A 246,635-nucleotide genomic window follows, 5' to 3' on the forward strand; every position below is an offset into this window, starting at 1 on the left:
TGTATGACCTCAGCCAAGTCACTCCATCTCAAAATCATAAAATCAGACTGTGAATGCTGAAAAATGCATCTTGAAGATCTTATCTCCACCCAATCTCCTCCTTTTGTGGACGAGGAATTTGAGACCCAGATGAAGCCACCTGCCAACAGTCACAGAAGGGCAGAATTCAGGCTTATCAAACCCATCAAGGGCTCATTCCACTGGGTTGTGTCTCTCCTCTCTGGACCTTGGTCTCCTCATAAAACAAACCTCCAAGACCAAGTGTGTTGTCTTAGCCAGTGTGAGATGTTATAAGGCTATAGACTTACAACAAACTTTTATTTCTCACAGTTCTGGTGGCTAGAAGTCCAAGATCAAGGCCCTGGCAGATCTGACGTCTGGGGAGGACATACTTCCTGGTTTGCAGATGGTTATTTTTCTCCTGGTATCCTCACATAGCTGAGAGAGAGAGAAAGATCATCTTTCTTGGGACTTCCCTGGTGGTGCAGTGGTCAAGACTTTGCGCTCCCAATGCAGGGGGCCCAGGTTCGATGCCTGGTCAGGGAACTAGATCCCACATGTATGCCGCAATGAAGAAGCCCACCTGCCGCAACTAAGACCCGGAGCAACTAACTAACTTACTAAATAAATAATTTTTTTTAAAAAAAGATCATCTTTCTTGTGTTTCTTCTTATAAGAGCACTAATCCCATTCATGAGGGCTCCACTCTCATGACCTAATTACCTCCCAAAGGCCCCACCTCCTAATACCATCACATTGCGGGTTAGGATTTCAATATATGAATTTTGTGGGGACACAAACATTCAGTTCATAACATATGTGGTTCACTTAGATTGTGGTATGCAAATATAGAGAATTTTATTATGATCTTTCAGTGCGTAACTAAAAAAATGAGAGGTCTCAGAGGTCCTATGAGAGAAAGAACATACATCCTCTGAGCCTACATGTATGTGGTATGTGTGTGGGGGTGTGTGTGTGTGAGAGAGAGAGAGACAGACACACAGAGACAGAGACACAGAGAGAGAGAGAGAGAGACAGAGACAGCACAAGAGACACAGAGAGAGAGAGAGAAGAGGACGGAAAATGTGTTGTAGAGAGAAATCTGTCCTTAGGGCTGCCTCAGATCCCAATAATATACCTGAGTGAGTTTCTATTCCTTATAACAAAAACAAAAGAAACTAACTAGAAAAAAGAGAAATATATCTTTTTCTAAATTAACTCTTTCCTTGGGAACTCCCTGGTTGGTCCAGTGGTTAGGACTCCACACTTTCAAATAACTCTTTCCAGAGCATCATATTATACTCTGGTATAGTGTATATAAATAGAAACACCGAAATGCTAGTATCCTGGAAAAAGTTATATAATGCACACCAAAAAAAAAAAAGAGAGAGAGCATTTACTCCCTGGTGCTCTCCTCAGACTTTCAATCTCATTTCTCCACCAAAATAACTATAATTAATGTAAAAAGGCTAAAAACTGCCAGCATGTGGGGTTTGGCTCTATGAAGCAATGGTGGAACAGCCCTCCTTTCCTTTCTACTGCCTTTGGCACCTGTGTGATTCCTGTAGGTGTATTTTTTGGCCTAGATCATCAGGGAACTGTTTTGTTTAGGAACTGATGGGCTTTTATTGAAACACCTCTCTGCTTAGAGGGAGAAGACTTACCTATGTCGCCTTAGAAGTTAATCTATTATGCCACAGTGGAGTGCTGCTAGAAGGGTTTGAATAGTATTTCCCAAAAGGTTGTCCTTGGAACCTTAGGCCTGTGTGATGCTATGTGACAAAAGGTTCCAAGGTCAAATAAGTTTGGGAAACACTGCCTTTTGTATTGCCTCTCATAGAGTCATTGATGCACACGTCTTTTCTGCTGGCTTCTCCTCTGTACAAGATTTCTAAATTTGAAGTGCCTCAGGGCTTGGCTGTGAGCCTTAACTCCTCTCTGAGCTCTCCCTAGGTGATCTCATCCAGTTCTAGGACTTTAAATGCCATCTGTATGCTAATGATTTCCCAATTTATATCTCAAACCTTCCTCCTAAGCTCCAGACTCATAGATATGTAAGACCTGTCTACTTGATAGCACCTCTTACATGTGTAATAGGTATCTTAAACTTACCTTGAGTAAAACAATCTCTTTATTTCCTTCATGTCTTTAAGCCTTTGCTTCTCTAGTCTTTTCCAGCTCAGTCAATATTACCAACATGTAATTATTTGCTCAAGCCCCAAAGCTGGAAGTTATTACCAACTTCCTCTGGTCCCTCTGGTCCCTATTACCCACATTAACCCATCAGGAAGCCTTGTTGTCTCTACTCAAAAGTGTGCTGAAGCCACCCACAATCTCTCTATCTGCACTGACAACGCCGTCATCATCTCAAGAGCCTGCAAGAGCCTCCTAACTGGTTTCCGCTTGTAATCTTGGCCTCTAGATTCTATTCTCTACCCAACAGCCAAGGAGAGGTTGTTTGTTTCTTTGTTTGTTGGTTTGTTTGTTTTTCCAAATTGTAAATTAGATTGAATCAAGGCTTAAAACACTTCAAACTGCTTTCCATTGCACAACAATCAAACCTTACTTCTTACCGTGCTCTCTAAGATCATACCTCATCACCTGCAGTTTCTCAGCTCCAGCCACAGAGGCTCTTTTCTCTTCCTCCAACATGCTAGGTTTGTCCTTCCTTTGTCCTGCTAGGTCTGTGGACTCACTGTTCCCTCTGCCTGCCGGGTTCCCCACTTCCCGTCCTTCCCTATAACATCACCCGTTGAGGTCTTCACAGTCCTCGGCTGTGAAGATTATTCGAAATCTTATTTGTTTGTTCACTTTTCTTGGTGAACTCCACCTAGAAAGTGAATTCTATGAAGGCAAGGCAAGGATCTTACCTGTCCTATTCACTCTTCCCCAAGGTTTTCTCAGTACCTAGAGCAGTGCCTATTATGTAATAGGTGCTCAATAAATAGTTGTTGACTGCATGATGAGCTGAGAAATTATGTAGTAGAGAAAGCTGCAAAACTTAATTTAACCCAACATTCCTCAAAAGTATTTGACCACAGAACCCTGCTTGCCATTGTAGAGAATATTCATTATCCCAGGGATCATTTCCTAGAATACACTTTGCTTTATGCTGGTTTAATATCAGTATTGAGAAGAGGTAATGTTTGAGACTCAGTGGATCTTCAATTTCAAAACTTGAAAATCTCTTGTAAGCAGGCATTTTGACTGGTCTTTGGGAGTCCAGGCTATTTTTATTAGGAGAATGCTAATTTAAAAAGTAAGTTATTGGGTATTCTTTCTTTGAGATGTGGATTCAAAAAATCAGAATAGCAGCTCAAGATTGCAGGGCTCAGGGGCTGATGAAGTGTTGGAGGTGAGAGAGGAGTCCAGACAGGATATGGCAAAATTAAGGGATGTGGTTGACTAAGGGCGAACGAGATTGAGGCCCACTAAAGCTTTCCTACTTCTAATGGAATTTTTAGAAACAGAAACCTGCAGTTGGAAATTTGGCTATTTTTATCCTGGGTATGTTTTCTGTAATTATTTCTTTTCTGTTTTCCCTCATGTTTAGTAAAGCTGTTTTTGAAAATACCAGCCTGTCTCAGTTACGCCAAGGGAAACAATTTTGTCCACATTGAAAATTTTAAAGGTGGACCCACACAGCCTTGGATGCGGCATGAACAGGTGATGTGGTGACATAGAGAGTCAGGAAAAGAGACCCAAAGTAAAGATGAAAGTCAAGCCACAGAGTCAGGGGGAGTTTTTCATCCCCTTCCAACCTGTAAACACTCTTTCAAAAGTCCGATTTGCTTCAGCTCTGATGTGTTTAAACTTTGGAGGGTTTTGTGCTAAGTCCTAATTAGACAAGGCTAATTCTGTACAAACTCACACACATACAATATTAAACTATAAAAGGCAGTTTGATAAAGGAATTGTCTAGTTGCATGAAAAACCTTAGATGAAATTAGATGAGGAGAACCTGAGAAAGTCCTCAGTGACTTGAAGTGTACACAAAGAATATGTGAGAAGTTTTGTGAACGTATCAGAGGGCTGTAGGTTTGGACCTCAGTATTTCTCAATCCAGGGGTGCACTAATATTGGCAGCTGGATTTTGTCTTCAGGGTAGGCTCTTGCTTTATTCTTGGAGAGACCAATTGGGAGCATTTTTAGTCATAAAGATGACTAAAAAACCCAGGAGAATGACCCAGTTGTAAAGGATTAAGATTAGAGGAGCTGGATATTGTATTTAGTAAGATAAAGGGCTGGTTTTGTGGCAGATAGGTTGTGAATGTGAAGGGATACTTATGTTATTTGTGATTTTTCTTTATAGGTAGGTCTTAGGGAGTGTATCAGGTAGGGTTCTCCAGAAAAACAGAACAAATGGTGTGTGTGTGTGTGTGTGTGTGTGTGTGTGTGTGTGTGTGTGTACATTCTACAGAGCCAGTGTCCTAGTTTGCGTCTTAAAGCTGGAAGCTGCTATAGAACCAGGAAGAGCTGACGTTCCCATTCTAAGGCCATCAGACAGGAAAAGGCAGGGGAGGGCTAGCCTTGTGTTCTGTTTAGGTTTTCAACTGATTGGGTGGGACCCACCCACATTATAGAAAGCAACCTGCCTTACTCATAAGATTTAAATGTTAATATCATCCAAAAACACCCTCACAGAAACACTCAGAATAATATTTGACCAAATATCTGGGCACCCTGTGGTCCAGTCAATCTGACAAATAAAATTAACCATCACAGGAAGTGAGAGATGTGCATAATAGTATTTCCATCTAGGATGATGAGCTGGGCCCAGAAACATGGTAGCAGATTGGACAGAAGGAAGGAGAGAATCAGACCCTGTAACATAGTCAATGGATTCCATGACAATGACACTTGAGATTCAGTTTAAGTTTTTCTTTTCTATGCTGTATTCCCATGTACTACCTTCAAGACTTAGTGTTATGGGTGGAATTGTGTCCCCCACAAACTATAAAGAAAACTATAAAAAACTAAAACTATAAAGAAAAAGATATGTTGCAGTCCTAACATCTAGTACCTCAGAAGGTCACCTTATTTGGAGATAGGGTCTTCACAGAGGAAATCAAGTTAAAATGAGATCATTAGGATGGACCCTAATCCAATATGATAGGTGTCCTTATAAGAGGGGCAGTTTGGACACAACTAGGCATAAAGCATAAACAATGCTGAGACACAGGAAGAATAGAACAATCTACAAGTCAAGGAGAAAGGTCTCCAAACAGATTCTTCCCTCATAGCTCTCAGAAGGAACAACACTATCAACACCTCGATTTCGGATTTCTAGCTTCCAGAACTTTTAGACCATAAATTTTTATTGTGTAAGCCACTCCGTTTGTGGTACTTTGTTATGGCAGCCCTAGGAAATGAATATACTCAGTAAAATCTACCACACACCATAGCCTATGTTAACTACACTTGGAAGAATGAAAGATAGATTTGATGTACATCTAAAGAATGACGGCCCAGGGATTGGGGGAGCAGCAGCATGGAGAAGAGGTCATGAGATTACAGAGGCAATTGGGGGAGAAGCCTGGAGCTATGAGCAGTGGCCCAAGGAGAGTCTCAAAGAGGGACTGAGGATGATAGTACTTTAAATAATCTAAATATAGGTAGATATCATTATGACTGTTGACAATATCATCACCAAAAAAATGTACTGGTTCCCTACTGTAAAAACTACTGATACAACTAGTGCATAGTGATCATTCCTGTGTTTGATCAGCTGAGAAGCATTAATGGAGTTTATATTAACTTTTAAAATGTTAAAAATTAAAAGGTTTGTATTAACATTGGCAATGTCGAAAAGTAAATGGTATATATTAACTTTGACAATGTTAAAAATTAAAGGGATAATCTTTACATCTTCATCAACAATTAAGGCACAAACCTCTTGATAGAGGCTGTATCGGAGCCCAAATGACTACAGACAGCATCATGCCTTGCAAATACATCTCTTTGTCTCAATGCCACTATGTGAACATGTTAGCACATTGTTTCCTGAGGTACACCTTCCACTGAAATATTGCCCTAGATATAGATAAGGAGCACCATAAGGCCATAGGGAAGGAAGGAAAGAATGAAGGAAGGAAGAAGGAAGGAAGGGAGGGAGGGAGGGAGCATGGAAAGAAGGAAGGGAAGAAAGGAGGAGGGACATAGGACCCTTTTTAAACACAGAGCCAAGTTCCAATCCATTTGAAATAACCAGGTTTGGTTTCAGATAATACAGGATATTTCTAAAGTAGATCTTTGGAATATTTGACAAACACTGTGGTTAAATTATTAATATGGGGTAAAGATGTTATTTAATAGTAATCTGCAAAAATTAATGCTTCTTTACTGTCTTCAATTCATGGTTTACTTCTAAAATCTTTGAATCAACATCTAATTTCAGAAAATAGAATGAAGATTCCTTGGAGGTCTAGGAACTAGATAGAAGGGAAAGAAATCCGATGACAGTATCTTGATATTTTTAATACTGAGTAATACAAATATGATAACAAAGCTACTCCTTTAGTCTAAGGATTTCCATTTTAAAGGCTTGCTGTTATTCATTTTCCTTGCTCCTTGTTGATTATAATTTTTAGGGCTATGTGCATGACTTGAATTCTATTAAATACCAAATGATTTCTCACATATCTAAGTTTGGAATCTGTCTACTTTAATAGACAGAAATTACTCTCCCCCAGAAGAATGATACAGTAACAATGTCCAGGCAGTCAAAATGAATGTCATTGTTCTTCTTCCTTATTGATGAATAACTACTGATGATTCTATCCCAGGTCCAGCTAGGAAAGAAAACGATAATGCACAACTAGCAATAGCTTTCCTGGGGCAGAGTTGGGGGAATGGATTGAATGTCCTTCTACCTTAGGGATCTGTTAATATATGCGCAAGAGAAGCACTTTGATGTGGTTTCTGAGGAAATGTCTGATAGACTTTTCCTGGTCTGGGATGGTCCATTTATAGGATATACTGTCTATGTCTCTAAACATTGTGTGAAGCAGTCTGATGTCCACTGTACTCTGTGAAGTCATTTTTGTAAAGAAGGTCCTAAGTGAAATGACTGGCTGGGGCAATGACTTTGGGAAGGTCTGAACCAGTTCTGACATAATGCCTCTTCCAGGAAAATCCCAAGACTTTTAGGGGTGGTGCTTGTTTGTGGTTCCATTGTAAAATATGACAGTTTTGGGAAGACTTAATTCAAGCGGACATGATTACGCAGCCCTGTTCCACATCATTAGTGAGAGTAAATGCCTCTGCCAGAATTCTGCCAACACTGTTTCTAGCCAGACATCCATTAGTAAACGTTGTAGTCTTAAAATATTGGATGGCTTCTGTGTCTGGCTTGTCTGCATAATGGAAACTAGGTCCAGATTTTTAAAATAATCAACATGGGTAAGTATAGAAATGCTATTCTCCAAGAGAGGTAGTTAGAAATTTGGCAGATTCAGGATAGAATTTTGGTAAAGATCTGTTTCATTTCTTGTTTTTTTGTTTTTGTTTCTTTAGTTTAAAATGTTCTTAATTGAAAATATAAAAATATTTCTTGTTTTGTGATAATGCCAATTAAGGAGATAACTCCCTAGATCTAACTAAGCCATGCTCAGTATTGATACTTTACTTTCTTCACAGAGATCAGCATAAATTGAAACATCTCTCTTCAACCTGAGTGGCTGATCATTCTAAGTGGGTATTTCTAACAAATTGAGAGGATTTAGTTAAAATGCACATTATAAATAAATGTAACATTTTACAAATTCTTAAAAATAACAATGCTTTTAGTTAGTAAATACTTCACATGCCACCCTGTGCTCTCTCTTTTGATCCTTGATGGCCCTATGAGGTGGAAATGGAAGGCAATAAATATCTGCCTTCCACAAGTGAGAAAACAAGCTCAGAGAGATTAAAAACTTGGCCAAAGTCACAAGTAAATTAGGCTACTTTCAAGATCAGTCTGAAGGTCTGTGATAGTATTTTCTTAGTATTCCTTGTTGAAGGAGGAGAAACTGCCAGTTAAGTGGAAGGCTTCCAAACCCTGTAACTTGCACACAAGTCCTTTGATCTCATCTGGCTTTGGGCTCCCCAGGCTTTTGAGAATGCTGCAGTGACAGCTGCCTCTGTAACTTGTCTAGAATGAAAGGTATTTAACCTTAAAAGATTACTTTCCACGTGTAAGTAGTAAGAAATCACAAAGTCTTATCGGAAAGCCAGTGTGATAAGAAGTTTTTGAGGCTATTTCACAAACCAGTAGTACTTGACATGGTTACAAAAATAAACTATCTTGCCCTCTCAGTTGAGGAACAACAAATAAATAAGGATGGTAAATTGCAGAGACTGGCTTACAAGCAGTGGCATACTTGGTAGGCATTTGTAAATAATACCATATTGAACTTGCTGAGTCTCCCTCCCTCAAGAACTCTGTGAACCTCCACATGTTCTTTTTTGCAGTCATCACAACATTCCCACTGAGAGATGCCTAGACAGGAATTATCGTCCCATTTTAACCTATGGAAAAGCTGAGGGTTCAGAGATCAGTGGGCTGATCCAAGGTCATGTAGTGAGTAGTCAGGGGAAACTAACCCCAGGGCTAATTTCTTCTTGATGATTTGATTGTCACAAGTAAGTGACTTGCTTGAGGTAATCAAAGAAAAATATTTGAAGAATGAGGATATTTATGGCACACTAATTAAATAAGCAGATGACAAGGACAGAGTCCTGGTTCTAGCCCTACCCCTGAGTAGTTAAGAGATTTGGACAAGTTACTTAACCAGACTGGGCCTCAGTATCCTACTTGGAGAAATGAAACAGTTGAACTAGATCAGGGATTTTCAAACTTTCTTCTTTTTTAAGGAAAGTCTTAATGTTTTAAACATTTATTCAAAGTACATTGTAACATTATAAATTTAATTAATAAAAGCTGAGCTGCATACAATCCCACCTCCTGCTTGACTCTCCCCACCTCCTACCAGATTCCGTGGACACAGTCTAAAAACCACAGTATTAGGTAATCTGAAAGTTCCTTCCTGTTCTAAATTCAATGGTTTTATCACTGGAAGCAACTAGCTTTCTAATCTGCTAGCTGTTCGTGTCCTATATAGCATCTTGTGGCACAAAAGACCTCCAGACTAGGGGTCAGAGAAGCCGTGTGTGGATCCCTGCTCCACCAACCAATTATCTATGGCACCTTAATCAAATTACTTCACTTCTCTAGGTCTGTGTTTCCTCATCTATAAAATGAAGATAGTAACCCTTCTAAGGTAAGAGTGCTTTGTAAACTGTAAAAGTTTGAATAAATATAAAATGTCATTAGTATTAGCTTCTGTGCACAACACCCTTCCATGGAGAGATGGCTTTATCCTCTGAATGATATGGAGTACCAACATGGATTGAGCTTCTCTTAGGCAAGGTTGCCAAAGAAGAGAGGTGGGATCTACCATATTTGGGCTTCATCTTCTCTGTGAGGGAAAGCCAAGTCAGTAGTGAGGGTGTGAGCTAACAGCATAGCAAATAATTAAACCAAGGAGGCACCATTGTTAAGATTAAAGGGAGGAATTGTCCCTACAATCTGACCTTGATAATAATGATCCAGCTATATTTCCCCCTCCACACAGAGCCCCGACCAATAATAATGAGTGTCATTCATTGAGTGCTTACCACGTGCTAGGCACTGTTTTTACACGAGTTCTCTCATTCAAATTTCACAAGAACCCTCTGCAATGAGGTTAGCCTTATTTTATATGGAGAAGTGACCAATAAAATAGGGTATTATTCCTGATTTGCAGCTTAGAAAGGCTAAGTAATTGGCTCAGGTTCATAAAATTGGCAAGTGGAAGAGCCTGAACTCTGAATTCAAACCTCTGAACCGCTCAGCTCTGCATCTCCTGGTTGGAAGAAATGATTTTCCTCACTCAGCATGAGGGCCAAAAGCCTCCATTCCTCTTGATCTTTGCAGTGCCTTAGTCAACTCCATCTTTCCATTTTTATTATATTTTTTTATTTCTACCTCCATTCAAAAGTGCTTCACTCATCTTCATAAAACTCAGAGGTGGAAAGTGCCTGTTAGTCATTGATGTTCCCCCCTAGTCTCCCCCTTGCCCTCTGCAGCGTCTTTTCTGCTCGGGAGTTGGAAAACGGAGCCACAGCTCTTCCCGTGGGGAGTTAGCCCCATAACTAATTCACCTCTGTCAGGAGGATTTTCCTCTTTCACTTATCCTCCTCTTCAATTTTGCATTTTACCCTATTCTTTCTCTCTGTGGGCTGCACACTTCAGCTCTTCAGATCACATGGCCTAAGCCTGCCCAGGCTTTCAGCAGTGATTTCGCTGAGCTGCCTCTTCCCCTCACGCTATGGCCAGAGTAGCTTTCTTATTAGCACCTGGAAGATGCTTTCCCCAGCGGACAGAGGTAGAGGTGAGCTGCCGAGGGGATGCTGGAGGAACAGGGGTGAGCACGAGGCTTGAAACCTATTTGGTCAGCAAACCTTGAACCCAGTTCAGCTTGGACATTTCACTTAGGTGGCCACATCCCCTGGCATCAGAAGCGTTTACTGTCCAGAAATCACAGTGATAAATGGAAGGAAGACAGTGTGGTGCAGTGGAAAGCACATCAACTTTGGGATTTGAAAAATCTAATTTAAGTCATTGCTCTACTTTTTACATAGCTATGTGGCTTTGGCAAGTCATTTAACTCCCTGAGCTTCAGGTTACTCATTTGTAATATGGGGAAATAATACCTACCTAAGTTGTTCCTGTAAGGATTACAGGCCATGGCCTGGCACATAATAGGCATTCAATGAATGAGAGCCTTATTTTTCAAAGCCCTAATTCTAAATCACTTGCCCTACTCTCTTCCTCAGAACTGTGTATTCATTTTGGAGTCTCCAGGCAGCTGCCTCTTCCTCTTATTCTTCCATTTTCACTGTGCTGCAAACCAGCCTAGAGCATTCTCATATTCTGGTTTCACTTCCAACATTAGCAGTTCCATCCAGTTCACCACTGCCTAGAAAGCAGAACTCAGAAATTAGCTATCAGATCCAAGTCAACATTAACTTTGCTTTTCAGTTTTTACTTTGATGTGAACCTCACCACTGACATGCTGAAATGGATAAAGATACTATTTGCCGTCTTTGTTTTAAGCTCTACCTTTATGTTGACAATTTCTCATTTGTATCACATTCCATGTGAACGAGTATTGGCAATAGTATCTTTTTTTTTTTAAGAGATAAATGGGGATTCTTGCTTTTCTTTTCTTTTTTTAAAATATTTATTATTTATTTATTTATTTTGGCTGCTCCGGGCCTTAGCTGCGGCATGCCGGATCTTTACTGCGGCATTCAGGAATCTTTAGTTGCGGCGTATGGACTCAGTTGCGGCATGCATGCAGGATCTAGTTCCCCGACTAGGGATCGAACCCTGGCCCCCTGCATTGGGAGCACGGAGTCTTACCACTGGACCACCAAGGAAGTCCCTGGCAATAGTATCTTAACATGCAAACAGAACCCAACTTGAACAAAATATTTCATTAAAACATTCTTTTTAAATGAATGCATGTGACCATTCTCAGCCAAGAGAAAACTACCTCTCTCTTAGGCAACTGAAATCTATGCACTTAACAAATATTTATTGAGAGACTACGATGTACAAAAGACCTGGTAGGTGCTGGGATACACTGGTTGATATGGCAGACATGGGGGTCATTGAAACAAATCCCCCTTCTCATGGAGTTTACATTATAGTGAGAAACCCACAATAAACAAGTAAACTCATAAATAAAAATATTAATTTGAGAAAATTATGCTTATAATGAAGAAAACAAAACAAATTCATATAATAGTGACTAGGGAGGCTATTTTATTTGTTTATATATTTATTTTTCCTTAATTTAAAAAATCAAAGTAATAGATGAATATAGCTTTAAAAAAATCAAATCTCCAAATAAATCTAATGAATAGGGAGAGGAGAGGTGAGGAGGCTTCTCTGTGGAGGTGATCCCTGAGCTGAGACCTGAATTATGAGGAGACAGCTATAAAAAGGTCCAGGAAAAGCATATCAGGCATAGAGAACAGTAACCCAAAGGCACTGAGTGCAACGGAGTTTGGTGTACAGGTTCATGGGACAGAAGAAAAAGATAATTTAGTTGGGGTGAACTGAAGAAAAGGGTGAGAGGTAGGAGGTGAGACCGTAGAGGTAGGCAGAGGCCAGATCATGTAGGATCTTATAGGGTAGATCTATTGGCTATGTTTTAGTTATAGTGAAAGGCCATGGACAGGGTTGAATTAAACAAGGGAGCGATATGGACCGATTTGTGTTTTTTAAAGATGATTCTATTTTCTGGCTAGAGAATGGAATATAGAGGAGCAACAGTGAAAACAGGAGGCTTTTATGGCAGTCCAGATGAGTGATGGTGGTGGCTTAGAGTAGGATCATAAGAGTAATAATGGTGAAATTCAGGATTTATTTCAGAAGAATTTGTTCAGAATTTGCAGAATGTGTTGGTGAATTAGATTTGGGGAGTGAGGTAAAGCAGGAACTAGAATGAGTCCTAGGTTTGGACTTGAATTCCTGGGTGTATGGTGGTGCCATTTACCGAGATAGGAAAGATTGCATGTAGAACACCTTTTGAGGATTTGGTTTGATTTGGATATGTTAAGTATGATAGACCTATGAGACAGTCATATGGAGATGTCTAAGAGACCAACTTGCTTGGCTATTACAGGATGCTTCTGTTCTCCCCTCTCACAATGCACAACCAATTGGTTGGCTAGGTTAGACATCTGCAAGACAAACAGGTGGACACTATGCCAGTCCCTGGTGCCTTTGTAATATATCTGTAATTTTTCCTAAGAGTTGATTCAGTGACTCAGAAGACCATGGTGGGTATTCCTTGGACACCTATACTACATTCTAAGATGTGACTGAATAGTCATGGTTGGTAAAGAAAGTAGTTTCCCAGAACAGAGTTATATTTGGCAAAAAAAAAAAAAAAAAAAAAAAAACATTTCCAACTATATTTTCTACTTGGCATGTAGATAGTATATGACATGGTAAAGAGATATAATACAATCTAGTTGGGAAATGTTTCTTAGACATACTAATGAGAAAAGGCTTTATTTTTATTCCCCTTCAGATTCTGGTTCATAGATTTATAGCTCTTAGAATTGGGAGGATCTCAAAGAACAATGGGTTTAACCCCTTATCTCAGGCACGCAAAGCATCAAGGCAGCAAATACCTAGACAAATCACACCACTTTTTGTAGTAGTTTTCTGCATTTGAGAACTGGGCCTTTTCTTTGACATCCCTACTTTACACATTCAGGTCTTAAAAACCTATTTTCAGCTAAAAAATTAAGTGTAAATGAAATAAATTCAATATAGACAAAATAATAAAATTATTTATATTCACTAGGATGCTTCCTTATATGCAAACTGTGCTTTGAAAGTGAAAACCACAACACCCTGCCCTAGTGTTTAAACATCTCCCCTGGGATATTACTTTGCTTTTCTAACACAGTTCTTAGATGAATTTCTGATCTATATCAACTATATAAGAAGGGTGGGAACTAACAGGGTTTTTGATGTTGCTTTATAGCCAGGCCCTTTCAGCTTATCAGGCTCTTTTATAATGGCTTTCTCACTTTCAGACTCATTCCTATAACTGTCCTCTTACTGGTTAATGGGTCTATTACCTTTTTGGAAGCTCCCCTGAGCTAAGTTCATTACCATACTGTAGTCTCCCCTAAGCTATAAATCCCACCCGCATACTAGTCTATTTCCAAGACCACCTCCCCTAATTGTAAAGCAGAGATATTACGACACGTTGAAACAGAGAAACCAAGGAAGTAGAATTTTTTGAAAGCCAAGGAAGCAACCACATCCATAACAAAACTGAAAAATAATCACCATTGTCTGCATTCAGACCAATACCACATACCCAAAGGGGGGCGGTGCTATTTCAATAACAACTTGCTGACATATTCCACCCTTTCCCGTCATGGGCTACCTGTCCCATTTCTGCACCAAAGGCCTGAAGGTTTTGCTTGCTGGGCCTTTCAGCGTAACATTAGAGCTTGCGTTCTGCACAAAAACTAGCTCAACTCAGCTTGTGTTCTCTGAAAAAGTTAGCTCAACTCAGGTCTTGCATTTTTATAAAATAATCTGATTCTTATAACTAGGATTGCTTATCAAGAGACTTTGGAGAATTTCCTTTCTCAGCATCATTAATGCAGATCAAAGATCGGAGCTACAGACTGTGCATTACTTTTGCTTCGTTCCTTCAGTCAAGATTAATGGTTGCAGCCATCGGAAAAGAATGTTCTCCTTATAGTTTAAATTGCCAACTTCAGAGAAACAATAAACCAGTTCCCCTCAAGTATCATAACCTAGTTATTCTTTCCTCTCCTTCCTCAAACAGAAGGGGCTCTCTACTTCCCAACAAAATAACAACTACCTGAACACTAATATAGAAATCAACTATCATCTTAGATCTATTTTATGACCATCTATTCCCTTTGGTCTTCCCCTGGAACTTCTACATGATTCTTTTTAACAATTTTACATTTCAGTTGGATAATTTTAAGGTGTATTTAACTTCTTGACTTACTGTGTATATTCAATAATCTCTTGAAAAGCTAAAGTGCGCTTACTGGAATTCTATTTCCTTCTTTTCCTCCTCTCTTTTTTTTCCTTTTCTGAGATGCAAGACTTGGCAACGTGCAGAAGAAAATACAGACTGATTGGGCATAGCCTTTGGAGCCAGGTAGACCTGGCATTGTATTCCTGGTCTGGTTATTCAACTTTTCTGTTGGTCTAGTTATTCAACCTTTCAAAATTTGATTCCCGAAAATGGTAACACTCTCTATCTTATGGAATGTTGTGGAGACCAAAAGAGATGTGGAAAGCCTTGAGCCCAGTGCCTGACAGATTGATTATACAAGTAGAGTTTGTATGTTCCAAGTTCCCATGGGGTCTGGGAGTTGGATACCAGTTAACAGAAACTACTGTTTCCCAAATTTCCCTGATAATAAAAATTTCTTACAGTATTGGTTAAAATTACAATTTTCTTGGTCTCATCCCAGACCTAATGAATCAGAAACTCCAAGGCTTGGGAGCTAAGGAATTGTATTTTTAATAAATATTCCTTTATAATTCATATCATTAGAAAAGTTATGGAAACACTGATATAGACTATCAGTATCTGTTATGTTCTGTAAATATAAGCAAAATCAAAATAAAATAACTATTTTACAATATTGTAAATCAACTATACTTCAATAAATAAACAATAAAAAATAAAAGTACACCTGAAGCTAACACAATATTGGAAATCAACTGTACTTCAATAAATAAATATATACATACATAAATACATATATTTTAAAAATAGCCACTTTAATAATTGATTTTGTAATGTGTGAAGCTTCATTATGCTCATAATTAAATTACACAGTTGAATATTTTTTTAATCCTTGCTTTTACTTTTAAAAAAAATTAATTAATTAATTATTTTTATTTTTGACTGCGTTGGTTCTTCTTTGCTGCACGCCGGCTTTCTCTAGTTGCAGCCAGCGAGGACTACTGTTCATTGTGGTACGTGGGCTACTCATTGCGGTGGCTTCTCTTGCTGCGGAGCACGGGCTCTAGGTGCACAGGCTTCAGTAGTTGTGGCACGCAGGCTCAGTAGTTGTGGCTCGTGGGCTCTAGAGTGCAGGCTCAGTAGTTGTGGCGCATGGGCTTAGTTGCTCCACGGCATGTGGGATCTTCCCGGACCAGGGATCAAACCTGAGTCCTCTGCACTGGCAGGCGGATTCGTAACCACTGCACCACCAGGGAAGTCCCCACAACTGAATATTTTAACTGTAATTTACACCAAATATTTAAACTTTTAGTCCATCTGTCTTTTTCTCTGTAAGATCCACAAAACATTCAAACTTCATCATCATTAGTGAATAAAAATGAAACGCTCTTGGCTTTAACTGATTTAGTATCAGCAGAATAAGAGCCAAGAATAGTGTAAAGCATTTGGTAACGTACAACACTACATAAATGTTGATTATAATAATTATTAACTTATAATTATAATAATAAAGATCTACACCTACAAGACTTGACTTGTGAGTTAACCAGCTAGCTGCATTTTAGTGTGCTTTTAACAAGTCTCTCTAAGCTTTGTAAAGACAAAGCTTAAAACATTATGCATAAAAACAGCAGAAACGTCCCTTCTTGCCTGAACCCAAATTACTTTTTATTCTTTCTTTCTTTCGAGGGGCCTCTAGCTAAACGTACATTTTAGGTTATGTTTTGCAACGCATTGAGATACTTTTGTAGTTTTAAGTGTTTGGCATCCAGGTAAACACTTCTGTATTTCATTCAAAGATAGCACTTTGAATGTGGATGGTGATTACTCTCTCTTTGTGTTGTATGTGGCAGGGGGACTCAGAGGAGTGAGAAAATGAGGAGGAAAGGGTGAGAGAAGAGTTGGATAGATCCATGTAATGGCAGCAGCTCTTTCCAAATAAATGACTATTGAACAAGGAGCATTCACTGAGCTCCTCCTAGGAGCCAGCTACTGTCTTAACTGCCTGAACACAGCTACTAACTGCCCTTTTGGTTCCCTGGTCTCAGTTTTGCCTCCGAGCCCTGTGATCAGCCAGAGGCAAGGTAATTGTTGGGGACTGGTGGATACTTTTCTGTTAAAAGGAGCCAGGCTGTTCTCAGCTGTCCTAGGAGGCAGCTACCACACAGTGTTTGATGCTGTATTTCAGAACTGCCTGTAAGTCTTCTATTTTATGACTACGCCTATCTCAGATCAATGTAACACACAAGAAAAGCTGATGGTTTATCCTGCTCTGATCCCCTGGAGTTAGTTTGAGAGGAGCATGCTTTAGGGCTGTTCAACCAGACATTAGACACTATCTAGAACCTAGATTATACCATCACGTATTTGTTTATAAGTTGCTTTCACATTGTTTTTTAGTAGTCTCCTACTAAAATAATCTTTTTTCTTTAACTAGTTCCCTTCTACTTTTTTTTTTTTTGTATAACATAGAGCCTAGGATAACACTATACATGTGGAAAGTACTCAAATGTCAGTTGGAATGAATAAATTAGTTGCACTGTAGCGTCTTGTTGGTGACCATTTCTCTGCATTTGACATTCAATAAGTGATACTGATGAAAATTTCTATAACTTTAAAAAATTTGACATGTAGTGCTTTTAGAAAGTCCTAAACTATCAGCCATATGAAAGTCTAAAGATGGTCACTAACAATGATCAATTACAGTCCAAATGCATTGGATTAGAGTATTTTTTTTCATTGCAGAAAAATTAGAAAATACTGAAATACATAAGAGTTTGAAAAAAGGATTTCTGTTACTTGTGTGTACTGTATATTCTATGTACCTGTCATGCATTTTATATTTTCTTTGGAATTATTCTTTATTTTTTCATTGTTTACATTTTGATATGTAGTATTCCAAACCTGCTTTTATGCATCTATACATTTTTTTCCATAAAAATATGAGTGTACACATATTCTATTGTAATTGCATATTCTATTGTATAAGCATAATATCTCTTTTTATAAAGATGTTCATTTTTGACTGAAGAGATAATGGCTGATGAGGGCAAGATGTAGACATGGGGGGCAATGTCTACAGGGAGACATCTGATAAGAAACTTGGAATTATTCTTCAGTTTCATAAATAAGATGTCTCTGTTTTCCACTTTGATTAAAATCAATTTAAATGCATTCTAGGGTATAGATCCTATCCTTCACGTCACTGTTCCTCAAACTTTGCAGAAACTTGTTTAATTGTCTGAGAAACTTGTTTAAAAAAATGTAGAAAACTCCCAGCCTAACCCTCAGAGATTCTGATTTAATAGTTACCCAGTCATTTGTCAGTTTTGACTAACTGGCATTTAACTCCACTTCCCATTTTCTTCCTAATTTCTTTTTAGTGGAATCTCCCTTTGTGTAGTCTTCAGAAAAGTCCCCTGGGCCTGGGCTGCAGGCCCCATCATTTGGAGGCTCTTTTTCAGAACTTTCAGTCTAGAGCAGTGAGGCAATGACAACATTAGAACTGGGGATAGTCACAGCGTCAGCATGCAGACAACATCGTTCCTGCCTTATGATTTTTGTTGTGACTCCTCTAAAGCTTCCTTGGTTCCAATCTCTGGTCAATTCTGTGAATCCCTGATACCCTTCCCATCAGCTCCTTCTTTGCCTAAGGTAGCCCAAGTTGGTTTCTGCTGCTTGCAGAACTATAGGGAGCTATAACCAAGATAAATGATTAATGCTAGTGAAGTCTAGGAACTTAGGTTTTAGCAAGTTCTCCAAGTGATTCTGATGCAGGTGGATCCTCAAACTACATTTTGAGAAATACTATTCTGTGTCGTATTTCACATAGCTTCTGATGTCATGGTATTCATGAGGAAGGCACTCAATAAATGCTTGCTAGATGAATGAATGGACAATAGATGGATAGATGATGGATTCCTTGTAAGGGGCCTGACCTCAGGTCTACTAATGCTAGGCTTTTGCCAAATAAATGTAGGGATATTGATGTTGTTTCCTAAAGTTTTCTTGTTTAGGTATATGTGCTGATTTTACTTTACTGTAGTTGAAAACCACAATGCAGTTTAGAAAAGACACAATAGGTAGGAATTGGAAGAAAGAATTCATGTTAGCACCTTACCAGTAATGAAGAAATGAGGTTTTATAAGTGTGGCCATAGGTTTTCGTTTGGCTTTGTTTTTGTTTTTCTTTGTGGATGATGGCATAGGTCTTTGAAATCTTGTACATTTCTTCAGTATTTTACATACTAAAGAAAAACAATAAACCCATGAAAACAGCTGATTAAAGTCTCCTTTTCTTGCTTAAGTAGGTTGAAAAGTAGGCCAGTAGTTAATGGAATTTTTCATGACTTTGACCTTGATGGCATCTTCTCCAAAAGTTGAGCAAAGGCCATGCTATCATTAGGTTTCTTTGTAGGACTTTTTCATTCGTGATTTCCTCAGTGTTCTAAGAAGTCCTTATAAATATTAGTGAACGATCGTCATAAGAATTTTCTTTCATTTAAGGATAGAGCCCACTTTATTACTCATAGGTCCTTAAGAAATGGGGATAAATACCTGTGCACCCCAAAGACTGAGGCTTAGTTGACATTAATTTATCTTTGGATCATTTTGGCCATAGTTCCCCACTACGAATTTCTCAAGTTTTTTGATTTGAGAAGTAGTGTGTGAGGTGGTGGGACAGACACTGGCTTCAGAACTTGGATACAGAGTTTGAAACCTGGTTTTGCAACAATCTAACTGCAATTATGGATTTACTTGTCTTGGCTTTACTCACCACTTGGACAGGGATTGTGTTTTATTTGCCTACTTATTCTTACCACCTGGCATATAGTTGGTACTCAGATAATGTTTACTTAATGAAGCTTGAATGAATTCCTAATCTTGGGCAGCTCACAGTCTTTCTGGATTTCAGATTTGTCATTTGTAAAATAGACCAGTTGTTCTCTAGCATTATTTCCAGGTCTGACATTCTGCAATTATATGATCTGTGTATTCTGAAGCCAACTTCCCTAAGCAAGCTCTCTTGCTTAGGGCATTGAGAAATGGTATTGCATTACTTGCTTTGTTATAAGTGGCTTCTTCATCTCTGAGTCATTCTTACTGAAAACAGTTTCAAAGAGCCTGCAGAATTGCTGTGTATTTAGTGTAGAATAGCTTGGAGAACTGACCATTCAATATTTACTTTTATAGTTTCAGGCGGAGCTCTCGGCTACATGGGGACTGCTGAGATATTTCACGTAGCTTTTTAAAGACATCTTCTGTCTCGAGGAGTTTGGTACTTATCTGGTTAAATTGATTTGGCTGTATTTCAGCAAATTTGTTGGTCAGCTAGTAAGAGTTCAGATGCCAGGGCATCTATCTGTCCATAACATACTACAGTTTTTCTTTACCCCTTTAAAGTAGACAGAGTTTGCATGAAGAATCATAGAAACATAAGGGCTGGAATCATAACATCAACAATGTAGGTTAGAGTGGGAAGGATCTGAGTTTTGTTGGGAAGGCTTCAGGAGCTGCCCGAGCGGGGTATAGTGGGGGGAAAGTCGAATTAGACAGGATTCTGAGTTCTCCTCATTCCAGCTTCAACCATCTTAACTAAGAGCAAAACTGTTTCTGTCCTTTTTACATGCTGATCTTCTGAATACATTTATTTAAAATTTTTTTTCTGCAGCTGAATAGAAGTTTGACCTATCAATCTAGTCCAAGTCACCATTTATGATAAAGAGGCTGAAGAGGATAAGGGATTTGTTCTCGAAAGAGGTAACTGAAGGATTCAGACTCGCTCTTAATTTTCAAAAACAGATTTTCAGGAAAAGAAATGTCAAGGTAGATCCGAAGGTATAGGCAGAAAAGCCTGCAGTAAGAGAATGCTTAACTTTTATAATTTATAAAGCACTAGCACATATGTATCGTTGGATCTTCACAACAGACTTCTGAGCAAGCAGTGCAGGTGTTACTAACCCCAATTTAAAGATGAGGAAAGTGACACTGGGCAAGGTCAAGCGGCATGCACAAGGCCATGAAGTGTGAGAGTCTGGCCCGGGGCTCAAGTCTTCTGACCTTGAACCCAGTGCTCTTTGTATTACACTACACTGCTGACTAAAGACAGACACATGACAAATAAGTGTGTCAACATATCTTAGAGACATGAGTTGGTAGTGGGTAGAGGACTCACACATATTCTGGTGCCTGAGGATATGATTTGGCAATTGTGTGCATTTCCCCAACGTCATGGTAAATCGCCATTGCTCACAGACTGAATCATGCACATTGTTACCATTGGGGGAACATCTGAGCATACTTTTCCATATGTTATTTTAACAACATCCATTTGCTAATAAGAAGACAAAATTATCTTATTAGATCATAAGGAAACCTGCCTTTTCGTTTTGTCAGACTTCTTCTGTTCCTGCTGGTTAAAAATCTTTTGGTATTTCTTGTTAGAATTTTCTTGGCCAAAATGTTTAATGTACACTTAGATAAGTTTTCTTTTGTGTTAAAGTCTAATTTTTTTATTTCATTTTCTTTTCTCCTCCCATCCTCTACTCTTATCTACCTCCCTAATAATTATTCACTATTCAAAACGTAAAATATCTTTTCAAGGATAAAAAGAAAATTTAAAAGAAATGAATTTATAACCTTACAACATAGGACTCACTATATTATAATACATTGAAAGATTTTAGAGATTAGATTATAAAAATGAGGGAACATTTGAAAAGAAAAGCTAAGCTTTTAGGAGAAACAAGTGTGTGGTTCTTTTCAATGTTATATATAAACCAGGTTGAAGTTTGAGGTTAAAAGTCACATTTGGCTGGTTTACCTTTCTTAGTACTTTAGGAAAAGGTTCTAAGGCTTAGTACTCTAGGAAATGGTTCTAATTTTAAAGGTGTAAAATTAATGAACTGTGTAAAGAGCAGGGAAATCATTTAAACTGATTTTATAGAACAAAACCCAGAATATTTAATTAAGTCATCTTGGGAGAATATAAGCATATTATTTGAAAAATTGCTACTGTATTCATAAGCTAGGGTTAATTGACAAATTGAATCTTCTTGAAGTTGTTTAGCTGTCTTCAGCTTCTATGGGCCAGATGGAAATAGCATAATCATTCGAGATGGGGAATAGAAAAAGAAAATGATCATGGAGATAAGGTCAAATCCTTCTCTTTGCTTTGCCCAAGAGAGATAAATATATGCAGACTCTGTAATAGATCCATCTGTCTCTTAGGATTAGGTACAGATGAGAAAGACAGAAAGCAGCAAGTAACAGTGTCTTAAATGAGATATAAATTCCTTTCTCTCTTACATAAATGAAGTCTGGAAGTAAGCAGTCCGGGGTTGGTAAAGCAGATCTACGATCATCAAAGAGATAGATTCTTTTACCCTCTTGCTCTGCCACCTACAGCGCGTGGCTTCTACCTGATGATCCAGAATCGTTGCTGGAGCTCCAGCCATCACAATTTGTTTTCAGTCCAAATGAAGAAGATAGAGATGAAGAAGAAGGCTGCACGATTTCCCTTTAAGGAGTCTCCCGGGAAATTGCAAAGGACAGTTCTACTAACATCTCACTGATTAGAACTTAGTTATATAGACATATCTAACTGCAAAAGAAACTTTTTTTTTTTTCTTTGAGTGGCTATAAACCCAGCTTAACTCAAGTTTCCATCACCGAGCAAGGATGAAGGAGTGGATATTTGGGATTACGTCTGACACAAGTCTTTTTTTTTTTTTCATCACCATTTTGGTTAGCCACTCACTTGGGCTTATGCTGCTTGAGTCTGCTTGAAATCCCATTTTCCCAGTTTGGACTAAAGTGTAAATAAATAGCTGTTGCTTCTGGTCCAGTAGAAGGACTGGAGGTGGTTCATTTTTTTCCTCCTACAAATTGCTAGGAAATGCCTTTTAGGATGTTGTTCAGTACTAGATGCAGGTTGCTCCTTGTGGAACTCCAGAAGAACTGAAACTCAGAATAAAACTCTATAGAATCATCACTGTATCCCTAAATATACGAACTTAAATTTAAATGTTATCTAAAATGGCAGGCAGACAAATAACAGTATCCCAAGCTGGTATGAACCTGTGTGTACCATGAGATTTTTCTGAGAAAAAGATAGCCACATGCAGTTCAAATCTAAATAAGGAAAACATCTCTCTAAACATCCTGTAATTTGTTTTCTAGCAAGGATCATGAGAATAATAGTGGAAAGAAAAGAATTTGAATGTTCCTAGTCTTCACTTCAAAAAGATTCATGGCAGAGTCAAGGCCTGTATGCCCTGGGTAAAACATGTCAAAACAAGAACTAAGGGTATAGAAATGACTGAACTTAAAAAATCATTATTTAATCATATAAAATTTTGTTACATGAAGCAGAGGTAGTACTGCATTTAGCTCAATGAATCTATTTTAGACTCTCAAGTCACAGAATATTATGTTTGTTAATTTCCCTAGCCTGTTCTTGGCTCCAGATTAATCATCATTGGTTTGCTAACCCAATATATATATATATATATATATATATATATATATATATATATATATATATATACACACACACATACATAATTGAAGTATAGTTGATTTACAATGTACACCAGTTTCTGGTGTACAACAAAGTGATTCAGTTATACATATACATATATAAGCTTTTTCATATTCTTTTCCATTATAGGTTATTACAAGATATTGAATTTAGTTCCCTGTGCTATACAGTAGGACCTTGTTTTTTTTTTATATATAGTAGTTTGTATCTGCTAATCCCAAACTCCTAATTTGTCCCTCTCACCCCCAACCCCTGCCTTTTCTCTTTGGTAACCAAAAATTTGTTTTCCGTGTCCTTGAGTCTGTTTCTGGTTTGTAAATAAGTTCATTTGTATCATCTTTTAGATTCCACATATAAGTGACATCATATGACATTTGTCTTTCTCTAGTTTGACAAACATATATTGCGTGTCAACTGTGTTCCTGGCACTGTGCTAAGAGCTGAATAAAACAATCTCTGCCCTCAAGGAGCTCAAAGTTTGGTGATGACAAGTTACTTACAATTTTCATCCTTAAGAATAATAGTAACATTGTACCCTGTGAACTTGGAATCTGGGATTAAGAGACATGGTTGATTCACCAAGAACAAAGTGAAAAAAATACAGGCTGAAGACTCAGAAAACATCTATTTGAAGCTCAGCCCAGTCACTTACTACCTGTGCCCTTGAGCAGATTAGTTAACTAGTCTTACTTTTAGTTTCTTCCTCTGAAAACTGAGAATAATGCCTACCTCTCGAGAGTGTTCTGAGGCTCAAACGATATAATGTAAATGCTGTGCTTGGCACATAGAAGGCACTCAAAAACTAGTTGTAATTATTATAATTATTATTAATGATTGTGTTATTTCCAAGAATGAATTGGTTTAAAACATAGAATAATCATATATAATAATAATATCATGTAATTACTAATATATTGTATTAATCATTATATAATATTATATTAATATATAATTACATATATATAACTTGCTATAATCCATGTACTGTTCTCAACACTTTACTCAATGAGACAGGTGTTTTTAAGCATGGCAACTGTCCTTCAAGGTAGTTATTGTTATTAGCACCCCTATTCTACAGATGAGAAAACTGAGATGTAGAAAGGTTAAGTGACTTGCCCAAAGTTACAAAACTAAGTAGCCAAGTTGGGATGTGAACCTAAGCACTATGTCTCCAGAGTCTGTGTGCTCTCACTATTATACTGTATCACTACAAATAACTTAATTCATTAATCCATGAATCATATAAGGGACTAGAACGAACTTTCTAACTTTCAATGATTGACTTTTGGAGCAGTAGTGCAACCAACTCTGCTCCCTGGGCAAGGTGGCCCTGCCTTAGACCATGTGTTTTAGAAGGCCCCACTTATCATAAAAACACACACAAAATTTATTAAATAGCACATGGGCACCTCTGGCACTTGAGTTCTGTGCTCAGTATTGGCACAGTATGTCCTTAAACATTCACTTTCATGCTTAACAGCATTCAGGCCCCAGGGTAATGCTTCTTTATGTTCCTTCTCCTATGTCCTTGAGTGAAAAGGCAACTGCGTCTAAATGCTATGAAGTCCTTTGGATTATATCGTCACCAAACTTGGAGATGTACATCAGCAATTTGGGTATTAGATAGTAGAAACACCTAGGAAGAATAAAAGACTACCTTTTCAGATCCCTCCTCTCAGATAGTGCGAGCGCAAGAGATTTTTCATAGCGTGGTATCACTTTCTAGCGTATCAAGCATCCATTTTCTTGCTTTTCTTCATGTTTTAATTTGTGTTTCCAGACGTACTTGTGAATTAGCATATTATATGCAGTAATTGAACATGATGGCTGAGGGACATTTTGCAACATAAAACAATTCATATTACTCTTACATGTGTGTATATGTAGGCTAACATAACATACATGAAGCGGTGATATCAGTTCCTCACATTGGCCACTGGATGGTCAATGTGAGAATCAAGAATACTTTTATTTTAATTAAAACATTTAAATAATGCAAAGAAACTTTCAAAAATTTTTTCTGTAATTTTGATTTAAAATTTTGATATTCAATAACTACAATTTATTTTTCCCTTTTCAATTTTTAGGGAGAGAATTTTGAATTCTCTAGAAAAAAAGTTTTTTTTATACCCTGAGAAAACCATAATTCAAAAAGAGTCACAGTGTTCATTGCAGCACTATTTACAATAGCCAGGACATGGAAGCAACCTAAGTGTCCATCGACAAATGAATGGATAAAGAAGATGTGGCACATATATACAAGGAATATTACTCAACCATAAAAAGAAATGAAATTGATTTTTTTGTTGTGAGGTGGATGGACCTAGAGTCTGTCATACAAAGTGAAGTAAGTCAGAAAGAGAAAAACAAATACCATAAGCTAACACACATATATGGAATCTAAAAAAAAAGAAAAATGGTTCTGAAGAACCTAGGGGCAGAATAGAGATAAAGACACAGATGTAGAGAATGGACTTGAGGACACGGGGAGGGGGAAGGGTAAGGTGGGACAAAGTGAGAGAGTGGCATGGACATATAAACACTACCAAATGTAAAATAGATAGCTAGTGGGAAGCAGCCGCATAGCACAGGGAGATCAGCTCAGTGCTTTGTGACCACCTAGAGGGGTGGGATAGGGAGGGTGGGAGGGAGACGCAAGAGGGAGGGGATATGGGGATATATGTATACGAATAGCTGATTCACTTTGTTATACAGCAGAAACTAACACACCACTGTAAAGCAATTATACTCCAATATAGATGTTAAAAAAAATAACATATAAAATATTGCAATTATTTCCAGTTTTATTGAGATACAATTTGCATATAACATTGTGTAAGTTTAAGGTGTACAACATAATAATTTGATACAGTCATCTCTGGATTGGTTCCAGGACCCCCTTGGATACCAAAATCCATGGATGCTCAAGTCCCCTATATAAAATGGTGTAGTATTTGCATATAACCTATGAACATCTTCCATGCACTTTAAATCATCTGTGGCTTACATATAATACCTAATACAATATAAATGCTATGTAAATACTTGCCTGTATGGAGCAAATTAAAGTTTTTCTATTTGAAACTTTCTGGAACTTTTTTTTCTCAAATATTTTTGATCTATGGTTAGTTGAATCCATGGATGTATAACCCGCTGATACAGAGGGCTAACTGTATGTATATATTGCAAAATGATTACTGCAATAAGCTTAGTTAACATCCATTAAATCACAGTTACAATTTTTTTCCCCTTGTGGTGAAAACTTTTAAAATTTACTCTCTTAGCAACTTTCAAATATACAAGACAGTATTTTTAACTATAGCTGTCATGTTGTACTTTATATCCCCAGAACTTATTTATCTTATAACTGAAATTTTGCACTTTTGGACCACCTTAATCCAAAAATAATTGTAATTTTTCAGGTTTTTTTGTTTACTTTACATTTTTTTGATGGAAAATATATTCAAAATTTGGACAGTTTGAATACAATTACATTTTGTTTTTCAGTCTTTTAGAGTATTAAGAGTGAGTACAAGTTCAGGCCAAGATAGAAATAGAAAAATGTAAATGTGAAATTCAGAAAAGAAAAGAGAAAATATGTCAAGGTAGAAGTATAGGGTGTTCTTTTTCTCTAAAAGTCTGAGAACTTGATATGTAACTTTTAAACATGTAGACATATGATATGCGGGCCTCTATGTACTGTCTGGTCCCACCTGCACATATGTTAGGGGTGTGCCTTTTGGGCAGAGTCCATACACAGCAAGCTCATTTTGGCCTAACTGGTATTTTGGCCTGTCTAAAATAATATAGTTAAATCAGTAGCCTCACAAGTAGAGTCACAAATTAAGAAACTGGGAAAGCGAATTAACAGCAAAAAATTTAGCACATTTCTGAAATATGAATAACTTAAAGAGGATTACATAAGGGATTTAGGTGTTTTAAGTACTATACAGTTTTCTTGGGGAAAATAGTCCATGTGGAAAATCTCTGTACTATGTTCTGAAATAAAGAATGATTTCTGAGGGCTTCCCTGGTGGCGCAGTGGTTGAGAATCTGCCTGCCAATGCAGGGGACACGGGTTCGAGCCCTGGTCTGAGAGGATCCCACATGCCGCGGAGCAACTGGGCCCATGGGCCACAATTACTGAGCCTGCACGTCTGGAGCCTGTGCTCCGCACAAGAGAGGCCGCGATGGTGAGAGGCCCGCGCACCGCGATGAAGAATGGCCCCCGCTTGCCGCAACTGGAGAAAGCCCTCGCACAGAAACGAAGACCCAACACAGCCAAAAATAAGTAAATAAATAAATAAATAAATATTAAAAAAGAAAAAAAGAATGATTTCTGAGACAAAATGATCTTCATGGAGGAAAAGCATGATAAGTGGGTTTTTCTTGAAGAAGTGTTCCTATTAATTTGGTCAATCAATAAATGGGTAATGATGATCATGTAATGTGCCCCAACATAGTTGGCCAACATGGAGGGTTTAAAATTTAATTGAAGGGGTAAATGATGTATACTTGGAAAAATTAGAGACTAGATACTAAGAACTGTGAACAGTGAGGTCCAAACAAGTATTATGGAGGACCAAAGTAGAGAAAGATTGGTGTGATCTTGAATCATCCAGCAGGGAGGATTTCACAGAGGGGCACTGGAGTGAGACCAATAATATAATCCCTGGAATGGAGTTAGGGCCTTATAGGTCCAGGGAAATCACATGGAGCTGTAAACAATATTTTCAAACAAACAAAATGCTATCCCTCTGTCTCCTTCCTCTTCCATAGCAATGCTATAAAGGCTCCTAGTGTTATCTAGTTGTTTTTTTTTTTATCGATGAGGGAACTGTGATGTGTGTGTGTGTGAATGTCATTAATAGCGCTCTTTTCCTCTACTTGATTGTGGAATCAGCTGAGAGACAGATATAGGATTCAGATAACTGAAGATTAAAATAGCAGTTTTATTAGTGGTGAAAAGCTAAATGGGAAGATATGGCTTTGATATGGGACCAAATATCTTCCAATCTGATATACATTTCACCCCCAAATTGGGTAGACTTACTCATCTAGACATGGGTCCACTGGAGACACCAGGCCTCCCTAAGCAGGCCCAGGCCCCTTACCATTTAGCAGAGACAGACCAGACACAAGGCCTCTGCAGGCAGGCAGATCCAAACAGGTGAAGGCTATGCACAGGACTAGAGTGTGTAGGGTGCAAAATTCAAGGAGGCCCGCATTCTCAGGCTCATGACCATGTCTGTCTCATGACCCTGAATGTGAGCGCCTTCTTAAATTTTGTGCCCCAGATGCCTCCCTGGCATCATACCATCCTGGCCCTAGCCAGCATGTCCACTTCTTTTTCCTGAACTCACCAGTTAGGTAAATCCCTCCTCTTGCCCTAGGGAGAGTGACTGTGGAGGAAAAGAGAGGCCGGGGGGTTTACTCTAGTGGAGGTATCTGCACATGGAAAAAGGCTAGGGGAAAGGAGTCTCCCTTAAAAGAGATCATAGAGGGACTTCCCTGGTGGTCCAGTGGTTAAGGCTCCGTGATTACCCTGCAGGGGGCACGGGTTCGATCCCTGGTTGGGGAACTAAGATCCCACATGCTGCGCGGCAGGGCCAAAAAAAAAAAGAAAGGGAGATCATAGAAGTAAAGCTTTTTGCCAAGGCCATACAACCAGTGGTGGCTAGAACCCAGGATTCTTGTTCCTCTTCATAAAAACAAAAAGATGATATGATGCAGCTTTGAGAATTAAACCCATTCACTAGAGCACTCAATTAACCAGCTCTTCTGTTATTACTGATTACTGTTATTATCATTTTGCTTTCATGACTCTTTTAGGTGACTTAAGCAAATTATATATTAAATTATATGTAAACTCACATAGCATGTAGTAGGTTGAATGGTGGCCCCCCCAGAGATATGTCCACATTCTCTAACATATGCATGTGACCTTATTTGAAAAAAAGGTCTTTGCAGATGCAATTATATTAAGGATCCGGATATGAGATCATCCTTGATTATCTGCATAGGCTCTAAATCCAAGTGCCCTTGTAAGAGCCACGCAAAGGGGAGACACACAGAGAAGAGGAGAAAGCCATGTGAAAGTGGAGGCAGAATGAAGTTAACGCAGCCACAAGCCAAGGAACACATGGAACCACCAGAAGCGGGAAGAGGCAAGAAAGGGTTCTCCCCTAGAGGCCTAGGAAGGAGTGCAGCCTTGCCAGCACCTTGGTTTTGGACTTCTGGCCTCCAGAACTGTGAGAGAATAAATTTGTGTTGTTTTAAGCCACCAAACGTGTAGTAATTTATTACAGTCACCCTAGGAAACTAATACATAGGGCAGAGATATGTTTTTAAAGCCCTGTATTAGTTATCATTATCCCAAAACTTAGTGGCTTAAAACACTACCTCACACAGTTTCTGCGGATCAGGAATTTGGAAATGGCTTGGCTGGGTGATTCTGGCTCAGGGTCTCTCCTGGGGTTGCAATCAAGATGCTGGTCAGGGCTTCTGAAGACTTGGCTGTGGTGCAAGAGGATCTGCTTCCAAGATGGCCCACTCACAAGGCTGGCAAGTCCATGCAGGCTGGGGGCGGGAGGCCTGTGTTCTTTGCCACGTGCACCTCTCCGTTAGACTGAGTGTTCTCAGAACACGGTGATGGACTTCTGACAGAGTGAGTGAGCCAAGAGAGAGCAAAGTGAAGGCTGCCCATAGATCAAGTGAAGGCTTGATCATAGTTTTTATGATCAAGCCTGAAAAGACACACGCCATCATTTCCTCAGTGTTCCCACACAGGCCATTCCTGTTCATTGTGAGAGGGGACCATACAGGGACATGAATACCAGGAGGTGAGGATCACTGAAGTCCATCCTAGAGGCTGGCTAGCACAGGTCCCAAATTTTTCAGGGTATTTAGGGGACCAGAATATTTCTTATATAGCCACTTGAACCATCTATATTTGAAGCCATAATGATAAACTATACAAAATACTCTTTGGAGTGATGAACTTGAGTTACTACAAGTTATTTAAATATTCAGTTCAGTTCACTTTCCTACTTTAGGTTGAACCATATGAAATTTGTGATTTTTGTGGGTAAATAATTACCCAATATCAGCAATTTCATGTTTTCAACCCACTACTTATAAAGGTAGGACTATGAACTAAGATACCTTAGATCAATGTTTAAGCAGTTATAAATATAAAAACACTTTTCTTTCAAACAATTATTTAACCATCAGTTTAAATGAACTAGAATAAACTGTTCTTCAAACACTCTGGTTATTTGAAATGTTACTATAGAATTGATGTCCCCATAAAGTTTTCGGTCCATGAGTCTAAGGGTCTGTGAGGGCATTGTATCAGAGTGACTTCATAAAAAGTAATTTAACATCTCTGGGACCAATTTTCCTCATCCATAAATGAAAGAATTTGACTAGATGACATCTAGGCTGACTTTCTGTGCAGAAATGTTAAATAAGTCTTTATATGCTATGCTTGAGCCACTACCAGTTCCTTTCTCAATCTCACAGTAAGACAAATTGCATATTTAATAGGGTTGTAGGAAAGTCTTTAACTAAATATGTTTATTCATTAATATGTAATATTAATAGTTAAACTCAAGATCCCTAATTTTTTCAGAAGTCCAGAGAGTCCTCCCTCCTCCTTTGTTCTCTAGAAAGCATAGACTGCCCTTCAGTAAATCAATTTCCTTAATTTGACTTGCTATATTTGACAACATTTTTTGGGTTCACATATTTTCTCTTGTGCCAAGTGCTGCATTTTTCATTTTCCACAGAATCAGGACAAACTGTACATCCCCTGCTGTGTCCAGGGCAGATCTGGCTAAATGTCAACTATGTTAATTGGTATAGAGAAAACAGCAGCCCTATTTTTATCTGATTAAAAATCCCCACAAACATTCTCTGCTAAAGTAAAGCTATGTCAGTATGAAGTGATTTAGTTACAATGTCAAGTTTGGCAGATGTATCCCTCCTGTCTTCATTTTACTGTAGCAGGCAGAATGCTGCTGTTTCCTGGAAGCTTTCAGTATCTAAAATTTTAATCCTACTTTTGGAGGCTCAGAACTTGGTACTCAAAACTTTCTGTGGCCTGCCAATTGGAATAACATATCTTCTCTTTACAGTGATATTTTTAAACAAAAAATTTATAGGACAATCTATAGATCATAATTTAAAAGGCAGTTTAAAATATTTTATTATACTTTTTAAAAGTCTCCACCTTAAAAATTGCCCCAGGATGAGAAGATTATGTAATATAATTGCTTCAGTTAATTGGGGTGTGGGAGGTGTGGGTGTAAAAGAATAAAAGGTAATGAACTTTGATAAATTTATATGAGCAACAACAAAGTACCAGAGAAAATTTAATTTTATTGGAGGGTGGCTATATCTTCAGTGCTCCTTCAAAATTGTATGCTGCCTCTCTAATGTTGGAATTCCCCAGGACTCTGTCTCACTCCTGGGAGCTCACTCCTAGGTAGACTTCATATACTCCGTGATTTCACCAACTGCAGTACTTGTACCCTCATATCGTTCGGGCCTGTATCTCCAGCTTATTGAAAGCCACATTACTATCCCTTGGTATACTTTGGGTGTCTCATGAGCACTTCAAAATCCCCTCTTCTGGTTTCTGGTCCCAAATATAAGGAGCTTAGAAGTCAGCACTCTGTCATAACAACAGGTAAAAAGCTGGACAAACTGAAAAATGAACTCTTCATACATATGTCAGAAAAGTGAGGTCACAGAGCAAACTGCCCCTAAAATTGGAGAGACACACAGGTGAACACAGTGAATCACAATTTGCTGGAGCAGAAACCCACAAGCAGAAACCTCCACAGGAACCAGTACCAGGGTAGGGAAACCTAAACTATAATTGACAAATTGCTGGTGGCTCAACACATCTTTCTCAATGGTGAAAAACTGAAATAATTTCCTCTAAGATCAGGAACAAGACAAGGTTGTCCACTCTCACCGCTATTATTCAACATACTTTTGGAAGTTTTATCCACAGCAATCAGAGAAGAAGAAGAAATAAAAGGAATCCAAATCAGAAAAGAAGAAGTAAAGCTGTCACTGTTTGCAGATGACATGATACTATACATAGAGAATCCTAAAGATGCTACCAGAAAACTACTAGAGCTAATCAATGAATTTGGTAGAGTAGCAGGATACACAATTAATGCACAGAAATCTCTTGCATTCCTATACACTAATGATGAACAATCTGAAAGAGAAATTAAGGAAACACTCCCATTTACCATGGCAACAAAAGAATAAAATACTTAGGAATAAACCTACCTAAGGAGACAAAAGAACTGTATGCAGAAAACTATAAGACACTGATGAAAGAAATTAAAGATGATACAAACAGATGGAGAGATATACCATGTTCTTGGATTGGAAGAATCAACATTGTGAAAATGACTCTACTACCCAAAGCAATCTACAGAGTCAATGCAATCCCTATCAAACTACCAGTGGCATTTTTCACAGAACTAGAACAAAAAATTTCACAATTTGTATGGAAACACAAAAGACCCTGAAGAGCAAAAGCAATCTTGAGAAAGAAAAATGGAGATGGAGGAATCAGGCTCCCTGACTTCAGACTATACTACAAAGTTACAGTGATCAAGACAGTATGATACTGGCACAAAAACAGAAATATAGATCATTGGAACAGGATAGAAAGCCCAGAGATAGACCCACGCACCTATGGTCACCTTATTTTTGATAAAGGAGGCAAGAATATATAATGGAGAAAAGACAGCCTCTTCAATAAGTGGTGCTGGGAAAACTGGACAGCTACATGTAAAAGAATGAAATTATAACACTCCCTAACACCATACACAAAAATAAACTCAAAATGGATTAAAGACCTAAATGTAAGGCCAGACACTATAAAACTCTTAGAGGAAAACATAGGCAGAACACTCTATGACATAAATCACAGCAAGATCCTTTTTGACCCACCTCCTAGAGAAATGGAAAAAAAACCCCAAAATAAACAAATAGGACTTAATGAAACTTAAAAGCTTTTGCACAGCAAAGGAAACCATAAACAAGATGAAAAGACAACCCCAGAATGGGAGAAAATATTTGCAATGAAGCAACTGACAAAGGATTCATTTCCAAAATTTACAAGCAGCTCATGCAGCTCAATATCAAAAAAACAAACAACCCAATCCAAAAATGGGTAGAAGACCTAAATAGACATTTCTCCAAAGAAGGTATACAGATTGCCAACAAACACATGAAAGGATGTTCAACATCACTAATCATTAGAGAAATGCAAATCAAAACCACAATGAGGTATCACCTCACACCAGTCAGAACGGGCATCATCAGAAAATCTACAAAAAACAAACGCTGGACAGGGTGTGGAGAAAAGGGAACCTTCTTGCACTGTTGGTGGGGATGTAAATTGATACAGCCACTATGGAGAACATATGGAGGTTCCTTAGAAAACTAAAACTAGAACTACCATATGACCCAGCGATCCCACTATTGGGCATACGCTGAGAAAACCATAATTCAAAAAGAGTCATGTACCACAGTGTTCATTGCAGCTCTATTTACAATAGCCAGGACATGGAAGCAACCTAAGTGTCCATCGAAAGATGAATGGATAAAGAAGATGTGGCACATATATACAATGGAATATTACTCAGCCATAAAAAGAAACGAAATTGAGTTATTTGTAGTGAGGTGAATGGACCTAGATTCTGTCATACAGAGTGAAGTAAGTCAGAAAGAGAAAAACAAATACCATATGCTAACACATATATATGGAATCTAAAAAAAAAAAATTGGTTCTGAAGAACCTAAGGGCAGGAGAGGAATAAAGATGTAGACATAGAGAACGGACTTGAGGACATGGGGTGGGGGGAAGGGTAAGCTGGGATGAAGTGAGAGAGTGGCATGGACATATATACACTACCAAATGTAAAATAGATAGCTAGTGGGAAGCAGCCACATAGCACAGGGAGATCAGCTCGGTGCTTTGTGGCCACCTAGAGGGGTGAAATAGGGAGGGTGGGAGGGAGATGTAAAAGGGAGGAGATATGGGGATATATGTGTATGTATAGCTGATTCACTTTGTTATAAAGCAGAAACTAACACACCATTGTAAAGCAATTATACTCTAACAAAGATGTTAAAAAAAAATGCTGGTATCTCAGCTTGGACAAGTCTGAGAGTTAAAATCCCCAGGGGAACTCAGGAATAAGGGGCCCCCCATTTCTGTGAGTTTTACTTCTAGGAGCTCCTCCAGGCCCTCACAGCGAATACCAGAGAAAATTCCCCTGGTGTTTGCAGCAGAGGGAGGAGAAAAGGAACCATTTTGAAATATACCAGAGCATTCTGTTATTCTTAATAAGGTCTATCTTCAGGAGAAACTAGCAGAGTCTAACCTGCTTGGTTTTATCAGAGCCTAAACTACCTGGGGCAAGGGAAATACACAACTCAGGCCCCCTCTGGCCATCCTGTCCTACCTAAGGGGGGAAAAAACTGAGAAGCACTGGTAAAGTTCACAGTGCATGGGCACAGGCTTACCAAAAGACTGAGACCCCAAATCATAGGACTAGAGCATGCTTTTTCTCCCCTGACACCTTAACACCACACCACAAAAGGCCTATTCACTGGAGTTTCTTTCACTCAGTACCTCACATCCGGATTTCAACAAGATATTACAAGGAATACAAAAAGGTAAAAACACAATTTGAAGAGACTGAACAAGCATCAGACTAGAGTCAGATATGGCAGGGATGCTGGAATTATCAGACTGGGGACTATGATTAAACAACTATGATTAAAATGTTAAGGGATCTAATGGAAAAAGTAGACGACATGCAAGAACAGATGGATAATGTAGGCAGAGAGATGGAAACACTACGAAAGAATAAAAAAGAAATGCTAGAGATCAAAAACACTGTAAGAGAAATGAAGAATGCTTTTGATGGGCTCATCAGTAGACTGGAAATGGCAGAGGAAAGCCCATGACTGGATTCTGAGCTTGAGGATATACTAACAGAAACTTGCAAAACTGATAAGCAAAGAGAGAAAAGACTGAAAGAACAAAACAGAATATCCAACAACTGTGGGACAACTACAAAAGGTATAACATGTGTAACAGGAATACCAGAAGGAAAAGAAAGAGCTAAAGGAACAGAAGCATTATTTGAAGCAATAATGACTGAGAATGTCCCCAAATTATTGTCAGACATGAAACTACAGATCCAGGAAGCTCAGAGAACACCAAGCAGGATATATGCCAAATAAAAAAACAATAAAACAAAACAAAAGCTACATCATGCCATATCATATCCAAACTTCAGAAAATCAAAGATAGAAAAAAAATTTTTGAAAGAAGCCAGGGGAAAAAACACCTTACCTATAGAGGAGCAAAGATAAGAATTACATCTGGCTTCTCAGAAACCACGTGAGCAAGAAGAGAGTGGAGTAAAATATTTAAAGTGTGGAGATTAAAAAAAAAAACTATCTAATGAAGGAAGACAAGAAAAGGAATTAAAAGATATACAGACTGGGAAGGAAGAAATAAAAATATTTTTGTTTGCAGATGACACAGTTGTCTATATAGAAAGTCTGAAAGAATCAACAAAAGAAAAAACCTTCTGGACCTAATAAGTGATTATAGTAAGTCTGCAGAATACAAGGCCTATAAACAAAAGTCAGCTACTTTCCTACATTCCAGCAACAGAGAAGCAGAATTTGATATTGAAAACACATTATCATTTACATTAGCACTCAGAAAAGTGAAATACTTAGGTACAGATCTAACAAAATATGTATAATGTTGATATGAGGAAAACCACAAAACTCTAGTGAAAGATATTTTTTAAAAAACCTAAATAGATAGTCCACGTTCATAAATAGGAAGACTCAGTATTATCAAGATTTCAGTTTTTCCTAACTTGATCTATAGATTCATTGCAATCCCAATCCAAATCCCAGCAAGTTATTTTGTGGACAATGACAAACTGATTCTAAAGTTTATATGGAGAAGTAAAAAACCCAGAAAGTCAACTCAATATAGAAGGAGAAGAACAAAGATGGAGAACTGACACTACCCAACTTCAAGACTTACTATAACACTACAGTCATCAAGACAGTGTGGTATTGGCTAAAGAATAGTCAGATAGATCAATGGAACAGAATGGTGAGCCCAGAAATACAGCCACATAAACATAGTTAACTGATCTTTGACAAAGGCACAAAAGCAATACAATGGAGCAAAACTAGTCTTCTGTATAAATGGTACTGGAATACATCCACATGCAAAAACAAGAAGACCTAGACACAGACCTTACAACCACCACAAAAATTAACTCAAAATGAATCATAGCCCTGAATGTATTATGCAAAACTATAAAACTCATAGGAGATAACATAGGAGGAAACCCAGATAACCTTGGGTATGGCAATGACTTTTTAGATACAACACCAAAGGCATCATCCATGAGAGAAAAAAAATTGATAAGCTGGAATTAATTAAATAAAAAACTTGTGCTCTGCAAAAGACAATGTCAAGAGAAAGAAGTCAAGCCACAGGTTGGGAGAAAATATTTGCAAAAGACACATCTGATTAAAGGGCTTATTCAAAGTATACAAAAAACTTTAAAAACTGAACAATAAGAAATCAAACAACCCACTTAAAAAATGGGCAAAACACCAGAACAGGTACATCATCAAAGAAGATACACAGATAGCAAGTAAGCATATGAAAAGATGTTAAACATCATATGTCATTAGGGAATTACAAATTAAAACAACAAAGAGATACCTCTATACACCTATTATAATGGCCGAAGTTCGGAACAATGAAAACACTAAATGCTGGTGAGGATGTGGAGTAACAGGAACTCTCATTCATTGCTGGTGGGAATGGTACAGCCACTTTGGAAGACAGTTTGGCAGTTTCTTACAAAACTAACCACACTAATACCATACAATCCAGCAATTGTGCTCCTTGGTATTTACCCAAATGAATTGAAAACTTATGTCTATACAAAATACAAAAACCAGTATACAGATGTTTATAGAGCTTTATTTATAATTACCAAAACTTGGAAATAACCAAGCTGCCCTTCAGTAGGTGAATGGAAAAATACCCTGTGGTACATCTAGACCATGGGATATTACTCAGCACCAAAAAAGGGGAGCTATCAAGCCATGAAAAGACATAGAGGAACCTTAAATGCATATCACTAAGTGAAAGAAGAAAATCTGAAAAGGCTACATACTGTATGATGCCAACTATATGGCATTCTGGAAAAAGCAAAACTACAGTAAAAAGATCAGTGGTTGACAGAGGTTGGGGGCGGGGAGGAAGGGATAAAAAGGGAGAGCACAAAAATGTTTAGTGCAGAAACTACTCTTTATGATACTACAGCAGTGGATACTTGTTATTATACAGTTGTCCAAACCTATAGAATGTACACCGCCAAGAGTGAACACTAAAGTAAACTTCAGACTTGGGATAATAATGATGTGTCAGTGTAGGTTCATCGGTTGTAACAAATGTACCACTGTGGACGTCGATAGTTGGGGAGTTTGTGCATGTGTGGGGACAGGGGTGTATGGGGACTGTACTCTCTACTCCGTTGTGCTGTGAGCCTAAAACTGCTCTTAAAATATCAATTTTATTAGTTAAAAAATAAATTATATCCAAATTGAATGCATCATTCTCTCCCTGTCATCTTCCCAACTTCCTCTCCCTCTAGGTTCCTCCTTTTCAGTAACTGGAATCATGATGTATCCAGATGAACCCCATCAGAAACCTAGGAATCAACCTTTACTTTGTGTCTTCCCTTGCATATTTCATGCAATCTCTTTATCAAGTTCTATGCATTTTCCCTCATATTTCTAGAATCTATCTCCTTCTTCCCCTCTCTAATGCCACTGCTACAATGCCCTCTACCCACCAACCAGTTTTCCCTTGATCTACCCTTGGGCTAAGTGTTATGAACAAGTACAACTATTTTTATAAGCTTTTTGTTTTCTAATCTATCAGACTTCTGTAAATCAGGCCCAGTGCAGACCATAAAATGCAAAGCTTAGCTGTTCAGAACTTTCTTGATAACTTTTCTTATAACAAGGCTCTAATTAAATTAAAAACCAAAGCATTATACAGGTAGAGAATGAGGAAAGAGATGGAATAATGGTTTATGGCTTTGGGACATCTTCTAATGTATTAATCGAACTAAGAAAATGAAAGGGACACAAAGGTCCGTTAGACCTCCATCCCATTCCTGTACTTAGAATATTTCAATGCATTCCCTTTGCCTTCAGGACAATATCCGGATTCCTAAACACAGCATACAAGGTTCTTCATGACCTGCCTACTGTCTTCATTCCAGCTTCACCTGCCCCTTTCTGCATTCACCCACTTGTTCAGGCCAAAATTTAGAAGTCATCCTTGTATAATCTCTTTCCCTTGAGTCACTGTCCTCAGATTCTCTCCCCATCATTTGAGCCACCAGCAAATTCTGTTGATTCTACATTAAAAATATACCTAAATCTATCTACTGTTCATTTCCATGCCTTCCACTCTAATCCAAGTCACTGTCACTGACTGCTCTTCTTGTCTAAAGCAATTCCTTCCTACTGTCCCTGCTTCTATCTTGCTCTAAATTCCGTTCTCCACACAGCAGGAATGTACATAAAATATATATATATATATATATATATATATTTTGAGATCCATCTGATGACTTTTCATCTCACTTAGAATAAAATACAAATTCCTGCCAAAGTTCTCTGCATTAGTTTCCTATTGCTGTAACAAAATTACCACAAACTCAGTGACTTGCATAATAGAAATGTATTCTGTTGTCTTATTTTAGACCTGTAACCTCCAGAATTCACTTCAAGGTGACAAAAGGGCTGGTTCCTTATAGACGCTTGAGAGACAACCCATTCCTTGTTTCTTCCAGCTTCTAAAGGTGACAGGCATTCCTTGGCTTGTGGTCACATCACTCCAATTTCTGTTTCTGTTGTCACATAGCCTTCTTCTCCCTCTGACCTCCTCCTTCCCTCTGTAAGGACCCTTTACATCAGGCCCACCCAGATAATAAAGAATAATCTCCCCATCCTCAACTTAATCTTATCTGCTACATCCTTTTTACCATGTAAGATAACAAATTCACAGGTTCTGGGAATTAGGACATGGACACCTCTGTGGGCATATGATTTAGTCTGCCACATTCCATACAAAGATCATGAGAAAAATATTTCATCATAAAAACATGGATTTGTTAAAGTTGCTAATAAGGGGAAGCATCACAGTAATAGAGTCTCAATAACGTCTCAAAAGGGGGTGGTAAGGGGAAGATATTTATAGGATTAACCATAGAGTGCCTTTGTGGTGGATATTAGTAGCCTAGGCAGGAATCGGTTAGAATTTGTAAAGTAACTGAATTACTAAAACCTATGTATCTGTGCAGAGTTACAGTTAAATCAGTTTATTTGTGGTCTTATATTGTTACAAATGGGCCTAAATAAGCTGGTGTTAAAACAATAAGAGCTTAAATAGTTTTTATTACATATCATGGAATGGTACAGTGGATCATTTCAGTTTTTGCTTCATTTCATTTTGCAAATCATTAGTTTTTGCTTCATTTCTCAGTCCCCCTTCTTTTGGTCAATCTGCAACCTAAGCCGAAAGAAAGACTATTATTTTTCTGGGGAGGTGATCAATCCAGATCTGCACTGCTATTTAGTAAGTTGCAATTACGTATTGAATTTTTCATGGTAGTCATATTGACCTCTATAAGTATCAGGCTTTCTTGTTCTTTTTGTTGGATGATCATTTGTAAATCATCTAGTGTTAGCAGTGGCTGTGCAGCAGCATTTAAGACTCTGAGGATCATATACCTGGTAACTGCTATGCAGACAGACAGTAAGACAAAAATTATTAGCGTCTGAAAGGCATTTGAAAGCCATATTCTTAGATTTTGAAAACTGAACAATGAAAGCATGTGACAATCTATTTGGACTTTCCTTACATAATCAAGTTTTTTTTTCCCTTTAATTTGGGTAGGGTTTATTCAACCTTACTAGTGTATGAGGAATACAGGTCTTGGGGATACCATGAGTAAAGGACGCAGATGTCCATTAGCTATCTAGGACCTTAATCCTGAAGTGGGGGAAGAAAATAGCTGAGAAGATAAAGATGCAAACCCAAGGGGATACAGGTACAAAGAAGAACATGGCAACAAATGGGGTCTTGTTCCAGCTGACTTGGTTGGAAACAGCCTACTTCATGCAGTCTTTAGTTGTTCCAAGGACCTAGGGCTGTCTCTTCTCATGGGACATCTACCTCTAGATGTTACCTAGATTCCTCAACATGCCTTATAAAGCCCTTCATAATCTAGTCATATCTCTGGGATCATTTCCTAAATCTTTTTCTCTTCTTCACTCTCTCTTTGGTGGCCACACTGTCCTTACTGTTCCACAAACAAGTTAATCTTGTTCCTGTCTGAGAGACATTGTACTCATTGTTCCCTTTATGCAAAATGATCTCCCCAATATTTGCACCGCTGACCCCCACAATCCACTCAAGTCACATGTCACCTTCTTAGAAAGGCTTTCCCTTGTCATCATCGAATTTAAAGTCCTCTCGATTCTTTTACCTTGCTTAATTTTTCTTCATAGCACTCTTCTCTCCCTGCATCTGTTTCATATTTATTTGTTATATGCCCCACTTGAATATACACACCATTCAAGAAGGCAGAAAACTTTTCTATTTTGTTCACTGATGTGTTTTCAGGACCTAGAACACTATTCAGCATATGTAGGTGCTCAATGACTACTCGCTGATTGACTGAATAAATAAAAACCTCACATACACTATGTTTCAGCCATATATAACAATTTGCAGTCCCCAAATGGCTCCTTCTTTTGCAGATGTGGTTTTCCTCTGCCTGCAATAACTTCTCCTTGATTCCTTCACAATTCCTAATCATCCTTCAAGAGTCTGTTTATGTGTCACTGTCCCTGATAAACCTTCGTTGATCCCATCAGGAAGAACTAGGTGTCATCTCTCTTTGTTCTAATAGCACTCTAGGCATACCTCTATCATATTACTTAATACAGTTGACCCTTGAACAAGGCAAGAGTTACCCCCCATTTCCCACCCCACTGTCAAGTTGAAAATCCATGTATAACTTTACAGTCCGACCTCTGCATCTGCAGATTCAACCACCAGGGATCATGTAGCAGTATAGTACGTATTTATTGAAAAAAATCTAAGTACAAGTGGACCTGTGCAGTTGAAATCCATTGTTGTTCAAGGGTCAATTGTACATTGCATTAACATTTTGTCTAATCTATGTCTGTATCCTGAGACTCTAGTAGAGGGCTTTGCCCATAGTAAATTCTGAGCAAATGTTTGTTGAATGATTTTATTCATTGAGTGACAACTGTGTGTCAAGCACTGTACTAGTTTTTTATACACATTATTTTATTTTTTTAAATTTTTATTGGGGTATAGTTGATTTACAATGTTGTTTTAGTTTCAGGTGTACAGCACAGTGAATCAGTTATACATATACATATATCCACTCTTTTGTAGATTCTTTTCCCATATAGGCCATTACAGAGTATTGAGTAGAGTTCCCTGTGCTATACAGTAGGTCCTTATTACTTATCTATTTTATATATAGTAGTGTGTATGTGTCAACCCCAATCTTCCAATCTATCCCTCCCCCACTCCTTACCCCCAGTAACCATAAGTTTATTTTCTACATCTGTAACTCTATTTCCATTTTGTAGATAAGTTCATTTGTACATATATACAATGGAATATTACTCAGCCATAATAAAGGATGAAATAATGCCATTAGCAACAACATGTATGGACCTAGAGATTGTCATACTGAGTGAAGTAAGACAAAGACAAATATCATATGATATCGCTTATACGTGGAATCTAAAAAAAGGCTACAAATGTACATTATCTTAATCCTGACAAGAAACCTGTAAGATATATGCTACTACTCCTGTTTTACAAATGACGAAACTGAATAACTTGCCCAGAGTTTTGAACCTAAGTGTGTCTGACTCCAAACTGGTATTTCTCCCATTGCCTCAAATGAATGAATAAATCTCCTTAATTTTAGTGATACTTACTGGTCAAAATTTAATATCCTAATTTTACCATTAACATTGAAACTCTGATCTTTTAGTTCAGTGTTGCATGCTCTAATACATTTTTACTTGATTCAGCCTCTTTATATTACAGAGAAGAATGGACCCCAGGTACCTTAACAGCACAGGTATCCTATTTTTAATCTGCTTCATAATTAAAGAGTTTTTGATGATGATTCAGGGTCAAGGTTTGGTTAGTCTTTCCTTTTAAGAGAAGGATTATATTTAAGAGCTAGTCCACATGTCATCTTTCAAGAGGTATAAAAGGCCCAAATACATTGAAAGTCACATTGAAATTATAGAATTAATATACCTGGAAGAAAGGAAAATGTGGCAGGAATGAGTTAAAGATAGTAAGACAGTCTCACATATGTGAGAGAACCTGGTGGTCACCCTGATTTCTGTCTTTTCTGCATGCTAGGTGAAGCAGTGTGTACTAAAATTTTAATAAAGTTTTTAGAAGTACATAAAATAGTATCATGAGAATCTCACGCAGTGAGAGCCCAAGCTCTAAAGTCAGACAGACCTGAGGTCTAATCCTTGCTCCCCTACCTAATAGCTGAGCAAATTTAAGCAAGTTGCTTAACTTTTCCTAAGCCTCAATTTCTTCATCAGTAAAATGGAGAGAAAAGAAGGGTATTAGGTAGGGTAGCTAATTACTACTATAACACACAGCATTAAAATTTTAGAGGCATAATTTAATAAAACAAGTAAAATCCAATACAGGTGTACCTGGTCATGCAGTTCTCTGGGGCAGGATTCCTTCAAGGACTAATTTGGGGCCCCATGCTTCTTCTATTTTGCAGTTTTGACTTCCTCTAGATTCTCTGAAATCTTCATTCAGCTGGTAGGTAGGGAAAGAAAGAGAATATGGCGCATGTGTAGGAGGTTTTAGAGGTTTTGTGGGCCAAAACTTAAATGGCTTTCATTGTTTCTGTCCACAGTCCATTGTGTATTGTCAGTCACATGACCCCAACTAATTACAAGAGAGGCTGGGAAACATAGTATGTGTGCTCAGGAGAAAAGGAAACAGACTTTGGGGAATTCAGAGGTGCCTCTGCCACTTCAGGTCATGAGGTGGTCTTAGGGTTTAACTGAGATAATGCATGTAATGTGCTTAGCATAGGGTAAGTAATCAACACAGTTACATGTAATTATTATTATCACAAGGGTGTATGCTGAGAGTCTGAATAAGGAAGTGAAGTCCTTGCTTGGAGGTTCTACCAAGAGAACTCAGCTACATTCAAAGAAAAGTCCTTACCTAACTGATTTGGAAGCATCAGGAAACATAAACATTGAAAGGTGAGGGATGAAGGGGTTGCCAAGGTGTTCATGTCAGCTTAGCTAACAGAATGTCAAAAGTTTATACCCTAATGTCTAAGAAGAGTGGGAATAGGGAACTGGTAGACTCTTTGGATTTGGGAATGGGCTTAACTGAAATAATAAAGGGTAAATATTCTGATCAATCCCCTCTTCCATATTCTTTTTCTCCCTCACTTTCTTACCTTAAAGTTACAGACATCATAAAGATTCTTCAGGTGCAGCATATTTTCTTCTCCCCACTTATTTTTCTCCTCTGTTGCCATTTAAAATAGTGTAAGAACTCTGAGAACAGAGACCATGTTTGCCTCACACATTATTATATCTTAGCACCTAGCAATGCCTAGCACAGGGTATGCAGGCAAGAAGTATTTGTTGAATGAATTTAATATATATGGTAGTTGCTTCAAGTCTTGCCTAAAGAATCTAGATAAAGTAATGGAAAGACGATGAGTTTTTAAATCTTGCTTCCATCACTTGAGTATTTGTGGGATTCTGGGACTTCTAAGACTTAAATTTTTTTTTTTTAAGCAATAGAGAAAAATTATACAAGCATTTAACCTCTAAGACTTTTTTCTTCCCTGTATTAAGTGGCACAATACTTTTTAGAGTTATAGTAATGAGAACTAAATGAAAAAATTCATGTAGTGTTCCTAGTACATAGAAAGCATTCAAAAAACGGTTGTTCCCTCCCCTGTACCTCACACCTCTCTACAATGTACTTTTTAATTTAGGGGACCCTAACAATTAATTGACACTAATTGTTTACATATTTAGAAACCTCTAAAATATACCCTTGAAAAAAAGTACAGTTGTATTTCTAACAGAAGCTAGTTTATTTATAAGGTGAACATGTCTACAGTTATTTGAATAATGGTGGTTTGTAAGAATCTCTTTGGTAAAAGTAATGGTGAAATACCTTCCTAGTGCAAAAAATACATGTTGCCTTCTGTGTGTTTAGGAATAACTTTTACATTTTCCCTAAAGATGAAATATTTAGCTACTGATTTAGCTCCTGTTGACCTCAGCAGGGGTCTACTAATGCAGAGGCTCAGGCCACCCGGTAACTTATTAAGTGGAACCCACAGAAGAATAGTAAGGATGTCTTAAGAATTGGGTAACTCCACGGCCCAATGGACACGGGGCAGCAAACTGGGCACCAAACTGCAGATGGATTGCAGATGCACTGAAGGAAGTCATTACAGTTTTGAGAAATTTGGGGCTGGCTTGACAAAGATGAAGCCTGCTGGTTTAAGCACTTTATGTTCTTGGCAGAAGCATGGTGTTGCAAATTTTCACCAGCCATAGTGAAAAAAAAGGGGGGAAAGGGAATGGGAGGGGACCATAAAATTCATGATGATACACAAAATGTTAACCATTAGCTTTGCATCTTTTGAGAGTCACCAGATTGAAGCACAGTATTTTGGACTTCGCTGGCAGATGGTGTACACAGACTTTCTGAGTATGTTAGCATTTCATTTGAAACTAGCAAGATTACATAGGACTATCATGGTAATTTAACATTCATGGAGATTTTAAAATTTATCCTTAAACTTGTGTTGAAAGTGGGGCATTTTAACATTTTAAAAGACTTTGTGAAATAGATCTGGATCTCATAGAACAGATTCACAGGATATAATAATTCCTCTAAAATGCCCACAGGACAGTTTCAAGGGTCTTCTTTCCCTGAAAATCTGGCTTACTCAAGAGAAAAAGAGGCCAAAGAGAACAAAGACTAAACCAGAGGAGATGGCAGGTAGTGGTCTGGATTCTCTGAATGGGACTTCTCCACTTACTACCCTCTCACTTCCTTCTATGGTCTGGACCTTTAATCACCACAGCAGTCAGCCTTGTAGGGTCAGCTAATCTCTGTTGACATCATCGTACTACTTCCCTTTTCAAATTCCAGTGAAGCTATGTGTTTCCTGTCCTATTTGACACCCTAGAGAAAACATACTGGCCCATTAGTATCCAAATTTAGACTGGCAGCAATGTGTCAAGTTTTCAGGGAAGAGATAAAAACAGGTGACATTTCCAAGCCTCTCAAGAAAAGGGGAAAAAAACCCCAAGCCTTCTGGGGTAAGTAAGCAGGGAGAGCTTCAATACCCACTGTAGGGAGAGGCCTGCTGACAGCCTCCGAAAATGGGCCGACGGAAGCCTTTTCCTTTTCATTAAAGCCAGGAGGACGGTTTTGGGGGCCTCCCTAAACACATTCTTGATTCTGCTAGGAAAGCCCAAGCAGCTCTGACACCCGCTTGCTCAGGGGGAGCTGTGAAGGTAGCTGCACCTCCTCTTCGGGAAGCCGTTGGTTTCAACCACAGACACTAGGACACCCTTGTCGAGAGAGAGGGGTGAAGCCATACGTCCCTCGCCCCGCCCCCCCTCGCCCCCCCCCCCGTGACCCCAGCGAGCCCAGCCTCGGGCGACCTGTTGGCAGGGAGCATCACGTGACGCGGCGGGCCGCGCACTGCCCCCCGCGGGGGAGCCTCCTGTTGCGCCCGCCGGGCGGGTTTCACCACGTAACTCGCGGGCGCCTCCCCGCTCTTCCCTCGCCGAGCGAGGGAGGGCCTGCGTCGAAGAGGAAAGAGAAGGGAAAAGGGGCGGGAGACGGAGAAGGAGGGGCGGTGCCCGAGTCACGTGACCCGGGGCAGCCCGGAAAGCTCCGAGGAGGAGCCTCGCGCCGCCATTTTCCTGCAGCTGCCTGTCCCTTTTGCCCTGACCGGCTTCAGCTGACCAGGGAAGGGGTGGGCTGAGCTGAGGCGGGGGCAGGGGAGTGCCCGGTATCGTGCCTGACCCCGCGGGTGACAAGAGCCGGTTCTTTCCGGGCTGAGTGGCAGCGCGCGGCCCTGAGCCCCGCCCCAGGCCGGCAGGCGGAGAAGGAGCCGGTGGGGGTAGGGGGGGTGGGGGTCCTCCGGCGCTTGGGGGTCCCAGTCCCCGCCGGCTGCCGAGCGGGAGGGGTGGCGGAGGAGCCGCAGAGATGTCCGGCCAGAGCTTGACGGACCGAATCACCGCCGCCCAACACAGTGTCACCGGCTCCGCCGTGTCCAAGACAGTATGCAAGGCCACGACCCACGAGATCATGGGGCCCAAGAAAAAGCACCTGGACTGTGAGTGAAGCCGACCGCGGCCCCCGCGACCCGCGTCCTTCTCCCCATCTCTTTTCTTCCCCGCTTCAGCTGCCTCTTCCCTCCCTGCGTCTTCTCCGGCGCGGCGGGTCCTGTGCTCATCCGAGCTGTGTTCTTTTTGCTTCCATCACACCTGCCTTCACGGCTTCCGTTCCCTGTCTAAAAATCCCTGACAAGCCACTCCCCTCCGGGTTCCTAGGGGACCCTGGCTTCTCTGTCCGGTGCTCCGCGATACACATCACAGCCGGCCAACTTGCCTCTCCACCTAACCCCTCACCTCCCGGCCTCCTCTGTCTGCTGCAGCCTTCTGTCTGCTCTTTCTTCCCACCCGTCCCGTGCTGCCTCGCCGCCCTCTCCTGAGCGTCTCCCCGCTTGCTCCCGGCCTCACCGCCCTATTGTTTCCCCACTAGCCTTCTTCGGGTTTCCGTAAACGCCCGGTTCCGTGGGCCCGGATCCCTGTTTCTCCGCAACCCTGAGGGCCTCCTCCCTTGAAGTGATTCCCACTTCCTTTGCTCCACTAGCCTCTTCTGTCCCTTCCTTTCCCGGTTTTCTCGTCCACCTTTCCTCCCCCCACCCCCCGCCCTTGGGTTACCTTTCTTTGCCCCTGTAGCTTCACTTAAGTTCCTTCGTCTCATTGTAAATATCATACTCAATAGCCGACTTTTTTCCCCCGACTACTTTCTTCGTGGGCGTGAAAGTAAAGGGATTCCGTTGGTGTGGGGAAAGCTTTGTGGAACGTCGGGATTTTTAATCACCTCTGGTGGGGTTTAATCATTGTATTTTCATGCTTTTGACTGGGATAATTTGTGAATGTCAGTCCCCCCCCCCCTTTTTTTTTTCTAATGGAGGTATGGAAAAGCGTTTGCTGATTTAGGTATCAGTTCCTAGAGCTGTTAAGCCTGGCGGTTTGAATTCAGAAGCTTGAGTGAAGCATAGACTATTGGAATTCAAAATAGATTAATAATCAAATCTACAAATAACATACATCCTTTAAAAAACTGGTAAAAAGATATTTGGTGAGTCTTGAGTTTGGACTCCGTTTTAATTTATGCTGGTTATCTTTTGAGGAACTAGCTTTTCTTACACGCATGATATTACACCATTCACTAACTTAGCTACAATTACTAGAGCTAACTCCTCCCAACTTTTTCCAAACCTGGAAGCCACCTGTAGTATCCTCCTTTTTTATTCCACTCCTTTACCTCAAGGTACAAAGATGAGTGGATTACTCAAGCTTTGACTCAATGGAGCTTTGACCTGAAACTTTTCAGGGAAACATAGGGAAAAAGGCATTGTAATAAGTTCCTTTTTTAAATGGCTACTGGACACATAAGCCTGACTGACTTCATCCTACATGAAAGTTACTTTGCTTTACTGTTTGAAGCAAGAGTGAGCATGTCCTGAAAGGGAATTCAGTGACGGGAGTCCTGGTTTGAGTTCTCGTTTGGACTTTGGCCGTAAGGTTTGCGCTTTAAAAAAAAATGGACAAAATGTGAATTCTTCCAAGATACTTTGCTCATGAAGTACTGTTAGAACAAGTTACTGCTACAGACAAACCCATTATTCATTGTGACTTATTCCTTCCTTGTGGAAAAGTTTAAAAAAGCATCATTATTGCTTGGTTCTTCTTTTGATGTGTGGTTCATGGAGGCTGCTTGTTAACTATCAATCCTTGACTGTTTTAAAGAATTCAGAATATATTTAAATGGTGACACATTTATAAATGGAAAGTTTTTTTAAATACATTATGAAGCTGTAAGTGCCTTTTTGATTGTCTGATATTTGGAGTAGACATTTCTACTATTTACTTCTCTTCAAATGACTACTTGGCTTGCTCTACCCAATCTATGGTTTGCCCTAAAACTTTTAATTCTTTTGTTTGGTTGGTTTTGTTGTTTGTTTTTGGTGTTGAAGAAACTACTTGTGACTTTGTGAACTGTTACCCTCATCTCTCCCTTCAAAATGATAAATTATAACACGAATAGATACCGCTTTTAAAAGTCTTTTTAAAGGTTCTTGTCTTAATTCAAATGTTGCAGTTCTAACACGTTGTGGAAAAGGTCAGAAAATAGGCTAGGTAAATTTAGGAGAGTGAGACTTGGCTTGTGGTTTTATGTTAGCCTTTTCTCTTGTAATGGAAGCTGCTGCAGATAAGAACTGGGATTAAGTTTGGTATGGATAATCTCTCATTTGTAGTCTTTTTCTCTACCACTGCTGTGTTTATAAATTCCCACTTCTTTAGAACCTGAATATCCCTGGTAATGTTTGAATTTTTAAAAAAATCTGTATGAATAAGGAGCCACTACTTTATGAGGTTTTTAAAATACAGTAATACTATTTTCCTTATATTGTTTTTTAAAACACTCTTATAACCAGTTCCACTAATGAAATAAATTTAAGTCTGACCAATGAGTGGTTTTTGTGAAGACCTTCTTCCCCCACACACTTTAACATACTTTGAGGAAATTGAAAAGGCTTTCACAAACAGTTCTGAGTTTTGACATCATGGACTGTTAAGTCTTTAATGCAGATACAATTTTTCGTCTTTTAGGAATTGTTCTTTCTAGTGAAGGCTTAGTTCTGTTGTGCCATTTAATATACTGAGAAACTGTTGCCTAATTAGTTGACCCTAATGAAAATGATTTCATTTTTTAAATATTAGTATTTAACAAAAATATGCTTAAGACTGTTTTTTCCTATAAGCCTTTAGAGTGTGGAGGTGGTTTCTGTGTACTTCGCCAAGGTCTGTCTATATTAGGAAATGATTATTGTAATCCATGAATTATGGCTTAATTCATACTACATTGTATACTTGTTTAAGAAAGAGCTTTTGCTTTGCTTACAGGGGTCAGTAGATAATAATGTTAAGTAGTGTCCCTAGTGTGAAAAGAGTTGTCAAAAAAAAAAAAAAGAAAAGAGTTGTTAAACCTGAAACACATTTTTAAAAATAAACATGGTTTGCATTTAACTTCAGGCCTCTAATGGCCATAATCAAGATAGAAGAATAGCAGCCTTGTATTTGAAGGACTTCAGTTTGCCAGGCACTTATTAACCATTATCTAATTTAATCCTTTCTCATAGCTATGGGAGAGGCAAGTCATATGCATAGAAGGTCATCTCTAACTAAATTTAAACAGGGTATAGAATACTTAAAACGTTATTGGTTGAAGTACAGACAGAACAGAGTTTTAAAATTTATAAATTCTTAGAGTAAAAACATTCTTACCTGATTTCACAACCTTTACTCTTGTTTTTTTGACAAGAACACTTTTTTCTATACTTGTTTACTTTCCTTGGGCATTTATGTTGGGGCATGTTTCACTGAGATGAAATATTATGTTAATGGATCTAATGTTTTCACTTTTTTATCCATATTTTTTCCAGTTAATTTCAAGGGACACTTCATTCCAGCCACCATCTGCCTTACATTCTGTACAACAAAATCAAGATCATGTTCTTATTAAGTATCCGTTATAAGCATATCTCTAAGGTAGATACAGTGTGGGTATTTGTGTGTTGTGTACTGGCTCTAGACTCTGCTTAATTTTAATTGTGGAAACTTTTTTTTTTAAAGTAAGAATTTGTGAATGTTTTGAATATGTAGAGGGTGGAATTTGTATTTGGGTTCGTGTTTTGTATAACCATTGAAAATACATATAAAATATTGACATGCACCCAAAATAATTATCTTTCTAAGCAAATTATTGATTTTTAATGTCTTAGTTAATGATATCCAATGGGTGCTTAGTTTGCATATTGTCAAGAATAAATCTGGTAACTGGGATCTGATTTGCAAGAAGGTACCTGTGAGGAAGATAGTAAGTAGAAGATCTGCCCCTAGATGGCGCTTGTTTAGAAATAAGGTAACTGTGGCTTTCCAAATGGACAATTATTTCGTAGTTATGTTTGGGCTTACTGTTCTTTCCCATAAGAATTAATCGTATGATTTATATTTTCATTTTCATTATTTGACCTATTCTGTCCCTTACTACTTTAATAGTTCTGAAATACAAAAAAAAAACGGTAATTGAGTCATCAAAGTGGTAATAGTAAGATTTGACTACTTATGTCAAATGCAGGAGGTATATAGTAGAACTCCACAAATGTAAGTTTTTCCTCCCTGACATATTTAGTTATGTTTATGAATAGTACGTATTTTAAAAGAGAAACCCTGAAGAGAATTTTACCTATAGCCATTTCAGTAGCTGCCTTATTTGTAACTAGCAAATTAATTCTAAAATATCTTTGTAAAGTAATTAGGCTTCACTGGTGGACTTGTTACTTTAAGAAATACTGTTTAGACTTTAGTCATCTATTTTTTATCCTTGTAGCAGTGCTTTTTATGTTTATATATTTTATATATCTGAATAATTTTTAAAGATGTCTTAGAATTTAATTTCAACTGAAAAGTAAGAAGTGAAACTTCATTATGAAGTGACTTGCTTTTATTCTCTCATTTGAGTTGTAAAGCACTTATATGATATTTAATTAGATTTTTTTTAACTTTTTTAAGCTCTTCCACTTTACTTTTTAAATTTTAAAATTTATTTATTTATTATTTATTTATTTATTTTTGGCTGTGTTGGGTCTTCGTTGCTGTGTGCGGACTTTTCTCTAGTTGCAGTGAGCGGGGGCTACTCTTTGTTGCGGTGTGTGGGCTTCTCTTTGTGGTGGCTTCTCTTGTTGAGGAGCACAGGCTCTAGGCATGCGGGATTCAGTAGTTGCGGCACCCGGGCTTAGTAGTTGTGGCTTGCGGGCTCTAGAGTGCAGGCTCAGTAGTTGTGGTGCACGGGCTTAGTTGCTCCACGGCATGTGGGATCTTCCTGGACCAGGGCTCGAACCCGTGTCCCCTGCATTGGCAGGTGGATTCTTAACCACTGCGCCACCAGGGAAGTCCCTATTTTTTATTTTTTTTGGCCGTGCCGCACAGCTTGCGGGATCTTAGTTTCCTGATCAGGGATTGAACCCGTGCCCCCTTTAGTGGAAGCATGGAGTCCTAACCACTGGACCGCCAGGGAATTCCCTAGATGTTTTAAAAATACATTGTTTAATTTATTTTAATTAATCAGAATTGCTTTAATTTAAATAATGTGAACGTTCACCAATTTGTTTAAAATAATTGATTTTAATTAGTCATCAGAATTGCTTTAATTTGAATAAAATAGTTTATTTTGACTCTGATTATCATTTAGAATATTTAATGTGAAAGTTCACCCTAATACATAGAAAGTCTCTTCTGTTTTCTTCAGTTTCAAAGTGCTTAGTTCCGTGATTTTGCCCTTAAAGTCAAAGAAGCAAGTAAAATAAACTTAAAGACTTCTTGGCAAGAGGTTAGAGCCCTACCAAGAAGAAGTAGGGTTAGATTTTCAAAGTAAAGGCTTAATATTTGCTTTTCCTGTTCTTTTGGTGGCTGAAGTGGCATTTCCGTTACTTTGTGTTCTGTCTCAGTATGTTCCCAGTTAAATGGCTTTATATATTTCTCTAGAGAATTGAAATTTTTGGATTTGATCTTTCAGAATTTTGTATATTCACTGTGTATATGGTTCTTTTCATGGAGAATTGTTTGTAGGCAGTTACAATTTACTAATGATATTCCTTTAAAAGGGAATTTTAATGAACTTAAACCTTTGTATTAAAAATTATGTTCAGAATTGTAATTTGCCAGGTTATCAGAATATTAAGGATTTCTCAAGTTACATTAGAATATAGTGGCAATACTCACAGCTAGACGTGTTTTTTGTGTTTATGCCTAGGTTGTGTTTATATTTATTTAACAAATGTTTATTTATGCTTACTTTGTGCTGGGCACTCACATTACTGAACACTTTGCATTTATAAACTTGTTTATTCCTTTCAACAACTTTGTGAGAGATTTTATTATTATTTTTAAATTTATTTATTTATTTTTGGCTGCGTTGGGTCTTCGTTGCTGCGCGCATACTTTCTCTAGTTGCAGCGAGCGGGGGCTGTTCTTCGTTGCAGAACGTGGGCTTCTCATTGCAGTGGCTTCTCTTGTTGCAGAGCACGGGCTCTAGGCGCACAGGCTTCAGTAGTTGTGGCATGTGGGCTCAGTCGTTGCGGCTCGCGAGCTCTATAGTGCAGGCTCAGTAGTAGTTGCTCCGCGGCATGTGGAATCTTCCTGGACCAGGGCTCGAACCTGTGTCCCCTACATTGGTAGGCAGATTCTTAACCACTGTGCTACCAGAGAAGTCCAAGAGATTTTATTATTATCACCATTTTACTGAAGAGGAAACTAAGGCACTGAGTTTAGTAATTTGCCCAAGGTCACATTGCCAGGAAGAGGAGAACTGGGATTTGAACCCAGGTAGTCTAGCATCAGGTCTGGCTTTCACCTTAGTGTAACTTTTAATGTAATGCTTTTCTATTCTAGAGAATGAATAGACCATGTTTATCTATTCATGGCTGTTTCTTAAAGTGTGATCCTGGGATTCCTGGGAGTCCCCAAGACTCTTTCAGCGTATTTGTGAAATCGAAACTATATTCATATGCTGAGACATTATTTTCCTTTTCCATTTTCATTCTTCCACTATTGTACAGTGGAGTTTTCCAGAGGCTATGTGATACTGCAACAAATTGAATGTAGTAGCAGATATGAAAATCTAACTGTTTTCTATTAAGCCAGATAGTAAAGAGTTTTGGAAAAAATGTGAAACAATGCCACTGTTCTAAATTTTGGTTTTGGAAAATACAGTTATTTTTTATGAATAATGCTAACATATGATGAATTTTATTATTTTAAAATGAATTAGTATTTAAGAATTTCTCAGTTTTAATTTCTAACACAGTAAATACCAATAGAGAAAAACCACATAAGCAAAAGCTCTTTGGGGTCTTCAATTTTTAAGATTGTAAAGGTTCTGAGAGTAAAAAAATGCAACTCTAAGGAAGGGTGTATAGAAGAGGGGAGAAAAGAATACTTAGAGAGAAACTAGATGTAAGTGGTCCTTTAAATTCTCAGAGTAATTTTGATTTGATTTGATGTGTAACAGTGGCCCAATCATTGTAGGACTGATCAAGAGATGTGATGTGATCTTTTGATTATGTCATACTGTTGAGTAGATTGGAAAGAATGTGCTGTGTGACTTGGAAAGGAGACTGCTGGGGGGCAAAAAGAGTCTCTAACAGTAATAATATAATTTTTCCTAAAAGGCCTTGATAGAGTCCATCATTAATTGAGACTCTTGATCTATTTTTCCTCAACTGTTTTGTTTTGTTTTATTTTAAATATATCTAAGCTATTTCTTTTCAGCCAAGCAGGTTAGGTACCAGTTGAGCCAAAATAAGTTCTTGACCCTCAAACTATTAGCCAGCCTTTGCAAATCCCATTCCTTGGACACAAAATATCTTCACCTCTCTATCAGTACAGATGCATCCTTCCTTTTAAACCTTCTTTAAGCTAACTTGCTTTTGTTAACATTCACGTTTAAAGTAACCTCTTTCATAAAGACGTTACTGAATAACTCCCCCTGGTTCTGTCAGTCCAACGTTATTATCACCATTTAAAGTTTACATATATATATATCTTTTTTTTTTTTTTTTTTGGTTAAACTGTACTTAGTATTATGCTTTTATATATATATTGGGTTCATGGGTGTTTTCTCTGTGAATAGTAACTGTTCTTTTTTGTACTATTCTATGTCTCTTCTCAAAGTACCTAATCAGTGACCCTTTGGGTGCCCAGTAAGTACTGAATGATTACACATAATCTCCTGCCACAGCTCAGGCTATTCCATGAACAACGTATGGACACACCGTAGAGATCTATTCCAGTAGATATTTTAATAATGTTTTTATAGCCATTATCTTAGTTGCAGTGAATGGTAATCACCTGGTTACAAAATTATATATGAAGTCATTCAGTAGCATTGATAAAAAAGATTATAACAAATTGCTATGTTTCATGGCACCCATGAGGCATTGAGGTTTAGTTTTGTTTAGATATTATGTGGTTTTTCCAAAGTATTGTTATAGCAAAGAAAAAAAGTTTCTTGGTTACAGCAACTCAGTTTGAAAACTATATTCAAATGCATGTTTTTGAGGATATGGTCTTAAAAGTAGAAATTAATTTTAAGAATTAAACAGGGGACCAGAATTAGATTTGAAATGTTTATCAGAGCTGCTTCCTTGTACAACTCTAGGAGGTGCTGATCACATTATAGTCTATGTGTAGGGTGCCTCCAGTATATAACTGTATGGCAGCCTCACTTTAGATATAAGGAAGGATAAAGTACACTTAATAGATAATGTAAAAATGCAAAAGAAAAGAAATGACTGTTTCAGAGTTAAGCCTTGTGAGGTATGAAGCAAAGGTTGGAGTAGTAGTAGTGATGGCCTAAAGTACACGTAATAGATAACATCAAGATGCAAAAGAAAAGAAATGACCGTTTTAGAACGAAGCCTTGTAGGGTAAGCAAAGGTTGGAGTGGTAAGTAGTGATGGCCATGATAGTAAGACGACTAAATCCAGATCATCAGTTCATTCCAGGGGCTGGTAGGAGTTGCTGCAAGTCTTCTCTGAATGCTTGGATTTCCAGCAGTGATTACTGAAACGGTGCTGGTATTTATAGTCGTAAACTTAGTACTTGAAAGCTTGCTAGGGGCCCTGATTTTACTCAAGGGACATTTCTTTCAAGTAGTGGTTGAGGAAGCTAGATATGCTTTCCAAACTTCTTCCCTCACTAAAGATTGCAGGTATACTTTACAAGTGACTTTCATAGGGTATACTCAGTTGCTGTATTTTAATGTACATGTTTCTGCTGATTATAGATCTCCTCATGTGATTTATAAGCTCTGAGAACAAGGGTCATGGTGTATGTATGTTAAAATTTTTATGTGCTGGTAATAGAGTTAGTTATCCTGTGGAAGCTTGAGAAATACAAATGTAACATTTTAAGTACATCTAATATGCAAAAATCTTATCGTGATTCAAGTATATACCAAAAAGTAAATAGGGTGGTATTCACACCGGAGAGGATTTGCCGACCTTTTTGGTGTATTAGAAACAATTGTTTGCAGAAATTTATTATCATGCATGGTATTGACTGATTTGAGATACTGTCATTTAATCCAAAGCTAATGTGAAAAGAGGGATTGTGAGGCAAAGTGATTTTTTTAATGCAATCTTTAAATTGAGATGTAGTTCACATAACATAAAATATATTCGCAGTGTTGTGTGCAACCATCTCCAGTATCTAATTCCAGAACGTTTCCCCCCACCCCAAAAAGAAACCACCTATCTGTTAGCAGTCACTCCCCCATCTCTCCACCCTTATTCCCTGGCAACCGGTAATCTACTTTGTCTATGGATTTTCCTATTCTGGACATTTCATATGAGTAGAATCATACAATACATGGCCTTTCATGCCTGGCTTTTTTCACTTAGCATAATGTTTTCAAGGTTTATTTATGTTGTAGCATGTAACAATACTTCATTCTATTTATAACCTAATAATATTCCCTTGTATGGATATACCACATTTTGCTCATTCATCCATTGATGGACACTTGGGTTGTTTATCCCTTTAAATCCAGGAAGAATAGTATTGCTATGAACATCTGTATAGAAGTGTTTGTGTTAACATGTGTTTTCAGTTCTCTTGGGTATGTACCAAGGAGAAGAATTTCTGGGTCATATGGTGGGTATATGTTAACTTTTTGAGGAATTACCAGACTGTTTTCCACAGGAGCTGCACCATTTTACATTCCCAACAACAATGTATAAAGGTTTCAGTTTCTCCATATTCTTGCTAACACTTGTTATTTTCAGGGTATTTAAAATTTTTTTTTTTCATTGTAGTCATCCTAGTTAAATATGTATATATAGTATATATCATGATTTTGCTTTGCATTTCCCTAATGACTAATGATGTTAAACATCTTGTTAATAATGTTGAGCTTATTGACCATTTGTATATCTTTGAAAAAATGTCTGTTCAGATCCTTTGCCCATTTTAAGTTTGGTTCTTTATTATTTGGAATGCTGGAAGAGTTCTTTACATATTCTGGATACTAGATCCTTATATGACTTGAAAATATTTTTTCCCATCCTGTGTCTTGTCTTTCCACTTTTTTGATAGTGTTCCCCCTGCCCTTTTTTTTTTTTTTTAAACTTTGGGTTTATTTTATTTATTTATTTATTTATTTATGGCTGTGTTGGGTCTTTGTTTCTGTGCGAGGGCTTTCTCTAGTTGTGGCAAGTGGGAGCCATTCTTCATCGCGGTGCACGGGCCTCTCACTATCGTGGCCTCTCTTGTTGCGGAGCACAGGCTCCAGACGCGCAGGCTCAGTAATTGTGGCTCACGGGCCTAGTCGCTCCACGGCATGTGGGGTCTTCCCAGACCAGGGCTCGAACCCGTGTCCCCTGCATTGGCAGGCAGATTCTCAACCACTGCGCCACCAGGGAAGCCCCCCCCCGCCCTTTTAAAAATCAAAGTATAGTTGATTTACAGTATTAGTTCCATGTATACAACATAGTGATTCATAATTTTTTAAATAAATGATAGTGTCCTTTGATGCACAAAAGTCTTTAATTTTGAAGTTCAGTTTATCTATATTTTCTTTGAATATTTGTGCTTTTGGTATAATATCTTAAGAAACCATTGGCTAATCCAAGGTTACACACATTTACACCTCACCTACTCCTAAGAGTTTTAGCTCTTTTAGGTTTGATCAACTTTGAGTTAAATTTTATGTATGGTGTGTGGACACAAGGTGACGTTAAGGAAAATGAAGGATATTTGAGTTTTTCCCCTTCTTTTGAGGTTTACATGGGGTACAACTCTGCTACCTCTGTGTAATGTGGAAATAGAGATTAGTGAGGGAGAAAAAATTTTCCTTGATGGCATTCTCCAGTACTGGTAATCGTTCATTGACTATGGAAAATTCGAGTCAAACATTTTTCAACTGGATGGACTAATTAATCCAACAAACTTTTTTTTTTTAAAGTTCTCGGTATAGTTTAAATGTGTGAAGAGATAATACATAGTTGCATGAGTATCAATAAGCAGTTATTTTTGTCTACACAGAATGGTGTGTATGTTTCCATAGTATCTTGTACTTCTCCATAATGACTTGTACTTCTTTTTTTTATTGGAGTAAAATTGCTTTACAATGTTGTATTAGTTTTTGCTGTACAATGAAGTGAATCAACTATATGTATACCTATATCCCCCCTTTTGGACCTCCCTCCCACCACCCCCCCCATCCCACCCATCTAGGTCATTGCAGAGCATGGAGCTGAGCTCCCTGTGCTATACAGCAGGTTCCCACTAGCTATCTATTTTACACTTGGTAGTGTATTTATGTCAAACCTAATGTCCCAATTTGTCCCACCCTCCACTTCCCACCCTGTGTCCATATGTCTGTTCTCTACGTCTCTGTCTCTATTCCTGCCCTACAAATAGGTTCATCTGTACCATTTTTCTAGATTCCACATATATACGTTAATATACGGTATTTGTTTTTCTCCTTCTGGCTTACTTCACTCTGTATGACAGATTCTAGGTCCATCTACATCTCTACAAATGACCCAGCTTCGTTCCTTCTTATGGCTGAGTAATATTCCATTGTATATATGTACCACATCTTCTTTATCCCTTCATCTGTCGTTGGACATTTAGGTTGTTTCCATGTCCTGGCTATTGTAAATAGTGCTGCAGTGGGCATTGGGGTACGTATAGCTTCTATAATTATAAGTGTTTACAGAAAACCCTTGTGTGTCCTCTTTACTGTGCTAAATAGAGCATATAGCAAGTATGTAATAAAAAGATGCTGAAAGAATGAAGGAGGGGGCTTCCCTGGTGGCGCAGTGGTTGAGAGTCTGCCTGCCAATGCAGGGGACACGGGTTCGAGCCCTGGTCTGGGAGGATCCCACGTGCCGCGGAGCGACTAGGCCCGTGAGCCACAATTACTGAGCCTGCGCGTCTGGAGCCTGTGCTCCGCAACAAGAGAGGCCGCGATAGTGAGAGGTCCACGCACTGCGATGAAGAGTGGCCCCCGCTTGCCACAACTAGAGGAAGCCCTCGCACAGAAACGAAGACCCAACACAGCCATAAATAAATAAATTAAAAAAAAAAAAAAAAAAAAGAATGAAGGAGGGATGAAATTTTCATGAGGGGTTTCTAATGTGTTATCAAAGAACGTTTTAGGATTTTTTCCATAAAGGAAGAGAAAGATTACTGTAGGGGTAATTAATGCCTTTGCTGTAAGTAGTAGTTGTTTGTTTAAACTTCTTTCTGTTTCCATGATGAAGTAAATTTTTATTCTTTATTGGTTGAAAATGTGAGGAATTATGGAAGTTAAGTAAATTTCCAGAGTTAGATTATATACAATTAGGGTAGTTTGACACACTTAAAATATTTTTTATTCCAGGACCTACTTAATATTGGTATATTTGATTTTAAATGTTTCTTCTGCTTTTGTTTTCTTTTTTTCCCCTGTTATTATGAGTATTATTTGCTAATGTATGGTTGTTGTAAGTGAATTCCAGGCAGTCTTTGATTTTAGACTTTGTGTTATCTGTGATAGTTCACAGCTGAGAGCAGAATGCTATAGGCCTTATTTGCTAAATGCTTGTGTTTTTTGTTATAAGATATTGGCAAAACTTGTAAAGTGCAAAGAAAGATAGAAATGAAGTATATGTCTTTAATAGGCTATGATGAATGAACTGGATGTTGACCTTGATTGGCTTCTTCCTACTACCTACTTCACCTATGCCCTTTTTGTCCTGGTCTTAGGGCTCTGTGGAGAATTGCCTATGGAAATCCAAATTAATTTTTTTTGAATGTGTAATATAGATAAATCTTAATTCATTTGTGTACCTACAGACTCAAGAGTTTATTATTTTGTGTGACTTTATATTTCTTGGAGAAGGTCTGAGTGGAAAAAAGAGAATTATAAGAGCAAATCTTTTTTTAAAATTTCACGTTATTTTAGTAAAATTATCTAGGAAACTGTATTAAAATCTTTTGCTTGTTCTATGAGCAAGAATATGGGGTGAAAGTTCTGAGATTGAGTTCTGTTGAATTGAACAGTGCTGGCAAAAACCCTGGTTAGAAGCATTAAATGGGGTGCTAAGGAAAAGTGATCAAGGTCTAGAAAGTAATGTAAAAATGAATGCCACTTAATCGTTACTCTAAAAGGAACATGAGATCTGATGTTGAAAGTGTAAACAAATAATTGAGATAAATGTGTAATATTATTTACATAAAGTATCAAAGTAGGGGCTGGAGTAATTTTGAAGGAGTTAATGACAGCTTCGTAGAGGAGGTAACAAGAATTTTAAGGATGAACAGTGATTTGCCAGATGGACAAAGGGATTCCTCCTAAATAGATTAGCACATTTAGGGACACAAAGGCAAGAAAGCATTTTGATGTGTTTGGGGAAAACTTTAAGTAGTGCTGTATGGTGGAATGTAAAGTGTTAATGAGAGTAAGAGGGAGATGAGGTTGGAGAGAGAGCCCTTAAATGTCTTGTAAGGACAGGAGTTATCTTGATAGACTGGTCTCTTCTCCCCAGATCCTGATTTTAGGATCCCCTTTGCTTCCATTTATTAGCTGCTTTCCTAGCTTTAGATGCCAGTGTTAGGGAACTGGAGAAGTACGCTTTCCTTTTTCCTGGTACTTTGTGGTAGGGTTATTGAAAGGGAAGGAAGATAGGAATCTACAATCCTGTTGCCATTTGTGCAGGGGGCTAGATGAGCTTTGGCATCTGAAGTTGTACTTCTGAATGTTGTTATACGTGGTGGTTTGGCTCACTGAATAAATAAAATCAGGTACACTGATCTCATGGCTTTTGTGGGCTTGGGTGCAAGTGAAGTTTTTTTGAGTTCCAAATTTATGAATGAACTTAAACACAAACTATCTTATCATCTGACGATGGTCAGCGTGAAGAGGAAAAGTTTGATAAGGTTCTTGGGGGCATGTTTGATTTATGTGGTTTAACAATTGCTATCAATTTATCTACAAAGGATACATTAATTATTAGTTTCTTTAGGTTTTTAAAGCCTGATTTCTACCAAACAAGACTTTATTAGTCTAGTGGAAATTAATATACTCATTAGCAATTGCATATTGAGTGTCTATTATATAAACAAGTTACCGTGTTGAGATTTTTGAGAAATCTAAAAGTGAAATTGCTGATCATGTCCTCAGTCTAGTAAGGAAGATGACATATACAGATAGTTGTATTACCAGACAGTGTGAGATAAGCTCAGATCAGATGTCATTGAAAATTAGAGGAGAGAGAGAGATAACTGCTTTCGATAAGGGGGAGAAATGGACCTTAAATGATAATTAGGGAGGAGCAGTAGGCATTTCAGGTGGAGGAAAGAGCATTGAGCAAACATTTGTGGGTAGGAAAGCTGGAACTGTGCTTGGGGAACAAAGGAATCAGTTTAACTGGAGATGGTAAATGGGGTGCTTTGAGGCCAGAGGAAGGACAGGTTAGGCGTAAGGAGAGATATAGTTGGAGCAGTTGTCTGAGGTGAGATTGTGGAGGGAGTATGGATTTTAATCATATGACTTTTAGATATATCTCATCTCCTGGTAGCTTTTGGCTGCTGTAGGTAAAGTTGAACCATAGTTAGAGCTGATTTTCAAAGTTGCACTCTGTTTTCTGCTGCCAGTGTTAAAATAGGGAAGGCAAGAAGTTTTGCTGATCTTGAAGCTGAGAATGAGATTTTATATCTCATATTAACTTGGTTATAGACTGTATTAATAGTGGCAATATCTAAGGTTTTGGGGATTTCTGAGTCTATAGATTGCACAGGAATGAATTATTGAAGAAGTCTTCTAAACAGTAATAATATATTCCTAATTTTGATCTGAAGATAGAGATTTTATTAAAGTTTAAGGAAACTCTTTCAGTTTTCAGTGTTGCACAAAATCTGATCAAATCAGTTTTTTTTTAAGGACACAACCTGCATGGTGGGGATAATAGCTCAGATTTAAAGAATCCTTTCTGTCTTAAGCACTTGACATGCATTAACACAGTTAATCTTTATAAAAAAACCTATTGAATATGTAGTCTTATTAGCTCTATTATACAGATACATAAAGGAAACATCACTAATAAAAGGAAATAGAGAATAAATTTAGCACTTAAATGGCAATGAAGAACCTTGAGTGGAAGTCAGGCAATCTGGGGAATCTCTTAGCTCACAGAGAACTTTTAGGGAATGGGATATAGTTAGGAGAAAGCCTTTCTTTGAGAAATATAATTTCTGTAAATATGTAAGATTACATTTGGAAACAGCAACTTCTTATACTTCTTACGCTTTTAGAGGAATAAGCCCTGAACTGGAATGTGGTGTGCTGGCCCCAGCTCCATATGACCTTAGGAAAATCCCTTACTCACTTAAATTGCTTATTTTCTTTCTTTTTTTTTTAAATTTTATTTATTTATTTATGGCTGTGTTGGGTCTTCGTTTCTGTGCGAGGGCTTTCTCCAGTTGCGGCAAGCGGGGGCCACTCTTCATCGCGGTGCGCGGGCCTCTCACTATCGCGGCCTCTCTTGTTGCAGAGCACAGGCTCCAGATGCGCAGGCTCAGTAATTGTGGCTCACGGGCCTACTTGCTCCGCGGCATGTGGGATCTTCCCAGACCAGGGCTCGAACCCATGTCCCCTGCATTGGCAGGCAGATTCTCAACCACTGCGCCACCAGGGAAGCCCGCTTATTTTCTAAATTGCCTCCCTGCTCTGCTATTCTGTGATGCTATATTTGTGCCCCTTTAGCTTTTTTGTTCTTGGCTTGGTGCTTTGGAAACTAAGATTAAGCATGGTTTCTTTATGAGCTTTTGCTTCATTCTCCATTAATTAGAGTAGCTCACCTACCAATATATCATCTTTCCTTGAAAAACAATTTTAACTTACATATTTTACTGTCATTGGGAGGGAGGGGTAGCATTGTTTTCTGTGACTTTGTTTTAGGAGAAAATGGCCAACAAAAATGTGAATTTTCTTCTATCTTATTAAAAATATGTGAATTATGTAAAATATTAAAATACTTGATATTAAAATACTTCCTATTAGCCTTTCCAACCATGTTTCAAATGCTTTCTTTTCTGAATTTTTCAGTTCAGTCAGCCAGGTGGACCACAGGATGTTTATCTTCCTTTCATGTTTGCCCCCTTGGGGCACGTATGTTTGAGTTGGATGCTCTTATTTGGTGAGGGAGAACAGTACTCTTCTCCCCTCTTCCCCCTTCCCTGGTTGGTCAGATGAGCCATATCTGTCAAGCCTTCAGTAGCAGTTGTAATCAAATTGCTCCTCTATCCCTCTGCAGAGGCATTTTCTTTTTTCTGTTTTCTTTTTCTTCTTTTTTTTTTTTTTTTTTAACTCTCAGAGCATCCTGAGCATGTTTATTTCTCCTGAAAACAGGGACTCTGCTTTGTCTTGATATCCTCAATACCTAGAATATAATGAATGCCTGGTGCATAATAATATCTTAGTAAATATTTAATAAATCTTTGATGAAGATAATGGACTTAATATACTGGGCTGGTGAATGAACTATTTAGTCAACAGTTTTTTGTTTTATTTTTTAAATATGAATTTCCTGGACAGAATCTTTATTGCAAATATTCAGATATGATCTTGGTCTTTAGCTAGTTGGTTCACCTGATAAGTTCATAGTGTTCATGCTAGGATTATGAATTTGATACCTGAAAAACAATGATGGTGGTGGTCCCTTAACTATTGCCACAGACTAAATGATCTACACTGGTGATTGTCTTGCTTTTATTGGCTGTTGGTTATAATGGGAGATCAGTTGAGGGTATATAATGGAGCATCACTAATCCATCCCCTTGTGTTCATTTGCACAGTAATTTAAAATTATTTGGTTAAGTGATGAATTTGTGAATTAATGCCTCACACCTTATTTTTATCCCTTATTTTAATTTCATAGAACCATAGAAATTAAGCGTTATTTTTGTTTCAAAGATTATTTGTTGGGGAGACTGTTTCTTGAAGTATATGTATACTATGGATATATATTGTGGATGGGGGTTGCATATGTCTACTTATTAATGCTGGAACTTGTAACAGACCAACACCACATCCATTTTTCCGAGTATAGCTGCCTACTCTTTTTTGGCCTGCAACCTTTTGTGTACTTAGGACCACCACTAAGAGAAGATCAGGGAATTCCCTGGCGGTCCAGTGGTTAGGACTCCACGCTCTCACTGGCGAGGGCCCGGGTTCAGTCAGGGAACTAAAATCCCACAAGCCGGGCAGCGCAGCCAAAAAAAAAAAAAAGTTTTACTTGCAGGTACATGTATGTGTAGTTCTAATTTTGAGTTAACTTGTCAAATACAGTGTGAGCTATCTGTCTTTTTGGCAGTCTTTTTACCTTTTGTGACTTTAAGTAAGCAACTTATTGATATCATTTAGAATAATCTTTAGTTGTATACAATATGAATTATACCTAGGAAACTTGTTTTAATATTTGTTGGTATCTTTTTTAACTGCTAAGTTTATCTATCTTCAGGTAGCATTTTTGGGGAGGGAGGGGCAAGATTTTGGAAATGTGTAGCATTTATATTAGGTGACTAGAAAACAAAACATCTCACTAATTGCAGTTACTAACTTTATTTCAGATGAGATGTGGGGAAATGGGTCTGGCCTATAAGGCCTGTGTGAAGATTTATTGGTATAAATACAAAATTGAATGGATTGCTCTACAGTGAATTTGTTTTTAAGAACTGCACATCCAAGAGGGTTACAGTATAGCTGCATTTGATCTCTTGGTATGAAACTCAAGGAGGAGAGATCTGGTTTGTTCTTTACATGATCACATTGTCTTCAGTTTTCAGATCTGGAAGGTATAACCACATTATCCTTATTCCCATTTGTACATTTCTTTTTAGAAGTAACACCAGCTTTTCAATGACTGAGAAGTTAAGGTTTAGCAAGCAGTATTTCCTTTTTTATTTTTCTTTTCTCAGCATTAACTTTTGTAACTTTTCACAGAACTATGTAATTGCGTATTAGTTATCAGGTTTGGAATTTGTGTTAGGTATTAATTCAGTATGAGATTTTAGGCATGGTATGGTATAAACCCTCCTTTATTTTTGTTCTTCATATTCTTGCAAAATGTTTTGAATTGGTGACCTAGAGTGGACCAAGGCATTATTTGCAGGTGATTTCTGTAGCACATCCCAGAAACACTGCATAAACATAGCTGAGTGGCAGTAAACAACAACCATAAGTACTGACTTAAAAATCAGTTACAGAAAAAGAAATTAGTTACAGAGTTGCAGCTGGCAGCTATGTTAGAAAGTTATTGATATTTATAAAGCAGCTGAAGAGGCTGAGACACTCCTTGTTTAACTGCTGGGAGAAAACCGTTTCTTCCGATCCGGAGCTGGAAACCTTTTTTTTTTTTCTTTTATTGATCTTGAGGGTTCTTTTTTTTTTTTTTTTTTTGGCTGTGTTGGGTCTTCGTTTCTGTGCGAGGGCTTCCTTTAGTTGCGGCAAGCGGGGTCCACTCTTCATTGCGGTGCGCGAGCCTTTTCACTATCGCGGCCTCTCTTGTTGCGGAGCACAGGCTCCAGACGCACAGGCTCAGTAGTTGTGGCTCACGGGCCTAGTTGCTCCGCGGCATGTGGGATCTTCCCAGACCAGGGCTCGAACCCGTGTCCCCTGCATTAGCAGGCAGATTCTCAACCGCTGCGCCACCAGGGAAGCCCTGGAAACCTTTTTAAGACAAGCTTAAGCTGCTTCCTATCCTTGGGCTTCTAGACTTAATCTAGAAGTGCCTTTTCTTTGACTTTCTTCATCAGAGTTAGGTTTTCCTAACTTAGCCAGTGACCAACCAGAAGGTATGGTAGTTTTTGAGGCCCTTTTTAACATAGTTTACCTCTTCTCCTATTACTTAGAATTGGGAATGATTACATCTCTGGCAGATGACTGGAAAACTGCCTTATGTGTTCCTCTCATGTAAAATCATGTAAGCCCTACTCACCTAAAATCTGGTGAGTTGACTTTGTTTTGTAACATTCTTGGCTTTTTAAACCTTGCTTATAAATTAAGGCTTGCAGTTTCTGAGTCACTTGGAGATGGGGATGCCAAAACTCTTTAAACCCATGCCTTGTGAACTTCAGTTGAATGATATGGTTCCTTCCTTATACCCTGTCAGCTTCAGTTTATTGTAGTCAGAATGAAAACGAGGATGCTAAAGAGCAGAATATACTATACTAGATAAGATGTGGTTACTGTCTGTGCTAGTAATTAGATTTGTGAGGGCTAAAAAGAAATGTGTGAATTTTAGAATAATTAGAGAAGGTGAAGGCAAGACTCAAACCATGTGAAATGAAGAGAGAGAGAGAATTGAGAGGAAAATATGTATAGATCTTCATCCATTCCTCTAGTGGAAACTACTGTTTTAAAGACTCTAATTCCAGCACAGCTACTAGTTTGTGTTACTTTAGGTAGGCAAGGTAAGCAAGTATTTAAATCTTTACAATGGAAATAAGAAAGCATCCCTTGCCTTGTCACAAGGCTATTGTAATACAAAATCAAAAGACTAAGGATGTGAAAGAACTTTGTTATAAAGTATGAAGAAATCCCTATGTATAAAGATTTTGCCCCTCTTACGATCCAGTGCAAGTAACTGGTTAACACTTCTCAGTGGAAGAAGTTGGGCTTTATAAACATTCTAAAGAAGGTTTTACAGATGTTCTTGAATTTGAGGTGGTTTCATAGTATTGTATTGGAAAAGTGATGGAGGAATAGTCTGCTAAAATGAGGGAAAACTCACCAGTAAAATATGATACTAAGTAAAACGAATGATATCTAATATTTAATCGTGCTTTAAAGCTTGTAAGGTAGTCTAAGTATGTTGTCTTACAGTATATTTTGTTGTGAAAATTAATTACTGCTATCCCTGTTTTTAAAATGGCAAAATTGAAACTGAGTGGCTAATTAACATGCTTGAAGTCATAATGGTAAAATAGTGAATCTAGAATTTGGTTCTGGATCCTTTGGTTATTCTGATGTCACTTCATCCTGTTACAGTACAGTCCTAGCACATGGAAGTGGATTCAGCCATGCATGGGAGTGTTGGAAGGAGAGCCTAGAGCAGAATTTTAGTGATTGGTGGAATTAGCATCCCCAGCATTACTGTTCGACGCATTTTGGAAATGAATAGCACTTAGGATAGACTGTCAAATAAGTGGAGTCAGAGAAGAGCTCTAATAGGGAGAAATGAACTTTAAAGGAATAGAAAGAACTAAAAACAGACATGCCTTCTCCTCACTGGCCAATCCCAGTCATTCTGGAAGGTATCCAATATAGCAGGGGTCCCCAGTCCTGCTAGGCCAGGATTCCTGGCCTAGCAGGACCCAGGCCGCACAACAGGAGGTGAGCGGTGGACGAGCAAGCGAAGTTTCATCTGCCGCTCCCCATCGCTCGCATTACCGCCTGAACCATCCCCCCACCTTCGGTGGGAAAAATTGTCTTTAGGCAAGGATCATACCCTAAAAATAGTAGTCTTCAAAGTAGTAGCATTTTGGTTGGGTAGAAGGCTACTTGGGGAGCATTTATCACTGTAGCAAAAGGGAAATTGGTGAAAGGGTGGTATTGTAAATTGAAGGGAGAAAGGTGGTTAAATTTTCCCTGCTACTTGTCTGGACCATTTAAGATTTGTATTACCTTACCATAACAAACCAAGTGAAAGATACATTCTTTCAAATTTGAGGAACTCTTCAGATATCCATCCATAGACAGAATGTGGATTTTGAAAATATATGTGATATTATCTGTCTACCTAAATACAGATATTTGCATGAAAGAATCAACTGTTTTTATTCTTAGTCTTTTATTATTAGTGTTATTGAAGTTGGTACATAAAAGCAGAACTAAATTAAAACCCACTGTAAGTACTATGTACAATATATGTTGTGTCAAATTAATTGTTTCCAAAATCTCTAGCAGCGGAGATCTGTTTATCAAAATGTCTTGTATTGAGAAATACTTAAAGCCTATATTTAGGGGAAATAAATCCATAACTAACTGTGTAGAATAAGTTGTGATCCTGTCAACTTTTAATAGACGAGCTAATCGGTTGATGACTTTTAAACAACTCAAATAACTTTGTTTTGGAATTTAAATAAATGTACCAAATTCCTTCCCTATTCTCCTGCATAGTTCTGAAAAAGTGTTGTTTTCAGATCAACAACAATTCTTAATGGCCAAAGCTTGGATTTTTAGATTCAAACTGGTGTTTTTTTCTTTAATATTATTGCATAATTTACATGGAATTTTTAAGTTAAAAAAAGTAATATCTTCAATTTTGACATCTTATAAAGCAGATTTTTATCTCGGAAGATATTATGCCTTTCAAGAAAGTCATTTGTCATGAAATTTTCAGCTTTTTTTTTTTATGCTGAGAAATAGGCAAACATGGGTTATAGTGAATTTTATAAGAACAGTTGTATGGTGACGAAATGTGTGAGAATGGAGATCTTTTGTCTGAAATACTCCGAGTGATTATTTTTTCCTGTAGAAACTTAAAGGGTCAAGTTTAAACTTACTAGGAAAAATACTTTGGCTTTAGTTTATTGGGATTTGTTAATAATATATTAATTGCTCACATTTTCCACTTAGCATCATTTCAAAACTTAAAGCCATGTAGGTGAGTTATTGTTTGGTGCTTACTATTTTTGGTTATATCTGTCATTACTGTTTACATTAGTTTGAAAAAAGGTTTTTCAGAAATGGCATTCACTTTGTTACCCACTGGCTTTGAGGGGTCTCTTGATGCCTACTTCATGAACTGTAGTAGATGGCTGGTACCATTTTGACTCACTGAAGATGAACGTATTGCTTTGATTTAATTGTGAAGTGTGTGAATAAATGAGATTCCCACTGTCTCTACTTAACTACGTAAAACTAGAGGCTTTGCAGAATCAACAAGATTGCTGTTCAGCCTGACTTTGGTTTGGTAAGGGTGAAGCACACATAGGTGACGTAGAATGACTGGGTTGCCTCCATACTTCCCTACTATGTGGAAGATGGTAATTAATCATGGTGGTCAGTTCCATAGGCCTCCAAGCCACTGGTGACACCCTACCATTGTTGCTGTTAATTTTTAGAAGTCTCTTTTTGCAAGACTCCTGATTATCATGTATAAATAGCAACCTCCCCCAAGCACCTGCCCCATTCTTCTTAAGGGCTAACAAATCCTTAGCACTTCTCACCATCTGACATGTTTTTGTTCATTTGTTTGATTGTCTCTCCCACTAGTATATAAGCTTCATGATGGCAGGAACTTTGTCCACTATTGTATATTTCTAACTCGTAAGACTATTTGGCATATTATAGCATGCAGTGAGTATTGTAGAAGAAATGGGATTTCTGTTTGTTCGTACTGAAGTTTGCAAAGTTGTGGGAAGATGGAATATAAAGATTCTATTGTTCTAATTGCATTGGGGACATGGAATTTGTGTTTTCTGGGTGAGTAGACTTTGGCACAGAGGCTAACTTCAATTTGTTATTCCCTCTGTCTAGGCAGATTTAAATTCTTAAGAGAAGCCATTAAAATTCTTTTGGATTCCTACTTTTTAGACATGGGGTTGGCTGTTACTGAATAACATTAACCTAGCTATGGGGAGGACTTTTTGCCTCTTATTCTCTCTTCTTCCCTCTGGATCTTAGAGTGGAGAAATGGACTTTTGTTTCACCTATAACTCTACAAGCATTTATACCATCATATCAACACATGTACAAGGAACCATGCCACACATTGTGGAAGATAAAAGGAAACAAAAGATTCCTGAATTTGTTTTAAAAAAGCAAAGAATGAATCTTGATCACTTAAAACAAAAATGGTGGGACAGTCAGGTTACAGTTAAGATTATGTTCCTGTTTTTTAAGCAAAAGATATTTTTGGACATAGAGGTGAAAATTTCTAGTATTTCCAATTCCCCAGAGAAGAAACTTGAGAATCATTTGCATAGAGGTTTTTGTTGGGGATGAGAGGACAAAATAGAATGGTATAGCCCTCAGAGAAAGAAAAATGCAAATATACTCGGAGTAGATGGTGATTGTCTATTAATTCCTTAGCTACATGTAGACTTTTTTTTTTTTTAATTTTATTTATTATTTATTTATTTACTTATGGCTGTGTTGGGTCTTCGTTTCTGTGCGAGGGCTTTCTCCAGTTGCGGCAAGCGGGGGCCATTCTTCATCGCGGTGCGCGGGCCTCTCACTATCGCGGCCTCTCTTGTTGCGGAGCATAGGCTCCAGACGCGCAGGCTCAGTAATTGTGGCTCACGGGCCTAGTTGCTCCGTGGCATGTGGGATCTTCCCAGACCAGGGCTCGAACCCGTGTCCCCTGCATTGGCAGGCAGATTCTCAACCGCTGCGCCACCAGGGAAGCCCTACATGTAGACTTTTATTAGGTCACTTATAACTAGAGTGACATATGATTTATATTCCAAACTGGGTCACTTTCAAGAGTGAAAGTATTTGCTATCTGAAGTATATGCTATCTGAATGGAACACTGGGACAACAGGTGTAAACCAGGACTGTTCCAGGAAAATCAGGACACTGAATCCCTTACTAATAACATACTTTTCTGCAGACTTAGTCCCAGTTCTTTGAACCTCTCCACATAATTTTTTTCCTCCTTTAGACAACTCTGATCTGCACTCATAGAGTCTCTCAAGCTTTGGTTCCTTTTTCCTGGTCTCAGTGGAATGAAAGAATTCTTTCCATATTTTCTGCAGCCCTGGACTGTTCTGGTTTACAGCATTGGTGGAGGTAAGTACAGAACTTGTAATGTATTGTTAGTTGACCTTTTGTTTTGCTTAGGAAATCAGGTTTTGTGTGTTTCTGATCCAGTGTTCGATTGTTTTTGAGAATCCTGGTTATATCTCCTTAACTGGGCTGATGAACTGTTATTAAGTTCCTAGAATGTAGTACAAAGAGAATTTGTAATTTTGGCATTTACTCTTAAATTACTCAATCCGTATTTTGGTTTCTTTTCTCCAGGTGGGATTGTAATTCTGAAACTTCAGATCTTCAAAGAAGGGAAGGAGAACGCCTTGTGTTATACCATAGACATGTGATTTTTTTTTTTTTTAAAGTTGAAACACTGTAATGTTTTTATTTTGTTTAAATAAATTTAAATAAATTTTTTTATTCTTATATTAAGTGATGTGTTTGTATTCTATTAAGTAACTTTTTATTGTTACCTTACATTATCTGGTAAATTAAACATTAACACAGAAGTAATAGTTACCTCTGAGGTAGTGCTTACCAAAATGTGATTCTCCTCACCTCTAAGATCTTATTTGGAATCTGGGTTGGGACTAAACTTGTCTAGTTTTGGAAATTACCTGGAATCCTAAGCAGTCTCAAAATTAAGGGGTCTGTTTATAGGTAAGCTTGAACCCATGTCTGTTCTTGCCAGTCCTATTGTTTCTCTGTACAGTCTCCCATCTAGTGGTAGGAATGCAGAATACACCACAGCACCATGGAGAAAGCTTTAGGTTTTCAGAGTTTTTCATATTAAGAATGCTTTTACATAGTAGGCTAAAACATTTTGATAGTGGGGTGGGGGGAAACGACCATTTCACTTGAAAAAGACGGTAGTGGCAGTGAATTCTGAGGGTATTCCAGGAGTATATGTTTCTCTGTGTAGCGCTTTCATGACTTAAACTTTCTTCTGCTCTTGTTGTAAGACTTTTATGTGTGACAGATTGTTTGGTAAAGAGGCAGATGCATAAATAATAATAGATAATTTTAAGAGACAGGTTGAGCTGATTTGAAGAAGATGTTTGGTGTGTGATTAAAATTTTACGGCAACTACGTGATGATTCCATTAACTAAAACAATTTATTTTGAACTTTTAAAATTAAAGTATGGACAACTCAGCAAACTTGGTTTATGTTAATCTGTGACATAAGAGCTAAATTTCAGTGAAATATTAATGTAGAGTACCTTAGGGTTGGCTTTGTTTACCTAGTTCCATCTGAATTCTTTCTTCTCTTAGGAATTCTCTTTCTAGTTCTACTTCTTTCTTCTGCTACAGATGTAAAGGAGGTCAATCCTTTCTCTTCTGTTGGTTTTTAAAGTGTTCTGAAGGCACCGAACACTTCCTAAATCTCTTGTTTTTAATTCCTCTTTCTAAAAAAATTGATTTCTTTTGGTGGCCTCCATAAGCACCTGAAATTAGCACTGATGGAGGTGTTTTCAGGTTAATATCTTCTTCAAAAAAACTTTGTTTAAAAAAAACAGAAAACCAGGTAATGAGAGAATTTGTGAAGATTTATAGCAGCTTTTCTGTTGAATAGTTAGTTTCTAAGGGGGAAAAAAACCTCTCCTTTTACACGGTGATTAAAAAAAAAACAGTTAAAGAAAAACTTACTACTCAATAACCAGGTTAAAAACTATACTATCATACTATTAATATAAGTATACTAATATATGATTATCAAATTGTAGAGTTATCTTTACATTTCTTAGTTTTCACATGTGAATCCTTAGTCCATTCATTTTGCAGAAAACACGGTGACAGAAATAGCATATCTAGTTGTGCTAGCAGATTGATTTTTCCTACAGCTGCAACTTGTTTTTTTTTAGTAAGATGGGAGTTTGCCTTACTTTCTTTATGGGTTCTGGAGATTCCTCAAGACTCACCTACCATGGTGAGAGATTGAGCTTGTATTCAAAATATTGGCCTACCTCTGCAAGAGTGGCTGCCGAATTTCCAGCTGTTACACCATGCAACTCTTGTACCACGTCTTCCTCACATCCTTGAGGAAATAAAGGAACATGTCAGTGCTGTCCTTTCAACCATTGATCATAGTATGCTCCAAAGGGTCTGGAATGAATTACAGTACAGGATTGGTGTTTGCTGTGTGACATGAGAGGTGCTTACTGAAATTTGTGAAATTATGGAAATAACAGTGATATAGTTCTGTTACATACTGGTTTTAACTACACGTTCATATGTAACTTAATTGCTGAGTAATTTTGAAAGTGTTCAATTCTTTTTGCATCATCCCATATTTGGGCAAATACACTATATATCAGAAAATATAGTATATCTATGACTTTAAAAAATGAAATCTTACTCTGCATTGTTCTTTAACGTGTTTTTTTTTAAAATAAATCTATTTATTTATTTTTGGCTGCGTTGGGTCTTTGTTACTGTGCACGGGCTTTCTCTAGTTGTGGCAAGTTGGGGCTACTCTTTGTTGCAGTGCATGGGCTTCTCCTTGCGGTGGCTTCTCTTGTTGCAGAGCACAGGCTCTAGGCACGGGGTTGTCAGTAGTTGTGGCATGCGGGCTTAGTTGATCTGCGGCATGTGGGATCTTCCTGGGCCAGGGCTCGAACCCGTGTCCCCTGCATTGGCAGGTGGATTCTTAACCACTGTGCCACCAGGGAAGTCCCTTTAACATGGTTTTGATATAATATACTGTGAGCGTTTTCCCCACTCAGCTTTTCTTGCCATGTATTTGTTGGACTCATAGTATTTCACTGTCAGACTGCTGCCATTTAATGAACTATTGCTCCATTATTGGACGTGTCCACTCACTTTGTGACTTAGGTATCCTAGCGTCATAGTACTTTTATCAAAACCTTTTAGATACCTTTGTCACTTCTTTTTAGTACTTTGAATGCTCCTTTCTCTCCTCTTTTCAAATTAATTCAATCCTTATTACTTGTACTGAGCATTCTATATTTTATGAGTCTTTCCCTAGTTTTAATTTTAACATGCAACTAAAATGTTGGTTAGATTTATTTCTTAAGGTATAAATCAGTCTGTGAAGACTGTATTTTTGAGTGAATTCTAGTGGAAGTTATGTGAAGTGTAACATGTTTCTCACAGAGGATCCCACAAACTTTAAAGATAAAATTGTAACAGTTACATCTTAATTTGGACCGTGTTTTGTGACCCCTTACACAAAAAATTGAATGGAGTAAGATATAAGACTGTTCATTTTGTTTCCCAGACATCTTTTGGCTGAGGTCTGATTTCAGCTTGCATGTTTTCTAAATACTTTCAAACTTTTGCGAAGTGAAAAAAATTGTGCCAATACTTTATAGCAAAAGTTCAGAAACTGTTTTCTTTATCCTCTAGTTACTGGATATTTGGTGAATATTTTTTCTTTTTATTTGTACTCCTACCCAGGAGAAATTTCAGAGATCTGATCAGTGAAGGAACATTTGATGAACCACTTAATTTGCCTTCCAAACTGAGTGTGTCTCCAGTTTTCTGGATGGTTGACGAAATCAGTCTTATGTTACTAAAATCAATTATGAAAGCAGTTGCAAAAAGAGTATCTTTCGAAGTGATTTTGAAAGAGACAATGATATGTGGCTAAATGATTTTATATATATATATATAAATTTTTTTATTTTAAAGACGAGTTTTAGGCAATCTCATAGTCTTAGGCATAGTTTTGATATAGCCTAGAGAGTGCCTGTTTAGATGGAAACTTGAGACCTTTACGTTCTGCTAATGGTGCATGCCACTGGCTGGGTTGCCTGACTTGCTGTGGAAGTCAGCCCCAAGTCCTGTAAGTTTCTAAAGTTGGTGAACTTTGCCTGGGGAGGTCTATACAGACGTGTGGCCCGTTCTACGAATATGGCTGTAAGATTAATGAAACCATCTGGTGACTAGTTACTTCTGAATTTTTGTACTTTGCTGAACATTTTCCCTTGAATACAAAATTTTTTTTTGCATTTCACTACTTTTCTTTCTGTTTTTTGTTTTTAGTTAGCTAGAAATTTAAAACTTGCATTAAATTGGCTGGTTGGGTATTCACTTCATATATGTTTTCAAGCACCCTTATCTTTTACAAAAATTTAATTCTATTAATAAATCTGTTATATTTAGTAGTGAGCTCCTTTGACCTTACCTATGGGTAAGCACCTAACCTGTGTTAATACAATTAACATTTATTTTATCTACCCCAGACCTTGTTTGTTGGAGAGGCATATTAAATAATAAAAGTGAGAACATTTTTTTAATATAGTAGGGATTGGTTCCTTCTGCTGTCTCTGTATGGAAAAATGCTCTTCCTTTCCATAGTGGGCCTATTTTCTCCCTGCCCTTAAATACTAGAAATCCTCATGAATTCTCACCTACCTAAATAAAGCAGAGAACCTATATGCCATATAATAGTTATTTTTTTGAGTATAGGGTTTAGGATTTGTTACTAATGTAATATTAAAGAAGGTTTTGCAGTTTTTAATATTCTTAAGGTAAATAACTAAAAGAAAATATGAGTTTCTACTTTGGAAGCCTTTTGATTGGTAAAGGAAGTTTAATACCAAGTTTGTGCTTTTTAAGAAATGTAATCTGGATTGAGAATGAGAAAAGCAGTAGCTATCAAGATTCCCATGATATGCTTGACTTTTGTTTGAAACAATTTGCTTTTGGTTAGTCAGAGGTGGGGAAAACATTTTCCTTCCTGAGTTGTTGGAGCTCAGACTTAAAAGCATTTTCAGGTTACTACTATAGTAGAAACATTGTTCAGAGGAAAAATTACACCTGGAGAAAATGACTGGTTGAGTTAAAGTACTATGGGGAAGTGTGTTCTGCAGAGTTTGTATAACCCGTGCAGTATTTTTTCTCCCAGTAATGTTTGTATATCTTTGGTTTTGCTTTTGGTCTACTCTGAATTCATACATGAACTCTTATCTCATTTTTCCTGTTATATGTGAAGTGTTACATTTCAGCTTCTGGAGTTTTCCTTCAGTTTTTATGTGGTCATTTCTAAAGCATACTATATAGTTCTCATAGCATTACGATAAACCATTATTTGTTAGATCCCCTTTAACTTGAAATTGAAAATTTTCACATGCGATGGGCTCAGGTTTGTTTTTCAACTTTTTGGGAACAGCAGGTTGTGCAAAGAGTTGTGGATCGTTGGTTTAGTCTACGTAAAAAATACCATTTTGGATGGTCCTGTTACGACTGTCCTTGTGCATACTAAAATAAGTGTATTTATTCAAAAAGTATGGGTGACCACTGTATGCGTTGCACTATTCTAGGCCTTTGGGGATACAGCAGAGAACATAATAGAGCCCTACCTACATGGAACTTATACTTTAATTGGGAGAGAAAGACATTAAACAAATTAAAATGAGTTAGGTGATGATAAGTGCTTTGGAGAGAAATAAAGCAGAGTAAGAGGGTATAGTGAGGGTATGGAGGTAGAGGAGTGCCCTTAAGGCTTTATTACTTTTTATAAATATTTAGAGATGTTCTTCTGATGGATGACATTTGAGCAAAGATCTATAGGAATAAAGCCAGGGAGTAAGAGAAGTGTGGATATCTGGGAGAAGAGTATTCTACGCAGAAGGAACAGAAGTACTGAGCTCCTGAGGTAAGGGTACTTGGCTTGTGGGAGGCATTGCAAAGGAGACATTAGTGTAACTGAAGCAAAGCGCTGCAGAGAGGAGAGCTGATCACAAAGGGAATATAGCATAGATAGAATATATATATTCTAATATACAAAATACTGTAGTTGTTGAAACTGAAATCTATACTTTTGGCTTCATTTAGGATCAGGCTCTATCTGACTAATCTAGCAGTTTACTTACCTCCCTGATTAAGAGTATGGAAATTACTAACAAAAGTGTTTGCAGGTTCTTTTTAAAATCTCTCATTCTAGAAGAAGAGAATGATGCGGAAGTAAATAATGAAAATGTAGAATTATGTACCAGCTTTAGTGTCTGTTTGGCGGGTGCCTTAGTCTGTGGAGGAGAAGATTTCACAAAGGAAAAGACGTCATTCATTTTGAAGAATGAGCAAGAATGGAAGGATTTGATTGTGTAACAGCAAGGTACATTACGGAACACCGGAAGGTGGTTCTGTGTTGGAAGCTAAGGTTCAAGAAGGAGGGTATGGACAAAGATGAAATGTATGCCAATCCTGTAAGCAGTTGGGACATCATTGAGGTTAGGCAGTGACAGTCAGTGTTGTGTTACAGGTCATTTTATGGCCAGTTCAGAGAATGTTTGGAAGTGTGGCGTGGGTAAGACCCCAAATTAGGTATCGTTAGAAGTGAAGAGACCAGTCCAGCATTTTCTCAGTGGGGACAGTGTTGGGTGGGGTAATTTTTAATTGTGGAGTGTTAATTGTGCATTGCATGACAGTCTCCCTCATCCTTGACATTAAATGCCAGTAAAACTCCTCAGCGTGATAATCACTCTCCCCAGTTTCTGAATGCTTCCGGAAGTGGTGACCTCTAGTTAAGGAAAAATAGGATCTGAACTTTTCGCTTTGGCAGTGATAACGGGATGGAGAGGAGAAGGTGGGATTGCTAGAGGTTTAAGAGACTTGGTTACTGATTGGCTCTAGGGAGTGTTTATAAACACACACACACAGGTAGGAGCACCTTTGGGCAAGTATTGTGACAAGAAATTTTGTGACATTCAATTTTGGAAACTGAAATAAGATTCTGAGGAGTAAAATGACTATTGATGTCATTGTGAGAAAGTATATTTAAGAACTGAATAGCTTATCAAGGTAGTTTCTAGAAGGATATAGAAAAATATAGATATATAAGGATAAGTCCATGGGAAAAAAGGAAGCTAGAAATATAACTTCTTATAAAGTTCAGAACTTGACCACTGTGCTTGAAGTTTTAAAGGATTCAGAATGAGCAAGACATGGATAGGTCTTGCCCCCAGTAAATTATATTTTGAGAGAGACAGAAAATTTATCTTCGGGAATAAGGCAAGTACAATATATTCAGTGCCATAGGACAGGTATAAAGTACTATTCAAGACGTTTCAGAGAAGGCAGAGGTCAAATTATAAAATACCAGAAGTAAAATATCAGAAGCTGAGCCATACAGACCAAGTTGAATGTACTATTTAATTTTTGTTGCAGGTAGTCTCAGTTGTGAAAACCTTGTGTCATTCTCCTGTTCCACGGGCATTCTGTTTGACTCTTTTGTTCTTTGTTCTTCAGGCATTGTGGGCCAGGGTAACTGCTTATCTAAAATGCATCTGCTTATCTAAAATGCATTTGCTTATCAAATGTTACTTTGTATAGTAATTAGACCTTTTAGAACAAACATTTTTGAAAGATTATAAGCAGATAAATGATCATAGTTACATTGATGTTTCTTACTAGCAATCACGGCCAAGTTAGGTCGCTTGAATTCATATTTAATCATTAGGTACTAAAGGTTAAAAGTGGACAAAACTGCTGATGAGTCACAGATAACTAATTTTTTCCCCTTTATGGTAGTTATAACTGAGGTATTTATACACTTTGTTTTATGCATACTTTAAAAGTAAAACAACTCATTTCTTGGTGTTCCTCTTCATTAAGTCTCTAAATCGGACCATATTTTGTATTTTCTTCATTGAATTTGCCAGTAATATCTCTGAAGCAGATTGGAGGTGAAACTCTGAGGTATATTAACTTTTTTTTTCAGTTTTGGTGCGAAAACAATTGTATATTAGATGATTTTATGATAATGCTTTCCAATTATTTATATTTTAAAATATAAAATTAGAACTTACATTGTTTTAACTGTTCAGAGTAATAATCGAGTAGAATTCCTGGATCATTTCTTTGGAAATTTATTGCATTGAGAAACTTTCAGTTCATTTTCAGTTTTGTTTGTCAGTGTTAGCTAGTTGATATCAAGTGAAAACTGAGCTAACTCAGTAGAACTGAAGGGAGAAAAGAATGAGAATTATTTTATATAAACAAACTGAGAATCCTATCCACTCACAGACCACATATCTGCTCTTTCTATTAGTGCAAACACAGAATTCTAGGGGCGGATATTAATGAAGGTGTTTGAACTTCAGCTTGTTTATGCTTCCATATGTATGAATTTTTAAACTTTTTTTTAAAATGTAGGAATGAATAATATTAGTATTGTAACTCTGAAGGTTTATGAGTAGTAAGAGAACTGAAAGTGTTACTCAAGGCCTTGAAATGGTTCCTTTTGAGATAAATAAAATACTTCAGGGTGAAAGGAGTTTGATTTACTTTCTGGTATTATTGATCAATTGTGTGATATTAATCAATGCCCTGTTTACTTCTCAGGTAGAAGTACTGTCTCAATTGTTCTCTTGAGAGATTCTTAACAACTTCTGCAAACTATCCATTGTTGCTCCACTCTTTTTAGATCTTTACCCTATTAGTATGCAGATCTAGCATTAAAAATAAATGAAAGCCAGAGTAAATTAATCTTTTTTTTTTTTAATTGCAGACTTAATTCAGTGCACAAATGAGATGAATGTGAACATCCCGCAGTTGGCAGACAGTTTATTTGAAAGAACTACTAACAGTAGTTGGGTGGTGGTCTTCAAATCTCTCATTACAACTCATCATTTGATGGTGTATGGAAATGAGGTAAGCAGTATTTTTGGTTAACAAGTATACTGGGGAGTTGACTGATTCAGCTTGTTTCTCTCACTGACACTTCAGAAATGGCTATAGCAACTGAATAATATAGGTAAAAAGGGCAAGGTGCTTATACAGAAATATAACTGTAGACCCTACACTTTGAGGAAAGATGGCCTTTAAGTCAGAAAGCAGAAAATGGGTCAGAGCACAGGGCACTTTCAGTAATGGGATCAAGAAGCAAAGATTAATGCCTAGAAATGGGTTCTGTAAGCATCACTGATTTTTGCAGGCCTTTGTGTATAGATTGTATGTTCGTCTATTTTCATTTGCTTTTTTATCATAGCCCAATCAGATTTCTGTCTGATCTGATGTAGTTGTCTATAAGCGCTCTTTGCCTAGTTCAAGGCTGTGATATTAAGGACTAAGATGGCATTTTGCTGAGAAGACTGATTGAAGAATGCCTTCTTCAGCAGAGAGTTGTGTCTGAAGCCTTTGTTTCCCAAAAAAGGGTAACAAATAAGATGCATAAGCTTTTGCAATTTAATGTTTGGAGAGAATCATCTTGTTTTCCATGATAGCTAATTTTTGAGTTCTTACCTTAGGTGATTTTCCCAGCCTAGTATACTTGTAAAATTGTGTCAAAAGGAATATTTTAAATTGTGTTAAAAGAAAATTTGAATGGAACTAGATAAATCTAGTACCTTGGTATGTGCCTTAGAAAAATGCAGACCACTGGTTGCTGGGAGATAGCTCCCACAGAGATGGGGAGGGACTTTATTCATTGGTATCAGATTTATAAACATGACTTTCTGACATCCATCACTTTACTCATTATTTTGGGTTTTTCAGTCATGAGACTCTGCTGTTATCTTTGACAGATACCAAAGAGAACATCATTAGAGTTCAGAATTAAAGCAGAAATTTACCCATAACTCTTACATTGCAACAGATCTGTTTGCATGTTTTGGTGTTCCTTTCTGGTCCTGTCCAAAGTATTTTTTATAGCTATAATCATAATTTATATAAAATATTATATTTAACCTTTTTTATATATCACACCATAGGAAGCATCTCCATGTTCTATGTTCTTTCTATTTATCATCATTAATGACTACATAATTGATCATGTAGTCCATCATTTTCTTAATTCTTCTCTTTCCTGGAAATTTAGTTTTCTGATGATTCACTGTTACAGTACCACATTGAATGATTTTATTTGTAGTTCTTAAGTTTTAAAAATTAGTTCCAGAAGCGTTACCTGAAATATGATTACTTAGGTAACAGACGTGACCATTTTTAGGACATATGTTACTCAGTTGCTTTCTCATTCATTATAAGCAGTATATAGAGTCAATAGAAAAATTTGGATATACTAGCCTCCGTGTAACTTGAAGCATTTTGATCTTAACTAGGATATTAGTTTCTATTTTTATCAGGAATGTGTTTGTCTAAGATCATGATCATTTATTCAGAAGAATTTCAGGCTTGTATGTATTTTTTACCTTTTTAAAAAATATATATAGGTTATTCTTTAAAAAGAAAAAGCCACAAATATAACCAACTACAATGCTGGTTAAAGAGGCACACCATCAGTGGTGACTTTCAGAGGTAAATAAGGTGATAATACCAGAAGCAAAAACTTTATAAAGGCAAAAAAACCAGAAAGTTGACTGTCATTCCTTACAGTTGACTGACAGAAAGAGAAAGGTAGCATTTCAGTAGTGGTTTTCAGATAAACTCTAGTTTCCCTTCAGCAGCTAAGAGAAATCCAATGCTCTGCTCTTTTTTTGCTGCTAGTTTGTACAACCCTCAGGTTTTTGCATTGGCAGGTGTTATTAGTCTGTGAGAGAGTATGCATAGGATTTCACTACGTTATGGTGTTTCAAATTACACAGAACAATGGTTCTCAAATAGGGCAAGGGCGGAGAGTGATTTTCATCCCCAAGGGACGTTGCTCATAACTGGAGGGGATGCTACTGGCGTGCTAAGCATCTTATAATGCACAGGACAGGCCCCCACAAAAAAGAATGATCAGAACTTATAAAAAATCGTAGAGTGTAATATTTTCTTAGGATATTTTAACACCTTTTTGAAACAGGTTGTTTTAGGATAAATGATGAAACAGGAGTCTTCGATTTACAAATTATTTTTCAAAATCCTGGTTTGTTTGGTGTGATCTCTGATGAACAAGATTGAGTCAGAGAAGTGATGGTGTACATAAAATTGATAATAACCCTCTGCATACATTTACAAAAAAGTAATCCTTTTAAAGGAAATCGAAAGGAGTTTCTTTAGCTATTTTAGAGGTTGTATGTAAAGGGAAGCTAAAGTAGTGTTCTGTGGTAAGCACTTTGGAGAGGGTTTTGACAGTATTTTGAGAAAATGAACTTTCATACACATACTGACCCAACAATTCAACCCTAAGTATATATCATGAGAAACTCTTGTATGTTTGCAGGTGGGAGACCAGTACAAAGATGTCAATGAAACATTGTTAATAATAGTGAAATTGCAGAGAATTTAAATATCCATATAGAAATGGATACATAATGATATAGTAGTTCATTTAAATGCTCAAACATTGTTTAAAATGAATGAACTAGATGTACATGTATTAAATGGATAATACTTGGGAAGAAGTTATTAAAAATCACATTGGAAAAGAATAAGTACAGTATGGTATTTCTGTAAATTTAAAATAGAAAGCAAAATTAGGTACAGTTTATAGATACTTATATATGTGGTAAAATTGTAAAAACATTTGTGGGAATGATGTAAACCTACTTCAGAAAAGTCATTGCCTCTGAAGAGGGAGGGAGGGAAGGGAATGGTTTTGAAGGCATGTGTCTTCAGTAGTCTGTAATTTGATTCTGTAAGGGGTCTGAAGTGATTATGGTAATGTGTTTAATCTGGACAGTGGGTAAGAGGATGTCTGTAATATTATACTCCAGTATGATTACAGATATTTTGTTTTTTTAAAAAAAGTCATAAAAATGTTTGAGTCACCAGGTATCTGTGTAAAATAAAGGCACCATCTGAGTATGATTAACTGTAGCCATAATATGCTATATAGTAAAGCCAAAAATTACTGCTTCTAGTTTAAAAGTGCCTGTTTCCTTTTATTTTAACTTTAATACCATAGCTGTGGGCATTAGACTTTAATAAATTCCTGCATGCCAGTGAAAAACATATTTTACGTTTTTAGGAGGATTGAGGATGATAAATTTAAACTAGATAAGATTAATGGAATGTGTTAACCACGACTTTCTCCCCTAATTCTCAAATTAGAGTTTCTTAGATGGCAGTACTATTTGACATAATTTGTTTTTGTTTTTTTTTCCCAGCGTTTTATTCAGTATTTGGCTTCAAGAAACACGTTGTTTAACTTAAGCAATTTTTTGGATAAAAGTGGATTGCAAGGTAAAAACAACTTATTCATTATAGAAAATCAAGAGTGACTCCATTTGAGGATTACTGCAGAGTTGAACTCTTTCCTTTAGAACATGTGCTATGGAGGAATCTCATGTTTTAGTGAGGGTTGTAGGGAAGGAAAAACTGTATTTTCATGTGAAGATAAAGATGGACTTCACTACTTGACACCCAGAGCTTTTTCAAAAGTAGCATAAGGTAGCAGTTTGAGAGCATGGGTTCTGGAACTGGACTGCCTGCCTTCAAATCCCGTCTCTAACACTTACCAACTGCATAAACTTGAGCAAGTTACTTCAACTCTCTGCATCTGTTAAATCAGGAATAATGATAGCACCCACCCTGTAGGATTATCATGAGGCTTAACCTAGTTATACATGTAAAGTGCCTAGAATGATGCCTGGCAAATAGGAAACACTATGTAAGTATCTGCTTTCATTGTTGTTCTTATTATTTTATGCTTTATTCCAAGAAATGTGGTTGGGAATATCATACATTTTAGTAGCAAAGGTAAGCATAATGTGTTATTCAGATGAATTGTTCATTGATACTTACCTGTTATTTATTTTACTTTTAATTCAGTAACTTGAAATTGCTGTAATCTGGTATCCTTACCCTCCATGTACATTCTGTCTTAATGGGATCTGTTATACTGAGTTCCAGAACTAGGGTGTTAGCATTATAGAATGTTAGCTCTAGGAAGAGCCTCATAAAGGACATACTAAGACCATACTAAGACATACTAAAGGAATACTCAGCAGTAAGGTTCAACTGGGAAGTATCTTTAGAGATCTGTGAGATGTGTGCTGCGCTTTGAAAGATGGGTGAGAACATGGAGTTGGCTTAAGCAAAGGTACACAGATGGACGTGGATGTGAAAGAGAAAGAGCATGGAGTGTTTAAGATTTATAGAGCAAATGAATGTGAATAGAACGTAGGATGAGGTATTAGAGAACATGTAGTGACAGATAGCCCTCAAGAAGCTGTTTGGGGCCAAAACGATGCACAAAAGATTTTGATATAGTTGGGATTTTGTAATGCAGCGAGAAACCATCAAACTTTTTTGAGTTGAGGGAGGAGGAGAGAGGGAGTGTGTGTTATAAAGAAAGCACCATAGCACAGTGCAGGTTGGATTCGAGTGAATAAAGTCTTAAAGACCTTGAGACTGCTCTGGTCATGATTTTGGTCATCTAGTAGAGAGTTAATGAGGGCCTGAATTGTGGCTTTTGTGGCAATAAAAAGCAATGGAATTTAGTGACTAACTGTGTTTGTGTTTAGGAACTGTCCAGTTCAATACTTGTTTACTTTTGGCAGATGGAAGTATTAATTAGAATGAATTGAATACCCAGTCTTCCAGAGATTCTGGAAGGTCAGTAATCTATACATAGGACCAAGTGTTACAAGGTTGATTTTACTTTAATGGGAGATATAATGCCTTAAATAGTTAAGGAAAAAAAAAATGAAGCAGTGGAATCCCTTTTTCAAATAAAATCTTAACTAGAAGCTAGATACATATAACAGATGAAACTGGAGCTGCTGTGTTTTCCGGAACATGGAAAAAACTCTGCCTGCTCATCTTTTTGTTTCTACTTTCCCCCTTATTCAGTTCATTTGAACTGTAAGAGTCTGTGGAAAGCAATATGCAAACCACTACTCTAGAGCAGAAAATATGCATATGTCCAAGTGGGTTTTTTGTGTCTTATTAGCTACTGATTTTCTACTTTCTTAAGATGGAAATTAAGCACTTCTAGTGATAAGGTTTTAAGGCTTTCATTCCTTTTATGTAGAGAACAGTTTTTAGGCCTTCTATTTAAAGCTCATATTCTAAAGAGATTACAAAGGTAAGACTGAAATGGTAGTTAAAAGTATATAATTCAGTGGTGTTTTTGTAGTTTTGATTGCTGATGTATTTTGTTGGGTGGAGTCTGGTATATTTTCTTAAATATATACTGGGTGTATATAATATAAACTTCCAGTCTGGTGAGTGAGATAGACACTGTGTACATGTAATAGCTTTGAGCTGTACTTGGAGTAAGAATAATATGGGAGCACAAAGAGTTCAGGGAAAGTTTCAGAGATTGAGCCTTGAAGGATAAGAGAGATTTCTCCCATTAGCAAGGATGGAGTAGAGTGGATTAGAGGGAACAATATTAACTAAAGAGCTGAAGAATGTGAGTATGTAACACCTTATAAAATGCACTAGTAGCTATGAGAATATCTGAGGGCAGTGATTTTTCTTTTTCTATTTACTGATTTTTCTCCAGTGGCAAATTAGTAGCCACTCAAGAAATATTTGCTGAATAAATGAATTGGTGATTACGTTAAATCCAGTCACTTTACTTTACTTTTTTTTTTTTTTTTTTTTTTTGCTTGTTTTGGTGTTATCTTTTTAAAGTAGCAGAGACCATCAACAACTAAAGTTGAATGTGTTAGATGAAGATGAACTAAAATAGAATGGACCTGCTTTTACAATGAGAAGCAAAAATTTATAGACCTCACTGAGCCAGGCAATAGCTAAAACACAAGTTTTTTTTTTTTTTTAAATAATATTGATTAGATTTTATGGTGCTGAAGTTTTCAAATCTCATGACTGTGATGAAACAAAATCTTAGAATGATTTAGGTATTCATTTTGAAAGTTTAGTTGAAAACATTCATATAATTGTTTTTTGTTAAGCCTTAAACTTGCATATTGCCATTTCTTTCATTGTACTATGCAGTAATTTCCTCTACTACTTGTAAGGTTGGCACACATAAGTTATAGTTGTTCTAAATCATATGCAACTAAAGATTGGTAAGTATGAAAATTATTAAATTGATTAATGATTTAAGGAGTGGGGTTGTGGTTCCATAGGATGTTAAATTTGAGTTATGAGGTTATCAGGTAGTATAAGAAAACAGGCTTTTCAGTTCCTGATAAATAAAAGATAGGAATGTTGGTCAGAAGTAAAACAGAATTATTTTAGTGAAATTCTAAGGGGGAAGATTTTTCTAAGCCACATATGACATAACTGAATTCAAAAATGTTAAGTATTAGAGATTTTAATGTCACTTAATTTACATCACTAAATTGAAGGTGGGATAACAAGACAATATGGCCATTGGATGAGATGAGTTGGTTTTCTAAGCTAATTGGGATTTTAATAATTTATGAAACCCTTTTCTGTTTCTTTTCTTACAGGATATGATATGTCTACCTTTATTAGGCGGTATAGTAGATATCTAAATGAAAAAGCAGTTTCATACAGACAAGTTGCATTTGATTTCACAAAAGTGAAAAGAGGGTGAGTTAAGCTTGCTTTTTTTTTTTTGACATCTGATGGATTTGCATATTTTAAACTATAAGTCATAGGCATTATTGATTATGAATTACGGAATTTCAGGCCAGTTTTAAAAGGTGAACTTCATTTTTCTCTGAAGAAGTATATCAGATACTTTTTGTACTAGGATTTTCAAAGTTCATTTGAATTTTACAACAGCTTTATTGAGACAATTCACACAACATAAAATTCACCCTTTTGAAGTGTACAATTAGTGGTTTTTAGTATATTTACAAAGTTGTGCAGCATCACTGCTATGTAATCCCAAGACATTTCATTGCTTCCCATTTTCCTCTTCCTCTAGACCCTGGCAACGACAAATCTACTTTATATCTCTATGGATTTGTCTGTTCTGAACATTTCATATAAGTGGAATCATACGATATGTGGCCTTTTGTGTCTGACTTCTTTCATTCAGCATAGTGTATTCAAGTTGTAGCATCTTTGTTGTAGCATGCATCAGTACTTCATTCCTTTTTATGCCCAAATAATATTCTGTCATATAGGGACACCATATATATATACATACCACATCTTTATCCATTCATCTGTCCTTGATGGACACTTAGGTTGCTTCCATGTCTTAGCTGTTGTACATAGTGCTGCTGTGAACATTGGGGTTCATGTATCTTTTTGAATTAGAGTTTTCTCTGAATATATGCCCAGGATAAGATTGCTGGATCATATAGTAACTCTATTTTTCATTTTTTAAGGAACCTCCATACTATTCCCCATAGTGGCTGCTCCAGTTTACATTCTCACCAGCAGTGTAGGAGGGTTCCTTTTTCTCCACACCCTCTCCAGCATTTATTGTTTGTAGACTTTAATGATGGCCATTTTAACTGGTGTGAGGTGATACCTCATTGTAGTTTTGATTTGCATTTCTCTAATAATTAGTGATATTGAGCATCTTTTCATGTGCCTGTTGGCCATCTGTATGTCTTCTTTGGAGAAATGTCTATTTAAGTCTTTTGCCCTTTTTTTAAAAATTTTTTTTTTTATTCTGCCCATTTTTGGATTTTTTTAAAAAATTAATTAATTAATTTATTTTTGGCTATGTTGGGTCTTCGTTGCTGCACAAGGGCTTTCTCTAGTTGTGGCAAGCGGGGGCTACTCTTCATTGTGGTGTGTGGGCTTCTCATTGAGGTGGCTTCTCTTGTTGTGGAGCATGGGCTCTAGGCACACGGGCTTCAATAGTTGCAGCATGCTGGCTCAGTAGTTGCCGCACGCGGGCCCTAGAGCGTGCGGGCTTCTGTAGTTGCTGTGCGTGGGCTCAGTAGTTGTGATGTGCGGGCTCTAGGGTGTGCAGGCTCAGTAGTTGTGGCACACGGGCTTAGTTGCTCTGCATGTGGGATCTTCCCAGGACCAGGGGACAAACCTGTGTCCCATGCATTGGCAGGCAGGTTTTAACCACTGTGCCACCAGGGAAGTCCCAATTGAGTTTTCTTTTTTGATATTAAGTTGTATGAACTGTTTGTGTACTTTGGAAATTAATCCATTGTTGGTAGCATTGTTTGCAAATCATTTCTTCCAGTCCATAGGTTGTTTTTTTGCATTGTTTATGGTTTCCTTTTCTGTGCAAAAACTTTTAAATTTAATTAGGTCCATTTGTTTATTTTTGTTCTTATCTCCGTTACTTTAGGAGATGGATCCAAAAAATTATTGCTACAATTTATGTCAAGGAGTGTTCTGCCTGAGTTTTCTTCTAGGAGTTTTTATAGTATCTGGTCTTACATTTAGGTGCTTAATCCATTTTGAGTTTATTTTTGTATATGGTGTTAGAGAATGTTCTAATTTCTTTCTTTCCATGTAGCTGTCCAGTTTTCCCAGCATCACTTACTGAAGAGACTGTCTTTTCTCCGTTGTATCTTCTTGCATCCTTTGTCATAGATTAATTGACCATAAGTGCATGGGTTTATTTCTGGGCTTTCTGTCCTGTTCCATTGATCTATATGTCTGTTTTTGTGCTGGCATCATACTGTTTTGATTACTGTAGCTTTGTTTTATAGTCTGAAGTCAGGGAGCATGATATCTCCAGCTCCATTCTTCTTTCTCAAAAGTGTTTTGGCTATTTGGGATCTTTTGTATTGCCATGCAAATTTTAAAATTTTTTGTTCTAATTCTGTGAAAAATGCCATTGGTAATTTGATAGGGATTGCACTGAATCCACAGATTGCTTTGGTTAGTAAGGTCATTTTAAGAACATTGATTCTTGGGCTTCCCTGGTGGCACAATGGTTGAGAATCTGCCTGCTAATGCAGGGGACACGGGTTCGAGCCCTGGTCTGGGAAGATCCCACATGCCGCGGAGCAACTAAGCCCGTGTGCCACAACTACTGAGCCTGCGCTTTAGAGCCCGCGAGCCACAACTACTGAAGCCCATGCGCTTAGAGCCCGTGCTCTGCAACGAGAGGCCGCGATACTGAGAGGCCTGCGCACTGCAATGAAGAGTGGCCCACGCTTGCCGCAACTAGAGGAAGCCCTCGCACAGAAACGAAGACCCAACACAGCCAAAAAAAATGGATAAATAAATAATAATTTTAAAGAAAGGTGCTGATAATTAAAAAAAAAAAGAATATTGATTCTTCCAATCCAAGAATCAATCAGTCAATCAGTATATCTTTACATCTGTTTGCATCATCTTCAGTTTCTTTCATCAGTGTCTTATAGTTTTTGGAGTACAGGTCTTTTGCCTCCTTAGGTAGCAAACTGTTTTTCAAAGTAGTTGAACCATTTTACATTCCCACCAGCAATGTATACAGGTTCCAATTTCTCCACATTCTTGTCATTGCTTGTTATTTTCTGTCTTTGATTATAGCCGTCCTAGTGGGTGTGAAGTGGTGTATCGTGTTTGGTTTGCATTTTCCTGATGGCTAATAATGTTGAGTGTCTTTTTATGTGCTTATTGGCCATTTGTATATCTTCTTTGGAAAAATGTCTGTTCAAGTCCTTTGCTTGTTTTTTAATCGGGTTGTCCTTTTACTGTTGAATTGCAAGAGTTTTTTAATATATTCTGGACATCAGTTCCTTATCATATATATAATTTGCAAATATTTTCTCACCTCCCGTGGCTTGTCTTCACTTTCTTAATGGTATCCTTTGAAAAACGTAAGTTTTTAATTTTGATGGATTCCAATTTATTTATTTATTTATTTTTCTTTGGTTGCTTGTACTTTTGGCATCATGTGTAAGAAAACATTGCTTAATCCAAGATATGCTCCTACGTTTTTTCTGTTTTGTAGTTTTAGCTCTTACATTTAGGTTTTGATCCATTTGAATTAATTTTTGTATATGGTATGAGGTATGGGTGTAAATTCATTCTTTTGTATGTGGATATTCTGTTATCCCAGCACCATTTGTTGAAGTCTTTTCTTTTCCCATTGAATGGTCTTGATGAAAATGGATTGATCATAAATGTAAAGGCTGATTTCTGGACTCTCAGTTCTATTCTGTTGATCTATGTCTGTCCTCATGCCAGTACCACATTTATCTTGAAGAATGTTGCTTGGTAGTAAGTTTTGAAATTGAGAAGTGTGAGTTCTCTGGCTCTCTTCTTAATTTTCAAGATTGTTTTGGCTATTATGTATCTCTTGCATTTTCGTATGAATTTTAGGATTAGCATATCAGTTTCTGCAGAAATGGTAGCTGGATTTTGATAAAGATTGCATTTAATCTGTAGATCAAATTGGGAAGTGTTAAGTGTCTTAACACATTGTTTCTAATCCATAAATACAGGATGTCTTTCTGTTTATCTTGTGTAATTTCTTTCATTCCTGTTTTGTATTTAAGGTTCTTTTTAATCTTGAATGCAGAGGTTGAATTTATTTCTTGCTATGCCCTATAAATCACAGTCTTTTTGTCATAAGGACTAATCTCATGAATGATAGAATCGGTGCTTCTATACCTGATAAAAAGTCTGGTGTACAGGCTTTTTTTAGGATATATGATGAGTCCTCAGGAAAGAAGACATTCTTAAGGGGCATCGATGACCCTTGTAACTATGGAGGGCCTGCCCTGAGGGGAATCTGGCTTCTGCGGAAGTACTCTGAGTTTCTGAATTTCCCTGCTCTTTACAGACCCCAAAGATTTACGCAATTAATATGTTCTTTTAAATTGTTCTCTTGACATGTTAAATTACTAGACTGAAATGAAAAATTTAATACAAATGTAAAGTAACCTCTCAGTTATTCAAGAAGTTTTAAAGCTGAATTTAAATGTTTCTGTGTCACTGTTTCAAATTAATCGGAAGGTGATGAGTTTGGAACCTACCAAAACTGAATTCCACAGATTTTTGTTTCATATATTTAGGTACTTTGTAGGTGATTATGATAGAGGAGATCATATTAGAAGTCTGATTCTTAACCCTCAGTATTCTGTCCAGTAAACCACTTTCCAGCTGGGTTTATATTAATACTTTCCTGTAAAGAGTGTTCAGTTAAAACTGATCAAGATATTTGTAGATTTCACATTTATATATATATATATATATATATATATTTAAAATATTTATTTGGTTGCGCTGTATCTTAGTTGCTGCTCATGGGTTCCTTACTTGCGGCTTGCTGGCTCCTTAGTTGTGGCACGCGGTCTCCTTTGTTGTGGCATGTGAACTGTTAGTTGCGACATGCATGTGGGATCTAGTTCCCTGACCAGGGATCGAACCTGGGCCCCCGGCTTTGGGAGCGTGGAGTCTTAACCACTGCGCCACCAGGGAAGTCCCAGATTAATATATTTTAAAAATTGTAACTTTTTTTCTAATCTGAAGGGCCAGTTTCGCGATTGAGAAGTGTTGCTGCATTTTTATATTTAATAGAGCAAACTTTTATTATTTGGATGAGAACAGCCCTTGATTATGTACGATGTAATTAGTACTGATTTAAAGGAAATTACTCTTATTTAATGCTAAGGAAAAGGAAAGTGAATCAAAGAGGACCTGTGACTGAATGGACTCAAGAATAGCACAACTTGTGTATGTATCTGGGTGTATAAAATACCCAGATACATACACATACACATATATATCAGTATAAATAAGAAAGAAAAATATAGAACATAAGAGTATAAGTTGAAGGCGTGAAATTTATTATATGATGGCAAAAACCTCAGTAGACTGTTTCAGTTTTGGAGAGGTTTTGTGTAGTAAATAGTAAAGTTTTATTTACTAGGGTAACAAATTTTTATGTTTACAAAAGTAATAAACTATTACAAAAATTCAGGCAACATAGCATTCTGACTTAAAGAAACAATATTTTGGTGTATCTAATCAGTTTTCTGTGTGTAAATACATGTATGAAGGGACACAGAAAATTACATAATCACATTATTTGAAGACTGCTTCCCTCCCCTAATATATATTTTAGGTATTTTCAATGTCTGTACACATAGATCCATCTCATCCTTTTTTTTTTTTTTTTTTAATTATTTATTTTGGCTGCGTTGGGTCTTCATGCTGCACACGGACTTTCTCTAGTTGAGGCAAGCGGGGGCTACTCTTCGTTGCAGTGCGCGGGCTTCTCACCGCCGTGGCTTCTCTTGTTGAGGAGCACGAGCTCTAGGCCGCATGGGCTTCAGTAGTTGTGGCTTGCGGGCTCTAGAGCACAGGCTCAGTAGTTGTGGCGTACGGGCTTAGTTGCTTTGTGGCATGTGGGATTTTCCCAAAGCGGGGCTCAAACCCGTGTCCCCTGCATTGGCAGGTGGATTCTTAACCACTGTGCCACCAGGGAAATCCCCATCTCATTCTTCGGAATGGCTTTAGAATGTTCTGGATGTACATTTGATTTATTCTCATTTTTTTATCTTACAAAAGTAACACACTGACCATTCTTTTACATATGGTTGCATTTTTTTTATGTAACTAACATTTATTTAATTATGTTAGATGTATATACAAGTATTATTGTTTTAGAGAATAAGGGGGAATAACAAACTAGATTTGGGCTTACTCCCTAGGAATGGACATACGGAATAAGGAAACTTTACACAGCATCAAAATGTATGGCAGGGCTTTCAACAAGAAAACTGTGGCAGAAGGATTAATCAGCATAGTAGTTCTATGATTTACCAAAGGCCCACTCCTCATCTTGACACCTTGTATGTGGATGCTGCTGTGGCCCTCATAGGGAGCCATTAGCTTTGGGCTTTGTTATAAATTAGCTTCCAGGGATCTGATCAGAGATTCCTGGAGAAGATCCACTCTTCTGCTTAAAGAGGGCCAAACCATATGACTGGGCAGTTTTGTTTGTTTGTTTGTTTTTGTTTTTTTTTTAATTGGAATATAGTCGTTTTACAATGTTGTGTTAGTTTCTACTCTACAGCGAGGTGGAGTTCCCTGTGCTATTCAGCAGGTTCTTATTAGTTATCTATTTTATACATATTAGTGTATATATGTCAATCCCAATCTCCCAATTCATCCCACCCTCCCCCACCCCCAGCTGCTTTCCTCCCTTGGTGTCCATACGTTTGTTCTCTACTTCTGTATCTCTATTTCTGCCTTGCAAACCTGTTCATCTGTGCCATTTTTCTAGATTCCACATACGTGCGTTAACATACGATATTTGTTTTTCTCTTTCTGACTTACTTCATTCTGTATGACAGTCTCTAGGTCCTTCCACGTCTCTACAAATGATCCAATTTCGTTCCTTTTTATGGCCGAGTAATATTCCATTGTATATATATATACCACATCTTCTTTATCCATTCATCTGTTGATGGACATTTAGGTTGCTTCCATGACCTGGCTATTGTAAATAGTGCTACAATGAACATTGGGGTTCATGTGTCTTTTTGAATTATGGTTTTCTCTGGGTATATGCTCAGTAGTAGGATTGCTGGGTCGTATGGTAGTTCTATTTTTAGTTTTTTAAGGACCCTCCATACTGTTCTCCATAGTGACTGTATCAATTTACATTCCCACCAACAGTGCAAGAGGGTTCCCTTTTCTCCACACCCTCTCTAGCAGCATTTACTGTTTGTGGATTTTCTGATGATGCCCATTCTAACCAGTGTGAGGTGATGCCTCGATGTAGTTTTGATTTGCATTTCCCTAATAATTAGTGATGTTGAGCAGCTTTTCATGTGCCTCTTGGCCATCTGTATGTCTTCTTTGGAGAAATGTCTGGTTTGATCTCCTGCACATTTTTCGATTGGGTTGTTTGTTTTTCTGACATAGAGCTGCATGAGCTGTTTGTATATTTTGGAGATTAATCCCTTGTCGGTTGCTTTATTTGCAAACATATTTATCCCATTCTGTTGGTTGTCTTTCTGTTTTGTTTATGGTTTCCTTTGTTGTGAAAAAGCTTTTAAGTATTGTCGATTTTTGTTGTTATTTTTGTTACTAAAGGAGGTGGATTAAAAAAGATATTGCTGCAATTTATGTCAGAGAGTGTTCCGCATATGTTTTACTCTAAGAGTTTTATAGTATCTGAATCCTTTCATCCCTGGGATAAATCCCACTTGATCATGGTTTATGATCCTTTTAATGTGTTGTTGGATTCTGTTTGCTAGTATTTTGCTGAGGGTTTTTGCATCTATATTCATCAGTGATATTGGTCTGTAATTTTCTTTTTTTGTAGTATCTTTCTCTGGTTTTGGTATCAGGGTGATGGTGGCCTCATAGAATGAGTTTGGGAGGGTTCCTTCCTCTGCAATTTTTTGGAAGAGTTTGAGAAGGATGGGTGTTAGCTCTTCTCTAAATGTTTGAAAGAATTCACCTGTGAAGCCATCTGGTCCTGGGCTTTTGTTTGTTGGAAGATTTTTAATCACAGTTTCAATTTCATTACTTGTGATTGGTCTGTTCATATTTTCTGTTTCTTCCTGGTTCAGTCTTAGAAGGTTATACCTTTCTAAGAATCTGTCCATTTCTTCCAGGTTGTCCATTTTATTGGCATAGAGTTGCTTGTAGTAGTCTCTTAGGATGCTTTGTAATTCTTCGGTGTCTGTTTTAACTCCTCGTTCATTTCTAATTTTATTGATTTGAGTCCTCTCCCTCTTTTTCTTGATGGGTCTGGCTAAAGGTTTATCAATTTTGTTTATCTTCTCAAAGAACCAGCTTTTAGTTTTATTGATCTTTGCTATTGTTTTCTTTGTTTCTATTTCATTTATTTCTGCTCTGATCTTTATGATTTCTTTCCTCCTACTAACTTTGGGTTTTGTTTGTTCTTTCTCTAGTTCCTTTAGGTGTAAGGTTAGATTGTTTATTTGATAGTTCTCTTGTTTCTTAAGGTAGGATTGTATTGCTATAAACTTCCCTCTTAGAACTGCTTTTGCTTCATCTCATAGGTTTTGGATCGTCGTCTGTTCATTGTCATTTGTATCTAGGTATTTTTTAATTTTCTCTTTGATTTCTTCAGTGATCTCTTGGTTATTTAGTAATGTATTGTTTAGCCTCCATTTGTTTGTGTTTTTACGGTTTTTTTCCCTGTAATTTATTTCTAATCTCATAGTGTTGTGGTCGGAAAAGATGCTTGATATGATTTCAATTTTCTTAAATTTACTGAGGCTTGTTTTGTGACCCAAGATGTGATCTGTCCTGAAGAATGTTCTGTGTGCCCTTGAGAAGGAAGTGTAATCTGCTGTTTTCGGATGGACTGTCCTATAAATATCAATTAAATCTATGTGGTCTTTTGTAGCATTGAAAGCTTGTGTTTCCTTATTAATTTTCTGTCTGGATGATCTGTCCATTGGTGTAAGTTGAGGTGTTAAAATTCCCCGCTATTATTGTGTTACTGTCGATTTCCTCTTTTATAGCTGTTAGCATTTGCCTTATGTAGTGAGGTGCTTCTTTGTTGGGTGCATATATATTTATAATTGTTATATCTTCTTCTTGGATTGATCCCTTGATCATTATGTAATGTCCTTCCTTGTCTCTTGTAACGTTCTTTATTTTAAAGTCTATTTTATCTGATATGAGTATTGCTACTCCAGCTTTCTTTTGATTTCCATTTGCATGGAATATCTTTTTCCATCCCCTCAGTTTCCGTGTGTATGTGTCCCTAGGTCTGAAGTGGGACTCTTGTAGACAGTATATATATGGGTCTTGTTTTTGTATCCATTCAGCCAGTCTGTGTCTTTTGGTTGGAGCATTTAATCCATTCACATTTAAGGTAATTATCGATATGTATGTTCCTATTACCATTTTCTTAATTGTTTTGGGTTTGTTTTTGTAGGTTGTTTTCTTCTCTTGTGTTTCCCACTTAGAGACGTTCCTTTAGCATTTGTTGTTGACCTGGTTTGGTGGTGCTGAATTCTCTTAGCTTTTGCTTGTTTGTAAAGCTTTTGATTTCTCTGTCGAATCTGAATGAGATCCTTCCTGGGTAGAGTATTCTTGGTTGTAGGTTCTTCCCTTCCATCACTTTAAATATGTCGTGCCACTCCCTTCTGGCTTGCAGAGTTTCTGCTGAGAAATCAGCTGTTAACCTTATGGGAGTTCCCTTGTATGTTGTCATTTTTCCCTTGTTGCTTTAATAATTTTTCTTTGTCTTTAATTTTGTCAGTTTGATTATTATGTGTCTCGGCGTGTTTCTGCTTGGGTTTATCCTGCCTGGAACTCTCTGTGCTTCCTGGACTTGGGTGCCTATTTCCTTTCCCATGTTAGGGAAGTTTTCAACTATAATCTCTTCAAATATTTTCTTGGGTCCTTTCTCTCTCTCTTCTTCTGGGACTCCTATAATGTGAATGTTGGTGTGTTTAATGTTGTCCCAGCGGTCTCTTAGGCTGTCTTCATTTCTTTTCATTCTTTTTTCTTTATTCTGTTCTGCAGCAGTGAATTCCACCATTCTGTCTTACAGATCACTTATCCTTTCTTCTGCCTCAGTTATTCTGCTGTTGATTCCTTCTAGTATGTTTTTCATTTCAGTTATTTTATTGTTCATCTCTGTTTGTTCTTTAATTCGTCTAGGTTTTTGTTCTTTAATTCTTCTAGATCTTTGTTGAACATTTCTTGCATCTTCTCGATGTTTGACTCCATTCTTTTTCCGAGGTCCTGAATCATCTTCAGTATCGTTATTCAGAATTCTTTTCCTGGAAGGTTGCCTATCTCCACTTCATTTAGTTGTTTTTCTGGGGTTTTATCTTGTTCCTTCATCTGGGACGTAGTCCTCTGCCTTTTCATTTTGTCTGTCTTTCTGTGATTGTGGTTTTCATTCTGCAGGCTGCAGGATTGTAATTCTTCTTCCGTCTGTCCTCTCTCTGGTTGCATTAAGTAAAGTTTCCTGTAGAATAAATTCTTAGAATTGACAAGTCAAACGTTATAGACATTTACCATTTTATTAGAAAATACTAAATTCCCCTGGATAAAAGTGGTACCAGATTATTGAGTTAATTACAGTTATAAATACCTCTTCCTCTGTTTTCTTCCATCATCATGAAAATGTATCTCATTAGATGTTCATTTTATGTTGGTTGATCAACTAATTTTTAAATGGTGATATTGAGCCTCTTTCTCTCTTTTTAAAAATGCCATTCATGCTTTGTTAATTGCCTTTCAATGTCCTTTGCCCACTTCTCTGTTGGGCTTTTACAGTTCTTTTCTGTTGTCTTAAGACTAACTGGCTGTTGAGTCAGATAAATTTAGGTTTGATTTCTAGCTTCACTCCAGTTAGGTGAAAGATTTTAGTAGGATACTTCTGCCAGCTTGTTAAGTTTTAAAAAATAATTTTATTTTGAAATAATTTCACTTCCTGAAATGCTGCAAGGATAATACAGATAACTCCTATACACTTTACTCAGATTTACTGGGTTTTAACATTTTGTCACATTTGTTTAATCATTCTTTGTGTATGTGTGTTTGTATACTTCTTTTTCTGATCCATTTGAAAGTGGATTACATACCTCATTCCTTTTTACATTGTATAGCTTTTAATACTTTAGTGTCTATTTCCTAAGAACAAGTATCTTTTTTTTACATATCCATCAGTTTGCTAACTATTTCCACATCATGCCACACAAACTTATGTTATTTGTACAGGACAGTGGGTTACATGGAGAAGACCGCTTGAGGCTGAAGGGTTAGGCATTAATGTGTTGGCATACATATAATCCATTTGTACCATAGTAGTCTGCTGTGGCACAATTGGGAAGCCTTGACTTAAGCTCCATGTTATTTCATCTGTAAATATTTTTTCATCTGTAGAATGGTGATTTTAATAGCACTTATCTATTAGGATTGTTATGAGGATTAAATGATGTATTTTATGTTATCCTTATAGCACATGGCAAACTAACAAATAAGCTTTTGGTTTTATTGGGAAAGTAAACTGTCACAGGTTACAAATACTGCTCCTGGTTTTTTTTTTAGCAGTATTGAAACTTAAAAAAAACTTATGTGATGAAAATTGTTATCTTTATTTTTATGGCTGTTGTCTTTTAAGCAAACTTGGAGCGGGGTTTTCTACCCCAAAGTGATCAACTAGCTATTTATGTTTTCATTGGATATTTTTATGGATCCAGTATTTTATATTTAAATCTTTAATTCATTTAGAATATATCTTGGTATTTAGAAATTGAGGTGGAGATTAACTGTAATTTTTAATAGAAATACAGTATATTCAAAATCAAAATGAATTATTACCCTTGTATGGTTAAATGACTTTTCACTTAAATATACTTCTTTTATCTAGCCCCTTATTCATTATTCTGGCAAATTCTTAGTCATTCTTCAAGAATTCACTCAAACATCATGTTTTTGAGGAAGCCTTATTTCTGTTAAATTCTATATGAGATTGTCCGTCCATGAAGACAATATAGTCTTACTCAGATTCATATCTTCAGGACTTTCCACAGTATCTAAACATAGTAGATATGTAATAGTTTTTGAAAAGGTGACTAGGTGTTTCTAAATAGTACATTAAACGGTTCTATGAAAAATGGATCCAATAAATTGCCTGTAGATTTATCTTTTTTAGTTCGTTGTGTTAAAGATTGGTCCCTTCATTTTCTATTTGTTTAACATTCCATTTTTTGATAGTGTTAACTTACCATGTTGAATTATCTTGAATTCTAAATTAGTACGGTTCAAAGTAACAAGACATTGTTACATAACAAGCAAAAGAAAGAATAATAGAGGTATTGTCTGTGAGTAAGGATATGGATGATCATCCTTTAATTCATTGCTCTTATATTTGGGAAGCAAGTATCTGAATTTAATTATAATCTATTTAAGAAGTAATAAAAACTTGCGTTCTACATGGAGTATGAATTGTCATGCATTTGGTCTGAATCATATTTAAGCATTTGGTATTGTGAGTTGAGTTTTTTGAAGTCTGATGTAAGCATGTGATAACTTAGGATTTTTCTTAATTGAAAAATGTAAAGTTCTCTGGGATGAAGTGATGTGTAGGCTAGTGAGAGAGGGAAGAATAAAAAAACATCCCCACAGTTTCTGGCCTAAGTCACTGGGGAGATGTTACCTTTTACTGGGAAGGTTTTTGGGAGCAGGGTAGGGTAGTGTATAGTGGTTAAAAATTAAGGATTTAGTATTTGAAATATTAGTTTTTAGATGCCTGTGATTTTTATAAGTTAAGGTTTCAATTAGGCAATTCAACAATACTAACTAGGAACTTTGAGATTTCTAGTCTGGGAATATAAACATATCAATGGCAGTTTGGTAATTTCTGCCTTGGGAATGACAGTATCCTAGGGAATAAATAGAGAATGAGAGGAGAGGGCCTAAAAAAATCTTGAGATACACAGCATTTATTTTAGAGAATGAGTAGAGGATGAGGAGTCAATGAAAGAGACTAAAAAAGTGATAGTGAGGTAGGAAGAAAACAAGGAGTGAGGGATATAGGGGATGCTAAGACAGAGTATTACAAGAATGAGAGAAACTTCTGAATGATGCTGAGAAGTCTAGTCAGGTAATGTTAGACAAGTACCCACTGGAGAGGCAACACGAAGAGGCAAGGGTGGATCTCATACTGGAGTGAATTGAATAATGAATGAAAAGCAAGGAAGTGGCAACTCTTTTAAGAAGTATGCTTGACTATGCAATAGAAGTGGTAGCTGAATGGGAATATGGGGTTAGTGCAAGTGTGTGTGTGTTTGTGTTTAAAGTGTGGTAATCTTTAAAGTGTGGTAGACTTCGCTTGCATGTTCATGGGAAGGATCTAGTGTAAAAGAGATTAATGATCTGCACTGTCCAATTTGGTAGCTGTTTGCCACATGTGGCTGTTTAAATTAACCTGAAATAAAATTAAAAATTCATTTCCTCAGTTGCATCAACCACATTTCAGGTGCTCAGTAGCCACGTGTGGTTAGTGGCTACCATACTGAATGGTGTAGGTGTAGGACATTTCTACCATTGCAGATAGTTCTATTGGACATTGCTGTGTTAGAGAGAAAGAGGATAACCAAAGATTGTAACAGAGTGGGATCCAAAGGACCTGTGTGAGTGATATTTACATTTGATAGAAAGAAATAGACTTCCTCCATTGTAATAGGAGCAGATCAGATAAATGTAGTTTTGGTGGCAAGATAATCAGACAATCTCTTTTTGTCATTTTCTATTTCTGTTTGAAATATTTTGAGAGTTATGAGCTGAGAGTTTGTGTGTTGGATGTGGGGGAGGGGTGGAGAAGGACAGGTGGGAGAAGGTGGTTTGAAAGTACTCAGGGGAGGGATTCACTAGAGAGGCTAAGAGGACTGCTGGCAATGCTGAGTCCCCATTTGAGGCTGATGATCAAGAATTTGTAGTTTTACCAGTTTACTCAGTTTTCCTCACTAGCACTCAGCTGCATGTGTACAGGCATGGAGAAGATAAATGTGTGTTCACCCAGGATTGTGAATTTGCCAGGTGACTGCAGGGAATGAGAGGTGTAAGAGAGGGTATTAGCAAGGGAGTGATTATAGTAATGATCTGTGGAATTATAAGCTAGATTAAAGAAGGAAAAATGAAAAGGGATCAATGAGGGTAGTGGTGGGATTGATGCATTGAAGTTTATGATAAAGTCAAATAGTTTTTGCCATGGGACACTTGACCAAGGCAGCTGGAAAGTTAAAAGGTTATTGTCAGGATAAGGTGCCTGAATTTTGTCTTTTTCTTAAGGTGGGGGTAAGGGAGTAGGAGTGGGAGTAGGAATAATGTTGTTTCTTGTGGGGATGCGCAGTTAAGGTCAGGATCTGACTGTGGGAATAGGGGTTGTGGTTAAGGGATTTTGCGATCAAGATGTTGGATTGGTTGTGCATGTTAAGATGTTGAAGTTAACTGAGAAAAACTGAGCCAGTATTCAAGTCTTCTGTGATGGAGGGGAAGTGACCAGGAGGTCAAAAATTACTTCAGCAAGGAGAGGGAGGAAGAACTAAAAGGGGACTAACGGTGACTGATAAAACAAGAGTGTGATGTGTATGAGAATAAAGAAAGGGTTACAAAGAGGGAGTCGTGTCCTTATCCCCAAACTCCAGTCAATGTAGTTTAATACCTGAGAGGATATAGGTGTCTGCGGGTTAACACATCTTATGTGGGAGAGTTGTTGGACTGAAGCTGGTCAATAGCTGCCTATGTAAGGCAGTCCAGTGTTTGTTCTTCAAACTCTTGTTTTATCCTGCAAAGCACTGTTTTTGCTTTTCATAGCTTAATTGTTTTTCTGGTATCTGGAGTTGTGGTTGAAGGGGTAGCTTAGGGTAGAACAGCTGTTTATAAGTATGGATCATTTGTAAATTAGGGAAAGCCTGTATATTTTTTGAAAGGGTCTTGTTCCCCTGCCAAAAGTTTACGAAAAGCACTGTTTTGGAGTCTCATACACCTGGGTTTACATACTGACCCTAAAATGAATTCGTTTTCTGAACTTAGATAGTCATAACCTCCCTGAACCTAAAATTTCATTGTCTATAAAATGGGACAAGGCTGTCCACAGGATTTTTGTGAGGATTTGAAAAACATACATCAGGCCCTTAATATGGAGCCTGATATATAATAAACACTTAGCGTTAGTTCTGCGCCTTAACCCCAGTACCTCTTATCTAGTGCTTTTGGTGTCAGTTTTGTAAAATTCTAGTTTATTTGGTACTGCTGATATTTCTCTATTTTTAGAAATATCTAAAGAAATATTTAAAGAAATCTTTTTGGAAATATTTAACAGAACATTTTATTAAAAACCATTCATCTTAATTATCACTTACTTTAATGGCCAGATTAGAATGACTTGGTAAAATTGTCCTTTATTTTATAATAAAATAATTTTATTTTGATTTGAGTCACAAATAAACTACCTTAAATAAAGTGGTGCTCACCAAGACTTGTGTTCAACTGCAGACTCCATTGTGTCCTATTTAGTGATTTGAGGGAAATGATTTTTTTTAATTTGTAATTTAAAAAAAAAATCTGTAAAACTGCCCTTTACACACATGAGTGGTGTGAGGATCAGATGATTTTCTCATGTAAAAAGTGTAGTATAAACTTGGCTATATAATGTAAGCTTTTATTTTTATGTCTCATGCTTTACATCTTCTTTTTAGTTATAAAGGAGCACCTTGATATTGGACATAACGGTGTTTCCTGTTTTTGTTTTTTCTATATGATTTCTATTGATACTTGAGGTTTCAGGTTCAATAATGACTTAAAAACGTGCAATGTTTTGTAGCACCTTGTTCTGTTTACATAGAGAACCAGATGGGAGTTCAAAATGTAGATTTAATAACAAACTCAATTGTTTTTTGTTTTTTTTTTTAAACAGGGCTGATGGAGTTATGAGAACAATGAACACAGAAAAACTCCTAAAAACTGTACCAATTATTCAAAATCAAATGGATGCCCTTCTTGATTTTAATGTAAGTTGATTGCATAAATGCTTTTATAATTTGAGATTTTAAAAATTATATCATTTTAATTGGTCAGAGTTTTTATTCTCAAATTATCGTAGACTAATTTTTTCACACTAATATCCTGTTTGCCTAAGGATTTTCTATAAATGTGGTCCCAAATCAGATTACTTTCCGTTTTTATAATTGTTCTAGATTTACTCTGATTTCTTTGGTGGTGCTTCTCTAACGCCCAAATTATAGGGTATACAAGCTAAAGAAAGTGATGGAGAGATAAAGAGATTGGTGTGAAAATCTACTTCCTTTTGATAATGGTTTTTAGATATTAAAAATGTATAAAGGTTTTCTTTATGATGAGCTAACTTAATATTTCACTTTTTGTCTGCATTGTAGAACTCAAAGCATGACAGTTATTGAGAAATAAAGGGAAGTTCAAATATACTTGTAACAACATGTTATATAGCTATTGCCCAAGGATGTTGTGTTCCCTGGGATTTTTTTTTTAATGACTGTTACTTGAACCAAGTTGCCAGCTTTGTCATTTGTTTGTAATATGTTAGGTTGTTAGCATTTACAAGGCTTTTCTTTTTTGGTGCATCTAGCTTAAAGACATTGTATTTTAGAGCTTGTAAGTGCAAGTTAGTGATTGGAACTGTGACAGTTTTATGCTGAAATTGATTTTCCTTTAATGGTGTGCTGTTAGTTGGTAGTCTTTAAGCTTCTGGAGGGCAGGGACCAGGTCTTCTTTTTCCCTGCTGTGTCCCCATTGTCGGTAGTGTGTGGCACATAGATAGTGTTCAGTAAACAGTCAATAAATGAATCCTGAAGGTGCTTTATAGACTAGAACAGGTTCTCAAACTAGTATTTCTTTATAGGCTTGTGAACTGAGAACATTTTTAAATGGTTGCAAATAATAAAAAGAATATTTTTACATTTTTAAATAGTTGCAAATAATAAAAAAAAAGAATATTTTTAACAGGTGAAAAGTATATGAAGTTTATTTTTCAGTGTCCACAATTGTGTTTTTAGAACAGGCTCATTGGTTACATGTTGTCTGTGGCTGCTTTTTTTGATGTAATAACGGGGCTGAGTAGTTGTGACAGAGACCATATGGCCTGCAAGTCTAAAATACTCACGATCAGGCCCTTTACAAAAAAGTTTGCTGGCCCCTAGTCTAGGTGACAGGGGATTAATGTAACTACTGAGCTTTATTTTGGTTTTTATAGAGAAAGGGTCCAACCATGAATTTTTTTTTCACTTAATTTATTGTGGGTACCTTTATAAAATTGCATATTCTTTTCAGTGTCTATTATACTGCATTGTGTGTAACAACTTACCTGATCCTCCTGTTGATAAATATTTAGGGTATTTTGGTTTTTAATTCAGAAAATAAATGGAGAAAAAAAACAGAAGAGGGAGGGACACTACATACTCTATGTGTGTTAGATAATAGTGTATCTGCACATTTATAAACCTATTTCTTTAGGGTTAATGCCTAGAAAAAGAATTTGGTGGTTCAAGGACATAAACATTTAAATGTTTTTTTTTTAAGGAATACTAACTTTATTTATTTATGTTTTAATTTATTTTGGCTGCGTTGGGTCTTCATTGCTGCGCGGGGGCTTTCTGTAGTTGGGGCGAGCCGGGGCTACTCTTCGTCATGGTGCGTGGGCTTCTCATTGCGGTGGCTTCTCTTGTTGCGGAGCACTGTCTCTAGGTGTGTGTGCTTCAGTAGTTGCCGAGTGTGGCCTCAGTAGTTGCAGCTCACAGGTTCAGTAGTTGTGGTGCCCGGGCTCAGTAGTTGTGGCTCGTGGGCTGTAGAACACAGGCTCAGTAGTTGTGACGCGTGGGCTTAGTTGCTCTGCGGCATGTGGGATCTTCCCGGACCAGGGATCAAACCCGTGTCCCCTGCATTGGCAGGTGGATTCTTAACCACTGCGCCACCAGGGAAGTCCCAACATTTAAATTTTTAAGAAATTTAAATTTTAAATATTGCCAACTTAACACTCCAAAAGGGTTGAGCCACTCACTTGTCAATAGGTGCCTGTTTTTCTTCATCCTTATCTGTATAGAATAATACCTTGGTTTTGATTATCTTGATACCTACTAGTCTGGTGCTCAAGAAAGGATAGTTCAGTAATTTAATTTGATTATTTTAATTTACTTGATCAGTGAAGTTGAACTTCTTTTCACATGTTATTAGCTATATGTATTTTTTATTTTGTGAATTGTCTTATAGAATTCTCTCTATAATGGAAGTCAACCTTGTCAGATATTCTGCAAATATTTACCAGTTGGTTGCTTACCGTTCAGCTTTGTGCTTATATTTTTCTATACCTAACAAGGTAACTATCATGTACTTAGATATCTAAAAAGGAATTTAAGATAAATTTGGTTTATCCTTTTGATTCTTTCTTTAAGATAAAACTAAAGGTATTTCTTGTATTTCTTGGTAAACAAATAAGTGCTTTTTTTGTTAAAGCATAATTCACTAATAATAATAAATATTGATCATTTATTTGTAAAGTACTGCATCAGGCTCTTTACACTCAATATATCATTTAATTCTCCCAGTAACCGTGTGAGGTAGAAATATTATTATAACCATTTTGAAGGTGAGCTTGTTTGTAATATTGGGAAAAGTTATATTTTTTTTAAAAAAAAGTATATTCTGCCTAGCTTAACTCAGTGCCTTGGTGATTGTAGTAGCCATTTAATAAATATTTTTTGATTTAAAAATATTCAGTAAATTCTTCATGACTCAGAGTGAACTTCTACCTAGAAATGGGCTTTATTTTGCAATTAGAAGTATTTAATATTGAAATGAACTTAAAAGACTTTTGAGATGTAGCCTAAGAATTTCAAGAGTTAAAGGGTACTTTTGTTCTCAGTGACTTATTTCTGAACTAAATTGAATGTTGTAGGATTTGTGTTTGTAGCTTTTAAATAAATCTGAACTCTTTGATCAAGATTTTTGCACTATATGGCTATAACTCTGATTGCTAGAGATCAATGTCTTCCTCTCATACACCTAAATGTTTGAATTCATTGTACTTTAATTTGAAGGAAGTAATTGTCATTTTAAAACAAAACATTAACTAATCTTTCTTTTTTTTTTTTTCCAGGTTAATAGCAATGAACTTACAAATGGGGTAATAAATGCTGCCTTCATGCTCCTGTTCAAAGATGCCATTAGGCTGTTTGCAGCATACAATGAAGGAATTATTAACCTGTTGGGTAAATATTTCTATAGTTTAATAACATTTTATTTCTTATCTTGTGTCATATAGTAAATAATATTGTCTAAGTTGTTACTTAAAGCTGCCTAAAAATCCACTGAGATATAGTCATTCATTGTAACAATTTGGAGAAAAGAGTTTTATATCTGACTACACATGCTAAGTGATTAAATACTTATACAACTAGAATGTTCAGCTAGATGAGTTTTGTATTTTTTAGATATATCTGTTTTTTTCTATCAGTTTTATTATTTTTAGAAATACAAAAATTTCATAAAAATTAAGTTGGAATTTTCTGTCTCAGGAAAATCATTTCCTCACAATTTACTCCAAAATGAACTTTAACTGTAAAATTGGTATTTTTTTCTAAACTTAATTTTCAGATTGCTAATTATTTTAAAATAATTAAACACGCATTTTTAAGGATGCTTTTTACTTTTGAGGCATTTTAGGAACGTGGTGCTTTACTGTGTATTCAGTATATATGGAATGCAGTTAATTTTGCCTAGAGATGCTAATTTTTTTAATGGGATTTGGTTGGAGTAGACAATTAACAGTCTGCAAAGTGTGCCAAAGTATCAAATGTCAGATGTCAAATATTCCAATGTAATTGTTCTCCCTTTTCAGTACTTTTTTTTTTAGAATTTATTTAAATTTGTTTTTCATAGGCTGGCTTAACACAGACTCATTCAGGGATGCTTTAATCTATGGAGATAGGGAAATAGGGTTGTTTTTTTTTAACAAGTGAAAAATGGAAAGTTTTCTTTTCTACAAAGTTTTGGAAGGCATAGTCTCCCACCCTGTGATTGGTGTAAATTAAGCTCTTTACTGCTGTTTATATATTAAGTTAAATTAGCTTTCCAAGTGACATTTGGACATGGAAAAGTTGCCATCTTTCTTTCTTTTTTTTAAAAAAATTAATTTATTTATTTTTGGCTACGTTGGGTGTTCGTTGCTGCGCGTGGGCTTTCTCTAGTTGCGGTGAGCAGGGGCTACTCTTTGTTGTGGTGCGCAGGCTTCTCCTTGCAGTGGCTTCTCTTGTTGAGGAGCATGAGCTCTAGGAGCATGGGCTTCAGTAGTTGTGGCACACGGGCTCAGTAGCTGTGGGTCGTGGGCTCTAGAGCGCAGGCTTCAGTAGTTGTGGCTCACGGGCTTAGTTGCTCCATGGCATGTGGGATTTTCCCGGATCAGGGATTGAACCCACGTCTCCTGCATTGGCAGGCGGATTCTTAACCACTGCGCCACCAGGGAAGCCCCCATTTTTCTTTATCATTAGTAAGAATATTTGGAAATAGATGTTAGCACTGTTTTAAATGGAGTCAAATGTGATCTGTATTAACATGCAAGTATATATTTAGGGAATTGTGAGGGAAGAAATATTGTAGAACATACTAGTAATATGAGTAAAGTCATAATTTCTTAATTTTTAATATAACAGCATCTCTATTTTAATTTGCTTTAAACATTTAAGCTTATTTAACACTGTTTTTTCTGTAGGGTGAATGTGTTCTCTGAGACATCAATATAATCTCTTTGGAGCTGTTTTAAATCTTTTTCCTTTTTGAGTGTTATATTTTGAAGTGAATAAAAGTATATTTACATCTACTTTTGGCAGAAAAATATTTCGATATGAAAAAGAACCAGTGCAAAGAAGGTCTTGACATCTATAAGAAGTTCCTGACTAGGATGACAAGAATCTCAGAGTTTCTCAAAGTTGCAGAGGTAAACTGTCTTTAAATGACTGTATCTCTTAAGTTGCTTTTTTTGTCTTTAAGTGTGCATTTCAAAGAAATCAGTCTATATCCAAGTGAAAGAAGTGTCTTAAGTATAGTAAGGTATATATTCAATTATATCACTATGCTATATTGAATTCTGTGCTATGGTATGAATATGATATAATATTGAATAAAAAATATCCTGTATATTTAATTCAGTATTGAATACTGAAAGGTAATCTATTTTAAAATTGTTTATTTCTCTATGAAATCAGGTAGGTGGCAGTGACTTTTATGTTTGGAATTGGCCATGTATTGTAGAAGATTTATTCTATTCAATATGGTAGAGAATATTCTATGTTAGTGCAAGTCTCTTTTCTCCAGCGAGAGTTGCAGCTGGAGCCACATGGTTCAAAATGTTTTGTTCCCTTCGGAAGTGAATATAGTGCATTTATTGTTTGTCATTGATTATGAAAACCATGTAGGTTTTCATGTAGGTTATAGAATAATCTAATTTTACAAATCTGTTTAAAAATAATTTTCTGAGACTGTCACAGAAGGTAGTTGTGGTAATGCTTGTGGGCATTATCTTGCTTGCACAGAGGCAGCACTTAAAGTGTTTTTGTTTGTTTTCCCTTTCTCTGCCCTCTATGCATTACCACCAGAGGTGTCTTGCTAGGATAATTCTAGAAGATGAATAGACCATATAACTGATGAATAACATCCAAGTAGTTAATCTGAAACTAGCAGTTTGGTGATTCTAGCTCTATTACCATAGTGATGTTTTATTCTGTAGCAGATGGAATAGGATAGAAGAGAATGATGAGACCTTTGAAGAAAATAGCTTTGTGGTGTTAATCAGCTATTTTATGAAGTGTACTGAAATTTATTTTGGATTTAAAGTATCTCTCAAGGAGAAATCAGTGTTTTTTTCCCCATTTCTTTAGGGTCAGTCACATACTAAAACCAGAAAAAGGTAGTGTTTATGCTATGATTCTAGTAAATTCTTTAAATAATTTTTAATTTGTTGGCTTTTCCCTTTGGCTTCTTTTGTTCTTTTATGAGGTGGTCTTTGGGCTAGCAATTTCATTATGAGACCTTAGTTCTTGGAGTAAAGACACAAATAACTGGGACTTCCCTGGTGGCGCAATGGTTAAGAATATGCCTGCCAATGCAGGGGACACAGGTTTGATCCCTGGTCCGGGAAGATCCCACATGCTGCGGAGCAACTAAGCCCGTGTGCCACAACTACTGAGCCTGCGCTCTAGAGCCCGCGAGCCACAACTACTGGGCCTGCATGCCTAGAGCCCATGCTCCGCAACAAGAGAAGCCCCGCAATGAGAAGCCCGCGCACCGCAACAAAGGGTAGACCCCGCTGCCCGCAACTAGAGAAAGCCCACACGCAGCAATGAAGACACAGCACAACCAAAAATAAATAAAAATAAATAAAGTTAAAATGATACTTAAAAAAAAAAAAAAGACGCAAGTAACCTTTTCAAATGTGTTTGAAGAGGACAAATATATCAATCAGTGATTAGCTCTTAAGATCTTAGTATGAATTATTTTATCAAATTTTCTACTGGTATCATTCTGGGACTGGCCCTTGAGAGGTTGAGAAAAGGAAGAGAGAATGATTAGAAAATGAAATATAGTCATATAGTCATGGGAGGGAAAAGAATTTTTAAATTTGGGTGTTGGAATAAATAGGAATGGTTTTTATCTTTTTTGCTAGAAATTACCTAGTACCTGAACATCATGAAAGTGTATGGAGATTGCTTTGTGGGATCAGTTATATCCTGGTTAAATATCACTTGGTATTTGTATAAAACCTGATCTGCTTGAGTGAACATAGGTTTTAAAAATTGTTATCTGTGGTGATTGCCAGGGAAAGCATACTATATGGAGGGAGAGTCATTGTCATTAGGTTTGTTCCTTAACTTCTTCTTATGCCCCAGGGGACTTGTTCATGGTCAGCCTTTCTCATTCTTGGTGTAATGTTTTTGTCATAGAAGTGATGGATTTTTCAGATTGTGACAAGGTAGTTTATATAGGTGCTTAGAAGATATGGAGATGGTAACTTAATAGCCTTGTTGAATTTCCAACTCTTGTTCCCCTCCTGTTAGAACTTTTAGAGCCATCAGACAACATCTGAGTCCTTGGAAGTACTGAATGATATCTGTGGGGATTAAATATTCTTCTAATTTTAAAGAATTCTTTCTAAAATATTGCTCATAGTACTAGTCATAAATGTCATTTTCTAAATTTTACTTATAAAACACCCTATTGTAATTTTATCTATTAAATACAATGCTGCTTCTTCTTACAGCAAGTTGGAATTGACAGAGGTGATATACCAGACCTTTCACAGGTAAGTATTGTTATAATACCAATCACTGTCTGCTATATTCTGCTAGGTATGAAGGGTACAAAGATGAATAATATGCAGCCCCTGCTGTCAAGGAGATCAGTGTAATTTTTCTTGAGAGATTTTAACATTTTGATATATTGCTGACAATTGTTCTAACACTATTACCGTATAAAATCTACTCATCTCTTATATTGGTGGAGCTAGCCACTACTCTCCTATTCCTTTAGTTTATTCTCTTTAATCTCTCTTTGTTTCTCATCATTATCATTATCAAAAAAAAGAAAGAAAGAACTGAACTTAGAGAATGGTATTTTAAAAACAAAATTTTCAGTATACTATTGGTAGAGAATTATCTTATACAGGATTTATTTTTCCTGTTTTAAACCTTCCACTTTGGCTCTTTGACTCAGGTAAATATATTAAATTGGGATAAACCTCAAAACATGATGCTGGGTTAAGAGAGCAGGCTTTGTCTAAGTTTGAGTCCTGGCTGTTCCACTAGCTGGCCCTGTGATTTGGGGAAGTTACTCTCTATGCTTCAGTCTCATCTCTAAAATGCAGATACTACAATACCCATCTCATTAGGTATTTGGGAGGATTAAATGAGTTAATATCTAAAAAACATTTAGAGCATTAAGTACTCAATGTTAGCTATTATAATATTATTTTTATCATCATTATCTTCTAAAAATTTCTGGAAAGGAAACTTTAAACCTGAAGTTCTGGCCTTTTCTGGTGTTTGTTGACTGAGTATTAAGAATGAAAGTACCTGGCATAAACTATCCTTATGTATCAAGGTTCTTACTGTTTTTCTCTGTACTCACTTGTTCTGATTCATCCCTATGATCACCAGGCTAAGAGCATGCACTAGATCTAGTTATGGATTGTATGTAAATAAAAAATTTCTGCATATGCCCACATGAGATAATTGACGTCATTAAGATTAAGCACATTACTGTAGGCTAAATGTGAGAAGAGGCATTGTTTGAACAATATGTAGTATAAGCTGATTTGGCAGTTTCAGATACGCCATTACCCCATTTGTCATGTGAGCTTCACCTATCTTTGTTTAAAAAGCATCAGCCTCAGGTCAGACTGTTATCATGTGTCTGTACTTTAATATTCATGGTATTGTGATTGGGTAGGGTTGGCCAGCCTGTGACCCTCCATCCCTCCCTCTTCATTGATGATCTCTGAATGATTCAGAAAATTTTCAAGTGAATTAAAACAAAGCTTTTTATACTTTAGGGAAGATGGTAGTTAAACACAAGAGAGGAAATTTGAGATTATTTATTCTTTTTTTTTTTGTTATAAATTGCTCTTTTTAGGATGTGAAGCATCACATTTCCTTCACTCTTTGTAATGTGGGTTTGACTTTTAAAGAATAGCCAGATACATTTAGAAGGGATTTGGGAAATAGTTTATTAATTATCATAACTAGGTAGTTTAATATTTGTAAGCACAGCTTAAACCCTTCAGAAAAAAATAAAGTACAGTTTAAATGACCACAGTTTTAATTTAGGATTCTGTAGCATAGTAGTTAGTATCTAGGCTTTCAGATCGGACAAACCTTGCACACTATGTTAGCTCTTGCTATGTATCAGATATGTGATCTGGGACAAGTTGCGTAATTTTCAGTTTCAGGTTGTTTATTTGTAAAATGGATATGTAGTGTCTTTCCCATAGAGTCAGTGATTACATACAAGGTAGCTTGCACAGTGCCTGTGCTGTTACAGGAGCTTTTAAAATGTTAACGGCTATTGTTAACATTCTCATCATCATCTCCGACAATAGCTCTTGGGACAGTAGTTGGCCTGCTGATTTGTTGGGGTTGAGGGAGTGCACATGTGTTCTCAGATCAACGAAGAAGTCAATGTTTTCTACCATATCTTTCTTGTGCTAAGGTCTTGATATGTAGAGAGAAAATACAGGATGAAGGAAATTGTTCAGGTCATAATTGGCAGAGAAGTTGGCTAGTATTGTCTCTTCCAACTGTTTTTGGATCCCTGTAATTGAGAAACTCTATCTGAAATCCTAAAGAATATTTGATGTAAGCCACTGATGTATTTGCTTCACTTAAAAATAGTGAACAATTCCTTTTCAGATCACAGAAAAGATTTCCTTTTGAAAGTAATTAACTGTTCATATTAAGTTGAGATTTGACATGTAGACTGAGGGTTTAAAGCTAGTCTTTAAAAAAAATTGAGGTAAATATCTATTTGAATGAGGATTGATAACCATTAACACTTGTGTAATCAACACCCCATTCAAGATATAAATCAGTTCCACCACCCCAATCCTCCTGTCCCCCTCCAGTCACTCCCTAATCCGCTCCACACAAATCACTATTTTGAATTCTAATAGAATAATTTGTATCAGATTTTGAATTTAATATAAATGGAATCATGCAACTATTTTCATATCTGGCTTCTTTTGCTCATCATAATGTTTTGAGATCTGTCCATATTGTTGAATATACCATTGATTAATTCTTTTTAATTGCTGAATAGTATTCCATCATGTGAATTTACCACAATTTTGTTTATTTTCTAAATTGGAAAATTTGGAAATTTTTGGATTATTTGCAGTTTTTTAACTATCATAAATAAAGCTGCTTAAAACATTCTTGAACAAGTCTTGTGGAGATAACGTTTGTCTCTCTCTTGAATAAATAGCTAGGAATAGAATTGGGTAATTAAGGTAGTTGTATATTTAACTTTATTTTTTTTTAAAACCCATAGCTTTTTTCAAGGGTGGATGTACTCCCACCAGCATTGTATGACAGTTGCATTTGTTCTGTATCTTCATCAACATTTGATATTACTAGTCTATCTAACTTTAACTATTCTAGTGGGTAAGAAGTTATATCTCACAGTGATTTCAATTTGTGTTTCCTTGATGTTAGTCTTCAGTTTCATTTGTCAATAACTATTCAGAAATAGTGTTTGGACATTTTCAATTACTCAGTGAGTAGTTATTAAGTACCAGGACCATGCTCAACAGTATGTCTGTTTTTTAGGGTTGTGTTTCTATTTAAAATTTAAGTTAAATATAGAAAATTCTAAGATTCTCTTAATGTTTCATGTTCACATAGTCTTAGTTTTTATATCTTTATGTTTGTTAATACTCCTTACCAGGTCATGCTTATGTAATAAAAATAATAGTGTCATTCTTAGGTGGCTGAAACTACACTGTTAATTAGATCATGAAGAATATACCTATTTATTTTTATTGCTCTCCTGTGTTAGACGATACTTGATTTATTTTGACAAAGGAAAGTCTTAATATTTGTACAATTTTAGGCCCCCAGCAGTCTTCTTGATGCTTTGGAGCAACATTTAGCTTCCTTGGAAGGAAAGAAAATCAAAGATTCTACAGCTGCAAGCAGGTACATTATTCTTTGTGGGGCAAAGAACAGTAGTGATGTTTCTGAGAAAGTAGATGAGTCTAGCTGCAAGTTCCAAGTTATTGAACTTCCCTTTATCTTGATTTAACCATTTGTAAGTTGGTTTAACAATAGTATCAACTTCAGAGAGTTGCTGTTAAAGATTAACACGTAAGTTTTTGGGATAGTTCCTAATTTTCAGTAAATGTCAGCATCTGTTAAGATGATGGCAGTGAAAACTACGTGGTTTAGAATGGTGTTCACAGTGTCAGTATTTCTCTTAAAGATGAAATGCATAGGTTCATATGGTGTATTATAATTACAAGATGCCTTTTTTACAGATTTGACTAACCCTCACAATAGCCCTGTGAAGTATGCAGTAGTAATTCTGGGACTCAATCCTAGGATGTCTGACATAAGATTTCATCATCTTTCTCTAATGCCAGTTCATGGGGTTGATTGTGGACATATTTTAGTCATTCTGTTAGACTTTTAGCTGATTTCCAAGACCAAGACCAGCAAATTGAAAGTAATATAGATCATTGCTTATTGACCTTGTAATGTTATTTTTGTCTTGGTTAGTAACTTGAGCAATTCTCATGTTTTCTCATGAAGATTTCCTTTTAGCAGTATGAAGAAAAAATTTGTATGAAGTATAATGAGAACTCTCCTTCTTTTTGATTGTTGTTTTGGAACTTTTTTTTTTTTAGCAACAAAATTTAATTTGTAAAGGAAAATGTCATTACTGGATTTTAATGCTTTTTAATTGCAGATTTGTTCTTTGAATTTTCTAGTAGGTTTTTAGAAGTATAAGCCAAGTTATGAGGCCCGATTACTTGGGAAAGTAATGAAAAATATAGCCAGGTAGCTCAGGTACACCGATATACCTCATATGTTTTTTAACATAAAATTTTCTGAGTTTCTTGTATTTCTTCACAACAGTATTACTCTTCCTTTGTCTTCTGAGTTATATCTTTATATTGGCTCATTTATAAAATTGATTTTACATAAAATTTAGTTTTTCCACTTGTGTGCTTTGAGTAGAAATTAATGGTGTTTGGTGTGTGAGGAAAGGAAAATTAATAGCAGTCACTGAGGAGTAGTTTCCTGTTAGAATTCTTTACCACACATGTTTATTTTGCCTAGAATTAACATTTGGGAATTAAATGTTGGGGTTTATGATCTGGATAAGGTTTTGATATAAGGGAAGTGAGGTGGTTTGCTGTGAATCCACCAGTAAGGGATGATGCATTGTGCATATATAATATGTTTGAAAAGAATATTCTAGCTTGGCAAAAGGGTAGCAGACAGAAAGGGGATGCCAGATGGACCAGTGACTGGAATGAAACTGATCTTCCTTTGAGAGAACCTGTGGGTCCTCTGGGAATGACATCTTTGGGTGTTATTATAAGGGAAACATACCTAGACATACATTATTTATTGCTGGTACTTATGTTTTAGTATTCTGTAGTAGTACTGCCAAACCCAGGCTGTAAATTAGCAGAAGATCATTTCCTATGAGAAATTCAGTACTTTTTACCCGTCAGGGTTTTCCTAGAAGTATGTGAGCTCTTCTCTAGTTGTATTGGTTCCCTACCTTGGGGCTTGGAAGAGGCAACGTCCCTCACCTTTACTGTGAACCCTTTCCAAAGTCTAACACTTACTTTAAAAAAGTAAATGAATGTATGTGTAGATCAACTAATTTCTAATAATCCTCTAGGTCAGTGGGTAGAATATTTCATCTGAAGTACACGTTTTGACTCCATAAGTTTAGTTCATAATTATGGTGCCTCTCTATGGCTAGCTTGCTAGACCATTTCATAACCAGTGAAATAAATGTTTGGCAAAAAACCAAATTACCTTTGTCTGATTATCCTAGGGCGACAACACTTTCCAACGCAGTCTCTTCCCTGGCAAGCACTGGCCTGTCTCTTACCAAAGTGGATGAAAGGGAAAAGCAGGCAGCATTAGAGGAAGAACAGGCTCGTTTAAAAGCTTTAAAGGTAGGTGTGTGCATTCTCTTTATTTGGGGAAACAAGTATAGGAGTTTATAAAGTAATTGGGACTTCTGTACAGACTAACAGTATTTAATAAATATTTGTACAAATGGGGTGAAATTCAGTAGTCTAATTTTTCATCCTCACATTGAATGACTGGCAAAACAGGGAATACCTTTCTGCTATCAAAACAAAATTAGAAAATGCTTTTTTTTTTCAGAGGCCATACAAACAAATCTGGTTTCTGGATTCCTTATGGTAGTTCCCTTTCTCAACAGGAACAGCGCCTAAAAGAACTTGCAAAGAAACCTCATACCTCTTTAACAACTGCAGCCTCTCCTGTGTCCACCTCAGCAGGAGGTATAATGACTGCACCAGCCATTGACATATTTTCTACCCCTAGTTCTTCTAACAGGTAGGTGGAGTGGTTAATGATTACCTTTGAATACTTAGGCTTAAAGACTTCTAACAGAAATTTTGCAGAGTTTTTCAGGTTTAGTTTGATACATGATTTTGTAATCATAAATTCACACAAAGGAGGTAGTGATAAATGGTGGTAGTGGTATAATAGCTAAATATAAAGTGATAGACTTTATATTTCGAATGTTTAAGAAATGGGATATGGCTGAATGATAGACTTATACCAATTGGAAAGGTGGTGGGTTAGTTCTGGGCAAACGTTTCATTGTAAAAAAAATTAACTATAGTTAAACACATTTGTGAAGTGTCTAATGGTTCAAGACCCTGTGTATAACTCTTGGATATGTATGTATGATATGTATTTCAGGATATCCTTTCACTGGATGTTAAATGTTTTTCATTTCTAGTCCCTGGTGTTAAACTCAGTAATCTGGAACACAATGAGAGTTTAGTTGCCAGATTTCTGTGGTATTGAAGCCTACCAGCCCAACTTCAAGCTACTTAACAATAGGAATATTATATTTCCAGGCAAATTAGAATAACTGGATTTTTCTAAATTCCTCCTATGTTTTACCTCAGAGTGGTTTAGAGAAGTTTGAAATTCAGATTCTGGTTTGAATCCTCGTTCATTTATTTCTTAATCTTTTTTTTTTTTTTTTTAAACCTCAGTTTCCAAGCAAGGTAATGTATGGTATGGGTCAGTGGTTCTCATTCTTTACCTAACATTAGAATCACCTGGAGGGTTTATTAAACCACAGATTTCTGAGCCCCGCCTGTAGGGTAAGGCCCAAGAATTTTCATTTCTGCCAGGGTCACAGGATCACTAGTATAGGGTTTAACACAGTGCTTAGTGCATGGTAAATGCTACATAGAGAGTGATAGGGTGTTTTGTTTGCTTGTTTTTCTTTATTTTGTTGTTGTTGCTGTTTATTTTATTAACTCATCCTTAAACGGTGTTCCCTTCCACCTACCGACTCCCTTCACAGCTCAGTGTAACTTTTACTAACTCAGCTGCTACCTGCTCCCTAAAGTCTTAGTAGATGTTGAATTTAGCTATGTGTTTCTCTTTCAGCTTTATCTTTTTGTTTGTTTTGATTTTTGTATAATACTTCCTTAGTCCCCAATAACATTGAATCCATTAAGTGTCAAGTTTTTCACTTAGGGACCTTAAAAAGAAGTCTGTCTTAGCTGGGTAGCGGGATGGGGGTAAATGGAAAAGAATGTTGACGGTTTGAGGATGAAACAAATTATTAGATAAAGAACTAATCTTTTTATTTCACTTAATACCCTCAACATTTTCACCTTTTTAATAGTAATTGAAGACAAACGTACAGCCTATTACAGAATGCTTATTGCATATTCTGTATTTTTCCCCAAAGCACTAAATGCATTTGTATTTTGATTTATCTACTTATAAAACTATGTTTTACATCTGAAAGATATGTCTTCAAAACTTTTTGTTTTTGAATAAGTGTAAGTTAAAAATAATCTATGCTGAGATACACATAATGCCTCAATTCATGGAAACTGGGATCTTTTTTGTGTGTTGTTCCTTAATCACATAACATGAAATATATTATGTAAGTAGTACTCCCCTGGAGTTGTGTAATGGGGTGGCTTTGTTGTAAATTTATATCATATATGCATGTATAATTTTTTCCATGTATTGTTGATATGTTGTTTGATATTTGAAGCAATAAAGTTAAGGTTAACAGGTATTTTACTTTGTAGGGGTATTGGTGTTGCAAATGTAATTGAAGTTCTTTGAAGATTAAGAGTAAGAAAACAAATTTCTTTTAAAAAAATTAATTGCCATGATGTTTCATATTTTAAAATTATGTTGTTTAGGTTCTAGGTTCTTTTCAATAAAGAAATTAGTTTTTTCCTAGGGAAGTCATTGATTCTTTCCAGAAGGGCTATTATTATTTGAATCCTATGTAAACTTCAGATATGGTATTTGAATAATTTTCCAGGCTTCCTTAGAAATATGCTGTTACATGAGGGGTATGCAACTGTTATCTTGCTGCACCTGTTCTTCCTTTGGAGATTTATATTATTGGGACTTTTTTTTCACTTTTCTTTTTAATGTTTTTATTTACTGAGGTGGATGAGGGGAGTGGCTAATGTAGCAAAGTTTATCTAATAAATAAAGCATCTTTTCAAAATATCTTCCTAGCACGTCAAAGCTACCAAATGATCTGCTTGATTTGCAACAGCCAACTTTTCACCCATCTGTACTTCCTATGTCAGCTGCTTCTCAGGTAGCAAGCACATGGGGAGGTAAGCATTAATGAACCTACTTTGTATGTTGTATAGGCATCTCCCTTCCCCATTCTGTGGGGTTTACTTGCCTTACACTTGATACATGAGTACTTGAAAAATATTAATATGACAGTGAAGTTGTTTTGCCCCTTGAAGACATTTCCATTCATTTATAAGTGCAATTTTGGAATGTATGTCCAATTAAATTATGAAATGAAGTTTAATGAAGATGAAAAAGGACCAAATGTATGTTTAATTGTGAAATCATTCTTTCAATGTTGAATTTCTGTTCTATTACCGGAAAATGTGTAATGGTTATCTTACCTTTGGTATAGAAAAAAAATTACTTGCAGAGGGGAAAACTCATCTAATAAAGTTCTAATAAAATTCTGATGGTGTTATCAGGCAGTGCACTATCTTCTCTGCAGGAATGTCATGACAAACTTTATGCTACTTGTATTTAAAATGTTGATTTAATTCAGACCTGTAAGATTTTGGTATTCAAAGAATTTTTCCCCTAGTACCCAGGAAAGTTTGCTGACCTTGAGTAGTTCTTTGATCTTAAGGTGACCGTATTATGATCATGACCTGGCATCTTTGAAGGAATGAGCCTAGTCCATGTCAATTTTTAAGCAGTTTTGCTTAGACATTTAGTATGTTTTCAAATCATTTCCTTTGTTTGGTTTTGGTACTTCTGTTTGTATTTATGTAAGTATCAATATTATTTTATAAACACTGAAAAATTATTTGGGAGGGAAAGATACTCTGAGAAAGGACACTGTCTAGAGAACCGTTAGAGAATGGCAAGCTACCTTAAAATTTATGTTGGCTCACATGTAAAATCTGAATTGATTGGCTTACTTCTCATAGCAGGATTCATTGTTCTAGTGAGTTTTTATGGTGTATAGACGTTTTCATCTTTATTTTAATGATTTGAGTTAATAACTTTTTTGGGGTTTTTTAATAGTTATTTCTTAAGACTATATTTTATATAATAGAATGTAAACTATGTGAAGGGAGGAGCTCTAAAATATTTTGTTGAGTGATATATCCCTGATGCCTAGAACACTTACTGATATATAACATGTACTTTGTAAATGTTTGTTGAATGAGTAGACATTTTCTTTTTGCGGGGGCAGTTTATTTCTGGTTCAAGACAGGGCAGGGAACAGGAATAGTGAAACACTAAAATACTAGATTTTTAGACTAATTTTGTGAGCCATAACTTGATTTTTAAAACGAATTGATTTTGAAAGCTAGTTTAATTCAGCTAAATTTTGAGATCTGGGAGTAATTTCTAAAAATGATAAGCTAGTTTAAAGTCAGTAAATATTTTAGAATTATTTATCTGAATGATCTGTAGATAGCAAATTAAGGTTAAGAAAGCAGTTTCTTAATATCCTAACGGTCATTACAATTTTAGGATTTTTAATCTGCCAAAATTTACATGCTTATTTCCTGCTTATTGTGAATTGCTTTAGGAAATGTTAGTAGGATTAACATGACCGTTTAAGCAGTTTTAGCTTGCTCACCTTTTAAAAAAACAAACCAGTTTTTCTAAAATTAAGGCTGAAAAGTTGTGCTTTTAGGTAGGTGAAAAATTTTACAGAAGGCTTAATGAGAACTAATATAACATTTCAATGAAACTGAGCTATGAAATGTTTTGTCTGGATACCATGTACAATTAATTCTAACAATGACAATTTAAAGTTTCTGCTTGGAATTATTGAGCTCGTAGATGAAGGCAGATAGACTGTTGTTACTGTGGGAGAATAATTTTAAGTAATTTCAGCCTGTAAAAATTGTTTTATATTCTGTTAGAAGAAATATTCCACGGCAATTTGTGTGTGAATACAGTGTGGGAGTACATTTAATCATGATTTCCTTTTCTATTTTAGGTTATTTTGGTTTGTGTACTATTTTCATCAAAATTTCCCCCATATTTTAACATTAGGCTTGCTGTGTACAAGTGACACTGTTAAACTGGTTAAAAAAAAAAGAAGTATTATCAAGTAAAGTTGGGAGCAGAGGCAGTAGCAACTGACTACTATTTTTCCAAAAGCTTACAATTATATACGAGGAAAGGACAGTGATCTTATATAAACCCCTCAATTTAAGAAGAATGAAATCTTGTCTTATATTTCATATAAAGATATTTGGCTTCTGAGTTGGTGATAATTTCAGTTTTGACTTGTGCCATAATTGGATAGTGGAAGAGTATTTTAAACCAAGAACTTTGAATACTTCCTAATTTTAGTCATTGTATTGTTCATACCCATGACATTCAGATTAAGACTTTTTACTTTATTTTTAAAATTAAAGTTACTAAGATAAATAAATAAATCTTTTATATAAAAAGCTTTGATCATAACAGTAAATTCTAAAAGGCATTTTTTTTGATGTTAACCATTTACCTGAACGTTTGAAATATGTAGCATTTTACATCATGCTTTTATAGTATGTGACAAAACAAAGGTATGCTTTTTTTTTTTTTTTTGATAATTCTAAAATCTTTTTCTGTGCTTTCCTTGCTCTCATTTGCTAAAAATGGGTGTTAACAACAGATCTGGTATTTAATTTAGTTCTTATCATAAGCACCACAGAAAGGACGTGTATTTCCAATCATAGCTAGGTTGGTGATATAGAGTTAAGAGGAGGTAAAGTTCGTATGTTTATGTGAGAGGCATTTTAAGTTTCCACCTAAAAATGAACGTTGAAGAGAGAGAACACAAGCTCTCCTGTTTCTCTCATTGCATTATTAGTGAGCCTTTGATTTTTCAAGAAATGGTCTGGAATCTAAACAAGCACTTGGTGTTGAATACTAATATCTTGAGATATCAGTTTTCATCACCATGAAAACTTTGAGTTACAGCAAATCTAAAAATATACAGTATTACCAGGTTAAGTACACTGTTGTATATTTTAAGCAAGATTTCAAAATTTAATTCAGGCAAAAAAGAATGACCCATTCTGAAGTTGAATTTGTTTTACTCTCAGCTGGCATGAGACACACAACACTATGAAAACACTCAATTTTCTGTGAATAAATGTAGATATCAAATATTTACCTCAAGACTGTAATATGACTGGTACTATTTTTGTTTTAATTTTTTGGATTATTTTTCTATGACTCTAATGTAACATAAAATTAAACTTTCAAGTGAATAATGACAAAAATAATGGAAAAAAGTATTTATTAAAAGTATAAGGAATTTTAGAGTTGCCAGTCTGATAAGTACAGTTTAAGTTGGAATAGCTGGAACATTATTACTACTTTTTTTTGTCTTTAATGAATTTGAATTAATCATTTATGGTATAGTAGACTAACATCATTTAAAATGATGATGATGATTTAAAAATCATCATCTAATCTAAATGATGTTAATCTGCTACCCATAGTAGTAGTGTTTTGTCAAGGTAGATTAAGAGCTGGTTTTTCTTATTGTCTGACTGATCTAAATATACAGATTCACTTATACATTTCTGCATATTCTTCTTTAGGACGTTTCATATAATAGGAAATGATTGATATTAAGCGCTTAGGTAAAAAGTGTCAATCAATTGATATTAAGCGCTTAGGTAAAAAGTGTCAATCAATAGAATAGCAGATAACTAGTAACTTTTTCCAAACATGTCTTTTCTCATGAACCTAATAGATCTGTTGTAGAAATGTGTGTACTCTTTTTGAATGACTTCTCTCATGACTTCTTTTGCATGGAAAACCAGAGAGAAGTTTTGTGTTACTTGTCCAACAAAGTATGATGTACTTTAAAAACTCCATGCCTCTATCAAATATTTAAAAGTAGTACTTTCAACCAAACTGGTCAACTCTAAACTTAACGCAACTCCTTTCTTATACAAGGAGTTAGAGCGGTCATCATTACATTTTTATTTTAGTACAAAAAAATGAATCTTATTTTTGACTATTTTCTGCTTTTTATTTCTGAATTATTTTTTTCTGATTCTTTTCCCCCATTGTTCCATTTATTGAGAAGTGGAGGGGTGGGAAAGATGTTTAACATGATTATTTGAGTTAGAATAGTACATCAGTGAGTTTTGATATGTTTGTAGGACTTCATACAATGACCTCAATATTATCTTGATATTTTTCTTTTTAAAGTTGCAGTTGCATGATTTGTAGAACACTAGCTTTGAATTTATTGACTTTAAGGATAAAGTGTGCCTATATTGTTTTGCAGAAGCTGATCCTTAGGCCATTGCTTCCTTATTGTTTTATCATACAGTCTTAGAGTAAAATACAGTGCTTAATATTGTATTCTTAAGTAAGGACCAGAAACTAGACTAGAAGAGGCAAGAACAGGCGCTGGTTGGAAGTACAGGAGTATCTTTTCATTTTTAATTGTGTGATAAGAGAAAAAATTATGACACTATATTTTCCCTGCTCTTTATTTTTTCTTCTCCCCATTTACTTAAGGTATGATGAATGGCTTTCAGTCATTACAGTGACAGTTATCTTGAATGAGATGTAGGTATAGTAAATATGTGATTCTAAATTTGATAATAAAGTACATATTTGGTACCATTCTAGTAGGGAACAATACTTTCGTTATTCCTTCCAAATCATTTAGGCTTTAAAACTCATAGCTAGGCCTTCAAAGCTAATCCCAGTCTACTGGGATGGCCAGTCTTTTGTCTCGGTTCTTAATTTTTCTAAAATTCCTTTCCCATCATTAGACCTTTTCTTCGTCTTTATTATTTTGTTTCCTACATCTGAACCTATACAAGAGTTTATATTCACATGTTAGAAACCCCTAATTCCCTTTGGTTTTTGAAATACTGCCTATTCCACATTTGAATTAATTATTTATATCAATTATGTGAGTAAACGTAGCTATGCCACCAGAACTGATACACCCCCACCTTGGGTGGGGAACACGGTTCAGGGTAGATGGCTCTTTTATAGAAACATTTTTGTTCTTACATATCTTCTTTTTTAACTACATGACTGTTGGCTTTCTGATGTAAAGCAGATCTGGCCTTCGTATGCTACTGTTGTTATGGACACATAAGTGTTTTTTTCTGAGGGTTCATTTTAAAATATGTTAAATGCATTTCTTCTATCTTGGTGATTAGATTTGATCATTTGCATTTAGATTAATAATAATATAGCTACTACTTTTCACTTTGCATCTTTTGACTGATTACAATACTAATTAATTTACTTCCTTTCTTCATTTTGCTATAATGCACTTGGACTGCACAGATCCTTTCTCTGCTACTGTAGATGCTGTTGATGATGCCATTCCAAGCTTAAATCCTTTCCTCACAAAAAGTAGTGGTGATGTTCACCCTCCCATTTCTTCAGATGTATCCACTTTTACTACTAGGACACCTACTCATGAAATGTTTGTTGGTAAAGTACCATTTAACCTTTCTTTCCAATTAATGTTTATACTGCCTAAGTATTTTTTTTAACGTATCCATTATTTTTAAAGCACTGCAATAATTACTTTGTATTTTAATAACAAATTTTAAAGTAAACTAAGTAACAATAGTGTAGTGAGATTTTTTACGCCAGTATCCCTAATTTTATTTAATGCAGGTTTTTAGGAAAGAAAATTTCCTTTGAAATTGGACTTTGTTTTGTTCTCTATCATACTGTAGCATCACATGCTACATCCTGTTTATTAGTTCAGAGAGGTGGTTATTAGGAGAGTTGATTGAAGGAGTAACATCTCTTAAACTTAGTTACGTGTTTATGTGTGCTTATATTTTTCCCTCTCTGCTTGAGAAAGAGGGTGATTATCACTCTTAGTAGCTTTCTGAATCTTTCTTTTTTTTCCCTTTTTAATTTCAAATAATGGTACAACTTTATATTGTCTAAAACCCACTATACCCTCTGTCCAATCTTAAGGGTCTCATTTCATTGTTAGCCTGGAGGTAGATGAAAAGTAGAAAATGAAAAGCAACTTGACTGAATAGCCTTAATTGTGGTATAAAAATCTATAAAAAGGCAAAATTTCATACCACAGTTGTACAAGGAAGAATAAGTTTTTAAGTACATACTAAACTGAAATAAATGTTTTTGAATCCTGCTAAAAAGATGCTAAACCCCCTTAAAAGATGATGAAAACTGCTTTTATTCAATTCAAAGAAACAACGTAAGGTGACACAAATTTAAATCTTTGATTAAAGCAGCATGCAGAAAGTCATCTGTGTACCCTAGGTAGATCATGTGGCCATATTCTGTTAGATATATCTGAGAGAGGGGAGGATGGAAGGTGACTAGAAAGCAGTAGTTGGAGATCTGAGAAAGTTTCAAGGCAGGTGCTCCAGTTATACAACTAGCCTAATAGTTCTAAAGTGTAATTGTTGGTTGCAATAATTCCTTTATTATATTGTAATACAGTTAAAAATCATATAAAAATTAATTGAAAGTAAATTATACATTTTGTTGCTCTAGAAATTTGTCAAATGGAGTGCCTTTTTGCTTGGTAATAAGGGGTAACTAGAGTTATCTTTGGAGTGTTCTGTTGGGGTGGTGGTTTTTTAGGTTTATCTTTTTGTATTTACTGAATATGAATAGTCTGTATATTGTAAATATGGCTGTTTGTATCTTTTTAAGTCAGTTGCCTTAATTTGGGGATATGAAACAGATACGGCTTTGCTTTGGGACTATATATTTAGATCTTTTAGGTCAGAGCGCAGTGCATGGGCTTCAGGATGTCACATCTGTATCCCCTGAAGGGGGACAGAATGGAGGGCAGTAACCTTAAGTGCTGAAGGTTGTAGCTATTTCACATATAAACAAAAACAGAGTAAAAATATATAAAAGTCATGTGAGAGAGTTAATTATTATTTTGACTTTTCAAGGAAAACCTGTAATAAGAGGAATATACTAGAAATGTCATATTCCTAATGTTTTTTAAGTTTAAGGCCTATGATTTGGGGCAAGAGGAAGACCAGAAAGCAAAGCAGATTAGTAAAGCTGATGGCTGTATACTCCAAGGTCAGTCGGTCCATTTGAAAATTAAAATCATAGAATTGGTGATTTAGTGTTTGCAAAAACCTGCAGAAAATGTTTGGTCCAGCTCTCAACTCTCATAGTGGTAACAGAACATTATTACCATTTTATGGATGCATCACCTGAGTCCTAGAAAAGTTAATCAGGATAACCGAGCTAGTGGGAGCAAAGCCTAAAGCAGGAGACAGCAGCGTTGCTCTGCAGTGCTCTTTCCCTTATGGAAGTGCAGACTTTCATTTAAACCCTTATCTTCCTCTTTCTGAGGGCAAATAATACAAATGAAAGTATGAAGTATATTTTTTAAAAAAAAATCACATCTGCCAAGTTTTGTCATTAGAGAAAAATAATTTGTTAAATACTTTTTTTTTTTTTAATGAAAATGAGTGCAGAAGGGGAAATTAAAAACCACTGATGTCAAACCATTAGGCATTAGTCTAGAATAGGGGTCAGCAAACTTTTTCTTAAAAGGTCAGATTGTAAATATTTTTGGCTTGTGAGCCACACGATCTCTTTCGCAGCTGCTCAACTTTGACATTATAGCATGAAAGCAGCCGTAGACAAGACATAAACACATGAGCTTGGCTGTGTTCCAGTAAAACTTTATTTACAAAGACAAGCAGCTGTAGTTTGTTGATGCCTGTCCTAGAATAGACTTTTGAATAAGTCTTTCAGTGCAAGTTGAAAGTTCCTGAGAAGTAGAGTTGTATAATAAAAATTCCAATACTTTCTTACTCAGAGTAGTAAGAGCATGAGAGGACCACCCAAGGTGTGCCATTCCTGGCACTGCATCATCTAATTAGCCACTAGCCACATGTCATCATTTAAAGGTTAATTAAAATTAAATGTTAAATAAAATTAAAATTTTACTTCCTCACTTGTACTAGCCACATTTTCGTTCTTCAGTGGCACATGTGCCTAGTGGCTACCATAATGTATCATATGCATATATCTGCATATTGTGCGGATTTATAAAACATTTCTGTTATTAGGAAGCTCTGTTGGATAGTGCTCTAGAACAGTGGTCAGGAAACTTTTGGTGTAAGGAACCAGATAGTCAATACTTTAGGCTTTTATAGGATGCATAAAATCTTTGAGTTGTCATCTTTTCTTTTTTCTTTCTTTTTTTTTTTTTTTTAAAACAACCCTTTCAAAAGGTAAAAACCATTTTTAGCTCACATGGACATATAAAAATAGGCCCCAGGCTGTAGTTTGCCAACCCCTGCTCTATAGGATTAAGAACGACCAAGAACAATCAGAGTTAGCTATGTAGATACCTTCCAACCCTTCCAGGGGAGGACCTTGATTTGATGATATGACTCTCAGTGTACTTGGTAGCTTGTCCTCATTAAAGCTATAAGAATACTGAAACTTGTAAGTCAAGGGGAGTGGGTTGTGGTTCCAGCTATACCATGTTTGTGACCTTGTCTAGGCCTGCTTCCTCATCTGCAAAAGAAGACATTAGAAGACATGTTGGTATTGACTAAAAATCCAACTGGTTCATATTTCTTTATCTAAAGAAATACAGTATTGGTTATTTTAAAAGATTTGCTGTGAATATTATTTATATATATTTTAAATATAGTACTTATAAATGGAGGCTTAAGTGCTTTTTTTTAGTAAGTTGTAATTTGAAGAACACCAAGGGCTTGGACTCCTCTTTTTTCTTTTGTTTGTTTTTGTTTGTTTCTGTTTGTTTTTAATTACTCCATTCCACTCTTAACTGTTCCTCCTCACTTTCTCACTTTTCTCTTTTTTTCTTTTTTTCCTGTCCTTTCTTTTCCCCCCTTATATGCCTTGTCAGATTCTTTTTGTGGTACTCAAGCTTATCGTAATACTACCCTTATGTGCCATGAGCCTTCTACTGTAGCTGGTTTATTTGGAGGTAGGTAACAATAATCTCTAAAATTTATCAGTTTATTTATGCAAGAGAGGTTTCTTTTTGTTGTTTTCCTTAAAATGAGTTGGTAAGAAAAAAAAATACTTGGTTTTGAAGAACAGGTAGTTGCTTAATTTTGTTTTCCTTGATTAAACACATGATTGTTTTATGAATGGATGCCTGTCATCTTCCTGCTTTTATTCATTCTCAAAACTTTCAAATTTTCAGAAGAGTTTATAACATTTTACTATTACAAGCTTATGGAATTTAAAGCTCTGTGTATAGATCTTAGTTGATAGAATGGCAGATAATTTTGATTTGAACAGTTGTGGCACAGGTGAAGGGAGATGATACTGGAAAGAAGCATGCTTTTCCAGCGCTATGCAAAGGCCATAGAAATGGGAAGTAGTTTCCAGGAAGGTGTAACCAATTTGATCTGTATCTTTCCAAATATATTCTGTCTAGGCCAGTGCAGTAGCAATAAGACCTCAAAATCCAGCTGAATTTTTTTGTGTATAGGAGTTGTTACCTTAGTTAAGTTGGCATTAAAAAGTAGGTTTGACACAGCTGAAGAACTGAGGTTCTTGACTGGCAGTAAGAATTAGACATGGTTAAAAGTGTTTAAAAATGGAATTGTTGAGGGCATTTAACGGAAAGAAAATGTTTGGAATACGGTGAACTTGGGTGTGAATTCCAGTTACACTCCTTTACCTGTGTGACTTTAAGCAAGTATTTAACTTTTCTAAGACTATGAAAATTGGGATAATAATGTCATGCAGGATTGTTATGAGGTGTACATATATGCCTGTATAACATCTAGCACAATGCCTGACACAGAATTATCATTAAAACTACTTGTATTGAGAACTATCTTGTGGGGACTTCCCAGGTGGTCCAGTGGTTAAGACTCCGCGCTTCCACTGCAGGGGCAAGGGTTCAGTCCCTGATCGGGGAACTAAAATCCCGCATGCCACAGGGCGAGGCCAAAAAAAAACCCAATTATCTTGTGTAGGCAGATCATTTCATACTTGGAGTATACTTCTTACCTAAATTATTTAATCATCAGATATAATCTTGAAAACTCATTGTTTTTGTATTGCTTATAGATTTTTAAATTGCCAAGGGCTATTTATTTTTTAGCCCAGCATTTGCTATTTCAAAGCTCAAGAAGTTCATAAAACTTGAAGAGTCCTGATAAATAGATATAATTCTTATAGCTATAATAATAAAAACTAATTTTCCTACCTACTAATTTATATAAGATGAAATACTCAGGATAAACCAAAAACCCTTAATAGATTCTGGAATCAAAGAAATTGGGGTTTAAGTCTTGATTCTGCCACTTACTAATTATTTTACCTTGGATAAGTTGTTTAATCTCTTAGTTTCCTCATCTGTAAAATGAGGATAATAGTAACTGTCTCATAGTGTTATTGTGTGGTTTAAATAATAACCTATCTATAAAGCCCTTGCATAATGTTTAATAAATAGTAGCAGTAATTTTCTCAAAAAAGTATGAGGCCTATTTATTACAGAACTACCACCAAAATCTATTAAACAACCCAGCCGATTTTTCTCAAAGGTGTTTGGATTGCCTTTCTGTCCCAAAAGCTTTTTCATCTTGTACCTCTCAGTCACCTTACTATTGTCCTCTCAAGATTTGCCCTGTAGTACAGTGGTTTCTAAATGTTAATCTGTGAACTGGAGCTGTTCAGTGACAGTGTTTTCCTTGGGCTTTGTGAAATGAAAGAGTTAGGCAGTTCAATGTAGTGATTATTTCATAAAATTAACCTTAACTTTGATAGCCTATTCATCTTTTTTGGGGGGGGTCCCTAAATCTGCTCTTTTGAAATGGTGATATTAGTTCTGTAGCTTTGCTTTAAGTAACTTTTTTTTTTTAATATATAAATTTATTTATTTATTTATTTATTTATTTATGGCTGCGTTGGGTCTTCTTTGCTGTGCGCAGGCTTCTCGTTGCGATGGCTTCTCCTGCTGCAGAGCACGGGCTCCAGGCACGCGGGTTTCAGTAGTTGTGGCTCGCGGGCTCCAGAGCGCAGGCTCAGCAGCTGTGGCGCACGGGCTCAGCTGCTCCGCGGCATGTGGGATCCTCCCGGGCCAGGGATCGAACCCGTGTCCCCTGCACTGGCAGGCAGATTCCCAACCACTGTGCCACCAGGGAAGCCCCTTAAGTAACTTTTAACAATTAAAGGTTGACAATTTAATCAGCTATTATAATTTATTAAGAATTTCCCTTTTAGTTTATTCCTCTGCTATGTAGAAGCTTTTAAAATTTGAGGTACTAGCTCTGGATTACTTTATATCTTTTCAAATCTTTTATACTTTTAGGCAGTAATATAATTTCACAGATTGGTGCCCCTAGGGACCTCAGGAGATGGCTCCTCTCTTTACAGAAAGTAATGAAGTTGTTTTTGTGTTATTATAAAGGATAGGCTCATCTCTGATATCAGTCAAATTCTAGAAAGAATTTGGGACAAGATAGTAAGGGAAAAGAGAAATTGGTATGCTGTCTTACTTTATAAATTATTGTTCCCTGTGTTTTCTAAAGTTTAATGATATCATAGCTCAGATATTACTTCCAAGATGATTTAAAGAACGCTATGTGTGGTGGTTTAGCATGGGCATATAATTAAGCATGATAGATTTTTGTCTTTCTTGAGTAGATAACATCTGTTCTTTTTGTAAGGAGTTACCAGAAGAACCATCAAGCCCATGGTGTATTTCTTAAACAGTTCATACATTTCAAAGAGCTGTTAAATCGGTATATCTATAGAATTCTAGGAACCTTTTGATGAATGGTCAGATTTATTTACTAAATTACTTTATGTTTTGATAGTGCTTGTATGACCAGTGTCTTTGAGTTAAGAGTATTTTAAGGGTTAAATAATTATGGAATAAGATCAAACTTGTACATTTAAAAAATTCATACTATGATGTAAAATGCTACGTTTAAAGTAGTATCATTGATGTATACCAGCTTGTGTGGGTCATTGTTAATAAGTCATTGCTTTCTGGCTTCTCTGGCTTTGAGGACCTTCTTGAACTTCTCACCAAATCTTGTCCTACTTTTTGTTTTTCTTTAAGATCAGTCCTTTTAGTACAGCATTATTGTACTTCTTTATATCCTGGTGGTATACATTAAGAGTTCAAAGTGAGATTCTTACAGACTGAAAGTCCTTTAGCAGAAAGTTGGGACAGGAAGAGAGAGAGAGTCTATGTTTAGGGCTCAAAAGTTTAATTTCTCTTTAATGATATAGTTGTTAATCTTCTAATACCAGACTTTTTTTATTTTTAACATTCTGACTTTATAGAATTTAGAAATGGAAGCGAATTCAGGAGCCATTTATTACATACAGCCTTCCACAAAGCAAAAGAATTCCTTCTTTGTGATCCTTGCTAGGCTGTTCTCTACTTGGATATATACTCAGTGATTGAAAGCTCCCCAAGTCATGTGACAGCCCTAATGGTTTTAGATGATTTTAATTCTTCTTGTCAGCCTCTGGAAATTCAGAGCCTCACCTCACAAAATATAACCTCACACAATTGAAAATCTTAACGTTTACCTCAGCATTGTCTGGTTTCAGCAACATGAGCTGGGTGTCTGTTGGCTTATTGCCACTACCATCAGTGTAACATGGACAGGAAAGAATAAATTTTCTGGTGTTTCAGAGCAGTTAGGTAAATTAGTATATTTGATTATACATGTCAGCTCCACTTTTGGAAGTAGTTAAGTTGAAGTTAGAGGGTGGTTGGGTGTTGAAAATAGTCTGTTTTTTGTTTTTTTAATATTCAAAAAAACATCTGGACACGGGGGGGTCATAAGGATTAGTGGGTTATAACTTTCAGAATCCTGTCACTTCTCAAATTAACTTAAACCATATAGCTTTTGATTAACCATTGAAGGAAGGAAGGGAGAAAGGAAGGAAGGAGAGAGAAATATGGAAGGTGAGTAGGTAGAGGGAGAAAGACTCTTGGGGGATACTAAGTAGACTCATATTTTTTTAAAGCACCACAGAATACTTATTTAATTCCCAAATGATCCCTTAAATTAAATTTGGCTTCATGCAAAATCCTAGAATTTTAGATGTATTTGGTTTTTTAACATCAGCTTACAAATTTAAGGTAAAAAATAAGCAAAAAATGTTATTTCTGTAATGAAACAAACTAGTAGTTCAACTTCACTTGCTCTTTTGTTAGTTTTCTTAGTCAGTGGGATGATTTTGTTTTGGAAAATGTAATCACAAGAGATGTGGTAGTCTAGGAAGCATTTTGCTTGAAGGGTTGACTTTGTTTTTTGTTGTGGGAATTTACTGCTTTTTCCATTCTATTGTCATCATTATTAAAGAGCTGTAGATGTAGTTATTAAAGAATTGAGCTTTTTCCATTTTGGTTTTTCTTAGGATTCACTCCTTCTCCAGTTGCACAGCCACATCCTTCAGCTGGCCTTAACGTTGACTTCGAATCTGTGTTTGGAAATAAATCTACCAACGTTATTGTAGATTCTGGGGGTAAGAAAAAATTGCTTTATTAACATTACTATAATGTTCTAGTTTAGAGTCTGTGTAAGGACAGATAATGGTCCTTTTAACATGTGTAAATAGATGAAATTGGGGTAGCCAAAGAAGTGGTCCCTCTTTCCCCAGCCACTAGAAGAAAGCTTCAAGGGACTGTTAGCCTTTACTCTTTTCTTAGTGGCAATTTTGAATCTGGGTAGATTTTGTTTCTCCCAGAGCTATTAAATAAGAGAGAAAAAAAGAGATTTTACTCAGATTAGACTGCTAGATTGCTAGTGACTGTGTGTAGAATGCTGTACCTTTTTCTCTAATTTTTACCTTTACTGAAATGAAATTGGCTTTTTTGAAAACTAGGAAAATATGACCTGTGGTACCTTGACTCGTTGAGGTAGTCTGTGTAATGAACAGCTAGAATAATTAAATATCAGAGTTGTGGGTTCACGGGCTTTTTATTGTTTTATAGTATGCTTGTTTAGTCATCTTAAGAGAACTTTATAAATCTGTAGAGCCAAGTTTCCATTTAACATCTTGGTAATTTGAAGTTTTGTAAAGATTGAGTTCCTATAAAGTTGGCACCAAATTTTATTCTTAATCATGGGGTGGTAAGTGTAGCAATTAAACTCAAGCCATTTAAAGAAATACATTGAGGTGTTGTTAATTTTATAGTGTACAATTAGTTTTCATAAGTATACATACAAAAGTAAGAAGCAAACTTATAAAGAATGTGTATGGACTAGGAATTTATTTTTTCCTGTGCACTAGTAGGTTTATAATTATATTTTTTGATGCATTTGACTTTTTCCTCTTGAGTTTATCTTGCTGGGAAAAAGGATAAAGGAAATAGAAACCAATTGTTCATATTTTATAAACCCCCGTTTTTGGTGACTTTCTTTTTCATATTCTCTAGTATTCCTGGGTTGTGCCGTTCAGTCCTTTGGTGGTTTGGTTGATTGGATTTGTTTTACCTTCTACCGTTTGGTAGAGAACCTTAAGGGATTTTATTTTATTTATTTTATTTTTTTATTTTTAAGCAGTGTTCTACTTTACTAGATGGTTTTATGCAGTTTGAGTGTAGTTTAGCTATTTCTTATGTATAATTTAGGCTAGCTGTTTTTAGACAGGAAAAGAGATAACCTAGTGGTTCATTTTCACTTGCTTCTAATATACTGTTTTACATATACCTTACATTCTCCACTTTGAAGAGTATAAAAAGGTCTATAAAATATTATTTCTTAAAAGGAACTTTTTTTTCAGAGTTACAGAGATATATTTTTTACCTGTATTGCTTCAGGTGTAAGTGAGTCTTCAGAAAATTTTGTCAGCTGAGGGGAGGGATTAATTCCATTCCCTTCTCTTTCACAGAGAAGGGATTTGAAATGGTGGATTTCTCCTTTTTCCACTTAAGAGCATTTATTAGTGCCCATTTTCCTGGAGGACTTCTCCAGTAAACAAACAAGGAGAAAAGGCAGAGACCTCCTTTAGAAAGCTGTAGCACCATAAAGTTCCTTACAAATCCTATTTCGTCTGTTTGTAACTTTAAGGCTTTGATGAACTAGGTGGACTTCTCAAACCAACAGTGGCCTCTCAGAACCAGAGTCTTCCTGTTGCCAAACTCCCACCTAACAAGTTAGTATCTGATGACTTGGATTCATCCTTAGCCAACCTTGTTGGCAGTAAGTATTTTTTGGATTCTTTAATCTTTAAAATAAGTTGTTTTATAAAAATTAGTCTAGTTTTTAAATGCTTTCTTTTTCTCCTGTCCTAGATCTTGGCATTGGAAATGGAACCACTAAGAAGTGAGTGTTTTATTTGTATTCTTTCCCTGTGTGCCATTTAGAGGTTGATTAGGCTTTCCTCTCAAGAAAGTATGTGTAGAGATGTCATCTGCATCTTAAATGCTCTGTTCAATCTAAATGTATAGTAAAGAAACTTCATAATTACACACACTTAATATTCTCACTCATATTTATTTAAAGTGATGTAAATTGGAGTCAGCCAGGTGAAAAGAAGCTAACTGGAGGGTCTAACTGGCAACCAAAGGTTGCACCAACAACTGCTTGGAATGCTGCAACAATGGTGAGTTGGAAAAGCTCATTATATACTAACATGAATGATTTAGGTAAATGTGTAACATGAAAATGTTTTTAAAATAGTGATATGGCATAAGTGGAAAGATTGTTACCAAGTTTTAGAAATATAAGTAATTTGTATTTCTTTTAAAGGAAGCTTGGTTGACTATGTTTGCCAGGTACATTTTAGTAGCTAACATTTATTTAAAGGTTACTTTGTGTCAGGCATCATTCTAACAAATAATATGTGGTTTTGTTTTATATAATCCTCAAATTAACCTTACACGGTAGTAACTATTGTTATCCCAATTTTACAGATGAGGAAATGAAAACACAGGGTTATTAAGTAATACGCCCAGATCACAGAGATTGGGCGGGTTTTTAGAACCCAGGCAGCCTTACCTCAGAGCATATTCTCTTAATCACTATTCTCTACTTCTGGTTTCAAATCTATTATTTATTTATCTACAATAAATAAATAACCTTAACACTGAACCAATTGCTAGATTCATACACATACACATATTTCCCCCAGCAGTGGCTCAGTGTTCACCAATGCAGGGCTCCCCAACCCCTGGGGCCACAGACCAGTATGGGTCCGCTGCCTGTTAGGAACCGGGCCGCACAGCAGGAGGTGAGTGGCGGGCAAGCGAGCGGAGTTTCATCTGCTGCTCCCCATCGCTCGCATTACCGCCTGAGCCATTCTCTCCCCGCTCCTCCACCCGAGGAAAAATTGTGTTCCCTGAAACCCGTCCCTGGTGCCAGAAAGGTTGAGGACCGCTGCACTGATGGTGCAGTGTTCACTAATTCAGTGTTCTGGTGACTTTAAGACTATAAGTGCAGCAAATAAGGAGAATCAACTATATAAATTATATGACAGTATTAACAAAAGCCAAGCAAGTATAGTTTTAACTGAGTATGCCTATACACATACACATCTCACATAGATTATAATCTTAAATCCCAAAACAAAAAAACTCATTCTAGTGGATTATATATTTTTTTATTTTATGAAAGAGAAAACGAGTGCCAGAGGTGTTAAGTGACTTGCCTGAGGCCTCCCCACTAATGGGTGCCTGAATTGAGAGACTCTTGCCCTATCCAACTGGCCCCAGAGCCAGAGCTTCTTGCAGTACACGACACTGTTCCCTACTTCTCCATCTTCTGGTCATCGTCATGTCAGAGCTGAAACAAGGCACAGCCCCACCTTGTTTGACCTCAGCTGGGAATGAATGCATCCGGTGACAAATTTTTCACCACTTTGCGCACATATATGAATGACTTCAAAAGTACCACAAGTATTGATTTTGAGATTACAAATAAATTTCAGTGCATAGCAAATTTGCAAATACAGAATCCATGATAATGAAAATTAATTGTATATGATAATTAATGAGTTAGCATCTAGTACTGAAGAAGTTCTAATGGTTTTAATTACTATAAGGTATGGTCGCCCCAGAGTAGTTTTGTGGCTGTACCCCTATCCTTGGTCAGCTGCTGTTTTACCAATCCAGTAAGTCTCCCTGGGTCAGAGAAAACCAATTTCTTTTTGTAGAAAAATTTGAAACATGCTTTTTTGCAACAGTGTGCTAATAAGCAGCATTTGATTACACAAGCCACACATTGTATCCTTTCTGTTGTTGTTAGAGACCCCCATTATCCTTTTTTTTTAAATTTTTTATTTTTTTTATTGGAGTATAGTTGCTTTACAGTGTTGTGTTAGTTTCTGCCGTACAGCAAAGTGAATCAGCCACACGTATACATATATCCCCATTTGCCCACTTTTTTCTAATATACCTTCAGGGGCGTTAGTTCTTTTTTTAAAAAATTTTTTTCATTTTATTTATTTATTTTTTACATCATTATTGGGTTATGATTGCTTTACAATGTTGTGTTAGTTTCTGCTGTACAACAAAATGAATCAACTATATGTATACCTATATCCCCTCGCTCTTGAGTCTCCCTCCCACCCTCCCCACCCCACCCCTCTAGGTCGTTAGAAAGCACAGAGCTGATCTCCCCACATTATCCTTGTTATAACTACTTTTTGTTATTAAATCTCTTCCAGAGCACTGTGCTGTTTCGCTGTTTCCTTGGGTTAATTGTATGTTAAAATTAATAGGGCTGAGCTAAAAATAGTGTGCTGTTCAAGTTTTACATGACATTAAAGAGTTTTATCAGTTTCAGTCTTCATTAATGGAAAACAGTATTGAAATTTAGCCACCTTTTTAAATCAGTACTTTTTCTCTGGTAGTGGTCACTACCGTCACCAATAATAAAACCTTGCATTTAAATAGTTTACGTTTTTACACACACACACACACACACTATCCTGAGTCTGTAAATAGTGCACTCTTGGGGGAGTTTGAGCAGCTATTGTCCCAACTGTAAGGATAAAGTTATGCAATTTTTTTTTTCCCTCAAGTGCAAAGCAACTAGAAAGCAGATTTAAATTGAAATCCATCCCTTCTGACTCGGAATCCAGTGTTTTTCCCACTCTGACACACCTCTCTGACTAGGGATGGCAAGAGGTTAGGTTAGTAGATTTTATAGCCTCAGAAGTGAATTATACATTGATAATATATGAGGAATGATATAAATCCAAATGATATAAAAATACAATGAATATTTTCTTATTTTGTATTAAATTAGTATTAATCTATATGAAGTATTAGAAGTTTGCGAATAGCACTTGACTTAAGATTGACTGTTAGCATGTAATAGGCATCTAACCATCTAAAATTTGTTGATAAGAAGCAATATCTATGGTGCTGTGTTGTATATGGTAAGGTACATCATCTCTTAAGGATTTTGTTAAAACATTTGTATGTATGTATTTTATAGAGATTCTTTTTAATGACTAACATTTAGGGCTGGTGATGTGATTCACTACTTAGATAAACTGCTGCTTTTGACATTTCTTTACATTTCTAACCTTTTTATTAATCCTTAAACACTGTCAAGGTTTTTAAATTTTTAAAAATTTTAAACATTCATTGATGTTTTATTAAAATATATAATGATGTTACACTACCAACTCTTTTCATTACTGCTTGCTTTTTTTCTGTGGTAGACATTATACAATGCAACCCTGTTTATGGTATGCACTGAATTTTGTACTGTTGATGCTACTGATAGATTTTATGTTTTAATGACACTTGTAATTGATAAACTATTATGTAAGTAAGGTGATGATGCCAAAGACTAAATTTCCCTTGTCAACCTTGATAGTGTTTTAGTATAGATGTTCTTCCATTAGATACTGGAAATACAAGGGATTTTAGGTAGTTAATGAATGTTCATGTGAACTAAAATGCTCTCTATGTATTTTCTGTTGTGTAAGTACTTGTTCTAATCCAGTGTTATTGCATTATGTAATTGTTCTCCCTGGGAAAAACAGAATGGCATGCATTTTCCACAATACGTAAGTGACCAAAAACTAGCCTTTTTGCAATAAATTGGCATGCTGTTAACCAATGCTGTAGCAGAATCTCATAACCTTCTAGCTATTACTTGTTTTCACATTCAGATTTTCAATGTGCCAAAAATTCTTCCTAGCATCTACTGATTTTGTGGGTTTGTTGCAGAATTGATTCTGATGGTGGCATGGGAAATATAAATTTTTTTTCTTGCTTAATATTCTGCCATTTGCTGCCAGATGGCTGGGTGTCTGTGTCTGTATCTGTGCTGCCACTATGCACTTGATGACTTCTGAATGAAGGGAAATGTTGATTGTGGTAATGTTGAAAATAACAATTGCATGAAATCTTACAGGCTTCTGCTGAACTTGGCAGTTTGTCTACTGCTCTCGCAGCTCTTGGTTTTTAAGTAGGGAGAGACCAATAAGTCCTACATGCTCACCCAAATACTAAACTTTTAACTGTTCACTTTAGTTATGCTTCATTTAACTTCTCCATGTGTATGTTCAAATTGCCATATAATTTGTTATTTTTTCATGTTTTAACAGTGTTATTGGTCTTTCACCTGTATTCAGCTTCAGTTTTTATTATAAGATAACACACACAGGGAATGTTGTTAAGACAGCAGATATATCTAAAATGATTCTGTGCTGAGATTGTATATTTTGAGTTAACGTGGGAGGCGGAAGGGACCTTAAACATCTTAGTGGTAGATGGCTCTTTTAGGACTTAAAGCATAAACAGACTTAAAAATGTATTGCTCTTCCGAATTGGTGCTTTGCAGAAGATAGTTTAAATAATTTATGGAATAAATTAGAAGGAATACTAGTATACACACTCTACGTAGGAACTTGTGCTTCTTAGAAGTAGTCATACTCCATAGTGGTTTGAAATCTTTGGAGTTATTTGAAAAGAGTGAATGAGGTCCTTAGAAACTAATTTTTTGGAAGATCAGATTGTTCATTGATTTGGGATCTTTACATTTTTTTTTGCTCAAAAAATGAAGTACCTAGGAAAACATTCAGTAATGCTACTTTTCTAGGCAAACATTTTTTATGTTGGTGATAGACTTTAAATTTTAGAACTTTGAATATTTTTAAAAATCTGAATATTTTTAAAGCTTGTAAAAGCACATTGAAATCTTAGATTACTGTTGTATCTAACGTTAAATGGTATTTTTTCTTTCTGATAATTCTGCTTTTCCGCTGATTTCAAGACACTTTTTTTCATTGAGCTTTAATTGACACAATTATTAGCGAACACAAATGTCATATTTAATCACAGCTGTCTTAGCAATTCTTTTTAGTGGAACTACAGCTATTAATTCCTTGAACTCAGTTGACATACATGAGTTATACTTCCTTGTTTATTTTTTCTTTCATCATGTCAGGCACCCCCTGTAATGGCCTATCCTGCTACTACACCAACAGGCATGATAGGATATGGAATCGTAAGTATTTTTCCCAACACAGCTTTTTGAAAATAGGTTGACTCACATTTAACATGCATTTATTTCCCAATTTAACTGAAGAAAGAACTTAGTGCCACATATATCCTTAATGCCTAACACAGAACCTTGCACCATAGCATAGGTTTCATAAGTATTTCTAGAATAGTCATTATACAACAAATACTGTTTATTAATGTTCACTGTATTTACTCGGCTTATTTTTCCTCTCATAAGTTTGCTAGGCATTTTATACTTCATTATGAACTCATTTAAACATTAATGAGTTAACTCCAAGTCTTTGTTGCTGTGACCTTACATTAATACCAGTGAGGTCTTATAACCTGAATACCACTCTAGGGGAAGGGGGGAATTAATATTTCTTGAATTGTGTAGGGGGTAAATTTAGTTTAGTAAAGGCTGCAGAAATTTTCCTATGACATGATTGGTATAGTACAGAAACAGTCCTTAAACCTTTGAGCTGCCCACAACCCACATTCTAGACTGCCCTTACTCTCCCAACTCTCTTAATACATAGACTCACATAAATAAGAATGAAGGTAGTGGCTTCAGCCCACCACACACTTGGCGGAACTGTTGCTGGTGGGAGGCAGCACTGCATCCGTTGGTATTGCTACTGTGGCTGCTTCTGCTACTTCATTTATTATACATCTGTAGCTCTTTTCCTGCATATGAAGAAGTTGCACAGCTTTTGGATTAGTAGTCATTACATAAAAAAGGTGTCTGCACAAAAAACTCAAAATGAATCTCTCACTACAAATAGGAGTCATCCTAAAAGGTTAAATAGAACTTGCAGAAAGATAAGGTTTTAGAATATAGCATTTTAACCAAAATAATATGGTCAGTGTGTACTCTATTTTGTCACTTACGTTAATTTTATATCATGGAGTGCTAATTTTTAAAGAGATGGTTGGCTGAGATTTATTTTCAGTTATTTAAGAATGAACTAACCTCTTTGTGTGTAATTTAAGCCTCTTGGTTTTCCCTGAAAATGTCTGAAATAAAATGAAAGAACCATTGGGAGTAAACTTCTTCAAGCAATCAACTATTTTCCCTTGTGCTTATTTGCATAATGGCGTTAAGAACTTGATTTGATATACAGAGGCAGTTTGCTTTGAAATGTCTTAGCCATTTTGTAGTTTCAAGTTTCCCATGTCTAAAGCTGGCAAATTTGGAAATTTTTTTGGTCTAAATTATTTAGTCTGTTTATCATAGTTTGAATTTTGCAACTCATATAGAAAAAGTTGAGCTTTTTTTGCAAACTTTAAAAGATGAGCACATTAAAGACTTTCCGTATAAAAAAAATACTCTTAAAAATTTGTAGCTGTCAGTCTTATTTGCATTTACAGGTATTTTCCCTTTGAGTTAATGCAAAAGTACTAGTACTGTTCATCCCTGTCATCCTTCTTGTTTACTTACACATAATAAGGAAAATGTGAGTTAACATCCTTTAACTTGACATTTTTTGTTTTTTTAGCCTCCTCAAATGGGAAGTGTACCTGTAATGACACAACCAACCTTAATATACAACCAGCCTGTCATGAGACCACCAAACCCTTTTGGCCCTGTATCAGGAGCACAGGTACTAATTAACATGCTACACGTAACTGTTTTTTTTTTTTTTTTTTTTTTTTTAAAGACTTTATTTTATTTTATTTTTATTTTTTTTATTAACCCATTAACTTTAATTAATTAATTAATTTATTTATTTTATTTTTGGCTGTGTTGGGTCTTCGTTTCTGTGCGAGGGCTTTCTCCAGTTGCGGCGAGTGGGGGCCACTCTTCATCGCGGTGCGCGGGCCTCTCACTGTCGCGGCCTCTCTTGCTGCGGAGCACAGGCTCCAGACGCGCAGGCTCAGTAGTTGTGGCTCACGGGCCCAGTTGCTCCGCGGCATGTGGGATCTTCCCAGACCAGGGCTCGAACCCGTGTCCCCTGCATTGGCAGGCAGACTCGCAACCACTGCGCCACCAGGGAAGCCCCGTAACTGTTTTAATGTGCTTGATGTGGAGGAAATATAATAGCAGAAAATCCTTTTATACAACTTGAGAAGCAGGTTATTAGCATTTTTTCCCCTTCATTGTGGAATGTTATTTTCTTCGCGTATCTTTCTCATCTAAGAGTTTTTAGGAATATTGATTATTTGGAAAGAAAGGACAAGCAGATTACAAATATTAAAGATGGAAAATTCTTGATAACTTACAGTTGGTGGGTTCAGAGGATGGTTTTTCTGAGGTTAAGGAACCTTTTTTCTGATAATGATTCTGACATGCTCTCCTTTGTGGGCCTTAGAAACCTTGAACTCAGAACTCAGTGCCTTGGCTTGAATGGTGCTACAATAAACGTGTTGCCTTTGAGATGTTTGTGAAACTTGACAAGTCTTCAAAAGTTGTGAATGCTGTTTTTTCATTAGATAACTTCCTGTTGCTAAAGATCTTATTTAAAAGCAAACCCCCCAAAAGGGCAGAAAAGCTTGAAATGCCATGCTGACCTAATGTCTTCACAGGAAAGACTTTCCTCTTCAAATGTTTCTAAGGCCTTCTTCCAGTTCAAGAAAGTTCACCTAAATATTCACTTTCTTTTTCATCTCATTGTTAGCATCAGGGGAATCTGTTTTTATCTGAAAAAAGCTTCTCCTCATTTTGGTTAGGAGAGGAGATATGAAGTTTCTCTGTTATTTACTTCTCTGGTGGCATACTATGGAATGAGATCCTTGTAAAGTGATAGGACAGCTTGTCCTTCTATATCTGTGGCTGTGCCCATATCATTTAACAGTTAGAAATAATGACATGTGATTGTTAAAGTACACCTTTCTTGGCTTCCGATGCCAACTGATTGGTTACTTTATGTGTTTAATGCTATTTGAAAACATTCATGGGAGCGTTTGGTAATGGACTTATTCCTTTTCCACTTGAATGGATATAAGTATTAGACTTGCCAGTGCATACAGTGTTACATTGCCAAAATTATTTGTATTGATCCAGTTGAAGCTTCTGTCTCAGAAACAGAATGTATTGTTACCTTAAGTTTGGATGCTACCTGACAGTTTCCAAGCACTTTCACATACATTATCTAATCTTATTCTCGAAATAATCTTTAAGGTAGATGGGCCTAGGATCACTATTGTCATCATCCTTTATCTTTATAGATAAAGGAAGTTGAGACTTGGAAAGGTTAACTAAGTGGTGAAATGCAACTTAGCTCCCAGAATCCTTGATTCCTGGTCGAGTGCTCATTTGTGCCACACTGCCTCTCTACTAGTACAAATCAGCCCCTGTGGCCACTACAGTAGTACTGTCTTCCTTTTGTCAGCAACGAAGCACTCTGCTAATTCCTTGGGTTTCCTGTTGGATTATAAACTATATTTATGTATTTGGGATATAACTACTGTAGTTGTCAAGAGCATCCTATACAATTTTGGATAATACTTTTAACCTTGAAACATTTTATATGAGGGTTTTTTTTTTAATATGGTAAAAAAAAATCTTAGTAAAAAATCTACCTTTAAAAAAATTGCTGGCCCCCTGGCATGTGTTCTTAACACAGATTTTATATCCTGTTTCCTTTTGAAATCCATGTAACTTTCACTGAAACACCAAAAATAGTGCAAGAATTTCCAGGTTCTTTAAATGAAAGAGTGATAGAACTGCCTTTTTCTAATTATACCAGAGGAGAAGAGAATGAGAACATTAAGGTAATAAGTTTCTAGTTGAGAAATCAAATTTGAAGTGAGTACTTAATTTTAAATATTACTGATTGAGAAAAACCTGTGAAGGAAGGAAATTGATCACTAGGAAAAGAAAATCAGGTGGCAGTAAAGTGGCTCAAAGAGGCTTTGGTCTTCTCCTTATGCAGTTATTTGAATCAGTTGAAAGTCAGAATCTTAAATTTTATAATGTTACTTTTAATTCCTTTTCCCCCTTTGTTTTCCATATGTTTTGTCACAAAGTCCCATTAATTGTTCCTCTGCTATTATTAGCTCCACCCTTCTTGCAGTCTATATCCTTTGCCCAGATTGGAACTTTTCTTGCCTTTCTAGCTTAATCCATTTTGTAGATACTGGAGTAAACTTTTATAGGCAGCATTTGTATCATCTCATTTCCATATTCAGAAATCTGAGGAGACAAATCTAATATAACTGAAATGTAAGGCTTTCCTTCTGTCATAAAAACTACCTCACAGAATCTCCCTCTTTGTAAGAACAATAATGAATAAACAGAATATTCAGCTTCTTCAATTCCCATGCCTTTGTGACTCTCGATAAGTATCCAGTATTCTGCTGCTGTTTGTCTTTTCCAGAAGTCCTTTGTCTGTCATAAAGTGCATTTACTCTTTACTCATTCTTAGTCATGTCTTGTCCCTTTTCAGTTCTTCTGAGATCTGAAGTTCTTTTCCTTATTCTGCATTATTTTTCTTTATAGAACTTACCACTACTGGACATCTGTTTGTCCGTCAGTCTGTCCATTTGTCCTTTCATCCATCCATCCATCTGACCTAGCAAGAGGCTCCTATATTAGATTGTAACCCTCATAGAGGCAGGGTTATATGTGGCTTGTTTACTTCTGTGTTCATGGTTCCTAAAACAGTGCCTGATTCATAATAGTTTTTGACCATTATTTGTCAAACAAGTGAATTTGGTTGAAAACTTACCTTTACCATTTCATAACTTACTCTGCTTCTCATCGGTATATCTTTTTACTTACTTATAACCATTGTTAATAATTTATAGCAGTGTTCAAAATTGGTTTAATTTCATGGCTAATAGACCATAAGTTAAAATGTTAGATGACTGTCACCTGAAGAATAAAGACATCTTTAATTTCATGATTGAATATTTTTAATCATTTAAAAATTAAACTATTTATCTTTGAAGTAGGAAAGATTTTCTCATGCTTTAGTATTTTAATGATTCTTAGCCAGTCCCTTGCATTAACTTTGTCCATCCAGTGGTAGTAGTAACGAAAATAATTTTTCTTAATGAATTACCTTTTAATTGTTCTCTCATTGTTTTGCTCTTTTTTTCAATAAAAATTCCTTGAGGCAGAGACGTCTCTTTGTACATTGTAAAGTAAATGATAGTTTAAATATAAGTCAAATGCCATCAAAATAGAATCTTTTAATCAAATCCCAGTTCTCCAGCTCTTTCCTATTCCTTGAAGTATTTCTTTTGGGAGCCATTACTTACCAAAGGCATAACTTGTAGCTCCTGGTCTCTTGCCTACTTACCATTGAACCAAGTTAATATTCTTGAGAGTACCTCAACCCTCCCACATATATTTATCATATTACCATTAGTGAGGTATTTCAAACAATGTGTTGTGTGTTCTAAATTGTATCTAGATTACTCTTAGTGCTGTGTTAGTGCCTGCTAGCGAGAAAGTAGCTAATACCTTCCACATGGCTGTTAGCTCAGACTTTTTTGTTCTTTAGGAAATGGTCTTCAGTATAACTTTAATCTAATAGACTACACTGTAGTGTTGAAATTATGCCTTCCTATACACCTATACACTTATTCTGTTCCCATTTTTTGTGCTGGCTTATTCTGTATTTTTTAAGATATTTTAACACAACTATTAGATGCTTAAAGATGGGTATTATATTCTTGTGTTTCATGCCTAACGTTGTAGCTTTTTTGTTTTTTTTTTTTTTAATGTTTTACATGAGTGCATCTTTCTAAATGTTTGACTACATGGAAAACACTAGATACCTATGGTTAGTGCTTTTTTTTTCTCTTCTGTGCTTCCTCACACTATTTGATTGCCTGTTACCGGTTACTAATGTGTTTATTAACTTGGGGAGAGTGGGGACTCTTAACGCCCTCTCGCTCATGCTTTGTATAAATCTTACTGGTACTTACTGGTATATAAATTGAAATGTCCATTGCTGGTCAATATTTTATAAACTCATTCTGCGTTGCATTATGCAGCTATTATGTTACTAAGCATGAAGACAGTTAACCTAGTTAGTTTCACTTTTTTTAAGTTACTGTGACATGAACTAACATTCTCTTAATGAATGTTTATAAGACAGTTTAGATGTTGAAGATTTTTGAGGGGGAGGATTGTGTTTATTATGTTCTTATCACTTATTTATATGAGAAACTCAAACTGATCCCTTATCTGTTTTTCCAAAGGCAATATGAAAACCATAGTAGAGTGTTAGTGTGTTACATTTGGGGATTTAATTTTTAAATAGAGTAGAGTGTTACATTTGGGGGTTTAATTTTTAAAATAAGCATATTAAAAGTTTTATTGTTTTCTTGATTGGTATTGGGGGGCTTTGAGGGTTTTTTTTAACGGAGGATGTGGCTAAAGATGTAAAATGGCTGCTGGGTTTTGTTTGTATCGGCCAAATTTAAGTAAGTATGACATCAGTTAAGTGTCTGAAAGGACACAAGGGCTAGTTGTGAGTGCTTTTTACCGATCTAAATGGGGGCACTGTTGGCTTTGGATATTGGAATAATTCAAGTCTTACCAAAAAAAAAAAAAAAAGCCTCTTTAATGACTTCCCTGTGTATAAGAACTAATAGCTCTCTTTGCTTTTAGGCTTAGTTTAGTTTCTTTTGTTTGTTTTTTGTTTTTTTTACTTTCTTCGTATGTTAACTGTGGGTGTTGGCAGTGCCTCTCTGTCAGCTGATCTGCCCAGCTGCATTTCTGTGAAGGCCTTTTGCCTTGTCAGCAGTGTGTTGTGCTCATTCGTCCTTGCTTAGTAGAAGATCCCATGAGGGGATTTACTTTGGGAATTGGGATTTAGGACCATAGGTGAGAATGTTTCTGCAGTCCCCTGGGCATACCCAAATCAGTCAAAACAAAAATTCGAGGAGTCCCGTCTGCTTACCATTATTGTTAATAAGACAACATGTACGACCAGGCCTTTTCACTAGATTTTTGCTGAGAACATTTTTTCTAAAAGGTGGAAATCTAATTCTTGTTTTAAACAAAACTTAGAACATATTCATAAAATCTTGGGTGACTGTGAAGTTCTGCAAAATCTTCATGATGAACATCAGTGATTGTGTACAGCACTGTGAATATAGAAAGCACAAAGGTGTATTAACTGTCTAACATTTACTAGAGAAGTCCTTTTTAAAAAATTATATCTCTACTCTTAAACTTTTTTCTGTACATTAAAATGTAGCCATGAATTCTAGCTGAGTTGAGATTGAGATAGCAGATTTTAGAGAGAAAGCAAAGCACCAGCCTTGGAATCAGCAGATCCGCTTTCGAGTCTGTTATTAGTGTCCTGGGGCTGCTGTAACAAAGTGTACCACAAACTCGATTTCTTAAAACAACAGGAATTTAATCTCTCACAGTTCTGGAGACTTAAAGTCCGAAAACAAGGTGTCAGTAGGGCCATGCTGCTTCTGAATTCTCTAGAGGAGGATCCTTCCTTGCCGCTTCCAGCTTTTGGTAGCCCCAGTCATTCCTTGACTTAGAGCTGCAGCACTTCAGTCTCTGCCTCTTTCATATGGTGTCCTCCTTGTGTCTCTGTCTTCACATGGCATTTCCCTCTTTTTACAAAGACATCAGTCATTGGACTAGGGCCCACCCTAATGACCTCATCGTAACTTGATTACAACTGCAGAGACCCTATTTCCAAATAAGGTCACATTCATAAATACATTCATAGGGGTCAGGACTTCAACATATCTTTTTAGGGGATACAGTTCAACAGACTCTCAGCTCGACTCCTCACTAACCAGGTGTTTCAGAGAAAGTTGTCTATGTAACTTCGATGAGCCTCAGTTTCTTTATCTATAGAATGGTGATTTTTACCTTGTGTACTTTATAAGTTTGTTGAACAGTCCAAATGAAAATATTTGTACCTGACTTAGGAATGTGGATGTTTATGTTTTTTTTATCGATGACTATAAGGAACCTTTTTTGTCTTTAGAAGAAAATGTTACAAGGTTGCCCTATTTTCAGAAATTGTTTCTATTCCATGAGGCGTCCCTATTCCCAACTTCTGATTTATAATAATACAGTTTATATTTCTTCCCATGTGTTACAAATTATCTTTATTGTAAATATAATAATTCATAGTTCATTATTTTGAAACCTTAATCATGACTCACTATTATCTGATGACATCAAATAAACTCACAGAGAGCCACAGGCTAGGGTGGTCACTGGGGTGTGGGGATGGGGCAGGCTGGTTGAGCATGGTCTGCATTAGGGCCTGAATCATCCACGTGAGGTGTAGACGCTGGACATTGTTTACAGGAACCCGACACACCGCTCTTGAGGACTCTATCAGCAGCACCTGAATTGGCTCAGCATTTGTGGAGGTGGTGTTACCCTAAAGTACCAAGCTTTATTTTATAATAATTAAAATCTTTATTTGGTCGAATTTAATACAGTTTATAAGTCTCTTTTTGTGGGGAGGGGCAGACCTCTTTTGAAAATGTCTAAGTCTAAGGAACTCTGTCTTAGACGTTTTTAGTGGAAGCCCAATAGATAAATCAGGTAAAAGCAGGTAGCCTCAAGCTCATAGATGGAACACAGTTTGGAAATTTTTTTTAACCAAACCAAAGTGCCATATTTTCAATAAACATCAAATAAGTGGTGCATTGTAGGCACATGTAATTATTATTTTGTCTCCTTATGTACCAGTTGACATAAACCTTACAGCTTTTCATTTTCTTTGTTTTTCAAGGGGTAAGAGTCTAATATGAATGAGCAGTGAACATTTTATTCAGATAAGCTGAGCCAGTTTTCATGATTTCCATCCATCAAATGGAACTTTAAACAGATCTCTTACCCTTGCAAATAATTCTGATATACAGAAATGTTGTTTATTTTTGGCTTAGGTCAGTTAATAGTATTTCCTCCCATGAGTTTAGGAAATCTTTTGATCTATTTCCCTCTCTCCAATTTGGTCTTCTTTAACTCTTTGTTGGTTTAGGTTGCCATAATTCTAAGGAGATGACTTAGATGCCATTTTGGAATAATGTCACTCCTATGTTAATAGTTTTAAGTTATGTGGACTCTAGCAGTAGAGAGGTTTAGAAACAACATACATTCAAAGAGAAATCCTCTTAGGTCACTGTCTGGTGCCCCTAAGACAAGATGAAGTAATGCTTTGAAGGTGACAGGAGTAAGGTTGGCATAACTTTGTGATGTTATTGATGGGCAGAAGCCCAAGATGGATTGTGTTAAGCATAAACGCAAGAAGCAGTTATCAAAAGGCACTAGACTCAGCGTACAGGACAGGCCCTCTACCTTATGCAGTAGAGAAAGAAGTCCTCTCTTTTAGCCATACTTCACAGAGGCAGCTGAGAATAGCATTATCTTTAGTACAGAATTTTGGAATGCAGCACTATATGTTTATATCCCTATGCACCTGGATTCAGTGGTCTGGCCGTGGTCTAACATTATTCAAAAACAACATACCTTTCTGTGCTCAGTTTTATATCTGACATCTCTGTGAAATCATATTAAGTAGGGCTTGAGGTTTCTAAAATGTTTCCATTGCACAGCAATATCAGGAAAATATTCTTTAAGCATGTACCCTCGGTGTATTTATATTTATATATCCCTATAACAATATGTTATGTACATTAAATAACATGTAAAAATAGACATTTTAAAAGGGTAAAAATTAATAGGGAAGTTCTAATACTTCTAATATCCCACTTTGGTGACCATTTTTATACAGAGCTTGTTTTATCACCAAAAAACATTTTAATTTAGCATGTTATAGAATGCTTATAATATGTGTAAGTCACTGCTAGTTGCTGAACAAGAGACAGGGAGAATATGTTTCTTACATCTGAGGAGCCTAAAGGTGAGTATAAAATGGAAGCACAAGTGACTGGTTGATGGTAAAATAAGAACTCTTATAAGAGCAACACAGACAAGACAGAGTGGGTCCTATTGTGTAAGACTAGATGAACATTTGATTGTAGGTGGTAAGGAAGGTTGAACTAATATTTGAGTGACTAACATATGCCAGGGTGCTTTTTGTATATTTTAATCCTCAAGAGAGCCATTAACGGGGATGTGGGTATTGGGTCTTGATATTCTTAACCTCATTTTACAAAAGAGCCAGGATTAGATTCCTTTCCATCTTTCCGTAAAACTGTGCTCTCTCATCCCAGGCAAAGGAAATATACCCATTTTTTCCTAAGATGTTAACTTTGCTTCTTCAACAAAGACAAAATGAGTCTTTCCAACATTGCTATTTGCTATCCAGGCTTTTGAATTCAAATTCAAATGTAAAGATGTGGCAAAGGTGCTTCTTCTCTAAGAATTTTAAGCACAGCCAAGTTTGTCCTTAAATACCCAGTCTTTTACTCTCCCATAAGCTTTCAATTGTTCAATTGCACTAGGTTCACTTTCTGAGACTGATGCTGTTTTCCTGTTCTAACATGAAATTTTCTTTCTTTGGTGTTGAATGGGAGTAGAATGAAGGAGTAACCATTTTTATTTTATGATCTTTTAGTGTACTGATAGAATTCTTTTTAAAAAATTCCTTTATTCTCCGTATGCTTGCTTTTTTATAAAGTTAACTTATGATTTCTGTACTCTCGTCTTTACTATACTAAACACACACTACAGCCAAAAAAAAACCTTTGCTCTGGAGATAAAAACAAAGATTTTTGGTAACATTAGATTTTTTTTTTTTCTATTTCAACCTTTTTTTTTTTTAAAGGTTGATTAGAGTGGCGGGAGGGGGTGAAGGAATGTCACCTGAGAGTTGCCATCATCAATTACTTGTACATTTTAGTATTTTTATTTATATGCGACTCTTCTTTCACTGCTTCTCAGTATTTCATTTTCCTATAAAATGAGAAGACTTTAAGTATGTCTGTATTAGACTAGTGAGACTGACTGCTTTGTTTAAATGGCATATTTAGTTGTGAGATAGGTCGATTTAATTTGAACAAACTGATCGCTGTACTAATTTTTAAGCTCTGTGGGAATTTTGGTATAGAGAATGTTACTTGAAATAAATGAGTGAAAGTCTTTTTCTTTTGTTTGGTGTGTGTGTGTGTGTTGGCATATTTGTAGTACAATTTTACTGAAATGGTCAGGTACAATTTGTCTTATGCTGGCTTGTAAAATATGGTGATTTTGTAATTAATGATGGTCATTGGATTTTTTCTTTTTTTAAATTCCTTATCCTCCAGTACATAGCAACCCTGCGTGTTCTTTAATCTACTCCCAAGAATTACAAGTAAAGGAGGGTTAACGTGACTTTCTCAGGCTCTTTAAATCCTGCTGCCTCTCACCTACCAGGATCCTGTTGCTCCTTTGTGTACTTTGTTCTTCCTTCTTTCCTTGAGCATTAACTGGGCCATTGCAGTATATTTCCGTTCCTTCTGCTTCCTTATTTACTCGCTGAGCTGACTACCTTCTCAGCAGTACATGATGTGCCTATGCTTCGGCACAGGTGCCAGGAAGGGGTGGGACCAGCTGGTGAAGGGCTGCTCCGTGGCTCAGTCCTTGGCACTCTCTGCAGTCAGCCAGTCCAGTCTGGGCCAAGGTTTCATCTGCTTGAAATGGGTGTTGATGATACGAAACTTACTGCAGGGATATTAAGTCTTGTTTTCTCATGTTTTAGTTTAGCTACATGTTTTTTATAGGTAGAAGACATACGTATGTGTTTATTTTGCCAGTTTAACAGAATAGTAGAAGTGTTAGTTAGAAACTAGCACTTTAAAAATTGATCCTCTTCAACGTTGTTTTTAAACCTCCAGGACTTTTCTCCAGCAGTATGCACACATATGGAAAAGAACAGAATTATGGTGTTCCCTTTGACCATATTCTTCAGGGGCATTTTCCTCTGAGACTGTCAGGTCTTCAGACTGCTGCCCTCATGAAAATTTGATTTAAGAAGATGTTTTAGTGTGGGGCTCTCATGGGAGACTGTTGATTTTTGGATGCTTATCTATCTGCAGTAAGCAGGGGTTTTTGTTGTTGTTTTTAAACTTCAAATGAAAAAACCTGTTTTGGAGAAAAACCTAGTTAATCTTAAACTCCCTCCAGCTCAGGGATCACTTTACTTAAAATCATTTCGCTTCTGAATGGTCATCCTGGTTGGTCTGAAAGGTGAGGAGGAAGTGTCTTTCTAATTAAGTTGCACCTTATTCTGTCTCTGCACGGATGATACTTGAATCTCCAAACCCAGACCTGCTGTCCTGTCCTCCCATCTGTAGCTGCTTGTGTAATTCCATCAACTTTTCCATTGTCTCTTCCCATTGTCTTTGAACATTTATTTCTGAGAACAAGGTGTGGATTAAGAAAATGACTCAACCACTAATATAACCTGAAGATGATTTCTAAACCTGTAAATGAATCTTGGCATCCAAAATAACAAATTGCATATACGTGGGGTGTAATATTTGTTGGAAACTCATTGGCTCTTCATTCTCTATAGTGCTTTTCTTAAGAAAATAAAAAGGTAGAAATGAGATCACTTTGACCCAGCAAAGACAGATTTTGAGCCTTGAAATCCTTTATAGGAATTCAAATGTTGAGGTATGAATTGAAACTATTTCTACTTAGTCTTAACTTTGATTTAATGCTCAGTTGAACATTCCTGTGCTTGCATGCCTCTGCAATCTGATGCAGGAGGAGTAGGAAAAAATTAAAAGTTTGTTGCAAACTAAAATGGCTCATATTTGGTTTAAAATACTCTTAATTAAAGTAGGCTCGGTGAAGGAGATACATATATGAAGTGAACATCTTGGTACTTTAGGGATACTAAAGATACGTTATGGAGTTCAACAGTCTACTTGCCTTACTGTATATTCAAATTAAACAACAGGAGCAAATTCCAAGAATCAAGTGAATGTATTCTAACAGGAAGCTGAACCAAACATCTTAAGTATTCCATATATTCAGGGCAGTATGCGGGTAGTTGGACCAGATAACCTCTAAGCTCCTTCTGCCTCCCAGAGTATAAGCATCAGCTGTGGCATGTCCAGATAAACAGGCAGGAGACAACTCCATGTCAAAAAAGTGTGAACACTGAGAACAGGACTTTCCACCTCTTATGAGGAAGGAAGGAAAGGGTATTGCAGCTAGATGTGTTGGGTGTGGACTGAGGTCAGGTTTTTCACACCGTTTGACAGACAGCCTGGACACAGGAAGCCATCTTCTGTGTCTCACAGTTAGGCTGTGGTTCCCGTCTTCCCCTCTCCCACACACACATGCAATAACAGTCTTAACCATGGGTCAGCTTATTTCGACCTTTTCGGGTAAAAGACTTTATTCCTTTGGAATTCAGAAACAAGAATTTGTTTTCTGAAAAACACATGCCATTGGATACCCTTTAACTTGATGTGTGACTGAAACTTCTGTTTTAATAATTCCACCTTCTGCAAGGGCTGCCATTATATTTATTAAAGATGACAAAACAAAAACCACTTCTTCTTTCATTACATTTCCTGCTTTCATGTTCTGTCATTCTGAGATCTTTTTTTCTCCCCCTCTCTCTGTCTTCTTTTCCCCCAGCTGTCGGCAGCATCCAGCCCCTCCAGTCCCAGTCCTCACAGAGCTTCAGGAAAGGACCCTTTTGCAGAGCTCTCTTTGGAGGATTTCTTATAAATCACTTTAGGTATTGCTGCTTGTTGGGGGAGATGGGGACTTAAATATCAATACTTTTTAAAATTACCAAACATTAAGCACAATTTACTCTTCTCCTTTGTTTCTTTAAAGGACTCTAGGTTCCCTCTCTTCCTCCTCCTCCTCTGTTCTTTAGGTGAAGAGTAGATCAAGACAGGGCATAAGGACAAAGAACTTTTGGAAAATATCTTTAACATTATTAGAAGATGTGAAACCAAAGGACCGTCTCACATATGTACATATAAGCATCCACTGTGCACAACAGATGGATGAGCTCAAACACCACCCGTTAAAAACTGGGTGTTTTATTCAGTCTTAAAAGATTTATAGAGAACAACACAATTTTACGCACTGGATTCAAGCTTTATTAGGAGCATCTTGGATTCAATGGCCAGGATTCATTGTGAAGAATCCATTTTAACAATTTCTTTAAAGGGTTATATTTTTATGTATGCCTTTTTTATTTTAAAATAGTAGTATTTTCCAAAAAAACAGCTTATATATATTTTTAAATTAAAGGCAAGTGAATACTTAGTGCCCTTTTTGATAGAAAGATTCTGCTTTTGATCCACACTGCCTCTTTTCCTGGAAGACAATGTCGTTTGTTCTTCTTGATGCCGTAGCCCCCAGTGTAGATACACTTTCTGGATCTTTGAGACTTTGTACTCTTCTGATTTGACAACAGTTTATTAGCACATCTATTTCAGTAATGTCTTTGGATGAGCAGTTTAAAGGATAAAGATATCATGAGTGAAGAAATATCTGAGTGACTAGTTGACACCCTATTGAAAAGTATTCTTTTGTAGATCTTTCCGATTTTGATTTATATTAGAAAATAAATTTTTAGTAAACATAATATTACTGTTCCCTTAATTATCTCTGATTTTATTATAATATTTGGAAATAATATTTCAAATTTTGCTTGTTGCCTAAATGAGATTTTTATGTGGAATATTTGTGTTCATGGAGAGATTTTCTGAACTTGTCATGGAAAAATCATTCGTTCATCTTCTTTCTTCCCATACCCCTTGGTTTTTAGTAATTAGAAAGATATTTGGAAGTTCCTGTAATTATGCTTCAAATACTGAATTCTGGCTCATGATAAGCTGATAATACTAACTTCGTTTTGTAATCAGGGTTTGTGATAAGCATGCCATGAACACTTCCAGGCAAGTTGAATAGTAAGAGGCACAAAGCATTTTTACTTATGAGAAGATATTCTACAATGCAGTGAATTAACTTACACTCTTTTTTTTCCCCCCAGATACAGTTTATGTAACTAGATGGAAGAGAATGGAATTATTCCAAAAAGACAAGTGTTCAAGCAGCAAATACTTACTTCCAGCAAAATCCAAACTGCTGTCTCTTAAACTCTCATTAGAATGCTACAGTAACCCAATGAAGGCCCATGAAGGAAATTGGGACTAGTCTATAGGAGAACATATCAATACAGTTTATAAAGCCAAGAATTGCCATGAATTCAGACTGTCTTTTTGGTGACTAATTCTTCAGTTCTTTCATCTCCTATTAATACCCATAATCAGTAACCTACCAAGAAAAGCCCTTATTTGGAAAGAGTGAAATTTGTATTTGGAAAAGCTGCCTGGAGAGAAGAGCTGTGTCCTTTACTGTAATGCAACAGGACTCTTTTGGGGGGATCAAATCATAATTCTTAATTATGCAGTATCTTTCTTTTCTCCAGTCCTCACAGATACAGAAACAGTAACTAAAATTAACTTTTCTTTTAAAAAATTATATATTCAGTTTGCAGTAGACATTCCTTAAGTATTTGTATTTATTTATGATTATCAATTTACGTAACATTAATATTGTATCAAACCTCCTTATGAAAATGAGTATGGATGTACACAGTATGTTTGATTTTTATCCATAAGAATGAATCTGATTCAGAATGCTTTTCAGCTGACATACAGAGCACTAAATATTTTAAGGCAAGTCCATAGGCAAGTCTGAATCGCTTAAGAATTCTCAGTTTCTATGGGATTTAGGGAAGCATTATAAATGCATTAATCCTTATAGTCAATTCTGTGCCTAGGATTTTGCAAGGGAACAGTTCACAGAACTGGGAAAAGCACTACATTTTAAATTCAGCATTAGTGCATTGGGAAGGAACTTTACTGCTTTGTGCTTGGCATGTCATTATTTTCCATTTGACATTAGGGCCTTTCCAAAATGAATGTGAGGAATTGCTTTCACTTCAAGACTTTCCTTCTTTTCAGTAAAACTCTAGGAGGTGTTAATGGGGGGGAGGGGAGGGGACAAAATCCTTGAACCTTTTATTTGGCTCATGCCATGTTATGATCATGTACCTTTTAAATAAGGGGAAATAGTATCTTTAAAGTTAATGTCTAGCCAAGAGTTTAGTTAACGAAGAATTAAGCTGCACTGTTGATCGGTGCTTTGTGTAAATACATCTTAACATTTGGGTTGAGAGGGGCCTTAAGAAGGACAGTTTGTTGTAGGAAAGCAATTCTGTACATGAGTTAAGCATACTTGTTGCATTGTCTCTGCAGATTCTATTTTTGTTTACAATATTAAAAGGTATGTTAGCAAAAATGGGTGGATTTTCAAATAAAATGCAGCTTCCACAAAACTTTTGTTATGGTATTCTGGTCTGAGGCACATTTACTTTTTTCCTCTTTTCTTTATCATTGGTATTATTATTTTTTGCTAATAAAAGTATACCCAAGTGATTATATTTGATGATTTAATAAAATGTAAAATTTATTTCTCTTTTAACTTAACTTCCACAAAGCTTGATCTTGGTACTTTTGTTACCTTCTAGACACTGATAAACTGAACTGCTTATTAAAACTGTTCGTTTTTGTCTTTTGATCAGATGCCTTCAGTCAGGTAAGTTTAAGGGAGAAAATGCTTTGAATTTGACATATTGATGCATGTGATTATGTCTGCCAAAGAAACCTCTGACTGTATCGTGTTTCATGTTGAATAGTAAGTAGGATTCAGAGTACATGATAGAGGGACTAAAAGCTTTGCATTGATAAATGTCTGCATACTATTTGCCATGGTTGGAAAAAATAGTCTTTAACCAATATACCTTGTTAATATTACCACTTTTTAAGTTTCACTGTTATTAAACCATTTTCATACAGACTGGAAAATGTACTTTTGTAAGTTAACTTCCTTAACATCATCACAGATTTTGATTTGTCTCTCCTGGTGATGTTTGAGTGGATGTTATATTTGAGGTCTATGGCTTGTTCCTTTTATACTACATTTTTTTTTTTCAACATATTCAAGTTTGTGAAATCCTTCATAAACATTTCCATCTTATTGTTCAAACTTTTGGGCTTGTTGGATTAGTATTATCCCCATTTTACAGATTGGAATAAGGAACTTGCTCAGGTTGACAAGCTAACAGACATTGGAGTCAGGTCTTTGTTTCATGGTCCATTGTTCTGTCTGTGCATAAACTGAAAAAGGGAATTATTTCCGTCTGTGGTCTAGCCTGATGACCATTCTCTATTCTCAGATGGTCTTCTCCTATGAAGCATACTTCCCACCTCCTGCTCTGATGCCCAGACATCATTGACAGGGAAAAACACAAAACACATGAGCATGTTAACTTTAATCAAAATGTAACAAGTGAAGTAAGTCAGCTGTTGAATACATAAAAAAATACATAACTAAATCAGGTTATAAACCTGTGTATGCCCCCACCATCTTACTACCCAGCTAACAAGTTGGTAGTGGCTGCAGAAAGAGATTAAGATTGTTAGCAGAAGGCAGCTAACCCATCCCAGATCATTTGCAAAATTTTTTCTTTTAACATCTCATTATTATTGTTCATTATATTTTTAAGATATACTTTTCTTAACCATTGACTGTGAGAGTCCATATTTAGGAAGAGGCCTTATGTTAGAGCAGGAATCTTTTACTTCTCCACGAGCCAACAAAACATTACCCCTGGAAAGCAGGACTTTATGGGATAAGTTTCTCCTTGAACTAAAGTAATTCCAAGGCTCTTCTCCTGTTTATTGTCACTAATAAACATGTTTCCAAATTCTTGAGAATTCGGAGTACTGATGTAAATGCTTATTCTCCAGCACTCCATGGAGAAAAACAGAATCTCTCTATTCCGGGGAAGGTGGCTCCTGTGTGTTCAGCAGTGGCTAGCTCACAGTGTATGGAAAGGCCACAGCATTCAGCCAGGTGAACTTCATCTGTCTTATCCTCGAGAAAAGATGGATCCACAGCTTCCATCAGTGGCCTTTGCATCTAGCTTAGATCTTTGTTCTGTCACATGTGCTACCTTCCGTGGGTCTGACTACACCTAGAATTCTGCAGTCTGAATAGGCTCTGAATGGAGAGGCTGCAGTATCATCTTCCATGCAGTCTCTCTCAGAAAACCTCAAGCTAATTCCTTGCTTTTACTAAGAAGTGGCATTCTATTTAGTGTGTCACCAATCAGAAATGTTTTCTAAGTCTCTAGCTAGTATTTTAGTCTAATTTTGCTATAAGCACTTAGGAAATGTCCCCTTGGTTACTGATGTAGCATGCAGGTGTAGTATTTATGCTGTATGAAACTACCCACATTGTCAAAAGTTAAGGTCTTTCTGTGGTGTTACTGTTGGGGCAGGTGTGACCATTCTGAGGCAGAGTAGGTTGAACTGGTTTTAGGCATACACCTGGAAGGAGAGAAAAGCAAGGAGAAAGCTTTATGGAAACTTCACTTCCTAATAAGTTCTCATTCCAAAGAGCTTTTCCTTTATCTGCTACAAAAGCTAATTCCAAAGTTGGTTTTGAAATAAAAGTCTCCGTGTGAGAATCACCTGGGGAGCTAAACCTCAACCTCTGAGCCTTCTGCAGTCAGGCGCCTGCCCGTCTGCCTTGATCCTGGGCACTTGGCAGCTGTCCTGTACTCTTGATAAATAAGCACTGGGTTATTGTGACCTTGGCTTGGAGTGTAGGCAAAGAAATATCAAAAGAGAAGTAAGCGGCCCCCTCTCTCCTTCATGAACCTGGACTCCGGGGTCTGCACTGATGTGCAGAACTTGCAGTTGATTTGCTTGACATTTCGAGAACACTTCAAATGGAAGTATCAAGCACACTGCACTGGCACTGCCATCTAGTTCAGTGGCGTCCTAAAAGGCAGTGAAATCTGCGTTTCTCTCATCATTTTTGTCCTGAAGTAGGGTAGCAACTGAAAAGCTCTTCACTTCTCTGTGATTACTCATTGATGGCAGATGTCATGTACCTGGAGGAGGCAGAGGCACTGCTGTAGGAGAGGAAAGACTCAGGGAGAGATCCCAAGGAGCCCAGCCAGCAGTCTTCAGAGGCAGGTGCAGGAATGGCCGCGCCAGTGTTTGCTGCTCAGAACAGCTATTGCTAGGAGCTGACCTTTTGACAACTATATTGAAATGTAGAATTTGGAATTCATGGTGGACAGAATTTGCATCACTATGGGTCCAAAGTACAAATCAAGGAATGACAGTTTGCTTCATCTGATAAAGGTACGATAAACTGGTGTCATATTGACGTAAAAGGAAGACGAACGAAATAGCATAATGTGAAATGATAGAAAATACATATAGTCTCTGTCCCTGGTTCCTGGCACAGAGCTCCTAAAACCCCTATTATTTCCTAAGCGATAGGCGAGCACTGAGAGCATCTTTTGTTCTAACAGTTGGTCTTTGACCCTAGTTCCTGACGCAAAGTTTATAAATCCCTTGGAATTTCCTGGGTGATAGGAGTGTTTTTTGTTCTAATGGGGTGACTCTTGATAGGTTCCTGGATAGCTTCAGGATGGGGGCCGGTCAGAAAGACCAAGAGATGATTAGAAGCTTGGAACTTTCAGCCGCAGCTTCATTCTCCAGGAGGAGGGAGGGGGCTAGAGACTTGAGTTAATGATCAGTTGTGCCCTTGTGAGTGAAGCCTCCATAAAAATGCTAATATTAAGGAGTTTAGAGAGCTTCCAGGTTGTGAACATATCCATGTGCCAGGAGGGTGGTGCACCCCAACTGCATGGGGACAGAAGCTCCTGCATTCGGGACTCTTCCAGTCTTTGCCCTAAGTGTCTCTTCATCTGGCTGTCCATCTGTATCCTTTATCATACCCTTTATTATACAGTAAACTGGTAAAGTTTAAGTGTTTTCCTGAATTCTGTGAGCCATTCTAGCAAATTATCAAAACCAAGAAGGGGGTTGGTCGCAGGAGCCCTGATTTATAGCTGATCAGTCAGGAGTACAGGTGACAACCCGGACTTGTAATTGGCCTCTGAAGCCGGGTGGGGGGAGGCAATCTTGTGGGACTGAGCCCGTAACCTATGGGGTTTGTGCTAAAATTGGTGTGGAAAACCCACACATCTGATGTATATTGTAAGTGTGAGTAAAGGAGAAACACAAGTGTTTTTCTCATACAAATAATAAACCTAATAGGTGTTTCTGTGATTGAGATGGCATTTCGAAAGAGTATTTATATAAGCCAGTTTTACTAGCATCATATATCTATTTGGGGAAGGGGGATGGAATTCCCTCCAACATAAATTCCAAGTGAGTTAAGTATAAATGTAAAGAACTATAAAGATGAAGAAAAATACGGGTGACTATCTCAGTCAAATAGAAAAAGGGGAAGGATATGATTAAAAAAACAGTTCACCAAAGATGAAATACTAATGACCAATGAAAAGAGTTTAGTAGTAACTGAAAAATTCAAATGAAAACAACAGTGCTTTCCAAGTGTAAGGCTGTTCTGAGTGTTTTTGGACAGATTGTTCATTTAATCAAGTCTGTGAAGGAGGCACCTTTGTTATACCTATTTTATAGATAAGGGTACAGGTCTAGCAGCTGGGGTAAGTCACTTACTGTGTGATCCTTAACAACTAAGTGGTTGAGCTGCAGTCCTGAGCCCTTGTGGTCTGGCTCCAGGTCTGCCATAACCACTGTGCTGTATACTGTTATGGAGGATGCCATTTTGCCTGTCAAACAGCATCTGTACACAGAGTTTGATTGCTAATCTAAAGCTGAAGTGAGTATATATAAACCTGTACGCCCCCCCTTTTTTTTTTTTTTTTTTTTTGGTGATAGGTTGTCAGAAGACTTGAGAGTTCTTACCCTTCACCCAGTAATTATACTTTTAGAAAATTTACCCAGGTAAATAACCTGGGTGTTGGGTTTTAGCTAGGGGACTTCAATTGTTGTATAGCACATAAGTTTAAAAATAGGAATTGTTCATATCAGAGACGAAGAAGTCAGATTAATGGAATGCATTCCTCCCTGAAGCCACCCCCGCCCCATCCCTGCAACACAAAGCAACGTGAGTCTCATGGATTAGTTTATGTCAGCAGATAGTAGACAATTAGAGACTCAGATCTTTACTGTTATCATTCCAGATTAGAAGCCAGTGTACACTACCCCAAGCTCTGCCAGTTCCCAAGCCAACCAAAGGTAAGAGATGTTTTCAACCCTCAGGGAAGGGTTGGTCTGCTGACAATGAGGTGGAGGGAAGGAGTCTCCACTGAAGACAGGAGGAATACTGGTCTGAAGTGCTTAAGAGAACAAGATTCCTTACCGGTTACCCAGTAGAGAAGAGGGGCTCCCACTCATCGGCAGGAGTTCTACTTTCATACGAAATTTAGAAGGTAAGTGGAAATCCCCAGGAAACTTGTCCTGTGTTATGGGAAACTACAGGACCCACAGGAATTTTTAGTTTCACAATTAACAAGCAGCTTCTCAGGCATAGTTTCTCAATCGCAAGCCTTACCATACATGTTTCACGAAGTTTCCACACTTGACAATTTTCTCCTCAATTTGTAGCTTCCAGAGAAGGGTGGGGATTATCCCTCACATGCTGGATTCATCTGTCTCGTTGGCTCCAGCCCCTCCCCTTCAATCCTGCACTTTAACTACTGGAATCCTTCAGTGTGCTTGTGTGGCTGAATGCTCATCAAGTATTCAAGGTCTACAACAATTTCAGCTTTTCTCATACCTCTATTCTAGGTACTTCTGCTCAGGCATTTTCTCTTCACTGAATAGAACTCGAGTTTTCTGCCCCTTTGCACGAAAGGGGCCCTTTCACTTTACAAATCCTATCACTCCTGGGAGGGAAAACTAGCAACTCATCATTCTTAGGGGCACTGTAAATTAGTCCTTTCAGAAAGCCATAAAAATATTTGTATCCTTTGCCCTGTTATCCCATTTCTCGAAATCTAAAGAAATTAACCCAAAGTATGGAAAATACTTTATGTGGAAGAATACGTCACAGTGATCAAGATTACCAAAGGAACAACTGTGTGGAGTAAGGGTAAGTTCAGTGATGAGTCCCAGAGAATATTTCCATTAAAGGGTAGTAAAGAATTAATGGGGGCTTCCCTGGTGGCGCAGTGGTTGAGAATCTGCCTGCCAATGCAGGGGACACGGGTTCAAGCCCTGGTCTGGGAAGATCCCACATGCCGCAGAGCAGCTAGGCCCGTGAGCCACAATTACTGAGCCTGCGTGTCTGGAGCCTGTGCTCTGCAATGGGAGAGGCCACGACAGTGAAAGGCCCGCGCACCGCGATGAAGAGTGGCCCCCGCTCGCCGCAACTGGAGAAAGCCCTCGCACAGAAACGAAGACCCAACACAGCCATAAATAGATAAATAAATAATTTTTTAAAAAAAAGAATTAATGGAGACCAGGAAAGAACAGTCAACTAGAGAATAACCAATAAAGAGATGTCAAGGCCGTAGTTGAAGTCAGGAATAGTCAACTCAAGTGAAATAAAGCCTCAGACCTGCCCATTGGACTGAGCAGGTAGGAATTTAAACCCTACCCCTAGCTATACCCAGGCATTGCAGGGACAGAAGACACATTACATGGAATCGAGGAGGTGGGAAGAATGTAGAGGTATCAAGGAAACTTGGTTATGAACTAAAAAAGGTAAAGGACAATAAGCAGAGGGCATACAGGCCAAGGAAGAGTTTTCTTTAAGATGAAAGTAAATTTACTTTGTTCATCCACTTGATACTTTGAGAGCCTTCTATGAGTCAGTAGTTTTAGGTGAGAGAAACAATAAACAAGGGTTTTGTGGACTGTGACAGGGCACCAAGCTCAGCTCACGAGTCTCCTCCCGGCTCTCGGGAGAGGGATGCTATTTATTCAGTTTGGGAGAGGAGGGAAAGTATTTCTGACCCTGATGCCAACAGCTTGGGTGGCTATCAAAGCAGGATCACAAGGGATATAGGGGAGCAGTGCTAATCTGCACAGCCTCCACCTGGCCACCCTCACCCCCTGCTGCCACTGCTTCCTGCCCATCATTTGAACAAACGTGTTTCTACAGAAAAAAAAAAGTTTTGCTTTTATGTAGTGTATTTTCTTGTGAGAATAGTCAATGGACAAATATTTCATGATGCAATGAGTACTCTGGAAAAAAGGGTGAAGGGATAGACTGATGTGATCAGAGTATAGTGCTACTTTCTATAAGTCATCAAGGAAGACCTCTGATGAGATGACCTTTGAGCAAAGACAAATGAAGTGAGGAAGCAAGATGGTAAGATGTGGTGACTGGCTGCCCTCTCCACATAACACAAGGCAGAGGAAAGACCAAAGATCCGAAAGGGGACTATGCTTGGCTTCTCTGAGCAGCATCAAGGATACCAGGAAGGCTTGAGCTGAGTGGGTGAGAGGGAGCTTGGTGGGATCAGAGGTCAGAGAGGTGGCAGTGGGCCAGGGCTTTCTAAGTCATGCTGAGGTTTGGATTTCATTTTGAGCTGGGATGCCACTGCAGACATTGAGCAGAGGATTCTTTAAGAACTTTTGTTGGCAAAAAGGTCACTGTGGCTGCTGTACTGAGACAAAAGAAGGAAATGGCAAATCAGTCAGAAGACAATTGTAGTAGTCCTTAAGTATGAGCAAAACTTAGGCCCTGTGAGGATTAGCTCTAAGAGCTGACCAAAGATAAGACACAAAGAGTAGAAGGAGCATTTACTGAAGGTTGACCAAGGTGACAGGAGACTTCTGAACTCCCCTCGTCCCACAGGCACACTGAATGTACAGCTACACATGGAGCAATTACCTCTATAGGAAATCTAGTCATAGCTGAGCAACCCTTACACGTCAAGTGAATGAGAACACAAATACCGGCTGAGACACACTTTCACCATAAACTCCACCCCAGCACAGCACCAAACAATTGGGAGGGAACGTCTAATTCCAGCTTTTCCCTGAGGAGTGAAGGGTTTGGATCCCACATTTAGCACCTCAGCTTTTAAGACTCCCACACAAGGGATGGGACCCCAAAACACCAACAAGTCTTGCATTTATGAGACCCACAGCACTGGCTATTTATGAGATGGCCTCACTGGTGCATTCTATCAAACATATAACAAATTAATAGCAACACTTCTCAAACTCTTCCAAAAAATAAAAGAGGAGAGAATACTTCCAAACTGTTTTTTTGAGGCCATCTTTATCCTGATAATAAAACTGGACAAGGTCACTACAAGAAAAGTAGAAGCCAATATGCCTGATGAACATAGATGTAAAACTTCAACGGAATATTAGCTAATCAAATTTAAACTGTGGATCATGTAGTACTGTAGTATATATTGACTGAAAAAAATACACATATAAATGTTTTCCAGTGGTCAACTGTACTTAGGAATATATTTAACCAAGAAGGTCAAAGGCCTATACACTGAGAACTGTAAGACACTGATGAAAGAAATTGAAGAAGACATAAATGGAAAGCTGTTCTGTGCTCATGCATTAGAAGAATTAATATTGTTAAAATGTCCACACTACCCAAAGCACTCTACAGATTCCATGCTAGCTAGCCCTATCCAATAGCATTTTTCACAGAAATAGAAAAAACAGTCCTAAAATTTGTATGGAATCACAAAAGACGCTGAATAGTCAAAGCAATCTTGAGAAAGAGCAACAAAGCTGGAGGTATCATGCTTCCTGATTTCAAACTACATTACAAAGCTATAGTCATCAAAACAGTATGGTATTAGCGTAAAAACAGACACATAGATCAGTGGAACAGAATATATAGAGCCCAGAAACAAACCCTGGCATATATGGTCAATTTTCAATAAAGGAGCGGAAAATATACAATGGGAAAAGGATAGTCTCTTCAATACTTGATGTGAGAAAAACTGGACTGCCACATGCAAAAGAATAAAAGTGGACCCCTATCTTACACCATATACAAAAATCAACTCAATTAAAGGCTTAAATGTAAGATCTGAGCCTGGAAAACCTCTAGAAGAAAACATAGGGGGTAAGCTCCTCACCATTGGTCTTGGCAATTATTTTTTGGATTTGACACCAAAAGCAAAAGTAACAAAAGCAAAAATAAAAAAGTGGGATTACATCAACTAAAAAGTTTTTGTGCAGCAAAGGAAACTAAACAAAACTCAACAAAAAGAAAAGGCAGCTTAATGAACAAGAGAAGATATTTGCAAATGATACATCTGATAAGGGGTTAATATCCAAAATATATAAAGAATTCATAAACTCAACATCAAAAAAAAAAAAACCAGTTTAAAAATGGGCAGAAGACCTGAATAATTATTTTTCCAAAGAAGAAATACAGATGGCCAACAGGTACATGAAAAGGTACTCAGCATCACTAATCATCAGGGAAATGAAACTCAAAACCACAATGAGATATCACCTCACACCTGTGAGGCTATTATCAACAAGACAAGAGATGACAAATACTGGTGAGGATTTGGAGAGAAGAAACCCTAGTGCACTGTTGATTGGAATGTAAGCTAGTACAGCCACTATGGAAAACAGTATGGAAGTTCCTCAAGAAGTTAAAAATAGAACATGATCCAGCAATCCTACTTCTGGGTGTACATCCAAAGGAAACAGCACCATTATCTCAAGAGACAACTGTACTCTCATGGTCACTGTAGCATTATTCACTACAGCCAAGGTATGGAAACAACCTAAATGTCTGTTAACAGATGAACAGATAAAAAAAATTGTGATAAATATACACACACGATGAAATATTCCATCTTTAAAAAGAAGGAAATCCTGTCATTTATGACAAAATAGATGAAACTGTAGGGCATTATGCTAAGTGAAATAAGCCAGAAAAAGCAAAATAATTACTGTATGCTATCACTTATATGTGGAATTTAAAAAAAAATAAAAATAATAGAAACAAAGTAGAAAATTGGTTTCCAGGGGCTGGAGGGTGGGGGAAATAGGGAGAGGTTAGTAAAAGGGTACAAAGTTTTAGTTATAAAAAGAATAAGGTCTGAGGATCTAATGAATAGCATGGTAACTATAGTTGATAACACTATATTGTGTAACTGAAATTTACTAAGAGAGTAGAATTTAAATGTTCTCACTCTGCCCCCCACCAAAGGTAAGAATGTGAGGTAATGGATGTGTTAATTAACTTTATGGCAGGAATACTTTCACAATGTATACGCGTATCAAATCATCACATTATACACTGTAAATACCTTAACATTTTATTTGTCAATTATATCTCAGTAAAGCTGAAAAAAAGAATGTACTAACAGCATTAATTACTTAGAGTAGAAGGAGTTAAGGAAGTTTAAAAAAAGAGAGGAGATAGGCTGAAAAATCAGTGGGAGGAAGGGGAAAGCTGAGTGGTCCTGAGTGGAGGTGAGATGGGCTGGGAGGTGGAAGAAAGGCAAATGGAGAGCCTGGAATACAAGTGTATACAGAGGACAATGTGCAGAAAATGCCCTTTTTTTGAAGAGCATTCTCTTTCCCTTCTGAAAGCATTTCCATCATTGAGGAAAGCACCTGCTGCTTGATGAGAAAATGCAGCATAGCTGTAACAGTGTGGACTCTGCGGCCTTGCCATGGGTTTAAACCCTAGTTTGGGCAAGTTACATACTCTCCCTGTGCCTCACTTTCATCTATAAAATGGTATAATAGTGCCTACCTCATAGGGCCAATGTAGTCAATGAATTAATAAATGGAAGCATTTTAAAACAGCCTGGCACATGATAGAAGTTCAATACATAGTTACTATTCTTACTGGAATGCAGAATAGCTTGTGGTTAAGAGCCTAGATTCTGGAGACAAAACACCTGTGTTCAAATCCTGACTGTCTCTTACTAGCTGGGAGACTTTGGGAAAGTTACGAAATTTCCCTCTGCCCGTTTCTTTATCTGTGAAATGAGAATGATTAGAGACCCTACCTCATAGGATTATAAGAAGGATCAACTAGGTTAATGTAAGTAAAGTGCGTTTAATAAGTGCATTTAAGTGTTTGCCATTATTAGTATTACTAAAGGACCTTTGAAAATATCAGTCTTTGGATTTATCCAACCTGCTCTGTTTGCATAGTTGATGCCAGCGCAGTGCTGGTGGAGGTTCCATGAGCTGCTTCCAAAGCAGAACCCCGAGCCCCTGACTCCACATGACCTCAAGCAGGAGTCCTGGGTGCTGAGGCAGCTTCAGCAATACTGTAGTTTGGTGTGACAGAACACTGTTTTGAAAACAGCAAGCCCGACAAATCTAAGTATACTTAGGTCGGCAGTTTTAGATACCCTCAGATAAAACAGAATACTTTCTAAAGTAGTTTGAGCCCTTTTTAAAATTTATAACAAAGAATAGGTACTTACCGCAAAGACTTATTTAGTGTCCTGGAGACTACATTTTACTATTGAAAACATTGACTTCAGTGAGATTAATATTCATGTCAGTCTCTGTTTTAGGATTAGGTTTGGCTGTGTGTAACAGAAAGTTCACACTAACAATGATTCAAACAAGGCAGAAGTTTATTTTCTCTCGTGAAAGTCTGAGTGGGCACGGCAGCTTTGCAAGGTCGTTAGGTGTCCACTTTTAGGTGTTGGGAGTCTTGCTGTTCCACGGGCCTTAAGGTGTTCCTCTCGTCACACAGTCCACTGTGGCTGAGCAGCAGAACTACACTCCAAGCTGCAGGATGAAAGAAGGGGGGAGAAGGGGAGGGAAAGGGATGACCCAGAAATTGTGCACAACTTTTATTCACCTTCCATTGGCCAGAACTTTGTCACGTGGCTGCAAGGGAAGCTGGGAAACAGAGACTTTAATTGGGGTGACCGTATTCTCAACAACTAAATGAATGTATTATTATTGAAACGGGGAGAATAGATTTGAAGGAAAACTAGCAGCCGCTATCGTAGTCATACATTTTTTATTAAAAGAATTGCTAATTTCTTGAACCTTCTCTGCTCAATGACTTCAAAACCCTACCATGTCACATACTGTAACTTGAGATCTGAGATATCCTAAAAATGAATTATAGTTTATAGTTTTAGAATTTAAATATTTCAAAGGAATTAAATGCAAAAAAAGTTAAAAGCTTATAAAAGGAAAAATAACCAAATCCAAACTGTTAGTGTTCAGCAAATGTTACGAGCATGTTGGAAATGTGTACCTTCTCACTAGATTTTAGGCCCTGCTGTATCCCAAGTTGACATTTTTACATAAATAGCACAAAAGCCACAGAAGACACTTTTTAAGTGGCTAGGAGAAAATGACCAATGCAAAATGAAATGTAGCAGTCAAAGAACATCAAAGATCTGAAGTTAATTGCACACTTGCACCAGAACCTCAAGTGAGGCCAGAGCCCACCATCCCTCTGATTTGGTGTCTGAGGGCTTTAAAGATTAAAAATGCTTCGCTGGCCTCTGTTAGTCAGGCAGAGGGGAGTCCAACAGAGTTAATTTTCATTCCTCTTAGGAGGAGGGAAATGTTGCAAGGCCTAGCATATTTTTATAGCTGAGACTATACAAAAAGATGGCCCTAACCCAAGAAGGCGAGAGGTCAGTGAGTTGAGCAAAGGATTTGAGGAAGGAAATGCTGACAAAACCTTTTACTAAGAATCTTTGAGGGTATCTGCATCTGCAGTCCTTTCAAACTCTTTTGCTGGCTGGAAATCTGAGAACATTTCCATGTGAAGAATCTTTTAAAAGTATCTTGATGTTTTTTAGCACTTACGTAGATCATAAGAACAGAATGACCTAAAACATAACCAACCTAAAGAGTCATGGTCAAAAAAGCAGCCTTTCTGGGAACTTGAGCCTCACAAAGTCACAGGAGTAGGAAATGGAAATACTTAATCAAGTTAAAGTCACTAATATTTAGAAAGCCTCCGCTGCTTGAGGGCACAGTTCCTTGTGTCTAGTGCAAAAGCCAGTTTTATTCCAAGAAAAATACAGAGAACTGTTGTGTTGAGATCTAGTAAAACAAGCAAGGATCAAGCAGGCCTTTAACAAACAGCCCTTTATTGCCACAAAAATCCCCTTGGTCTCCCTGACCCTGAATCACTCCAGTGTCTGACTCTAGGATTCAGAAAGAAACAAAATTGTTACCACTGACCCACAGTGCGGAGTGCCCTTCCTCCACTGCACTCATAAGAATTTTGGAACTGGGTTTACTACTTGTCCCTACAGCCTGATGTAGATCTGCAGACCCAGGGCATGGCTTCTTAGAGTCCTCACACCAGTGGGTGGCTGAGCCCTCTCTCCAGCCACCCTGAAACCAGTTCCCCCCTAGAAGTGAGTTCCTCTGCTGAGTTTCTGACTAACCTCTCTATCCAAAGCTATATTCCTTGTTCTCCAGTTGTTCTCCCTCAAGATTGAGGAGTATCAAAGAAAAGGGGAGATTGTAATTGAGCAGGATCCTATGGTGCCTTCCCAGGACAGACCCTTCCTATGTTCTCCGTCTGCATCTTGTTTGTAGAAAAGTTTTAGCCTCCTAGGCCCTCCCAGAGTCCCAAAGAGCAAATTTAATCAGAGAAGTGAGAAAACGCAGAAAGGAAAACAAGCAAGACAAAATAATAACAGTTTAGCCATTAAACAGTCCAGGACCTTTAGTTCCTCTTCAAGGGCTGTGGATAATATTCTGAGCCATGTCCTTGAGCTATTCTGCAGATACTGAAACCCCCACCAGGTGGAGGAAGTTAACTGCATTTTGACCACAAGCACGTAGACCCCAGACTGGTTGGAACCAGAAGGTTGATGATGTTGACTCCCAATTACCTCACCACCAACCAATCAGAAGAATGTCCACAAGCTGATCACACACCTGCAACCCTCTCCCTCACCCTCTCTTTGAAAACCTTTCCCTGAAAGCTGTCAGGGAATTTGGGTCTTTAGAGCAATAACGGCCCATACTCCTTGCTTGGCCCTGCAATAAATGCTGCACTTCTCTTCACCACAACCTAGTGTCAGTAGATTGCCTTTACTGCACACAGGTGAGCGGACCCAAATTTGGTTCAGTAACAACCCCAGGACAGAGTGAGCCCCTTGATACAAGCACACAGGGCCCAGCTGCCATCAGAGCTTTTTCGGCGCCTCACAGCATGTGATGGATCAGACACAGGCACTCTCTGTGCACCTTTGAGTGTACTGTAAAGACAAGCAGAAGTCTTAGGCCTTTCTCCCAGAGATTGCTGTTAAATGTCAATTATCATTTCAACTGCCATGTATTGCATATCTACTGTGTGCAGGTTACATGCAGTCTCTGTAATCCTTGAAACAATCCTGCAATACAGGAATTAGGTCCATGTAATACTGAGGAGAATAGGCTTGAAAGAGGTGAAGTGACTGCCCAAGATTCAAGGCAGCCAGCCTGATCCCAGAGTGTTTCCCCACACGCTACCCCGTCTCTTTACACCTTCTTAATTTCTTCAAACCTATCTCGTTCCTGGGCCACAGTAAGCACATTCCCAGCCTGATGCTAAAGCTGCCAACACCCTGTCCCCTCTTCCCCAGTCTTGAATGACAACATATAGAACTCACATGCTTGGTTTTTCTGAGAACTGAAACCAACATAAAATCCTCCAAAACTCATCTTAAATTTCTTTTCCAAACCTATCACTAAAGGTGTGAAAAATAAAGTATTCTGAGTTAAACACAACCACCGCACCACCTAGAATATCCTGTTCTGCCGTCTCCCACTTTCCTTTCTTCCTTCTCTGCTGTTAGTGTTCAAGAGTGAAAGCAGGTTACACCAAGGCTGAGAGGCTCCTTGACCCATCAGGCACTTTTGCTGGACCGTGAGTATCTTGAGGAAAGGGGCAGTTTCATGTTGCCTCCCTCATGTCCTACACACAGTGCCTGGGTGCAAAGATTCATTTGATAAATGCTTTGTTGGGTAAGTGACACTGATAGGAAGTTCACAGTGGTACAACTTTATTGAGATTTCCTTGTAATGTAGTCATCTAACAGAGCTACCACCCTAAGCTATTAAGAATCTAGGTTGTTAGGAAAATCCCGAAGATTTGTTTTAGAGATACTGCTATCTGCAAATTCTAAACGCAAGGAATAATATTAACAGAAAAAAAGAACATTCTTCCCTTTTTCCAAAGGATGCCTTTTCCACTCTGACATCTTGGCAGCAAACAGGACTTTTAGTCATTTGATACTTTCTTCTGATCCAATTTCACATTGTGAAGGAGAAACTGCCACACCTAACAAATAAATGCTGGAATCCTACCATGTTATGCCTGGCTTGTTTTAATAATCTCATGGTCTGAACTTTCCAAATGTGAAAGTCAGTTTCTGCTGACCTACTGAAACCAATGAGCTGTCACATAGGCTAGGTTTGTTGGTTACTGGGAGCTCTTTGGTTTGTCCCAGCGGAAAGTCAGTAAGTTTTTTTTTTTTTTCCCTACCCAAGAAAAGTAAAGATCTTATCTATAAAAAGTTTACCTTTCTTTCTTGAAAAGAAAATTGACCAGTTCACTCCATATTTTTACTGACTTTTCCAAGGACATTTCTGTTTCTGTTGACCTTTGAAAGATTGTCCTAACAAAGTATTCTGCCTTCCTGTCAGGAAACACTCTTGCTGCTGTTCACACTGTCACTTCATGGAGTGGATTGGAATATGGTTATTTGGGGGGACTTTTTTTTTTGGCTGCACCATGCGTCTTACAGGATCTTATTTCCCCAGCCAGGGATCAAACCCGTGCCCCCTGCAGTGGAAGCACCGAGTCCTAATCACTGGACAGCTAGGGAATTCCCTGGGTGTGTGTTGGGGGGGCTTTTTTTTTTTTTTAATCTTAAAACATAGCAGTCAAGTACCCAATCTTAAGTGTCCTGCTTGATGAATGTTTGCAAAGTGAACACATCCATGTTAACTGCCACTCATCAAAATTACCAGAAAACTCTTTCATGTACCATCCTCGTCATTCCCCTCCACAAAAGTAATCACTCTTCTGACTTCTGTCATCAAGATTAGCACACTCATCCTGTTTTTGAACATTGTGTAAATGGAATCATACCGTATGTGTTCTTTTGTGTCTGCCTTCCTTCACTCAATATTATGTCTATAAGATTGATCTACATTGCTGCATATGGAAATAGTTTATTCTTTCATTACTGTATAGTATTCCATTGCATGAATATAGCACAATTTACTTACATATTCTACTGCTGATAGTCTACTACTGTTTCAAGTTTTGGCCTATTTTCAGTAAAGCTGCTAGGAACATTCTTATCCATGTCTTCAGGTAAACATAACCACTTGTTTCTGTTCCATATTAAGCCAAGAGTGAAATTGCTGGAGCATGACATACATATACACATATATGTATACATGTATACATATATACATATATATGTTCAGCTTTAATAATTACTGCCAAACATATTCCAAAGTGTTTGTGCCAATTAATACTCCCATCACCAACTATGAGAGGACTTCAGATCACTCTGTATCCTTGTCAATATTTACTATTTTCAACTTTTAAATTTTAGCCATTCTAGTGGGTGTATAGTATATCGTGGTTTTAATTTGCTTTTCCCTCATCACTAATAGTGTTGATATCCTTTTTAGGCTTACTAGTCATTTGGATATATTCTTCTGTGAAGTGCCTCTTCAAGTCTTTTTTTCTACTGATTTGTACAAGTTCTTTATATATATTTGGATATGATTTTTTTTGTTATATATATGTATCGTAAATAAATTCTCCCAATATGTATGTGGCTTGCCTTTTGACTCTCTTGCCTTTTGACTCTCTTAATGGTGTCTTTTAATGAAAAGAGATATTTTAATAAAATGCAATTTATCAATCTTTTTATAATTGGTTATTTTTATGACTTTTATTTTTCCCAGGGAGGTGGTTGATACGGGGAGCAGTAGGCTTGATGGAGCCATGTGGAACACTACCAAATCCACATTTACCCACGTACCATATGTAGTTTAAAATTTCAGGCATAGCCTTTAAGGATCTATTGGATGTGCACAGGGGAGCATGAAGATAGTCTTATATTTTCTACTAAAAGCTTTATTGTTTTACCTTCCATATTTAGGTCTCTGATTCACTTTGAGTTGATTTTTGTGTAGGGTATGAGGTAAGAGTCAACGTTCATTTTTTCCCATACAGATATACAATTGCCTCAGCATCATTTATTATTAAAAAAGACCATGTCCCCCACTGAATTATAGGGGCATCTTTGCAGAAGTCAAGAGACTGTAAATGTGTGGCTTTGTTTCTGGACTCTTTATTCTATTCCACCGGACTGATTCTTCATCTTTGGGCCTGTAGTGCACTGTCTTAATTACTGAAATGTTATATTAAGTCTTGCAGTTTGGTAGTGTTAAGGTCTCCAATTTGTTGTTTTACTTCAAGATTGTTTTGGCTATCCTAGGTCTTCTGCCTAGGTATAAATTTCCATAATAATGTTACAAAAAACTTGTTAACGTCTACAAGAAAATGCTGGAATTTTGATTTGGATTGCACTGAATCTATAGATCAAGTTGGGAAGAACAGACATCTTAACTATTTTGAATCTTCCACTTCATGATAATGGTGTATCTCTCTGTTTATTCCATTTATTTAAGTTTTCTTTAATTTCTCTCAACAATGTTTTGAAGTCTTCAGCATAGAAGTTTTGCTTATATTTCATTGCATGAATTCCTTGATATTTGATGTTATTGATTCTATTATATTTTATTTTTCCCAATTGTTTGTCGCTAGCATAAAGAAATACATTGGATCTTTATTGACCTTGTACTCTGTGACCTTGCTAAATTCACTTGTAAATTCTAGTAGTTTGTAGATTACTTTGGATTATCTACATACAAAACCTTGACATCTCTAAGACAATTTGCTTCTTTCTTCTAATCTCTATGCTTTTAATTTCTTTTTCTTGCCTGGTTAGAACACTCCAGTTCTAGTCAACACTGTTGAATAGAAGTGTGATGGTGAATATATGTCTTGTTCCTGACCTCAATGGGAAAATGTTTAATATTTCACTATTAAGTACAATTTTAGCTACAGGGCTTTAAAAAAAAAAAAAAAGATATTCCATCTTTGCTGAGAGCTTTATCATATTATTATGAATTTTTTATCACACTATTAAATTTTATCAAATGCTGCATCTAGTGAGATGATCATATGAGTTACCACCTATGTTCTGTTCATTTTACCCTTGATTTTTTTATTTTGAGATAACTTTAGAGTCACATGCAGTTGTACAAAAATAATACAGACAGATCTCATGTACTCTTTATCCAGTTTCCCTAAAAATAAGCATTTTTTCCAAAATTATAGTACAATGTCACAACCAGGGTATTGATACTGATATAATCCATTGATCTCATTCATTTTTCCTCTGATTACTGAATATTAAACCAACCTTGCGTTCTTTATTCATGAAATATTATATATTATAATATTGCTAGATTCAATAAGCTAATATTTTGTGAATGATTTTGCATCTATCTTCATGAGAAATACTGGCCTTTAATTTTCTTTTCCTGTAATGATGTTGCCAGGTTTTGGTATTAGAATAATATTGACCTCATATAATAATTTGGAAGTGTTTCTTTTTTCTCTATTCTCTGAAAGAGTTGGTGTATATTTGGTATTGTATCTTTTTGAAATGTTTGGAAAAATTCACCAGTGAAGCAAGCCAGCTGGCTTTTTAAATTTTTTAAATGCAGATTGGATTTTTAAAAACATATCTAGGCCTAATTCAGAATTTTTATTTCCTCCTGTTTTGTAGAAATATTTTTGAAGAAATGTTTCCATTTCATCCAAATTGTCAAATTTATGGGGAAAGGTTTTTTCTGCTTAATTTCCTTTTATCCTTTTAATGATGTCTATGATTCTGTAGTGATGTCTCTTTTTCATTTATTTCCTCTCTTTTTTGATTAGTCTTACTATGGGTTATCAATTTTAATTAACCCTTCAAGGAACCAGCTTTTGACTTTGTTGATTTTCTCTTTTATATGTCAACTTTCTATTTAATTAATTTCTGCTCTTTATTTCCTTTCTTCTACTTTCTTTGGGTTTATTTTTGCTGCTTTTTTTAGATTCCTGAGATGAAAGCTTAGACGATTGAATTTTCAAACTTTCTTCTTTTTAATACATGAAAGGTTATAAATTTCCCTTGAAACATCACTTTAGCTGGTTCCCACAAGTTTTGATGTCATATTTTTCATTATAAATCAGAGTATTTTTTCCTTGTGATTTCTTCTTTCACACATAGGCTTTTCAGAAGTATCTTGCTTACTTGAAAATTACAGCTTTGTTGTTGTTTTTAGTTATTTTCTACTGTGGTCAGAGAACCGTTCCATGCATTTCAACTTTTTGAATATTTGTTGTCACTTACTTTATGGCCCAGGATACAGTCTATTTTTGTAAATATTTTATGTACACTTGAAAAGTATGTGTAATCTACAGTTGTTTAACTTTTTATATCCTTAATGATTGGTTGGTTTTTTTTTTGATCAGTTTTTGAGAGAGGTGTGGTAAGACCTTCAAGTCTGATGGTGAATTTGTTTCTGCCTTTTTTCTTTTTTTATTGTGGTAAAATATACATAAGGTTTACCATATTGCTTTTTAGTTTGGTAAATTTTGTCTTATATATTTTGAGATTATATTATTATTTAGAATTGTTATATCATCCTGATGAATTAATCTGCTTATTATTGTGACATATATTTCTTCATTTTCTCTTTATTTTCTTAACACTTCTTACTTTAATGTCTACTTTGTCTAATAGTTTGGTCACACCACCTTCCTTCTGGTTAATGTTTGCATGGTGTATTTACTTTCAATCTATCTGTGGCCTTATATTTAAAAGGTGTTTCAAAAAAAAGAAAAAAAAGGCGTTTCTTGTAAAAAGCTTTATAAGTAAAACTAGCTTTATAATGGAAAGCTGATGTCAAATTCAGGCACAGTCAGAGTGTCCTTGGCTTGTGGTACCAATAAGAGGGAAGGAGTAATGACCTTGGATAGAGACTCAGCAGTTTAGACTTGATATAGCTGATGGGAGATGGACCGCCCTACTGATGGAATATTTTTATAAAAGAAATTACCACCCTCAAATTTGTTTCTAAAATGTTTGATTTTCATTATAGTTTTAGGTTAAAGAAGAGTAGACTTGAATTGTGGACTGGCTGTCTATCATTCAGCACCCTCAGAGGGAAAGATGTGTAGTCAGTGCTATGCAAACCTCTAAATTTTCTCAGAAAATTCCTAATTGAACTATTTCATATTGGCATCCTAGATTGATCAGTAAATTTTTAAGTGGTAAGCAACCTCAGAGACCATCTTGGCCCACTGTCATGCTCCTGTATACTTGAATATGGAAATATAAAGTGTACTTTCATTTTTGTCACTCAGGCCATGCAAATAAATGAATAGCTGAATACTCAGATCTTTGATTTTAAATGTAATTATGACCTTTAGAAATAACAACTGCTTTAAAAATGGACCAAAGAGTAAATAAAATGGGCGACTGATATACCTCAGTTCCCAAAGGAAATGTATAAGAAGTTGTTTTTACTTTGCAGATTTCAGTCTTAGAGAAAAGACTTAATCATTTTATATGTGATGTGGCTTTCCGGGCTCCTGACATCTTCATAGAATTTGACTGGAGTCTCCTTCTCTTGGAAATGGATGGGCATTTTCTTGCTCTCCACAGTCATGAGCTTCACTTCCAGGGGGCCCAAATTTACATAATCCTGTGGTGAACAGACACAGAGGAGAATAGGAGAGGTTATTCAGCAAGTTACCAGCCTTCATAGATCAGGTTTTATTTACTATAGTTGGCCTCTATGTGACAGATTTCATTGCCCTCCTAATTGTCTGAATGCTGTATAACATGTGAAATATGAGAGCTACTGTAAATAAAAACCACTCAGTAAAGTTATATACCCAGTGGGGGCATGGTAGGCAAATCTCCCAAAGAGCAGGCAGCAAGGCTTGCAGGCTTGTCTTTTGGGGGCTTGAGCTGGGGAGGGAACATCAACTACAGTGGGGAGATAATATTCTCTGCAAGCTCTTTAATTGGTAAAAGGAAGTAGGAAGTATTGGCTGCATTTGTATAGCCCTCTGCTGGCCAGGATATAACCACAGCAGAGTTTTCTATATTATTCAAGAAGAAAATGAATGATCTGCAAACATCTTTGACGATAAATATCTTAATATTGAGCAAATCTACATGGGTTTTACACATTTCACAGGATCTACTGTAGATATAAAACTTACCACATTCTGTCAAACTGAATATAGTTTCAGATATCAACAAACAGAATTAGAAGTCTAATTTATATGAAATCCCACAGCTAACCCCAAACTGAGTTGAAACAGCTCCAGCCCTACCCAGTGTGCCTTCCTCTTGGAAGCCTCTCCAAGCCGTAACTCCTTCTTTTGGATTCCTTCAACACTTCAACAAACCTTTCCTGAGTGCCCACTATGTGCCAGGCTGTGTACCAAGTGCTGGGGCAAAAGACTGGTCAGGGAGACAGATACAGGCAGTACATTCCTCCTGTAGAGTAATCAATGATTTTCTTACCGGTTTTCTACTAGCATGTACACTGTTTAGGGTAGGGCCTGCCACATAGGCATCTTTGAGACTTCATTTCTTCCTTTTCTCCCCCTTAAATTCTCAAGCATCTAACAAGTACCTGTTGTGAGGGTCTCAATAAGCATTTATTAGAATTTAGGAGAATCAAAGAATGAAAAAGGAAGGCAATGTTTTATTAATATTTCTCAAAAATTCATACAACTATATCTAGCTTTTAAAATACATAATTATAGAGCTACAATAAATGCGAGATAGGAGAAAAGTAAATTGATGGAAGTCTACCGTATATTTCAGAACCATCTGGAGCAGGATTCTGAAGTAATATACTCTTATTAGTCTGCTTGAACTGCCATAGCAAAATACCACAGGCTGAGTGGCTAAAACAACAGAACTTTATTTCTCACAGTTCTGGAGGCTGGGAAGTCCAAGATTAGGATGCCAGCCAGCATGATTGGGTTCTGGTGAGAGCATCTTCCTGGCTGGCAGTTGGCTGCCTTCTCACAGTGTTCTCACAAGGCAAAGCCTCTTCTTATAAGGTCACAGTCCTATGAGATTAGGGCCCACCTTCATGACCTCATATAACCTTAATTAACTCCTAAAGCCCGTATCTCCAGATACAGTCATATTGTGTGTTAGGGCTTCAACATATGAATTTGTGGGAGGGGCAGGGACAAAATTCAGTCTGTAGCACGTACAATACCGTTTCCACCACATCAAAAACTTCTGTGGAAAGTAAGGTCTTAGAAGAGAATGTAGGCAAAACATTCTCTGACATAAATCATACCAGTGTTTCCTTAGGTCAGTCTCCTACAGCAATAGAAATCAAAGTGAAAATAAACAAATGGGACTTAAGCTTACAAGCTTCTGCACAGCAAAGGAAACCATAAACAAAAGGAAAAGACAACCTACAGAATGGGAGAAAATATTTGCAAATGACACAACCAACAAGGGCTTAATTTCCAAAATGTACGAACAGCTCATACAACTCGACAACAAAAAAACAACCCAATCAAAAAATGGGCCTAAAGAGCCATTTCTTCAAAGAAGAAATACAGATGGCCAATAGGCACATGAAAAGACGCTCAACATCGCTAATTATTAGAGAAATGCAAATCAAAACTGCAATGGGTTACCACCTCACGCTGGTCAGAATGGCCATCATTAAAATGTCCACAAATAACAAATGCTGGGGAGGGTGTGGAGAAAAGGGAACCCTCCTGCATGGTTGGTGGGAATGTAAGTTGGTGCAGCCACTATGGACAACAGTATGGACATTCCTCAGAAAACTAAAAATAGAATTACCATATGATCCAGCAATGCCACTCCTGGGCATATACCCAGATGAAACTATAATTCAAAAAGATACATGCACCCCTATGTTCATAGCAGCACTATTCACAATAGCCAAGACATAGAAAAAGCCTAAATGTCCATCAACAGATGAATGGATAAAGAAGATGTGGTACATATATACAATGGAATATTACTCAGCCATAAAAAAAGAATGAAATAATGCCATTTGCAGCAACATGGATGCAACTACAGATTATCATACTAAGTAAAGTAAGTCAGACAGAGAAAGACAAATACCATATGATATCACATGTGTGGAATCTAAAATATGACACAAATGAACCTATCTATGAAACAGAAAATCAGAGACATAGAGAATAGACTGGTGGTTTGCCAAGGGGGAGAGGGGGGTGGGAGAAGGGAGGAGTGGGAGTTTGGGGTTAGCAGATGCAAACTGGTATACATAGAATGGATAAACAACAAGGTCCTACTGTATAGCAAAGGGAACTATATTCAATATGCTGTGATAAACCATAATGGAAAAGAATATGAAGAAGAATATATATATATATATATACATGTATAACTGAGTCACTTTGCTGTACAGCAGCAATTAACACAACATTGTAAGTCAACTTAAATAAAAAAGAAATTTAAATAAATTCAATGGATAAAAGCAAAAAAAAAAGTAAGGTTTTTCATTCAACCAAATGGTATGCAATTTTGGAATTTTATACACAGTTTTCCACTAGCATGAGGTTATTGTAACATACAAGGCATCATGATTCTAAGATACTCATGGGGGTGTTTGAGTGTTATAGAGACTAGAGCTTTAGTCTTTAAATTATCACTTGATGGTAGCAGGACTGAGTTGTACTTAGTTAAAATGGTTTTTGTTGATTTATTCAGTTTCTTTTGCTTTCTTAATCACTCTTTCTCCTACCAGACTTTAAGTTCTAGGAGAACTTTCAAGGTTATTGGTAGTACCAAGAGGGAAAACAGCAAGGGGTGGATGTGAAAGTGACCGGAATGTACCAAAAGATTTTAAAATTAAAAGGCTTGGTAATGTAGGTTTCACCTAATGGTACATGTGACTGTTTGTACTTTCCAAAGATGGTCATACTAATATACATCCTATCCCACATGCTTTTCTTACAATGTGATGCTGACCTTTCTCTTTCAAGATGCAGGAGCTACATTGTTTCTCTTTGGGTGGAACTTTGTAGCTACATCAACAAATAGAATATGATGGAAGTGTTGGTGTAAGATTTCCGAGGCTAAGTCATATGAAACATTTGGTCTCTGGGACTGATTGCTTTGGAAGAAGCCAGATACTGTAACAAAGGGACAATAAAAGTGCCCTGTAAGGAGGCCCATGTGAAGAAGAACTGAGGCCCCCAGCTTAGCCAGCATCAACTTGCCAGCCATGTGAGTGAGCCACCTTGGAAGTGGCTCTTCCTGCCCAAATCAAGCCTTCAGCCAAATATAACTGCACCTTCTAGAGAACCCAAGTGAGGACTGTCCACTGGTGACCTTCCCAAATTTCTAACCAACAGAAGCCCTGAAAGAGAATAAATGATTATTGTTATAAGCCACTAATTCTTGAGGTAATTTGTTATGTAGCACTAGATAACTTACATGGTACACTAGTAATGGATGTCTATAAATGAATATATGTAGTAAGTTGGGCAAGGGTAGGAGTGAAAATAGTATCTAGTGACAGACATGAATGGTTGGCAAATTTTACTAATAATTGCAAATAGAATTTTTCAGCATCCATACTTTAGGTTAATTTTCTCCACTAACTAATAAAGCAACATTTTCTCTAGTAGTCAAGATGTTTTGTCATGAATCTTACCTTGAAATCCCGCTCATCCTCATACAGTAAGTATTTCATATCAGAGGCTCCAAACTCTATACTTGAACTCTCTTCTTCGTCTATCTTCAGATGCTGGCCGTATCTGCTGCTCTCCTCATGACTAAGATGTAAAGCACTGCTCCCAAGTGATAAGCTCAACAAGTCTCTACTTTTTACTTCTGCAGGTTGCAATTGTGACTTTTCTGGGATGAGTGCAAAGAAATTAATTATGTACAATTTTTGAACAGATTAAAAATAAAAATACAATACATACTTTGTCACATTTTATTGTTTTTTCAGTTTTAGTTTTTTTTGAATTGAAATATGGTTGCTTTACTATGTTGTGTTAGTTTCTGGTGTACAGCAAAGTGATTCAGATATATATATACACTCCTCTGTCACATTTTAAATTTGAAAGACCTTTGAGAATCTCCTGGAGGAGACAAGTTTGAGAATTAGAAATGTAGAATCTAGGTATTAAAGTGAGAGTGAGTCCTATTATTAGAAACCACATCTAAGTTGTGTTTCCTTCTGTTAGCTAATAAGTGATAATAATCACATGGGGACCTGTGAGTGTGTTGGTATTTTGGTTGGCTGGCTAAATTGGAGCACAAACCGTGCCAGTGTAGACATCATTCCATCCCTCTATACCAGTGTCTATTTAATTCACTGTGACACATGGTGACTTTGATTTGAAAATAAGACTAGAGAAAGGAGATGGGTTAGGTAAGCTCTGCAAGAACAAGAGAAATATGGAGGAGCTGGCAGGCATCTATTCCCTGAATAGCTCTCTGATATAAGGTCCATAATAAGAAGCGCAATTAAGTGTTTGTCAACTTTTTAAAAATCACCATTACAATAAAATAATACCTATATATGTTTCTGGCAACTCCAAAGGCATTTCTTCATGTGGCACTTCCTGTCCAACAGCTTGAGCAAGATATAGTCGCCTAAAAACAAATAAGAAAAGTAGTCTGTCAGTCAACAAATATTGTACCACCTGCTCAGTAGTGTCTTATCTCTCTGCTGGGTGCTGGCAACACAGATGAAAAAGGGGGCATCAGGCCCGGTGGGGTGGCAGACAGGCTTACAGTGTTTTATGGTGATGGTTTGTACCATGATGGGTAATTATGTGAGGAGCATAGTGTCAGGGGTGCCGTGGGGCAGAGAGAAGCAGCACCGGATTTAGCCTTAGGGGGTAAGGAAAGGTTTCCAGGAGGAGATGAAACCTGAGTTGAGTCTTGAAACACCAGGGGCTGTTTGCCAGGGAAGAGCTTGGGGTGAGGGGAGGGCATCCCATGATGAGGAAATAACAGACTTAAAGTCCCAGAAATGAGACTGATCATGACACCAGTTATGTCACTGTTTCAGGGAATCCAGATGAGGAATGGGATGGGATTTGAGATAAAGAGAAAAAGAGAAAGACAGCAGTAGGAATCCAAGATGACACCTAGGTTCTGGCTCTGGCTGAGTGGCGTGTTCCAGCTACAAGCCTGGTGAGTTTGCGTCTGCTGTTGCAACTCTCTGCGCTGCAGAGGCCAGTGGAATTTTCAGTCAGAAGACATGATACCTTGAAAGCTCCGTACAGCATTGCCATGAAGTTTGCCTGAAGCTAGCATGAAGCAAGTGCCCCTTGCAGATGCGCCCGCCACACTTCGTTCTTAGCAACTCAGCAACCAGAGTGAATCCCCTGGATTACAGGCTGTCAATTACTTAAAGACCACGAAGGAAGTGTTATCTGCGATGCTTAAAGCTCCAGCAAATAATGTAACTACATACAATATTTATATCTTAAAACCTTCTTAAGAGTTAACTTAGTGAAGCTCTGGTCTGCAGGTGGACAGGTCTGAGGCCACAGAGTTCTCTCCTTGCCTGGTTTTACTCTTTTGAATAACTAAGATCTTACTAAACGCCGTAACCTTCTGAAGTCTGGCTTCTCTCTTAATCATTAGTTTATTGTCACTTTTGTACCACCACAGGGCAGCAACGCTTGTTATAGAAAATATTTTACAGAACGTTATCATATGAACTAGCGTTAGATTTGAGGTACTGGTCCACCTAGCCTCAGCTCTGCGGCACGGGAGTCCCTGGGAAGTCACCTGTAGCTTATTCAGCTCACCTAATGTATCAGACAAATACTATGATGTTCTGTGGGAGTCAGGAAGGGAAAAAGTTTGGGGAGCTCTGGATGGGAAATATAGTAACTCTATTAGCTAGAATACCCCATTCTTCATCCAAATAAGGAAGTTTTTATATGTTTACTGGGTACTGTTCATGTCTGTTTCTCACCCTACCAGAATATACAGGACTAAATTCTCAACAAAGAGGTGGAAAGAGCAGTTTCCATAAATTACACAGTATGTGTTAACATTTCTTTGACTTGAAAATGGATACAGGAAAAGCTCCTGAATTTTTCCTTCTGGATAAGCATTGTAACAGATAATTGAGGGTTTACACATTTCTCTGTTTCTTTATTTGGGTCTTTCTAAGATGTCCTAAACACTTGTCTCAAGGACAATCTAGCAAGGAAGCAGATGTTTAAAAAGTAGTCACTACTGTGATAAATGCTAGTTACAAAGGACAAGTTCAGTGTGCCATGGAGGCATATACCGGGCACCTAACCCAGTTCTTATAAATGTTGCCCATGCGGTTTCTTTTCCCTCGGACAGATTTTGAATTCATCTCTCCCGACTCTGAAACAAGACTAAGCACTCAGGTCTCTCACTAAAGAAAACCGCCCCACAAAGCATTGATGAACAATGTGGATTTTACAGAAGATTTCTGTGGGGAAGCTAGAGGATAGGTTTAAATTGCATACAATACAGCAAACAACTTAATGAAAATCGCCATTAAAAGTTTCTCATCTCCCTTTCCTGTCCTTGCCAAGCTCTCTCTGGCCAATGAAAGGTTTCCCCTTTATTATAATGAGCACTTCACATCCACACCAGCAGCAAATCAGGTGTGCTAGACTGAGCTGACCAAAGCAGGAAGTGGGGTTGGCAGTTTCCAGGGTAGCTCTTTCCTAAGGGTTGCCTGGTTCGGAAGGGAGAAAAAGAACACAGCGGACGACAGGTGGAGCAGTGGTTAGAAGGCACAGCTGGCAGAGATTCGGCATGATCACAAAGAAAGTGGTGGCAGCAGCAGGTGCTTCGGGGTAGAGGCGGGACGGGAGTGTGGAGCTGGAGACCTGATCATAGGGAGGGAGGCTGGCAGGCAAAAGAGAGCATTGCCTGCTGGGGGGACAGTGAGACCCCCACCCCCTAGGGACCCTCAAGGGCATCAGCTCAAGAGACTGGAAGTACAGGAGTCCAGTAATCAGCCAATTCCTTCAGCCTGACTGCCCACCTCATTTACACTGGTACCTGTGGCTCCAGGGCAGCACACTTAGACTGTGGAAGGGAGGCAGGTGGCCTCTTTCTCTGTCCTGCCCCACCCAGTGTTCAGCCTATACAGTAATTGCACCATCTCCCAGTTTCTCCAATCTTGTATCCCGACACCCATCACTTAGCTCAGCAAACAAAAACCCCCCAACTTGTATCCACCCTTCTTGGAGCACATTAGGAAGTTTGCCAACAATAAATACTTTATTATGTCTCAAATAGTATTTTTTTCCACGCCACACAAGCAATAGACCTACTCAGGTGGAAATGTTTTCCTGACCCTTCCACCATGTTGAACTTCTCTGCCCAGATGCAGATGTTTCTCTCCCATCTTGCACATGTACACCGTACATTTGTGTGATTTAATTCCTCTATCTTCCTAAGCATGTTACTATTTAGGTTACTTCTTGTTTCTGATTACTTGTCTAAATTATGAATGCCACTTTGGGTTTTAATACCACATTCCAGGGCTCTAATTTTCCATCAAGATTGGTATATTAAGACTTTTTTTTTGTCAGGTAAGGAAAAGAGATAACCTAAACTACAAAGCCATATACATATTTGATTTCTCTCATGCAGGAATAAATGTGACTTGGAATGCCAGGCTATTTTCTCTGCCTAGAAAGTATTTTGCCTCTTTCATTAACTATCAAAGGAAACCATTCTATAATCCACAAGGTAACCAGACGCTCAGAACATCTCCAGGAGCTCCCATCAAGTTGATCACTTCCTCCTGTGTGCTGGCATCGAACCCCGTACCTCTTCCGCTGTACTGTTATGCATTTATTTTTATGCCCAATTCCCCTGCTGGCCCAGAGGCTTCTGAAGGACAGCAGTTGTGACATTCATGTTAAGTGTTTGCTACTATGACCACAGTGCACTGTTAGAAAAAGCAAGTCGAAGTCTGCACTGGACCAGTGGTCGGTTGTAATGATCTTATACCTTCCCCATGGCCATTTTGTGAGTTCCTTTCTTTTCAACTATTAAAAAATTGTCATCTTAAAAAAAAATAACAACTTTTTACAGATACAAATGTTTAAAAAAATACTTTCTAGATATGTAACGACTCTCACCTGGGTATTTTGAGATCCACAAGTCTGCAGTTGAGCAGCTGATCAATAAGCACCAAATTTTCTCCTTCCAGCTCATGAATAGCATGTTCCAGTTCTTCCACTTCCTTCCTGTGATTTGCGATCTATTCTCAGGAAAAGAGAATGGGTGTTAGTACTTATGGACTTAGTTCTAGCTAGTCCTCTGTAAAAAATTCAACTTTTAAAAGTGCATTTGTGGTACTTCCCTGGTGGTGCAGTGGTTAAGAATCCACCTGCCAATGCAGGAGACACAGGTTCGAGCCCTGGTCCAGGAATATCATCCCACATGCCATGGAGCAACTAAGCCCGTGCGCCACAACTCCTGAGCCTGTGTGCCACAACTACTGAAGCCCACACACCTAGAGCCAGTGCTCTGCAACAGGAGAAGCCACCGCAATGAGAAGCCCACGCACCACAACGAAGAGTAGCCCCCGCTCACCGCAACTAGAGAAAGCCCGTGCAGCAACGAAGACCCAACAGCAGCCAAAAATGAATAAATTAATTAATTTTTTAAAAAAAGTGCATTTGCCTGAGGGGAAGATCTATCCTGTATTATTTATTACTGGGTTTGCTCTAAGAAGGAATGGGTGGGACTTTTTTCCTGGTCATTTGCAGAACTTGGTTGCATGATTAGGCAGTTATTACAGAATGGCAGGAGTAGTCCTTTCCTACTCTTCAGAAACATCACTGGATTTATCTGAGCTGGAGGCAGAGATAAATAAGAAAATAAGACTAATTTATCACTCTGGTGTTAGTAGCTAAATGAGGCTCTATCTAAGGTTAATTATAAACAACACAATGAAAACTAATAACACTGGGAAAAAATCTTTATTATGGCATTTAAAAAAGAGAAGTACAGGCCTAGGAGCCCTTTCTATCAGCCTCTACAAGACAATTATATTCTCTCTTGAGTGTGCTGGAGTCATTCCGAGAAACATCAGAGAGATGAAATGTTGTTCATTCATTCATTCATGTAATTGTACTGTATGCCTACTATGTGTCAAAAACTATAGTACACTTTGGGAACAAAGGATCAATAAGATACAATAACCTTCAAGGATCTCTTAGTTTAATGGGAAAGAGTGATAGCAACAGAAAATAGTGTGATAAAATCATAATGGAAGCCATCCAGGGACTGTGGGAGAGATAGAGGTTCACCCTATGTCTGCCAGGTGTGAGGGGGTAAGGGGGAGTTAATGGAAGAGATGACTTCTCTTCTGGATCTTGAAGGCCAAGTAGAGATTCTCTAGCAGACAAGAGAGGATATATTCTAGGCAGAAGGAGCCACATGGATAAAGGCACATGTGCCTGCTATCCACATTTTGGTGTGGATAGAAATAAAATGGGAATGGGGTGAAGTAGAAGAACTGGACAAGTAGGAGAGCCAAGTAATGCTAAAGAGTCTGATTTCTATCTCGCAGGTGATGGAAGGACCTTCATAGACATAGCAGGCTTAATTAACGTTTACTGAAGAAATGTGGCTAACTCAAACACGAGCAAAATTTGCTGGTTCTGTTGATAGAGTTCCCATCAATCTTTAAGAAATGTATTTTGATAACTTTTGTCTAAAGAAGGCTTGATTGTGGGAAGACTATATAGAAGAATGTGACTAGATAGAATCCCCACCTTCCCTCTCTGCCCCCCAAAACAGCATGAGCTGGATTGAGAGGTGCTCGTGTGGAGAAGTCAGGACAATAGAAGAATTAGAAATAAGACTATAAAATAGAAAGTGATCGGCTGGTGAGAATGATAAACTGGAAAAAGTAATGAGTCTCGAGGGAATATGATGAAATAAAGGCACAGGGTAGGGGTTTCGATTCAGTATCTCTTGTTAGGAGTTGCCAAGAGCATAACTGAGATGAGTACTTAGAAAAAGATGACTAACATTTTTGATTTGTAGTTGAAATTATTGTATTTTGGAATCTGGAAGCACTCAGTATATTACCAGATGGATATCCCTTTCACATAAGTCATTTATTAAATGCTTGAATTCTTACTATGGGTAAGGCTCTGTCCTAGAGGTAGACGGATACAAAATCCAATAAAGTGTGGCTCCTTCCCTCAAAAGAGGGAACAAGTATACAAATCCAGTGAACGAATATACAAATAATTATAATATAAAACAGTACCAGTGTCATAGAAAAGGCTCAAATATTGCTGCTGGCTTAGAGATGGAAAGAAAAGCATATATTATTTACCAGCCTTAAACAATTTCACAAAACCATTTAAGTCCATAATTCTACATTACAGAGCTAGGTGTTGGTGCTTTAGGACCTCATGTTTTTAAGAGATGATCAGCTTGATTACAAACCTGAATGCCTTAAGGAAAAGTTTATAATTTTCAGATGTCAAAGGATGAGAAAAAAATCATAGTTAGAGGTTGTAAAGGAAGGAATTAATAGAATGTGTGACCTAAGGGTTCGGCATACTTGGGAGGCAGCACACACAATTCTTGGTCTCCTGCCAAACCTGGGAATGAGGGCCCGTTTGGGGAGTTAAGTCCAATCTTTCAAGCTATGGATATCCTGTGACATCACCTACCCCTGTAGAGTGCTAAGTAAGGTTCTCATCAATTGCTGTCTCCCTCCCAGTCTTTTGAAATGTTAGGGAAATGAAAACTAGTTCCTTTTTATAGCCATATAAATACCTTTAGTTTCTGGGGTAAGAAAGTATAGAGAAGGAAGTAGAAGACATCTTTTCCTTCCCTGACCCTGCTTCTCCCCAGACACCCAAGAAATGTACTTAAGAAATTGGGCAAGATAATTTAGTTAAAACTATTATAAGTCAGGGACCTAGGATCCTGAATAAAATGCATGCTCTTGAAATTTTCCCCTGCAAGATCCAAGTTAGCTTTATGCCTCCTCACGTTTGAAACTCTGATTGCTAACCTCTTTGAATCCCTTTGCCTAGTTTTTCCAGCTTTCCATTTGTTGTTAGTCCAGGTTATTTGGAAATTTGAATTTTCTTCATTTTCCTAATAAGCATGCTAAATAAAACCAGATAATAAAAGTCATGCAATGGGATATCTCATTCTTCCCAGAGATGTAAGTTTTTGGTTATTGTTGAAAGATGGTTAAACGGAGAAATATTTGGGGGAGTTCCACTGTTAAATATCCCTTGTTACTCATTCTAAGCCTTCCTCAAAGAAATTAATTGGCATACATTGTTCTATTTCCAGGCAATTTTCAATTCTTGTGATAGTACTTATAACCAAAACTGGTTTTAATTAATTTTATGAGTAAATTTAATAACAGCAAAAATGAATATTTATTGAAATAAAGAGAAATTAAATATATATATGATTTGTTCTTTATTAGTGAGCTCTTTTTGCTCATGATTCAATTAAACTTGACATTTTTTCTTTTATTTCCACTGAATTATGAGAATTAAAAAATAAAACAAAACAAAATGTAATTTGTGGCTTTAGTAGGAAGGACCAAGGCACAAAATGGCCTTTCTTTTCAGTCGAATATAAACTTTTGTAATTATTTTCTCTGAACCTAACATCTATGATATCTTATAAAATTTAAGGTTTGTATTGTTAAATTATTATCACTAGGATCATACTGTTATATTTAATAAAAGTATAAGAACCAAGTTTCTCCCTAATATTCTTTAACTACTGAGCTCACCTTGAGTTTTTTAAATTAATACTTATTTTTTAAAATTGAGGATTCATCTTGATTAATTTTGGAGATAGTATGGATTCCTACTCACCATGACTTTTTAAAGGCAATTTCAAGATAATTGTCAATATCATAGAAAGCATATTGATTTTTAAATTCTTTTGTTTCCTAGACTAACCAACTCTTCAGTCAAATGGGAGCAAGGAAAATGGAAAAGAAGCTGATGGTGACATTTTTACCTCGGGTGTCTGAGCAGATGGTAAAAAAAGAAATGAAGGAAAAGAATATCTAAGAAGAAATTTAATAAATTATGCTTCAGGTATGTTGAGTTTGAAGTGCCTTTGAGACATCTATGTGGAAATATTCGGTTATTGAATTGTATGAGCTGTTTGTATATCTTGGAAATTAAGCCCTTGTTGGTCACATCTTTTGCAAATATTTTCTCCCAGTCTGTAGGTTGTTTTTTCTTTTTGTTTGTGGTTTCCCTTGCTGTGTGAAAGCTTATACATTTGATCAGATCTCATTTGTTCATTTTGCTTTTATTTCTAGTGCCTTGGGAGACTGACATAAGAAAACATTGCTATGATTTATGTCAGAGAATGTTTTGCCTGTGTTCTCTTCTAGTTTTATGGTGTCTTGTCTTAATATTTAAGTCTTTAAGCCATTTCGAGTTTTGTGTGTGTGTGTGTATGGTGTGAGGGTGTGTTCTAACTTCATTGATTTACATGCAGCTGTCCAGCTTTCCCAACACCACTTGCTGAAGAGACTGTCTTTTCCCCATTGTACATTCTTGCCTCCTTTGTTGAAGATTAATTGTCCACAGGTGTGTAGGTTTATTTCTGGACTCTCTTTTCTGTTCCATTGATCCACAGGTCTGTTTTTGTGCCAATACCAGACTGTTTTGATTACTGTAGATTTGTAGTATTCTCTGAAGTCTGGGAGGGCTATGCCTCCTGCTTTGTTCTTTTTCCTCAGGATTGCTTTGGCAATTCTGGGTCTTTTATGGTTCCACATAAATTATAGGATTATTTGTTCTGGTTCTGTGAAAAATGTCAAGGGTAATTCGATAAGGATTGCATTAAGTCTGTAGATTGCTTTGGGTGGTATGGCCATTTTAACAATATTAATTCTTCCAATCTAAGAGCATGAGGTATCTTTCCATTTCTTTGAATCATCTTCAGTTTCCTGTATTAATGTGTTGTAGTTCTCAGCATATGTCTTTCACCTCCTTGATGAGGTTTATTCCTAAGTATTTTATTTTTATTTTTTGGTGCAATTTTAAAAGAGATTGTTTGTTTGCATTCCCTTTCTGATATTTCGTTGTTAGTGTGCAGAAATACAACCCGTTTCTGTATGTTAATCTTGTATCCTGCTACCTTGCTGAATTCATTTGTCAGTTCTAGTAGTTTTTGTGTGCAGTCTTTAGGGTTTTCTATATATAGTATCATGTCATCTGCATATAATGACAACTTTACCTCTTCCCTACCAATTTGAATACTTAAAGAGGCAATTTAAAACAGCAGAGAATGAAGTTAAAATGATCCTTAAACCTTGCTCCCATCACCCATGAGGAAGTAGGGTCCAGAGGAAGGCCAGATCAGTTTTAGGACATAAAGAAGCTTTGCACACTTGAGTATATTGTATGAATTGTAACACCAAAAATGATTTCTGGTTATTATTGAGATTATTTATGGTGTTCATTGAGTAACAACTTGTAATAGTATTAGGACTCCACTTGAATTTCATTTTACCTCAGTCAGTCACAGTTCCATGCTTTTCCCATGACTTCAGCTCATAAATAAAAGTCATTTCCAGTTCAAAAAAATGAGAAAGAGGAAATTGTTTTTGTTTCTAAAAATTCCACTTACCTCTTTTTTGAGCCAGTCATTCTCCCAGATCTCTCGATAGTTGCCCTTGTCAATGAACCTTATAGCATTCTAAAAAAAGAAAAAAAAAATTTTTTTTTCTGTATTAAAGAAGAGCTGACACATAGATAGCATTTAACAGTTTTAGCAATGGGGATACACAATCAACTTATCTGATCATTTAAAATTATGTTTTGCAATTACTTTGGAAATATACCTAAAAACTTTTGGTGCAGTTGTTCTTTCTTTATTATCCTATTGTATTGTTTTTGCTGATTTACATTGCCTAGCACAGGTGATTGAGAGAACTGGACAATGGTTGTCCATTCAATTTGGCCTCTATTGTGACGGAATCTGACTGCCATGGTGAAATCAGTCATTAATTGATCTGCTCCACAATTAAGATGGTTAAACTGCAGTGATCAAACTTTCTTCAAGTTTATGGCCACAGACATAATTCAACATATAGCAAAGGCATGAATAGATTATATAACTACCTTTTTAATTTGAAAGATTTCTGCATGTCAATAATAACAATATACATACTTACAAACCTAATAGCCAATAGTTTCAGGGTAGCAGGCTGTAGCTAGATAGTCTCCTGGAGAAAGGCATTTTAGACAAAGCAAATAGGAAAATCCTTATTTTATCAGTAGGATCTTAAAATGTAAATTCATATGCAGTTACTAGGATATTTACAGTTTCACCCAAAGGAACTTTATAATGGATGACAGATTCTAGTTATATGTGAGGTACTTTTATATAGATACCATGCTACAAACGCAGGAACTGAAGGACATAACCACAAGAAGAAAAATTAAGAAAAATATTCTGGCTCATAAACATGGATTGAAATAATTTAATACTATGTTAAGGGTAAATTTGTGTAAGTCTTTAAAGTAGGAAGATGTGCAGTAAATTTCTTTTCTTTAAATCATGGTAATTGACCTAAGAGTGAACCTCCATTTCCTAGGAACCAGGAATTTTTATACTTCAGCTCCAACTGATAAGTCTAAAGTTTATATGAACATAGAATTTTCTTTGGGGCTTCCCTGGTGGCACAGTGGTTAAGAATCCGCCTGCCAGTGCAGGGGACACAGGTTCAAGCCCTGGTCTGGGAAGATCCCACATGCCACAGAGCAACTAAGCCCGTGTGCCACAACTACTGAGCCTGCGCTGTAGAGCCCACGTGCCACAACTACTGAGCCTGCATGCCACAACTACTGAAGCCTGCGTGCCTAGAGCCCATGCTCCACAACGAGAGAAGCCGCCGCAATGAGAAGCCTGCGCACTTCAATTAAGAGGGGCCCCCACTTGCCGCAACTAGAGAAAGCCCACGTGCAGCCACAAAGACCCAACACAGCCAAAAATAAATAAAATAAATAAACTTAAAAAAAAATTTTTTTCTTTGAACAAAAGTAGGAAGTCACTCATAATTGAATTTAGTTGACTAATGGCTTAATTCACTAACAATAGAGTAGTGTTTTCAGCTTTGGCTACACATTAGAATCTTCTGGATATTTTGAAAAATCCAAAAGCCCAGGCAACATCCCAGGCCAATTACATGAGCATCTCTGTGGGTGGGACCCAGGACCCACCTGGGTCAAACAAATTTCTCAGGTGACTCCAATAAGCAGCCAGGGTTGCACAAAAGTAGTAGATTTTATAAGTTAACACATAAGATGGCCGGAGAAAATGAGGAAAATTCGTTCACGTGTGTGGGTGTTTGGCATTATGTGGAGAAAAGAAAATGTACAATGTAATGATTAAGAGTAATGATCTGAAGAAGCTATCTTAAATCTCTATTCTGCCACATGCTCTGGGCAAGTTACAAAGTTTCTCTGTGCCTCTGTCTTTTTATTAGCAAGTCTTCCCCTTACAGGATTGTTGAGAGACTTTAATGTAAAATATTAGGAACAGTATTGGGAACAGTCTTCATTATATATTGAATGTACATACTGAGAGCATATTTGATCTACATATGCATTTTTAATCATCTTAACTGTGATCAGATTACTTAATTGTTGATTTCACCATTTAATCATATTCAGTAACAAAGGGGCTGAATTGCATGGGCACACAAAACCATTGGTCAGTTCTCCACATCCTCTGTATTTGTGTTAATCAGTAAAATCGTGCAGTAGAATAGTAACACTGAAAGAACAATTGAACCAACAGGGAAGCAACAAACAAGAGCAGCTGAAATTCAGTGAAGAACTTTAGAAAAGACCAGACGTTTATGACTATGAAGAAAGGATGTTCCAGATAAAGAGACAATCCCAGCAGGGACCTCACTGATTTAGGAGATAGTCTGGAGACAGGGGAAGGGCAGTGAAAAGGAAAGAAAGTCAGGCATTTGGGGCAAAACAAAGATTAGAAAACATGAATTGGAAATTACATCTCAAACATTTTTTTATATCCCCAATTTTTAAAGCTCCCAGCAATGTAAAGTGTACTCTCTTAAGTTTGCATATGTAAGAAAGTACTTTTTAGACAAATTATATTTCATCCTATAATTCATCCAAAATCTAATTTAATAATTTGTTGTAGCCATTATTATTATACTTTAAAATAACTGAATATTAATTTACTGAGCTCTTGCTCTTATGAGGCACTATCAATCCTCATACTATTCGTTAAAGGTAAATATTATTATTGTCCCCTTTTTATAGATTAGGAAACTGAAGCCCAGAAAAGTCAAGTATAAATTCAGTTTATACACCCAGTAAGTGGTAGAACTGATTTAAACTAAACTGCCTAATTTCAAAACACAAGTTCCTGACCGTTATAATACACCATGAGAAAGAAATGTCGTGGGCGGGGGGGGAGCTTTGTTTTTTAAGGAAATTCAAATACAGACAGGAGAGGGCTTGGGGTGGGTGAAATAGGTGAAGGGGATTAAGAGGTACAAACCTCCAATTATAAAATAAATAAGCCATGGGATGTAAAGTACAGCATAAGGAATATGGTCAATAATAACTTTGTATGGGGACAGATGGTACGAGACTTATCATGGTGATCATTTCATAATGTATGCAAATGTCAAATCCCTAGGTAGTACACCTGAAACTAACATTTCGGTTAAAATTTTGAAATTCTGTGTGAGAAGAATTATACATCAACTACATTTCAGTTAAAATTTTGAAATTCTGTGTGAGAAGAATAAAAATCTACTATCAGAAAAAAAAAAGAAAAAAGAAAGAAAGAAAATTGAGATATACCTCTGTGGCCCATTCCTTCTTTTGGTTCAGTTGCAACAAAGTTTCTCTGATTATTCTCTTTCTGTCATCTTCCAGGGTGATTTTATACTGTTCTTTAAAGAGAAAATTAGAAACCTTAAGATCCTGGGTAAAACTATGAAGTTATAAATTTTATTTTCCATGATCCCCACCTCTCCTTTCTATGTACTTTTTCTTTTCTGAATTTTCAAGGTACATTCTTACTGAGGCATCTAGTACCTCCAATTAGAAGAAATGCTCCAATAATTTACTAACAAACACCTTAATGTGAATTCATTTATGATGATATCTCTCTCATGAATAGTCATAGTTTTAAAGGATTGTCTCTCCAAAGGGAGAATTTCTAACACTTTAGTACCTATGCAGACATCTACCTTTCATATCACACAACTTCTGATTCTACCACATAAATATGAAGAGATTTGATTACACACTTGAGTAGCATCCTGTACATCTAACTCCTTCTAACTAATTTCCCAATTTTCTTGGCATGCGTTTCCTGGGGCAGGAAAGACAGAATAAGGAGAGAGAGTAGGAGAGGGGCTGCGAAAGTCAGTAGACCTGTTCTGAGTTGGGTTCAGAGCAAGAAGGGAGAACAGAGATGAAGAAGTGCAGGATTCTCTATCCTCTCCAGATTTTCTTACATCATAAATGTCAGAATTGAGAGAGCAAAGGATCGTAAAATTGGGGGCCTTGAAAGATGCTGAGAGATCATATAATCAACACTCCTGTTTAAGGAAAGCAAGATGTAGTGACATGAAGGCTGCTTTAGAGAGTGAGAGAAATAAAGCTGGATAAATGAGTCCAGTTTGTTCATTCTTTTATTCAGCAAATCATCATCAAGTTCTTTTGATGTGCATGACACTATTTAAGGCACTGGGAATATTGCCAAATAAGAGACAAAACTCCTGCCCTTATGACATGTACATCCTAGTGGGGAAGCGAATGAATTATATTTCAGGTTGTGAGGTGTGTGATGAAGAAAAACTAAAATTCTCTGTTTTAGATAGGGTGATCAGAGAAAGCTTTTTTGAGGAGGTAACATCTGAGCAATGACTGAATACAGTGAGGTAGTCAGCAGTGTGCAACAGGAGGGCAGTGTACCCTCCAAATCTAAGAATCGCCAAAGTTAGTTGTGCTTTATGATAACATCTATGTTATGTGTCCCCATTAGATGTGTTTTATTTATAACATTTGAAGCATAATTACTTGGGAGTCAGAAAGTATCTTCCCATACAAATGATGTTGACAATTACGGTTGCTAGATTTCTGGACTGGTCCACAGAGACCCATTTAACTTATTCTATAATGAAACAGTAGTATTGTACTGAGAGTGTTGTGGAACATAGCTGCCATTTAGGACATTGTTTCAAAGGGAAAAATTTCTCCACATACCAAGTCAACCAAAGTCAACTCTAAGAACTCTCGAGGATCTTAGGCTACAGGGAAGGAGATCTGCAGGTCTGATCTTTCCATAGTTTAGAGCTAATCTAAGGCTCTGGAAAGCGGGGCAGGGAGCTAGGCAGGAGTTAATTCAGCCCTCCTTGTATTTTGTACTGGCATAACTGCTTCCCCTATTCAAGGAAAACTCTGAGCAGAGTGTAAAAACTTCTCTTCCATATCTTTCTATTACCACAGTCCCTGGAACACAACAGATAATCAAAAATATTTTGAAGAAAATGAACTTTGGCCAACTGCAAGTCTTTGGCGGTCAGTGATCTGAGCCTTCAGCGCCAGGATAGAAGCAGCAAACAATGGCAACTTTGGTGAGGGAAAGGGAGAGTCAAAGGAGGGAAGGGGCGAGCTCTCCCAGGCTGTGGAGTGGCCAGAAAGGGGGCTGGGAACCATCAGTTTCTACCTCTAACAGAGCTGGAACAAGAGTGGTTGAGGTTTATAAACAAGAGTTCATTGGGTTTTGGGTCTAGTCTAACTTGAAATCTGGAGAATAAGAAAATGGACATCTTCATTATTCCAACCTACACATATATATGTGTATATATATATATGGATATGTATATATATGTATATGTGTATGTATATGTAGGTATGTATGTGTATATTTATCTATATATATAGATAGATATAAAACCTGTATTTTTCTTAATCTCATTCAAAGTAATTGCTTGAATGTTTTAATCATTCCAATCTCATTTCTGATGGATTTTTTTTTTTTTTTCAATTCAGGATCTAGTCCACTAGACTAATGCTAGGTATTTATTTAAAATTTCTACCACACAAAATACAACAATCAATCTAAAAGTGGCAATGCATCAGGAGTTGAGCTATAATGGATTTTACATTCTTAGCATCTGAAAAAAACATAAAAACTGGAGCTTGATAACATTATATATTAATTATTTGCTATAAATCATAAAAAATAGATTACCAAATATGCTCTGGGTAAAGTTGTAGCTCTCCCTCATGTTAATACTGAAAAAGCGATAATAACATCCAACTCTGTTCCAAATTCCATATACAACTCTATGGACTGTTTTTCTTCTTAAAAGCAGAGTAGCTAGCACAAGGGAGGATGTGAAAATCTCACTGTTATCCTTTGAAATTCAGATGATGCTTCAGGTAGCAACTATTAACCACACATTTGTGAATATGGCCAAAGAAACTGGGCGTATGTAAAAGTCTCCTTCCCAGAAAAGTTTGGAACACTGCAAATGGGAGCTTGGGAGATTATGACTTTGTGCCTTTAGACTCCTGGCTGCTCAGATGCCCGGTCTAATATGGTCACTTCTCAGAAGCTGACCACACTTCTCAGAGGCTGAAGCTTGCTTTGCATTGTTCTCTTTTCCTTGTTGTGTCTGGCTCTGCTTTGGCTCCGCTCCACGGCTTTTTGGGAGTCTGGTCACTCTTCACACACTTCCGGGTGTCACACAGCTTCACTGTGCCGGTGGCTTCCTTTGAGCCCCCTCTGGAGAAAACCAAGCAAGGGCAGGTGGCAACACTGGCCATGTAGCAGTTTCTTCAGGCAGAGTGCGTGTTAGAGAGCCCTCCCTACCTCGCTGCATCACAGAGCTGGGAGGGCTATTTGAAGCATAAGGGTTTGGGTCTGAAACACACCTGTGTTCCAATCCCATTTCCACTGCTTACTAAATCTGTGAGTTTAGTTAAGGCAATTAACTTCTCCAGGCCTCTGTTTCCTCATCTTTAAACTGGGCACAATGGTATCCAACTCAAAGGAACTTGTAAGAGTTGGATGAGATAAGATATAGAAAAGCATGTGCTGGGACTGTGAGTTCTCTTGGAGATCTCTGAGGTACTCTCAGTTGACAGACGAGGAAACTAGCGTTCAAAGAGGTGGACATGAACCCAAGTCTTTTAACTCACTGTTAGTGTACAAAGAAACTTTTCAGGATCCCTGTCCCATGCACCTGGTCAAGGACAAAAGTAAAATCTCTCTGTGACTCTAATATCTGATGATTTGTAATAACCCCATACTTTCTCTGTTCCTGAGCCTAATCTAAGGTTCCCTTTCCTTTCATTGAGAGGAAGAGCCTTGTCCTGGGTATATCAGTGACTGTGTTTTCTACACCCAATATCCCGACACCTCCTTCTAGCGGAAGTTCAGGGAAGCAGCTCCAGGTGCTTCCTCCCCATGCCCCCAGGGCTCAGGGTGGCTACTGAATAAGATAGGTTGGACAGCTGACCAAAGAATGGTTTGTGCTGGGGCCAACTGAAGACCCATGAGGAGGCATGGACGAAGGTCTTTGGTCACCTTTGACTAGGTAGGTGATGACACCGGCTCTTTTCAGAATCTGGGCTGGAGAATACTGCAAGAATTGGTCTGTGGGAAGCAAGAAGAGAATGGGGACAGGCACAAAGAGCAAAGCAGAGGTGCCACAAGAGGGACAGTCACAGACCATGAGTGACAAATGTAGGGAGGAGCATCCCTAGAGCCACCACTGATCTGATGGCCTTCTGTTTCTATTCCTTCTTCAGTCCTCCCATTCTTCAATACAAGTGTTACATCCAACAAACATGATCATGGGACATCAAGAAACCTTATTTTTCTCTCTTGCCTTTAAAATTCATACTGTGAGGCTAGTAGCTCTCTCTCAGTAAGATACATGGCAATTCTATGACTTTTCTGGTTCCTTTGTGATAATAAAATATCTTCCAATCAGAAATTAATATGTCTAGTCTTTATAATAATCGAAATTTTAAGCTTCATTCAAAGTTATGGCTGTTCCCTTCCTAGCTTAAACCTACTACCATTTCCTCTGACTTGAACTTCTATGCCTTCTCCCTCAGGGCTGAAGGGGATCCTGGAAAGGGACAGGAAAGCACTCACTTGACTGATACTATCTCAAGCTGATGTCCCATTTTCTGGGTCTAGTTAGCATTTAAGATTGATTCTCCTCTCTTGGGGGTGGTTTTTGTAGGTTCTCCGGAGGACCGCCTCCCCCATTGCTAGTTATATTTCACCTGCATGCCCTTGATACAGGGGAAATACTGCCCTTGGAGGCTGGCTAATGACTCTTCCTTTGGCCTCTGGGTCTCAGTTTCCTCCTCCCTCCCAAATAGACAGGCTCCTCTTTCTCTATGGGGGCACCATGGCCCCTCTCATCAGCCCTCAGGCAAGATTTAACATGACTGCGTACCAGCTCTCTTTCACAACCGGTCCACAGGAAACACTCCTTCTCGCTTTGCCACAACAAACTCTGGAAGTGCAGGCTGCTACAGGCTGAAAGTCTGTGACCCCCCCCCCACCCCAGATTCTTAGATTGAAACCTAATCCCCAATGTACTGGTATTTGGGTGGTCATTAGGTCAGGAGGGTGGAACCCTCATGCATGGAATTAGTGCCCTTATGATAGAGACCCCAGAGAGCTGCCTCGCCCTTTCACTACATGAGGTTACAGCAAAAAGAAGGCATCTATGAACCAGGAAGCAAGCTCTCACCGGGCACCGAATCTGTCAGTGACTTGATCTTGACCTCCCAGCCTCCAGAACTGTGAGAAATAAATTTCTGTCATTTGTAAGACACCCAGTCTATGGTACTTTGTTATAGAGGCCTGAATGGACTAAGACACAGGCCCAGCCCAGGGCAGCAGCTGCCTACCTCTTCTTTGCTCTGATGTTAGAACAGTTTCCTAGTCAGCCACTTATCCCATAGATTTTTTTAGGGATGAGTCATAAACTAGATCTCAATGTCCGCACCCCCCCCACCAAACTGCAGGGAACACATGTTGAACAATCTGAAGAATTTCCTTTAAAGACCTTCCATCTTGATTTGAGATGAAGGAGGAATTACCCTTCACCTGCCCCTTTGGGGGACTGTGTACAACTTACAGCACACCAAGAGCTCTTTCCAAAAACTGTCCCCTTATTTCCAACAGTCTTTTCATGGCTTCCTCAACTTCTTTTATAGACTGGAATTCAGTGGTTGAAGGTGTGACACCAGTTTTCTGCCTCATCGTATTGGCAGTCTGCCTGGCGATATCTCACTTTACTTCGAAATGTGGTATCCATTATATAGACAACCAGGTTTAAACTGAGACTAAAAAAGTTTCATTTTAATATCATGTTTCACTTACAATAAAGCCCCTTTCTACTAAAGTACTTGTTCCTTGCAATTAAAGCAGTCTAGCTAACACAAACTCCATGATCATGGGTGTGGGAGGAGAATTCTAGAAAAGTCATGGAAGAAGGAGAGAGATGAGAGGAAAAGAAGAGATGGTGGTAGTAAGACTTCAGATAAATTAATTTAGGAGTTCTACTCATATTCATTGTGCCCAGTTAGTGGCGCCCAAGGTGCTTTAATCATCCCCAGGCAGAATTGCTGCTGCATGGTTAGGAGAAGTGCCTAAAATTATTGGCAAATAAGATAAGCCCATAACAGCCATTATCCCATGACACTTAAAACTGGCTATACACCAAGGCTCAACAAGCAGCATATAAATGTTATTACCCCCACCCCAATGTTGGATACAATAGCATGAAATTTTCAGCTCAAAGAAATCATCCAAATTTCTAATCAGGATAACGGGTTAAGTTTATATGAGATCATTCTTCCTACTTAAAAACCATAAAATAAAGGAATGCTGGAAAAATTATTAAAAAAATTTTAAACATACTAGAACGGTAACAATTTTTAACGTGTGGTATTGTTGCACAAATACATAGATCCATGGAACAGAATAGAAAAGACAGAAAGAGATCCAAATACACATGGGAAATGAAAGTATGATAAAGTTAGCATTTTGGATCATAGGGTAAAAATGGCTTATTTAATAGGTGATGTTGGGACAACTGGAAAGCCATCTGGCAAAAAATAAGGTTGGTTTCCTATCTCACACAAAAAAATCGGAGATTAAATATAAAACTGAAGCCATAAAAAATTCTAGAAGAAAATATTAGAGAATGTATTTGTAATGTCAGAAATCATAAAATCAAAGTGATAAATTGGGCACTATAAAACTGTAAAATTTCCTCATACAAACACTGCATAAACAAAAGACTAATGACAAATGGGAAAAATATTTGCATCTTATATCACAGTTAAAGAGCTAATTTCCTTGAAATGTAAAGAGCTCCACAGCACGATAGAAAAATGGGCAAAGATGTGAACACAAAGGAAATTCATATGGTTCTTGAACTTATAAAAAGATATTCGCTGTTGCTTATAGTAAGAGAAATGGAAATTAAAGCTACAATGAGATACCATTTTCTACCTATAAGACTGGCAAAGAACAAAGAGGTGGATCACATCCCCTGTTGTTGAAGAAGTGGGAAAACAGACATCCTCACCACCACCAGCCAGAGTACACTTGGTACAACCTCTACGCAGGGCCATGCCTATCAGTGTAAAAATGAACAGGCTGTTTGGGCCAGCCATTTCCCTTTAGAGATACACATAAATGAAATTACATACATACAAGGGTATTCATCGCAGTAAAATGAGACTGTGTAAGGATAGTCACTGCAGTATTATTTGTAATAGTAAAAGATGGGAAACAACCTAAATGCTTATGAGTAGAGGACTTTAAAAAATTGCGGTACAACAAAACAAAGTAGCCATTGGGAGGATGAGGAAGTATTAATATGTACTCATCTATAAGGATGTCCATATTGTTACATGAAAGAGCAAGTGAAAAATTGCATCTGTGGCATGCTGCTTGTGACATATATGTACATACTGAAACATGCATGGACTCTTTCTGAAAGGTTACATAAGGAACTGGTAATAGTGTTTTTATCTAGAGAAAGGATCTCAGTGGCTGGGGGATTGACAGGGGTAGGAGGGTATCACTCTTACTTTCTTCTTTTGGGGAGGAGAACCTTTTGAAAAATTGTAACTCTAAGTCCAGACTGATTTGGGGCCAAATTTACACTACCACTGTGGTGCAGAGGCCCTGAGCTGAGAAACTTACATAAAAATTGGTCTAGAAGCAGACTGGACAGAGCCTCAGAGGGGATAGTGGGAATGACCCGGAATGAACGCTCCTTCCACAAAACAGGGCACCCATTACCAGCTGGGCTCAGAACTGCCATCCACCCACAGTGTTCTTTCAGGCCAGATTTCTCCTGTTTGTTCTGCCCTAGGACTTTCTTGTCTCTGAGTCTCTGGTGCTCTTTTAAGCCACTATGCCTCAGTGACAGACAGCTGGCCTCATGGCTCCCAGATCTGATCCTGGTAAGATTCATTATGCCTGATGCCATCCTGCTCCATACCCTCTTCACTTCCTGTCTCATGTTTGCTCTCCAGTTTCTTTCCCGACTGCAACTTAGCATTTACTTGGCCATTTTTCTATAACGATTCTGGTGGTCCAGCCTGGGTGGGTTGCCTTAGCTTGCCTCAGGTGAATTCCTTCTCTAATATAACCCCTTCCCAGGACCCTCCCACCTTGGTGGAATTGGCCCAGACCCAGGTGTGAGAGCATGCAGACACCACCCACTGAATGAAGCTTCTTTCTCAAAGCCGGTTGCAGGGTTTCTATGCGCACATAGGCACACACTCCCATCCCTTTACTTCCCCTTCTCAGTTTCATAGGTGGTCCTGGGATAGTTTCTTTACTTCCTCCCTCCACCTAATCCTTAGGCTCATAGTGCTTTTGCTGACAGCTGAGAGTAACGGATGATTCAGGCGGTACCCGTTTCTTTCTTCCACCAAATGTCTGCCCCTGAAAGATTTTTTTATTGACTCTGAACCAGCTTTCTTGCAACTGACCTGACATTTTCTCAGCATTCTCTTTAACTCTGTTGATGTCATTCTGTAAGGAGGTAATGAGTTTAGCATGTTGTTCACTCCCTACATTCTTGTACTCCTCCCAATATTCTTTCTCAGTGAGTTTCTCAAGAAATAGTTTCTCAGCATTATTTATTTGGATGCGCATATCTGTTGAAAGAAAAATCAAGACTTTGTGTCATTTCTATTGTCCTTGCAACCATTATATGTTGCAATCTGTTTTTGTGAAGTTAAGGTCTGATATGAAAATATCAACTCATAAATACTATTTTATATCTATAATTTAGGGAAATCTAAACTATTCAAGCTATTGTTTATCTATCCCTCATGATTCAAAATCTAAGTAAAATTAAACTTCCAATTATAAAGTAGTTGTGTGGTTTGGGGCTGTGATTGAGAGCTGTAATATGCAATCAACCTATATGCGTAGGGACCCACAAGTTTAAATTATGCCTGTGATAGCTTGGTAAGTGTCCTGTTTTGTACAATATATTATGTCGCATATACTTTTTATTAGTAAATTGTCATTTTTCTGGTCATTATGTGTCTGGGCAAAGTGATTTCAACTTAACATCCTTCCACAGTACTTGGCGACCATTTTTTGTAGGTAAGTTGTTTGATTCCATCATTTAAAGTTCAATTGTTTGCGCTTCCCTTGTGTGAAATGATAGCATATGATCGTCATAATAACCTGCCTTCCCCTAACCCCACACAGTAAGACTTCAGAGTGAAAGATAAGTTCCCCAGTTAAGTATGTACAAATATGGAGCCGTCTCAACCATATAAACTTTCAGTCTGCCCTGGTGTACTTACTACACATGATATTTTACTCAGTCTTTAGGCTGAGTATCATGCTGCTGAATATTCTGGAAAAGGCAGCATTACAAAAAGCCAGGTCCAATGAACTGAATGGCTGTTTGGCTCACTACCATGCACCATCTTGTTTGAGAGCCCCTGAGGGCAAGACCACATCTTATTCATCTCTGTCAACCCAGCACTTAGCACAGAGTCTGGCAATTAGTTGGTGCTCAATAGATGTTTATGACTGAAGCATTCCATTCAGGCCAGAGAAATGTTCTTCAGTCCAAAGGTCCGGAAGGACTCCAGACATGTCTTTTTCCAAGACATGATAATAATATATTTTTTATATATATATTTTAATATATACTTAATATATTAAGAATATAAGATAATATATTTTAAACTCCCTTAACAAATGGTACTTGTTATTATCATTAAACAATTAAGAACACTGCACCCCAGTGATCAGCTGTCCTCCGATGTGGGCAGACTGCTTCTGTCTCAGCCCTGCACCATGTTCAGTCTTTGTGGGGAGGGTTGATGGATGTCACTGAAGCTTTTGAAAGAGAGGGGGGTGTAGTGGCTGTTGATCTACTTTCCCAGAACCCCTCTCTCCCTTCCCTTCTAGTAACACATGTCTCCTGTCCCTTGTCATATAAGTAGACCGATTACAGTCACCCCTTCTCCTAGTTTTAGGGATTGGTCCAGGGCTGGGCAGGTGCCCCAAGCTAGGCAAATGCTCGGAGTCCTTCCCTAGAAATATCTTCACTGGTGGAAAACATGTCTCTTTTGTCTCCACTTTGAGGTTATAAGGATGTAAGTTCAGAGGTGTCTCTGGTCAGAATTCCAGGCTCACGGGGAGAACATTCTCAGAAAAAGGAGCCAACTTTCAGGGGGAAGGCAGAGAGAGAAGACGGGTAAGAGGGGCAGGGGGTGGAGGGGGAGGAGGTGGGGATAAAAGAGGGAGGGTGATGAAGGGGGAGAGAGGGGGAGCAAGAGAGGGAAATTTTACATAAACGCTGAAACCTGACAGCATGTGAGGCTCTGGGTCCAGGTCAGTAGCACCCTGCCTTTTCTGTTTGGTTACATGAAAAAATTAACATCTTCTTTATGCTTGGACTGGTTTGGATTGGATTTTTATCCTTGCAACTGCAAGAGACCTAACTAAACATTGGGAGAAGGGAGTTTTGTCAGCACTTCTCAAACTTTACTGTGCACAGGACTCCCCTAGGATCTCGTCCAAACGCAGGTTCTGATTCAGCGGGTCCAGGTGGGGGCCTGAGGTTCTGCACTATCACAGGCGGCCAGCTGAAGCTCCAGCTGGTGCTCCACGAGCCAAATTGAGTTGAAAGTGATGGACTACCTGGTACAAAATGTCACTGCCTCAGAGATCCTTTGTAGACACATCTGTTCTCTCTTTCCCTCTCTTCCTCAGCATCTGTGGGCTTCTTTCTTCCTTGGACCACTGCACATGCCCAGCCCTCCTGCTCTTAGTCACCCAGCACGTCCCCAGTCTTGTATGACACACATACCCCAGCACTCAGCCCAAACCACAGACAGGCACACCTTAACTAACCGGGCCCATTCCCTTTGAAGGCAGTTTAGTGAGCACATCTAAGTATCTGCTTTGGTCTCACACCCATCTCAAGGGTGTGACTTCTTAAAGCATTCCTTCCGAACATACGCAGAACTCTCCTAGACAGGAGCCCAACCAGAAAATACATCTACCACCTCATGACGTCACTGTTGCCCACACAGGGACTTGGCAGGAGGAGGCTTATGGGAAAGTTTTAGAGACCCCCTAAAAATGAAATTTGCTGATTGACCTTTGGTGTTGGTAACTATTTCTTTCAAAATAACAAATATCTACAAATGGAATGCCTGCTCTGAGCCAAGAGCTTGGGTAAGGAGGCTCTCTAAAATGCTTGGGGAACCTCAAGAAAATCTAGTCCCTTTTTTCGCCTCTCAGATTCTAATACTGCTTCCTGAGAGCACTCAAGTCTCTCCCTTGTTTTCCAGCTTCCTAGCTGAGATGGTATTTATAGAGGTTCTGGCAAAAGTTTTCGAAATCTGAGCAGCAAGTTTATGATGAAGGGATAGGATTATTTTTATTTATTTATTTTTTTAATGCATGTGTCAAAACTGTGTGTGACTTACCCTCAGAAGCCTGGTACTTCCTAAGCCCATGACAAGACTATGTCCTGGGTCCTTCATCTTCTGTACTAGCATCATTTCTATCCATGTCCTATAAACTTCCCCTTTTCCAATTCTAATCCCTCTTTCCCCATCTAAAGAGGGGGCTTAGCTCCCTTAGAGATATTGGGGGTAGGGAGGAAGCCTCATGGTTACACTCACCTTACCATTCCCAAGTCTTAACTGGGGCTGAAGCCTGTGAAGACACGAAACAAGAGAATTTCTCAAAAAAAAAAAACCAGATCCCCATTGCAGGGAGTTCAGGGTGGTACGTAACAGGATACTGTCTGGTGTTAAGGGTCAGAGGGGTTTCTTCTGTCTTTGTTTTTGACCACTGCCCTTACTCCTCCTCCTCACTTGGCTTCAGTATCTCTGCCCATTTTATTTCCCTCTCTCGTCCACTTACTTATATGTGTTTGTGGTTGTGGTGATGATGTCATTTGAAATGTGTTCACAGCCTTTTGAACATATTAGGAGACAAAAGCATTAATACATTCAAGAAATAACTTGATACAGCCTTATGATAATTTTCTAAGTTTCTAAATCACCTTTCAAGTTTTGTTCCTGGTCTCTTACAAACTTCCATTTTTCCTTCATTGCTTTTTCAACTTCCTCTCTTGTTACAACTGCTAATCCCTCTGACTTCTCTTCACTCAGTTCCTTTAGTAGGTTCCTTATGTGCCAAATCTGTTCATCCTTTAAGCGTTTATTCTGTCATGAATATCAACAGTTGTTAATTACATCTGTTGAAGTATTTCCATTGATTTCCCTCAAATAGAGTTACACATTGAGGTTTGCAAAATGAGAGATATTTAATGAAATAAGTTATTAAATAATATCTCTAAAGAGCATATGGAAGATGGAAGACTCAAAATTAAACCCATCAATACAGTAATCATTGAAGAGAAAGTTACATATTAAAACCTGCGTTATTAATCTGCCAGTCTATCACCCTATCATAGGATTGGTGAACATTAAAATTAGATTTCAGAGGTCAGTTTCTTCAACTCCCACAAACACCTTTCTTTTCTAGGCAACATCGTTCATTTAGTCAATATTTATGGGGCATCTACCATATGCCAGGTAGTCTTCTAGACACTAGGAATATATCAGTGAACAAAATAGACAAAAGTACTGCTCTTGTGGAATTTACACTATTCTTTGTTTTTCTCACAAATGACCCTAATTCTCTTATTCTGGTGTGATGGTTACTATTTCAATACTCCACACCTGAAGTATGGACTGTGTTCCTTTTGTGAATATCCCACCTATGTTTCCAAGTTTCTTATTTAATCAACTTAGATTTTATTCTTGCCCTTGCTAGCTTATTATGTATATGTAGAGATATTTTACTGTGTGTGAACTTAATACCTTTTCCCTGTAATTTTCTTAGCCTCCCTTTAAGTTTTAATCCTCACTTCCCTGGTGTCTCTCCTTCAATTTCTTAAACCTAATAAAATGCATATACTTAAAATATTCTAATACTTCTTTTAAAAATTATTTTTCCTATAATTTAACATTCTCTTTACTATAGCTTTTTCAACATTATATTTTATTTCTGATATTCATGTCTTTTATCCTCTTAACCTACATTGATACTCTACTGTAAGAGTATTTTCTTTCTCAAATTTGATTCTCTGGGCCAGTGCTTCTCAGACTTCAATGTGTATACCCAACACTTGGGGACCTTGTTAAAATGCAGATTCTGGTTCAGTAAGTTTGGTATGAAGCCTGCAATTCTGCACTTCTGATAAGTTCCAGGTGATGCCAAGCCTGCTGGCCCACAACCCACAGTTCGGGTAGCAAACTTCTTTCAGGTAATCCAAATATCTGTGATTTATTGATAGTGCTTCGGCCTACTAAAACTCAATTCTTTAATATTTAACCCAACAAACTTTAAAGTTGAGGGCTGAAAATTTTGATTTCTAGTTTAATAAACTCCCTGGACAGGATTATGTAACCTTAGTGCTCTTTAAGTGATTCCACAGGCTGTGTGACATTATTGCCATTTCAGTGCATTAGAATTTTAATTTAAAACTTTAATAAGCTGAAAGAAAACAACAGACAATTAACTTTATGATGACGCTCAGTATTGAGAAATACAGGCAAAAAAAAAAAAAAAAGACTGGGACTGGACAGGCTTTGAGTGATTAAAAAAAAATGGAAATAAAGGTTAAAAAGATATGATATTCAAAATTTGGTGGTTTAACTTCTCTTATCTTTTGTTTGTAATATTCTAAAGTATCATAATTCTGTCTCTGAAGAATTTTTAGTACCGAAGGGTTCATAATATGATACATCTGAAAACTGAATCTCTTTACTTCTGTGTAGAATCTTATTGGGCGTGATGTAAGCAGGAATGGTGGAGTAAGACTTTTGAAAATCCTCTCCTTCATAAAAGCAATGAGAAAAAATTGGCAAAAATTGTCAAAATCAACTTTTCAGGACTCTTGAAATTAAAGGCTTTGCAGTAACTTCCAGGGAGTGTTTATTCAAGAAAAATGGTTGAATCTTTGTAAGGACAGTGAGCTTTGTGGCATTTTAACTTGCTCTAAAAACCAAAAGCCCCACAGTTATGGTAAAAACCAGCAACTTAGCAGCCTGGGGTTGAGGGTCATGGAGAGAAGTGAGGGGAACAGAACTCTTCCAAAGCCCAATTCCCAAATAACAGTCATTATTTAACCTATCTGGTAATTCCCTGGAAAATCCCACTCGGAAACCTTGTCTTTATTTGACCTGAGTCAGAGCTTACCCAATGTGTGACCAGCCTTTTCCCAGATTGATGTTGGTCAAAAACAATCAGAGGCAGATGTTTTTCAAAAACAATCAACAATTGTTGAACATTACAGCTCCCTGAGGCGGTAATAAAAGTTGAGGTAAACAACAAGCTGACAAAAAAACTTTAAAAGAAAGCTGCAGATGAGATGTCCATAGAGAGCTTTGAAAGCTCTGACATATTCCTGGGAATCTAAAAGGCCACATGCATGTATAGGGCATATATATAAATTTAATAACATCTATATTAAACTTCCCAAATCCTGTATGAATTTCAAATAGAAAGGAAATGTGTCTGACAATGTTATAAAATTCACTATGTCTGAAAAATTATTTTGGGCTACATACCAAAATAAAATTTATTTAAATATATCCACCAATATGCTAAAAAATGACATTTATCTTACGAAGTGAAGTACATTTATTATTTGAGGTAAGAATAATTATCATATTATAAAATAGAAGAAAGGAAATTTAGTAATTAAGCTACAAAGAAAGGATTAATTTTGTTTTGTTTTATAAGACCATCTCATAGCCTTTTTTTAAAACTTTTTAAGACTCACAAGAACAAGAATAGAAGTTGCCAAAATAGGACACACAGTTCCCATCTACTATTCACCCAGTTTTCCCCAATGATGACATCTTATCTAATGATAGCACAGTATCAAAACCAGGAAATTGACATTGGTACAATGTTATTAACTGAACTAGAGACTTTATTTGTATTTCACCAGTTTTTACATTTTTTTTTTTTTAGTGTATAGTTGTGATATTGTAATCTATAAAAATATATTTATTTGGTCATTCAGATGACTAAAACATATTTCTTAGCTATATTTGGTTTTCACCCATAGTTCCTGGTCCACAGTGCCCAAAACCCTTGGAATTTCTGCCATCACAATTGGGTTTATATTAATGAAAGTGACTTTTGAATCCCACAGGTGAGGAGAGAGGGAAGGGGCCTGGTTGCCAGGAGAACCAACCAAGTTATTAGAGGGTTGGAACTTCCATTCCCTCCCCCTGATTTCCGGGGAAGGGAGAGGGACTTGAGGTTGAGTCAGCCGCTATTGGCCAATGATTTAGTCAATCATGATTATGTAATGAAGCCTCCATTAAAACCGGAAAAAGGAGCGTCTTTTGGTCCTTTTTGAGAGAGCTTCCATGTGCCACCGTGCTAGGCCCCAAGCTTCATAAGGACAGAAGCTCCTTTGTTCAGGACTTTGCTCTATGTATCTCTTCATCTGGCTGTTGATTTTGATTTATATCCTTTAATATCCTTTTTATGATAAATCAGTAATCTAGTGAGTAAATGGGTTTTCCTGAGTTCTGTGAGCCATTCTAGCAAATTAATTGAACCTGAGGAGGGGGTTGTGCAAGCCTCTGATTTATAGCCAGTCGGTCAGAAGCACAAATAACAACCTGGACTTGCAGCTGGCGTCTGAAGTGGAGGGTAGTCTTGTGGGACTGAGCCCTTTACCTGTGGAATCTGATTCTATCTCCTGGTAGGTAGTGTCAGAATTTAGCTGAACTCTCAGACACCCTGTTTGTGTCTGAGATTCGCTTGCTGGTGAGAGGAAGCCTCCACACATACAAGTTGGAATTGGGTTGGGAACCCTTTCAATAGGATTATGAATTCTGTCACATATACATATGAGAAGTATCACCATGAAGATGGCATTCGAAGCCATGATGTTAAATAAGACGATCCAGAGAGAGCTTAGAGTGAAAGAGGAGGATTGAGATCAGAACCTTGATAAATACCCTAATTAAAGGGTGGTTCTAGGAAAAAAAACAATGAAAACCAAGAAATGGTCAGAGAAGTAGAAGGAAATTTAAGAGTGATATCCTGGAACCCAAAGGAAAAAGAGTTTCAAGATGACAGGAGTGACTGCTGAAGGAGTGAGGGGTAAAGAAAGGACTACAAAGAGTCCATTGAACCTGGCTAACTGGTCATTGACAGCTTTTGTTAGAGCTGTTGTAGGGGAATAGCAGGAGTGAAAGTATGTGTTGGGAAGTAAGGATGTGGACACACTGAACTATGAAATACCTAATGATGTAGTGGAGCAATGAATGCAAACAGAGAAAGAAAGATAATAAGTGAGGTAATCATCTAAACAGAACTAAACACATAGGAAGAGATGATGGGTAGGAAGGAAGCGGGGCATTTCTGATTTCGACATAACTGAAGAGAAAAATATATCTTGCTAATGAGTCATGTTTAGCTTAGCAATTTAAATATCTGTGACCTCAAATTTTTTTCCTCCCACTGGTGTTTGTGTGAATTAACTCAACAAATATTTATTGAACATATACTCATGCTGGGCCTTTCTGGAGAAACAAAGATAAGACTGGATTGCTGCTGCCTAAAGGGCTTTCAACTGAATAATGGAGAAATATTTTTTACACAACATCCTAGCTCAGATGGGGGGAATGAAAAGGAGCTAGCCAAGAGAAGAGCATTTCGGGAAGAGGAAACAGCCTTTTTGTTGTAAAGGTACCATAGTAAGAAAAAGATTGGGTTTTCTAATATTTAAAAGAAGCAGGGGTAAGCAAAGGGTGGGGCGGCTGGAGACAAGATTGGAGAGGTGAGCAGAGGTCAGCTTTTGCAGGGCCTTGAAGACTTTAGGAAGGACTATGGATTTTACTTTCTGTGCAGTAGGAAGCCACTGCAGGGTTTTAAGCACTGAAAAGTTTACCGTATTCCAAGGGTAATTCTGGTTGCACTGTGGAAAATGTACTGGTTAGAGGAAGGATGGGTAAGAGATGATGGTGGCTTAAACTGTGGCAATAGCAGCATAAATGGAAAGAAATAGATACATACAGTTGAGCTAGAGTCTGCATTACCATGCTCCTCACTGCTGGGTCCACTAATGACTCCAAGAGCAGACTTAGACCTATCGCATTCTTGAGCTAATCCTCATGGAAACAAGAACTTTGTTTCTGGCTCCAGCTGATGGGTTATGGGAAAGTGATTCCTCAGTCCTGATCTGTTGTCCTTTCCACAACCAAATGGAAATCCCAAAGCTGGCCTGGGAGTTCCCATGCTGACCACTAGGGGATGTGCATTGGCCCCTTGATGGCGGCTCACTCTCATGTGCTCTGGAATCACATCATGTGGAACCTGCCTCCAAGTGCCTAAGCCAGACTTCCCCTTTCCACTCTCATCCACAGACTTCAGTTTCTTAGGTCCTATTGCAAGTGACTGATTCTTCAGAATCATGACAATGTCAGGGTCACAGTTATATCACCACCAGGGCTTGTCTTGCCCAATACATATTTGCTGAACAAATGAACAAATTCACCCTATAAGGAAGACAGGAATCCTCATTTTACAAGGGGGAAATTGAGGCTTACACCAGTTTGGCCAAAATGACATCAGCAGTAAGTTGTACAGTCAGGATGCAAATTTAGATCTCTGACCCAAATTCTGTTAAAATTTGTAGATAGTCTTTTTAGACAAAAGACAAAACAGGTGTGGAAATTTCAGGGTACATATAAAATAAATGTTTTAATAGCAGACACCCTCAGTATTTCCTCACTCATGAGACCCCTTAAGGGCTAAGTTGTATGCATTATCATTTACTGCTTCCCAACTTTGTTTCTGTTGGTCCTGACAGTCATATACAGCACCCCTCTGATAGTCGTTTTATTCTAATTTCATAAAAATAAATCACTTAAACAATAAATTAGTCATTTTAACAACCGAGATTGTACTTTTCAGATAATATTTACATATGCACACACTCTGAAAATCTAAAGGAAAACAGATACAGAAATTTAAAATAGAGAACCAATGTTTTATAGTTCGGTTAAATAAGAAATTAAAAGATAAATGTGGTTGCAGAGCTTTAAAATTTTCAACATAAGATTCAGTGTCCGCATGATCTAAATAACACAATTCAAGCTGACTTCCTTTGACATTATAATTAATAAGAACAGCAGTATCCTCTTGTCTCCCATGTACAAAAATATTTAAATATAGTGTAAATTTATCAACTCCAAGCACTAAAGAAGATAATTTCCTAGAGTTCATTTCATCATAACTCACAATTTTTTAAAGCATTTGTGTAAATGTTTAATGACTAGGTATTGGCTTTAAATTTTATACTCACTCTTTCATGATACTTTTGGTTCTTTTCTCTAATTTTCTTTATTTGAGCCATGAATCGTTCTACCGCATTTTCCTTTATTTGACAGCTGATAATAAAGACAAGCTGTATTACGATTATTTGCCTTAGGAAAAACTAATGAGATAAAATTTAAAAATTAATCTAAATTAATTTGAATTGAAATAAAGTATTAAACATATTATAAAGACCCATTTAGGGATAAGAATCTTAAGTGATTTTGTGTTTCTGAGTATATTTTACTCACTAAAATATGTATTAGAGAGATAACTTCAAGTTTTAAAAAAATCCCCATTTGTATTTCATAGTTATAATTTTTATACTTTCTCATTATAAATAATTCAGCTTAAAGGGAAAGGGCATCCAGAAAACATGTTTTCTAGAATTCCAAAAACATTCATATAAAAATGACAAAACAAAGAATTTACAGGGGCAAGCACAGCTTCTTGAAACAGTAAGGTAAACCAGGCTGACCTACAGGTTCAAGTTCATTAGTATACCATCTCTTCTATAAATAGTAAAAGCTTCTTTCTTTCTTTTTTTTTTCAAAGCTTCTTTCTTGACACAAATACATTTCTTTAACACCCAACAAGTATTTGTTGAATGTCTGTTAGGTATGAAAGAAAGAAAAGTACAGAAAGACTTTGGTATAGGCAATTGATAGCTGTTTGAAGTGTTAAGTGTATCTCTATTACCTAATAAATCTTACAACTTTAAATCTGAGACCGAAATAAAGGAACAGAAATAGCTCCATGTAAACCCCTTGCCTCAATTAAAAAAACAAAACAAAAATATAGCACTTCTGTGGTACAGTGAACAGAGGAGTGGTTAAAGAATGAGAAACTCTGGTTTTCGATCTTGTCCCTATCACTTCTTACCTGCATGACCTCAGACAAGTCAATTCTCTGAACCTCAATTTCCAAGCCATCAAGGGAGAGATAACAATACCCAGCTTTATGTATTTTTATAAGGATTAAAATAAGAAATCATATGTGAATGTTTCTAGTATAGAGTTAGTGCTTAGCAAATTTCAGTTGAATTTGAATCTTACATCCTCAGTCCTTCCCCCAAAATATTTATATTCGTGATATTGTAAACTTAGTAGAGAGAAAAATAAGGCTCCTTCTTTCCAAATGAAGAAAAAACAAAACATAAAAAAAAAGTGAGCAAGTCCTTTAGTGGCAAAAAGTTCTGTTTGGATACTATGAAACTTGGGTTTTAGGCCTGGCTCTCCACCTAAGGACTCAACCATTCTAGGCCTTGGTTTATTCTTCTGTAACTAAGAGAATTAAAGGAGATGAACTCTGTGGTTCCTTCTTGGTTCCAAAATTCTGCAGTTGATCCGAGTTCCCTTTCACGCATCAGACACACACCGTAGGTCTAATGAGCAGCTGCTATGTGCCCAGCATTGTTTTGTTTTGTTTTGTTTTTTAACATCTTTATTGGAGTATAATTGCTTTACAATGGTGTGTTAGTTTCTGCTTTATAACAAAGTGAATCAGTTATACATATACATATGTCCCCATATCTCTTCCCTCTTGCATCTCCCTCCCTCCCACCCTCCCTATCCCACCCCTCTAGGTGGTCACAAACCACCGAGCTGATCTCCCTGTGGTATGTGGCTGCTTCCCACTAGCTATCTATTTTACGTTTGGTAGTGTATATATGTCCATGCCACTCTCTCACTTTGACCAGCATTGTTTTAGGCAGTTTAGAGATAATGACAAACAAGATCTTTATGGCCCTTGCCCTCAAAGAGCTTACGTTTTACTAACCATTAAAGAAAAAAACACATGAAAATATTACTTACACACTGTGATAAATGCTGTGGGGGAAATGACCAGGTATGAGAAGGCTAGTAAATGGAAGGGACCTCTAAAGTAGGGTGGTCTCCAACAACGGTAAGAAATAAGACTATAGGTAAGGATAAACCATCTTTTATTTCTTACCTGAATAAAGCTTAGATGTGTACAGATTTGAAGGAAGAATGCCTTCTCTACCTCCCAGTTTTAAGGGGAAAAATAAAAATGTTATAAATGAAAATTATCTGAAAAGAGCCTATGCAAATGCATGCTAATTACTTACATAATTTCTGTAATTATAAATATGGTGATCCTAATTTTCTGTATGGGTTGGGGGAAGCAGATAAATGAATCACAAGTGTGTGGTCTCCACTGGTTGAAACTGAATCTTTGAACAGGCTGGTTCACAGACTGACTCCCTGGCTTCAGCCGAGAGCCTGCCTTGGTGATGGATGACCAAGTGTGCAAAGACCGGGCTGGAGACTGCATCCAGTCTCAGGCCCAGCCTCTGCAGGGGACACACTTATACTAAAAAATCACTTGTTGTTTATCCAAAATTCAAATTAAATTGGGCATCCTGTATTTTTATTTGCTAGGTCTGGCAACCCTACACTCAGCCCATCACCCTTTACCCTCTGAGAAGTTAGAAGCAAGCAACCTACGGCTTTGTCTTGTGTTTCTTCTGCAGGGAGCAGTTCAGAAAGGTCTGAGTGGCATCAGCAAGCCTGGGGGTGGGGTGGATTCTGAGAGGCCCTAAAGGTTTTGGCTGCTTCATCAGGCCCCCTCTGGAGCATATGGTAGTTGCAGGTGTAACTTCACCTAGCCTCCCTTTGGAATTCACTTCAGCCTCCTCAGGCCTCAGAGATGGATTTACCAGGAAGCAGATGAAGCTGAGCCTCAGAGCTCCACACCATTAACCATTGTGGGGATTCGAGGCTCTTTGTTCTCCATATAATTTTTCCTTTTCACATCTCCCTTATCTATTCAGTGTCCTAGTAACCCACACGTCACACTAAATGCTGACGCAAATGGGATGATAAACCAATGAGGTAATATACAATAAAGTGCTTTGAAAAGGGTGTCACACTGTTCTAAAGAACAGCGATATGAGATTAATAGTAATGCAATGTGTCACCTTGCCCCTTCCCTCATTATTAAAATGTTAGTTGATGGAAGAAATGTTCACATATTGAGGTATGGGGAAGTCATCCTGGCTTATACATGATTTGGCTTGAACTTTATGCTAACTAGAACAGCCTGTGGCCTGTCAAATATGCATTGTACATCTGCTTTAACCATGACAGAAAAGAATGCATCTAAAAATCAAAATGGAGTAACCGTGGTTCAGGCATTCAAAACGGAGTTGGGTGGTCATTGTGGATGTGGTTTCACATACATTCCTGCATCACTGACAACCTGAATTTTCTGAACTGTATCAAACTCAAAGACACCACCAGACGTTTTCAAAACAATATCTGCCAGCAGCTGCCAGCTGCAACCTTATGGTCTCAAGGTCTCCCCTTATAACTATGTGATGATTTTGGACCCCAACCAATCCTTGCTTAACAAGCACCCTTACTTCTTGCCAGCTCCAATCCTAATTCTTGACAAACAATGTGTAACTGTGGTTTTTTGCCTATATTAGCTTCCCCATTTCATAGTCAGTGGAACACAATTCAAGTGCTTCTTGAATCTGTGTCTCCTGGGCTATAGTCCTCAGTTTGGCTTGAATAAAACTCTTTTCTATTTTTATTACAGGTTGTTTATTGAGTATTTGCATCAACATAGTAATGTGTCAACTTCCTTCTTCCATGCAATTTCATTGAAAATTCTGAGAAAGAAAACAAATTTGGATTCCAAAAAAGAATCTATAATTTTATCTACTTTTTAAACCCACAACTATATCCACACCTATTTCTGTATCTATGTCCATACTCATTGTAGAAAACTGGGTTTGGGGGGAATAAGTATAAAGGAAAAAATAAAAACCACCATTACCTAGAGATGATCACTTTATAGATTTAGCATTATGTAATAAGATATTTTGAGAGAGGGAGAGAAAGACCACATTCACATAACTTTTAATACAGTATATTGTTATAATTGTTCTATTGTATTATTACTTATTATTGTTAATCTCTTGCTGTGCCTAATTTATAAATTATACTTTATCATAGGTATATATGTAAAGGAAAAAACATAGTATATCAAGGGCTCGGTACTGTGATTTCAGGCATCCACTGGGAGTCTTGGAGCATAATCCCTGAGGGTAAGGGGTGGGGGAGACTAAGAGATGATCACTTTATAGGTTCAACATTGGCAGTCTCAGCTTTTCGCAAACAACCATATAGGTTCATGACTTTATTTTCTTGAGATAGATTTTTTTTAAAGTTAACTGTTTGGAATTGACTACCTACTGTGTGCCCTCAGCTCTTTGTCAGGAGCTGAGATTGTATAAGAGAAAATATAAGATGCTGCCAGGGCACCCTTGGATAATCCTTCCTTAGATGGTGGAGGGAGGTGTCCTGGCTATTTGTCATGTGACAAAAGTCCTGTCACCTTGGAACACACGGAATGAGTAAAGCGTCACCAGAAGAGCACAGTAAGGCCTAGGCTATTCCAGTCCATGAGATTATTTATTTAGTTTTAACAAAGGAAAGAGAACAAAAGCATGGGAATGTTCAACTTGTGTCTCTCACTAGATCATGAGAATTTTTAAACGTGCGCCTCTTTGTAGACCTCTGTTAAAGAGGAGAAAGACTGCCCTCTGGTTGACCCAGAAGAGAGAGAAGGAGCTGTAATTGGATGTCATCACTGTGAGCCGTGGCAGCAGATTAGAGACCAGATTGAAATCACAGAGCTGGACTTTTCATCCACCTCTGCTAAGAAAAGATGAGCGAAGTTTTCAGTTATGCTGAGAAATGAGTGCAGGTACAATCTGGTCATCACTTAATTGTTATCTAGAAAATAAAGGGAACTTCATTAAAAGTCCCTTCCCATGGATTTTTCTCTCTCAGTGTTCTGACCCTTTCACTCACTATCTTCTAAAAAGAACATATGAATAGATTTGGAGTCTTGCAAGAAGGAGATGGATTTTGCCTGAATGTTGTTAAAAACAATTCTCTTAAACAAAGGCCTAGTCACCAGCAGCGTGGACTCCTGACTCTCAACCTTGTTGCCCTCCAATAAATGGCTTCCCATTTCCAAAGCCCAAGTGTTTCACAGGGGTCTGCTTATCTGACCCTTGCCTAAACCCCCAGAGTCTGCTCTGCCCTCTCTCCCTCACTGTGCCGTTTCTCACTTCCTAGACTGTGATAAGCTCTTCCTCACCCCAGCCTCTTTTCCATAAATCTTCTGTCCATCACTCTATGTCTCCTTAACACGTGTTCCTCTTTCAGAGATTAGCTCAACATCGCTTCCTCAAACAAGCTTTTCCTGATCTATTTCAAGTCCTTCAGTGATATCATTACCCAGCACCCTACACTTTTCTTTCATAGAATCTTGTTTAGAGTTGTGTAATTTTTAAAAAAGACTGGACTAGGTATTTAATGTCCATCTCCCATGCTTCGTTAGGGCAGGGACCATGTGGCCCTGTTCACTGTGTCCTCCAGTGCCCAGCACTTGCCTTGTATTTGGTAAACATTCAAATACTTGTTCAATATGCATGAAGTACATTCTTATTTGAAAAAAGACTGACACTTGTTCACTCACTCCCTAAGCGTTACACATTAAAAAACCTACCCTGGGCCCAAAGTTGAGGTTCAAAAGCTCTCAAGGGGCTTCCTCTCCATAAGTTGGATAAAACATAAACACAGGATATGTATCACCCCTACTTTTGTCTCCATCTCCTGGGACCGAGACATTAAGAAATATTCTTATTAAAAAGAATTATCTCTAAATCACTTGGATTTGATCTACAGGCATTTGGGGATAATGTAAATTGGAATGTCTAGAAATAAAAAAATAAAGAAATGTCCTCTTTTACTCTTCTATAAATGTACACTAACTATTCTTTGCTGTATTTGAAGAGGTAAGCCTGCAAGCTGCTGTGTATATGTGGAGGAGTGACCAATAATACAATGAAGGGAGGGAGGGAGCCAAAACTCATTTATGAATGCTGTTTCATAGCTACTGCTTGGCTTGTAGTCAACGTGCAAAAACTTTAAAAATATGCACATAGCACGAGTGCAATTATGTCTCCAATCCACCTCCAGTCCAGCTTCTTTGATACCTTTTGAGCACTTCATTTTCCATTGGAGTCATATGAGTCTTAGCAGCAATGATTGCCACTTATGTATGGGAACTTTGGGATTTCATAATCTAAGCTTACTGATAGTCGAGAAGTGCTTCACTGATAGGCAATTTGACTTCTTTTGGCGGTCCGTCTTGAATATCCTTTTTATTTGTTTTCGACGTGTTTTCCATTGTGTTGCTTAGCTAGAAAGAAGAATACCTGTTTAAAAAAGAGACATAGGAAGAATAAATAAATTCTTTGTCCCTCTGCTTGTGTTTACAAGATAAAGCACTGCTGGGACTTAATTTAAAACTGGCTCTTCCATCCAGATTGCTTCCACGTCCCCAGAGCTAACATCTACCACAATGCTGGGACCTCATCAATCAACTGGATTCTTGAGTCTGGTGAGTTCCATGCTTAGCCCAGGTGCAGCATTCCCCCACCCAAAACTGTCTGAGACTCACTCTCTTATATTATCCATCAACAACTGCTGCCCCTGTCAAGCTTCTTTAAGAGCAAGGGCTAAACTTTTTCAATCATTTAATGTCTCCACAATGTTTGGTAGAGTGCACCACATGTAACAGCAGCTTGATATATGTCTTTTAGTTTTTAAAAAGTAAGACAAAATAAAAGCACAACTTTCTATGAGCACCAAGAGACTAGGCTCCAAAAGAATTAGAACTGGGATCCAAAAGAAGTAGGTGTGGCAGGATTGTTATAAAGAACAAATAAAAGGACAGACACATTAAAGTGTTTTTGAAATGGTTAAGAGGGTTACAAATGCAAAACAAGAAGAAGAATGATAATAATAATGTGTTATCATTAACAGTAACTGTTCATCAGCTATTAATTGCTTTTGTAACTAATAATAAAAACTATCAAAACTAATATTTTTTAAATGAGAAAATCAGGCCCAAGGTTCTTAGATTTTTATGGTAAGCAGAAATAACTTTGTGTATTTGATATGGATACTAACGCACATCTTTTAAGATCATAGTCTTCCTTGACAGATTTTTATCTTTTGATTTTTATTAATCTCAAGAAAATAAGTGCCTAACCTTCAATCAGTGTGTTAGTAGTTGGGTGTGGTAGAAAGAACATAACCTTTGTAATTATTTGTTAAAATGGCTGGAAACTCCATGAGGGTGGGGATGGTGTAATTCTTGTGCATTACTGTCTTTCCCCACCTAGCACAGTAGATGCAGTCCTTGTCAAATGAATGAATGGACGGGTGGATGAATCAGGCAGACATATTTTAATCCTAGATCCACCATCTTTTACCTGTGTGACCTTGAGTAGGCTACTGAATCTTTTTGAGCTTCAGTTCCATCATTCCTAAAGTGAGAACAAAAATCTTATTCTAAACGCTGTAGTAAGGATTAAATAAGTTAATGTTTAAAGCACCTAGCATAGTGTCTGACATATAGAAAGAGCTTAATGAGTATTCTGCCCCTTGAGTTATGGCTCCAGATTATGCTTCTTTAAATTTCAGGTAACTAAAGCAGAGGATGTCTGCCTGCTGCCAAGTATGATGAGACGGGTAAGGACTAATCCATGTGGTTTGCTACTGTCAGCCTTCATCATTGATTTGGATCACTGAATAGGCAGTCTACATAGGTCATTCAGATCCATAGTGGAGAAACTCTCTGAAATGAAAACATACTTTTCCCCTGCAGACATGCTGCTTACATAACCAGACCTCCAGCAAGGCTCAGTCTTTGTGGCTGAGACTTTTCTTTTCTAGCCAAGCATGTTCATCTCTGCATCCTAATAGATTCTAGTATTCATGCATGCAAATATACTACAGTACTTTTTAACTGAAAATCACAAAGGTGACACATCAAAAAGATTTAATATATTAAGACACGGTAATATATTAAGTGATATCTTCTCAGATATGAAAGTATTGAGAATAATTCTATAAGCTGCATACCAAAATGTTTCATTATACCATCACAGGTCACAGAAGCTTATCAGCTAGGAAAAAAATTTGCTTTCTTTTGTTTCAGATGCAGAATTGAATTTTTATATTATTTTCTATTTTAGAATTAGAATGTTTAACTTGACTGTTGCACAAAAACATAGCATGCTGTCAAGTGTTTCATTTTATAATAACAGTATTTAACAAAAACTTTTACTATAAAATATTTTATTTAAAAGCTAAAACAACATTAATTTCTAATTTTCTTTCTGAGTCATATGGAAGAGATCAAGAGTTACGGTTCCCACCTATGGTACCCATCTGGTGCTGGAGGAAAAATGATCTCATCTTGCTCAATTACTTCAGTTACCTGGCTCTAATGTTTTCAACTCTCTGACCAATGTACAATTAGTTACCTAACTGAAGCTCACGGCAAAGGTTTTTAATAAAATATGAGTGAAAATGTAGATCCATTAAGCACAAATGATTGTGCATAAACTATATTAAGATTCATTGTTTCATGCACTTTACAGAAAATTAGTAAGCCAATTGGATTGCCTGCTTAATAGCTGCCTTTTTGCAATGAGCTAATGACATTACCTCAAAATGTACTTTTGCATTAGATAATGTACTACAAACAACGGGGATTTTAATAAACATTTACAAGGATTTACAGTTCTTGACCACCTAGAGGATTTCTATCTCAGCATATCTTTTTTTTTTTTTGATGTGGACCATTTTTTTAAAGTCTTTATTGAATTTGTTACAATATTGCTTCTGTTTTCTGTTTTGGTTTTCTGGCCCTGAGGCATGTGGGATCTTAGCTCCCCAACCAGGGATTGAACCCTCACCCGCTGCACTAGAAGGCGAAGTCTTAACCACTGGATTTCCAGGGAAGTCCCAGATTTCTATCTCAGTAAAAGGTGAGAATTCTAGAAAAATAGTCACAAAGTAACGTAATTATCTTCCAGGAAGATTTCACTTAAAATAATTCCTGACAGACACCTAATCGGCTTTGTCAGTAATTTCAAACATCTATTTAGTGCCTGTTCTCTGTGTGGCAATTTTCCTGGCCCTTGGTTATAAAATGTAGGAGAGGTGAGATCTCTACTCAGAAAGACAGGAAGAAAGAAGCATACTCCAGCAGAACCTAAAAAAAAAAAAGAGCAACTTTAAAAGGCTTGAGAAAACCATACAAGTAATGAAAGCTAGAGACATCTTCGCCCAAGGCATGACCTTTTGTGCGTGTCTGTTTTTCCTCTCCCAGCTCTGTTTGGGCATCAATAACACACACTATATAGTGAGGGCAGGTGAGGAGGGTGGGTTTGAAGGACTCAGGTATCCAGCCTTTTCAGAGACTATTTCATAATCATTTTCTGTCAGAAAATGTTTCAAAAAATATTCCCCAAATGCTTCTCAGTGAAAAGTAAGAAGTCTATTTAGTAAAAAGGGACATATAGTAGTCATCTTCTTCAAATGAGCTGTTATCCCATAATGCTTTACTTGACTTTGCAAAATTACCCAAAAAACAAGGAGTGTGTCCCTTCCTGCACAGTCTCAGGATCCTGGCTCAATACCTAGAAAGCTCCTAATGACTTTTTTCATGACTTTGTGGAGCCATGAATATCCAGAAGCCTCCTAATGATTCCTTTCAAATTTTGTGGAGGCTGGGAGGGATGGCAGTTCTGCCCTAATACCTTTCCAGACGTTTGAAATGGATCCTGATGTTTGTTAGCTAATGTTTTATATAAATGTAGATTAAAATGGAAGATGTTTACTTAATAGCATTAGTAATGACTAAAGTTCTGAATAAGATTCCATCAGGGGTTGACAGCACGATTTAGTTAAAAGGTCTCTATATGGGTGCCAGAAGTCTTAAAGTCTAGTCAAGGCTTTGCCATTAACAAGCTATAACATTATGTAAATCTAACAACGACAACAATAATAATGCAGTACTTCCAAGAGCCTTTGTTAAAGAGCAATCTAACTTAAAAGGCACACATCTAACTATCAAGGCACTCATCTTCAACAAAACATAACTCCTTAAATACTGAATAGTAACTACTTCAGCAACTCATATCTTTGGGAATTCAAACACAGATGTTGGCACATAGGCCAGCATCTCCCATGGGCACAAACTAGATGTTCAATAAACGTCTGATGTGAATGACTGACTGGCAAATAGTGCATGCTTACTTTCTTTCCTAGTGGCCCTATTTATTTGCTTATAACGTTGTATATACCCTGAACTTGGAAAGTAAAATAACTTTTAAAATCAAATTCTCAATTCGGCTAGAACACATTTTCAGTACAATTGAAAACATTTTAGAAATGCTCTCCAGCACATGTTAAAAAAAACAAAAACAAAAATCAAAAAAAACCTGAATGCATTTAAAGCCTCTTAGTAGTGATATCACCTAACAGTTAGTTTTACAAAATTTCAGACCCATCTCTTTTTGTATAGATTATGTATATATGGCCCCAAACAGCTTTAAAATGTAAGATAGAGCCAGTTTGGAGATATGTTAAATAACTCTACGTTCAAATCAAGGTATTTAAAAATATCTAGATGGATGACATTTTCAACTTTCACTTGCACGACTGACAATGTGCATTACATTAGCATGTATTTTCTTTAGCAATACAAATCCTTTGGTTAGTGGCACATTGTTGAACTACAGATCTCAAATTATATTGGATTCTTAGCTTAAAAATCGGTGTCTTTTGATCCAGAATTGCTAATAACAAATAGTTGGAAATGCAGTATATTATACTAACTTTTCTAGCAACTGGAACTACATTTTTTTCAACTCCTACTGTCCTTCAATTTTAGAAGTGTTAAAAAAGAAAAGAAACATAACTGTGAAGAGAATATTGTAAGGATAATGGAAATACATGCAGTACTTTTACACTCTGATGGTGGAGGAGAAAAAAAAGCCTTCTCTCCTTCAAAGAGCAGCAGTGAATAAAGACGACCAGCTGGGGATGGGTCTTGGGGCTGGTGGAAAGGAAATCCATGAGCAATTATTACACACACTGATAAACACCCAGTCTTATTATTTTCCTTCTCTGCCTTCACAGAAACCTTTTCTTCCCCCTCAGATGGGGCATCTTCTCCCACCTCCCAACCGTTTCCTCAAGTCTCTCCGCCCAGCAGAGAATGATGGGGTAAGAAGGGGAATGAGAAAACAGATAAGCCGCTATACAAATCTGGCAAATTAATAAAAGAAAGAAACCAAGTGTCCTGTTTAGAAGGATGCTGCCAGCAGCCAGGGCAAAAAACCGAAACCAGCCTATGGATTGGGTGGGTGAGGGTGAAAGGCCATCAAGCCCACACGGAGCACTTATAAGGTACCTGCAGTGGGAGGGGTTCTGTGCTGGTACGGAGAAGGGTTCGAGGGTTTGCGGGGTACTCATTCTAAAGGCATTCACCAGACTGGGAATTCAGTGAGAAGCGCACTAAGAAGATGAGTCTAGACCTAGCTCCTCCACCGGTGAGTTTTATAACCACGGACAGGTCTCTAACCCCCTCTGACCCTCAGTTTCTCGTCCATCTTTCCTACTTCCTGTCGGAGTTATTAATGAGGCTCTAATGCTTTGGGTAAATTGTCAAGTGATAAAGCCCCATACAAATGGAAGGCATTAGTTTCCTGAGCATCTACTGTGTGCTAGAGACTGTGAGGGCAAACCTGAATCAAATTCAGATCTGAAAATCTAGAAAGGCAAATAACAATGTATCCAAGGGTTCTATTGCAAGGCGGAAAAAGAGATGTGTTAATATTCCGATCAGATCAAAAGTTCTTCCTCCTTCTGTGTCTCCTGGGTGAAAAGGAGGGGTCAGCCTATGAGAATCGTTCTCAGCGTCTCCTAACCGCCCAGAAATTCGTCCGGCGTGGGGCCCCAGAAGGTTGGCACCCCAGGACCATTTTGCGGCGGAGTAAGCAGCAGGGCCGGTGGGGTGGGACGGAGATTCTCGTAAAGTCTTAAGTGTCAGACTGGAAGGAGTCGGGGCCGAGCAAGGAGGCTAGGCAGCCTTCTGACCTCCCCTCGACGGCTTCCAGGTGCGGATACACAGCAACGGGCCCGGAAGTAGCACTCGCGTAGGCCGGCGGACCAGGCCCACTCACTCCACAGCCGTCGCCGCGGCGCCCTCCGTTTCCAAGGCGACCGGCGAGTTAGGGCCTCCCCCGCCCACCACCAAACAGCCGCGAGCGGCGGGCCAGGCGCGCCACCTGGCGGCAGCAAGGGGAACAATCAGGCCGAGGTCCCGCGCTGCCTCCCTAGCAGCGGGTACCGCGCTCTTCCACCTTCTTCCCGCGGGGCTGTCACCGCCGCAAGCCACCCAGCTGACTCCACAAGACGCGCTCGCCCACCTTGCCTCCCTCTAGAGGCAAACTGGGAAGTGGTGAGAAGTGTAGAGACTTGACGTCCGGGCTCTGTGTTGTGACAGTAAGCGGCTCACTTGTTTCTTCCACTGTAAAATGAGACGTCAGGACTGGTCTGTGGTTTTCAAGCAGCGCGTAGCATCCTACGATGTTGGGATGTGTGCGCGTGACGGGGATTCAGCGCGCCCCCGCCACCCCTACCCGCCCCTTCCACCAGGGCAGCTTTTCTCCTGTCTACTTTTGTTTTGTGTAAGAGTTCTTTTAACTCCAAACAGAAGTGCAAACTCCTGGACTAAATGCTTGTAAGGTAACTTACAGCTTTAAAAGTCCTTGATCCGGCTTGTTTTCTTTCTCGTTTTACTTTTTTGCTTCTAAACCTTAAAACCGGTATAGATTTTGTCTTTCCCTTTCTTTCCACTTTTGGCAGCTCTCTCCTAATTCAGGGGGAAAAAATATCACACACCTACAACCTCTAACGTTCCTCTTTTCCTCATCTGCGTTCGTTCTCATTCTCTGCCTCAAGACAATTTCTTACATCCTGAGAGCACTTAGTTAGAATCAATTATTCATCCTTTTGTCCCCAGAAGACAAAAATGAGGCGCTCTCTTGGGCCTCCACTCTCTGCATAAGTCTCCTGTTTGGCATTCTTGAATTTGATTTAAAAAATACATTTTATATGTTTTATGATTAATGCTGTTATAGTAATAAATATTAAGAACTTAAGGAAGGGAACTGAAGCAGTGAATAAAAATATTAATTACCTTTGGTTAAGGTAGTTTTTCTCATCAATAAAAAGTCATCCAAAACCTAGCCAGTTTGAGATCATTTATGTCTCCTACCTCATTTGAACCGCCCTTTATTCTATTAGTGTTACATATTTCTTTAGTGCCAATTATAATAATAACAACAGGTGGGGATATGGGGTAAAATTATTGAATAGAGTTCGATGCAAGAGGGACAAAAAAAAAGCTACCACACAAATTTTTTAAAGCATGGGGATTTTTTTGTTGCTGTTCAATGGAAAAACAATTTTGTGATTCTTCAGTACTTTGAATTCATTCCCAAATCACTTTCTATAAATCTTAGGCCAGCTTCTTTTGCTAGAGCCTGGGCCCATGGTCAAAAATGTACTTTTACCCTATCATTTATCTCCTGTGCAGTTTTTCTTATGGTGTTTGCCAGTTTGTGGTCAAACAGTGAAGCCAGATAAAAACCATTTGCTGAGTTTCCTCATTTGACCTTGATTTTCTGTTAGCCTTGCCATGTTGAATGAGGCAGAAATAGAGGCAGGAGAGTTTCTGTGGTAGAAAAAGCCAAATATGTTGTCTGATTTTGGCAAAAACACAAAGAACTCGTTTGGTATGTTCTGTTGCTAAGCATTTTATACTTTAAAACCTATTTTCATTACCTCTGCGAATAGACATAAGGCAATCAACTAAATGTATTAATATTAAATCTCACAATAATTTTTAGGAACACAAGCTAGTGATTAACCCATTGGCTTTGTAAACCAGTTCAAACTTCTAGTAAATCAGAGCTTTTACTGACAGCAAAGTTACTTCTGAGAAATATAAAAGCCCTGCTATAACTTCTTATCCAAAAACTTTGTTCCTGACAAATTTGAAACAGTTAAATTGGTGTTCTGCCAACAAAAAAAAAGTCATAAGTAAAATATTCTCTTGAGGGGAAAAGTTTACATCACCTTTAAGCAGGCATGGTGACAAACTCATAGAGGAGATTATGTTTTGACCCATCAACTACAGCATGATGAGTCTCAAAAGAATTTAGCTAAGTGAAAAAGCCGACTGTGAGAAATTATATACTATATCACATGAAATTCTAGAAAATCCTGAAAGCAGATCACTGGTTGCCTAGTGCTGATGGGGAGAATGAGGGGATTGACTACAAGGGGGCAGGAGGGAACTTTTTAGGATGAAGGAAATGTTCTATAACTTGATTGCAGTGGTGGTTACAGGGTGTATGTATTTGTTAAAACTCATCAAATTATCTTTAAATGGGTGCATTCTATTGTATATAAATTATACGTTTAAAAGTTAATTTAAAAAATAGCTAAAGTTATTTGACAAGTCCTCTCATCAAGAGATGGGGGTCTCTGTTTCCTCTCTTTGAATCTGAGTGGTCTTTATAACTGCTTCAACCAAGAGAATATGGCAGAAATGACTCTACGTTACTTCCAAGGCTAGGTCATAAAAACTCATGCAGCTTCTTCCAGGTTCTTTTGGGATACTTGCTCTGAGGGAGGCCAGCTGCCACGTAAAAAGTCTACTTGGAGACGACCATGCTAGAGAGACCAAGCGTAGGCTCTGTGGTTAACCGAGTCCTGCCTTCCAGCCCACAAAGTGCCAGGCCTGTGAGTGAAACCAGCTTGGATCCTCCCAGCCAGCCCATCCATCAGCTGAGTATTGCTGAGCTGATCTCAGTTGATGCCACAAGGAGCAAGAGATCACCAATTACTAACCTACAGAATCTGAGATTCGGTTGTTTTAAGCCACTGGGCTTTGATAGTGCGTTAGTTGTCCATCACTATATGACAAATTACCCCAACGTTTAGTGATTCAAGACAACAATAATCACTTATTATCTCACGGTTTCTATGCATCAGGAATTTAGGAGCAAGTTGACTGGGCAGTTCTAACTTGGGGTATCTCATGAGGGCAGATGTTGGACAGATTCTATCTCTGCCTGAAGGAGCTTTCAGTCTAGGAAGAGGGAGGGGCAGACAAATGAATAAGCAACTGCAACAGAGCTGGATAACCCCTGGAACAGGGGTAAAAGCAGAGTGCTAAGGGAAAACCGAGCCCAGCCTTGAGGGTCAAGGAAAAATTCCTAGAGGAAGTGAGGTCTAAACTGAGTCTTGACAGTGAGCAGGAATGGGTCAGTTTGGAGGGTGTGCAAGGGGCTGGGACAGAGGCATGGGCATGTACAAAGGCCTAGAGGTCAAAATGAACATGATGAGTTTCTCATGGAGCTGAAAGAAATTTACTAATGGTTAGATCACAGGGTCCCAGAGAGAAGAAAGGAGCGAGAGGGGAGGCTGGAGAAGCAAGCAGGGGCAGATCCTGATGGGTCCTTATGATAACAAATGTTCACTCTGGCCACAGTGTGGAGGAGGATGGGAGAAGTCAGGATGGGGACAGTTTCCAGGATGAACTCCACTGACCACAGTTCCAATCTTTTTCTGCCTAAGGGCCTCTCCCTTAGGTCTAGTTTCTGGTCCAAGAAACATGTCTCAGGATCTGCCTTTTGCCAGATTGCAGCACCTGGCAAAAAGAATGACCTCATCTTCCTGGCTCAAGTTATCAGCTTGCCTAATCTCTGGAGCCTTCTATGACTCAGGTGAGATGCCCACCTCCACACCAGGAAGTAGTCTATGAAGCTCTGCCTCCAGCAAACATATGAAAGGAATTATTATTTTTTTTAACATCTTTATTGGAGTATAATTGCTTTACAATGTTGTGTTAGTTTCTGCTGTATAACAAAGTGAACATCTATGCGTATACATACATCCCCATATCCCCTCCCTCTTGCGTCTCCCTCCTACCTTCCCTATCCCACCCTTCTAGGTGGTCACAAAGCACCGAGCTGATCTCCCTGTGCTATGCGGCTGCTTCCCACTAGCTATCTGTTTTACATTTGGTAGTGTATATATGTCCATGCCACTCTCTCATGGAGTAACACTACCTCATATCTGGAGAATAGGGAAGTATAGATAATAATTTCCACCTTTTAAGAACTGTATTTATATAATTGTTTTCCCCTTGATTTTTTTATTATTGTGGTAAGAACACATGAGATCTGCCCTCTTAACAAAATCTTAGGTGTATAATACAATATTGTTAGCCACAGGCACTATATTTAACAGCAGATCTCTAAAATTTATGCATCTGGCATAAATGAAACTTTGTTGAATAGCAGCTCCCCATTTCCCCCTCCTATGAGCTTGATTATTTTAGATATTCCATATAAGTGGAATCATGTAGTATTTGTCCTTCTGTGACTGGCTTATTTCCCTTAGCATAACGTCTTCCAGTTTATCCATGTTGTTGCAAATGGTAGTATTTTCTTCTTCCATTAAAGATACATAATATTCCATTATATGAATGTACCATGTTTTGTTTATCCCTTCATTTATCAATGGACATTGAAGTTGTTTCTATATTTAGGTTATTGTGACTAATACTGCAGTGAACACAGGAGTGCAGATATCTCTTTGAGATCCTGATTTCAATTCTTTTGGATAAATACCCAGAAATGGGATTGCTGGATCCTATGGTAGTTCTATTTCAAATTTTTTGAAGAACCTCCATACATTTTTTCCCAAAATTTTAATTCACAATTCAGTAGCTTTCCTGTCTATCAGAAACACTGATTTAGAATAGACTATGGGAAAATGTGTCATATAAAAATATCAGAAAAAGAACAAAGCGTTTAACTACATACTGATAGTATATGTTCAAAAACCTAAATAATAATTTTTTTAAAGTTCTCAAAACTTTTGACGTAGCATATTGCATTGGAAAGGAAATACGTGCCTGAAGAGAAAATATATAACATTGAAGAATGTCAATTCTTTCCAAAGAAATGTATAAGTTTAATGCAGATCTACAAAAAAGTATTTGTTTGCAAAAGGGAAAATAATTGGGACATTTTCAGGACTATAAATCAATATTAGCACATCCAAGGTAGTGTGCTGTATTTTTAAATGAAAAGAAATAATGAGGTTTTGGGTTACTCCCTACACTTCATATGGTGTTGAAAAATACTAAATATTTTACCTTTTATACAGCACACTAGCTAAGAAAACCATTGCAAAAGACCACATTATGTGATTCCTTTTAGAAGATATTTCCAGAAAAAGCAAATCTCCCGAGACAAAAATTGAGAGACTTCAGTTAGGGCTGTACACAGTAGGGTCACCAGCAGGGGGACCACTTGGAGAGAGAACTGTCCAAATGAGGGATGTGTAGCTCAACAGGGCGCTGCGGAGAGAAGTCTTTGGGTGCTGAAATTGAAAGATCCTTCTAGTGAATGCACTTGACTTTGGGAATTGCTCATTGTGGTGTCTAGAGAGACTGAGAGACATAGGATACAGAACCACGCTTTGTTGATGCTTATTTTCTTTAAGAACATGAAATTTGGAGTAAGTCCAGAGTTTTTCTGAAGCTGCTTACCAGCTGTGTGACCTTGGATAAGTTACCTCTCTTTTCTGCACCGCAATTCCTCATCTGTAAATGGAGATAATATTGCATACCTCTCTGGGCTGTTCAGAAGATTAAATAAATGCTTGGTACAATTCCTGGCACATAGTAGGTTCTCAATGAATATTAGTTCTCCATCATACTCCTTCTAAAATATTATTTTAGAGGGAATGCCAGAAAGTAGGAAAAGTGGAGCTCTTCTGGGTCATATTTCCCATGTGGCTGGTCTGGTGGGACCCAAATATGCATCTCTGACCCAGCTGCAAACCTGTACACCCAGCTGCCTTCTCAACATCAGTTAGATGTATCACAGGCACACTATGCCCCAAAGTCATTATCTCCTACCCCCTCTAACCTGCCCCTTCTCCTCGAGGCTGTGTCCATATTCAGTCAATAGCACCAGCATCTACTTAGCTGTTCAAGCCTGAAGGTGGGGAGTTATTCTCAACTCTTTCCTTTCCCCAGACCCTAGACCTAATCAACCTTTGAGTTCTGTCAGTCTACCTAGAAATTCGGTAGATTGAACCCATTCATTAATTTTCATCAAAAATATTTGTTGAGCAGCTCGCTTTGAACTAAGCACCATGTCAGGTTCCGTCTTCACTGCCTTCTCCCTAATCCGGGTCACAGTTTTCTCCTACTGACTGAAGAAATAGGTTCCCAACTAGTTGCCCAGAATCTACTTTTTATTTCCTCTAATCCTTTCTCCACGTTCTTCCAGAGATTCATTCCTTTGCTTAAGACCTTAAGTGGCTTCCCACGGAGCCCTCAGGAAAGAATTACTGACACAGCTGGTAAGGCTTTCTAAAATCCAGGCCCCCCAGGTATAGGGCAGGTTCCTGCTATGTGCTCCAGTCACTGGTTGGGTTCCCCCAGAAGCACAGCCTGAGACTGAGATCTGAGTGCAAGTTGTTAATTTGGGAGGTAGTCTCAGGGAGCTCTGGTAGGAGGATGGGGAAATGAGGAGGGAAGGAAAAGAAGCCAGTTCAGCATGCATTGATGAACAAGTTACTGGGAGATGGGTAACTGGGGCTCAGCCTCAGTGGAGAACTCTGGGAGACAGTGTATGCTATGGACTGAACTGTGTTCCCCCAAAACGTGTATGTTGAAGCTCTAACCCCAAATGTGACTGTGTCTGGAGATAGGGCCTATAGGGAGGTAATTTAACATCAAGGAGGCCCTACAGTGAGATGGTGAGGGTGGGACCTTGATGCAGTAGGATTAGTGTCTTCAAAAAGAGGCACCAGAGAGTTTCTCTCTCTCTCTCTCTCTCTCTCTCTCCACACAAGAGGTCACGTGAGCCCACAAACCAGGAAGAGACGCTTCACCGGAAACCACGCATGCTGGCACCCTAATCTCAGCCGTCCAGCCTCTAAGAACTGTGAGAAAAAAATTTCCTGTTGTTTAAGCCACTCAGTCTATGGCATTTTGTTAGCTCAAGCTAAGACAGCATGGAACAACCTCAGAGTTGCCAGGGTGCTCTGGGTGGAAGCGGGTAGTTAACTCTCAATCCTCATTTGCCATTGGTTTAGGGCTGCACCTGAAGGCACTGATTCCCCAGCAATCACGGCTTGCACTGCGCAAGGGCTGAGCTCCTGTTCCCCTGGGCCAGAAAAGTTCTCACTCAGCCTGAGAGTCCCTGGTGGGAAGAAGCCTCTGGCTTACCTGGTGAGAGCTAAGGGATATGGGCAGGGCGATAGTGTCTACCATAGCTCCCAGAAAGCATTTTACCTCTGCTTTGTGGCTCTCTTTACCCGGTGGTGACCCGTAAATGTCTCTAAATCACTGAATGTCTCTAATCTCAGTTTGCTCACTGGTGAAATAGAGTTAATAATATTGATCTCATAGGATTGTTGTGAGGGTTACAAATGATGTATCTAAAAAGTTACAAATTAGACCTTGGCAATGATAGATGCTAAATAAGTGGTAGCTTTTATTACTATTTGTAAGACATGCCTCATAATTTCTGGGGATTAGAATGTATTTATTATTTTGCACGTATGCACTTTGGAACATGCTCATATAGCCATTTCAAATAGGGAGTAATGTAAAGAGCTTTAGCCCATAATGGATCACTGCATAAGTGTGATAATTAATGGATTATTCCAGAAAGTGGATTTTAAAATGATATAGACTTAAAACTAGGTAGAATTGCTTTCAACAATAAGCCAGCACAGTGGTTTCATGGGTGCATACATATGTCAAAATTTGTGCAGTTTATTATATGTCAGTTATATTGCAATCAGGCTGTTTTCTTTAAAAAATTAAGCCACCAACGAGTGGAATTAAATACATGAAATAGCTCTATTATTTAGGATGAAGTTTGATTAATTTAATTATTTTTTTAACCAAAGGGATCTGTCTCCATTATTTGGCTTCAATTTGAGGACAATTTAATTGTTTCTCAGACAGTTCTTTTTTTAATTGAGGTTTGAACTGCAGTTTGACAAATGTCAATGACATCACTGCTGAAACTGCACTCCTTAAATGTAAATATTTGCTGAAAGTTAATCTTGCTTTGACAGTACAAAAGGAAACTTATCTCCATTTCAGAATTGATGGTTGCTTTTTATAGTGATGCCTGAAAAATATGCATAATGCCAGTTTTTTTCTGCTGTTGTCCTTCACAGATCTGATACTAAATGAACTTGGGCCTCTTTCTGAAGAGTGACTACTTAAGTATACAATTAATAAATCATGAGTATCTGCACATGATTCAACAGTCTGTATTTTTGCTACTTTTTTGGCAGCAATAATCATTGTATTATTTATTTAACACCCATTGAGTACACCTAACTTGGATTAGCCAACCCAAAGACCTGCGAATAAAGCCCCAGGGCATAGAACGGAAAGGTGAAAAAGAGCAGATGTGGGTCAGCCAGCAGGTGATGCTTCCATGAATTTGATGAAGAACTTGGAGATAGAGTGTCTTAGTTTGTGTTCCCCCAAAAGCAGACTCTGAGACAAGAACCTGAGATTCATATAGTTTATTTAGGAAGTGATCTCTGGAAGCACAAATAAGGAAGTGAGAGAAGTGAACAGGAAAGGGAGAAATACCAAGAAAAGGTGCATTAATGAGCAAGTTGAGGGGACTTCCCTGGTGGTGCAGTGGGTAAGACTCCGCACTCCCAATGCAGGGGCCCTGGGTTTGATCCCTGGTCGGGGAACTAGATCCTGCATTCATGCCGCAACTAAAAGATCCCGTGTACTGCAACTAAGACCTGGCGCAGCCAAAAAATAATAATAATAAATAAATAAAATAATTATTTTTTAAAAAAATGAGCGAGTTGATGCTGTGGGAGACTGGGGCTCAGTCTCACTAGAGACCCTCTGAGGAGTCATTTGAACAAGCTTCACAATTGTCCCACAGAGGGATAGTGACTCTGGAGTATTTTTCAGCAGAGTCATGGCCTCATTGTTTGAAGGAAAGTGGGGACATTAATTACTCTCTCTCACACACACACACACACACACACACACACACACACACACACACTGCCTGTGGACTGAGCAAGCTCTTATTGGCTAAAAAAGTCCTCAGAGACACAAAGAGATGTCAGCCATTGAGATGGGAAGCTGGCAGTGTGCATGGAAACCGCCTACTGCAATTGCAGGTAAACTCAGAAGCTGGATGAGCAGATATGGGCTGGAACACCAATGCCATCTGCTACATGGATAGTTTAGGGTCTTTAATGTGATAGAATATCAATGCTAGCTGTTGAGGAATGTGTAGAAGCGTGGTTAAAGCAATGGGCTTATGAATTCTGAAGGAGGAATTTCCTTTTACCATTTTCTCAGCATGAAATAAAATTGATGGAATGTACAATTAGCTGGTCAGTTCAGTTGACTTTTCTGTTGTTTTATATCCTGTAGACAAGTGGTTCTCAAAGTGTGTTCTCTGGTTCAGCAGCCTCGGCATCACCTGGAATGCAGGTTCACAGGTTCTCAGGCCCCACCCCAGCCCTGTTGAATAGAACCTCTGGAGGTGGGACCCAGAGCTCTGTGACCCGCCCTACAGATGTTCCTGATAACACACTGAAGTTGGACAACTTTGGATGTAGACAAAATACTGTACTGAGAGAATTAACTTTTATCCCAATCACAGAGTAGTGGACTGGTTTCTAGTCTTAGTTGGGTAAATTATGTGATCTTTATGGATCTTTTCCAATCTGTCAAATGAGTAGTTTAGATTAGTATTCTGGAGTTTCAGACTTCTTTTTAAAGCTGTGGAATTCCAAAGAAATTTTACCTGAAACACCAGTATATGGGACATAGACAAAGTTGCTCTGTTGGGATAGTAGCCCAGGACCCTGTCTTCTCACTTCCCTATGGTGGTTTCTTAAGTGCCACCATGGACCTTTAGGTTTCTAAGAAATAAAGTTTGAGAACCACTGCTCTAGAAGACCCTCAGGGTCCTTCTGGAATATGATCTAAGACATCAGGCAGACTTAGCCATAGTTTACCTCATGATAAGAACGCTGAGATAGACCTGGGATCACAAACCTTGGGTTCAAGGCCTAGCTGAACCCTACTACCAGGGTGACCATGAGCAAGTCATGTAGTTTCCACGGGCTTAGCACCCTCATTTATAAAATGAAGTTAACACTAATTCTTGTTATACCTGACTTACAGGGCTGTTGAGAGGATCAAATGAAATCATGTATGTCAACACTATAAGTTGCTAAGTCCTGTCTCATTGGAAGGGATTATTGTGAGAGAAATTATCCCTCCAGGTAGTTTTTCTTTGTAACTGGTGCCAAAGATAAGTAGAGATAGACAGAAACTGTAGATACTTAAATATTTTGTAGTTTCTTCTTTATCTTCAAGGGATGCAAATATAATTTTCCTTTTTAATTAAAAACTTGTTTACCAGGAAGTGTTACTTTAAATAAAATGACGCTTAAGCAGACTTGAGTTAACCTGTTGAATCATTCTACAATGCTTGTAAAAGTAATGTTTAAGGTAATACTATCAAAAGAGATAATTAGTTTTCCTTAATAATTTACTGACCACATACTAATAGGGAGAGCCAATTCTGGACTAGGTTGACTTAGCATTTCTGATTTCTTGCATATTCAGAAAAATTTTAGCACAACATTAATTCATATTTATTTGGCTTTTTTTTTGTTTTTTTCTGTCAGATGGGTCTTTTGGGAGAGATTTATTCATCTACCACAGAGATGCCTGAGAAATATCCAACACTATGTTTTATGGTTGTATTTTGTCACCAAGGAAGTAGTGAATAATTCCTTGTGGAACTTTTGGAAGATTACCTACTGTGAATGTCAAATATGGTTATTGGGGTTAGAAGGTAGTCTGATTTAAGACCTCTTTATTTCTAAACCCTCAGTGTAGCAGAAGGTCAGGATGATGTCTGAAAATTGTCATCATAAAAACCTGCCAATCTGCCAATCTGCCAAATCTGCCAATCCCTACGGCCCCTTTGAAGGCAGCTACCACATGGACCTACCAACATTTTCTAAGGGTGTCTCACTCTGCTTTTCCTACACACAGTTTTCCAGTTACCTGGATCTTCAACCTGACACTATTGTACACCAATCAGAACTCCCAGAGAGGGAATCAGCACGGACTGGACAAACATTTGCTCATGACCAGCCCATATTCGGGTGGAGGGGACCATCAGCATTTCTGAGCCTTGGAGCTGGCGAAGCAGCTGTGGAGCAAGGCTCCTGTAAGTGGTCTCCTTCATTCATTCTAAAAGGAGACACACAGTGTTTACTATTGATCAGACACTGTGCTGGGCACAGTGGACAGAACAGACAAGCCTCTGCAGAGATCCTCAGGTTCCAGAGGAGTCAGGCAGGCAAAAGTAGGGCTGGGAAGACAACGAAGCATGGAAGGGAGCAGAGAGTATTTCAGATGGAGAGAATAGCACATAGAAAGACCCCAAAGAGAGAGTATGTGAAGAAAAGTCCACAATGGCCATGGCGAGGTGAACTAATGCCAGGTCATGGAAGACCTTGTCTGCATGGGCCTCCTTCCCATTCGTATAATGACAGCACCTGTACAGAGCAAGTGGAGCTTCTCAAACTGCCCCACAGAGCCCAGGCATTCTACCAAGGGGACTCAGAGGGCCTTGTGGAGTACGGGGTGGAAGGGAGTGGCTCTGGGCTCCAACTTCCGCTTCAGTGAGAACACCTTTGCTAACATCCATTTCAAATGTTAGGGATCTGAGTACAATAGTGTTAGAAGACAGGGATTTAAAAAGTGATTGAAAACTACCAGGTCCTCTCCTCCGATAATAGGATTCCATGTTGTTCCCCCTGAGAGAATGCTATCTGGGTGACTGGGGCCGTCGGCTTATTATCTCCTGACGAGCAGCCCATTCCTGACGGAAAACACACAGGGTTATGGTGTGAGCAAAAGGTCCTGGGAATTTCTGCCCATTTTTTCACAAAAATCTCAGAAATAGTCTCTGGAATTTTTACTTTCCCACACTGTTGTCTCTTTAAGTGGGCAGGACAGGAACCTTCCAGCATGCCTCGTCCCTGCCTTCATTGTAATGCTGAGCCCCCTCAGATGGACTACAGACACAGAGCTACAAAGACACACCCACCTACTACTCGCTGAAGGGGGTGAGCTACAAACCTGAACAAAGAGCAGCCTTTCCTAAAAGGAGAACTCCCTGTCTTACCCATCAGCAGCTCAGTAAGTATTAGTAGAACCGTCTGTTTCTGTTCTCTAGACTCTGGCTCTCTGGACCAGCAAAACTGGTTTTAGCTTCTCTCACCTGATACCCCTGGACTTGACTTCTTGTCTCCTTGACCTCTGGACATTCATTGCCTTCGAGCCCGAGCCCGGGCTGAGGCTCTGAAACTCCACCTTTGCTCACACCTTCATGCAACCTGCAGACTGCCCCTGTCCAGCCAGCCTGAGGTCCCAGCTCCTCGATGCAGAGCAGCCTGACCATCGGCACAGGTCCTGGCGGACAGAGGTCACAATTTAAGAAATCACTTTGGACGCTACCTGACAGATCCTGCCTCCCCAAGTCCCTCCCAGCTGGCGCCACTAGATGTCTTCCAACAGGAGACTCAGGCCTGCTCAGCCCTCCTGTTACTCCTGACTAAGCAGCGCTTCTCAAAGTGTAACATGTAAACAAATCTTCTGGGGATCAGGCCGAAATGGATCTTCTGATTCATTAGGCCCGGGCTGGGGTTAGATATCCTGTGTTTCTAAGAAGTGCCCAGGTGATGTCAATGGTTCATGAACTTCCCTTTGAGTAGTAAGAATGAGAATGTGTATAGACTATAACTTCAGCCTTACCTGGGGCTAAGCTCTGGAATATGTTGGATTTTTTTTTCATTTATTAGTAAACGTTTATTAAACACTCTTTCTATGTAGCCATTGCTGTGCTGCTAAGATTCATTCTTTGCTTTCAGGAAGCTTATAATCTTTTCTTTTTTTTTTTTAGTTATTTTTTCCTTTTTTTCTTATCGAAGTATAGTTAATTTACAGTGTTTTGTTAGTTTATGGTGTACAGCAAAGTGATTCAGTTTTATGTATATATATATATATATATTCTTTTCCATTCTAGTTTATTACAAGATATTGAATATAGTTCCCTGTGCTATACAGTAGGACCTTGTTGTTTATCTGTTTTATATATAGTTGTTTGTATTTGCTAATCCCAAACTCCTAACTTATCTGCCCCCCACCTTTCCCCTTTAGTAACCATAAGTTTGTTTTCTATGTCTGTGAGTCTGTTTCTATTTTGTAAATAAATTCTTTAGTACCATATTTTAGATTCCACTTATAAGTGATATCATATGGTATTTGTCTTTGTCTGCCTGACTTACTTCACTTAGTATGATAATCTCTAGGTCCATCCATGTTGCTGCAGATGGCATTATTTCATTCTTTTTTTTATGGCTGAGTAATATTCCATGTAAATGGTTCTTCTGTGAACATTGGGGTGTGTGTATCTTTTTGAATTAAGAGTTTTGTCTGGGTATATGTTCAGGAGTGGGATTTCTGGATCATATGGTAACTCTATTTTTAGTTTTTTAAGGAACCTCCATACTGTTCTCCATAGGGGCTTCACCAATTTCCATTCCCATCAACAGTGTAGGAGGGTTCCCTTTTCTCTAAACCCTCTCCAGCATTTATTATTTGTAGACTTTTTGATGATATGGCCATTCTGACTGATGTGAAGTGATTCCTCAATTGTAGTTTTGATTTGCATTTCTCTAATAATTAGCGATATTGAGCATCTCTTCATGTGTCTATTGGACATCTGTAGGTCTTCTTTGGAGAATGTCTATTTAGGTCTTCTGCCCATTTTTTGATTCGGTTGTTTTGTTGTTTGTTATTGAGTTGTATGAGCTGTTTATATATTTTGGAAATTAAGCCCTTGTTGGTCACATCGTTTGCAAATATTTTCTCCCAGTCTATAGGTAGTCTTTTCATTTCGTTTATGGTTTCCCTTGCTGTGCAAAAGCTTATAAGTTTGATTAGGTCCCATTTGTTTATATTGCTTTTATTTCTATTGCCTTGGGAGACTGACATAAGAAAACATTGCTATGATTTATGTCAGAGAATGTTTTGCCTGTGTTCTCTTCTAGGAGTTTTATGGTGTCTTGCTTATATTTGTCTTTAAGCCATTTTGAGTTTATTTTTGTGTATGGTATGAGGGAGTGTTCTAACTTCACTGATTTACATGTGACTGTCCAGCTTTCCCAACACCATTTCCTGAAGAGACTGACTTTTTCTCCATTGTATATTCTTGCCTCCTTTGTCAAAGATTAATTGACCGTAGGTGTGTGGGTTTATTTCTGGGCTCTCTATTCTGTTCCATTGAGCCATATGTCTGTTTTTGTGCCAATACCACACTCTTTTGATTACCATAGCTTTGTAGTATTGTCTGAAGTCTGGGAGGTTATGCCTCTAGCTTTGTTCTTTTTCCTCAGGATTGCTTTGGCAATTCTGGGTCTTTTATGGTTCCATATAAATTTGGATTATTTGCTCTAGTTCTGTTAAAAATGTCATGGATAATGTGATAGGGATCCCATTAAATCTGTAGATTGCTTTGGGTAATATGGCCATTTTAACAATATTAATTCTTCCAATCCAAGTGCATAGGGTATCTTTCCATTTCTTTGAATCATCTTCAGTTTCCTTTATCAACATCTTAGAGTTCTTAGCGTATAAGTCTTTCACCTCCTTGGTCAGGTTTATTCCTAACTATTTTATTTTTTTGATGCGATTTTAAAAGGGATTGTTCTTTACTTTCCCTTTCCGATATTTCATTGTCAGAGTAAAGAAATGCAACTGATTTCTGTGTCTTAATCTTGTATCCTGATACCTTGCTGAATTTATCAGTTATAGTAGTTTTTGTGTGGAGTCTTTAGGGTTTTCTATATATAGTATCATGTCATCTGCATATAATGACAGTTTTACCCCTTTTCTTCCAATCTGGATAATTTTTATTTGTTTCTTGTCTGATTGCTATGGCTAGGACTTCCAGTACTATGTTGAACAGAAGTGATGAGAGTGGGCATCCTTGTCTTGTTCCAAATTCTAATGGGAAGGCTTTCAGCTTTTCACCATTGAGTAGATTATGTTGGCTATGGGTTTGTCATAAATGGCTTTTATTATGTTGAGATAAGTTTGCTCTATACCCACTTTGGTAAGAGTTCTCATCATGAATGGATGTTGAATTTTATCAAATGCTTTTTCTGCACCTATTGAAATGATCATACAGTTTTTTTCTTTTCACTTGTTGATGTGGTGTATGTAGCACATTGATTGATTTGTATATGTTGAAATTGAACCATCCTTGCGACCCTGGGATGAATCCAACTTGATTGTGGTGTGTGATCTTTTTTATGTGTTGTTAGATTCAGTTTACTAAGATTTTGTTGAGAACTTTTGCATCTATATTCATCAAAGATACTGGCCTGTAATTTTCTTTTTTGGTAGTGTCTTTGTCTGGTTTTGGTATCAGGGTGATGGTGGCTTCATAGAATGGCTTTGGGAGTGTTACCTCCTCTTCAGTCTCTTGCAAGAGTTTGAGAAGGATCCGTATAAGTTCTTTTTTGTATGTTTGGTAGAATTCCCCAGTGAAGCCATCTGGTCCTGGACTTTTGTTTGCCGGGAGGTTTGTTGTTGTTGTTGTTGTTTTAATTACAGATTCTATTTCACTTCTAGTAATTGGTCTGTTCAAATTATCTATTTCTTCTCGATTCAGTCTTGGTGTGCTGTATGTTTCTAAAAACTTGTCCATTTCCTCTCACTTGTCCAATTTGTTGGCATATGATTGTTCATAGTATTCTATTATGGTTTTTTATTTCTGTGGTAACAGTTATTATTTCTCCTCTTTCACTTCTTAGTTTGTTTATTTGGGTCCTCTCTCTTTTCTTCTTGGTGAGCCTGGCCAGAGGTTTGGCGATTTTGTTTATCCTTTCAAAAAAACCAGCTCTTGGTTTTATTGTTTTTTTTCTATTTTTTTAAATCTCTATTTTATTTATTTCCTCTGTGATCTTTATTTTTTCCTTCCTTCTGTTGACTTCAGGTTTTGTCAGGGAGCTTTTAATCTAATAGAAAAGAAGTGTTTATTTTTAGCCTATATACTTTATATAGCTTAGTTCTTACAATATACCTATGAGATTATTATTATCCCCATTTTACACATAAGGAAACAGGCTTAGAGAAGTTGACACTTGTCAAGGGTTACACTCATGGGAAATGACAGCCTGAATTTCAGTTCTCAGGTCTCTGACTCTGAGCATCATTTCCTTAATCTTCTTGTGTTGCCAAAATCTGTACAGTTGGGCTTCTGCCTCAGTTTCCTTGTTTAATATTTCAGTTTCTGGCTTAGGCTGAGCCCTGCTCCAAACCCCAGACAACTTGGCTAGAAATCATGCACCCAACTCTTTCCTCCCATCCACACATCCCCCAGTTAGGGTTCTGCTATAGATAGTCCACTTGCCTGGAAATGAAAAGCATTGCTCCATGTTGCAAAATAGCTTCTAGGAACTAGCCAGAGGAATGTTCCCTTTCATCTGTAATTCACCCTTATGGTTCTTTTAAGTTTCACACTCAGCATCAGACACTCCAAAAAATAAATAAGCTATGTAATAGGAATAGTAAACAAAGAAGGAAGTGGCACTGATTTATGCAAACTTCATTCTTTGACCTCTTAGCCATGGCAGTATATCTAATGGTCCCAGCATCCTTTCCCTATGAATGGATGTAGCATACAGTAGCGCTCATGATGTGACTTGTCCCAGATCTCATCTCGGCTCTGCCCGTCTCTGTCAAGGCTCTGGAGAGAGCAGAAAGAGTGGAATAGACTCTGAGGGAGTCATCTGCACAGGACAGACGTTACAGAGACCACGGGAGCCCTGGTCTGTGGTCATGGCTTTGAATTCTTGTAGTCCTCTCCCTGCTCCTCTTAGCCTGCTTCCTTGTTGAGCAAGGAGCTTACTTCCTATTGGCTCATTTATTCCCAGTGAATTACCCAGTGCAGGGGGAGGGGTAATATTTGCTGCTGCCTCAATTGCTTTACCTTACTTAGAATGGCAGAATTTAGCAAGAGTTAGTTAGGTATTGAAATGTATCATTGCAAGTTCTCACTGATGGTTGTAACATTTTCTCTGTTTGTTACTCAACGCAATCCATTCTACCCCAAGACATTCAGTATGACATTTAGTGAGAAATCTTTAACAAAATTCTGTCAACCATTCCCCATATTCAGACTGACACTTTTGATGATCATCAACCAGACTTTCAGCAATCTTCTATAGACCCTATGTCACTCTGATTGACACCTGTTATTTACTTAGGCGTCCCTTCCCTCCACTCACATACCCAACAGATAGTAATACCTGCCCAACCCAAGCTCAAGTTTGCCTTGGACCTTCTGAGCCTCTAGCTGTGTGTAGCTGGATCCTTTTATTGCATATCCCCCAGTCCTGTTTCCCTTGACCACACCACGGGCAACAGCTCTGTAAGTCACTCAAACTCTTTTGCACTCACCCCCCATCCGATAAAATGTAAACATGTTCATGGTCAGCAGTTTGGTGGCTTGTGGTTTCCTTTAATTCAAATTTAAAGCCCCGCTCAGGGTTTGCCATTGTTTCTGTGCAAGTCCAAGAATCGTTATTTGTTTACTCTAAACACGAAGGTGACCGACAGAGCTCCAACCTGACTAACCACAGCATCCTGCAGTCAGTACGTAGATGATTTGGGGCTTATGTGGAGTTTACCTGCATCTTGAAAACTTTTGAGTCTTATCTGATCTAGTGCCCTAAGAAGTAATACAAAGTAAAATTTCAAAGCTTTGCATCAATATTTTCCTTTTGGGACTCCATTCAAGTCTAGAAAATTTTGTGGTCAAACTCTATAATTTTTTTGCCTACAATGTTGACTGTGTAATTTTTGGCAAATTGCAGGCATTCTTTGTTGCAAATTCTTTTGAAACCATTGGCAAATGTTTAGTAGCATTGATAATATTGACCACAAATTAGTTCTAAACTTAAAAAAAAAGAAAAAATATTATTTTGTTTTAAATGTTCTAAAACCTGACTAATTAAAGTGTATTTTTTCCTTTTCTCAAGTCCATGTGCTATTTGTCTCTTAGAAATTTTTAAATGATCTCAGTGTATTAAGTGTCTGACAAAAGACTATACACGCTGATGGCTGCTAGCCTATTCAAATCTCTCATTTTACTGTTGTTGAATATCAGCAGGCAACATGTGCTTGGCATTCTAAGTAAGGTTACTGTCACAACTCGGAAAATACTCTAGAATTCAATACATTTTCCAAACATTCATTTATTATTCATTCGTTCAACTAATTGATAGCTAGTGCTTACTACGTGCCAGACATTGTTCTGGGTTTTAGGCCTTAAAATGATGAAAAAAGATAGACAGTGTTTCTGCCTGCATGGAGCTTATATTCTAGTGGAGGGTCAAATGTTTAATTGAATGAGTGAATGAATGAATGAAGGTGGAGAGATGGAAGAGGCTGGGATTGGGCTGGATTGTGGTCGCAGCAACCAACAATCCTTGATAGTGCCTGAGGGCTTAAACAGAGCCAGAAGGAGGTCAGTTCTGGGTGTCTGAACCAGTTTGCGACCTTATACACTGGTAGCCCCTATCAGAAGCCCTGTCTCCATATGTAAATGCTTGGGAAGTTGTTGCTGCATTCACCTCTGTCCTTCCTTATGCACCCGTTTCCTCCGTAATGTTGGCTCTGGTTACAGTCTTCTTCCCTCTTGGCTGGTTCCCCCTCTGCCAGCCTCCTTGGGATTGATACTTCTTTGGCCTAGCTCTTGGTTCCCCTCTTTTCCTTCATCCTTAGATACTCTCCTTGGATCCCTTCTTACCTCTGTGTTCCACAGCTATTGGCCAGCTCTATCTCAGTCTGAGCCCAGCTCTAGTTTCTAGGTTGGAGCCTTAGACATGACCTGACCTAACCGGGGGAAATCAGATGTCAGGGATTGGGGCCCAGCAGCAGTTTCCAGACAGTGGTGGTGGTCAGATCCAGGCAAGAAACAAGATTGGGGTTGCAGGGGGTTATCTAATTTGGAGCAGAATCATGACTGGGAGGAGAAGACTGGCAGGAGAGGGTCATGGGGTCAGGGATTCAGGGTAGGCTCCCCGCCCGGCAGAGTAACTAAAGTGCAAAGCAAAAAGTTACGGTAAGATCCAGTCTTATAGACAAGCAAGCATAACAGGGGCTAGGGACAAGGCTGCAATTTGGTGAGCACACGGGGCACACCAAACCCAGGCTGTATTAGTACTAATTCCAGCTTCCATACCTGGGGGTCTGAAACTATTGATCTGACAGGCTGGTTAGGGCTGAGACTCACAGAGAGTACTTGCTCAAAGCACAGACTTTGAGAGGAGACAGAAGAGGGTGTGAATCCCAACTCTGCTATTTACTAGCTCTGTGACCTTGGGCAAATTGCTTTACCTCTCTGATCCTCAGTCGCCTTACCTGTAAAATGGAGATGGTAACACCTGCCTTACATGGATGTGGTGAGGATTAAATGAATGAACTGGGGAAGACTATGAGGCCTCCTCAAAAAGGAAGGCCAATAAACAAGTCTTTGAGCATCTGGGGCTCCCCATGAGGCCCAAGTGGGGAGGTGACAACAGTCAGCAGCCCAACGCTGGCACGGCCGGCTCTGGTTCCAACAGTAGTCTAGCGTGGTCCTTCAGGTCTGGCTGCTGGAGAGACTAACACCCAGTGGGGTGCTCTCCCACTGGGTCTGGGGGAGTGGTTGAGTGTTGGCCCATTCGTCTCTACCACATGCTCACGTGTACAGTACTCTTGTATTTGCCATGGCTCTGCTGTCAGCTCATAACCTTCCTGAGCCCTGAGCCAGTATGTCTCCTTCTTTTAAACTCAAACAATGTTGACCCAACATTGAAAATGGACACATACATATGGCCTCTATTGCTGAGTCTCTCCTGTATACCAATGTTGGACTTAAACTTGCGTTCTGCTCAGAGATCTTCGGTTGCTCCTTATTTTTAACTGCATCATCTGTTCAGTTTTCTAGGCCTTTTAGAATCTGACTTCGGTTTCTTAGCCACCAAGCTCCCTCTGCTTCCTGACACTCCCCCTTTTTTCTGTCTCACATAGACCTGTGTCTCTCCTCACAGCTTCTCCTTCTCCCTTGGGTGCTTCACCTCCAGCTGCCCCTGCTGTTCCTCCTCTCTCTAAAATCCTACTCTTCCTTCAACCAGGCTCAAGTCTCCTTGCCCTTGAAGCCCTTTTTCTCGTTCTTGTTGTTTTCTTCCAGTTTTATTGAGATATAATTGACATACCACACTGTATAAGTTTAAGGTGTACAGCATAATGATTTGCTTTACATACATTGTGAAACAATGACCACAATTAGTTTAGTGAACATCCAACATCTCATATACATACAAAAGAAGAGAAAGAAAATGTTATTTCCTTGTGAAAACTCTTAGGATTTACTCTTTTAACAACGTTTACATGTAACATTCAGCAGTGTTAATTATACTAATCATGTTGTACATTACATCCCTAGTACTTACTTATCTTACAACTGGAAGTTTGTACCTTTTGACCTCCTTCATCCAATTCCCCTCACTCCACCTCCCACCTCTGGGAACCACAAATCTGATTTCTTTCTTGAAACCCTTTTTGACTCCTGGAATGCTTATAGATCTACATATCCTTGAACACCTGCGATACTTAATAGTTTAGAATTTATCAAATTACACAAAATCTAAGATGCCATCAACTAAAGATGCACCATTATTTTATGTGCCATTAGGAAAACCCTTCTAATTAAACTGGCAACTAGAGAATGTAAGACACCTTTTGATTTCGGAAATGTTAAGCTATAATAAAAGGACATGTTAGAATCAATGAAATATGGTAATTATTTAGTGGTACTTATTATAATTATAATGGACATTATCACTGTTTCATAATTGCTGTTTATTTTCTGACTCCCCTACTAGAATAAGGACTTCATGAGGACAGATTTCATGCCTGGCTATTCACTTACCATCCAGCTCACCCTGGTACTCAACAAATGTTTGCATAAGTAGATTTCTAAAGTGAACAGAAAGTTCCTTGAAGACAAGAATTATGTATTACACTCTTATGTATACTTATTTTTAAAGTTGACATGTAACACACGTAAAGTGCACTAGTCTTAAATGTAGAGCCTAAAGTCTTTTTATGTATGTATACATCTGCATTATAATCACTCAAATTAAGATATAGAACATTTTCCTACAGTACTTTTCCCAGTGCTGAGGAAATACGAGGTATTCGTCTATACTTATTGATAGATTAAATGGTCTTCAGCTACCCTTGTATTGCTCGGTTTCAACTCACTACTGTTTTCCCTAGTTCAGTGGTTCTCAAACCTGCAAGAATTTGGAGAATCACCTGGAAGGCTTGTAGAAACACAGATTGCTGGACCCCAACCCCAGGTTTCTGATTTAGAAGGTCTGTGGTAAGCCTGAGAATTTGCTTTTCTAACAAGGTAGTGCTGACGTGGCTCTAGTGGGATGGAGGAGGGGGGCGTGTCTTTCCAAAGGTATTAAATTCTCCCTAGTCATATGCTTATTCTAATCAGGGGTTCTTCACCTTTTCTGAAAGCCCTGGCAGTGTGGTGAAGCCCACGTACTCCCTAGAATAATATCTCTTAATGGAATAAAGTAAAATACTTGGGACTACAAAGAAAACCAATTATATTAAAATGGATTGTTCAAATTATTTAAAAAATTGTAATATATACAATATTTGTGACAAGTCAGCTGTGATGTGATATTAAAAAATTTGAGGTTTCTGTTGGTGAAAAACTCCCACACCTACCGATAGTACTACTGTGGTTTGTTGCATACATTTACAGTTGAAAGAAATGGTAAATTTCAGATAGAGTTTAGTGAAAATAAAGAACCTAGGTTAGGAATACTTGCCCTTGTGCAATCTGAAATGGGGCGCTCTACTCTTGACATTTGGTAAAGTTCCAAACAATTCAGTTTGGTGGTTCAATATTATTAATTAAGTATCTCCTATGTGGAGACACTTTGATAGATGATCGACATTCAGAGAGGAATAAGACACTGTCTCTTCTCTGTACAAGTACCTCCCATTTTGGTGGGAAATATAAAAATATAAAGTGATGATTAAAGTGGAGTGTGACATGCAGAAATAGAAGTATGCACAAGGCACAGAAGTAAAGAATGGAATGATTTATGCAGAAGTGTGAGAGATGGGGATAAGATCTAGAACTCGGTCAAATGGAAGTTGTAGTGGTAGACTATTACCTCGGTGGTCCTTGATGAAACATGCCTCCACATATTCAGATCCCCTGTATTGACTCTAAACTTGGCCACAAAACTTGCTTTGGCCAGAGGATATTACCAAGCATGACACAAATAGTTGCACATGGGGGCTTGTCTCTTGTAATGCTGGGGTTCAGCTGCCATTTCAGAAGCTTGGACTTAGAAGAATGGATGAGGAAAGGCCACGTGGAGAGTGGCCCCAGAGGATGAGAGGCCATCTTGGATGTTCCAGCCTCAGTTGAGCTCTCAGCTGAATGCAGCCACTTCAGAAATCCCAAGCAGTAGTGAGGGAACAGCAGCAGTACCGCCCAGCCTACAGAGTCGTGAGAAGTAGTAAATCGTTGTTTTAACCACTATGTTTTGGAGTGGTTTGCTACACACCAGTAGGTGATTGAAACAGTTGTTTTTATTTTATTTTATTTTTTTAAATAAATTTATTTATTTATTTACTTTTGGCTGCACTGGGTCTTCGTTGCTGTGCACGGGCTTTCTCTAGTTGCGGCGAGCGGGGGCTACTCTTCCTTGCGGTGCGCTGGCTTCTCATTGTGGTGGCTTCTCTTGTTGCGGAGCATGGGCTCTAGGTACACAGGCTTCAGTAGTTGCGGCTCGGGTCGCGGGCTCTAGAGCGCAGGCTCAGTAGCTGTGGTGCACGGGCTTAGTTGCTCCGCGGCATGTGGGATCTTCCCGGACCAGGGCTTAAACCCATGTCCCCTGCATTGGCAGGCGATTCTTAACCACTGTGCCACCAGGGAAGTCTGAAACAGTTGTTTTTAATTTCTTTACTTTCTGTCCTCTTCCATTTGGCTTTTAAAAAATGCAGAGGACAAAACACTGTTACAAAAAAAAAAAAAAAGCTGATGCAGAGATTTTTCTGCAAACAAATAGGCACAATTTCCAGGGAAGTGTCTAGTGCTTCATACTTTTAAATCCTATAAGATCTATGGCTAGAGAATTGATATGATAGTTATGACTCTGGTAAACTTAAATGCTTATCTTCAGAGAATGATTACTTTAAATCATAAACTCTTAAAACCTGGGATTTTGAGCAGGAAGACATCTTGGAATCTATGAAGTCTAATCTCTTAATTTAAGGACACTGAGGCTTGAGAGGTTAAAACCACACAGTGTGTTGTTAGTAGGGTCCAGAAAGGAAGCCAAGTCTCCTGGCTTCTAATGCAGTGTCTTTTAATAAGTTAGAAATGGTCATTTGTAGATTACCACTTTCATTATCTTATTTTCACAATAGGCAGAGTTGGTATATTTATACTTTCCAATTTTATAAATGAAAAAACCTGAGATTTGGATTTGAAGAGACCTGCTCATTTCACATAACTCATAAAACCAGGACTAGATTCTGGGCCTTATGACCCCTGGTCCAGGGCTTTTTTATTATATCAGGCTGCCTGTGATGTCCAGTGTAATAAGCAAAGAAATAAACGGATATATTTTTGAAAGAGAATCAGCAGCAGACACTAATCTGGTTCATCTTTGAATTCCTCATAGCAATATACCATGTACATAATGTTCACTCAATAAATATTGGTAATATGAAATGAATATATGAATGAATGAATGAGCAACTGAATAAACAAAGGATAGACCAGGATTATGTTTCATTTTAACCAGACATTCTGTTCTTGAAATGTATGATTACTCAAGATCCCTCTGTACTTGAAAAGGAATAGGGGATAAAACCCCCAGTCAGTAGTAATGACAACATTTTGTAATTATTGTGCTTTGAATTCGAAAGCAGAGTAATAGACACAAAGGTAAGCTCTTTCAATATGTCTCTCCTATTTTGTACATAATAACTCAAAAGGTCCTCTCTGGACATGGCACAATGGTGGGAAGGAGGTGAAGGGAGAACTTTCTACTGAGCCATCGGGAAATGAAGGTTACTCCCCTTCTCCCAGTGAAGAACTAAGGTAGCAGAAGTGACCCAGGCAACCTTGAGGGGCCTTGACCAGTAGAAGGAGAATGAGAGCAACATATTATTTATTTATTTAATAAATAAATAAATAAGTAAATTTAATTAAATTATTTATTTATTTATTGGCTGCGTTGGGTCTCTGTTGCTGCGCGCGGGCTTTCTCTAGTTGCGGCGAGTGGGGGCTACTCTTTGTTGCGGCGCGCGGGCTTCTCATTGTAGTGGCTTCTCTTTGCTGTGGAGCACGGGCTCTAAGTGCGCGGGCTCAGTAGTTGTGGTGCACGGGCTTAGTTGCTTTGCGGCATGTGGGATCTTCCCGGACCAGGGACTGAACCCATGTTCCCTACATTGGCAGGCGGATTCTTAACTACTGCGCCACCAGGGAAGTCCAACGTATTTAATTTAAAATTTTCTAGTAGCTACAGTAAAATAAAAGAAAACAGATGAAATTAATTTTGATAACATGTTTTATTTAATTCAATATGTCCAAAATATTATCTTTTCAACATCTAATCAACACAACAATTATTGACGAGATATTTTACTTTTTTTTTTTTTTTGAGATGTACTTGAGGTACATCTCACTCCAGACTAGCCACATTTCTAGTGCTCAGTAGCCATATGTGGCTAGTGGCTACCATTTTGGACAGCACAGGCCTAGCCACACAGGACATGGTGATTCTGTAAAAGGAAGGTGACAGTAATCACAGCACAGAGGAAGTAGTCTCCTCAGGAACACTTGAGGAAGTTACCCTGCTTCAGTCCAATCATGTAACCCAGACCACTGCTGTTTGAAGGGAGATTCTACTACCTCATGTTTGGCTGTTCAGCCCTGGGCAAGTACCTTAACCTTCATATAACTCAGTTTCTCATCTATTATCACTTGGAGCTGCTCAGATGATTACATGAAATAATAGATAAAAGCATTTAGTCAATACCTGGCAGGTAGGAAGTATTTGATTAGTAGTAGCTATAAAAATCTACTAGGATCCCACCTTATCACACAAACCTTAATCTCATTTTAGAGTTTTATAAAAAGGTTAGTAGGGCTCCCTACAGATTGCTATTGTCTCTTCTGCAGCAAGTGTAAAGGGGCTCTTAGATAAGGTGAATTGGAAAAAAAAAAAAAAAAAAAAGTAAAGAAACAAAAAAGGTCATGAGTTACATTATAACTAGACTTCTATTAGAGGGAATCATATTAATAAAATAAGATGGTGTTCTATTTTTTAAAAAT

At 37.6% G+C, this 246,635-nt stretch overlaps 2 protein-coding genes and 1 long non-coding RNA gene across 15 annotated transcripts; 1 reads left to right on the forward strand and 2 right to left on the reverse strand.

The window, feature by feature from the left end:
* Window positions 1-15,397: 15,397 nt before the first annotated feature.
* LOC132370512 (uncharacterized) lies at window positions 15,398-47,021 on the reverse strand. Its single transcript, XR_009504597.1, has 3 exons — window positions 46,714-47,021; window positions 43,026-43,137; window positions 15,398-15,856 (listed from the first exon to the last, which is right to left on the reverse strand). It is a non-coding gene; the product is annotated as an uncharacterized LOC132370512 (long non-coding RNA).
* PICALM (phosphatidylinositol binding clathrin assembly protein) lies at window positions 46,274-152,960 on the forward strand. 13 transcript variants are annotated; one of them, XM_059930629.1, is made up of 23 exons: window positions 46,275-46,720; window positions 78,958-79,100; window positions 82,439-82,514; window positions 85,700-85,802; window positions 101,503-101,596; window positions 104,713-104,824; window positions 106,442-106,548; window positions 108,868-108,909; window positions 112,212-112,297; window positions 114,174-114,297; window positions 114,570-114,706; window positions 116,888-116,991; window positions 122,198-122,347; window positions 125,760-125,840; window positions 130,256-130,363; window positions 131,926-132,042; window positions 132,135-132,165; window positions 132,346-132,445; window positions 135,839-135,862; window positions 137,248-137,307; window positions 138,803-138,907; window positions 150,784-150,886; window positions 152,159-152,960. In XM_059930629.1, the coding sequence occupies exons 1-22, from the start codon at window positions 46,591-46,593 to the stop codon at window positions 150,874-150,876; spliced, it is 2,127 nt and encodes a 708-aa protein (XP_059786612.1). In that variant the 5' UTR covers window positions 46,275-46,590; the 3' UTR covers window positions 150,877-150,886; window positions 152,159-152,960. The 13 variants fall into 13 exon arrangements, with proteins under 13 accessions (XP_059786613.1, XP_059786612.1, XP_059786618.1 ...); XM_059930628.1 differs by having other exon boundaries at window positions 46,276-46,720; window positions 131,911-132,042; XM_059930630.1 differs by lacking the exon at window positions 135,839-135,862 and having other exon boundaries at window positions 46,274-46,720; window positions 131,911-132,042.
* Window positions 152,961-173,654: 20,694 nt separating this feature from the next.
* On the reverse strand, window positions 173,655-215,335 carry CCDC83 (coiled-coil domain containing 83). The gene is made up of 10 exons (XM_059929430.1): window positions 215,241-215,335; window positions 209,094-209,178; window positions 202,755-202,917; window positions 199,195-199,362; window positions 190,996-191,087; window positions 187,778-187,846; window positions 182,266-182,387; window positions 178,683-178,762; window positions 177,813-178,015; window positions 173,655-173,816 (listed from the first exon to the last, which is right to left on the reverse strand). Exons 1-10 carry the CDS (start codon window positions 215,333-215,335, stop codon window positions 173,655-173,657), a joined length of 1,239 nt encoding a protein of 412 aa, XP_059785413.1.
* Between the last annotated feature and the right edge of the window lie 31,300 nt (window positions 215,336-246,635).

Source organism: Balaenoptera ricei, chromosome 8, assembly GCF_028023285.1.
Source record: "Balaenoptera ricei isolate mBalRic1 chromosome 8, mBalRic1.hap2, whole genome shotgun sequence".
Taxonomy (NCBI): domain Eukaryota; kingdom Metazoa; phylum Chordata; class Mammalia; order Artiodactyla; family Balaenopteridae; genus Balaenoptera; species Balaenoptera ricei.

What these genes read in the sequence shown, in the direction of transcription:
- PICALM (XM_059930628.1), top strand. Translation starts at nt 46,591, where the DNA reads ATGTCCGGCCAGAGCTTGACGGACCGAATCACCGCCGCCCAACACAGT. An exon ending in GGTAGCAAGCACATGGGGAG is followed by an intron (nt 116,992 to 122,197) that starts GTAAGCATTAAT and finishes TGGACTGCACAG; the next exon opens with ATCCTTTCTCTGCTACTGTA. An exon ending in GGAAATGGAACCACTAAGAA is followed by an intron (nt 132,166 to 132,345) that starts GTGAGTGTTTTA and finishes ATTTATTTAAAG; the next exon opens with TGATGTAAATTGGAGTCAGC.
- CCDC83 (XM_059929430.1), bottom strand. Translation starts at nt 215,335, where the DNA reads ATGGAAAACACGTCGAAAACAAATAAAAAGGATATTCAAGACGGACCG. An exon ending in ACCAAAAGTATCATGAAAGA is followed by an intron (nt 202,918 to 209,093) that starts GTGAGTATAAAA and finishes TATTCATGACAG; the next exon opens with AATAAACGCTTAAAGGATGA. An exon ending in GTTGCCAGAAACATATATAG is followed by an intron (nt 178,016 to 178,682) that starts GTATTATTTTAT and finishes CACTCATCCCAG; the next exon opens with AAAAGTCACAATTGCAACCT.